Here is a 286,025-nt window from a genome sequence, read left to right as displayed (position 1 = left end):
TCTTCAGGAAGCTCACAGGGCCAGATAAGGCAGTGAAAAAAATCCAAAATGCCTATAGTTGCAGTCATTCAGGTCTGTCTGAAAATGCTTGGCCTCAGAAGCCAATCTCATCTAACTTTAATCTGCATGCTCAGAGCACCTGTCAGTGCGCAGCTCAGTCAACAGGAGAAATTATGGGGAAGATGACTTTGCTTCCAGCTGGAGTTCTGGCTAAATATTGAATGGGAAATTAACTTGCCACATTAAGATTTTAAATTCAATGAATTTGCTCTGTAATAATTGTAAGTGATGCCATAACCTAAATGTACCTCTCTAAAGCCCTCTCCCCATTGTGTGAGTCTTTGTGTGGCGGTGGGGAGGGGGTGGTATGTGTGTTTGGTAGAGGGCAGTGGGATATAGCCAGCCTAGTATCTATTCTTATTCTCTTACTAAATAATGGTGAATCATGTAACAAGTGGGCTTTTTTCCTTCTTATGTAAAAGGAGAAATAAACTTTAAGATCCCTTTCTTCTTCCAAACCCTAATCTATATGTGCACATATGTGTACATCTCTGAGATCCCATATTGAAATTTCCTTCTGGGGTGAATTATACCCTAAATGCAATTCCAAAGTTGACATTGGGGTCCTTGCTCACCCTGCCACTTCAGCACAGGACTAAGAAGGAGGATGATGAGATTCATTGTGGAGATCATCTAAAAAAAATTGCCACTGGGCCAGGCATGGTGGTTCACACCTATAATCTCAGCACTTTGGGAGGCTGAGGCAGGCAGATCACCTGATTTCAGCAGTTCAAGACCAGCCTGGCCAACATAGTAAAACCCCGTCTCTACTAAAAATACAAAAAAATTAGCTGGGCGTGGTGGCAGGTGTCTGTAATTCCAGCTACTTGGGAGGCTGAGGCAGGAGAAGTGCTTGAACCTGGGAGGCGGTGGTTGCAGTGAGCTGAGATGCACCATTGCACTCTGGCCTGGGAAACAAGAGTAAAACTCCGTCTCAAAAAAAAAAAAAAAAAAAAAATTGCCACCAACAATTCCTCCCCTCCAGGTGCGCGACTCCTCCCAGCAAAGGTTGTAGTCTTTCCTGCTTCTCACCTTGAGTTTCAGCTCTTGTAACTTGCTTTGACTAAAAGGATGTAGAAGGAGTGACAATATGCCAGTCAAGGTCCTACACTTTAAGAGGACTGGCAGCTTCTACTTTTGCCCTCTTAAAGCCAATTTTTGTATAAAAAAGTTCAGGTTAGACTGCTGAGTGATGAGAGTCCATGAATAGAGAGAGACCACATGAAAAAGAACCACAGCCTTCTGTCCGAGAGCCAGACAAGCCCTACACATGCAAGTGAGGTCACCTTGGATTCTCTGGTGGCAGGTGAGCTGCCCTATTGGTACCAAGTGCAGGAGAGAGGAACCTTCCCCACAAGTCTTGCACAAACATAGAATCACAAACAATAAAATGGTTGCTATTTTAAGCCACGAAAATTTGCGGTGGCTTGTTACACAGCAATAACTAATTGAAGGACTCCTTTTTTTTTTTGCTTTTATTTAAAATTTTTGTAGTTTTAAATTGTGATCAAATATACACAACATAAAATTTACCACTGTCTTAGTCTGTTCAGCCTTCTGTAACAAGACGTCATGAACTAGGTGGCTTAAAAACAACAGAAGTTGGCCGGGCATGGTGGCTCACACCTGTAATTCCAACACTTTGGGAGGCCAAGGCAGGTGGATCACCTGAGGTCAGGAGTTTGAGACTAGCCTGGACAACATGGTGAAACCCCATCTCTATTAAAAATACAAAAATTAGCCAGGTGTGGTGGCGCACCCCTGTAATCCCAGCTACTCAGGAGGCTGAGGCAGGAGAATTGCTTGAACCCAGGAGGCAGAGGTTGCAGTGAGTGGAGATCATACCATTGTGCAATGGTATTGTTCCCAGTCTGGGGAACAATAGCAAGACTTCATCTAGAAAAAAAAATTATTTCACACAGTTCTAGAGGCTGGGAAGTCAAAAATCAAGATGTCAGTGAATCTGGAGTCTGAGGAGGTCTTTCTTCCTGGTTCATGGATGGCACTCTGGGGCCTCTTTTATAAGGGCACTAATCCCACTCATGAGGGACCCCCCAGAGGCCCCACCTCCTAATACCATCACGTTGGTCATTAGGTTTCAACAGTCTAGTTTGGGGGAGACACAATCATTCAGACCATAGCACAATCTTAACTATTATTAAGTGTACATTTTCAGGTTCTGTGGCATTAAGTACATTCATGTTGTTATGCAACTGAAGAACTCTTATATATGCTCTAAATGTGTCTTCATGGAGCTACTGCAAAAAAAAATGCATGGGGCACAGATGCCTGCAAATGTTTTAACACATCATCAGGGATAAATGTGCATCAATTCTGCTTGATGTAAGGGTTTCTTCCCTAGTTCTGTATTCTGGGAGGAAAGTGGAAGAGGATGGGAAACTTCCTGGAAATGAGCAACCCAGGGCTGCACAGTGAGCCACCAACCTCTTTCCAGGTGAGCCTGGGAAATGCCAGAGATTTGCTTTTCTGCTGGACAAAGCTGGACAAAGCCTGGTTAGGTTTTGCTGTTTAAGCTTCATATCCCTTACAAATACTGGCAGATTTTGGCCTTACCTCACATAACATCAATCTTAGTTCTCAATATTGTTGTGACGGGTTGTTTCTTTTCCAGGCTTTGCGAGTATTTGAAGCAGAGATTTAGAAATATTGTTTAAAGATCTGTAGCCAGATGACATTTTTCCATTTGGGGAATTTAAAGATTCTTTTGTTACTCATCCCACTTTTTCTATCAATGTTAAACATTTTTCAGGAGCTCCTGACACTATGTGTGCTAAGATCTTGGCGAAGGGGCTCTCAGTTGGATCTCTGCCTGAGCCCAGGGGCGATCTAGGCCCTGGACAAAGTGGACACTAGTGAGAAAAAGCACAGAGACCTGAAAGAACATCTCCATCACCAGCCCGCAGAGACCCGAATCGCCCAGGCAGAGCCCACATCCACTGCCAGCCCTTCGCTGCAGACATCACCATGTTTCTAAGCCCATTCAAGACAGTTACCTGCAGTGGCTGGAGCTAGCCAGGATCCGGAGATAGCGGCGCTTTCCTATTCCTCAATATGAAGCAACAGGGGAGCTGTCCATGGTGCTGACCACAACCCCACATTACTGCACCGCGTCACCTGGATCCTGTCTGCTCACCGAGCTTGCTGCCTGCTTATTTAAGCAAGTCTTGGTCCTCATTTCTGTTCTAATATCTGCCTGGCCCACCCCTGCTCTGAACTGTGGGTTAGCGAATCAGGCGGCTAATACCACACTTATCAATGACACAGGGCCCCATGCTGAGGTAGAGCCAGGTCATCAGAGTCACCTCCATAGTTGTCAAATGCTGTTCTGCATCGGACAAATGGCTTAGATTTTTGAAGCTGTACTTTCTTTATCTGAAAAGTGGTAACAATAACATGGTTTTGAAGAGTAAAATTAGATAATAAATGTGAAAAAACTGGCACATGGCACATATAATGCTTAAAACAGTAGAAAACCAATCAATATGAACTTCCTTTCTATTTCCTGATCTTTTCCAAATTCTTAAGAATTAGTTTGGGTCACTGTTCAAGTATTTCCCAGAGAAAAAGTAAAGGCAAAGCCCCATCAAAAGCTTTTTTTTTTTTTCAGAGTCATGGTCTCACTTTGTTGCTCAGGCTGGAGTGCAGTGGGATGACTGTAGCTCATTGCAGCCTTGAAATTCTGGGCAGGGGGATCACTTGATGTGATCTGGACTCAGGCCACCATCGACCTGGTCAATCCTCAGTATGGGGCAGTGGCCTGCATTGCACCCCATGCCTCTACTCTGGAGGTCTCTCCTCCAAGACAGCCAGCCTGCTGGGGGCCATCAACCAAAGCCTCCACCCTGGTAAAGTACCAAGTGGAGAATGTTGCCTGCCTCACCTGACAGATTTTAGAGCAGGGAACAAGTCAGCTAACGTCTAACAAACAGCTGAATGGGTTTCATCTAATGATGCCAATAAACTAACAATTGCTGAAATTTTTAAATCTTCCACTTCAAGTAGACTTGGTAAAATTATTCAAGCAAAGCCTCAAATCTTCCTCAACCCCAGGAGCAGAGCCTCACTCAGACTAGAAAGATTCTTTCCCCATTTTCATGAAGGTGATTTAAGGCAATTACCACTTTGGGGTTTTACTTGGCTGTTAAAAATATATATAGTTCAACAGCAAATAAGCAAAACTTTGTCAAGCGATTTAAGTGTTTTTTACGTGCCAAGATTCATCTTATTCAATGAAGCAGAATTTGAGATCCCTCTGAGTGGGTCACATTTTTCAAACATTTAAAGATAGAGGACTTAATGAGGTTACCTTTCCCTCTCTTGTTGTCAAAGGCCCACAGGTAATCACATATAATATTTTGGGTTACTAATAAAACTCACAGTTGGAGGTAGGCTTGTGAAAAATAGGGCTGACCTCCTTCCCAAGCCCCAGGATGCTAGTGAAGCAGCCTTTCTGCAGATTTCCTGCTTCCTGCTGGAGGCCTGTTCTAGCCTCTGAAGCTGAGTCATCCGCCTGATGTCAGGTGCCAGACAAGGGATGTGTGGGAAGAAACACGAGCAGTGACCCATGATGTCTCGCAGGACCATTCTTGGCCAAAGTCAGAAGGCGTTGCCTGTGTGCTGTTCTCACTGTTCCTCAGGTGTGCTTTGAAGGCTGGGGGGACAATGCCAGGGCTTCCTGACGCTTCTATCAGGAGGAGATGTAGTCGAGAGGAATCTTGTCTGACAAGGGCCTGCTATGTCTGGTGGCTACGTGACACTGGCTGTGGACATCTACAGAGTCTGTTCCCTGGGTTGACTCCATTTTGCATCTGTCAGTCACACCCATTGCTGCCTTTTCTGACCTGGAACCTTTGCTATGTATTTGCCAAACCAACAGTGAAATGAAGATGGAAAAGTACATTGAGACCCATCTATTCATCTAGAATTTCTCAGTCTGAAGTTCCAATTCAGAAGGTGCAGGCTGAAGTCTTGGGCTCTGCATGATAAGAAAATTGCTCCCAGGTAATTCCTATGGAGGGTGTCTTCGCACTAAGTCAGCACACCTGAGAAAGGACCTTCAGGGCTGCAAATCAAGTTACTGCTTACCTCAGTAAAGTGAAACCAGGGTTCCCAGGAGTCTGTCAGCAGGTGTGCAGGACCAAGCTTTGAAAGCCCAAGTTTTCTTACTATGAGGTCTGGAGACAGGCAGCTCAGGGTGGGAGACTGAACAGTTAGAAGCAGAGCTGATGACTTTGCCAAATAAGCAGGGGCCATTGGTAGGCTCTCAAATGGGTGGATATTTTCCTGAGTCCAAGGATGGCAAGCTTATTTTCTCCAACATTTTATTTTGAAAAATTAAAACGCGTATGGAAAAGTTGAGAGAATAGTACAAAAACAGTACAAGAAACATCTGTAACACATATACACGTTGTTCTTCATCTCTATTTACAATTGGTAGTATGTTCTTCATTTCCTTTTTCTCTCTCTCTCCCTGGCCCCCACATATATGCCTTTCATTAAGTGTATCTTTCAGTATACATATATTTTACCATATATTCGTATACATATATGTGTACTTTAAAACATAAGTCATTTATGTCACTGTTTTTTAAACAGCTTTAAGATGTAATTCACATACTATAAAATTCATTCATTAAAAGTGTACAGTTCAGTAGTTTTAATACATTCAGAGCTGTGCACCCATCAATACATCTGACTTAAGAATATTTCATCACTCCCCAAAAAGATGCCATATACCCATTTGTTGCCAGTCATGCCCCACTCCATGGAAGGGGGGAAGCAGCAGGAACTGATGTGTCTGGCTCCTGCTTCCTAAGAATGAAGACTTGCCCCCTGCCTTCTGGGGAGTATTATTTAGCTCTCAGGAAGTCCCACAATGTGACCTTCCATCCAAATTTGAAGTGGAGGTCCTTCAGGTATGAATCAAGCTTGGCACGTTGAGAATGAGAGCCATGCAGACCTGAAGTTTCAAATGGGGCTTTGACAAGCTCAGAGCTCCACAAGGCTGCCAGCAAAGGTGCTCAGCACACAGATCCAGGGCCCACCACACCTAACAGGAGGCAGGGGTGGCAGGGGGTTGAGGTCTGTGTACCGTTTGTGTGGGATATGGGAACTCAGCCAGGACCACCCAGCTGGTGAACTGAAAAGCCAGGATCAGAGTTCAGGTTCTTCCCCTACAGGATCCTTGCTCCTCAACTCATCTCTCTGTCTTGCTCAGAGTCAGAGCTGCCGAGACAGCAGGGGCTGTCTGAGACAGTTGGGAGCTTCTGATCCCTGGATATATAAAAGCAGAGATGAGAAAACCACAACGGGAGAGGGTTCAGCCTGGCATGAGGCTTAGACAAGATGGTCTCTAAGGTCCCTGCAAGCCCAAGTTTCTATTTGATGGAGTACAAAAGACAGACCCAAGGTGCAACAAGGGTGACCAACCAGCCCAGGCTGCCCAAGACTGAGGGATTTCCTGGAGTTTGGGACTTTAAGTACTAGAACCTGGAATGTCCCAGCCAGAGCCTTTCCTGGGTCTAAAGCCCCACATCTAACCTATAGGGAGGTTCCTGTTTTAGCTCCATACAGAGACACCTTATGTGGAGGGAAGAGGAAGAGGAGGAGGAAGGGCTTGTAAGGTAACGTTCTTCAATGGTCCCTTTCCTCCTCACCCCTACCTTCCCCCAACCCTGAGACTCTCCAATGACAATCATGATGATGAGGGTGATGATGATGCCAGTAATGATGGTGATGATGATGGTGGTGTGAAGATGATGATGGTAGTGATGGCGATAGAGATAGTGACAGTGATGAAACATTGTCATGCCAATAATCATGGTGATGAAGTTGATTATGTGGAGATAATGATCATGGTAGTGATGGCGATGATGTTGATGGTGATAATTATTTGCTAAGCACTTAGTTTACAGCAGGCACCATGCTAACCTATTTTAATGCATTATCTCATTTGATCCTCACACCATTCTGAGGCAGATATTTTATTATCTCTATTTTATAGAGAAGGAAACAGAGGCCTTAAAAATTTTAAATAACATGCCCAAGGTAGTACAGCTAGCAGAGGGTGAATCAGGCAGTCTCACTCACCTACCTCTGTTGGGTTTTTGTTTGTTTGTTTGTTTGTTTGTTTAGCATATGTGGCTCCCAGGTGTGAAATGTCTGTTGAAATGCGATTGAATTTAAAATTCCAGCTTAAGTTCCAGCTTAGTTTTCTACTGATGCTGTTAAAACTTACCACAAATTTAGGGTCTCAAAGAGTACAGATATTATCTTAAAGTTCTGGAGGTCAGAAACCCAACGCAGTCTCACTGGGCTAACATCATGGTGCCACAGGGCTGCGTTCCTTCTGCAGGCTCGAGGAGAGAATCTGTGCCCTGGCCTTTCCCAGCTTCCAGGGGCCACCCATCCCTTGCTCATGGCCCCTTCCTTCATCTTCAAAGCCAGCAATGGCAAGCCAAGCTCTTCTCTAGTCGCCACCCCTCTAGGTTTTTCTTTCCTGCATTCCTCTTCCACTTACAAGGACCCTTGTGATAACACTGGACCAACTTGGCTAATCCAGGACATTCTTACCCTCTCAAAGTCTGCGATTAACACCTTAATTCCATCCACAACCTGGGTGCTCCTTTGCCTTGTAAACTAACATATGCACAGATTCCAGGGAATAAGACATGGATATCTCTGGGGGGCATTTTTCCACCTGCCACCACGGTAACTTCAGTAAAGACAAACTTGAGTTTGACTCTTGACCTGGGCATGCCGTTTACCCTCTTTAAACCAACTCACCTTGGTAATGACATCCATTTTGCAGAGATGTTACAGGGATTGGATAGAGTATTGGACAAGAAGCCCTTCTACCACTCTCTGGCACGTCATTGGTGCCCCAGCTGTGAGCTTCCTTTGCAACTCCTGACTTTCCCAGCTGACCACCTATCTCATCCCCCCCATTCTCCTCCATGCAGACCACATTTTATACCTTCCACCCTTGGCACTTGATCGTGTCTAATTTTCCCCTCCTAGCATTCCAGGTACTCCATGATGGAGTCTGTCTCTACGGTAGATTGCAAGCTCCTTGGGAACAAGTAACCTCCCTTAATTCACTATTCACACTCCAGCACCTCACTCAGCCCTTGGCTCAAAGAGGTTTAATAAAAACTGAGTGAATGATGAAGTGACAAAGCAATCTTCCAGCAGATCTCACCTGTTCTTTTCTGAATACCCTGAGATAGAGGGCAATACTCTTTAATTTTGTGTAATAATAAACCAGGGTTCAAAAGTCCACATACTTAAAATTTCACCTGCAGGACTCCTGGTTTCCACATGGGATGCAGAGAGCTGGGAAGACCATTGTTCCTAACCTCATAACAAAACAACAACAACAACAACAACAACAAATGCAGGCAGTCTGCAAACTCACACCTTTTCCTGACCCATCACAGCTGAAGTCACAGGGCTACCAACCAGAAGTCTAAGGAAAGACTGGCACGTCCAAGTACAGATTCGCCTGCATGTATGTAGCTGGGGCAGATGCTGTCGACACAACTAAGGAGAATTCAGCTACAATTTTAACAAATTGCTAAGGGCTTCATGTGGGCCAATGAGAGACTATTGAGGCCCTGGGGCCACAGACAGAAGGGGGAAGTTGCACCCACATGGGTGCACGGTCCTCTCCACAGGCCATGCTGGGTACTCACACGAAAGCCTGGGGGCAGTGAGAGACCCTCGAAAGCCCTCCAGTAGTGCCCAGTCGAAGAGAAGCAGTAGCAGCTGCTAGGGGCTGGGCAGAAAGTCCTGCCCCAAACTTTCTCCCCGTTTCCTATGGAACAAAAGCTTTAAGCCCTGGAAAAACAGTGTAGCCCTTTCTTACAGAGTTAAACACACACTTACCATACGCCTTGGCACTCCTACTCCTAGGTACTTACCCAAGTGATCTGAAAAATTATGTTCACACAAAAATCGATACGCTAATATTTATTTTTTTTTTTAGTAATCACCCAAATGTGAAAACAATCCACATGTTCTTTAACCAGTGAGTGGGTAAACAATGGATGTGGTCCCTCCACGCAAAGGAATCTACCCAGCAATGCAAACAATGAGCCACTGATAGCCACAGCGACATGGATGAATCACATGATTCCACCTCTGTGATATTCCAGAAAAGGCAAAACTCTGTGGACAGAAAACAGCTCAGCAGTTGCCAGGGGCAATGGGTGAGGGAAAGGGTTGGCTGTAAAGGGACACAAAGGAATTGGGGGGTTTGATGGAACTGTTCTATATCTTGATTGTGATGTTGATTACACAATTGGATACATTTATTACAATAGCAAAACGTGAACACTAAAAGGGAGACATTTTGCTGTATGCAGATTTTACCTTAAAATAAGTGGAAAAATACATAAATGCACAGAATGGAAGGAAAAGAAATTTCACCAGCCCTTATATATTGGACACAAATTTATCTGCCTGAAGGCCCATGGCGAGAAAAACCACAGTCATGCTGTTTGGGATCCTTCTCTTAGGGTCTGGATTGGGACCCCTTTCTTGTAACACTTCTATGTGGACATTTTGGTCCTGGGAAGACACCTGAGAAGGGGATGCTTGTTTGAGGCACAGCACATACCATGTACCAACTCTTATCTTGATTAGATCCTATTTATATTTGGTCCTTGTTATTTGCATTGGAACCTAACATGAACTAATTATAGGCATTTTCAGCCCACCCATCACTCAGACCACAAACCCCTAGACCCAATCATCTCAGCCTATTAGTTCTACGTAGGCTTCCAAAGATCTCTCTATTCTGTCCTCTTCTTTCCATCTCCATTTTCTTGATTTGGGACTCCTACCACTCACAGATTACAGAGGCTCTTTACAGATCTCTTTTCCTCTTATCACCACCCCAGGCCATATAATGGCTCACAGTTGGAGTGACGCACCCAACAAGGCAAACCCAGCATGTCACTGCCTATTCAGAATTCTTCAGCAGCTTCCCATTGCTGCAGGGAACATCCAAATCTATGACCCATCATGATGTTTATGATTCCCCTTAATCATAAAATAACTATACATTCAACATTTTATTTTAACTTAAAACCTATGTCGTTCATTCACCCATAATTTCATGGACTGCCAAGAGCTTTTCTTTGAGAATGAGTCCTTTGTTTGGAATTTCCAGTTTTCTTTCTTACATAAACCCCACCCCAACCATATTGTCTATAATTTCCAATTTTGTTTTCTTTAAAATAAGTGAGAACTTAAGCAAACGCAGGCATTTCTAGATGCGTACAATTCTCCCCAAGCTTTTAAAGTTATCTCGCCCACACCTAATTTAATTGCAATTATTTTTACTGACTTCCCTTTATAGAAAGAGCCTTTCTGAAGAACTAAACTTAGTTTTTATGAAAACAACCCTTTTTCTTTTGGCACTCTTATTTCATCAGTTTTTGTAAACTGTTTAATTACAATAACAAGCACAGCTGATCCTGGGAGGCATTCAGCTCCAGCCGGAGCAGAAGGGGCCAGGTCTGTTAGGCAGCAGCCCTGGCTCTCAGCATTCAGGAGCTGGGAGCTTCCCTGTGAAGGCAGCCACATGCTGTGAGAGCTGTTACTTGGGAATTCTCAAATGGAATGGTTGCTCTTTTAACTGACTCCTACTTGCCCCATCCCCCAGGTATACCTACAGTTCTCTCTCTCTTTTTAAAATATATCCTTGATACCACCCTAAACTCTGTGCAGCCTGTTGATGAACCCATCAACTACCATCCCAGCTCCAGGAACTAAGCTGCTTCTACTTCTTTGAGAGATTGAGTTTCATGACTACTTTTATATTTCTGACTCTCCCTGTGTAATTGAAATGTTCAGATTAAGATTTTACTGATCACATGTTTCAAAAATCTTGACAGAGGGTCAGGGGCACTCGGTGATCAGCAGCACCCCTGGGTTGAATTGTTTGTGGTGCACCAAAGGAACTGGATCACCACCCTCGCCTGACACCTTTCCCAGGGTGAAGGCTGCTTAGCCCCTGGAGTAGAGGTGAGCCCCTGCCTCTAGGATGGCTGCAGCTGTGTTTTTGTTTTTCTAGAAACTGCCTGGAAGGCAATACCATGCCTTGACAGGTGTTAAAATGCCTTCCTCTAATTCTCCCTTCTCACACCCCATACTCTCGCACACCACAGAACTTTGGCTTACATAGCATTTATTTCCAAAATTAAAATGCTCCCTGGATATGCAAGTAAAAGGAAGCAAGAAGAAGAAAGCAGAGGGGAGGGGAGAAAAGAGGAAGAGAGAGGAGAAGAAGAGGGGGATAAAAATGAAAGGAGTCCAGGCGCAGTGGCTCACACCTGTAATCCCAGCCCTTTGGGAGGCCGAGGCGGGTGAATCACGAGGTCAGGAGATCGAGACCATCCTGGCTAACACAGTGAAACCCCATCTCTACTAAAAATACAAAAAAAAAATTAGCCGAGTGTGGTGGTGGGTGCCTGTAGTCCCAGCTACTTGGAAGGTTGAGGCAGGAGAATGGCGTGAACCCGGAGGCAGAGCTTGCAGTGAGCCGAGATCACTCCACTGCACTCCAGCCTGGGCAACAGAGCAAGACTCTGTCTCAAAAAAATGACAGAAGGAAATAAGCAAACTAGGTAGCTTCCCAAGTCCAGGCACTGCACTTTTCTGTATAGATTTTTCTAAACATCAGTCTTGCATTAGCTAATTCTTAGTAGCAAGTGCTCTTAGCGGTACATCGGTATTAAAATTGGATTTGGGAATGGACATTCCCTGAAGCACTTAACTGTGCATATTCGCTTCAGAGGCTCCGGAGTGAGAGCTGCTTGGAAGTAGAGACCAGCTCTGGTTTCTGGTGAGGGAGGGACATTAAAAGCAGAAGCCAGGGCCATACAGCGCCAGAGGCCCCAGCCCGCTGCAGACGCCAAGGTGTGGTTCTATTAGCCCCAATGGCTAGTTGTCCCTTGCAGATTCTCCTGGTGTCAAAAATGGCCTATCACGGTGGCTTTCAAATGCACTGGATCTTAGATCCCCCCGCCCCCGGAGCTTTCGGTAGAAATAAAGTGGGTGGATCCCATTTCAAACTTACTACACCAGAATGGAGGGGGAGTCCTATGCCTGCATTTTTCACAGGTCCCATGCAGTGGCTTCAAAGGCTATGTTAGTCCATTTTCCGTCATTTATAACATAGTACCTGAAACTAAGTAATTTATAAAGAAAAGCAAGTTATTTCTTACAGTTACTGGGGCTGAGAAGCCAGGGGTTGAGGGACAACATCTGGTGACAGCCTTCTTGCTGGTGGAGCTCAGTGCAAAGTCCAGCCACAAGGTATCACATGGTGATGGGGCTGAGGATGTGAATGTGCCCCTCAGGTCTCTCTTCCTCTTCTTACAAAGCCACCAGTTCCCCTCCCATGAAAACCTATTGTCAACCTAAAATCATCGAAAGGGTCGGAATCCAATTTAAAGAGAATGTATTCAAGGGCAAAGTGCAAGGGTGAGCGGCCTGGAAACACCAATTCCAAAGGAATGGAACCAGTGTTCTGAAGTAGGACATTTAAGACTTCATTAATGTAGGCAGAGACGGAGGAGTTTTTAGCAGGATTGCAACAATATTCATACAAGGTTACACATACTTACAGCAATTTGATTGGTTATAAGCAGTGTTTCTTTTCGGGAAGGGTACATTTAGCATTTTTTACAGAGGATGTAACAGTCTTGGGTTTTCTGTCGTCTGATCGAAGCAAAGCAGGATAACAATGGGGAAGTTAATCTATCAGAAGGATCATGAACAGGAGGCAGGAGGTTTTTGTCCCTGACATCATTTAATTCTCTCTAGTCATTGTACAGAACAAGGAAACAAATCAAGTTCATCTATAATCTGAGAAACAGAAATTGTAACCATATGTGATTCAATTCACAGTGACATGTCTTTCAAGGCTTAAAGTGTTTGGGGATTCCAACAGCTTTTAAATTATATTCCTTTTTTTTTTTTTTTTTTGAGACGGTGTCTCACTCTGTCGCCCAGGCTGGAGTGCAGTGGCATGATCTCAGCTCACTGCAACCTCTGCCTCCTGGGTTCAAGCAATTCTCCTGCCTCAGCCTTCCAAGTAGCTGGGATTACAGGCACGTGACACCACACCCAGATAATTTTTTTATTTTTTAGTAGAGACAGGGTTTCACCATGTTGGCCAGGCTGATCTCAAACTCCTGACCTCAAGTGATTCGCCCACCTCAGCCTCCCAAAGTGCTGGGATTACAGGTGTGACCACCACACCCGGCCTGTATTCATTTTCAAAAATATATATATTCATTTTCATACTATTCATCCATTAACCCATTCATCCATTAATCCATCAATAGATGAATCCATTCATGAGGGCAGAACCTTCATGACCCAGTCACCTCTTAAAGGCCCCGCCTCTCAATATCGCCACATTGAGAATGAAGTTTCGACATGAGTTTAGGAGGAAACATTCAAACCATAGCAAAGGCCTTCCTCAGGGTCACTTTCTGCAAGTTCCTCATTGTCCAGACAAGGAAACCAAGGCTCCTCTTTCTTCTGGCTGCCTAATGCAGAGTGGGGACCTGCAGTTCCAGTGGCTTCCAGGACAGAGACATTTCGACATCTGACTCTGAAGCCAGTGAAGTTGTTGAAGGCTGCCAGCGGCAGACAAGCAGTGAGGAAGGCTTTCCTTCCTTAAGATTCCAATGGGACCCCAGGACCCATGGATACATGGGCCCTTTCAATACCATGAGATCTATTGCCACCTGCTCACAACGGGCTTCCACTGTGGAAGACAGCAAAGTGCAAGGAGAGGGGATTGTAATAGAGAAATGATTGATCCGTCAATTGATAGATTGGATCAATAGACAGAAAGACAGATAAATGATAGATAATTTGGTGATAGAACATCTAGTCTAGACCATTCAGGTTTGTCTCCACAGAGCTGTGGGTCTTGACGTGATGTGAGATGATGTGGGTCTGTGGGTCTCATTTCCTCTCTGAGCCATGCATTGGTTATCTGCAAAAGAAGGAGCTAGGTCAGTCCTGGAGTTCTAAGCCCCCTCTGCCTGTAAGTGCCCTGGACAGCTGGGAAGGAAGGAGGTCACTTTCCACTGCACGCATCATGGCTGCACCATGGAGGTAGTACGGGTAAAAAGAGGAAGAGGTGCAGGAATAAATTCCACACGCCGTGGAGGTTGGGATGAGAAGGGGAAAGAATTTCCACTTAAAGACAGTGGGCAGAATAGAGCTGACTTCACTTAAGGAAGACACGTCAGGACTAGGGGTAGAGGCAGCTTTAAGTGGGTGTGGCAGTTGGCTTCTGATTGGAGACTGTTAAGTTGAGTCTTGCTGGGAGGAGATGAAAGGGGTGGCATAGGGTGGGGTGGGAAAGGACCATAAAATCCGATTTCCCTAAGCTCTTTCCCCTTATGTCAGAACTCTGCCACTTTGAGAAACACAGCCAAGGTGGGGGTGGGTTCTGCCCCTGAGGGGAGGGATAGAGGCTGAGAAAGAAGAAATTCTCCAATAGTAGTCCTTTTTCAGGAAGCATAGACTTTCCAATATGATTGCATTGATTTCCAGCCTCTCTGAGAACAAGCTTTTCAGAATGAGCTCTGGGCATCCCCAACAGCTGCAGAAGGCTTTGCTCCAGAGGGAGCTCCCAGCGTCTGAACCTGGGGCTGGCAGAGCTTGGTGACTTCCAGGCACCTTTCTTCCCAGGGAAATGGCATCAGCCCGTTCCCAGCAGTGACAGAGATGGACTGATGAGGCTGGGGGGATTGATGAATCCCAGGATTGGAGAATGGCCTCCTGTAGAAATCAGGAGGCTGCCCTCCTGCGGGCCTGGCCTTGTGCCTAACTCATTCTGGGATTCTGAGCAAGAGGCTGCCCCTCTCTGCACCTTTAGTGTGCATGTGAATCACCTGCGGATCTTGCTAAAATGATTCCACAGGTCTGGGGTGGGGTCTGAGATTTTGCATTTCTCACAAGCTCTCAGGTGATATTGATGCTGCAGGTCCACTGGCCACACTTCAGCAGCAAGGATTTAAGTAACTTGCCTGCAGTTATGGGGTTATTAGGGCACAGAGGATAAATTCAACCATTTTTCTGTCTGTCATCTTTACCCATGCCATCACAGAACAGCAGTGACAATCACACAGGATGGTGGATGGTTGCATCTCTAGCTTCCCTGTTAGGCTGTATGTGGACATCGTTTATCTTTGCATCCCTGCAACCTACATAAAGCTAGGCACAAAGGAGGTTTTCTAAAATTTTTTGTTGGACTGAAAGAAGTAATAGAGTAGTCAGGAAATAAACAAAGGTAAAATAGAAGGAAAAGGAGATCGAGTCAAGGATCACCCCCAAGTGGGGCCATCCCAAGGGGAGATCAGATCAGGCCAACCACACCTTGCCCCACCTTAGCATCCTGGTCTGAGCACATGGCCAGAGTCATTGGGGGAGGAAGTATCATTCATACAACCCTATTTATTCCTCGAGATTCTTCTGATTAAAAACAAAAGGAAACAAAATGCAAAACAAAGAAAGGCACTACCTACCTATTGGAATGACTAAATTTAAAAACTGAATAATGCCGATTGCTAGCAAGGATACAGAACAGCAAAACCTTTTACTTGTTGCTGGTGACAATGCAAAATAACAGACAGTTTGGCAATTTTTTACAAAGACAAACATTATTTTATCATGTAGTCTAGCAATCCTGCTGCTATTTACCTGATTTGAAAAATTATGTTTACACAAAAACCTGCACAGCAAATGTTTTTGTTGTTGTTGTTGTTTGAGACAGGGTCTCGCTCTGTCACCCAAGCTGGAGAGCAGTGGCTTAATCTCAGCTCACTGCAACCTCCACCTCCTGAGTTCAAGCAATCCTCCTGCCTCAGCCTCCCTTGTAGCTGGGATTACAGGCATGTGCCATCAGGCCTGGCTAATTTTTGTATTTTTAGTAGAGAGAGGGTTTTGTCATGTTGGCCAGGCTGGTCTTGAACTCCTGACCTCAAGTGATCTGCTCTCATCAGCCTCCCAAAGTGCTGGGATTACAGGCGTGAGCCACTGCACCCAGCCAAATACTATGGCACCTTTATTTACAAACATCAAAACCTGGAAGAAACCAAGATGTCTTTGAGTAGATTAACAGATAAACAGTGGTACATCTGTATAATGGAATACTATTCATCAATAAAAAAGAAAGCTATGAAGCCACAAAAAAACATGGAAGAAGCTTAAATGCACATTTCTAAGTAAAAGTAGTTGGTCTGAAGAAGTTACATGCTGTATTGTTCCATTTATATGACATTCTGGGAAATGAAAAACTATGGTGATGGTAAACAGGGGGTTCAGAGTGGGAGGAGGGTGAATAAGTGAAGCACTGGGGACTTGTTAGGACAGTGGAACTTTTCTATAGGGTACTATAATAGGAGATGCAAATTACATTATGCCTGTCTCAAAACCCATAGAACTTTACAGCAGGAAGAGTGAACCTGAACATGCAAACTTAAAAAAATCATTTTGGAAATTAGGGGGTCCCAGGATAGAATGCAGAATGCTAAAAAAGAATCTAACTAAATTGCAGATGTATGAAACAACCTCATTGAGACAGATAAGGCAAAAGGTTCTGACCTAAGTAACTTTGGAAATAACTAGTGACTGTAAGACTAAAGGCAAAAGGAACTGCACATAAGCACTGTGCTCTAGTTGATAAACTGTTTCCCTCAGGGGTATGGCTTAACAATGATGAAGCCACTGTCCATGTATCCTGGAAATGAACAATTAAGTAAATGGATGGCAGAAGGTGGGAGCCAGGTTTCTCTCTGTTGGAACGGAAAGTTGTAGATAAGCAAGGAGAGAAGTCTAGAATAACCCTCATGGGGACAGATGGAGACATTAGTACGAATTCATGTTGAATTTAATACAGATGCAGATGGATGTATGTGTATGCATATATTTATAGCCTTGTGTATGTATATGGCTTAGTATACATACACATGGCTATAAATTCCTTGCTCTGTCAGCTGACAGGGCCTAGAAGCAATGACATCCCAGTAACAATGAGCACACCTAGCACCTGATCTAGGTTTCTATCACCATTCTCCAATAAAAGGAACCAGTGCTCTTTGGAGAAATGACTGATTCTAGGACTGAGGCAGGAAATATACAAAATACGCTTGAGGCATCTTGTAGAGTCAGAAAGTAAGGAAGTACTAAAACACACTCACATGCACAGTGATGGAAGCATGTCAAAGGCACACATGAACCAATGGAAAGAGCTCCCAAGTTGAGCAATAAAGTAAATATAGTAGTATCAGATTATAACCTAGAGTAGAAAATAATCTCCATGAGTCCATACTACTATAAGTAAATGATTGAATAAATAAATGGAGGAGAGGAGGGAAATCTCCTGCATGGAAGAATTCCAAATAATTAATGTGGATACTTCATCCTCAAGGAGATAGAGCATAACTTCCCTCTCCTTAACTATAGCTTCACGTTGTGACTTTATATCAAAGAGGACAGTATGGAAAGGGGTTTAAAAACAGAGTAACCTTACAGTGGAGAAATCTGATAAACACATCTGAGCCAGGTGATTAACATCAACAGTGATAAGTCATGCTGATAGTATGTACCCTTGACATAATGTGATGAAGGACACTTTAACCTGTGGTCTTCTTCACCAAAACCCATATCACCAGTTGAATCATGAGAAAACTATCAGACAAATTCCACTAGAGAGGCAGACTACAAAATACCTGAGGAGAACCCCTCAAAACTGTCAAGGTCATCAAAAACCAGCAAAGTCTAAGAGACTATTGGAACCAGAAGAAGCCTAAGACGAGATGATAACAAATGGAATGTGAGATCCTGGGTGGGATCCTGAGACAGAAAATGGATATTAGCTAAAGACTAAGAAAATCTGAATAAATTATGGACTTTAGTCCATAACACTTTTCATTAAGCGTGACAAATGTGCCACGCTAATGTAAGATTTTAATAAGAGCAGAAGATGCATTTGGGGTGTATGTGAAGACTCGACTATCTTTGTAACTTTCGTATAAATCTACATTTATCGTAAGATTTAAATTTTTATGAAAACAGCAACAATGAAAGAAGGAGAGGGATAACTCCACTAATATATTCCCAGAGTGACTTCGACATGTGCTGTAAGAGCTATGTTCACTTACATCTCTCGGGGCTTTGGTAATTAATCATGAATAATGAATAGATTTAAAATTAGCCCAAGCATTTTGGTAACAGCTGGTCCTCCAACCTCCCAGAATCCATAATATACAATTTATTTTGACAGGCTGCTCCTGCAAGTCCTGGTGGGAACACGAGAACTTTGCCTGTGCTTCGGAAATGGTCCTCGGGGGTCCCCAGTTGAGACTCAGCCAGGAGAGCTGGGAGCTTGGGTCAATAACCCACAACTCTCTCAGCCCTGGCTGGATCCATTGCCTCCTCCCAATGGGGAGGTATGCAGCTGCCCCTGCGGAGCGAGGGAAGTGTGTGCTGAAGCTGACCAAGTACGGTTAGGCTCTGCCTCTGCCAGAGGACACGCCACCCTCCTCCTCCCACAGCTTGTGAGTGCTCTTCCAGGTAGGAGGGCCGGTGCTGAGACTGATCCATGGGCAGACAACAGCTGAGCTGGGCTGGGGCCCAGGCTGGGCTGGGAGTGGAGCAGGATAGTGAGGCTCTGAATGATGAGTTAGAGAGGCTCAGCTTGCTCTGGATTGTGACTCTAAGAGGCTGAAGGTCTTCCAGAAAATTACTTCCTCTCTTTGAGCCTTAGTTTTTCCATATGAAAAAAAGAAAAAAAAATGAAAAGAAAAGAAGAAAAGAAGGAAGGGGAGAGAGAAAGAGAAAGAAAGAAAGAAAAAGAAAGAAAGAAAGAAGAGAAAGAAAGAAAGAAGAAAAGAAAAGAAAAAGAAAAGAAGGACGGAGGGAGGAAGGAATGAAGATTTTAAAAATCTAATCTTAGCTCCTTTTAGAAGCTAAGAGGGCATAATGAAATAATACCGTATAAAAGTATAAAGTAGGGGCCGGCCATGGTGGTTTATGCCTGTAATCCCAGCACTTTGGGAGGCCGAGGTGGGCAGATCACTTGAGATCAGGAGTTAGAGACCAGCCTGGGCAACACGGTGAAACCCCATCTCTACTAAAAATACAAAAAATTAGCTGAGTGTGGTGGTGGGCGCCTGTAATCCCAGCTACTAGGGAGGTTGAGGCAGGAGAATCGCTTGAACCTGGGAGGCGGAAGTTGTGGTGAGCCAAGATCACGACACTGCACTCCAGCCTGGGTGACAAAAGCGAAACTCCATCTCAAAAAAACCCAAGAACAATAACAAAAGTATAAAATAGGGCTTTGGAGAGCTGTGGCCACGCATGGAAGGGAGGTTCTACCAGCACCCGCCTGAGCCTCAGTGTCTGCTCCCGTGTCTGCTCAGCGTGCCTGTGAATCAGTTAGTAATTGTACTTAGATGAGCAACACAAGACCTGACAAATAGTGGCTTAAATAAATATAGCATTTCTATTTCTCATGAGATGGGGTTCCATAGGAACTGAATTCTGCCAACACCCCAAATGGGCCTGGAGGAGGACCCTGACTTCCAAATAAGGACACAGCTGGCCCACACGTGGTTTCAGCTTGTGAAACCCTAAGCAGAGAAGCCCCACCTTGTGCCAGGTCTGGACTTCTAACCTATAGAACTGTGAGCTCATGTACAGTGTTGTTGTAAGCTGCGAAGCTTGTAGTAATTTGTTACACAGCAATAGATGATGAATACTCCCACCAAGACCAACGGAGTCACGGCTAGGACTGTAGGGATGCCCAGCAGGAGTGAGCAGGCAGCCCCCTGGGGCTCCAGATGCAGGAGTGGCTCCCAGGAGGAGCGGGAATGGAAGTGAGGATCTGAAGGCCAGAGGGTGAGCTCACCTTCTGGCCTACTTCTCACCCCTCACGCTCTTGGGCCGGTAGCCTCCATGCCTAAGGCTCAATCCCTCTCTCTGTGAATTAGAGGTCATCAAAATTAGAGCTCTTCTGAGCATCCACAGAGACACTGTGCATAAGAGCATTCCATGAGTCATCAGGCAGCATGTCCTATACATGACCACCATTGCTGTTTGGTGGGCAATAGAAGAGGCAGCCCCTGGGCTTTGGGAAGTGAGGCAACATAGAAGATGTCAAGGGTATCTCCTCAGTGTCAGGTTCCCTCATCCCATTCACAATGCCTAGATGTTGCTTTGGTGAGTCACGTGGGTCGGAAGGAAATGTCCCACCCCTCTGGCTATGCAAGTGGCTCCAAGGTGGCCATGCCCACAGCAGTGAGACAGGGAGGGGCCGTTGACCTACCTAGGAAGAGATGTTCCCCCTCTTCCCTTCAATGATGTGGGGTGAGAGTCGGGGACTTGGGGCTGCTGTGGCCTTCCTGTTAACCATGAGATAAGGTGTCTGAGGCTGTATCTAATACCAGGGAACAGCCAGGAGAACCAATCCTGGGGTGGACAAGCCAGTTGTGTTGCACTGAGTACACACACGTGTGTGCACACACGTGGTGGATGCCAGTCTGCATGTCCTAGACACTTGTTTACTCATTGATTGCTTTACATTGCTTCCAGCAGATTCCAAATCTGCACCAAACCCTCTTGGAAATAGGGCCATGACTTCCTTTTCATCCCACCAGAGAGAAAGGCAAGTGCATCAAAGGCGACCCAGCCACCGTTCATTTCCTCCCCACTGGGTTTTTATTTTTAAAAAGCAAACAAATAAACCACCCGCCCCCCCAAAGATGTAGATCTACTCTGCAAATAATGTAAATAATAATTAGAAAATTCTAGATAATAAAGGGCATTTTTTAGAACTTTTGCATCCCAAATCTTACAGAGTAGAATGCGTTCTGGAGAGGTCCTGGCAATAGTTGAGGCTGAATGTGGATGCAAAGACTCTACTTCCCATCTATACGGTGAAGCCCTAGCTGCACAGTTACCCAGGGAGACCCCTGTTGAATTTGCCCCAGGTGACAATCCTAGTAACTCACATGTCTCAAGCTACACAAGCACACTTTTGTTAAAATCAGACCTCCCTGATCTGGTGCTAGAGGAAAGTGGAGTGCTCAGGGCCCTAGGAGCAAGTGATTTGAGAACAAAAACCTGGTGTTTCAGGAGTGGAGAATCCTGCCCTCCCCAGAAACAATGGTGAGTCCCTGGGCCCTGCCTCCTCATCCATCACCCTCAACTGTGACAGGCACGATGCCATGTGTTTTCTGCCTCCCCCTCCTCCATTCTTAGGCACAGAGTGAGGATGTCTGGGGACACCTCCTCATAGCTCTCCTTGGCCACAAAGCCGGTGGAGGACAGACACAGAGACAGTGCCACTTGTTGAGATCTGAGGGTGAGACACATGCCATCTTTGCAATTTGACATCTGGAGGTGCTAGGGTTGAAGGAAAGAGAGCCATTTTGGGAATTCTTCCTCAGCTGAGTTTTTGGGATAAAGAGTGAACCTGTAGGGCAGAGCAGCCATAGTGTCATCTGGCCAAAATATGCAGGTTGGAATGTGCCATGCCTGGACCCATGGAGCTAATTGGAAGGCTTATTGGTGAAGTTCAGAGACCACAAAGGAGATTCTGAGCACCCAATCTGTGGTTAGAGTAAGATCAGAGCAGTTCTGGGGCCCTCAGACGAGGGACCATGGGCCTTGTCCAGGTGTTTGTCATTGAAGTAGCCCAATTCCAAAGATCTCTGTGTGTCTCTTGGCACCAGGTTTCAAATAGTTGGATCAGGGAATGTGATTGGTCTGGCTTGGATCAAATGTCTCTACTTGGACCAACCAGTTATGGCCATGGGGACAAGATCACAAAGCCCAGAAAGCCCTTGGGGGCCACCCCTGTGAGTGGGGGCCACTTCTAAATGAGGAAAATGCCTGGGAGGTGGGCAGCCAGACCCTTTGTCCTCTTCCTCAACATGTGTGCCTACAAATATTTTCATATTTATGTCTGCTTTTTTGAGTGACTTTCTTGAAAGCAACTTTTCCTTCTGCTCCTCACATACCTATGAGGAAGCCAAACTGAGCATTTACCTCCAAAGAAGCAGCATTATTCTGCCCCTCTCATAACTTTCTTTAGATAAGAGGGGTTCCAAGGAATCATATTTCATAGATAAGAGCTGTTTTGCTATTGAAAGCCTTGTGGAAGCAGAACGACTCCAGTGAGCAACTATTGATGTGCCTGCCCACGTCCCAGGGCCTCTGGAGACACATGGGGTGATAAGTGTGCTGAGCAGGGTGTGGCTGGGCCCCTGCCAGGTGCTCAAAGTCCATCACTGACCACATGGAGTGACAGCACCTTCCCACCTTGGTCCTCAGAGCCTATCATCAGACCCAGCTATGCCCAGCCTCCTACCTGGTAGCCTGTTACTTCACTGAAGAGAAGGAGAAAGAAGACAAGCTTGCCCAGTAAAATCTGGGCAAGTAAAATCTGACCCAGTAAAATCTTGAAAGTAAAGTCTGACCTTTGGCTTCCTTCCTCACCTGTCCATTCTCAATAGGCAATGTTGCCCAGAAGGTGGCAAAAATTGGTTCTTTGGGGGAGAATAAAATCTTACTATTTTTATGTATGAAGCACAGATATGCATACATAACATAAATAGCTGTACAGTACATCTGTATTAAAATGTCATGGGGGTGGATCGATTAGGAAAACAGGTCTCAAAACGCTCCTTAGGGGGCGATATGAATAAAAATGTGTAGCAGTGCCTTCAGCGCTCTCCCTGAGTGGATGCTACTTCTACAGACATTGAACATCTTCCAGGGATGCTGTCCCTCCCAGCACCACAGATACACAGAGCAAAGATGCTGGTCCTCCCCTAGCTTCTCTCTTTTCAGGGATTGGAGACCCAGAGAGTGCAGGAGGTAGGTACCATGGAGACCAGATACTATCAGCCTATCATTAATCTTTGTCAGCTCTATTGAGGTAAAATTTGCATACAATCAAATTTGCCAATTTTAAGTGTACAATTCAATGAGTTTGACAAATATATCCACTAGTGGGATACCACTACAATCGTGATAGAGACTATTCCACCTCCCTGAAAAGGTCCTAAATGCCCCGTTGTGGTCAATCCCTTGCTACTCATCAGGCACTGGCAACCATTGATGTGATTTCCATTACTATAATTTCCTTTTAAAGTATTCCATATAAATGGAATCATATAATACATTGTTTTGTGTCTAGCTTCTTCACTTGACATAATACTTATGAGATGCACCCATGTTGAATATATTGGCAGTTTGCTCTTTTTTATAGCTAAGTGATATTTCACTCTATGGGTATGCCACAATGTGTTCATCTATTCACTAGTTGATGGACTTTGGGTTGTTTCTAGGTTTTGGATATTATGAATAAAGTTGTTATAAACATTAGTAGGCAGGGCCTTTGTGTGGACATATGTTCTCATTTGGTAAAGAGTGGAATGCCAGGGTCATATCCTACATGATTGTTTAATTTTCTAAGACACGTCAAAATGCTTTCTTCCTTTCTTTTTTTTTTTTTTTTTTTTTTTGAGACGGAGTTTTGCTCTGTCACCCAGGCTGGAGTGCAGTGGCGCATCTTGGCTCACTGCAAGCTCCACCTCCCGGGTTCACACCGTTCTTCTGCCTCAGCCTCCAGAGTAGCTGGGACTACAGGTGCCTGCCACCACACCTGGCTAATTTTTTATATATTTTTTAGTAGAGATTGGGTTTCACCGTGTTAGCCAGGATGGTCTCAATCTCCTGACCTTGTGGTCCACCCTCCTCGGCCTCCCAAAGTGCTGGGATTACAGGCGTGAGCCACCGTGCCTGGCCTCAAAATACTTTCTAAAGTGGCTGTACCATGAACCATGTATTAAAAATCCAACTGTTCCTCATCTTCACCAATATTTGGTGTTGTCCATCTCTTTAATTATAGTCATTTGTGTGTATGTGTGGGGGGGTGTGTAGCATTTCATTTTTGTTTTAATCTGCATCTCCCTAATGACTAATAATGTTGAGCATATTTTTGTTTCCTTACTTGCCATCTGAAAAACATTTTAGGTAAAGGGTCTGTCGGAATGTTTTGACCATTTTTAAAAGATAGGCAGATCACCTGAGGTCAGGAGTTCAAGACTAGCCTGGCCAACATGGTGAAACCCCATCTCTACTAAAATTACAAAAATTAGCTGGGCGTGGTGGTGGATGCCTGTAATACCAGCTACTCGGGGTGCTTAGAGAGGAGAATTGCTTGAACTCAGGAGGCGGAGGTTGCAGTGAGCCGAGATCACACCATTGCACTCCAGCCTGGGCAACAAGAGCAAAACTCCATCTCAAAAAAAAAAAAAAAAAAAATTGGGCTGTATTTTCTGGATGCAAGACTTTTGATTGGATCTATGTTTTGCAAATATTTTCTCCCAGGCTGTAGCTTACCTTTTCATCTTTTTAACATTATCTTTGAAAGAGCAGAAGTCTATAATGTTGGTGAAGTTCAATATTTATGTGTGTGTTTTCTTAAAATTTGTGCTTTTTGTGTCCTATTTAAAAATATTAACTTAATCCAAGGTCAAAAAAGGTTTTCTGCTCTTTTTTTTCTTCCAGAAGCACAATAGTTTTAGCTCTTGGATATAGGTTTATGACACTATTTGAGTTAATTTTTTATTCAATGTACAGTAAGGTTTGGGAACTTTTTTCTGTGTAGATATCCAGGTATTCCATTAACATTTACACATTGAATTGCCTTGGAGCCTTGTAAAAAATCAATTGACTATATATGTGTGAGTCTATTTCTGGAGTCTCTATTCTCTTTCATATATTTATATATGTATATATATGTATATATATGTATATACATATATATGTATATACATATATATGTGTATATATATGAAAGAGATGTATGTGTATATATATACATATATATACACACACATATATATATAGCCAAAATCCACACTGGCTTGACTACTGAAGCTTTTTAGTAAGCCTTGAAATCAGTTAGTACAAATCCTCCAATTTTGTTCATTTTCAGAATTGTTTTGGCTAGTCGACATCCTTTGTATTTTTATACAAATTTTAAATTGTTTTGTTAATGTCTACAAAGGACCCTGCTGAGATTTTGATTATGATAATATTTTAACTATAGGCCAATTTAGGAAAATTTATATCTTAGAATTAATGAGATTCTTATCCATGAGCATGGTATATCTCTATTTACTTAGATCTTCTTTAATTTCTCTCAAAACAGCTTTGTAGTATACATGTGTTGTATATCTTTTGTTAAATTTATTCCTAGATATTCATAATTTGGGTGTTATTTTAAATGTTTGAATGTGTCCTTTAAAAAGCACGTGTTGGAAACCTAATCCCCAATGCAAAAGTGATGGGAGGTGTTTAGGTTATAAGGTCTCCACCCTCATTAATGGATTAAATATTATTTAACTCCAATTTCCAATTATTTGTGGTTAGTATGGAGAAATACTGCTGACTTTGTATAACAACTTTGTACCCTATGATCTTGCTAAACTCATTTATTATTGCTAATAAATTTAAAAATATTTCTGCTGTGGTTTGAATGTGTTCCCCAAAAACCACGTGTTGGAAACCTAATTCCCAATGCAATGGTGATGGGAGGTGTTTAGGTTATGAAGTCTCCACCCTCATGAATGGATTAATGCATTTATAAAAAGGCTAAAATTAAGGCTGAAAGTTAAGCATCTTGCTCTCTCTCTCACCCTCTCTTTACCTTTCTGCCATGGGATGATATAACAAGCAAGGAAGCCATTGCCAGATGCCTGCCCCTTGATCTTGGACTTCTCAGCCTCCAGAATCAGGAGTCAAAACATTCCTGTTCTTTATAAATTACTCAGTCTGTGGTGTTCTGTTATAGCAGCACAAAATGAACGAAGAAACACTGTCAGTATTTTCTATATAGACAATCAGGTTGTCTGTGAATAAAGACAGTTTTACATTCCCCATTTTGTTCTTTTATTTCATTTTCTTCTGTTAATAAACTGACTATGACCTCCAGTACAATGTTGAACAAAAGTGTTAAGCAAAGACATTCTGGCCTGCTTTCTGATGTTAGGGGGAAAGCATCCAGACTTTTACCATTAAGACTGAGGTTAGCTGGAGATTTTTTCTAAACAATATTGAGGCAGTTCTTTTTGTTCCTACTTGTTGATAGTTCATGTCATGAATGGGTATGAAATTTTGCCAAATGCATTTTTTGCATATACTGAGGTGATAGTATTGTTTTTTATTTTTTGTTGGTTAATATAATGAATTATATTGATTGCTTTCTAAAAGTCATACTATGCATTTCTATGATAAATCCCATCAAGTCATAGCTTATTTTTATATACACTGATGCATTCAATTTAATACTATTTTGTTGAAGATTATAGAATTTATTTTAATGAGAAATTTTCATCTGTAGTTTTATGTCCTTATAATGTATATCACTGGTTTTGGTATCGGAATAATGATGGCCTCATAAATTAGTGGGAAAGTGTTTCTTATCATCCATTTTCTAGAAGAGTTTGTGTAGAGTTGGCATCATCTTCTCGTTAAATGTCTGGTAGCATACTCATCATTGAAGTCATGCAGCCCTGGAGTTTTCTTTGTGGAAAGGTGTTTTAACTACAGACTTAATTTTTAAATAGATTTAGGACATCAATTTTGTTGATCTTTTCAAAGAACCAAATTTTGGTTTCATTGATATTTCTCTACTCTTTTCTCTTTGTTTTCTATTTTACTAATTTCTGCTCTCTATTGCAGTCATCCCTTGGTATACAGAGGGGATTGGTTCTAGGATCTCTGCATATATCAAAATCCACACATACTTAAGACCTGAAATCAGCCCTGTAGAGCTTGTGTATATGAAAAGTTGGCCCTCCATATATGTGGGTTTCAGATCCCACAAATACTGTATTTTTTATCTATGTTTGGTTGGGGGAAAAAACTCTATGTATAAATGAGCCCATGCAATTCAAACCCATGTTGCTCAAAAAAAGGCTAAATGCATTTCCTTCCTTCTGGTTATTTTGGGTTTAATTTGATCTTCTTTTTTGTAGTGTCTTTAGATGGCAACTCAAACCATTAATGTGAGACCTTTTTTATTCTTTAATACAAGTATTAAAAGCAATAAGTTTCCTTAAAGCACAGCGTTAATGTCATCCCACAAATTTTGATATATGTTCATTTTTTATCAATTTGGAATGTTTTATAATTTTCCTTAATATTAACTATTTGACCATAGCTTATTTTAAAGTGTGTTTTTCAATTTCTAACTATTTGACGTTTCCAAATATCTGTTATTGATTTTTAATTTAATTCCCTGCGGTTAGTCTTCCACTTCTAGCCAAGATATGAAGTCACAGGCACCAGATTTACACTCCAATGTGAAACAACTAAAAATACAGACACAGTATATAGAAGGCAATTTTAGGACATTGGCTTTCAAGACATTGAATATCGGGGGAGAGAGAGAGTGATTTCTGAGAGACAGGAAGCAAATGAGATATGCCTTATAATTGCCCCAGCTTGCAGTCTGGAGAACGTTTCCCGGCTTCAACATGGAAATACAAAACCCAGGCAGAGGCTAGTGAACTCCTTTTGTTGAGGAGATGGAACTGAGAGCTTCAAGAAACCAAGGAAGCTTGAATTTACAGGACAGAATCCTGGAGGGAGGAGGTGTGAACAGAGAATTCCAGAAATTGCAAAGGTCTCCTAGGAGTATTCAAGTAAGTAATGATCAGTTTGTGTGTCTGAAGAAAACTACCTGAGGCCTGGGAATGAACCACCCAGAAGCATAATAGGTATTAGAGTGAGCAATACTCAGAGATCACAGAGTCAAGAATAGTGTTCCTACTAGTCAGGCTAGAAAACCTCATAATTCATAGGCCAATGGATATTCAATCACATTTTCCCTCAGTAGTGAGTAATTACTAGTCACAGTCTAAATGCTTCTCTCATCTTGCCTAACAAATCTTAAAAGCAGTACCCAAAAGGATCAAACTGATTTCAAGTAACATTCCCAGAGCAAAACACTATTTACAGAAATTCAAAAATACCCAGCACTAAAATTCACAATGTTTGACATCCAATCAAAAATTAACAGGCATGCAAAGAAGAAGAAAAATAAGGCCCAAAATGAAGAGAAAACTTAGTCAATAAAAAAACCAAACATGACACCGATATCAGAATTAGCAGATAAAGACATTTAAAGTTATAACTATATTCCATGTGTTCAAAAAGGTAGTGAAAGACTGAACATGTTAAGAAGAGACATGGAGAATCGTTTTCTTAAAAATATCAGATTGAACTTCTAGGGATGAAAACTACAAAGTCTGAGATAAAAACATACATTGGTCAAGATTAATGCCAATTAGGCACTGGAGAAGAAAATACTGTGATCTTGAAAACATAGCAGTAGAAACTACCCTAAGTGAAACACACAGAGATAAAAATTTTTTTTTCTTTTTTGACACAGAGTCTCACTCTGTCACCAAGCTGGAGTGCAGTGGCATGATCTCGGCTCACTGCAACCTCCGCCTCCCGGGTTCAAGTGATTCTCCTGCCTCAGCCTCCCAAGGAGCTGGGACTACAGGTACGCAACACCACTCCCAGCTAATTTTTATATTTTTAGTAGAGACAGGGCTTCACCATGTTGGCCAGGATGGTCTCGATCTCTTGACCTTGTGATCCACCCGCCCCAGCCTCCCAAAGTGCTGGGATTACAGGCATGAGCCACCGTGCCCGGCCAAGAATTTTTAAATAAACAGAGCATCATTGAGCTATGGGACAACTTCAAGAAACTGAATACACATGTAATTGGAGTCCTTAAAGGAGAGGAAAAAAGTGGGAGACACTTTTAACTGTTTTATTCCAGGAAATAAATAAGTGCTCATAGGACAGAATACTGATATCTCTCTGGAACATGCAAAAGGAAGGAGTCCCTTTTCAGCGTTCTTGTCTTTGAGAAACACTGGAGTCTCAAGCCAGGAAACCTATGCACTAACAAATGACTACAGGACATGAAAAGAGCTGTTGAAGTCCAAAGCCAGGCAAGAGCTCAGTCTTAGACTGCATGGGCGTTTGTTGGTTTGAGTGATTCCTTTGCTCCAGGTTGGTCAAGACAGGTGCAGCCTGGATATTTCTCTGTAGTTTGAGCCACATGCTTCCAACAGTGAAAGCATGTTTTTTAAGTCATCCTATGTTTTAGGTCTGAATGGAGAGTTTGCATGTTGGAATGCAGGGGCCTCAGTGCTCCACTGATGGTGTGGCTGGTGTAGCAGAGGTAAGAGTCTCAAAGGTCTTCTGTGCCCTGCAGCACTCATCCTCGTCTGCTTCCTGACCACATGGGCCTCTGAAGGCAAATGTAGCCACGTTAACAACGCGCACTGTGCCTGAGAGGCAGCCCAAGGGATGCCCTCACCTGCTGAAGTCTTAGAGCCATCCCTAGCACTTTGGGACCCTTTGGATGAGTTAAAAGCAGATGCCCCTGCAGGCAGATGAAGCGCACGAGTCTCAGCTTCCTGTGAACTAACAGAGCCCTGCCCAGTTACATAGCTGCACACGCAGACTTCTGTCTGGCATCTAGACCCCACTGCACCCCCTGGGCAAAGTGCCTATGGTCAGGGTACAGTGTGCACCATCTTAAGCAATAACTCCTTAGCCAGCTCCACTTGTCCTATTTCCCATGGCATGTGCACACTGCCTGGCCTGTCCAGCAGCTCTCACAGAGTGGTGGGGTTGTCTCTGTAAAGGATCCTCGTGGCCTCGGCAGCCCCTCCCCCACTGATAGAAGGAAGCTGTTCTCTTTCCTCTTTCTCACTCTGACTTTGCCTTGCATCTTCAGAGAACTTGGTTGATTTTCCATTCATTTCTGTCTGTTCATTCAACAAAGAGCCATTTCACATAGGAGGAAATATATATGGTTGATTTTGATAAAATGCACATTAAAACAATAATGAGAGTTTATTTTCACCCACCATATAGTTAAGAATTAAAAAGAGGGATAATATCAAATGTTTGCATATATGCAGAGAAACAGGCAGGCTTATACATTGTCATAGGAGTGCAACTGGATGATGAGTTTCAGAAAATAATTTGATTATATATATATCTATATATATATATCTCAAAACTGCAGCTCTAATAATTCCACTTCTAGAAATCATCACATTTTGAAACACTTCACATGTCTTGAAAGATATATGTAACAAAAATATTCATTGCTTCATTTTCTTCAATTGTGAGAAAATGGAAAGAACATTTAGGTTCTTAGGTTCATTAATAAGGGGTTGGTTAAATAAAATATGCTCCAACTATCCTATGGAATATTGTGTGGCCATTAATGAATGGAGCAGTCCATGTGAACAGCTGGAAAGGCCTCCAAGACAAAATGTTAAATGAAGAAAGCAAGTCACAGAATAACATGCACAATATAACACAGACCTATTCATACATGACAAAGGTAGAATGTGCATGCCCGTATGTGTGTGTGTGTGTGTGTGTGTGTGTGTGTGTAAATGCATGCACAATTGACCAAAAGGATATGCACATTGCCTCTGGGAGGGATATAGGTTCAAATCAGCCTAGCTGTGTGAACTCCGATCAGGGCTGAGAGATTTCATGATGGCTCGGTGGCCAATTCAGTGCTTTTGAATTCTTAGTTTATCATGAGACTGTCACACACCAACAATCACACAAATATATTCAGCCCACACACAGGCAGTGAGAAGAGAGAGGGGGACTGAACCACTGAGAGTAGCTTGGGAGCACTCTGACAGATGAACCCGACTGGTCCGAATTCCCCTCAAAACACTGACCAACTTGGGGGTGGGAGGGCCACAGCTCTTCTCCCATCAGAGCATCCAGCACCACTGCCCATGCAGAAGAGGCCTGAGTTGTCACCAGCAGAGCCTCTGCGTCTTAGCCATGGTCAGTTTCTTTGCTGTTTTTATGGCATCTGCAGGAATGTCCATGGCCATTATCTCAGTTGCCTTTTGGCTTCACTTTCTTGTCAGGTCTTGGTTGTGCCTGGCACATATTCTCACCTCAGTCCACCATACATAATGTTGATGACTTTGAGAGGGCCTGCAGTTTCTTTTTTTTTTTTTTCCTTTTTCTTTTCTTTTCTTTTTTTTTTTTAAGATGGAGTTTTGCTCTTGTTGCCCAGGCTGGAGTGCAATGTCACGATCTCGGCTCACCGCAACCTCTACCTCTCGGATTCAAGCGATTATCCTGCCTCAGCCTCCCGAGCAGCTGGAATTACAGGCATGTGCCACCACACCTGGCTAATTTTGTATTTTTAGTAGAGACGGGATTTCTCCACGTTGGTCAGGCTGGTCTCAAACTCCCAACCTCAGGAGATCTGCCTGCCTTGGCCTCCCAAAGTGCTTGGATTACAGGCATAAGCCACCATGCCCGGCCCTTGGGGGGCCTTCAGTTTCACTGTGGTCTGAGTCACTTGTCATAAGGGACTCCATTTTGAGACATTTGGGATCACAAAACAATATTATATATTAAGGGGGGGAGAGAATGAAGAGTGGAATAAATGAAAGACACAAAGAGCCAATGGTAAAAAGGGGTGCACAAAACAGTGGGGGTCATTCACTTTCATTCATTTGTGATCTGATGAAAGCAAAGAAGTATCTAGATTCACTCCTCAAACACAATCTTCAAAAGTTAAAGTGTAAAATGTAAAAATGAATTATAGAAAAAGCCCAAATGAAGTATTTATGACTTCTTTAGAAAAGTAAAATTTTTTCTAAATGTTGCGGCTCTGGAAGAAATCACCAAGGGAAATGCTGACACATTCCCGTACATCACAATTGGAAACGTCTATACAAAATGCCCTAACAAACTCAAGAGACACAAACAGGCCGATTGTTGCTCTGTTGATTGTGCAATAAATACAAAGTTCATTAAATCAAGGCTCAAAAACCCCAACTGACAGATAAATTAGAACACATATTTGCATTTGAAATGAACTCACCATGTGCTTCTTTTGAATGGGAAGATCTACTAGAGGACTTAAAATATAACTCTATTTTTCTCCAAATTCCTCCACCCTAGACTTTCCAGTTCAAACCACTGCATAAATTAAGAAGCCGTCTCCAGCTCCCTGGCTGTGTGGGCTTCCAAGGTGCAGCAGTCTGCGGTCTGGTCCACACATGGTAGGTGTTTAACGTGGGCCGGACTTTTCCAGGCATGGGGAGGCTTCAGGACTATTGAAGCACTGTTCAGAGGCCCCACAACTCACACAGTGACTCAGGTGTGCGGCGGGAGGTCAGGGTGATGAGGAATCTACCCTGCCACTCACTGCTGTGGGGCCTGGGGCAGTCACTCAACTTCTCTGGGCTTCCCTCTCTTCATTGTCTCTGCCCTGCCTTCTCAGATGACCCAATGGGTTAATACACAGATGAGGCTTTGCAAAGGGGCAGACTCTGCTTCCTGTTGTTTCCCAGGGCCTAGAGTCCCCCAGCAGGTCATCTAGCTCTTGTCAGATGCTAAATGCACTGCCAGCGTTTGGGCCTGTGAATCAGGGTCTCTTCTCTTTTCTGGCTATATAATGCGGCAGGCTCTGTGGTATTTCTGCAGCAGGGTGAAGGTTGCCTGGGAATCTTAGCTTTTTCCAAACTCTGTGCAGGAAGAAGGCAGCCTCTCTATTCAGGCCAGGAGGCTCAAAAGTCCTGGGGCATCTCAGCTGCTTCCCACATAGGCATATCCTGGAAGCTCCTGCTTGCAGCTGGTTCTGGGGGAATCTGGGGAGGCTTCACAAAGAAGGTGACACTGGAGGAAGAGTTGGAGCTCCTGGAGTGATGAAGGGAAGGGTCAGCAGGTGCTAAGGGCATGGCAGACTCCCTTGTGGCAGACTAGGGAGTGAGGGGAGAATGGGGATTGGGTTGCAAACAGGAACAAGGCAGGAGCCTTGGGAGGGATTTGAACAGAATCCTGCTGGGGTCAGATGAGGAAGCTCACTCTCCCTGTCCCATGGAGATGGGTTTGCTGGGCTGAGGCTGGAGGCAGGGGCAGGGGCTAGGAGGCTGTTGCAAGTCGTGGAATAACACACACCATGTAATCCTATTTATGTAGGATAAAAACACATGGAGAGGCGCATATGCCTGTGTGTGTAAGGGTACAGCTGTCACTGTGGGGTGGAGGGCACACAGCTCTCATCCCCTAATTCAATTCTGATTCCAGGGCATTTATTCTGGGTTTCAGCCAGGTCTTGGGACTCTGGAGGACTCATACTTGGTGGCTAACCTCAAGAAACAGTGTTAGTGCGGGAGGCTTGTGATCAGATCTCCACCGTTGAGTGTGTAGACAGAGTGCTATGATAAAGGAGGGGCAAAAGAAGCGAGGGAGTCAGAGCAGGCTTCCTGGAGGAGGTGACGTTTCCACAGGGTGACATGAAGCCAAGGGTATGGGTGAGACCAAAGCAGACTCCATGAGAATCAGCCACACTCACATTTGTCGAAGGCGCCCTCTGCTGTGCCCTCGTCCTGAGCGGGACCTGAGTCGCTGGTGACTGGGAGGTCTCCTCCACCAGGAACTGGGCCTCGGAAGGAGCGAAGCCTGTGGGAGACGGGCTGCTGCCTCTGAATGAGACCCTGCTCCTTGGGGAGTCAGATTCTGTATGGGACCCAGGGGCTGGAATGGCCCAGGACAGAGCAGAAGGCTGCCTGGCGCGCCCCTGGAGACACCCACAGCCTCTCACCTCGAATTCTGGGACCATGCCCTGCTTATCTGGGCTGTGTGGCCAAAGGGAGAGTCCCCCTTCCTTCTTCCCCAAATGGGAGGGCCTCGGGGGCTCGATCTGGCCGTGTGAAGCACATTCAGGTGTTCTGCTGAGCTGACCTCTGCCGGAGGGAATGCACCCTCCACAGGAGCCGGCTCCGCCTGACTTCCAGGCTCCGTGGCCATGTTGAAGAACAGGACAGGAGCATCCCACTCTGCCCAGAGGCAAAAACGGAGCCACCCCTGGAGAACGGGGGAGGAGGACAGAAATAAACTCCTCTGTGGGGGATCATGTTGGCAATTACATTTGGGGCTTGAGTCCACCCAAAGGGAGAGCTAGACCACCTCTCCCAAAAAGTGATTCATGCTTTGCAGGCGGCAGGCACTTCCTTTGTGTGCCAAAGAGAAATGTGTGCCAGATTGCTGGAAGTGAGCAGCAGATAAAAATACAACTCAAGTCCCCGGAGCCACACCTCCTGGCTGCTTTGCAAATAGCCTGCTCTGGAAAAACCCGACTTGGAGAGTCCTCCGGAGTCAAAACTCGCCGCAGTCTGGTGGAGGCATGGCCTGCCCCCTGGCGGTCTGGGTCCTGCAGAGCGACACCGCTTTCCCACCCTTCCGACGCCGCAAGTTTGGCACAAAGTCCAAGTGAGCATTTATTTGAAAATAAACCTGCGTTCTTCCTCAACTTCGGGACTTTTTGATGGCATGTCTAACAAAGAAATATTTCATCTCCATTCCCGACACAGGCTGTGCTTTCTATAGCATTTACTGACTTCTCTCCTGTTCAGCAAAAACAAGAAAGTTTTCCTGTAAGGATGAACTCTACAGACAGAAAAGTGGTTTTGTCGTTAAACCGTAAAGAGAAGAAAGGTTTAGAAAAGCAGAGAAACTCCAAGCTGATGTGCGTGCGTGCTGTTTGGTTCATTCCCTGGATATCAAGTGTTATTGAAGATGCTGAAATTTAATGTCCGACATGGCAGCATAACACAGGCTTGAGAGGACCAGGCTCCCAGGGTTCAAATTCCCACTCTACCTCTTACCAACTGTGTGAACTTAAGCCAGGCATTTAAACTCTCCATGCCTCAATTTTCTCACCTATAAAGGGGGGATATAATAGAATCTATTTCGTGGAGTCTGTGCGGGGATTAAACGGGTTGATACACATAAGCTATTTGAATGATGCCCTGCACGTGCGTGGTGTGTGCTATACCTGCATTTGAGATTGCTGTTGCTGCTGCCATTGTTAGTTTAAAGCGCAACAGTAAACAATTTAACAATCAGATCTTGATATACAAATAAGAAGTGTGGCAAACATCTGTCACTTTTAGCCACCAGTCTCCAAAACCCGTTCCACTTGGGGGCTGGTCCCTTTCTGCACTGTGGACATAAAGAGCGCCAAAATCTCCTTTTCCATCCTTTTCCATCCTTGGGTAGGTGGGTTGTTGGCCAGGTAGCCTCCATGCAGGGCAGGAACCTACCGTGCAGAAAGGGCACACAGATGCAGAGACAGCCAGGTTAATCTAGGGTGGCAGAGGGGTGCCAGAGTCCTTCAGCAGAGCTGGGAGTAGTCAGTGCAGGTAGGAGGGAGAGAGGTGGCCCCGCAGGCCAACAAGTGCCAGGTGATCTTGCTGGGCCCTGGGGTGACAGCCCCCTTGTTTCTTGTTTCATCAATTCTCTGCCCCTCCTCTGAATTCCATGAGCTGCCCAGTGGCTTCACTTAGTCATAGTTCTGTCACTTCTACCCAAGAATCCTGAGAGCAGCAGACTAGGGCCCAGAGAAGGCAAGTGGCTTACTCAGGGTCACACAGCAATTCCATGGCAGAGCCAGGCTGTACCTGCTTAAGTTGGCCACCCCTGTCCTAGTGAGCTAGTATGTCCTTCCCAGCTCTGCCATATCCAAGGTCAAGGACACAGGTGGCTCTTTTAGAAGCCACAACAGTAGTGACAAATTCTTAGCTGCTGTGGGACATGAGAAAAGCTCAAACCGGTACCTACTAAGGCACCTCGTTTCTTCCCCTGCTGCCAAGTTTCTTCTTAGTTACAGATCCCTTCTGGCCAGGCAACATCTGTGGTTGATGGCTCACGGGCTCCCCCGAGTGGTCATTGGCTGGCAGCAGAAACCCTGCAGGCTTTGACTAGGGACTTTCAGAACTGAAGACAGAGACCCTGAAAAAGAGGAGGGCAACTGTGCCTTGGCCTCTGACTCTCATGCATGGTCAGGTAAGGTCAGGCCCCTGGAAGCAGAGGGGGCTCAGACCAGAGCAGTGTTTCAGAGAGTGAATGTGTTCCTGGGACTGGATTCTCACTGAGGCACTCACCTGGAGGTTTCGGCCCCTGGAGGCCCCTGCCACGCTGGTCTTGGTTATTCTGTGGATCTGTAACCCAGGCTCCCCATGTTCTGAGTTCAGTGACATGCATGGGGCTCATCTCCACTTTACGGGCTCCAAAGGTAGTTCACAAACTGCTGAGTATCACGCAGAAAGAGAGACGCATGTGCTCCAGGGCGGGGGTGTGCCTGAGCATGCCTCACTCACACGCACACACACATGCACACACATATGTACATATGCACACGCATGCAGGCACGTGCACACACACCTGCACACACGCATATATGGACACACACGTGCACAGGCACAACCACAAACCACTTTGTCAACATATCATTAGCTGAGCTGTCACTTTGTTTTTCTTTTCCACTTTTTCCTCAGCTGCTCTGGTAGAGCACACAGGAAAAAACAGAACTGTAGAGTCATACAGAATAAAATTAAAACGGAAATGCTCATTTTTCTTGCACAATTAATTTAACCTCCTAAGCCTCAGTTTCCTTCTCTGTAAAATGGGGCTTAGAATGGTATTTACCTCTCAAAGTGCTGTGAGATTAAAGAAGATACTGTGTTCAGTTTGGGGAACAGAGGAAGGCTCAGTGGATGAGTGGGGCTTTCTGTCCTCCAAGCTCCCAAGAAGAGGTGGAGGGAGCAGGTGTCATCATGGCACCAAGTCCTGCTCTTGACATTCAATTCTGTAAACATGCAAACCTCCCCTAAATGCCTGTGATGAGCCAGGTCCAAAGGTGATGAATAAGACAGCATTCTCCATGTCAAGGAGAGTACAGCTGTGCAGGGGAGGCAGACACATAGACAATTACAGGTCAGATGTGTGTCCTGACAGAAGTCCAGAGAAGGGGCAGAGGGGAGGGGTCATAAGGTCACATGGGGGTGGAGGGAAGGAAGAGAAGTGAGTCTAGGAGCTGAGAGTGAAGAAGTGTTACAGAGAGAGAGAAGGAGAGTGATCGAATACATATACACCATGTAGATATAGTGTGGCATGTGTGTGTGCATATGTGCCTGTGTGTGTGCATGTGTGCCTGTCTGTGTGTGTGTTTGGGATGAGAGGATGGATGCTCTCTAAATGGAGAGACTTGGAGAGAAGCCAGTGATGGAAAAGTCTTCATGAGAAACTGAAGAAAACATGGGCTCCTTGGAGAAGGAAGTTCAAGAAGGAGGAAGTGGCCCAGGTGAGGCTGGAGGGGCAGGTAGGGGAGAAGAGGCATGGAGTTGTCACTGAGGGGGACATTGAAAAATGCAGAAAGGAGGCCATGCTAGGGAGAAATGGAGAAAGAAGACTTGGCTAGGAAGCTGCCATGAGCAGAGAAGCACATGAGTGGATTGAGAACTGCATAGGGCATAGGATCAGCAGGACCTGGTGAAGGCTGGGTTGAGGACGTAGAGGAAGGAGGTCAAGGCTGACTCCCCGGCTTCTGGATTGGGTGCCTGGGCAGCTGGAGGGGGCAGCCACAGTAAGGAGCACAGGACGGGAGCCAGCCTGCTGGGGCAATGGGAGGAAGTTGGAAAGGCAAATCTACTCGAATGTGAAATTGAGATAGCTGTGAGAGGAGAGGAGGAAGGCAAGGGGGTAATCAATGGAGCCCTGGCCCAGGAAGAATTTCTTGTAAGGTGAGAAAGTCCTGGATGTGTGCATCCTCGGGGAGTAAAGGGCCACTGAGCAGGGAGAGGGTCAGGGAGGTGGAGAGGACTTCTGATATAGGTCACATTCTAGAGAAGTTGGGATGGAGAATGATTTAGAGTCCCATTTAAGGAGCTCCCTCCCCATCCTTCTACATACAGGAGGGAAAGGAGGAAAGACCGCCAGAAAAAATGTCTATATCCTGGTTTCTATGCGCAGGGGTCAAGATTACGGTTTTGTAGAATCCAGAAAACCCTGGAGGAGCTATGCAATTCTTGGTCACTTTTATCTACCAGCATCCAAAACCCTTCCTACTGGCTCTGGTTCCTTTTCACTGTGGAAATAAGACACAGAAATTCCTTCTCCTCACACCTGTGCAGATGGAGGACAGCCATGTGACCTCAGCACTTGAGCAAGTTGCTTACCCTTGGACTCTCTGTGAGATGGGTGATGGCAGAACCCATCTTTACTGATTTGTAGTGAAGATTAAACATGAGAAGCAGGGAAAGAAAGGCAGGAAGCTCCCTCTGCCCCACCCCATTGCAGTCCAGTTCTCCCCAGATGTTGGCAGTTACTGTTGTGCTGTCTAAGCCCCTTCTTGCTGTGCAGGTTTGCACGTGCACCAATATTTTCCAGGGGTCCTCTGACACGTTCCAGAGAAAGAGGGACACTGAGGAGTGCTGCCTGCAGTGACACGCTCTGGGACCTCGGCGCACAGCCTGGCAGCTTATGAATATGCTGAAACAGCTTCCCATCAGGTGAAGCAGCCAGACTCAAGAGAAGCAAGGAAGTTGCCTTGAATTTCTAACAATCATCGTATTTTTTTGGTAAAAATAACCTATATTCACTATGAAGTTATAAAGAAGCTAAAAACAACTCCAAATCCCGATTCCAAGAAACAACCATCACCCACTGTGGTCGGCAGGATAGGGATCCCCCACTTCTCAGAAAATGTCCTCATTCTAATCCCAGAAACCTGTGAATATGTTACTTTATGTGACAAAGGGGGCTTTGTAGGTTTGATTCCATTAAAGATCTGGTGGTGGAGACATTATTCTGGTGGTCCCAGGATAATCATATGAGTCCTTCCAAGTGGAGAACCTTTGTTGGTTTGGGCAGTGAGATGAGATAGATGGTGTTCTGTTCTTGTCTTCAGAAACACAATATTGTGTGTGTGGGTCTTCTTGGTCTTTCATGTCTACTGTCTTCTCTAAATTTCCTCTCAGGCCGTATTAGTCTGATTTGCATTGCTGTAAAGGAATATCCAAGACTGAGTAATTTATAAAGAAAAGAGTTTTATTGAGCTCGCCGTTCTGCAGGCTGTGCAAGCATGGTACCAGCATCTCCTTGGCTTCTGGTGAGAACTCAAGAAACTTTTACTCATGGCAGAAGGTGGAGAAAGAGGATGCACGTCACACGGTGAAAGAAGGAGCAAGAGAGACGCCAGGCCTTTTTAAACAACCAGGTCTCGTGTGAACTCATTGCTGTGGGGCGGCACCAAATCATTCATGAGGCATCCACCCCCAGGACCCAATCGCCTCCCACCAGGCCCCACATCCAACATTGGGGATCACATGTCAACATGAGATTTGGAGGGGACAGACACCCACACTCTATGGCATGCCTTTGTTCTTTTCCATTTTTTCCATCTGTCCTCTGTTACTCCTGTGTGACACTAGTTGTCAATTCTGTTCTTTGTTGTTTCCAATATGGCTTTCAATGCCTCAGAAGGGTAGGGAGGAGGGTGCTGAGGTGGCCTGGGAGAGACTGCAGCTTCAACTAAGTTGCATCTGGACACCCCTTCACCAAATGCTTTCTCTTTCTGCTGCAGAAGCCTGCCTTCGCTCAGCTTTCAGAGTTTAAAAAATGGTGTGGCTCACAGTTCATCCCACTACACCATGGCCCATCTATGCTGTGATTCTGTGCTCTCAGCCTCCCTCCCTTCTCATACCCTCAGCTCTTCCCTTAGGAAAAGGGTAGATCAGCAGGGGCCTTCTTTTGTCTCTGCCCTCTCTGGGTCTTTACGACTGCATAACAAATGCAGCAGTCTTAGTGGCTTCAAACAATCATCATTTGATCATATCTTATGATTTTGTGGATCAGGAATTTGGGGCAGGCTCTGCTGGATGCATCTTCTGTCTCACATGGCAATGGCTGGAGCCATCAGTGACATTCAGTTGGTGACTAGTCTGGTCTTGGAGGATCCCAGATGGCCTCAGATTCCTGGGGCTGTGGTGAGGACAACTGGAAGGATGGGCTGTCTGGAGTGCCCCCTTTCTCCATGGGGTCTCAGCGCCCCTTGACATGGTTTCTCCAGCAGGGCCGTTAGACTTTTCTCATGGTGGCTCAGGGCTCCAATGAAGGAGCCTGGCTGTGTGCCAATGAAGGAGCCTGGCGGTGTTCCAATAAAACTTTACTCATAAAAACAGCCTGCAGGCCATCATTTGCCAACCTCTGTTCTAAAGGAACACTGTGAGTTTCTTTGGGGACATTTCCCCTGTCACCTCTAAGTCTTATTCCAATCTACAGATCATTTGATAGGCCTTATAGGACCACATCACTTTCACTTTCTCTCAGGACTCTGCATCCTACCTGTGGCCTCAGGAGGTTGTGTGGACACCAGTGGCCTGCTTTGCTTTGGCCCAGATGTCACAGAATGTGTGGCCCATGCATGTCACGGGCTGTAGTTTGGTAGTTTGGGGCCATGGCCATTTCCTTGTTTGATTGATGGGGTTGGTTTGGGCCTTTTTTCCCTTCCTGTGTGTGCATGTGTGTGTGTGCATATGTGTGTGTGTGTGTTGTTTTGTTGCTGTTGAGAGAAAGGAATGCCATTTTTATCTGGAAGTGAAAATTGCTTTTGAATGTGTCTGGGGGAAGTTTTCAAATGTGGTTGGAGGCCACAAACAGCCCACTGGTCTTCTCTTCCATCCGCTCTCTTCTAACCCGCCCTCCTTTTCCACTGTTTCTTAAAAACCCTCCCATTGTGGAGCCACATTATTTTTTTGAGTGGGTGTAAGACACAGACACAGACGCAGGGTTAGGACCTGGTGTGGCAGCTGCAGGCAGCACATTCTCAACTACCCATTTCCCTGCAACTACCAGCATCAAGATGCTGGCACCTCCTCCATGCCTGGGCTCCCCACACTCCAGTTTTCAGCTGCCACCTCAGGGATACTGCAGAAAGTAACGACAGCGGGTAAGGGAATGGAGCAAGTGGGCATTGCAGGTCCTGCTGGCACCCAAATTCCTTATCATTAGGGTGACAGCACAGCACAGCTTTCTCTTGCCCTCATGATAGGGCAAGAAGGCTCAGAAGGGTGGTCAATGTGCCCGGCAGAAGAGGTATGACCTTTTGCCTTTGGAGAACATTGGATTTCCCAAAGCACAGCTTACAAGGTGCTCTGAGCTAGAACTCCTGCCTGCCTCGCCAGTGTCATCTTGACCAATCCCCTCTCATTCTGTTCACTCTGCCAGGCTGAGTGAACCCATTTTCAGCTCATCAAGTGGGCCACCCTTCATCTTGCTTCTGGGACTCTGCTTCTCTGGTCTCTTGGCCTGGGAGGGGCTGTCCTTTCCGTGCTCTGTCTGGCTAACTCTGAACTTGTCCTTAGAGCTTAGCTCATGCATCACCTTTTAGGGCACCACCCCCCCGCCCCCAGGCCATCCTCAGCCCAATCTTCATGAAACCCTTTCCTGGGATTTCTTAGCCCTCCCATTGCCTTTTCACCTTTTCTATCTATCTTTTCTACCCATGAGGCGGTAGGATTTCCAGAGGTGAGGACATTCTATGCTGTGTCCCTGTGATTGGCACAGTGCCTGTCATACAAAAGCCACCCAGTAAATATTGGTTAAGGAAATACATGAATGAGACATAGTGATATGCACAGACATGTAGAGCTAGAAGAACTTATTTTTGAGTTAAGCCTCCCCAACAAATGATCTAATTTTAAAATGCAAACTTGGAGGCAGATAGAGCAGGGGTCTTTGCAAGCGGGCAGGTTTACACATCACTTGTAAAGCAGGACAACTTTGTGCTTTTCATGTGCATTTGTCTTTGCCCCCCCCCCCCAAACACCATGCTCTCTCCTTTTGGGGTATTTCTCCTCCATCACTGCATGCCACCTGGGAGCTATCAGTGTAGGAGCCCTGCCCTCCCTTAGGTCAAGGATGGATGTGAGATCAAGCAGGACCAATTGAAGTTTCTCCTAGGATTCAAAATCTGGGGCAGAGAGACTTAAGGATGAAATTGTATTGATTGTTGGTAACTCATTCACTGCAGTAGTCAAACCTCAGCAAAGTTCTGAATAGTTCCCATTGCCTGTGGCAGAAATAACTAGTGCTGTCCAGAGTTCCACCTCTACTTCTTCCTGGGAACAGATTTAGACTACATTTCCCAGGCTTCCTTGCACTTAGTGGGATGTGAATGGAAGTGGTAAGTCCATTTCCCAACGTGGCCCATTACAAAACTTCCATGCATGGGCCTCACTCTGTCTCATCTTATATTGGCTGAATGGAGAGGATTCCATTCAGCCAATATAAGATGAGACAGAGTAAGGACCTAGAACTGAGAGGAGCTACAAGATGGAAGGAACCTGGGTGGCTAAATGACTGTAGAGCAAAGAGCCACCCTCCCACCCACCCCTGGCCTGATAAGGCTATGACACATTGAAGTGTATTAAGCTACTGAAATGTTGGGTTTCTTATTATGGAAATTACTCTACCTGCATTAATTCTGGTTGTGCCCACTTCGGAGCCTCCAGCTGTCCCATAGATTCTTTCCAACAAATTTATTTTATACTCAAGGTTTTCTACCCATGGTCACATTTTGTTGTTTGCAATCAAAGGACCCTCATGTTATGACTTGGTGGTGGCTATAGAGACCATTTTCCAAAAGTAAGGTCCAGAGAGGTGAAGTAAATAGCCCATGAACAAACACATGTAAATGGCAGATCTGAGCCTGGAACCCAGACCTCCTGACTCCTCATCAACCCCCTTTCCATTGCCCTGGGATCTATCTTGCCCAGAACATAAATCTGGATTCCTGTGATGGCAGCAAAATGCACAGTGTCACCTCCATGCATCGATTTTGCCCAGAGGACCCCGCGCCTGCATTGGGGGCTCAGAGCAAGGATCGATGTGGGGCCCAGATCCTTGGCTGTAAATCACAGCAGAGAGAGCACAGCAGAGCTATTTTCTGGCAATAAATTCACCTCCAGCCAGCAGCCCAGCTTTTCTCCTTTCATGATTCTACCTCGTAGATCACACTGTTTGAAAGAGAGAGTGGGACCATTCCTTGCTTCGTTTATTTTCCCCTAATACTTTTAAAGAAACTTTTAATTTTGAAAAAGAATTTAGATTCACAGAAGAGTTGCAAAGATAGTACAGAGAGGTCCAGTATACCCCTTACCCAGCTTCCCCGCACGTTATCATCTTCTATAGTACAATAATTAAAACTAAGAAATTAACATCAGCACTAGTAGTAACTCAGCTACAACTTGATTGGGTTTCCCCAATGTTTCCACTGATGTCCTTTTCTGTTCCAGGATCCAATCTAGGATATGATGGTCATCATATCTCCTTCATATCTGCCAATCTGTTAGAGCTTTTCAACCTTTCCTTGTTTTTCCTAACATTGAGAGTTTTGAAGAGTATGTGTCTGGTTTTTGGTAGACTGTCCTTCAGCTTGGGTTTGTCTGATGTTTTCTCATTAAGAGAGTGTTGTTTTGGATTTGGGAGAAGAATAAAACAAAGATGGAAACGCTTCCCTTTGCACCATGTCAAGCTGCACATGATGCCAACATGACTGACTGGAAGTGATGAGAACTTTGGTCACTCAGTTGAGGTGACACCTGCCAGTTTCCACCATCATGCAATTTACTTTCTTTCCCTCTCCATACTTGATTTGTCATGAGTGAGTCACTAGGTCTAGCCCACACCCCAGGAGAGAATTTTCCCTCAACACCTTTGAGACATGAACGATGCCCCCTGGGGTCTGATGACCTCCTGCTCAGACCTGGGGAGAGGGGAGGGCCAAGCCAGTGGCCCTGGCTCAGCAGGTCCTACCTTCTACAATTCTGCTCAGCTGCCCACTTGCCGCTCAAGGACAGGAGAGAGGCTGGCTGAGAACTGGCCTCTTGTTAAGAGCCTGGTGAAGGCTGGCAGGTTGGGGCCAGGTGGGGATGCTGACGAGGTTTGGGGGTGATCGGGCTGCCGCTTCTCCATCTCGTGGTTCTTCCCTACCTGCAGCAGAGAGAGAGAGGCCCATCTTCCCTCTTTGGGAAGCTGAGAGGTTCAGAGAGCACACAGACTTGGGGTTCTAGTCTTTCAGAAGTCTGAGATGTTGGTACTCCTCCATCTGGCAGGGCTCTGGATGATGGAGCCAACACAGAAAGAAAAATGGCCAGGTGGGAAGTATAGGGCTGTTTTGTCTGGCCAGATGCCCAGAACCTCCAATGTGAACCTTGGGTAAAAAAGCTCCATTGAAGAGAAAAGCTTCCAGTCAAGGGCAACTCATATTTTTGGAATGTGGAGTCTCCGGCGTGCCCTGGGAGAAGAGGAGGCAGAGGCTGGATCTGTCAGGCAAAATCTGGGCACACTTACCTAGATCAGCCCACTACCTGCCTGGTCACAGGTGGGCAGAGAGAGGCAAGCCTGCTTCTAGAACAGTAGTTCTCAACTTTAGTTGCATGTTAGACTCTCCTGAAGAGCATCAAAAATCATTCATTTCCTGGGTTCTGCCTCTAAACTGACTGTAATTTAATATTTCTCAGTGGGGTTTGGAAACCAGTATTTTTAAAATAATCCCCAGGTGATGGTTTCCCCAGGTGTTGAGCTAAGATTGTAACCCATTGCTTTGCTCCTCAAAATGTGGTCCTCTGACCAGCATCAGCTGGGAGACAGACTAGCCCAGCCCCGGGCGCCCCAGCACAGCTGAGTCAGAAGCTGCCTGTTAACAAGATCCTGGGGAAGTTTGGGAGGCGCTGGATTAGCAGGTAGGGTGTGCCTCCTGGATGGGAGCAGGAGAGCGGCTGCCCCCTGGTGGAGGAAGCACAGAGCGGGGCTAGAACATGGGCATCCACCTTTGAAACACAGTCACCATGCCCTCCAGCAAATGCTGTGGACGCCGACCAAACAGCTTAGCAACCCTCCTCCTGTGACAGGGACAAGCATCAGGCAGGTGCTGGGAGAAGCTGCCAGTGTTTCTCAACATGTCTGCCTCCCTGGGAGGTGAAGCATGGGCAGAATCCCCCAGCTTCCCACGGACAGGACAGAAACGTCAAGGGGGAAAAACACCTTCTCGCCAGTGGGTCCTGCCTCCTTACCTCCCGCTGCAGGCCTTCCTTGGTCAGGCCCTGTTTAAATCCCTCTGGGCCTCAGCTGCCTTCTCTGTAAAGTGGAAGCAATAATGATTTTCTTGTGGGTTGGTCACTGATGAGATGGCCCAGGTGAAAAGCTGGACCTGGTGTTCAGTACTGGTGAAGGCACAGTCAGGGCCTGCTTGGAACAATGTATTCAAGCCAGGGGCACTTCTCTGGGCCCAAATGAGCCCATTCCTCCTGCCTCCTGAGCAGTACCTCCTCCCTCTCCTCTCCTCTACCATCCCCTCCCCTCCCTTCCCCTTCTCTCCCCTCTCCTCCTCCTCCCCTCTCCTCCTCCTCCCCTCTCCTCCTCCTCCCCTCCCCTCTCCTCCTCCTCTCTTCTCTCCTCTCCCCCCTCCTCTCCCCTCTCTCCTCTCCTCTCCCCTCTCTCCTCTCCTCTCCCCTCTCTCCTCTCCTCTCCTCTCCTCTCCCCTCTCCTCTCCCTTCCTCTCCCCTCTCTCCTCTCCTCTCCCCTCTCTCCTCCTCCTCTCCTGTCTCCTCCTTCTCTCCTCTCCTCTCTTCTCCTCCTCCTCTCTCCCCTCTCCTTCCTCCTCGTCCTCCTCCTCCTCTTCCTCTCCTCTCCTCTCCAGATGTCGTCTCCAATGAAGTTTTGACCTTACTTTTGAGGGTTCCAACTCTGCCAAGACAGCACAGCCCTCCTCTGATCAGGAGGCAGAGCGACTGTCACCAAGGCTCATATCACACTGGTTTCATCAACATCTCTACTTTTGATGCGTTTGGCAAAGTGGCTCCTGAGAGGTACTTAGGAACAAACGCCAGCACCTGCTCTGTGCTACCACCTTGAAATCCACTATTTCCTGTCATCTTCCTGAGAACACTGTGATGTGTGGCTTATCATCCCCCAGGCAGATGTGTGAGGAGCTGCAGATCAGAGAGGGGAAGTAACCTGCCCACGCTCACACAGCACTGGAGCCCACTGTGAAGCTGGGGTTCGGATCCCGTCCTGGTTCTGTGAGACTCCGAAGCCTGCTCCTTTCACAAACCCTGCCACTTTCCCTTTTCCCTTTCTCCCTTCTCTCCGTCGTGTTTTTGGTTAAACAAGACAATTAATTTTTACTCAAAGTGAAAAATAACAGAATAGGAAGATACAGTTCCATAAAGAAATATAAATCAATGCATCTGCTAGAAAATAGCTGCTGCTTTACCCGGCCCTGGGGGTGCTACTCCCCTGCCTGTGATTTGCAGCAGACGCTGTGATTTTAAAAAAAGTTCTGAATCCCTTGAGGAAGAATCAGAGATGAGAAGGGTTGAAGGCTTCTGTGCTCCCGTCCAGCTTCCTTCACCCCAGCCCCCACCACCCTGACAGGTCTGTCCCTAGCAGAAAAGCCTAAATCAGGGGTAGGGGACCTCAGGGGAAGGCGATCCCCACCCCAACCCACCCCTTAGCATCAGTTTCTGCTGGATCTTGAAGTTTGGAAATTTGAGGAGCATGAAGTCCATGTTTCTCTGGGTCAATGGGAACAAAATTCAGGATTTTTTTTAGAAATGTCCCCTAAAATAAGCTTTTCAGACCGACCCCTCCCACTTCCTAAACTGCTTCCTAGCCCTGCTCTCACGTGACACTCCCCGCACTGCATGACAGAACTTGCCCCCTCTTGGTTGAAGCTGTGGTTTCACTGAGGGATATTAAGTCCGAACTCGGGCCAGGTCCCCAAGGGAGAGACGTGCATGAAGGAGGCAAAGGAGGCAAAGACACAGTGCGCCATGGCTGAGACTGGGCCTCAACTCCAGTGGGAGGTTTGGGTAAAATACAACAAACTCGGTCAGCTGGAGCTACCGCCCCCGGGACCGCTCAGTGCACCTCCCCAGAAACCCTCCCTGTCCCTCCTTCCCACTCCAGTGGGAAGAGAGGCCCCATGGGCCATGGAAGCAGAGCAGAGGGGCCCCCAGGCAGGCTTCCAGAGGGAGAAGTGAAGGGGGTGGCTTCATGGCCTCAGGCTACCCTGAGAAAGCCTGAGACCTGCTGCTAGCTGCTAGCTGCTAGCTGAGCATGGGGACCTGTTTTGTAGCCCAGCCTGGTGGAATCTGGGCATTTGTGATAGGAGGGGTTGTTTCAGGGTCCCGAACAGGTCCTGATGAGGTCAGCCATCCTGGGTCTTGGGGATCTCAGTGTGTGTGCAGCCACCAAACACACCTTGGACCGGAGTCTCCTGCATGATTAGGTTGTTGCGTCTATGATACAAGAGAAGACGCTGGAACCACTGTGAAACACGGCCCCATAGACAAATACGTGGATTTTCAGATCTTAAAGAAGTTGATCACTTGGGCCCCTGGAGTCTGCTCATCACCGTATTGGCACATCCAGGCCACAAAGGCGGGAGAGGGACCTGGGACTAGAGACTCCACTACCTCCGACACCTCCCCAGGAGCACAACTCTCCAGGTTGCTGTGGGCCAGGAAACGGGCAGAAGAATATTGGCAATCCTCACCTGCTCTCCCTGGTTTTTGACTCACTCCCCAGCTAGCATCTTGCTCTAACTTAGCCTGAGCGCTGCTCTGTGAGGTGCTCATTTGACAGACTAGGACCCTGAGGCTTGAGCCTCTCAGGCCTGGACTTCCTGCCCCATGAACAGCCTCCCAGGACTCCCATCTCGCAGACCCTGGGCACAGAGCACAGCTAACTCTTCCAGCGCAGAGCAGGCTCTGGGGAAGGAGGAAGGGAATCCTGTCCAGCCTGCAGCGCTGGGTGGAACACGATGGCGGGCAGCACTGGAGGCCTTGACTCAGTGGGTCTGAGGAGGGCACTGGAATCCGAATCCATCTTTCTAACACATTCTCAGGTGGACCTGCTGCCATCCATGGCCAACTTAGGGGACCAGGGCTCTGCAGCTGTGCTCTGTACTCCGGTGTGCATGGGCGTCAGGGGCTCTTGTTTGGATTTAGGGGTCTGGCAAGCCCTGAGATGCTGCGTTTCTAAAAGGCTCCTGGTGCGGCCAGGGCTGTTGGTCCGAGGACCACACTTCCCACCCCAGTGGGCAGGCCTCTGTCACTGCAGGTGGGAGGATGCAGGGAGGGAGCTGGACCAGCTCTCCTCCTGCCCCCTGCTGCTGGGCCTCTCTGTGAAGCAGGGAAATCAGATGTAAAAGCCACTGAGAAAGGCACAGCCTAGGACATCTTGCCCATCCTCCCCCATCCCAGAGGCTGGCCCCACATGAGCCTCCCTTGGAGCTGCCGTTGCCCATCAGGAGAGTTAAGCTCCAACGGGCCCGGAGCAAAGCCAATGACTCACCCTGAGCATGGAGCCCCCGGTCTATCCCAGGACAGCCTGTGCTTGCTTTTTGAAGGACTGCCCCTAACTTTAGTTGCCATGGAGAGGGGTGGCACATCCCTGCACACCACCCCCCCGCCCTCAGAGGTGGATGTGGCCTTCTGCTGGCTGCTGGGCACACCCCTAGGCCTGGCTGGCTCCCTGTGTTACAATGGAGGTCTCATCTTCCCTCAGAGCCCTGCTCAGCCCCGGCCTGGGTGGTAAAGCCCTAGGACCTAGTATGCCTAATCCCTGTGGGTGCAGTGTGTTAGCTTCCGAGGGCAGCCATAACAAATTACTAGACATGGAGGGACTTCAAACAACAGAATGTTGTTTCTGGAGGCCAGAAGTCCAATCCTGTGGGTCCATGCTCTCTCTGAAGGCTCCCGGGGAGGATTTTCCTTGCTTCCCTCTTCGTTTCTGGTGCTTGCCTGCAATCCTTGTCTTGTAAATGCATCACCCCACTTTCTGCCTCGCTCCACATGGTCTCGGTCTTCCCTCTGCATATCTGTATCTCTGTGTCTGAATCACCCTCTCCTTTCTCTTAAAGGACTTCATTTATTTGATTTAATGACCATCAAACCCAATATGACCTCAACTTAACTTGATTACATTTGCAAAGACTGTATTCCCGAATAAAATCACATTCACAGGTATCGAGATTAGGACTTGAACAGATCTTTCAGGGAGACACAATTCAACTCACAGCTGCCACTCTGTCCCCCGATACCCCTGGAGTCTAGCTGGAAAGGATCCAGCATGAGGCTCTACCTGGAGCCCGAAGCAACCCCCTCTCCTGATGGTCTAGACATGGCCAGATGCCCCAGTGCTGCTAATTCTCAGTGCTCCATCACCCTCCCTCCTCCTGGCCTCCAGCAGAGCCTCTCCAGGTCAACAGGTTTGCAAAAAGAGGAGGGAGAATTTGCTCTTCAGTCCTCTGTGTGTGGTCCTCCCATGGCTCCCTGGGCACGTTCCGTTTTCAGAGCATGTTTGTATCCAGGTCTCCATCTCGTTGTGAGCCAAGGATCACTGAATCTATTGTACAGATGGGGAAACCGAGGCTCAGAAAGGGCAAATGGCTGGCCCAATGTCACACAGCTAAAAGGCATAGCTGGGACTTGAAACCGGTCTTCAGATGCCAAGTCTAAGAGAACTATTGATCAACTCCTTCAGTGACATCAAATGGAGGGGTCCTGTACATGTTGGGGACAGGCCTATGACAAGGGGACCTCCGATTGGAGCAGGACTGGCTCTCACTGATGTGCTGCAGGGGGCGAAGTGGCCACTTCTCCCACCATCCGCCCGTCCCGCATGCCCTGCCAGATGACACATGGATAAGATGTTGTGAGAATGATCTCCCTAGGGACATAAATATTCCTCTCTTGATAGCCCGGCACCCTGCTTTCATATTGTTATGGCAATCTTTTTTCATTTTTTAGCATCTGCTGTTCAGAAAGTTTCATACCTTGAATAGAGAATGAAGTGGAGGCATAAATCAGCAGCACAGCGCCCGCCTGGCCTGCTCCCGGGTTCTGTGCTGGGCCGCCTCTGCTGCTTACTGCCGCTGATCTAGGAGCTATTGCAACTGCTGCTCTGTTTTAAGGCCTGTTGATGTATTGGTGGCTTTTTTATATGTGGTGGGTCATTTGTGTGACTGATTTCGTGACTCACGCGCCCGCTGCAGGATGCCCTGGAAATAGATCTACCAGCTGCGCTCTCAGGATGAAAACGTGGAGAGCAGACTGGCTAGAGCGGGGCCGCCATCACAGTCCCCTCCTCGACTGCTTGCACAGGCCAATTGGACATGGTTGGCCCAGAAAGAAAATGGGAAAATTGATGGAATTCAGGTGTCAGTCTTTGACATCAAAATTCTTTCTCAGCCGGTATGGAGTAAATAGTGTGGACAAAGGTAAATAGCAGCTTATGCTCTAAATAGACTCCGAGTGAACGTTCTTGTGCCACCTGTTAGAGTTTCAGCAGGCGGGGCAATCCCTGTGTAGACTTTTCAAGACGACAGTGAAAAAAAGAGAGGAGTCGTTGTTAGTTTCCAGAAGCCAAGTAGCTGAAATAGCTGGATAATGGGGTTTATGTGTGCTTCATCACCCCGCCGGGATGAGTCTGGTCTGCTGTGTATTGCAGGCAACGTTCACTGTTGGAGTGGATTTGCACAAATGCCTAAGTTTACGGGTACTGTCCGGAGGTGTGGACATAGGCAGACGCTCCTCTGCTGCAGAGAATACTCCATTGCTCTGCGTCTGAACAATTCAGCAGTTAGAGAAGGTGAATCTGTTTCTGATTTTAACATATTCCCTTTTCCTTTTTTTTTTTTGTTTTTTTCTCCTTCTTACCTGTCTTTCTTAAAACAAAAAGGCTATACTTTATTCAAGATACTAAAAGGTTTAAGAACAAATATAATAAGTAAGTACAAACCTATCACCCAGCATAAGAAATAAAACATTGCATACGCATTAAAACCACCAGTGTTCCTACACCAGCCACCTCCTGCCTTCCACACCGCAGATGACCTCTTTTAACCTGAATCAGATGCTATTTAATCCCACACATTTTTGCAGCTTATTATAAATAATATACATTATTTCATAACTAGGTTTATTTTATTTTTTATTTTTTTTTAGATGGAGTTTAGCTCTTGTTGCCCAGGCTGGAGTGCAGTGGCGCAATCTTGGCTCACTGCAACCTCCGCTTCCTGGGTTCAAGCGATTCTCCTGCCTCAGCCTCCCGAGTAGCTGGGATTGCAGGCATGCGCCACCATGTCCGGCTAATTTTGTATTTTTAGTAGAGATAGGGTTTTTCCATGTTGGTCAGGCTGGTCTTGAACTCCTGACCTCAGGTGATCCACCCGCCTCGGCCTCCCAAACTGCTGGAATTACAGGCATGAGCCACCACACCTAACTAGGTTTTCTCTTTCAACATTGTTTATGGGATTGATCTCAGTAGATACATGTAGTTCAAGTTCAACCATTTTTACTGCAATAAGCATTCCATTACATGAAACTCGCAAATTATCCATTCTCTTGTTGATAAACTTTCATGTGTTTGCTTTAGAAACCATGACTGTCAGCTTATTTCTTCATCCCCAGCCCTTCCCACCCAACCTCCAGGATGGCAGCAACACCATACTTAGCTCATCGTGGGGAAATAATGCTCTCGCTGCCTGTCAGGGAAGAGCATAGCACCTCAGCCACCCTCTGCCTTTCAAAGAGATGCCCTAAATGTCAGCTGCAGGGAGGGAGGCCTCCCTTGACTTCCTACAGGGCGCAGAGAATGCGTTGCCCTGGCCTCAGCCTTGCGTTTTGTCCCTAGGTGGGCAAATGCACCAAGTCCTCCAACCCTACAGGCAGTTGGCCAGGTGCTGCCCAGGTGGGGAAGGTTTGCCTCCCCTCTGTCCAGAGGCCACCTCCCTCAGTGGGGATGAGATGACAGGTGGGGATCAGGAATTATGGTCATTAGGAGTGTGCAGGGCATAGAAGGTGCTGGCAGAGCTGGCGGGGAGAAAAAGACACCCTATATGGAGCTGAAAAGAGCTATTAGGGATTTTATCAATGTCAACTTTTAAAAATCAACCTTTACCCAAGAGAATGGGTACAATGTGGAAATGTCATATAATGGAATACTATACAGCAGTAAAAATGCTGGAACCAGAACTACACGTGTCAACTCAGATAAATCTCATCAACAATGCTGAGTGAAAAAAACCTCATGGTGGAAGAATGCACACGATCTGATGTCACACACAGAATTTAAAACGCAAGCAGAGAGGGTTTCCTTTGCAGAGCTAAGCTGGTGAGATGACACAGGACAGTGCTGGAGGGTGGTGGGGTGGGGCAGGACGGGGGGCTTTCAAACTATGTTCTGAGGACCTCGGAGCTGCCATGGTGGGGGCGGTTCCAGGGTAGCCCCTCCCCCATGATTTCAGGAAAGCCAGCCCCTCGAAGGGAATCATTTGACTGTGTTAGGACCCCAGCTTTGCTTCTGTGCTCTTGGGCAAGTTTCTTGCCACTTTGGGCTTTCCTGTCTCTCTCTAGAATGGGGATAATGATGGTCCCCATGCATGGGGTGGCAGTAAGGAGGACTCGACAGTGTCCGGCACATAGCATCCACCAAATTCATTGGGCTCTTTTATGATCATTTACCATTATCTGGTATATTACTCAGGGTTCTCCACAGGAACATAACCACAGAATATATACAAGGTTGACCTTTGAACAACTCCAGGGTGAGGGGCACCAATCCCTCTTGCAGTTAAAAATCTGCATATAACTTTTGACTTCCCAAAAGCTTAACTACTAATAGCCTACTGCCAACCAGAAGTCTTCTCAATAACATAGACAGTTGATTAATACATAAATAGCCTAGCATCTACATATATTTTATACATTAATATACCTGTGATGGTTAATATGAGTGTCAACTTGATTGGATTGAAGGATGCAAAGTATTGTGTGTCTGTGAGGGTGTTGCCAGAGGAGATTAACATTTGAGTCAGTGGAGTGGGAGAGGCAGACCCACCCTCAATCTGGGTGGGCACCATCTAATCAGCTGCCAGTGTGGCTAGGATAAAAGCAGGCAGAAGAATGTGGAAAGACTAGAGTCTCCACATTCTAAAGGCCGAGTCTCCTGGCCTACATCTTTCTCCCATGCTAGATGCTTCCTGCCCTCAAACATTGGCCTCCAAGTTCTTCAGCTTTGGGACTCTTGGACCTTCAACCATCGGCTGAAGGCTGCACTGTTGGCTTTCCTACTTTTGAGGTTTTGGGACTTGGACTGGCTTCCTTGCTCCTCAGTTTTCAGACGGCCTATTGTCAGACCTCACCTTGTGATCGTGTGAGTCAATACTCCTTAATAAACTCCCCTTTATATATACATCTATCCTATTCTGTCCCTCTAGAGAACCCTGACTAATACATACCTCACTTTATCTGATTTTTTTTTTTGTTTGTTTTAAAGACAGGGTCTTGCTCTGTCACCCAGGCTGGAATGCACTGGCGCGATCACAGCACACTACAGCCTTGACCTCCTGGGCTCAAGTGGTTCTCCCTCCTTAGCCTCCCAAGTAGCTGTGGCTACTACAGGCATGTGCCACCACACTCAGCTAATTCTTGTATTTTTTGTAGAGACAGGGTTTCATCACATTGCCCAACCTGGTCTCAAACTCCTGGACTCAAGTAATTGTCCCACCTCAGCCTCCCGAAGTGCTGGGATTACAGGCATGAGCCACACTGTACCTGGCCACTTTTTCTTATTTTTTCCAATATTTCTAGGCTATGTGGTTTATCTTCCAGTTTTTTCACATTGTCGTAAATTCTCCAAAAATTTTTTCAATATATTTGTCGAAAAAAAATCTGCAAGTAAGTGGACCTATGCCCTTTAAACTTGTGTTGTTCAAGGGTCAACTACAGACACATAAGAGGAGACTTATTATGGAAATTGGCTCATGTGCTCATGGAGGCCGAGGAATCCCTTAATCTGCCATCTGTAGGCTGGAGAACCAGGAAATTGGTGTGGAATTCAGCTGGGTCTGAAGCCAATGATGCAACTCTGTCAGAAGCCTGAAAACTGGGGCCACTGGTGTAAGTCTTGGAGTCTGAAGGCCCAAGGTCCTAGAGCTCTGATGTCTGGGGCCAGGAGAAGGTGGATACCTGAACTTCGGAAGAGAGAGAACTTACTTTTCCTCTGCCTTTTTTGTTCTGTCTGGGCCCTCAACGTGTAGGATGCTGCCTGAGCTGAAGGTGGAGCTGCCTTACTCTGTCCACTGATTCACCTGCGAATCTCTTCTGGAAACACCCGCATAGATGCACCCAGAAAGTATTTTACCAGCCAGCTGAGCATCCCTTAACCCAGTCAAGTTGACACATAAAATTAACCATCATATCTGATTTGTAGATTCGCTTTCATGTTAGTTTTACTTTGAATAAAAATGTTCAGCTGCTTAAACAACACTTTTGAAAACTCCTGACCTCATACCTCCCCTCATGGACAGTAGAAGGTACGGAGAGCAGAGGAGTGTTATGACCCAGTCACTCGGGGGTCCAGCCTGCCCAGCGCTGGCCCTGGGGCTTCTGGCTGGTCACTTTGCTTCTTGGGGCCTGGGATTCCTGTGGGCTGGAAGATCCTGCAGGCCCCTCTGGTGCTGGCATTCTGAGGCGTGCCCTCTCCTCTCCAGCGACCACAGAGCCAGGAAGGGCAGGACAGACAGAATGAGTAGGGGGACTCAGAAACTTGGAGTATGGTCTGGGAAAACAGACCCAACAAGGAGACCGAGCCCAATGTCCCATCATAGGCTCAGTGCCTGCAAACCAGTCCCAAGCCACATGCCCTTTGGCAGGCAGGAGTTGATGGTGCAGGCCAATACTGCATGTCTACAGGGACTGCCGGTAAGATGACATTGCAACATCAAAGGCACTGCAGAGCTGCCTCTTCTTGCCATTTTGGGTCCAAGGGGCGAGGCCCAGGTCTCCCAGACACAGAGGAGCGAGTACCTGGGCCTACTGAAAAGGACTGGTCCAGTGTTTCTTGGAGAACAAGATCAAGGTCCTTTGGCATGGGCAGCGCTAGACCAGGAAGCTAAAAACCCACCCTCAAAGTCCTACAGCCCTTGGGGAGGGTCTTTCATAGGACATAGGAGACGGACTCTTTTGTAGCTAGAAAGACCTTAGAACATCCCCAGGTGTGTAGGGGTCTAAGACTCTTCCCAGAGCCAGGCTGGTCTTTAGTTCTCAGGAGTCTATGATTATCAGGACCTGGAGGCAGCCTTGCCTTCCAGTACTGGGGCCCTGGAGGATGCTGGGGGAGTGGAATCTGGCACATTCCTTCCCTGGCAGGGGCAGCTGTTCGAGTGACTCAATCACCTTGGGCAGCTTCCTGGTCTCCAGGCTGGGCCAGCAGATATGGGCCAGCAGAAGGGTGCACACTCGAAACAGCATCATCAGTTTGGGCCAAGGTCCCTTCCTCAACTGTTTAATTATGCACAAATAATTACTTCCCATGTTTACCGCTGTTCTAGGTCTTGGAGATAGAGCTTACAAATAACAAGAAAAAGAAGTGAAATCTGTCCTCTCAGGTGGTGATAAGAGCTAGGCGGCAGGGGGGATGGGGAGCCTGGTGAAGGGGTGGAGCATATGAGATGGAGAGGCCAGAATGAGCTCCCAAGGAAGGCAGCAGCTTAGTAAAGATGGGAGGGAGGGAGGCAGCCATGTGGAGATGTGGGAGAAGAGCAGTCCAAGCAGAGGCACAGCACATGCAAAGGCCCTGAGGCAGGACCTGCCTGGCCTGTTGAGGAGTATCAAGGAGGCCAGCATGGCTGGAATGTGTCAATGAGCATGAGAGTTGCAAGAGAAGAGGCCTGGTGGCAACAGACTGAGGGGCACATAGAGTCTTAGGAGCCATGGAGTTCTGCTCTTCTATGAAATGGGCCATTGAGGGAATTTAGCAGATAATTACAAACATGAAAGTCCCAAATTATGAGCATATGAGTTTAATCTTCTTCTTTTTTTTGTAATTCGATTTAACCCAATTCTTCTAGTGTGGTGTACTTTTGTATGGGGTTGTATTAGAGTTCTCTAGAGAAACAGCAATAGGAAATACATTTAAATGAGGACATTTATTTTAGGGAATTAGCTCACATGGTTATAAGGCTGACAAATGCAAAGATCTGCATTGAGTTGGCAAGCTGAAGACCGAGGAGAGCCAATAGTGTGGTTCCTTTCCATGTCTGAAGGCTTGATGGTGTAGTTGTAGTGTAGAGGCAGGAAAAAGCCAATGTCCCAATTCTGAAGTAGTCAGACAGGAGGAATTCTCTTACTTGAGAGAATTGAACTCTTTGTTCTATTCAGGTCTTCAACCAATTAAATAAATGTTGATTGTATCCAAAAACATTGTCACGGAAACACTCAGAATAATGTTTGATCAAATATCTGGGCACACTGTGATCCAGTCAAGTTGATGCATAAAATTAACTATTACAAAGACTGTAATAAAGAACACAGATCTCAACTTTGCTGTTTCCTAGTTGCATGACCCCCAGGGACATTACTTAACCTCCTTGAGCCTCAGTTTCTTCATCTTAAAATGGGGACAGAGTTTACTTCATAGGCATTCAACCTGCACAGTCATACTTAGATGGACCCATGCTTGCTTGAATGCTCTGCTGTTGAAATTCTTAATAAATTTTAAATAATTTGTTAATAATTCTTAACAATCTTTAACAAGGGGCTCCACATTTTTATCTTGCATTGTCCCCAACAAATAACGTACCCAGTGCTGAAAAGGATAATATCCTTAACTTCCTCTCAGGGTGCTTGTGAAGGTCAAATAAGACACCACAGGTAAAGCACTCAGCACCTTGCGTGACACAGTACCTGCATCATAAGCCCAGCTGTCATTATTGCTAACAACACGTGCAAGCCGCTACTCAGGGCCAGACCCTCAAGTCCACAGAGATGAACACGACTCCTGCCCTGGGGAATTTGTGGTTTATGGTTCAGGAGTTAATGGATTCAGGTAGAACAGCCTGAGGCAGGCCCATCCAGGTAAAGGCATCCCCCAGGAGGAAGCCTCCTGATTATTCACTCCTGTTGGAAATTGAGGAAGTTGGAAGGGTCCTAGGCAGGGAGCGGTGATGAGGGAAAGGGCCCAGAAGGTCTCAGTAGCTGGGGAAAGAGCTGCATGGAGAGAGGCATGGGAGGTGTGGAAAGGAAGCCCAGAGCTGGGTGCTGATTAGGGACTCTGACCAGCCAGACCCTCCAAGACCACGCCCCACTGGCCTGGAACCTGAGAGACTGAGTGTCTGCTCACTGGCTGTGTCCCCTGAGCAGGCTCCACAGTATCTCTAAGCCCCAGGTCGTCACCAAGTAAGTGGGAGACATGACCCAGATGAGGATGAATGCACACAGAATGATACCCCACAGAGGGTAAAGGTTATTGTACAATCAGGAGCGGGAGGAAGCGGCGTCTGGAATGCCTGAAGATGTGAGGCACCCATGTACCTTAAAGCCTCCACTTTAAATGTCAGGAAACCACAAGGCACTGTTCTCCCCTGTTCACTTAGCAGAGGGGCCCCGACCTAGCTCCCTGGGCTCCTGGCCCCACCTCACACACCCTCCTCTCCAGTCTTTTACCCCACAGGAACTCAGAAGGATTATTTTAAATGGCAAATCAGATCTTATCACTTTGTTCTGCAAAAGCCCCTGGGGCTGTCCATACTTTGAGACTGAAACGCTCACCCCATGTATGCCCCCTCCGCGTCTGTGACCTCACCTCCCACCACTGGCCACTCAGTTACAGCGCTGGGGATGGCTGGCTTTTTCTATGCGTGGAGCCTCTAGTACATGCCGTCTTGGGCCCCTTGTCCTTGCTGTTCCTCTGACTGGAGCAATTCCTGTCCTCCATGGCTTGCTCCAGCACTGCAAATGCCCCTCCTCAGACAGGCCAGCCCTCACCCCAACCCCTCCCCATCTTGAACTTAATGACCATCATCGCCTTTTCACCTGGCTTTGTCATCATTGCATGTATTATGACATGACATATCATTATAGTTCCCTTGTTTGTCTCCCCACCAAAATACAAGCTCCACACAGGTGGATACTTTTATCTTACTTACGTTGTATTGTATCCTCCACACCTAAGATTGTGCCTGCACAGGATATTTCATAAGTGATAGATTCCTGCTTTACAGATACAGAAACTGAGGCTCAATGAAATCACATCCTTTACCAATAACCCACAGCTCTGGAGCTGAGACTGGTCCCTGGGCAGTGGTGTGCTGGCAAATGTCTTAAACCCAGCTCTCCAGGGTAGCGGGAGGTCTTGGTTGCATTTGCTGATGTCCATGGTGTAAATACTTCCACCAGGGCCTACTTCAAATCACCAAGGTGACGTCACTGAATGCGAGGTTCGGAAGGATGCACCCCTGCGCTCTGGAAGGAAGCCAGTGTCAGCCAACTCAGCACCCACTGCCCGGCTACCTCGTGTTCCTTCATCTTCGTCACTCCGCACTTTGAGTGAAATAACTCCTTCTTCGCTTTCCCCTCTAAATCCCACCTACCTCACTCCGCACTTAACACATCAGGTGAAATAACTCCTTCACTTTCCCCCTTCAAATCCTATCTCACATTGAAGAAAACAGTCCGAGCCAAGTCTCTGCATGTCTCTGGGCCTCAGTTTCCCCGTCCATATGGTGGGATGACTTCTAAGCCGTGTCTCTCCGCCATCATCCTTGCCTGAAGTCTGGGAGCCCTGGTCATGCGCACTGCCCCTGTGGACCACCAGGGAGCAGCCTTTCCCCACCAAAGACACTGGCCTCTCCGAGTTCCCGTCGGTGTCCTTCTTGGACACAGCCTGGGTATTGTGGGGCCTTGCCTGGCTTATGAATCGGCGATTGTGCCCAGCCCCGAGCGGGCATCTACAGAAAGGGCCCATTGTCTGCAGTGAGGCTTTTTGTTCCAGCAGTGGCCTGGGGAAACTGGGATTGGGCTGGGGGCCTGACTGGTTCCCAGGGGCTCCTGGTGGGTGTTGGGGTGTGAACCCAGGCGGACCCCTCTCCGCTCTCCCCCGCTGTCCGCCCCGATCCCATCTACCAGGCTGCTGTGCCGGGCACCGCTCACCTGTGCCTCGGCTCTGTCCGAGATTCTCGCCCCTGCAGACCTCCTCTGCCACCCTCTGAGGCCCATAGCACGTGCTCCTTCCTCCAGGCCGGGGTTCCTGTTACTTCCTTTAGCCTCATTCAATCCAACTGCACTTTAAGAGGGTAGGTGTCGGGAGCTGGGCTTCTCCCTGAGATTTTGGCTCCAGGCATTACCGCAGCCCGGTTTTCTTTTCCCTTTCACTGCAGCGGAGGGACGCCCAGGCTTTGGGCGCCGCCTGGGTCTGCAGCAGAGGCAGTGGCCTAACCCTGAGAGGTAGCCCAAGGTCAGGCCAGGGTCTGCGTCCTCCCCTCAGCTCTGCTGTCACAGACGACTGTGAACCCGCGGAGCTCCCATCTCTGGAGCCTGGCCTGGGCCAGCGGCTCACAGTGCTGCGTGCGCAGTGCCTGGCTCAATCCCACCTGCAGCCTGGGAAGTCACAGGGTCACCCAGGGCTCCACGGCCTCCCTGACCACAAAAGGGGAATCGCTGCAGCTCCTGGCAGTGGGCGTGGTCCCCTGTGAGGCTCCGGGGCTTCCAACACCTGAAAATGTAAGCTAAGTGTGTTCTGGGAATGGTGAGGCCTCATCTTACTCTTTTTTTTTTTTTTTTTTTTAACTATCTCTTGCTTCAACCCAGGGCAAGATCTGGAACTGAACCTTCAAAGGAAAGAGGGAGGAGGGTGGGAGGGTGCCTGTCACCTCCCCGAGGGTAGACCTGGGTTTCAGTCCCTGTTCGGCTGGCCATGGGAGTCAGGGATCTCCCTGCTGCCATCTCTGAACCTCGGCTTCCTCTACTGTTAAATGGGGGTTAAAAAGATGCTCTTCTCATTCTGGGGGTGGAGGGAGAGTCAGGATTAGAGCTATTTTCAGTCTCTGACATGTGAAGCTGGGGCTGCATAAGAATCTGTAGGGTATTTTATTAGCAGAAAAATTGTTGTATATAAATGTCATCTGGCTGTACCTAATCCTGTCCTTAGTGCATCAGAAGTGACAGTTAGTACAGGCAAGGAAAGCTCTAGCTTTCCATGACTACTAATCCCACAGAAACTAAAGCAAATTATTCACTGCGGGACAAGAATTTATTGTTAAAACATTTGACCCTGGTGTTTAAAAATATAAGCAGCTTTTTTGGAGGACACTGGTGGGTTTGAAAGTGACCATTTGGGGCAACAGCATGGTGAGTCTCTCTTGGTCCTTAAACCTGAAGCCAAGCCTGCTTTTTCACCTCCTGTGACCCCTGAAATGCCCGTGCGTAAGTGGGCCCAAGATACCCCCGGCAGCCCCTGATGCCCCTGGGGAGGGAGTCGGCCTGTTGATTGCAGCTTCTAGAATTCAGTCTCTTGTATGCTGTCTCTATTATAACACCATGCCTAATGCTGAGATTGCATTTTTCGGGGGCTTTGTTTTTCTAAATTGTTTATCCCCTTGACTCAGGTGAAGAGCAGATGGCATTAGAGAAACTGAGGCAAATGGTCAGTCTGCCATGCTGGGCTGAGGGATGGTGACATGGGGCACCCCTGCCCTGGCCTGGGGCTCAGCCCTCCCAAGACATGCTGGTGCCCAGGCTCCCCCAACCCTGCTGTTCTGGGTGGAACAGTCCTGTGACTTCAGTCAAAGGAGACACACCAAGCATGGCCCCTGGCTCAGGAGGGCTCCCCCCTTGCCCCCCTTCTGGCAGGAGGTCAGGGGACTGCACGGAGGAGCCAGCAACTGCTGGGGCCCCATCTTCCCACCTGGCAGCAGCGTTACCCCCTCCCTACTTCACCTCTCAATGCCTTTATCTGTCAGAGCCCAGAGGAAAAGACCCCGCCTCCATGAGGCCCTCCATGGTCCCATCAGCATGTTTCTGAGAGACACCCTGGTGGATGTCATTGCCCCAAATCTTCTGTTCCATTTAAGATTCTTGGTGGAAACTTAAGGCAAATGTTGGGAGGATACTGGATAGTCCATGATGAAACTGGGCTTCAGAGGGCTGGGAGCTCCTGGGAGTCCACCCACCCTCCTTCTCTGGGTGGCTGCTACAGATTCAAACTCCCAGAGGAGAGTCCATTTGGCCAGTGAGGACCACAGGCCGCCTCATTGTTGAGAGTGGGGCGGTCACAGAGCTGGACAGAACAACACCAACAGGGAGGCAGGGTGCCCCAGGTGAGCCAGGAGGACACACACGCCAGGGTCAGCTAGGCACCCCTTCCCGGGCCTGGGGCTCAGCCCTCCCCGAGGCATGCTGGTGCCCAGGCTTTCGGCGAGCCTGGTGGGGCTGCAGGAATGGAGTTCCCCCTCGGACACCTGAGACGTCACCCGGTTGGGGAGTGTCAAGTGCGGGGCAAACACCTGCACAGGCCAAGGCTCTGGAGGCTACGCCCGCTACCCCCGGATAATGGTGCTCAGAAGAAGTCCAGGAAACTTAACTCTCGCTTGCCTTCCAGTGAACGGGAGCATGGGGTCTGTCCACACTCCCCCACAACACAGGGCGATTGTTGTAGAGCAGAGCTGGACATGCCCCCGGCCCTGTTTACAAGGTGGCATCCAGGGGTCTGCACTGTGTTTCCGGTACACTGGGGCTTGTTCATTTTCAAAGGACCCTCGGAAGGGGAGAATGTTCTCAGCGGTTTATGCTTTCTCGGATGAGCTGTGCATTGCTGCTCCTTTGGGGCTGCAAATCTTTTCAGCCACGAAGACAAAACAGTTCCTCCCGCTTTGTTCTTCTCAACCCTCAAAGAAGCCCCTTTCAGGGTGAGGCTTGTCAGCTGTGTCTTTGGGAACCTGGAATCAGCAGAGGCCTGGGTCACTTCCCCCATGGCTTCTAAGCCTCCAAAGGCCCACAGCATGCGGTTCACACTCTGAGGTTGGCACCAGCCCTGGACCAGGCCCTGGCTCCTCGCCAGCCTCCCTCCTGCCATTCTCCTGTCTCCTGACCTCCCTCTGTACCTGGGGACAACTCAAACCAAGCACTATTCTGCAAAGGTATCTCGGTCCCTGACCCCAGCCCTGGACAGGCACTGCACTGGGCAGGTGCTGGGTGCCCCAGGAGTGTCTCCCCGTGAGTACGTAGTGAGTGCATGGGGACAGTGCAAGCCCCTGGGGCACCTGCGCAGGAGGCAGGTGGAGACGGTGGTTTGCTCATCAGCCCTTGAAGTAAATGTGGAGGTCCATCTCTGGGTAGGAAGAGAAGAGGTTTAAACAGGACAGTTTGAAGCGGTAAATGATGGAATGCGATGACGGAGCAGAGTGATCACCCTCCTTCTCCCCCAGCCAGATGTCTTATGTGGGAGAGAGGATTACACCCCTGGGTGAGTTACTGCCAACTGTACTTCCAAGCAGATTCAAGACCCAGGTTGGCAGGAGCAGGGCACAACCCACAGAAGGCAGCCAGTGTGCTTGGTTCTGGTCCAAGCCCCCATTCCACCTGCCCACTGAGCATCCCTGGGCAAATCAGGTCACTTCTCCAAGTCCAATTTCCTCATCTGCAAAAGGTGCATCTGTCTTGAGGAACTGCCAAAATAATCCACCATGAGAAGGCAGCAAAGTCCACCTGGCCCACGGTTGGGGCTCAACAAATGTCAGATGCATTTTTATGAATTGGAATCTTATTCAAAACAACTGAGAAGGTGCAAAAGGTGGGTGCTTAACTCCAGGTGCACTTTGCCAGTTCTAAAAGTGCCCCGGGTGCCGTCGTTTATTTTATTCAAAATCCTTGATGTGGCCTTGAGCAGGGATTCAGTACAACAGGTCAGAGCTCATACCTGGGAGTCCCATACACTTTCATCCTGAGGCTGCCTCCCCCAGCTCTGTGATCGTGGGCAGTTTTGCCTTGTCAGTTTCAATCCTGTGGTATCCCCTGTGCCCAAGACAGTGCCTGACACACGTAGATATTCAATAAATGTTTGCTGGTTGAATTTAAGTTACTCAACATTACTGGGTCTCCACTTCTGCCTCTGTGAAATAGAAATTATAAAAAACCTGCCTCAAAGGGCTGTTGTGAAAATTAAATGAGATGACCCAGAAAATGCGCACAGCACGCAACTTATTAAAAGCTACCTGACAAGGAGTCAGCTCTGATCTAAGGATCATTCCCCTTGAGTTCATAGAGGCTCTCGGATAACCAGAATCCTCAGTTATGCAGAGCAATCATCACATCCATGAGCTTGTTGCCTCTTCACGAACCACAGGAATTTTACCTTTCAATCGAAACCTCTAGAAACCTATTTGTTAAAATAAAATTCAGTCTGTCTTGGCAAAACCCTAAGAGCATGTGGAGGAGAACACAGAGGCAAGTGTTGGGATGGATATTTGGCCTCAAGTGTAAGGATACGGCCCCGGGGCCCTGGCGAGAGGGCGCACATGCTGGGAGTCTGGGTGGCTGTGACTTGAATTCTCAGAACAGACAGTTCAGGAAAAGCGAGCAAGTCCAGAGATGTTCTCTCCGCCAATATTGAAATTGCCTTTGGAAACTTTTCACAGGCTGCTAAGCCAAGTGAGAGAAAGAAAATTGAGGGTTTATGTATTTTTTAAATCAAAGAATCCTAATTCCAATAAAAAATAATGCCCTTCCATGGCCAATTGCCATCTCCTCAGCTTCTTCGTTTCTTTTTAATAAAAATTTTTATTGTGCACATTAGGTTAACCAGACCTATGCACACCCTCTCTCTGAAACTCTGAGTCACTCAAGGGGAACCACTCCTGGCTTATGCCTGGATTTTGAATCAGGACGGCTCCCTGGGAAAGAAGTCAGTTCATGTGAGCTCTCCAGAGATCAAGTTGGGCAGCTCTTCTGATCAGAAGCTAAGGGACTAAGCATTTTATTTATTTATTATTTTGAGATGGAGTCTCTCTCTGTCACCCAGGCTGGAGAGCAGTGGCGCAATCTCAGCTCACTGGAACCACCACTTCCCGGGTTCAAGCGATTCTGCTGCCTCGGCTGTTTAAAGTAAAAGATGCTGGTTTTGATGGCACTGAAGCCATTGCATGCACTGCCCGCTGGTCCCCAGTTAGATTCCCAAGATCCAAAGTCAGGAGGAAGCTTGGGACCTGGGGGGAGGGAGCTGGGGCTGCACGGTGCTCTCTGAATATATTTTTCATGAGAATATTTCATTTGCATGAGGCAGACAGGAACGGTCTGAATTCTGTGACTGCTACTTGTTGTCCGTGTGACCTCAGGCAAATTAGTTAACTTCTCTGCATCTCAGTTTCATCACCTGTCAAATGTGGAGGAATAATACCTGCCTCCCAGTGTGGTTGGGAAGGTCCAAGCATATGCTATATGTAAAGTCTCTAGCACGGGGCTGCGGGAAGCTGATGATGCCCAATACATGGTGTTAATAAGATGATTATGATCATGATGCATATGAATGTTGTCAGTAGCAAACCCCAGCATTTGTCATCCCTCAAACCATTATTAAGTGTTGGAAGTGGGTGGGTAAGTTCACAGGTGCATCAGCTATTGCTGCATAACAGCCAATCCCAAAATCCAGTGGCTTAAAATGATAATCATTTATTATTTATAGCCATGAGTCAAGGCTGAGGGTTGGGAGATCTCCTCTGGACTCAACTGATTTTGGATGAGTTTGGTTGTGAATCCAAGGGTGTTTGGCTGTTGGCTGGTGTAGGCTGGTCTCATCGAAGGCTACTGCAGCACACCAGTGGTGCAAGAGAGAGCAGGCAGACTATGAACATCCTCTTGAGAGCTAGGCTCAGAACGAGTACACCCTCACACCTGCCACTGGCTATTGGTCAAAGCAAGTCCTGAGGCCAGTCCAGATTCTCAGGTAGGAAACAGGCTCCACCTCTTCAATGTGGGAAACTTCTGTCACAGAGCAGTAAGCGTGGGCACTGAAATCGGTGAGGAACTGCGGCCACTGAGGCAGCCAGCCCCACTGGCTTTGTGGGCCTGAGTAAAATCGAGAGTAAAATCGAGGCACAACCCCAAGGGCTTTGTGGGCCTGAGTAAAATTGAGGGTATCCTGTGAAAGCTTGGCCTTTCCAGCATCAATCATGCAGAGATCTGTGCCTCTGCAGAGCGCCTGCTTGACACCAGCCCCTGCTCCACCCATGGAGGCCTTTCCTGGGGCTTCCGGGCCTTGAGGGGCCAGGCCTATAGCACTTTTCAGAGGTACAGAGTGTTTTTTGGGACAGGAGCTAAGCCATGGCTGATCCAGAGAGCCAGGTGTTGGCCACAGAGGCTAAGTTTCCTCGAAGCCCCTGAGCCTTTGGCCAGTGACCGCTCTATTCTGCTGGGTGTGTAGTGAAGGGTGGGGCAGAGTCAGCAGCCTCCAAGGTTGGGGGAGGTGGCTCTGGCTGTGTGACACAGTCACAACAAATATCCCTGAAGTCCTGCCACTGTCCGAGCCTTATCTCTGCCTCCACACACTGACAGAAGCACTCCCTCCCTGCAGTGCCCTTCAAGGTGGCCAACAGCCTGGTGGCCTCATCTACAGCACTTACCTGGTTCAGCAGAGAAGCTGGTTCTCTATGGTCATCCAGCTACAAGGACTGCACCTCCCTCAAAGGGACTGTAAGGGATGCCCCCAGCCTCCTCATACAACTGTGACTGTCCTGGTCTTCATTCACTGACACAACCAAAGCTGAGACCTTCCATAACCAGACAGCAGGCTCTTGGTCACCTGTAGATCCTGGAGGGCTTCAAGGGACAAACATGGTGGCAAATGTGGGGCATCTTCAAGAGAGGACCACACTGTGAAGGGGACATGCAGCTGTGGCTGCAGATTTGCCTTGTCATGGGGCGAAGGCACATGCAGTGTGGGGGCTTTTTAAAAATCTGAGAGTCAGCCGGGCGCGGTGGCTCACGCCTGTAATCCCAGCACTTTGGGAGGCTGAGGCGGGCAGATCATGAGGTCAGGAGATCGAGACCATCCTGGCTAACACAGTGAAACCCCGTCCCTCTAAAAATGCAAAAAAAAAAAAAAAATAGCTGGGCATGGTGGCGGGCGCCTGTAGTCCCAGCTACTCTGGAGGCTGAGGCCGGAGAATGGCGTGAACCCAGGAGGTGGAGCTTGCAGTGAGCCGAGATCATGCCACTGCACTCCAGCCTGGGCGACAGAGTGAGACTCCGTCTCAAAAAAAAAAAAAAAAAATCTGAGAGTCAAGAGAGCAGAGTGGCTTTGGGGCCAGACAGCCATTGGATGTGGGCTCAGCCACCATTCACCAGCTGTGTGACATGGCTGAGTCAGTCATGGAAATGGGAGTATGAGATCACCTACCTCCTACAGGAAGTGGGGTACCTTGAGGACAGAATGGGCACACAGCTCTGGGCACAGATAAGGCGGCTGTGAAACGGTCAACGTTACCATTGCCAACCCAAGGGGAGGCAAGAAGAAGCCATGGAAACCTAGGGGCCTCCTGAGAACGTTTCTGTCTTCTCGGGAAACAGGGCAGTGTATTTTGTAGACTTGCGCTCCTTCCTGAACTCTGTTTCTGTCCTTGTCCCTGGATTAACTCTCCACCCAGCAGCCAGAATGACTTTTAGGAAGCCAAGTCAGCTCACGCCACCCTTGTGGTCAAAACCTCCCAGTGACCTCCCAATGTCAAGGCACTTAGAATAACATTCCCATTCCTTCTGATGGCCTGTACGATGGCCCTGTCACTCTCCTCCTCCTCTGCTCCCCTTCCCTTGCTCACCTGGCTGCAGGTCAGGGCTCCTTGCTGCTCCCTGAAACTGCCAAGCTCATTCCTTCCCTCTGCATGGCCTTTGCCCGGCTGATCCTCCCCATCCCTGCCTGGCATGCTCTCCCCTCGGAACATGGCGTGGCTCACTCTTGTACATCCTTCCGGTCTCTGCTCAAACATCACTGTTGGGACAAGTCTTGTCTAACCCCAGCCCTGTCATCACCTCGAACCCCATCCAGCTTAGCTTCAGTCACAGTGTTTCACTTTCAGAAATGATACATCTATAGTCGATTGTTTGAACGATTTTTAACTATGGCAGGGGATTTCTCTTGTTCCCTAGTGCTAGGATGATGCCTGCCACACAGGAGGCCGACAGCTGGACACACGAGTCTGTAATATGAGGCTTATAGGTTCTTTGAAGGCTCAAAGGGCTACCTCATCTAACCCTTACAGGGATCCTCTAATACAGAAAGAATAGTAGTCCCATTCTACAGATGAGGACAGCAAGGCTTAGGAGCTGACACAACTTGCCCGGACCACAAGACTAGTGGATCCGAGACAGGAACCCGGTCCCCTGGCTCAGGCTTAGTGTTCTGCCCAGTGCCTCCTGGGTGTGCCTGCCTGTGTGAGGAATGCCTGGCGGCTGCCAGAGCCAACCCGCCTCCAGGGCCCAAGGCCAGGTGCACTCCCAGGTTTGCCCACTACAAACAAAGGGAGACTTTGGGTGCCAGTTGTTTTAGGACCCTGGGAATCACAAGAGCAGTTGTTGTAGACGATGCAGCAGGCACTCCCAGTGAGCACATTATATGGGGGTTGTCACGGTCACAGGGAGCCGCATCATTTACATGCTAATGACAGAGCCGGTGCAGGAGACCCGGGTTGGAGCGGGATGGTACCCACCAGAAATCGCACACTTTGTCTTATGGCCATTTCCATTTTCACAAATTCTGAAACTAAAACAGGACTTTTCTCTTACTTGGAGCAGATGTTAATTTGCAATGCAGAAGCCTCCATTTGTCGATGATTTTCCATTATCCCTATAATTGCCCCCACATACAGTGCTCGATAAAGTTTTAAACCTGTCCTCTGGGAACACCAAGTCAATAATGGGATCATTGATTAGGTTGTGAAAATGGTCTCCTAGCACTAGGAAGATTCACTGCGGAATCCTGGGACAGGGGCCTTGATGTGGCTGTTTCTGTCCCGTGCCTTGGGTCTCCCTGGATCTGCAGATTAGGAAGGGGCCGAGGCAATCAGAGGCCATGTTTTTACTGAAGATGAGCCTGGGAGGCAATTGGACACCAGAAGACTTTTCCAAGCATCTGTAGCCACCGCCCCCCAAAAAAGTGCTTTGGTGGCCCTGGAGTGGGTCACTGTAGTTTATGTGTGGCAAAGACACCCTCTGGTTTCTAGCTGTGTGACCTTGGGCAAGTCACCTACCATCTCTAAGCCTCAGGTTCCTTGTGTGTATGATAAAGGAAATAATAACGCCTTTGCCTATCTCCCAAGGGGGTTGGGAGGATGAAAGGACAGAAATCAAAGATGTGCTAAATGCATTTGCAGACTCTGACACACATTCTGTGCTAGCTGATGTGGTTAGCTCTTTGAAACTTGAAGTGAACTTTCCAGGTTACAGTTTGCGGGATCTGCCTTCCTGATGTCAGTAACTGACATTTTAACAAGCATTACTAAGCACTTCCCATGGTGCAGACACTGCGCAAGGGAAGGACTGAAGAAACAAAGCTGATTAAAACATGGGCCTGTCCTCAAGGAGCTCCCAGCACACAGAGAGGAAGCAGGTCATTGCCATAAGTCATGCTCAGTATCCTGTCAAGACCAGCCCAGGATCAGGGAGCCTGAGAAGGCCAGGGGAGGGGAGACTTTAGGCTTTCAGGATGGAATGACTACAGTGTGAAAAATGCCTATGAGTATGATTATTATTACCTCCACTTTACAGACTATATAGAATCAAGTCTCTGAGAGTTAAGTTATATGACAAATGAAGGATGAAGTTGGCCTTGAGCTAGGGTGACCAACAGTCCTGGTTTGTCTTGGACTTACAGGGTTAAAAATAGTTAAGTTCCAGGAAAACGGAGATGATTTGGTCACCCCACTTTGAGTTATGCCCGACTCTGTGGTCTTATCACTGCTCTGCTCAAAGCACAGGGACAGGCTGTTTCTGTTGGCGAAACACCTTGCTGAGCTGTAGTTCCCTGTTGGAGGTTCAAGGCCAATCTCGGTGTATCTGTATATTGTTGCTCTAATACCTAATACCTTTCTACATCCTTCCAACATCCTAATCTCAGTGCTGGTTGGAGGAGGGAAGCACAGAGGCTATAGGCTTCAATTATGGGAAAATAGGGGGTTGTAACTTGCCCAAGGTCACAGGCTGAGATGGGGCAGAATGGGGATGCCAAGTTCAGCACTCTTGCCCTTTTGTCCTTGTTCTCCACCTTTGGTGAAGGCCTCCTGAGAGCACCATAAGAAATACAAGCTTCTATTTGAGTTTGTGTGAGATACTGTTTGGGTTTCCCATGAGTTGCTGGCTCAGCACTTGATTGGCATGTGAGCAAGCCAATGAGATTGAAGTGAGAGCTGGCTGGGTGGGCCACTCAGAGTGGTAGGCAGAATTGGCAGTTAAGGAAAGAAGCAGAAATGTATAAGTTTCCATGTGCTTCTCAGGGGCCAGGCTTCCTCAGAACCCTTCCCTTCCAGCTTGATTCGCTGTTATGATCCAACAGCGACATTGTGAAAGGCAACACCAGACATTGTGAAAGACATGACTAAGAGGTGTGCTAGACGGCACAGCTCTTTCCGGGGCACCCTTTTGGATCCATGTATCTCAGAACAAGTAGTTCCTCTGGAACCCACCAGGGGAGGGCTATTCTCTGTTAGGAAGACAACTGATGGTGTGGCCAGAAGAAACAAGGAAAAGCCCTGGTCTAACTTCTCTGCATTCTTCTTACTCCCATAAAGCAGGATGGCCTTCAACTCAGAATCGCAGGCTATTCCAGCAGGATGGAACCCTTGGCCTCAACATCATGGGATGGTTGAAGACATGAAAGTCCTGTTTTGCCCCTTCCAGTTTCTTGGTCACCCCCTAAAACCATACGGTTGAGAAATAAAGGAGACGAGGATGTACTGCATTCCCTTTTCCTCTCATTGCTATCTAGCATGGTTGAAAGCACTGCTTCTTACTTGCTAAAGCCCTTTAGGAAGTTTCCACACTTACGGCCTTAGGCCCTAAAGCAGCAGGCCATTTGCAAACTTTAGTGTTTATCAGCATCACTGCTGATTTTGAACACAGACTTCTGGGGCCTACCAGCTATGTTTCTGACTTAGTAGGTCCAGGTGAAGCCTGAATTCCCAGGTGATGTTGTTGGGGCTGGTCAGGGACTACACTTTGAGACTCATACTGCTCCAGGCTATTCCATGACAAATGCTTTCACCCCTTTGGAACCTCACTTTCCTCAGCTGTCAAAGAGGGCCAGTACTGACTTAGCAGGAGCATAAGCTGAGTTATAGGAGATGACAAAGGGGGAGGGCATCTTCTTGTGCCTGGTACTCATAGCAGAGTCTCAACTATTGTGAAAGTCCCTTCTTGCTGGACCCGGAAGAGTTTCTTCTCACAATCCAGTGATAAAGTAGGTAAAATGTCTTCTTTGTCCAATGCTCAAGTTTAATAAATGGAGGGCTTGTCACCATGCAAAGGAGGCTGTGAGATCCTGGCAAAATAATTACTGGAGAATTTGTGGGAGGCAGCAACATACGGATGCTCAAAAGCACTTTGAGCCTCCTTTTTCTGAGTCCTCCCTGGGAGGTGCTGGTAGAAACGGCTATCAGCAAACATGATCTTTGCACCATGGCCAACGTGGGGTTAAGTCAGTCTGCTCAGTCTTCCATCTCCCCTCCTCCGGGTTTTTCTTACTCTCGCTCACACCCACCCCCAACCACTCCTGCTTTCTCTTCCAGGGCAAGTTTAATAAGCTAGTATCAAAACCATCTAGGCTTGGAGCTTTCAAAGATTTAAGACTTTTAAATGTGAAGCACCTCATTATATCCGACTATTTTCAATAAAAAAGACCTGATAAGTCATTGATATGACACCCGTTATCAGTGGGATTTGTTTGACGTCGATTTGAAATGTGCACTGCTTGCTTTTGGGGGTAATGGAATCAAACACTTAGGAGCTGCACGGTGCAAGTAGATCACTTTTCAAGTAAGAACATTAACATGGAGAGAGACTTTGTTTGGGGGTTTATAAAAATAAAGCAGTATTGTACAGTATGGCATATAGCAGTGGCTACATGGACAATTGACTTCCTTCCTATTAATCAACTACAATGTTTACCTTCTTACTCCAACCATTTCCAAACCATTAAAACTAAGAGGATTAGCATCGCATTTCTGCCAAGGTGTATTTTTATTTCAGCAAATACTACTTTCGCTCTCGGAGGAGATTAAAAGCCTGAAAGAAACGGTTTCTTTATCTGGCATACTGTGTCATACAGGTAAAAAAAAAAAAAAAAAAAATCCTGTTAAAAGAATACAGTGTCCTTGTCCAGAGAAAGCTGATTGTGAAAAGAGTTAAATTTCTGGACAAACAACATAAATTGTGAAGAATAATCCAATGTCAGGACTGAGTATTTCTTGCCCTGTAAACAGTGCTTATGAAAGCATCATTTAGGAACCAGCAGAGAAGTGGTTACCTTCCCTGTGGTTAGGGTTGCTGAGCCATGTTTCTAAGGGAGCTTTTAAAAATATGTAAACCCTGGAGTTGAAATAGGATGAGTTCCATTTATGTAGATTTGCCTACTTACATTATTCCTGAGATGTTCAAGACATATTGTTTTCTACCTCCTTCTTTTTAAAAATCTGTTAATTTTTAATAAACCTATATTAGTCCATTTTTATGCTGCTGATAAAGACATACCCGAGACTGCAATTTACAAAAGACAGAGTTTTTTTTTAATCTTACAGTTCCGCATGGCTGGGGAGGCCTCACAATCATGGCAGAAAGCAAGGAGGAGCAAGTCCCATCTTACGTGGATGGCAGCAGGCAAAAAAGAGAGAGCTTGCACAGGGCAGCTCCCGTTTTTAAAACCATCAGATCTCATGAGACCCATTCACTATCACAAGAACAGCACAGGAAAGACCCACCCCATAATTCAATCATCTCCCACCTGTTTCCTCCCACAACACATGGGAATTATGGGAGCTACAAAATGAGATTTGGGTGGGGACACAGAGCCAAACCATATCAAAACCCAACTTGCAAAATTTACCATTGCATCATTTGCACTGCCAAAAGCGCCCTTTAAAATTGTGTGTTCTCTCTGTCTTAAGTTTGTTGTTGCACAGTTTATAGTTATCTTAAAGGTCTGCACAAGTGGTTTTTGCAAAGTGTGCTCTCTGGACCAGCAGAATAAATATCATCTGGGAATCACCACAAATGTAAAATCCAAAGCCCGATTCTAAAGCTGAATCAGAAACTTGGGACAGGGCCCGGGAATCCCGCCTGGGAATTCTGGAGTTTAAGAACCACTGATCTAGGGCTAATTAATTCTCTCTGCTATAGTCTGAATTGTGTCCCCTCAGCATTCACATGTTGAAGCCCTACTCCCTAATATAACTATATTTGGAGACAGGATCTTTAAAGGTGAGGTGAAAATTAAACTGAGGTGAAGTGAGGTCATAAGGATGGGGCCCTAACCCATTAGGACTGATATTCTTATAAGAGGGAGAGACACGAGGGATGCATGCATACTGAGAAAAGGTCATGCAAGGATACAGGAAGAAGATGGCCTTCTGCAAGCCAAGAAGAGAGACCTTAGGAGAAACCAAGCCTGCTGACACCTTGATCTTGGAATTCTAGTACTCAGAACTCTGAGAAAATAAATATCTCTTTTCTACGGCATCCAGCCTGTGGTGTTTTGTATGGCAGCCCTGGAAAACTAACATAATCTCCTATGTCAAAGAGTGAGGCCTAGAGAGAGGTATTAACTTGCCAAAAGTCACATATTCTGTTAGTAACAGAGCCTAGGCTAAAATCAGTAAAGAGTGAATCAGAAATAAAATGCAGGCAAGTCTCACTCCAACAAGGTAATGTAAACACTAATGTGCAAAAAAAAAAAAATTTAAGTTTAGAAAGAGAATGATATGATTTGTTGGTGTCCCCACCCAAATCTCATCTTGAATTACAGCTCCCATAATTCTTAGTAGTAGTTAATGGAATCATGAAGGTGGATCTTTCCCGTGCTGTTCTTGTGATAGTAAGTAAGTCTCATGAGATCTGATGGTTTTATAAAGTGAAGTTCCCCTGCACATGCTCTTTTGCCTGACACCGTGTAAGACGTGACTTTGCTCCTCCTTCACCTTCCACCATGATTGTGAGGCCTCCCCAGCCATGTGGAACTGTCTTTCCTTTACAAATTACCCAGTCTCAGGTGTGTCTTTGTTAGCAGCATGATAACTGACTAATACAGAGGAAACAGCAAGAGAATATTTCCATAATAAAAGGCTTAACCTCAGGACTTCTTTAAATAGTTTCAGTCACCAAAGGCATTGTTCCAATTTGCAAATAAATTGATTTGCATAGAGCTATTTATGACCATATTGACATAAATTGAAGTGCACATATATAGGGACACACATGGTCAGTGTCAGGCCAAGCATCCCCTTTTGAAACATCAACAACCTATGACAGAAGGCCATTGCCAAAGTCTCTTAAAGAGGGTCCTATAATAAATATCCCCTAAGGGGGAAATGTTGAACAAGAATGCACTTTCCATGGCTCATCAATACTGGACATTTTCATCTTATTTTTAATCTTTACTAATTTGATAATCAATAAATCATATCTCAATGTTGTTAACATCTTATATCCTTTCTTTTTTATATAGATAATTATAAAAGTAATGTATTCATACTTTCAAAATTCTGGAAATTACAGAAAAGTATAAAGGAGGTATTAAGAATTAATAATTCTACCAACCAGGTAAGTCCACTATTTACATTTATGTATTTTCTTCTAATATTTTTTCTGGGCACATTTTAAACATATTTAAGGTCATACTATACCTAAAATGTTATACCATGATTTTTTTTTCATTTTACAATAAAGACAGTATTTTATTACACAAAGAACTCTTTGCAAGATTAGATATTTCTGAAAAAATAGTAAGTTAGAAGACAAAATAAAATCAAGAGATGAAAAATACTTAAAAAATTAACAAAGCATCAGTGAACTGTGGAACAATGTCAAGGGGCCAAATATACATGTAATTGGAATCCCTGAAGGAAAGGAGAAAGAAAGGGACTTAAAAATGTTTGAAGTAAAAATATCCAATATTTTTACAGTGTGAAAACTATGAACCCGTAAATACAAGAAGCTCAATGAATCACATGCAGAAGAAACATAAAGAAAATTAGACTTCATCATATATTCAAATTGCTCAAAATCAACAATAAAGAGAAAACCTTAAAAGCAGCTAGAGAAAAAAAGACACAATGTGTCCAGAAGGATAGAGATTGGGGTGATAGCTGATTTCTCATTGAGAACCATACAAGCTAAAGATAGTGAAGCACATCTTTAAAGTACTGAAAGAAAAAAATGACAACTTAGAATTCTTTATCCAATAAATATATTTTTCAAACTTTCAGGCAACAAGGTCTTTTGAAGACGTACCAAAAAAATCAATTACCACTAGACTCCAACTACAAGAAATATTCAAGAAAGCTTTTTAAGCTGAAGAAAAATAATACTAAATAGAAACATGGAGCTACACAAAGGAATGAAGAGGACCAGAAATGGAGGCTACATTGTCAAGCATAAATACTTTCTCTTATCATTTAAGTATCTTTAAAAGATGGTCAATTGTGTAAAGCAAAAATGATAGGAATGTACTCTGGGGCTTATAAAATATTTAGAAGTAAAATGTATGACATAATAGCATAAAGGCCAAATGAAAGATCCTTTTGGACACACTGTGTCTTTTTTCCCTGCTGCTTTGAGGGTTTTCTCTTTTTTGTTGATTTTAAGCAATTTGAATATGGTATGATGAAGTCTTATTTTCTTTATGTTTCTTCTGCTTGTGATTCATCGAGCTTCTTGTATTTGTGGGTTCACAGTTTTCATAACATTTTAAAAATATTTGAACACTTTTACTTCAAATATTCTTGGTCTCTTTTCATTCTCCTTTTCTCAAAATATAATGCTGTAAAGTCTTTATAATATACATGACGTGGTATACAATTGGTTGAAAGTTGAATGTGATTAAAGTTGTGTACTATAAGCTATAAATTTCACTAAAATAACACAGCACAAAGTTATAGCTAACAAGCCAACAAAGAATATTATGAATAACTTTAGGCCAATAAATCCAACAACTTACATGAAATGGAAAAGTTTCTTACAAGACAGAAACTACAACACTTCACTTAAGAATAAATAGATAACTTGAATAGCCATGTATATAAAATAATTTGAATTTTTACTTAAAAACCCTGCCACAAAGAAAACTTTAGGATCAGAGGGCTTCACTGGTGAATTCTACCAAACATGTAAGGAAGACGTAATACCAGTTCTGCATTGTCTACCCCAGAAATTTGAAGAAGGAGTAAGACTTTCAAACTCATTTTATAAGGCAAGCATTACTTTGATATCAAAACCAGACAAAAATGTTACAAGGAAAGAGAACTACAGATGCATATTCCTCATAAACATAGATGCAAACATTCTTTATGAATTTGAGCAAATCAAATGCAATTATATATATGTGTGTATCTCTATGTGTGTGTGTGTGTGTGTGTGTGTATATATATATATATATGAATGAATGAGTGATGTATCATGACCACGTAAGGTTTATCCTAGGGCTTTAATATTCAAAAATCAATTAATGAAGTACACTATATTAATAAACTAACAAAGAGACATGTGATTATTTCACTAGATACAGCAAAAGCATTTGACAAAATCTAACATCTATTCCAGGTAAAAACATTTTGCAAACTAGGAATAGAGGGAAATTTCATTGACATTTTAAGGAGCATCTACATAAAAACTTACAGCTAATGTCATAAGTAATCGTGAAAGATTAAATGCTTTTCCCTAAGACTGGAAACAATGCAGGGGTGACCACTCTCATCACTTCTATGTAACATTTTATTGGAGGTTCTAGTCAAGGTAATGAGGCAAGAAAGAGAAAGAAAAGAGATCCAGGAATAAAAATAGAGAAGTAAAAGTGTCTTTATTCTCAGATGACATAATTGTCTTCATCAAAAATCTGATGGAATCTACAAAAAATGCTATTAGGACTAACTAATAAGTTATTTTAGCAAGGTTACAGGATATTAGATTAAATTACAAAAGTCAATTGTATTTCCATTTACCAGCAATGGACAATTGGGAATTGAAATTTAAAAATACCATTTACCTATAGCACAAAAACATAAAATATTTATAGATAAATCTGATAACATATGTGCAAGACCTGTACACTGAAAACATGGCTAAATGAAGTTAAAGAAGACCTAAATGAAGTCATAGCTGTATTGAGATTACACATCAGAAGATGCGATATTGTTATCTATTTTTTCCTAAATTGATTATAGATTCAATATAATCAAAATTCCAACAGGATTCTTTTGTAGAAATTTGTAAGACAATTCTAAAATTCATATGGAAATGCAAAAGGCTGAGAATAGCCAAACAACTTTGAACAAGAACAGAGTTGGAGAATTTACATTGCCTGACTTCAAGACTTATAAAGTCATGGTAACTAAAACATGATGGCATTGTTCAAGCTCGACAAATAGATGAATGAATCAGAATACAGAACCCAGAAATAGACCCATGTGTATATGGTCAATTGATTTTCAACAGAGGCACAAAGACGATTGGAGAAAAGATAGTCTTTTGAACAAAAGATACTAGAACAATTGGATATCCATATGCAAAAATAAACTGATTCATACCTTTTACTCTATAAAATTAACTCAAAAGATATCATAGAGATAAATGTAAAACCTGAAATTATAGAACATCTAGAATAAAATATAGGAGAGAATCTTTGTGACCTTGAGTTAAGCAAATATTTCTTAGAGACAACACAAAATGCACAATCTATAAAATCAAAAACTGATACAGTGGACTACGCTGAAATTAAGAACATCTGCTCTTTGAAAGACACCAAAATAACAAGCCACTGTCTTGGAGAACGTATTTGCAAATCACATATCTGATAAAGGAGTTGTATCCACAATATATAGTTTAAAAAAAAAACTCAAAAATTCAATAATAAGAAGACAACCCAATTTAAAAGATGTGCAACAGGTTTTCAAAAACAATTCATCAAAGAAGATATACAGATGGCAAATAAGCACATAAAAAGGCACATCATTAGTCATTAGGGAAATACAAATTTAAAATGCAATGAGATATCACTACTCACCTATTAGAATGTCTGAATTTAAAAATGACCAACCCTCCCAATTATTAGCAAGGATGTGGAGCAGACATGCACAGCTGGTGGGAATGTAGAATGGTACACCCACTTTGGGAAAGTGTTTGGCAGTTTCTTTAAAGCAGGGGTGTTCAATCTTTTGTCTTCCCTGGACCCCATTGGAAGAAGAATTGTCTTGGGCCACACATAAAATACACGAACACTAACGATAGCTGATGAGTTAAAAAAAAATCACAAAAGAACTCATGATGTTTTAAGAAAGTTTACGAATTTGTGTTGGGCTGCATTCAAAGCCGTCCTGGGTTGGACAACCAGCTTGCTTTAAAGGTTAAACATATGTCTACCACACGACTCACGCATTCCACCACTAAGTAGTTATTTACCCAAGAGAAATGTAAGCATATGTCCTTACGAAGGCTTGCACCTGAATATTAGTAGTGGTTTTATTTGTAATAGTTCAAAACTGGAAGCAACTCAAATTGTCCATCAACATCTGAAAGGATAAACAAATTGTGGTATACCTGTGTAATTAAATACTACTCAGCGATTAAAAGACTTGAACGATTGAGAGATACAATTGTGTGGATGGTTCTCAGAATCATTAAATGCTAGATAAATAAGCTAGAAGCCAGACAAGTAAGAGTCCATGCGGCATAATTGCAAATAAAATTCTAGAAATTGGAAAGCATAGTGACAGAAAGCAGATCAGTGGTTGCGTGGGGATGAACAGAGTTGGGAAGGAAGGAGGGACAGATTGGAAAAGGAAGAGGAGAGTTTTGAGGGATGATTAATGTGTTCAATATCTTGATTGTGGTGAGAGTTTCATAAATGTATACATAAATCCACACTTCATCAAATTGTACATTTTAGAAGTGTGGTTTATTGTATGTCAATTATACCTCAAAAAGCTTTTTAAGGAAAACTCTCAAAAGATTTATAACAAAGAGTATACAGTAGTTTTTGATCTGATTATTTAGTTTTTAAATTTTTTATTTAAAAACTTTAGAATTTTTTATTTTAAAGTTTTTTTATTTTTTATTCCACCTTGGTTCATGGGAATTTTAGGATATTCCCCAGGAACTGGATATTTTTGTAGCTTCTTTTCTGTTTTCTCTGATAAAGAATACTACAGTACACATCTCCGATCATAAAGCTTTTCTTTTACATTCCTTAGTACTTCCTTGGGATACATTCCCAGAAGTGGAACTACTGATTGAATGCATATGAATATTTTAGATACTGCTGAATTGCTTTCCAAAAGAAAAGATCGGGCCAGTTTCTATCAGTACATATATGATTTCACAGTTCTCTGCACCTTTGCCAGCCCCACAACTCTCATTTTAAAGTGCTAGCTCGATGTTAAAATTTGTTTCATTGACGTTTTAGTTTTTACCTATTTGATTTTTAAAGTAAGTTTAAATACATTTTTCAAAGTGCATACCAGTCATTTGTATTTTAAAGGGCTGTAATTATCTGTTTTTCAAAAGACAAGATCATGATAATTTCTTATCAATTTGAATGAATGCACAGTATATTAAATCTCACAATCTTTTGTCATATTTTGGGAAACTTCTTCTTAAGTAGTTTTGGTTTTGATTTGGTTTTGTTTGCCACATGTAAATTTTATTTTTAGTAATTAAATATCTCACTCTTTTCCCCTTTTTCTTCATTAAATCGGAACTTAGAAATCCCTCCTCATTTACAAATTTTGTTAAATGTTTATTGTAATTCTAGTTCCTTTTTATGATATTGTGTTTTTTAAAAACAACAACAACAACAACAACAAACCACTGAACTCTTTAATCCCTCTGGGATTTTCACGGGCATAGAGAATATAGGTGTTTCACACTGGTATTTCCCTTCCTACAGTAAACCACTCGCCCAATCACCATTTCTGCATATTCCTGAGGGAGGAAAGGAACCCTGGGTCTCGTCTGAGCAGGAAGGGCAGTAAACAGGTCACTGGGAGCAGAAGCTGAGTGAGGTGTGCGAGGTGGGGAGGATGGGTTAAATATCGGAGCTACTTGCCTGGGCATGTTTACTGGGACTATGCATTTGACTTCTATTGCAGAAGAAAGCATTGGTGCTCTTCGAAAAAAGAGAGGAAGATACTGCCATTTTTAGGGAGCGATTAACACTCATCAAGGTCCCTGCAGGAGTTCAGAGTCTCCTATTAACTCCACGCAAGTTTAGCCACATGGAACAAAAAACCCCAGAAAAGCAAGATCGAGGCTGATTTCTCTCACATAAAGTAAATCCAGAGCCCTGTCCAGGGAAGCTCAGTGAAGTCGACAGAGATCCAGGCTCCTTCCAGTTCTCCTCTCCTCCATTCCCAGGGGCTGCCCAGTCCCTCTGGGCTAAGATGTTGCTGAAGCTTCACACTTCAGGCAGCAGGATGGGGCGGTGGTGGTGGGGTCATTAGAAAGCAAATGGGGCATAACTCCTCTCTTTTTCAGAATTCCTGGAGATCTATGTCTTACTGGCCAGAATTAGTTGCATGGCCACATCTGCAAGGGATGCTGGGACATTTTGCCTGGTGGAAATGGGTATTGGGAGGAACCCAGCACTCACCACACTCTCAGCCTTGGGCACACCGTCCCCTCCTGCTGGGCCTCCTTTCCTAGCTATAAAATGAGCAGATTGCTCCAGCTGATCTCCAAGGGCCTTGCTAGTCAAGAATCCCTACATTCAACGGTGAGTTCTCCTAGGGGTGGTAGTACATTCCATCGTGTTTGTATTTCCTCCCCTCACTCCCAGCACTCCTCCCACCTCCCAGTGAAACCAGTCACCTTATTCATTTCTCAGAGCTAAAGTATCTTCAGGGGCAAAATAGACAATTCTATCTGTACTGTGGCCTGATTATTTGTGCCCCCTGCAAAATCATAAGTTGACACCTAATCCCCAGTGTGATGGTGTTAGGAGATGGGGCCTGTGGTAGGTGCCTAGATCCTGGGGACAGGGCCCTCATGAATGGAATTAATGCCACAATAAAAGAAGCCCCAGAGAGCTTTGAGAAGGGGTCATCTATGAACCAGGAAGAGAGCCCTCACTAGACTTTGAATCTGCTGGTACCTTGATCTTGGACCTTCCAGCCTCCAGAACTGTGAAAAATAAATGTCTGCTGTTTATAAGCCAGCCAGGTTGTGGTCTTTTGCTAAAGCAGCCCCAATGAACTAAGATCATCCGCCTACTGAGTTCCTCGGAGGAGGACTAAGTAAAATAATGTATGTCATCGCCCACTACATAACAAGAAGGCTGGAGACAGTTATTTTTATGCAGCACAATAAAAACAGACAACGCTTTCCTGTTCTGGGCAGGACAATTTTCTTATTAACATGATTAAAAATAGTTTAACCACAGTTTCAGTTGGCCAAGCCAAACCTACTCAAGGAAGAAATTAAAATACTTCTACAGATGTTGAAGTAAATCTTCTGAGGTTCTGAGGGGTGGCTTATTTCTTCCCAAGCGCAGATCCTGGAAGGGAACTGAAAACAGCTTTCAAAAAACCAGAAGGCTGTTTATCCATCTATCAGAGCTCTTTACTCCAGCAGTTGACAAACTCATGCCACAAACCCCCAGTGTGCCTTCAAACTGACTTTTCATCTGGGAGATGACTTCTTCAAACAAAAATACAAAATAGAAATAAGAAGAGTGTGGCTGCATCCTGCCCCAGCCCACCAGAGGATTGGGGTGCAAATTCTTTACACTTCCCCTCTTTAGTCTTATTAGCAGAAGACAGACCCGAGAGGCCACTTGGCATCTAAGTGTCCTCATTATCAACAGTGCTGGTGGCTTCCCAAGGACTCCTCAAGCTGGCACAGGAAGGAAGCTTTCTTGCTGACCTCCTGCCCCACATTTTAGACATTTCTTTTCATTATTCCCTAAACAATACAGAATAGCAACTATTTATATAGCATTCTTAGTGTATTAGGTATTACAAGTAATCTAGAGATGATTTAAAGTCTACGGGAGGAAGAGTGTAGGTTCTATGCAAATACTACACTGATTTCTATAAGGACATTGAGCATCTGTGGATTTTGATATTGGGGGATCCTGGAACCAATACCGGGAAACGACTGACTGCATTTTTGCGGAAGAGATAAAACCAACCCTGCAGCTCCATAGACCATGATTCCTACCAAAATTCTTGCCTGAAGGTTGTTAGAAAGATTGAAGGAAACCCAGGTGTCAGTCTTGGTCAGCCCTTTCTTAGCATATGGCTTGAATCGTCTTTTTTCTCAGAGCCTCAGGCTTTGTCATCTGAAACAATTCTCGCTGAGTCTCCATTGGCCTTCCAGTCACTCGATCCAAAGGGCATTCTTCATTCATCATTTTTCCTCGGCCGATCACATCCTCCTTCAATCACCCTTGCTCTGCCCTCCAGGGCACAATACTCCTTCAGTATCACCTCTGGTCTCTCCTGCTCTATTCCTTTGCAAGCCTGTCCTCTCCTAAGTGTCAGGGTCCTTCAGGCCTTCCTCTCCTCCATCCTTACCTCTTTCTGTGTCATATACTTCTAGGCAACCTCATGCATCTGAGGGCTTAAGGAGCACTGAGGGCCCAAGGAGCACCTCTTAAGAGGGGGATTCTCAAGCACACTTCTCCAGGCTCCATGTTGCAGGCCACATATCCACAATTCCCTGGATCTCTCAAAGCCAGCCTCACATTCAACATCTCCAAAGCAGGACCCAAGGTCTCCCCTTCTGACCTGGTCATCTTCCATGTCTCACTGACTGGACAACCACTCATTGAGCCCCAAGATAAGAAAGGTCTGAATTATCCTCGATAGGCCTCTGTCCTTTGACCCCTCCACTGATCCCTCATCAAGCCTTGTCTACCCCTCCTCCTAAATCTCTCCCCAGCATGTCATTTTCACTCGACCTGGCCCACCCTCACCTGACTCCAGGCTGCCATCTCTGTTCATCAGGACACTGCTAGAGTCTCCACGTGGCCTGCCCCCTCCAGCCTCCCTCTAGTCTGGAGTCCACTATAATCAGGGTAATTTTTTGGAAATTGAAATCTAATATATCATTATCTGGCTTAAAATCCTGAAATGGCTTCTCATTTTTTTTCTTTTTTTATTGAGACGGAGTCTTGCACTGTTGCCCAGGCTGGAGTGCAGTGGCGCAATCTCAGCTCACTTCAACCTCCACCTCCCAGGTTCAAGGAATTCTCCTGCCCTAGCCTCCTGAATATTTGGGATTACAAGCATCCGCCACCACGCCCAGCTAATTTTTGTATTTTTAGTAGAGATTGGGTTTCACACTGTGTTGGCCAGGCTGGTCTCGAACTCCTGACCTCATGATCTGCCTGCCTCAGCCTCCCAAAGTGCTGGGATTACAAGCGTGAGCCATGGCTCCCAGCCGCTTCTCATTTTTCTAAGGATAAAAACAAAACTCCCTGCTGGGTTGTCCTGCTTCTTCTTGCACTGCCCCCTCCTCTCTACTTCTCTCTCCTGGCCTTCTCACAGGTCCTAACATGCACTCTCTCTGCCCCATGACCTTTCCACAGCCCACCTCCTACCTGGAATGCTCTGCCCTCCCCTCTTTGCCCAGTTACATCCTACTCAGCCTCCAGACTTCGGCTCCATGTTTGCTCTGCAAGGAAGACTCCTTCCCCCTGTTTAGATCGAATTTCTGGTTTCTCTGTTATAATTAATACGCTGACTTGTGTGTTTATTTGATGTGTCTCCCCACTCTAAGTCCCATAAGGATGGGTGTGATGCTGTTTGGTTTTTGCTTACATCTGTATCCCTAGCTGCCAGCACAGTGTACAGCAAGAAGCAGATGCTCAATAAACACTCATTGAAAAAATAAATGAATAAAATTGAGACACATAGATTTGTAAGTACTGGTAAGTGGCATAGTGTTTTACTTGGATATAATTTTGCTAGTAAACCAAGATTCTTGTAGTTTCAGAAAGGGCTAGCTGATCTATTTCTTCCTGCATGCGGCAATAATAAAGTTGCTTCTGAAGGGACATCGTCTCTATACAACAGTTAGAAAATAGCCCTTATCACGAGAAACTTGGAATTAGAGGCTACACTGGACCTGAATAAACCTACTTCATGACATAACCCTTATCTTCCACCTGTTTTACACGCCCCCTCCCCCTTGTGACTTCCCTAGAAAATTTTACCACCCTAGCCAGATTTTCTTTGTCAGACTTGTTCATCTTCATATTTTCGGCACTTTGGCCAGAACCTGGTGTTGAAAACTTGGTGACTGAATATAGGAACTTACAGCTGTAAGCCATTAAAACTGGTATCCAACTTGTTGATTTAAGTTCCTTACAGATCCTGGATATTAGACCTTCATCAGATGCATAGTTTGCAAATATTTTCTCCCATTCAGTAGTTTTCTGTTTACTCTAAATTTCTTTTGCCATGCAGAAGCCCTTTAGTTTAATTAGGTCTCACTTGTCAATTGTTGTTTTAGTTGCAATTGCTTTTAGGGACTTAGCCAAAAATTATTTGCCAAGGTCAATGTCAAGAAGGGTACTTCCTAGGTTTTCTTCCAGGATTTTTATAGTTTGAGGGCTTACATTTAAATCTTTAATCCATCTTGAGTTAATTTTTATATTTGGTGAGAGGTAGGGGTCCAGTTTCATTTTCTGCTTATTGCTAGCCGTTATCCCAGCACCATTTACGAAACAGGAAGTCCTTTCCCCATTGTTTGTTTTTGTCAGCTTTGTCAAAGATCAAATGGTTGTAAGTATACAGCTTTAGTTTTGGATTGTCTATTCTGTTCTGTTGGTCTACAGGTCTATTTTTATACCAGTACCATGCTGTTTTGGTTACTGTAGCCTTATAGTTTGAAGTTGGGTACTGGGATGCCTATGGCTTTTGTCTTTTTACTTAGAATTATTTTGGCTATTTGGGCTCTTTTTTTGGTTCCATATAAATTTTAGAATTTTTTTTGTTCTAATTCTGTGAAAAATGACATTCATAGTTTGATAGGAATAGCATTGTATCTGTAAATTGTTTTGGGCAGTATGGCCATTTTAACAATATTTATTCTTCCAATCCATGAGCATGGAATTTTTTTCCATTTATATGTGTCATCTCTGATTTCTTTCAGCAGTGTTTTGTAGTTCTCCTTGCAGAGATAGTTCACCTCCTTGGTTGGCTGTATTCCTAGGTATTTCAATGTTTTGTGGTTGTTGCAAATAACCACAAAAAAATCAAACAAATTTTGATTTGATTCTCAACTTGAATGTTATTGATGTATAGAAATGTTACTGATTTTTGTACATTGATTTTGTATCTAAAAACTTTATTGAAGTCATTTATCAGTTCTAGGAGCCTTTCAGCAGAGTTTTTAGGATTTTCTAGGTATAGAATCATGTTGTCAGCAAAAAAAAGATAGTTTGATTTCTTCTTTTACTATTTGGATGCCCTTTCTTTTTCTTGCCTGATTGTTCTGGTTAAAATTTTCACTATTATGCTGAATAGGAGTGGTGAGAGTGGGCATTCTTGTCTTGTTCCAGTTCTCAAGGGAATGGTTCCACTTCTGGCCTGTTCAGTATGATGTCGGCTGTGGGTTTGTTATAGGTGGTTCTTATTATTTTGAGGCATGTTCCTTCAATGCCTAGTCTATTGAGGGTTTTTATCACAAAGCGATGTTGGATTTTATCAAAAGCCTTTTCTTCATCTTTTGAGATGATCATATGGTTTTTGCTTTTTATTCTGTTTATGTGGTGAATCACATTTATTGATTTGCATATGTTGAACCAGTTTTGCATCACAGGAATAAAGCCCACTTGATTTAACTTTTTGATATGCTGCTGGATTAGTTTTGCTAATATTTTGTTGAGAAGTTTTGTGTCTATGCTCAACAGAGATATTGGCCTAAAGTTTTCTTTCATTGTGTCTCTGCCAGATTTTGGTATCAGGCTGATGATGGCTTCATAGAATGAGTTAGGGAGGAGCCTCCTCCTCAATTTTTTAGAATAGTTTCAGTAGGATTGGTACCAGTTCTTCTTTATACCTCTAGTAGGGTTCAGCTGTAAATTCCTCTGGTCCAGAACATTCTTTTGGTTGGTAGATTTTGTATTACTGATTCAGTTTTGGAACTTGTTATTGATCCGTTCATGATTTCGATTTTTTTCCTAGTTCAATCTTGGGAGGTTGTGCATTTCTAGGAATTAATCCATTTCCTCTAGGTTTTCTAATTTGTGTGCATAGAGTTATTCAAAATAGTCTCTGAAGATCTGTATTTCTGTGGGATCAGTTGTAATGTCATCTTTGTCATTTGGATCTTTTTTTCTTTGTAAATCTAGCTAGTGGTCTATTGATCTTGTTTATTCTTTAAAAAATCAAATCTTGGTTTCATTTATCTTTCGTATGGATTTTTGCAGGTCAATTTTGTTCATTCTCTAATTTTAGTTATTTCTTTTCTTCTGCTAGTTTGGGGATTGGTTTGTTCTTGTGTTCTAGTTCCTCTAGGTGCAAAGTTACACTGTTAATTTGAGATCTTACTAATGTCTTGATAAGGTATTTAGTGTTATAAACATTCCTCTTAATACTGCTTTAGCTGCATCCTAGAGATTTTGGTAAGTTGTGTCCCTATTTTCATTAATTTCAAATAATTTTATTTCTCCCTTAATTTTGTGTTCACCCAGGAGTTATTTGGGAGCAAGTTATTTAATTTCCATGTATTTGTGTAGTTTTGGGAGATCTCCTTGATATTGATTTCTATGTTTTAATTGCAATGTAATCCAAGAGTGTACTTGGTATGATTTCAATTTTTTCAAACTTATTGAGGCTTCCTTTATGACCTGGCATGTGGTTAATCTTAGAATATATTGCATGCGCAGATGAGAGAAAAGAGGGTATATTCTGTGGTTGTTGGGTGCAATATTCTGTAGATATCCATTAGGTCAATATTCTGTAGATATCTATTAGGCCCAATTGGTTGTCAAGTTTAAAACCAGAACTAGTTTGTTAGCTTTCAGCTTAAACAAATCAACAAGCAAAAAACAAATAAGCCCATTTAAAAATGGGCAGAGGACATGAACAGACACTTTTTAAGAGACATACAAGCAGCCAACAAACATACGAAAAATATTCATCCTCAGAGAAATGCAAATCAAAACCACAAGGAGATACCATCTCACACCAGTCAGAATGGCTATTATTAAAAACTCAAAAAATAACATGCTGGCAAGGCCACAGAGAAAAGGGAATATTTATACACTGTTGGTGGGAATGTAATCCTCAGCCACTGTGGAAAGCAGTTTGGAGATTTCTCAAAGAACTTACAACAGCTACTGTTTGACCCAGCAATCCCATGGCTATGTATATACCCAAAGGAAAATAAATCATCTGCCATAAAGACAAATGAACTTGCGTGTGTTCATCGCAGCACTATTCACAATAGCAAAGACGTGGAATCAACCCAGGTGCCCATCGACGGTGGACTGGATGAAGAAAATGTGGTACATTAACTCCATGGAATACTATGCAGCCTTAAAAAGAACAAAATCATGTCCTTTGCACAACATGGATGTAGCCGGAGGTTATTATCCTAAGCGAATTAATGCAAGAACCAAATACTGCATGTTCTCAGTACAGTACTGAGTACACATGAACGTAAAGATGACAACGATGCACACTGGGAAGCTCTAGAGGAAGAGGGGCCAGGTGGGGGTTGAAAAGCTTCCTATCAGGTACTGTGCTCACTAAGTTGGTGTCAGGATCCATACCCTGAATCTCAGCATCACTTAACATACCCAGGTAATAAGCCTGGACATATACCCCCTGGATCTAAAATGAAAGTAAAAATTATTTAAAAAATAAAAAATTTATGTTTTTAAAAAACTGGCATCTAGGTAAACTTGAAGTGGAAATGCGGATCATAGAGGTAGTATTACTTGGGAAAGCTTTGGAAGCACACAGACTGGTTGGAAGCGCTGCCTCTGCCAACCAGCAGCTGTGTGACTGTGTGCCAGGTGCTTTACCTCTCTGAGTACCACCAGAATCCAGGAGTTAGATGCAGACTGTTTTGCTTTGCTGTTGTTGTTTTGTAGAAACGGGGTCTTTCTATGTTGCCCAGGCTGATCTCAAACTCCTGGCCTCAAGCGATCCTCCAGTCTCAGCCTCCCAAAGTGCTGAGATTACAGGTGTGAGCCACTGCACCCGGCCTGATGCAGACTCTTAAATGCACCCAATTGTTAATGGACTAGAGAAGCCAATGTCTGTGCCCCTGTGTGCCTGTGTCTGAATCAAGTTTCTCCAATGTCTGATTTCCCTCTTAGAGGTGACACCACATGGTAACATCCAGACCGAAACAACAACCTGTCTGGGTCCCTTCTTGAATCGCAGCAGTCAGCCCTGCATGGAGCCTGCTTCAGGAAGGGGGCAGCCCACAGCCACATTTCCTGCAATACCTGGGGTTCCACAAGGTGGGGTTTGTGGGAGCAGCTCCCCTCTCTGCTCACCCACACTGACATCCCAGATAGAATGCCGACAGACCCACAACAGGTTCTAAGTCGTATCCAGTAAACTGGATTCTCCCCCTGCAGTTTATCATCTAAAAGCAGAACCTTTTAGAGCAGAGGGATGCCCGCTTTCTTCTCGTCTGCCCCCTAAGCCCAGGAACACTAGTGGGGAGGAAGAAGTGACACACAGGCAGATGGAGAGGCCCAGATCTACGAGGAAATCAAGAGATTTTATAACCGAGGATGACCTCCAGCTCTGGCTGGAAGAAGCTCAAAGGACAAAATAATAAAGACGCTCATTCATTGTATGCTCCCTCTGTGTCAGATGCTTTGCAGGCCTCATCTCATTGACTCTTCATTACAACCCTATGATAACAGTGCTATTTGCTAGGTATGAGCTGACAGGCAAAAAAAAAAAAAAAAAAAGAGCAAGAAAGAGAAAAGTGCTATTTGCATCCACATTAAAGAGATGGGAAAACAATCTCAGAACAGTCAGTCAACTTGTCCATGATCACACAGCTGATTTGCTGAACCTGGACTCATGTCCAGGAGAGCTGGTCCCATTCTGAAGGTTAGAATGTTCCTGATGGCTGCCGTGTGTTGATCATGCAGGCATACATGCATGCTTTCATTTCATTATTGGGAGCCTACTATGTGCCAGGCTCTGTGCTAGGCGCTAGGCAAACAAGTGTGAACAATACTTAGTCTTATCGTCTAGTGGGGGAAACAGTGACCAACAGCCATACAAATAAATGGATAATCACAAACTGTGATATGTGATGGGAGGGAGGGGTGAGGAGTACTAGACTCAGGGATGGGAAAAGTGCTGTGGAAAGATGTCTCCAGGAAGGGATCATTGCACAACACAGTTTGCTCAGAGAATACCAAGGGCCTGAGGTCCCACAGAAGAGCTGGCAGCCTGAGTTTCTGGGGCACAGAGTTCCAGGGCTGCCTGGGTAGGGGCAGGGGGGTGCAGAGAGGGAGCAGGCAGAGCCTGTGCTAAGGCTGACAAGCCCTTGATTTTGCCCAAATGATAACCTGCTGAAGGAAATGATCTCCCAGGCCCCCAGACCTCTCGTCTAATTGCAAACCACGCAACCTTAGCCGAAGCAAGATCTGCAGATAGTCAGTGCTGTCATCACCTCCACCAGCCCTGGCTGGCGTCCACCCCATTCTATGCCCTAAAGCAGAGGCACATGCATGCCTTCAGGAGGACACTGGGCCGTGGGGGGGTCGGCACCTGGCCTCTGTGGATGTCAGAGAGCCGGGGACCCTACAGGGATGCCAGTCCCGGGTAGGTGGCCTGTCCTGTCCTATGCCCAGCATTCACACCCCTCAAGGACTGCAGCAGCACAGGACGGAGCAGCATTGCCTCTGGGGGCAAAGTCACCAGGACACCCTCCCTCTGAGGCTCTGGAAGAGATGTTCCAGCTGCTCAGAATCACGGAGAACTCCAGAAGGGCCCCAAGTTTGGGGTTCCCAAGAAATGGAGTTTCAGAGAGGGCAAGTCGCTACCTCCTGCTTTCGCCCCGGAAGGTAGAGGCAGGTCTAAACGTCTTTGCCCTTTGCCACACTTCCGTCCCTGTCCATAACACACAAATGTGGCCACCTTAGGCCGCTGGCTGCGGACCTCATGGGAGGCAGGGTGGTCATAATGAGGGGCTGGGGCTTTGGGATATAAAAACTGGGTGCTCCTTATGTCAACAGCCCACATTTCAACAGGAAGGAGACCTCCTCCTCCTCTGCACTCATTTCATAACCTTTTACTTCTTAATTACGTAAGAAATATATGTGTATTGCTGAAAAATTAGAATGAAAAAGATGAGCAAAAGAAAATAGAACTCACCAGCAATCTCGCTGTCAAGGAAAAATGACTGACATTGTGCAAGGTCTCTCCTAAGATCATGTGTTTATTTATACAGCCACAGTATGTGTGTGTATATATATATACACACACACACATATATGTGTGTATGTATACACAGTATGTGTGTATATGTATATATATACACACATATATATATACATATTTACAAATATGCACATACTATACTATAGAGATTTTCATGGCATGGAATATACTTCTGCAATATCATTTTCGTGCATATCATTTTCGTGGCTGCGTAATCTTCTAATGAATATATCTGCCACAGTTTATTCAACAGATCTCCTGTTATTGAGTATCTAAGTTGTTTCCAATATTTGCCATGAAAAGAACCCTGCAAGGAGCATCCTTAAAGCTAAACATTCAGATATACTCTGAGCACTTTTTTAGGAGCCCTGTAGTTCAGCTGCCAATTTCATTAATCAATAATTATTGGGGCATGGAAAAATAAAGGGGAGCAATGTCTGTCTCTGCATTTAGAATCACAGCTGGGGGTCTGTATCTGAATATCTGGGGGTGGTTCTAACAGAGAAATTTCTTTATTTTAGAGCTACTGTTAACTCTGAAGATAATTGCTATAAAGAACAGCAAAAAGTTGTCCTGAGGGAGATTTAGTTCTTCTTGGGTGAAGGCCAGCATTATTTCACTATTAATGAATTACTTGGCTGGGCACGGTGACTCATGCCTGTAATCCCAACATTTTGGGAGGCTGAGGCAGGTGGATCACCTGAGGTCAGGAGTTCGAGACCAGCCTGGCCAACATGGTGAAACCCCGTCTCTACAAAAAATACAAAAATTAGCCAGGCATGGTGACACAGGCTTGTAGTCCCAGCTACTTGGGAGACTGAGGCAGAAGAATCTCTTGAACCCAGGAGGTGGATGGTTGCAGTAAGCTGAGATCACGCCACTGCACTCCAGCCTGGGTGACAGAGCAAGACTACATCTCAAAAAAAAAAAAAAAAAAAGAAAAGAAAAAAAATGAACTACTCTTGATTGACAGTTTCTACCTTAGTACAAATTGCTAAATATTAATGCAATAGTGTTAGAAAGGGGAAACTATGCAAAAAAAAATCCTCGTTCAGACTGAGTACAAACCCAAAACACCTTAGACTTTGGCACCCACAAAATCAAAGCTAACAATGGGTTCATTTTCATTTTTAAAAAGTCCTTTACTATATACCCATAAAAAGTAATGTTTTTAAAAAGTCCTCATTGGTTCTTTTGCCTTGGGTGGGGCCAGAAACTGCAGTGTCTCCAGGATAACTTTGTTTAGTTATTAATAGCAATCAGTGGACTTCTCTTTACATTCCATGTAAATAAATGTGGTATCACTGGGCAGACTAGCCTGAAGCCTGGAATTCCCCTGAGCCCTGGATCAGTTAGGTAGGAGGGGAAGAGTGCAAATTTCTAAATGTCAGTGGCAGAGAGAGAAATGGGGAAGAAGGTTGTGTACTTACAGAGAGCAAGGAACTGTCCAGAAACCTTGGGTGATGGAACAAGTCAAATTCAGGGCTAGCTCAGACTGGCTTCAAACACTGCCTTAATTGTGCAGGTCATTGTACAACTCTTTCCTGGGACCATCTAGATGAGGCCAGTAACCCCTGCCAGCCCCAGCCCTGGAAATGTGACCTGCAATTGAGCTCATGTGATTTCAAGGTCTTTCTAGGGATTCTCTACTTCTCTTTGAGAAGTAGCACTTGGCTATTTGATATCTACTGTTCGATCCTTTCAAGAAAGTAAAAAGGTCACAAGTAAGAATAAAAGTAGGGAGGAAGCAGAAGGGGCTGACTATCTTCAGGAGCAGTGGTAAGTGAGGAGGCCCTGAATGCAGAATGAGGCCAGAGCCACCCAGAGCTGTCTTCATGGGGCAGAGGAAAGCTTCCTCTTTCCAACGGTGAAGGCGTCTCTGAATTTCAGTCAGGCCTAGGCCTCAGAGGAAGTAATAGAATACCTGGAAGAGATGGATCTCATTCTAATGTACTGAGCTTCCCCTGCTGTAGTGGACACTGTGGTGTGCTGTGGTGTGCTCCTTCAGGACCAAGGCATTCATTCCCTTGGATTCTAGGAGTGTTGGCTGCTGACGGCTCACAGCTGAGGCCCTCTCCTGGACTTGCCTTCTGCCAAGGGAACTGCCTTGCCCAGAGTTACATCCTCTCCACAGGGGCAGTTCCCGTCCAGAAACTGGCTGATAAGGTGGCACAAGACCAGCCCTTTTGCCTCAATTCAGGATCACTTTGGAGGGCTCCCCAGCTCCAGAGCTCCCTGCCATGGGCTGAGTCCTCTGTCATGACTGCAGCACAGTTCAGTTCCTCCATCTGCCTAATTCAGCATCCTCCAGTAGCCCACAGGCGTTGTTCCCAAGAGCATTCCCAGTAAACCTCCATCTGACAGTATGCTTTCCGGGAACCCCACCTAAGACTTTTGCTCACAATGTTTTTAATACCATTTATTGATCCTAGTGCTTGCCAAGCATGTGAACCACTTTAGTCATTGACCCTTACAAGGTCCCACAAGGTTGTTTTAACATCTTCTTTTTACAAATGGGGAAAAAAGCACAAGAGAAGCACTAAAGGTTAAATCATTTTGTCTAAGGTCACAAAGGTGGAGTTGGGATTAAAATCCAGATCAGCTCTAAGACTTGGCTTTTTGTAATTCACCGTGTTCTTCAAGGCCCTGCCAAATGCCCCGCCAAACGCCCCTCTGCCTGCACCTTCAGGATGCCATTCATGATCTCCTTATGATATTCTCATTCTCATTCTTTCTCTCTCTGTATATCTTCTTGTTTAGCCTCTCTAGGCATTTGCATTCTACATTCCATATGAATTATAGATCAAGGGCACTTCCAAGCTCCCTGGGAGAGAGCCTGCATCATGCAGACTGGGGATCCACTGTACTGCCCATCACATTCATTGCCTGGCTCATGACAGACACACAGGAAATATTTAGCATGTTGAGTGGACTTTTCACACAAGTAGAATCTCTATTTTCTTAGGGTTTCTGGGTATATGGTTTATGAAACTATATGTCTACACTGGGGTCTGCATGACATATTTAATCCTTAGTAGGACACATATCAATGTGATATCTAAGGACTATATAATACCCTGATTCAACTTTGGGGTTTTAATAGAGATTTCTAGAAAAAAGAGTTCTCATTGAGGCTTTGAGTGTGACATGATTTCTGAAGACATATGTAAACAAATCCTGGGATATTAAATTCTGAAACAGAGTTCAATCCTAAAGGCCCAATGTGACCACTACATTGAAGAATAAAAAAATCTCTCCATCTCCATCTCTGGCATCAGAGGACCCAATCACAGCTTATTACCTGGTGAAGCCACCAATCTCCAGCTGGTTTCCTGTAACTCATGTTTTTCCTTGTGGAAAATCATCATCCCCACCATCTTTACCATCATCAACCAAGTCCTTGCCATGTGCCAGGCATGGAGCTAAGCACTGTTGAGACATTATATCATTTGGTCCTCCTAGTAGCCTTCTAAAGTGAATACCATCGTGAGTCCCATTTTAAGGATAAAGAGGCTGGGCACGGTCACTCATGCCTGTAATCCCAGCACTTTGGGAGGCTGAGGCAGGCGGATCACTTGAGATCAGGAGTTTGAGATCAGCCTGGCCAACACAGTGAAACCCTGTTTCTACTAAAAATACAAAAATTAGCCTGGCATGGTACTGTGCACCTGTAGTCCCAGCTACTTGGGAGGCTGAGGCAGGAGAATCACTTGAACTCAGGAGGCAGACATTGTAGTGAGCTGCGATCGCACCACTGCACTCCAGCCTGGGTGACAAAGTGAGACCCCATTTCAAAATAATAACAATAATAATAATAATAATTTAAAAAAGGATAAGGAAGTAGGCAAAGCAAATTGCCTAGTTACACCCTTGGAAAAGTGGAACAGCTAGGGATCAAAGCCAAGACTACTAGAGCTGAGAACTAAACAGACTCCCTGAGATGGCAGAAACACAGCAGTTCCTAAGTGATGAGCCGGGATTCTTACCCTCAGAGTCCCTAAATAACCAATAAACACCAAATGAATAATGATTCTGTCACACACTTTTTTGCTAATTCTTTTTTTAAAAAAATCTTTGGTTTTTTGTTTGTTTGTTTTTGAGGCAAGGTCTCACTCTGTCACCCAGGCTGGAGTGCAGTGGTGAGATCTTGGCTCAACACAACCACCACCTCCCAGCCTCAAGCGATCTTCCCACTTCAACCTCCTGAGTACCTGGGACTACAGGTGCAAGCCACCACCAACCCTGGCTAATTTTTGTATTTTTTTGTAGAGACGGGATTTCGCCAAGCTTTGGGAACCTGGAGCTTTTATAATAGACAATAAGCCTACCTGAACTTTGACTAGGTGGACATCAAAAGTAGGAAAAAAATCTCAGATGCTCCACAGTTCTTGAACATTTCCTCCATCCTGGAACAGCAGAAACTCCCCTGGACTGAAAGTTCCAATAAGCTCTTTCTGGGAGGTGTCACCCATGGCAACGACAGCTGTGAGGTCATTGCCTCTGACACTTCCTTCACCACTAGTCATCCCAAGAGGAAAACAATAAGAGGGAGGAAAAGAAACTCTTACAGGTGGAAGAATAAAAAATAAAAATAATGCTGTTGATGGTGATGAGGAGGATGAGGATAATGATGTCAACAAGGAAGAGAACAGCAAGGTGGATGATGATGATGACAAAGGGCTGATGATGACAGTGATGAGGCTGATGATGACGTTGATGAGGCTGATGATGACACTGATGAGGTTGATGATGATGACAATAAGGCTGAGGATGTCGATGAGGATTATAGTGATGACAATAATTTCCAGACCAGCCACCATTTGCTGAGCTCTTCCTGCCTGGTGAGCACACACGTTGTTTCACTGAATATTCATAATATGCCTGCAAGGTAAAAAAACTCCATATTCTCTCACTTCCTTTAAAAATCTTTATCCTACTCTGTCTTTTTAAACTGCCACTCTTTGCCAATTACAATATGTAATCTCGACCCCAACAACACATTCCTAGGCCCCTTACCTTGGTCTACTTTTTCCCCACTACACTGATCACCTCCTAACATGCTATGTGGCTTACTATGTTTATTGTTGATGGTCTCTCTCTCCCAGCTGGAATGGAAGCTCCATGAGAACCTGGATTTTTGTCTGTTTTATTCACTGTTGCATGCCAAATATGCAAAAGGGTACCTGGTCATAACAGACCTTCAACAAATATTAAATACATGAATGAACTTAGCTTTATGTGTTTTGGGGAAATGTCACAACCTCCCCGGACTTTAGATTCCATGGCCTTAAAATGAGAGCTTGGTGGCGTCTATGGCTTGACCCATTCCTGAAATCCTGGAGCTCCACAGATGTCTGTGCATTAGTCTTCCTATATCATTACATGACAGAGTCATCATTTTACTTTTGTCAACTGTTTCAGGTTGGATTTTATTCCTTAATCAGTCACTCGTTCGTTTAACCAATTAAGCATTTTCGAGTTCTTCTGGACCTAAGCACTGTCAGTGAGCAGTTCCAGCAGACACCAGGAGCACGTGGGGTGGAAGTGGTGCTTGTCATAATGAGGTTCTGAAATTCTGACAGGTGAGAGAGAGCTGCCACCTCGCCAGCTGGCTTCAGCTGTGCAGGAAGTGTAGAGCCAGGAGGCCCTCAGAACCTTTTGCTTCCATGGATTTGAGGTACTCGAGAGTCACGGGGCCTGGGTTTTGTGGGGTCTTTGGCTCTGGGTTCTCTTTCTTTCTCAATCCCCCACTTTTATTGCCCCCTACTGACACACATTCATCTTACTTTTAAGCAGATGTCTATCTCATTGACACACTGAATTTGCATATGGTTGCACACTGGAGCAGAAGGAGGTGAGGGTTTAGGGTTCTGGTGTGCAGTAGGATATTCAATTCAACCGTCACATAGATAAAGAAACTCCTGAATGCACGGCTCTGTTCTGAGTGTTGGGAATACAAAGATGGCTCAAGGTGCAGTATCAGCCATCACAGGCTCGTAGTGGGAGGCAGGTTTATAAGTAAAGAATCCACTTTGGGAGCCTGAGACGGGAGGATCATGAGGTCAGGAGATAGAGACCATACTAGCTAACATGGTGAAACCCCGTCTCTACTAAAAATACAAAAAAATTAGCTGGGCGTGGTGGCGGGTCCTGTAGTCCCAGCTACTCAGGAGGCTGAGGCAGGAGAATGGCGTGAACCCAGGAGGTGGAGCTTGCAGTGAGCCGAGATAGCACCACTGCACTCCAGCCTGAGCAACACAGCGAGACTCCGTCTCAAAAAAATAAAATAAAATAAAAAACAAGTAAAGAATCACAAAACAACACCGTGAGTGCTTGATCTTGCAGGGGGTAATGTCATTCAGAGAAGAGAGACAGCCAGGGAGCATGCTTCTGCCAGGACATCCACCATAGTCCACAAGAAGGGATTTTCAAGATAGGTCTCAAAAAAGTGATTCGCAGATTGCCAAGTGGGGAAGTGTGGTGGGGAGGACAAAAAGTGGTCCGATAAAAGGAGTCAGTGGCTGTGAAGGCCTGGAGAGAGGAGGGCTTGCCAGGCTCAGAAGATATGCACTTGGTGTGGAGCTGGAGCACAGGGGAGGTAAGAAGGAGGCTCCATCCCTGGGATTCAGCCCAGCATGTGTCACATAATGGTGCCTAATAAATATTGATTGAAAGAGTAGATGAAGAAATAAAATGGGAAGAAAATACCTGCCACACAGAAGAGTTGCAAATTTTAAGACCTTATCTTGTTTACCCATCAGGCTCCTCTGTTGAGAATTCAGGTCCCTTGAGACAAAGTCTGGGTCATGCTCTCTACAGAGCCTCAGTTTCCAGCTCAGGCCTGGCAACCTGGGCCCTTGCACAGAAGACACAGGGAGGGTGACGTGTCTCCCTCTGTGCCTGTCCATGCAAAGCTACCCTTAGCAGGCCTGGGGGCTTTCAGGGGCCTGTGGAGCAGGGAGTAATGCCATTCAGTGAAGAGACGCAGGCAGCAAAGTTCTTGGTTCTGCCACAGTTCACTTGACAGAGACCACACATTTTATGGTGTCCGGGGCCCCGCATGGTCAAGCTCTGAGCTGGTTAGGTTGGCGGCTGCAGCAGCTGCACTAAAAACTGGGATGCGTGATGGGTTTTCCAACCCCCAATTTCCTCTCCCCTTAAATGAGACAGAGACTCCACCTAGCCCAGAGTTAGTCACCATTTGGATTGGAAGCCTAACTTAAGGGACCCCCAGGCTAGGAAGCAGGTTACATTCTATTTATTGCTCACTGAGCTCCTCTTAATATCCTGGTCAGTACAGAACAGAGCTGGGTATGCACTCAGGGGAAATGGCAACAGATGGAAATCTCTACCCCCTTGTGGAGGCTGGAATCTCTTTGGCTGAAAATAGGAAGGGATGGGATCCTGGGTGGTTATGGGTTGTCTCCCCACCACCCAGCAGGAGGCGAGCTAGCAGCTGTCCCCACCGGCCCATGTGCCCCTGGGAAGGGGAGAACAGCGCTGGGAGGACAACAGCCAGAGGACTCAGGCTGCCTGAGTCTAATCCTAGAGCTGCCTCAAGCTGGATCCCTGGATAGTCACTGCCTATGTTGGGCCTCAGTTTCCCCCTCTGTGCAATGAATGGGTCAGGTTAGACAACCTCCAAGGCTCATTCTGGCTTTGGAATTGAATGAACCCTTGGGCAGTGACTGAGGTGCTAGAGAGTATTTGGTGCACGGAGACAGCACACGGTCTGCTTCTCAGCAAGGGCTGCCTCTTGCTTTCACCAGGTGTGACAGTGCCACTGAATGGGGCTGCACTGGCTGGAATAAGCCACCATGGAGGTGGAGGGTGATGGCAAGATGGTGTGCTGCCCAAACCTCCAAGCCTGGCATCTGTTGGAGCCTGGGGGAGGGGTGAGCAGCAATCAGGCAGGTGGAGAAGGCACTCGGGAAGACCGGGGAGCCCTGGGTGCTGGCTCCAGGAACCCATATCGGCAGCGCCTCTGACTTGGGACAACAAAGAGTGGGGGCAGGCCGGGCACGGTGGCTCAAGCCTGTAATCCCAGCACTTTGGGAGGCCGAGGCGGGCAGATCACGAGGTCAGGAGATCAAGATCATCCTGGCTAACACGGTGAAACCCCATCTCTACTAAAAATACAAAAAATTAGCCTGGCGTGGTGGCGGGTGCCTGTAGTCCCACCTACTCGGGAGGCTGAGGCAGGAGAATGGCATGAACCCGGGAGGTGAAGCTTGCAGTGAGCCAAGATCATGCCACAGCCTGGGCGACAGAGCAAGACTCCGTCTCAAAAAAAAAAAAAAAAAAAAAAGGGGGGGGGGGCAGGGGGAGACTGCTCCTGGGAAAGCATCATGGGGAGGGGTCGCCATTAGTTACCTAGAAAACAAGTTGGCTTTGGGGCCTGTGTCAGGGACTTTCTAGGCCCACCGTCCCCACCTCTGGTGGCTTCCCATGTGGGGAAGCTGTGTTCTACTCAACAGCATCTGCACTTTCTGAAATGTATGTCTAAAAACTGGGCACCCCTCATTAGAAAGCCTTGGGGGAGAGGAGTAGTGGAGACTCAGCTGCCTTTCCTTGCCATTAAACCTTGAGTCCAGGTAGGAGCACAAGGCCCACTGGCCGAGCAGGTTCTGGGGACCGCCCTGCGTGCAGGAGCTCTCTGTGTAGCATAAAGCCATGCGGGTGAAGCCTGAGCCCCATCCCGCCTTGGTCTTCCCATTCCATTTGTTCTCACGTTAATTCTGGGCCAGGGGTGCAGGCAGGAATGTGTTCCCTGGTGGAATGTGCTGGGGGCCCCCTAGGCTGCTGGTGTCCACCCCCAATGTGAAGGGCCTGGTTGGGTCTGCAGTCCCCTCTTTCAGTGGAAAGTTTCTTCGTCTTCACCTCTGCTCTTTTCTGTCACTGTTTTGATCAAACACATGTAATTTATGGACTATGATATACTGCACTTCAGAATTGATTTTTGTGCTCAACTGGTGTAAAACATTTTTGGTGACTAATGCCTCCGGGTGAGATATTTTTTCGTTATTGATGTGTGCATGGGGCTTTTGTCCCCACGTCGTGGGGACTTCTGGCCAGGGTCACTCCCTGGTTCCCCGCAGCAGGAACACTCAGCCAAAGGCAAGGCAGCCTTTTGAACTAAAGAAAATATTAATTTAAGACATTGTTTCAACATGAAACTACAGGAGCCTTCAGAACTCCCCGTTAGTTTGATTCAAGGCTGAGTTGCGCATAGTGTCTTTAGGGCGAAGATTGGCCAACTTACAAAAAGTTTGTTGCCAGTGAACTAACAGAAAGAATTCTGCAAGGGCCCCCAGAGCTTCAATTCCCTCACACAATCATTTCCAGTTGATTTGCCTGGAAAATCTCTTGTTGGAGAAAGAAAAGCAAAAATAGCCCTGCTGCATCTTTGCTATGAAACCCAGCTGGGCAGTTACTGGTTTGTTATTCCTGAAGCAAGAACTGGGCCTCGTGGTCCGCCAAGTGTGAATGCACTTATGAGACCATAGGAACAAATGGATGTTGAGGATTCCTGGAAAATATGAATCCTGTGGTCATGATACATGTGACATTCCAACAAGAGCTCCCACTAATCCAGTGCCATGTACCTTGGGAAACCTGTGGTCAAAGTGGCATTAGTCCCATTTTACAGATTAAAAAACTGAGGCCCAGGTCCTTCAGATAGGAAGGGGGTGGTAGAGGTGAGAGTCCAAGTGTTCCTGACCCCAAGCCACACACTGTCCCATTGCACCAGGCTGCCTGCCTGCCTGGGCTGGGCTGTCCTCTGATGCCAGGATGGCCCAAGCTTCCCTCCCAGCTGAGTTCATATACACAACTCAGCAAACAGTTCCCATCCCCTTCTGCTCCTCTTACTGGGCAGGGGTTAGTCATTGGGAATGCAAATCTGAAGGGTAGGTTTGCAGCTTCTAAAGGGGTCGGACTTCATAGGGAGTTTGGTGAGCAGAGTCCACGTATTCATCAGGCACAGGGCTCAGGACAACCTTTAAGGGTCCATGAAAGTGTTTTCATTTTTATTTATCTTAAAATTCAAAGAAAGAAAGAAATATAAGAATAATGAATGCATAATAACACATCAAGCCTGGGTTATATTCATCTTTAGACCAATGCAGTTGTAAAACAAAATGCTAATTTTTTTATGGAGAAAGGGTTTCTGAAGACAAAAATGTCTAGGGCCCCTAAGTCATAACACAGCCCAGACCAGGAGGCAGGACAAGTAGAGGCATGGCCCTGGGTGTCACGTTGAGCACTTGGGGCAGGTGCACAAAGAGGTTTGGTAAGTACCAAGGATCTGGGCTCCTGAATGCTGGGCTGGCCTCCCATTCCCCAAACCCTTCTCCTCCCCCAGTGCTGAAGAGCTTCCCTGGATAAAGGAGAGAGGCCTAGAGCCCCCACAGAGCAGACAACCTCTGCACAGGGTCTTTGGCATCCTAGAAGGCCCTGGTTCCTCACCCTCTGGCTTTTCCACTCACCAATCCCACCAGGAAATGAGGTTAACCTTGAGGGGGGCTGAGACAGATGCCTCCAAAGAAGCCAGTCCTGACCCCATGCAAGCTGCTCACCCCCACCATAGGGACAGTCCTTCCCCCACGAAACCTGCTCATCCCCACCGTAAGGGACAGTCCTGACCCCACACAAGCTGCCTATCCCCACCATAAGGGACCATACGGCACTTCATCTTCTTAGCTAATGGCAAATAACAGCATCTTAGAGATCACCTACAAAACCCCCTCATTTCACAGATGGGGAAACTGAGGTCCCATGGGGAAAGGAACTCAGTCAAGAGGAGGCGTCTCTGCATTTCTAGAAGACCCTCTCCTTTCATATCCCTGCCTGCAGAAGATTAGCCTCCATTTCACACGGATCTTTTAGTGATGGCTGCTTGGGCTCATCAGAAAGGCTTCCTGGCAAACAAAATAAAACAAAGTGAGTCACTGTCTTTTATCCCCTGCCCGCATTCACATCTTCCTGTCAGGCAGAGTGCTGAGCCCAGGGCCCTCCAGCCGGTGTGGGGACCAGAGGCTCCGATGACATAATCAGGGATGGGGCACTTTCTCCACAGGTGCCATTTATTTTCAAGCATCCGTTCGATCCCTGCCGAGGGATGAAAACCACAGTGTCAACTGCCTTCAACTCCACTCCTTTGGAGGCCTGTTTGGTATTAACATCAAAGCATTCTGCATATTTATCATTCCTCCCTCGGCATTAAGCAAGACGTCTGACAGGCACACAAAAGCGCCATAGTTTCCACTTGGACTCCAGAAAGGCATCAGCAGGTTCAAACCCAAGTTGAAAATTCCCTCAAATAGGTATATTTTCTTTACTGGAAACCTGGGAAGGATTATCACTTAGCATCCTCTCCAAAATCAATTTACGTCCACTTACCAGTCGCTTCTGGTATAAAATAAAGGAGCTTACGATTCATCATTCAGGATTTAATCAATGACACCCAGCTAGCTCTGATGAGAACATTTCTGGGGTGGAGGATGGGATAATAGACAAGACCCTGTCTTTGGTCTTACGTTTTTTTCAAGAGCAATCATGCCTACTCTTTGAAATATAATGGGAACATGTTAAAATATAGATTCAAGTAGTATCTGACAAAGGAAAATATTCAACACTGGTTGTGCTCAAAGTACTTAAGTTTTCTTTGAAAAGTTAAGAAAAGGGCAGCAATCTGGAACTTTGGGGAAAAAAAACAAGCGTGCATTTGTTCAAGAAAGAAACATGAATAGAAACAATTTCTATCACGAGTGATAATTTTCTTACTTCACATCAAAACTTTATCCTGATTATTGATATGTCCATGTATGTGTTGGCTTTGCCTCCAGTGACAGCAAACAAAGCTTGTATAACTTTCAGGTTTTTTTTTTTTAGTGTGCTGGTGGACTCTTTAATGTACTAGAACCTAGCAGGGGGAGCCCTAACGAGGGGCTTCCCGGCTCATGCATCTGAGCACTGATCCTCGATGCTATGGCTTTTATCCTCTGCTCATGGTGGGACCCATGATTTCCAGGTGATTGACAAGAGCTGTGAGTGTTTCAGTAAGGTGCTTGGGTTTCCTAAGGAAGCTGAGTTTGAATGTGGCCCAGCTGTAGACTGTGGCCACAGTGGCTTTTGCCAGTAATGCTGCCAGTGGCTGAGTGCAGCACCTTCACTCTAAAGATGAGGGAACAAAAAATCAGAGCAGAGATGGGACCACCCAGCTCACCTTGCTGGAGAGAAACAGACTGAACCTACTCCCACTTGCAGCCCTGACCATCAGAGAACCCTCATCCTGCATGAGCACCCATCCAAGCAGCTCCCTGGGCAAGATGTTTTGGTGTACCTTAGAGATGAGGAAGCAAGAGACCCTGAACGAGTGATTTTCCCAAAGCCACAAGCTAAGTTGGCTGAAGAGCAGGGCTAAATTCCATTTGTCTGTGACCCTGTTGGGAGCTAGTTCATGACACCAGGCTCCACAGGCTCAGCCACGAATGTGGAATATCCTAACAAGGGAACAAGGGAGGCAGGCAAGGCTCAGAGAGCAAAGCCACCAAGGACCCCAACTCCAGTTGTTCACTCATTCATTCATGCAATAAATATTAACTGAGCACTTGATATATACCCAGCACTGGGTAAAGCCCTAAGGCTATGAAGAAGGAGAGGACATGGGCCTTGCCCTTGTGGACATCCCAAATTACTGGGGGAGACAGGCACATAACAGAGAGCGCCAGTGAAGTTATGCATGAACCAGGGGCAGGAATGTTTCTCTGCAGTAATCCTGGGAAGAGCACGAGGAACTTGGCCGTGGTCGGCCAGAGAAGCCACACAGCACAGAAGGGAGCTGGGGCTGAAGGGGGAAGGAGTTTGCCAACAGCAGGAAGGGAAAAGCATTCAGGAAATGGCCTGTACAAAGGCCCAGAGGCAGGGATGGACTCAGCTACCCAGAGAATGAGCAAAAGTTCTGTTGAGACCCAGTCAAGGAAGCTCAAGCAAGGAGCGGTTACAGAGAAATCCCCAAATCTCAGTGGCTCTGCCCAGCAAGGTCTTCCGTCTTGGTCTGATCTGGTGGTTCTCGTCCGCCTGAAACATGTCATGGCCTTTGAGGCTTCTGTGGCAGGGGCTGGGGACACAGCTCTCAACTGCCATGGCCTGGAAGTGTCATGGGTCACTTTCTCCCATCGCCCATTGGCCAGAGCTAGTCATATGACCCAATCTAACTGCAGGAGATGCTGGGAAATGCAGGCAGTGGGTGCATGGATATTTGGTAAGTGCCGCAGTTTTCCAGCAGAATGTGTTAGGAGGAAGGCACAAGGGGGATAGAGGGGGGCACGTGGGAAGTGGTGAGAACTAAGCCAGTCAGATCGTAAAGCGTCTTGAGGAGAAACTGAGCCCAGAGAGGTAGCTCAACCTGCCCACAGTCACCTAGAATGTGGCCTCCTGACCTCCAGGCCACTGCCCTTTCCATATCCACAAGAGTCCAAAGCCAGAGGAGCAAGCCCTCTGAGTGGGCAGCACGGGTGTCACCTGTCACTGCAGACAGAGCAAAGGACGTGACAGCATCTCCTCTCCAGAGCAGCCTCGGGGGCCATGGGCGGATTTTGGATGTCTTCCCCCACCAGGTGAAATGGGCCACGGATTGTTTCCTGGTCCATTCTAGCACACTGCAGTTTCACTTTCTCCCATAGGGGCAGCCCAGACCCTGGAGCCAGGCGGTTTGGGTTCAAATCCCAGTTTTGCCACAAACTAGCTGGGTAAATTTGGGTAAGTTGCTTAACTTCTCCGTGCCTCAGCCCTTCTTCGATAAAACAAAGGTAATTGCATCGCCTACCTTCAAGGAGATTTTATTATTTGCAAAGCAATAGCTAAATACCTGGCTTCCATGGCATTTGAGTGCTCTAGAAGGTACCTTCCGTGCATTGTTTCATGTAACCTTCACTTCAAATCTGAGGCAGGTAGTTTAATAGCCCATTTTGCAGACAAAGAGACAGAGCCATATCAGGCCAGTGGCAGCTGAATTTGGAACTTGGGACTACCTGATGCAAAGCTATTATTCTTTCCACAAAGCCCCAAGACCCGGGGACACTGGCTGGCTGGGAGGTCAAGCTTGTCTGGGGTCTTGCATCTTTCTTGTATGGCCTGGTGCAGCCCTGGGCCTCTCTGAGTCTCAAATCACAGACTTCCTAACACTCCAGACCAACTTGCTCTCTTTCTTCTTCCAGCTGAGGTACCAAGCGTTGCCCCTTAAGAAGGTTTCAGAAGTTGACTTCTTTACAAAGCACATGAATGACCCCGCTCCTCATCCTAACCTCAGGCCCTTGGGTCTTACTGAACAAAATCCTCTGCCATCCTTCCTGATTTTTGTCCCATGATCCCCTATACTTTGCTGGGCTTTGACCTGCCTCTTTAAAATTTGCAATTATCGATAATTCCCTTTGTTGCACCCAAATGTGAACCACCGTATTAAATTATTAAATATAAGTGTTTCTGAAATATTTTATCTTGACATGTATCTCCGGAGTCCAATGACCCCAGGCAGTGTTCATAATTAATTTCATCAAAAGGAAAAAAAAAAAGTGCCGGCAAGGGACTCCCTGAACGACTCCCTGTCCTGGAGAAATACAGCTGACACTTGGCTCGCTTCTCCTTCCCTCCCCTTCCCCAGGACTCCAGGACCAGGGAGGCTGCAGCGCTGCTATGTCCACAGGAGCCCGGAATTTCAGGCCTGGGGGGAACCCGCGTGATAATTTTGGCAGCTCTTTCTTTTTCTGGCCAAAGAAACAGGCCCAGAGAGGAGCGGTGACCTTCCCAAGGTGGCAGAGACCGAGGGCAGCAGAAAAAGCCATGGGGCTGCCCCCAGCCAGGTCACCCACCCCTCACTGTAGCTTGGCCCCCGCAAGACTCCGAAGCCACCAAATAAGGCTTCTTCCTCCTTTGTGACCTTCAGGACCAGACAGGTTCATTTAAAGGAGTAGGGGAGCAAAACTGCTTCTTAACATAAAAAATGCCCTGAAACAAAGGGCTTTTTGTACCCCTCCCCCACCAAGCTCAGAGAGAAAGGGAGATTAAGTTTGAGGAGTCACTTCCAATCAGAAAGCTACCATTTAATTACAATGCGCAGGAAATTACAGAGTGAATGGGCAGACGGGTGATAAGGGACTGCCCTGCAGGATGACAGGCTTGAAATCCAACCACTTCATCACAGAGCTACTTATCACAAGAGGCTGTCTGGAAGGCTGACAATCTGATTGTACTGTCAACTCAATTCATAATTAATATATTTATCAAATTAATTACTGAAAATATCTCCCTGGCGCTCGCCATAAAACAGTGGCTAGCTTCATGGCGGGCTGGCTTCGTTTTCTGCTAATAACCGTGTTGTCAGTTTAATGAGGGCAGGGAGCGGCCCCTGTTTTGCCTGCCTGACAGACAAATTGCCCTCTTACAGGGAATGATCCCTAGAATTTAAGAGAAGAAAAGAAATATGGCATTGTTTGGTGACAGCCGCAATCGCAGGCTTGTCTCGGAAACTTTGCATCAATTCTAACATACAAGAAAGGGAGGGTGGGGGTGCTTTTGGCAGTTAAATAAATACTTTATGAATTCCTGACTGATCCCTTCATCAGAGCCTCTGGTGGAGCGGTTTCTCTGAGTCCTGAGTTAACCCCCAGCCTGGCCGGAATCTGCCAGTTGAGGTTTAGATTTGAGGACATAAAATGTAGGAGACTCTCACTCAAGGATTTTTTGTGAAGCAGAGAAGTTCCCGTGCCAAGGATTCCCAATGCACAGTGAAATCCCTTCGATGACCCCCTTGACGATTTGATCTCTGGGTGGAACGATCGTTTTCCTCCCTTCCTAGGGTGGGGAGCCAGGCCTTGAGAGGGTTTCTGAGTTGAGATCTTTCCCAGGGGAAGTCTGCTTCCCTTAGGGCTCCCGAAGAGCATCTGGTGAGCCCCAAATGCATTGCACTGTGCTCTCAACTCCCAGCATCTGGGCCAGCACCAGTCACTGGGCAAAGTTGACTCTGCCAGTCACTGGCTTGCCTGCCCCTGTGGATGCCCACCAGCCCAGGTGAGCCAAGACACGTGGGCCCGGGAAACGCGCAGGCAGCACGATGTAGAAAGTCCATCACTTAGCTGAATGGGGCAGTGACCCCAAGGCAGCCTCATTGATCTCTGCAGAACTTGCACCCGGGTCAGAGCCACCATGGAGAGCCACAGCGAGCAATGTTCTAGCGCAACCAGCAGGATTCCTGGAAGAGGCAGCATTTCAGGAGGTTAGCGGACTAGAAGAAACAGAGAATCTCGTTGTTCACCGTGGTCAGCCAGGCGCTGGGTGGGCACTGGGAAGAGAATGGTTTGGACAGAGGACAGGGCCTCCGGGTGGGGAGGCTGCCACAGACTGGAGGGTGCTTTCGGAGGCCTGGGGGAGGAGAACGCTCACTCTTAGGCCCTGCAGGCCCATTTCTATTCTGGCCCCATCTGCATGCACCTCACTGAGCCACGAGGCCTATGGTTTCAAGGCTTCTTTGGTGCACCGTGACCGTAGCCTTGCACTTGTCCTGGTCTCTGCTCTAATTGCCTCACAAACGCCAGTCTTCTTGGCTCTCCTCATCCCTCTGTGCCTTGCTTCCCTCCTGCTCCCCAGCCCAGCCCCTCCCCTGCACAGTTCCCCCAAGCCCGTACTCCCCTCCGGGCCCATTGCTCTTTCTCACTGGAGGGAAATAGCAATTTTCCTCAATAAGCAGGAAAAATAATCACTCGCTTTTGCCAGATGCCAGGATGAAGGGTCTCAAGGACCCTGGAGGGGCTGCACCTGCCTCTGTGGCCAGGCCTCGCCCCCTCAGCCCAGCCCTCAGCTCTGTTTCAGGGCCAGTTCTGGTACTGGCCAGCTCCTTGTCCTCAACCGCCCTCATACCTCTGAGCTTCTGTCTCAGCATGGGGCTGCCATGTTCCCACGCTTGGGTCTGGCCTGTTGGCGTCCACTCACCAGTACTCCCCCTTAGAGCAGAGCAGAGAGTCCCCCTTAGGGACAGCCATGGGGGAAGGTGGTGCCTTTGGAGCTCATGCCACTGACATGAGCAACCCACTTTGAGGACAGAAGGTGCTCGGGCCAAAGAAATCTCCCTATCCGTTTAAGCCACAGGTGAAAAACCAACCTGAAGGAAAGAAAAGAAAGAAAAAAAAAAAAGAGCTCAGCCTGGTGGGCAGGGGCTAGAGTTCGAATCAGCTTAGACGGTACCCATGTCCTGCCCCAACAAGCAGCGGGCAGTGGACAACCCCAGCCTGCATCGGTGTGCATTCTCATTCTCCTAGAACCCAAGTCAGGCATGAGAACAAGCTTCCAAGCGACCAATGAATTAAACTATCGTGTTAATACTTCGATTAACTTAAGTTTAATAATTGTTTAGGGTACTTAAATATGTGCGTGTGTTCCCTAAGATGTTTGAAGAGCTCCAAAAAAGGATGTTATCCTAATTTGAAATTGTAAAATTGTTGAGGGAATTGGTTATCTCTTGTCAATATACAAATACATGAATGCTTCATTTTCACAATGTTGTTTATTAGACAAATAACTCACAAGAACTGATAGAGAAGTTTTTTCAAAATAGCTTGCTGTGTTGGGTGGGAATGCAGGTCGAGACAGGGAAGGGCCTGGCCCTGCCCTTCTCACCAGGCCAAGTCAGCGGACACCAGAGGAGCCAGTCTGTGGGGTCAGCAGGGGACATCCAGCAACATCGTCTTAGGAGGCCTTCAGTAGCAAGAGATATGGATAATTTATACAATGTTCAACTAGCTTTTAAACAGCCAGGTTTTCCTATACAGTGACTGGGTTTCCATAAAACAGAGACAAGGCCTGCCCACTTGGCTCGGGCGCGGAGGGGATGGTGTTGTAAAGTTAATGCAGTGAGAAATGTATGGCACTCTGACATTAAACTCAACATAGGACATAAAGAACTGGGCCTGCTCTAAGCAATGGCAGCAAGGAAGGAGATTAAGCGATCTTTGCCGATAGAAACCATGCCTGCTGAATGGGAACGAGCCTCCTTTTGCTGCAAAGCTGGGAGCCAGAAGGGAGAGAGGTGGTCTGGTGGCTGCTTGGCCAAAAGGTCTGTGCTGCAACCCCTATGTGGGTCTTTGAAAAGCCAACCATATCAGCCCAAGTAATTGACCATTCCTGGACCCCAAAAAGTCAGAGAGGAATTGAGAAAGAGAAGAGCAAAAAAGAGAAAAAGTTTGAAGCAGTGACAAAGGCTGCTGCATGGGGGTCTTGGGGAGCAAGTAAAACATCTCAGGGGGCAGAATGATGCCCAAGATTGGAAGGAGGAGAGGAAGGCGGGAAAGAAAGAATAAACCAGTGGAACTAAAGCAACCTCAGGCTTTCTTCTGAGGTTGAGTTGTTGGCCACAGACAATTTTTACTTTCAGAGGAAAATGATGAGGTTGCCTGAGTCAGGAGATAGGGAAAAAACCGTCTGAGTGAAAAACTGGTTGGAAGTGAAGAGAGCAAAGACTATCTGAGGGTCCCTAACATCCCTTGCATCATTCTCACTAACACAGACTTTTAACTGGGACAAAGAACAATGACAGGTCTCAGTAGAGGGGAAGAAGATGAGTAGAGCAGACCTCAGGGACATGTGACAAAGCTTTCCCCAAGCCCACAGTCTCAAGCTCTAGGTGCTTAAGAATCACCTGAGAAGCTTAGACTGCAGGTTTCTGGGCTCCATCCTCACAAAGTCTGATGTGTTAGGTCATAGATGGGGCTCAGGAACCTACATTTTAAAACATATCCCAGACCATTCAGATACAGAAGAAAAAGACATATGAGGATCAGGCTTTGAGAAACACCAGCCGGGTGGGAAATAAGAAAGGTCAATAAGTCAAGGGAAGGGTGCCAGGAATTTTCCAGAGATGCTGAAGTCCTGGAATTAAAAGTTCTTATATGTAAGGGGTAGAACATGGGGCCTGTGTTTTCTTTTCCTTCTCCTTTTCCTCCTCCTTCTTCTTCATCATCATCAAATCAGACAAACTGGGAGAAAGATTGTGCTATCAAGAACCAGTGCCAGGTGAATCACATTTTACATTTCCTGCTGGAATTCAGGAAGTCCAAGACCCCTGTTAGGGCTGGTGAGGAGGTACAGGCTGGCTGCCATACTTAGCAGGTGGGGAGGAGAGTGTGGTGGCCACAGCATGATGGCTGCCCAGGAGGAAAGGAGAAGGGAATGAGGCAGCCTAGGAGGAGGCCTTCTTCAACCAGACAGTCAGTCAAACACCAGCGCTCGCAAGTCCTGGGCCCAGGTACTGAGGTGGGGCCATGGCAGAGTCAGGAGGACCTAAACTGTGGTCCCCATGCTCTTGGGTCAGACCACTTCTTCAGCCACACACCAGACTCATCACCCAGTGGCAGCACAAAAGACAGTGCGATCTGACAGAGCGATAAAGGGAAGTCACAGGCCAGTGTGATGAATTGCTACCATGGTCCTTGGTGGTCCAGAAAGTGCTGGAATCATCTGGAATATGTTCAGAGCCGCAGCTGACTAACTTGCAGCTGGGCCAAAAACAAACAAACAAACAAACAAAACTAAAAACAAAAAACAGAAAAAGCACACACCTAACTCAGAAGTTGAGAGCATGAGTCCCTAGACAGAGGCCAAATGATAGCAAGAGAGGCATAACAGGCAAAACCCTGGTCTAAGTAGCAACCACACAGCAGTGCTGTGTGACCTTGGGAAAGTCACTTCCCTTCTCTGAGCTTCAGTTTTCTCTTTGGTAAAATGGGGGAGCTCAATATGATGTCTTCAAAAGCCCTGGTATCTCTGAAAGCCTATAAAACCATTCTTATTTTAAAAAATAATAATCCCCCTGAACTTTAGTAGCCTTAAAGCCTTCTGGACAGTAAAGACATTATAATTTAAGAAGTAAAGAAGAATAAACCTCTTAGGAGATGTTAAATGTACTAAAAATAAGATTAAAATGAAAACCTGGCCTCTATCAGAAAGCTTATATATAAACTGAGATGAACTCTGGTGACCTATGACTCCCTGGCCCACCCCATATTGAAGAATCCTACTCCAGCCTGAGTCTCTTTATGACAATAGAATTTGGGGTAGTGATTTAATCAGTTTGCTTTGGAGAAAAGAGCAGAGCAAATGCTGAAGTTGCTCCTCCATTGAATCTTGTTCTGCTGGCTTCTCAGATTTCCTTGTGGACAATGACTTTCTGAGAATAAAACCCTGCACCAGGAATCACAAGGGAGTTTGAGACTGTGTGGAACACCAGCCTTAATTACCAGCTCATCACTGTCATGGTGAGTTAATAAATGTGTCACATCCAGCATCACTGTTGCTGCCTCCCACCTTAAGCAACAGCTGAGCCCAGCTGGAGAAGGAAGCCCGGACCCCAAGTTTCATGTCTTCTAGACTCTACCAGAATGTATCTGTGTTTCTCTCATCAAAGAACAGGGAACTCCCTAAAGACATGAGGATAATGGAGGCACCCAAAGCATGGTTTACATGCAGTTAAAGAAACGTCCCAGGATGAGGCAGGGAGGACTTTGTAAGCCAGACAGACCTGGGCTCGGTAACTTTTGAGGAGTTAGGTAAATAAACTGCTTATCCTCTCTAAACCTGAATTTCTTCATCTGTGCCAGACATATGGCAGAGACCCAGGAAGGGGAATGTGACAGAGAAGATATCCCAGAAAATGGGCCCACATGCTCTTCCAGATGATCACCACTTCCCATTGTGACATGGAGTCCATTTTGACTCCCTTGAACCTGGGCAGGACTCTGTGACTACTTCAATGAATAGAATGTGCCAGAAGAATCCTATGTGACTTCTGAGGCTAGATTGGTGTCTTAGTCCATTTTCTGTTGCTATAACAGAATGCCAGAAAATTAGTAAATTTATCAAGAAAATGTGTTTATTTCTCATGGTTCTGGAGGCTGGGAAGTCCACGATCAAAGGGCAGGCATCCTGTGAGGACCTTCTTGCTGTGTCATGGTGGAAGGCATTACATAGTAAGAGATCAAGAGTATGCACATCAGCTCAGGTCTGTCTTCCTCCTTCTATAAAGCCATGAGTCCCGTGCTAAATCAAACTAAAATTGGCACAAAGAGGCCTCTGTATGAGTTTCTAACTGCAACCTAATTCAGTATGTAAACAAACAAAAAACCTGACTTAAGAACAAATAGCTGAGTCTCAGCCAACAACATGCAGCCAACAGTTCAAACCATGTTTACATAAGACAGATGGGTGCTGTAACCAATTGGTTGTCTCTGTACCTCACTTCCATTTTCTGTATATCACTTCCTTTACTCTGGGCTATAAATACAATCTGAATATGTGGTGGGGCAAAGCATTATGAACTATTTTTGATCAGAACTACTGCCCAATTCTAGAATCACAAAAGCCAACTGAGAGCTACAAAACTAGGTGTGTTGTAATTTAGCCTCTCAACATCCATCATGGGGGCCCCACCTTGATGACCACACCTAATCCTAATTAATTCTCAGAGTCCTCACCTCCAATCAACATTTGAATTTGGGAATTAAATTTCTAATACATGAAATTTGGGGACACATTCAAGCCACAGTAGCCATAAAAGGTAACAAGGCTTTTTGGCTCTTCTGGGACATGCACCTTGGGATCCCCGAGTTGACATTAGGAAATCGGTAACCCAGAAGCCACCATTCTGAAGAGACGGTGTGGAGAAGGTTAGCAGAGATGGAAATCCAGGGGAGGGCTGGGCATGGTGGCTCACGCCTGTAATCCCAGCACTTTGGAAGGCTGAGGCAAGTGGATCACTTTAAGTCAGGAGTTCAAGACCAGCCTGGCCAACATGGCAAAACCCCAACTCTACTAAAAACACAAAAAATAGCTGGGTGTTGTAGTGTATGACTGTAATCCCAGCTACTCAGGAGGCTGAGGCAGGAGAATCACTTGAACTCAGGAGGTGGAGTTAGTAGTGAGCCTGGAGATTGCACCACTGCCACAGAGTGAGACTCCATTTCAAAAAAAAGCGAGAGAGACATCCAGGGGATCCTAGCTGCCCCCCTGCCTGCCTTTGGAGCCTTCCTGGCCTGGGTGCCAGACAGTGAGTGAGTGAGTCTTCAGAGGATTCCAGCCCCCAGTCTTTGAGCCTTGCCAGCTTTTGCCAAGTAGAGCAGATTACAGATTCAAGAGAAAAGTTAGTGCTGTTGTCATTTGATGTTTGTCAATGGTTTGTGATGCAGCCTTAGCTGGCGGGAGGAAGACTATCTGGGTTGTCATTGTTCTGCATGGGAAGATGCAGGAAGGAAATCAGGATTGAGATTGGAGGAGGAGAGAAAGCCCAACCAGCGGTATATGGAGAAGACCCGAGAGAGCCAGAGAAGACACTTGGCTTATCTCTCCCAGCTCTAGTGGATATGGATCATTCTTAGAATGACCTGGGGCTAGTTATCTGGGCGACAAGACACAAAAAGTACTGAGAAAGCTACCTGGAGGGTCAGAAGAAGATTCTGAGGCCCTTCTTTTTTTTTTTTTTTTTGAGACTGAGGTTCGCTCTTGTTGCCCAGGCTGAAGTGCAATGGTGCGATCTCGGCTCACCGCAACCTCCAGAGGCCCTTCTTATGATTGCTCAAAGAAAAAGGAGAGAGTAAGCCAAGTGTAAGACACTCGTCTGCCCTGCCCTGGATCCCCCTAGCAGCCATAGAGACAAAAGCCAACCGACAAGGGAAAATCTACCTGCAGTCATAGAAGATGGTTCCATTTCAAACCCTCAGCCAGAGATTGGCAGACTATCCCTGCGCTGGGCCAAATCCAGCTTTCTGCCTGTGTTTGTAAAAAGTTTTCTTGGAATAATCATGCTCACATGTATATGTATTGGCTATGACTGCTTTTACACTACATGGCAGAGTTAAGTAGTTATGACAGAGACTGGCCCACAAAAACTAAAATATTTGCTTTCTGACTCTTACAGAAAGAGTTTTCCAACCTCTGCTTTAAGCTATCAGAAGTGAAATTCTGAGACACAAAGAATCCTGCCCTGGCACGGTCTCTGCTGAGAAAGGCCCACTGGGGTGTGTTCATGCTGTTCCATGCATTCTCTCCATCATTAAATCCTCAGAAACACCTAAGACACAGCAGGCTCCCAGGGCCACCTTGGAAACAGAAAGGTGAATCTGCACAGTCCTTATCCTGTAAGAGATCACAATGCTATGCAAGAGATGGCAGCACCATCACGGAATTCAAGTCCAGGACAGTAAGAACCAAAATGGAGGCACAGCCTATAGGAGTCTGGTAGCTTAAAGAAAGGCAACCAATCCCATGTAGGAGTGGGACGCCACGGAAGGCTCCTGGAGGAATGATGGTGGTCCTAGGTTCTACAGGAGGAGCAGGATATGGTGAGCATACAGGGGCAAGGTGAGGCTATTGGGGCAGAGGGAGCAATAGGTACAAAGGAAGAACTGAGTTGGGGGAGCATCCAGAAACAGGCACTTCAGCTCACCGTGCTGGGAGAGCCTGGTGCCAGACAGGCAGGGGCAGGAGAAAGGGCCAGAGATGTAGGATGGGTCAGGTAATGGAGAGCAGCCAGGATCTGTGGACAAAGTAGACACACAGATGCCAAGTACAGCTTTGTCGCCACAAAGGACCTGAAACGTACAACTTTCTTAGACTGGGGAGAGAGCAAGATCCCATGGGCTATGCCTACCTGCACCACAACAGGGATTTCTATGCTGACTGTTTTCCTGTGTTTATTGTAGTCCACCACCCTGGGACTCTGGCCCTTCTAGGGGTCAGAGTGCAGGAGTAGCCACAAGGAACTGTCCATAAGCGGTCAGGGCCAGAGGTCCCCCACCATGTTGGGGGACACCCTTGAACTGATGTGTTCAGTATCATTTTTACCTTAGCAAGTTTCATCTCAGGTCAACTTTCAGGTGGGGAGAAACAAGTTGCCAGGTAGAGCACATGGATGGGGAGGGGGGCACAGCGACATGCCATGTGCCATCTTCAGGTGAGCTGCAGGTGACTGGTGCCCTGGAAACCTCTCTTTGAGAATGCATCAAGACACAAATCCCAAGGAACAAGTGGGCCTTTGTTGATGAGTCTGGCATCTGGGAGTGAGCAGGGAGCAGGCATTTCAGCTTTGGCAGGATCATGGTGGATTTAAACTTGAGGGCAGCTGGGAACAGTCAAACCCCTTTGTTTCTGTATAACACACACTTTTAAAGTTGTGTGGTCCTCCCACTTTGTCTTAATTAGAAGCAGATACCTTCACTGCTGTTTTCATAATATTGTTGCTACATGCAGAAGCGTTTCATGAACACAATACTGATTATAAACTCTGTTCCCCCCACAACCTTGCTTACGCAATTATTACTGTTATTTTCATTATCATCATTATCATTATTATTTTTCCCTAAAGAACTAAGGAGAGTCACTGCTATAAAGAGGGAAAATTCTGGCCGGGCACAGTCACTCATGCCTATAATCCCAGCACTTTGAGAGTCCAAGGCAGGTGGATCACCTGAGGTCAGGAGTTCGAGAGCAGCCTGGCCAACATGGTGAAACCCTGTCTCTACTAAAAATACAAAAATCAGCCAAGCATGGTGGCGGGCTCCTATAATCCCAGCTACTCAGAAGGCTGAGGCAGAGAGAATTGCTTGAACCCAAGAGGCAGAGGTTGCAGTGAGCTGAGATTGCACCACTGCACTCCAGGCTGGGCAACAGAACAAGACTCCGTTTTTTTTGTTTTTTTTGTTTTTTTTGTTTTTTAAGAAAAGGAAAAGTCTGGAGTTTGAGACCATCCTGGCCAACATGGTGAAACCCCGTCTCTACTAAAAATAAAAAAAATGAGCTGGGCATGGTGGCAGGTGCCTGTAAGTCTCAGCTACTTGGGAGGCTGAGGCAGGAGAATTGCTTGAACCCTGGAGGCGGAGGTTGCAGTGAGCCCAGATCACGCCACTGCACTCCAGCCTGGCAACAGAGCGAGACTCCACCTCAAAAAAATTTTTGTTTTTTCCCCTCAGGCCTCAGGCCCGCCTTGGCCTCCCAAAGTGCTGGGATTACAGGCATGAGTCACTGTGCCCAGCCAGAATTTTTCTTCTTTATAGCAGTGACTCTGTAGCGTTGGTGGGGAAACGCAGCTGCTATGGCATCAACTTGGGCTGTACTCCATCTGTGGTGCTGGCACCCCTCTGCCAAGAAAGCCTTGTTTCCCTGAATCAGGAAGGCGGGGATACCTGGGAAATAAACATTCAGCTTGGCTGCAGGTCCTAGCTCTGCCCCAATGTCCTGGATGATACCAGAGAGCAAGTCTCCGACATCTGCAGGCCTCCGTTTCTTCATCTGCACAAAGGGAAGCTAGACAACCCTTATGTCTTTCTTACAATAAGCATTTTGAGCTTCTTTGCAAAATAAAGCAAATTAAATTAGAAATAAAAGCCTGTCAAAAACCTAAAACCCTAATCCTCAGAGTTAAAAGATATAAAACTCTTAAAGGCCTATAATGCCCCTGCTGCTTTAGTCTCTGAAACCAGTGTGCAATTGGGTCAAGGATCTATAGATGGCAGCCTCTTGCTAACTAAGATCTGAGGGGAAAAAAATGTTTCCATTGATCTACACATTCTCAGCAAATGGAATAGGGCAAGAAAGGCAACTGAAACTAGGCAATTTATTATTTATCTTCAGAAGTCAAATAAATCTCCCATAGACCAACGTGGCCATTGGGAATGTTTAATCTTGAAAATAAAAAGTGAGTGTGTTTCTAAAGTAATTATCTACAAATCATATTTTCACTAGGAGAAAAATATTCCATAAGCAAACATGTAACTTGTGAAATATTATCATCTGAGCATTTAATCTCGTGGCATAAATTCTACAAAAGCAGGTGAGTCCTCTTTGAGATTCTCCTCAAACGATTCCTCTGCTCCACTTCAGTGGCCCCTTCGATGCTGCTCAGGTGTGAAACCCTGATCCAACGGAATAAGAGATGTGATTTGAACATCGATCTTAAAAGAATCCATTTTGAATCTTTACACCCATTTTGTGAGCCTCATACAACGAGTTGACATTTGCATTCAAAAGTCTACACCATTTAAGAGAGTTAGGCTTCACTGACAATCAAAGACATTCTCATTAAAACAAAGAGATACTATGTTTACATTCTCATTTGACTGAAATTTATGAATGACAGGTATTAGGTTGAGCCATTCAAAACAGTCATTTTTATAGGCAAAAAAATGGTTGGTAAAAAATCAGCAAGTTTATATGATTCAACCACTATGACAGGGTCGTTGGCATCACTGAGAACCAGGTCAATGGGTCCTGCTTTTGTAGGGTGTGGTCTGGTGATAACGGCCAGGCCAACAGGCAATTTTGATAATGGAGGGCAGGTGCTATATTAAGGGCAAAACAGGCTCCTCCAGGACTGGAGCCAGGGAGCTGACCCAGGAAGGTGGGACATGACTTCTCAGACAAGAAGGACATGTTTCCTTTGCAGGTAAAGCAGGGGCACCTCAGGCCAGGCCAAGGAGATGGCAGATGCAAGGCCTGGAGGTGTGAGTGCACAGCAGTGTGAGGTCCTGGAAGAAACCCAGGGTGTCGGGTCAGGAAGGGGAGATGAAGCACAGTGAGAGGCGGAATAGGGAATTGCAGGAGACGGATAGGTTGAGGGCCCTCTGAGCCGTGATGGAGAGAAGCTCTCCATCTGAAGCACAATGGGAGCCACTTGGGCTGACAAATAGGAAGACTGGATTGGCCATTTAGAAAACAAGAAAATCCCTCTGGCTTTAGTATAGTGAATTAAGTAAGCCAAGCAAGAAATGGGGTGGGGAACTTTGACCAGCTGAAGTGAGAGATGCTGACAGCCTACTCCAGGGGAGTGGTAATGGACACGGAGGTGAACAGAAGGCGTGGAGATGTTTTTTGAGATGGAATCTCAGGATTTAGTAGCTGATTGGATGCCAGAGAAAAGAGAGAGGGAAGTTTGTGTCATAGGTGATGCCCACACAGATGGCGCACATGGGGTAGACAAGACTTGGGGAGGAGGTGATGAGTTTGCCTTGGGGCATGGTGGGTTTGGGGTGTTTGTGGGCCATCCAAGGGGCTTTGCAGCAGCTGCTGCAGCCACAGATCTGACACTCACTGGGGAGGCCTCTGCAGGAGCCAGCACTAACTTTGGGGCTGGATGGGGCTGTTGAGGCATAATGTGTAGAGCTTGTCCCCCGACTTTTCTGTGCATAGGAACCATGGCCCCATCTCGGCCCTACTAATCAGAATCTCAGGGGTGGTTGCTGAGACCCTGCATCTTTAACCACCTCCCTAGGAGACAGAAGGAGACAATCTGTGGGGCCAATTTTGCAGAAGCTACACAAGAGAAAGACAATAATAGCAACATGTGAAAGAACCTAGAATTCAGTGTCTAAATTTAAAAAAAAAAAACCACCACTGTTGAGGGTAGTGAAAAAGATTTTCATATGCTGATGTGAGAGCACACGTTGAACTTGTGAGTAAAAAGACCTGAAATGTTAGTGAAAATCCCAGGGAAGAAAATCCTAGAAATAGTGTTGAAAGTAGCAAAGAATTAACTTCTTCACACAAAAATGCTCTGAATGATCAGAGCACAGATTTCACATTCCAACTTGTGTTCTTATGTTTAGTGAAGCTTTTGTCATAAGGAGCATTTAAGGATGAGAACCCAAGTTAGGCAGGATAAACGTACAAAATGTGCCCAGGAAAATGGAATTTACCATTGTAAGGGAGAAACAGATTTAATACATTTGTCTTATTATTCGAAGGAAACTGTAAAGCAGCTTAATAAAACATCAGAGTTCCTTACTTGGTCAAATGTGTGAATATGCATTCATTGTCTAAGCCAGAACTAAAAGGTGCAAACCAAGATTATCAATCTCTCCCCGGCCCCGAACATTCCCATTATGCTCTGTTTATGCCTCTATTAGAGCATTCAGCTCAGCCGGTCTGGGACTGAATGATTTATGCCATGTCTGCTCTCCCACCCCACAGTGCCCTGTCCTTTAGGGCAGAGATCTTGTCTTCCTCACCTCCATGGTCATTATTGGTTAACTTGAACTTTCATCATTATATAGAGCTTCCCCATCTTGATTTGCAATTCCACAGTTTCTCTATGTCAGAGCTTGATTTGGGATTCTCCCCAAGGTTGGGCTCTCAACATGAAAGGGATCTTAAAACACCAACCATAAAACAATTTTAGGAAAAGAAAAAAGGCACAACAGAAGCAGAGGAAGGAGGAAGGAGATCCTAACACTCAGAGCAGTGTTGCATGACAAAGAGTGGGTTGAAGAGGAGAGAGATCCCTGAGCAGCCCACTTATTTGGGATTCACCAGCTCACCCGCACTCGCGCAGTGCTCTCCTGATAAGCTGCAAAATCTAAAACTCCTTATTAAATGTCAGATAAATCGGCTAGCCTGGGGCGAAGCCAATGAATGGGCAGCGTGTGCTCCAGTCCAGTTCTGGGTAATTGATGGGCTCTGAATAAGCAGAACCAATCCAGGCTGATTGCGGATGAAATGACTGCAGCCAGCAAAGTTCAAATAAGAAATATGTGAACTTTAAAGTACTTGAACACAAATCAAGACAGTGAGTTTTTATAAAAATCTTTACTAGCTCAAACCGCTGAAGCTCAGAATGACCTTTATCCTTGGGGTGAGAAGCTGGTGGGGTAGGGAATGTGAACACCATATATCAGGCTCAGAGCCATGGGAAAAGCACAGCAGGGAGGGAGAGTTTGCTGGATTCACTGCTCCCAGGCCTCTGAGTCTGTGCCCGTGTGGGCAAGGGAGGCAGTGACTTTGAGATGTTCCCTCTTCTCCATCATCATCTTGCAGGACATGGGCCAGGACTTCATGTTTTCCTTAACCTTAGGGATAATGACGTCCTTGCCTAATGGAATCAGGACTCTCAGCTGCAGGCCCACCTTCTATTCTGTGGTCAGACATGAACAGGAGCCTTTTGTGGAGCTCCCCCAGGCCCAGCGTCACAGAGGCCTTGCTGATGCTAGACACTTAAACATTTGTAGAGCACCTGGATTAGTCTGTTTTCACACTGCTGATAAAGACATACCCGAGATTGAGAAGAAAAAGATGTTTAATGGACTTAACAGTTCCACATGGCTAGGGAGGCCTCATAATCATGGCAGAAGTCAAGGAGGAGCAGGTCGCGTATTACACAGATGGCAGCAGGCAAAGAGAGCTTGTGCAGGGAATCTCCCATTTTTAAAACCATCAGATCTTGTGAGACTCATTCACTATCATGAGAACAGCGCAGGAAAGACCCACCCCCATTATTCAATCACTTTCCACCAGGTTCTTCCCACAGCACGTGGGAATTGTGAGAGTTACATTTCAAGATGAGATTTGGGTGGGGACACAGCCAAACCATATCAGCACCCTTTGTGCTAAGCCCTTGTAGTTGTTCATCTCTCTTCCACACCCAAGCCCTCCCCCATCTATTCCTAAAAGGAAGGTTCTGGAGGTCTTCAGCTGTAAAAGAATAGAACTGGGTTTTCACCTGCATCTATTGGACTCGATCCCCTACTTTCACCCCTACCAAGCTGTGTCCCTTCATGACAGACCCCAGAGGTACCATCTGCAGTCTGATTCTATTGGGGGTCTCCCTCTTTCCTTGCACAAATCTCTCAGCTAGTTGGTGAGAGCATCAGATAAAAACACCTCCTAGGATCATGATGCCATACTCTAACTTGTCTGGGAATTCTTTCCTATAGCAAATGTGTGTTTTAATTGATTTATTACTTCACTCAATCAACACAGATGCCTTGGGCCTCCTCTATGCACCAGACAATGAGTAAACACCCAGGTGATCCTTCCCACAAATAACGTGCAATCTGTAGGACAGCAGAGAAATAGCCACAGTTCATTTGTATCCAAAGCACTAAGGGGAGAGATTGTTTTTACCTGTGGAGTAGGGCAGAGGATCACCATTGAGGCTTCATGGAGGAGGTGGCCCTTGTATAATGGTTGGGATTAGGATTTGCAGATGGAATCTCATAAGAACCTTTATAATTCTAAATAATAATGACATCTATGCATTATCTCATCTCACAACTGCCTTAGTAGGTTTTATTGTTTACCCCTTTTCATAGATGAGAAAACAGAAGCACAGAGAGTTAAAAGAAATTCTCCAAAAGGACACAATGGTAGAAGCAGGAATCAACCTCAAGCCATTTGGCTCCAGTGCTCATGATTCTACCCACTGTGCAATGCTGCCCCTGTCTGACGAAAGTTGGCTCGTAGGGCAGGAACTATCTTGAACGAAGGCAGAGTGCTCTGGAAAGGATGGGGCATGTGTCAGGAAGACCTGGTAGCTCTGTTAAATGGAAGCATGTATTACACGAAGGTCATACAAAGGTTGAAATGTGCCATCCATTCATTCATTCAGCCAGTACTCATGGAGCATCTACCAGGTACCATGCACTGAAGACACGGTCACCAAGCAATGTTTCCAAAGACATGGGTTTGGGCTTGAGTACAAGTCAGGGAAGATACATTTTCAGAATTATCTAGACATTTCACACTTATCCCTTGCTTGTGGCTACCAAAAGCCACTGGATAGCAAAACCAAAAATATGTATCTCAAAGTATGGATTCAGAAACTACTTGAGGTAAAAGCAACATGAGGAGAGTGAAATATAGTATGCTCAGTTAAATTTGAATTTTGGATAAATAATAATATTTAAAGTGTGTCTCTGATGTTGCAAGGAGCATAATTTATGCTAGAAAAAGTATTCATTGTTCATCTGAATAATATTCAATTATTCATTGTTCATTGGAAATTCAGATTGGACTTGGCATCCTGTGTTTTTATTTGCTAGGTCTGGCACCCCTAAACCTGAGTGATCTTTTAACTAGGCTTCCCTGTTTCGCAAATGGGCCGAGGGAAGGGACCAGGTCAAGGTCACCCCCAGAGTAAGTCAGTGACACAGAGAGGAGAGGCCAGGTTCCAAGGAGCAGTCCAGGGCTCTTTCTGCTCCACAGGGCTGCCTTCCATGTCTCCAGTGAGAGGCTCCAGGAGCAGGGACAAACTCACAAATGACTGAATCAAACCACTTGGTCTTCCAATCCCAACGGGTCCATTAAACCTTCGTGTCAGCAGCAGTACAGGCTACAAAGCAGTTCTTAATCGTGGTGGGAAAAGTCAGAATTTTGAAAGTAAAATCCCCCAGCAGCAAGGGTTGCTTTGACCCTGGAATCAAAGGCTGCAGCCACAATAGGAAGCAGTTAAGCCCCAGGGGTCCTCCCTGCCCCACCCCCTGGCTGTAATTGTAGACAGGTGTGCAATGGCCAGGCGAGGCATGTTGGGTGAAATGCTTCAGGGAAAATAAAAAAGTAATATCGGCTGCAGCTTAGGGGAAATCAAATTTTCCCTTTAGAGCAACATCTCAGGAGACTGTGGCCAACTTCAAGGTGCCTTTATCTAAATACATTCCATTAGGAAAGGGGCAGGAAGAAGCCCTGGCCTCTCCAGGTAACTCAATCAGACTCCGTGGCATTCACAGGGATATCAGTTACCATAAGCCTTGTGGGGCAGTGAGGAGATTAGGAGGAGGATTACCTGCCACTTACTATGTGTCATCAAGGCAAGAACGGCTTCAGCTACAAGCTCTGTTTTTAATCGGGTCCTGGTGGGCTTTTCTCAAAAGGATGGCTGACAGCCGTTCTAAGCATGTTTTAAACTGTCCGTCACATCAGTGATAGGGACTCGCCAGTAGAGAGTGACAGCAATGTCAACAGTGGACACTGAAGGAATTTCTGACAAATGGCCTTTTGTGAAATGATGAGAAGTTGGACCAGGAGGTGCTGGCCCTGTTATGGAAACTCCAGGCCCACTTACATGTGCCCTTAAAGTCAACGTTTCTGGGCATATTTCTGCATTCTATTACACTCCTCAAACAGTCTGTGTGCTTGGACCAAGTCAATATGGTTGTCAAGGTGGCATCATCAGGTTTGACACCCCTCTGGGGACAGGCGAAGCCAGCATTAGCCCCCTCTCTGAATCTCAGCAGCAAGACAGGCCTGTGTAGGAGCCAAGAGGCAAGGTGGCTTGAAAAGACAGTTGGGACCCAAGCCGTTTGACTGTCTACACTAACAGTCGTCAGGCTATGAGAGGCGGGCCAAATCCAGCTCACCAGCTGTTTTTATAAATAAAGTTATGCTGGAAGCCAGCCACGCTCATTCATTCATGTATTGTTTATGGCTGCTTTCCCACTGCAGTGGCAGAGTTGAGTAGTAAAGGCGGAAACTGTATGGCCCACAGAGCTTCAATTATTTACTATCTGCCCTTTATAGAAAAAAAAAAAATGTGGGGGCTGATCCTTGGTCTGCACCTTTCCTTAAAGGAGGTCCACAGTCCCGTTAGCCCCAGATCTGCACAGAGTGGTGGGGGGAGGAGGACTGGGAATGAGCGGCATGTCTTAATACATTCTAAATTCCAAGATGTCAAGAGAATAATTGTGGAAGAGGAAACAGTGCTGAGGCCCAAGAACCAAGAATTCCAGGAGGAGTCATCTCAACTAAGTTGTCTCCACAAAGAATTCAAGTTGACCAGAAGACATAGAGTACTCACTTTTGATTAATTTTCCTAAAGCAGAATGCCCATCAGCCTCAGAGATCTCAGATGGCTTCCTACGAGCAGGAAAATTAGGAGAGGCCGGCTTTTAACTCCTTCTGACCCTGGCATTGATGCTGCCCACAATTTGCATGCAGACCCCTTTTTATTCCATAATTTCCCACAGAGTTCATTCTTTGCTTCCTGCCTGTCACTGCACAAGGACTGCAAGGCCAGAATGGTCACTCCAACATCTCTCTACACCCTGGCTGTGGTCCCAAATGGAACAACAGGCTGCTCCCTGAACACAGCTTGTTCCCAGGCTGTAGCCTCCACAGAGGTGGCCTGCCTTTCACTGCACCTGCGGACCCCACCTGTCCCACAAGGGTCTTCTCAAGTATATCCATGAAATTCTTCCAGATGCCTCCAGTCAGATGGCTCCTCTCCCTCCCTGAGCCTCCCAAGCAATTCTTCCAAACCTTTCTTGCGGGAATGACCAAATTCTATAACTCATTGGTCTTATCTGCTGCCAGGGAAATTAGTGGTTTCCATTTTTCTTGAGTGCTACAAAGATGCCGAGATGGGTTTGGTGAGAATGAAAACAACACTTAATGGAAACTCTGCCCACAGACCCTGAATTCCTTTCATATCAGTTGCCCACAGAGGAAGTTGGTGAGTCCTCAGATGGGAACTCTGTCCCTGTGCCTAGAAAAAAGGCTGGGGACCTCCAATAGCCAGAGCCAAGAAGAAAAGCCCAATGAAGATGATGGCAGCTTCGCAGAGCCTCCAGGACAAGGTGAATACACCTGTGCGTTGTGAATGACCAGCCAGGATTAGGCCAGGAGAGAAGGCTGCCTCCTCACTATTTGTGTGGGCAAGGAGGAGAGGACCACTCCAACCAGCACCACCTTCTTCACCCCTAATCCTGGCAAGGAAGATGCAGTGTTGGCCATCAGACAGCCTCAGTTTTGTGCCAGGCACCAGGGGAAGTGGAAAGCAAAACAGGCCAGGTCGCTGTCTCCACAGCACATGCATTCTGGCCCCTGACCCAACCCAGGAAGATGTGTGAGCCCAGAGATTCTGGAAGTAGGAGGGGCCACAGAGCCCTCACCCTCTGCCCTTAAAGGCACTGGGATGTGCCTCCTAGCAGAGGCCAAGGACCATCCATGGGCAGGAGAGAGACAAGGATAACTTAGGACCTTGTCTGAACGACCCCTCCTGCATCCACCTTGGCAGCCATCATCTTCTTCCTGGGTTGGAGGAGTTTTCAGAGGGTGCCCTTTTGAATCTGAAAGTGGAGAGGTCACTGGGAAGTGAATCCTCGTACTGCTCTTGTGATACCAAAGAGAAGAAGCACGTGCAGGAGCCTTGGGCCTCCAGCCATGCCTGGGACTTAGGTGGCAGGCTGGAGAGCTGGTCCCAAGTGTCAGAACAGCCCAATCACCCTCCAGACTTCCTAAGGGTTTGGGGATGGCTACAGGGGCAGTCCCACAGCCACAGAGTCAGACTGACTCAGGTGTCAGGGCTGGTGTCCCGAGATGGCTCTGAGTCATGGCCCCTGGGTGGAAACTGGGCTCAGATGATGAGAAGGGTTTAGCCCAGATTGCTAATGATGGAGCTGGGGACCCACGCTGTCTGCACAGGTGGCTGCCCTCAGGCTCTGGGTTGGGTGGCCAGTGGATCCATCTTTGTGCTGAGTGACTCAGAGCAGTAGGTCATTCACCCCCACCCAACCGAGGCTCCTCTGTTCTCCTCTGGTTGCGAGGGTGGTTCATGGTCAAGGAGAGGTTCAGCAAGTTTGCCAAAAATGCTCCAAGGCTATCAATACTACTAATTGTTCAGGAGCCCTTCTAAAGCCAGAGCAGGTCCGATTGGCCTCAGGCTCCCCGAGCCCAGCATGGAGCCTGGCACACAGTGAGTGCTTTTGCCGAATGAGCCTGTGACATAGCTCCCCAAGAGGAGCTAAGAGACTCCCAAGGGATCTCCTCTTGCCCTAGACTGGACCCTCTTCCCTCTCCTTCCCTCTGGGCTTAACTCAAATATCAAGAGAGGCTGCAGTGTGCTGCATTACAGGAGGTTTCCTCGGTCTTCTGGGAAATCCTATAAAAATACAACTTTTCAGCCAGGTGCGGTGGCTCATGCCTGTAATCCCAGCACTTTGGGAGGCCGAGATGGAGGTCAGGAGATCGAGACCATCCTGGCTAACACAGTGAAACCCCATCTCTACTAAACATACACAAAATTAGCCAGGTGTGGTGGCGGACACCTGTAGTCCCAGCTACTCAGGAGGCTGAGGCAGGAGAATTGAGTGAACCCAGGAGGCCGAGCTTGCAGTGAGCAGAGATCGTGCCACTGCACTCCAGCCTGGGTGACAGAGCAAGACTCCTTCTCAGGAAAAAAAAAAAAAATACAACTCTTTGTCTCTCCAATAATCACAAAGTTAAGCTAAGCCTGGGGCCTGACTTCATAGGTTGCTACCTGGTTGGAGATGCCACACAGGTAAGACCTACGGCCCCATGCTCTCCTCCTCTCTGCCATCGAATCTCCCACAATGGTGGGATTTCAGGCACAACCAATACATGGGCGTCAGCTGCGCCTGCTGTCAACACTGCAAAGGCACCGGTGCATGAGCAAAAGAGACAATAGGGGGTCAGGCCTTCCCAGTGACTTCCCAAAGTGGACCTCTAACGTGCTCTAGTCCTTTCTCTCCCAATTCTATGACTCATGCAAGCCCTAAGCATTTCACCCCACCCCTGACAGTTGATGTAGCCTTGGACCTTTTTTTTTTTTTTTTTTTTTTTTGAGACAGGGTCTCCAGGCTGGAATGCATTGGTACAATCATAGCTCACTGCAACCTCGAACTCCTGGGCTCAAGTGACCCTCCTGCCTCAGCCTCCTGAATAGCGGGGACCACAGGTGTGCACCACCACACTCAGCTATTTTTAATTTTTTTTTTTTTAAGATATTAGGTCTCACTGTGTTGCCCAGGCTGGTCTCAAATGCTTAAGCTTAAGCAATCCTTCTGCCTTGGCCTCCCAAAGTGCTGGGATTCCAGGTGTGAGCCACCATGCCCAGTCCAGCCTTGGACCTCGAGTGTCTTAAGCCCTGGCCTTTGCCAAGATCCAAAGAAGGCTTTATCTCTGTCACTATCTCCTCTCCCCATGGAAGAGTCTTGCCTGGTCAGAATCAAACTGGGCACAGGCCAGTTCATAACAATGCTTTGAATCCTCAGTGGCCTTCCCAAATGCCAGCCCGAGCAGACATCCCTGTTCAGACACCTGAAGGGGACACCTTCTAAGGATCACTTGTGGAATGACTGTCAAGGGTGGGGGAAGGGTGTCCTCAGCTCCACGCCTTATCCCACAGGAAGAGCCGATGAAGGATAAAGTGCCTCAACACACTCGCTGTCCCAGCCAGGTGCACCAAATCACTGCAGCTAGCCCACTGGGAAGCAGCTGACAGCTCGCAGGTGCCCTCAACCCATGAGGCTCACCAGGCCTGTCCTCACCAAGCCAATGCCCTCCTTGACTGCCCACACGTGCAGGGTCTCTCCCCAGCCTGTTCTCCAAACCAGCGGACGAGGCATGCAGCCCTGTGTGTTGCCGGAGAGTGGAGAGCCATCTGTTTCTATCAAACACTGTTTCCATCACCCGTTGCTATCCCATTGGCTCCTATGCCAATCTCTGCCTTTAACTGGAACCACCATGGCCTCCTCCGAACCACTGGAGAATCCTCCCCCTTCTCCCTTAGCTGCTCCCCCTTCTCCTCCTCTTGTCTCTCTCTCAATTTCTTCCTTTTTTGTACCTTGCACAGGTAATTGTGAGACGGTGAGGGAAAGCCCTTGAGTATTCGGTTCCAAACACTCCCCAGCAGTTCTCAGCAGGGCACAAAGGATCGCGGTGAATGTCACATTGAGACTGCTCCAGCTGCACCTGCCGGCAGGCCTGGCCCCTCCGGTTCACCAGGGGGTCACCGAGCGCTCGCATATTCTCCGATGGCAAGGAGAGCGACTATGTTTTCAGTTCACAGTGAGATTAAATCTACAACGTTTGACCCGTCTAATTTATTTTGTAGTTGACAGAGCAAGGAAAGCCCGTAGTAAGATCTGGATCCATTTCTTCCCCTTAAACAAAACACTGGAATTTGTAGGAAGCCAGCAGCGGCGAGGGGTTTCATTCCGGACCCGAATGGGTAAACAGGGATAATGAGCACTGGACCCCAGAGCTTGGGCAAAGTCGGGCAGGCCCATCACTGCCTGTCCACTGAACTGTAGACATGTGCTAAGCAGCAGGGGTGGCGGGAGGCCCTGGAGGAGTGAGAGCACCAGCTGGGGCGGCCGATCTGGGCAGAGATCAGGACCTCAGCTGAAGTTCGCTCGATTTGGCTGACTTTTTACCATTCCTTTTACATCCTACTTCTCCTGTTTACCTTTCGGCCCAACCCATCCCTTTATCAGCCAAAGCTGTGCCAACGCTCTCCTCCTCCCTCCTACCCCTCTAAGGGTTCTTCCTCGCAGCCAGAGGAAGCACACTCATCCCTGGTTTCCAGGTTGAAGAAATTCAGCTGCACTTCCATTCCTGGTCCTGAGCATGGTGAGGGACAGGACAAGTCGGGAATACTTGTCAGCTCCCTTCTAGGGCAGAGAATCAGTGATGTTATTATGAGAAAACAGAGGGGTAGGAGCAGACTTGAAGGATGCAGGATGGTGAGCTGAGGGAGGGCAGGCGGAGTGTGAGCCACTAGGAGACAACCAGGGTGATGACGAAGAAGAGGATGGCAGTGACAGCCACTAATCTTTGTTGAGAACTGACCAAGGGACTCTCCAAAGTGCTTTCTATTGCTCTGTTTGATCCACAAAACAACTGGCTGCGGTTGTGTTTTCTCTCCTATTTTACAGGTGAAGACACTAAGGCTCAGAGAGGTGAACGGATTTGCCCGTGATCACACAGCAAAAAGCAGGGAGGCAGGATCTGCATCTACCTCCATTTGATTCCGGGGCCTGGGTTCTTAACAACACTGCCCACATAAACTTACAGACGCAGACCCAGAGCTGTGAAATGAGGTTTGGGGTCCTCTTGTTGGAGTGCATCAAGTCTTCAAAAGGTGTTTGCAAAGGCCAGTTAGAAATGCGAGTGAGTCCTCTCAGGCACACACCCCTAATGTGGCTAAATCAAATCCCCTCCCAGCCTCAGGGTTCCAGGCCTGTGCAAGGAGGCTCTTCATTAACACTAAGGATGTCTTGAACTATGGGCCCAGGAACTGTAGCTCTGCTGAGATGCATGTGCCCTCTGGGACTAGTATATGAATTTCAGCTCAAGCTGGGGCAATGCTAGTTATTAATTATAACACATTAATTATGAAATTTGGTGAATGCTTGAAACAGAGGACTGTGGCCCACTCCCAAGGCCATAGCTTAGTCTCGTATTTCTCACTCGAGGCCGTGACTAAGCTGCAGAATTAAAGGCAGATGAGCCTTCATGCTGGTTGGCATTCAGGGTGGAGAGGGGAGGGAGGGAATTGTGCCATTGCTAGTCTTTAAAATGCTGACCTTTGCACACAAGAAGCTGAAAAGACATCACACATATAGAGAAGTCCAGGGAAATGTGATAAGAGGTTATGACCCAAAAATGAACACAAACCTTGCAATAATTTCAGCCACTAAACAGTGAAGCAGATTAGGCGTGAGTTTTTTACAGAAAGAACAAGCTTGTATTTTCAATAATTATCCCAAAGTGAAGAAAATGAAGAAACTGGGAGGTGCTACTGGCCACTTTTCTGGTTTGACCAGTGTGCATTTCATCTTTGGACCATTATAAGGGGCCAGTGGAGATGACGCTGGTGTTTTTAAAGAAGAATTTCTAACTCTGACCTTGGCTCCCCAGAAGGTAAGAATAAATTCAGCAAGAGAGTCTGCGGTGAGCTCCTTCTGGCGTGTGGGTATAGCATTAATAACAACAGCTAACATTCACTGGGCACCTATTATGTGCCACGCAGGGTTTTAAGGAATATTAATAGATTAACTCATTTAATCCTCACTGTGATCCTGTGGCAACAATGTATTTCTCATCACTATCTGACAGATGAAGAATCAAGGCACAGCGGGTGGGAAGAGGGGGCAGTAACCAGTAGTAAACAGTAGCCCAAAGTCTCCCAGCCAGTAAGTGCAAAAGCCAGGAATTGTTCCCAACGGTCAAACTCCATGGTTTACCTCTGAACCATTCTGCCAGACCACTCAAATTTAGAAGTAAAAGAACCACCTGATGTATATACCCAAAAGAAAGGAAGACATATGTCCTCACAAAAACTTCTATACAAATGTGCCTAGCAGCATTATTTATAGTAGCCAAAATGTGTAAACCACCCAAATGTCCATTAACTGATGAATAGATGAATGTGGTGTGTATGTATTTATATATGTGTATATATATATGCATGTATGTATGTGTATATATATATGCACATATATGTACACACACACATATACACTCATGCAATGGAATATTATGCACCTACCAAAAGTAATGAAATCCTGACATGCCACAATGTGGATGAACCTTATTAACATGATGCTAAGCGAAAGAAGGCAGACACAAAAGATCACATATTGCATGATTCCATTTGTATGAAATGTCTAGAATAGGCAAGTCCATAGAGATAGAAAGCAGGTGAATGGTTGCCAGTGGCTGGAGAAGGGAAAAATTAAGAATAATTAATAATAGATACGGGTTTCTTTTCAGAGTGATATAAATGTTCTGGAATTAGATAGTAGTGATGGTTGCCAAACATTGTGAATATACCAAATAAAGTCACTGAATTGTACACTGTAAAACAGTAAATTTTATGTTACATAAATTATCTCAATTAAAGTTCTTTCTCAAAACAACAAAGAACCACCTGACACATCAGTGATAACACTCTCAGCCTTGCCCTTGGCTGGCCCCTGGGTTGCAGCGTGGCTGCTCCAGCTCCAGCTACCATACACAGACACAATGCATGTAGTGGAAGAGAGGATTTCTCCTCTAGGAGATTGTCTTAGTCTGTTTGTGATGCTGTAACAAAATACCTGAGACTGGGCAACTTATAAACAACAGAAATGCATTTCTCACAGTTCTGGAGGTCAGGAAGTACAAGATCAACACACCCACAGGTTCTGGTCTGCTAAGAGCTCCAGTCTACTTCCAAGATGGCGCCTTGGTGCTGTATCCTCTGGAGGAGACAAATGCTGTGTCCTTACAGGGCAGAAGAGATGAAAGGTCAAAAAGGAGTGAATGAAGTATGAAGCCTCCTTTATAAGGGCATTAATTTATTTACAAGGATGGTCTAATCCTCTTAATCATGGCCTAATCACCTCTTAATAACACTGCATTGAGATTTACATTTCAACATGAATTTGGAGGGGACACAAACATTTAAACCACAGCAGTGATTTTCAAAGAACAAAGAAGCCTGCCCCGCAACCCCCCGCTGCGCAGAGCAGACATTCTCTCACATTTCAGTGGTCTGGACTGGGTCTCTGGCCCTTCACTAAACCGGCACTGGCAGGGGGTCTAGGGGATTATTGATCTGTTTTGACCAATCAGGATTTACCTTTGAGTTTCTTTTTTTGTCAGGAGGAGTGGACAAAACTAGGACTCTGTCTGAAGAAAGAAAGGCAATGGCCATTTGTAAGCACTCAACAGTGTCTGGGATACCTGTCACTTTAAAATACAGATTCCCAAGGCATGCCCCCAGGGCTTGGTTTAAGAACCCTGCATTTGACACAAGCACTTCGGGTACCTCGGAAAGGAGTGTCCTGCAACCACACTGCAAGAAACATTTTTCAGTTGTTCAAGCTTTCCTGTTTCCCCAGATCTTCAAATAATTTACTATTCTCCCCCATGCTTCCTCCTCTGAAAACATACTCCAAAAAGGGAGGGAGGAAAGAAGGAAGGGAGGGAAAAGAGGAAGATGAGAGAAAGGACAACATTTCCTGAGCATCTATCCTGGGCTTTTATACACAGCTCCACACTGTCACTTCAAGGCAACTATTATTCTGCCCATTTCAGAGATGTGGAAACTGAGGCTAAGACTATCAGCAACCCACCCAAGGCCATGTAAAAGTGGAGGACAAGGAATTTAGACCTGGGTCCTGGGTCTGGAGCTGCTTCCCCCAGATCCTTCCTTCTCACCAGACATACTGATCAACAGACCAACACATAGAACTTCTAGCTTAACGGAGGGTCCAACTTGCCTAGAAAGTGATGGTCTCTTACCAAAGAGAGTTCAAGACTCGTACCTGGAATAGAAAGTCTTTCATTTTTTTCATATCAGAAAAAAAAAAACAAATAAAGAAAAAATTACTCATTCTCCCAGTATTAAATTTGTGCACCAACACCCTTTGGCCTTTTTTGCTTTGATAGTGTATTTTTTTCTGCACTTGGCTTTGAAGTCACTAAAAAGATAAACTGAATGCAGCCAATCATCATGCATTTATGCTAAAAAGACAAGCATTCAGAATGCACCCACTTCCATTTGTCTAAAGCTCTGTGCCCCCACACCAGTGGGTCTATTTGCTACTTTACCAGAAGTGCTTTCACCTAGAACCAGCTCATTCCCCTCTTCCATCAAAAGCGCTTTTTTCCCCTTTTGCTTCCCAAGTTCTTTTCTATGGATTAAGAACCCCTTGGGACTATGGTTTTAGAAGAAGTAGAAATCTGAATTTCAATGTAAATGTCAACTGTGCACTCAATTTCCCTTGAGATTTTCCCAGGACTGTTCCTGAGGGAGGAATCCAGAAGTCACTTGCCATAAACATTACTATTGGAAGTTCTCAGACAGAAAGAACTTCTATCTGGCTACCAAGAAGACACGTGTGAAGGCTTTGGGGCAAGGGAGTTCAGACATGATGGCAGTCTCCAAAGAAAGGTATCAGCTGGGCTGGGATGTTGAAATATAGAGTAGGGGCTGAGAAGGTGAAGTTCTGCGCATTCAGGGAAAGGTTGGTTTTTCTGTTTTGTTTTGTTTTTTGAGAAAGGTCTCTCTCTGTCACCCAGGCTGGAGTGCAGTGGTGCGACCATAGCTCACTGCAGCCTTGACCTCCCGAGCCCGAGCAGTCCTCTTGCCTCAGCCTCCCAAGTAGCTGGGACTACAGGCATAAGCCACTGTGCCCAGCTAATCATTATTATTATTTTGGTAGAGGCGAGGTGTTGCTCTGTTGCCAGGACTGGTCTTGAATTCCTGGGCTAAAGCAATCCTCCTGCCTCGGCCTCTCAAAATGATGGGATTACAAGTATGAGCCACCACACCCAGCCTCAGGGCAAGGTCTTATTTGTGCAAATCTAACTGAGTTGCTGGTGAACATACTTGTGAAATCACCCATGTGGATTGGGAACAGCTCATTAATCTGCAGGTTGGGTAGAGAAAAAAAAGCTCCATGGGAGGCTGGAATTCATGTGGGGCCTGGCAAGTAAAGAAGGATTTCCATGGAAGGAGGAAGGCAGTGACTTAGAGTATAAGAGTAAGTGCTTGTGGGCAGAGAGTTTCTAGCAAGGGAGGGCTGCAGCCCAGGCAGAGCCAGGCTTGAAAACTAAGAACATTTGCACAAAAGCCCTGTGAGCTAAGTCTGATTCATTAGCCTTAAAAAGTAAAGTGTTTCTGGGAACATCCCTTGAGCATCAGGGAAGCTCCGATGCAAAGTCCTCTCACGTGCAGTAGATGACAGGTTCTCAGGAGATGAAGGATTTGGCAACATGGAGGAGAAGGATCTGCCAGCACTGTCTTCCAGCCCCCAAGGCAGGATCATTTCAAGCTAATAGAGCATTACCTCTATAGAGTTAGCTAAGTCAGCAGCACATCAGACATGCGAGGACTCCTGTGAGATGGGTGGGCCTCTGTGAAACACTGACCTAAGGAATTAGTGTAAGAAGGCATCAGCACAGCTCACACCAGATGGGCACCAATGACAACGTGGCCAACCTTCTGCCTGCGTGCCAGGCACTGCTCCAAGCGCTTAGCCTGCATCATCTCATTTAGCTCATCTCCAGCTCACCACAACCCCCAAAGGAGTTTCTGTTATGATCATTCCCATTCTACAGTTGGGGAAACTAAAGATCAGAGAGAGGTAACAGGGCCTGGGTCATACAATTCATAAATGGTGGAAACAAGTTCCAGTCTCAGAGAGCCCCACTCCAGGGCTGGTTTTCTCTCCACAAGGAGTTGAATCAATACTTATTGGCTTGAATGTGAGTCAACGATCCCTGCCTTTATTGATCCCAACTCTCTTCATTAGGGTTGTGACCTCCATGCTGACCCTTCACTGAGGACCTTAGATGAAGCGGGCACTAATTCAAGAGGAAACGTCCAGGCCGTTCCATCTGCCATCATGTCATCCTTTGGAGGAACTGAAAGCAAGTCTCGCAATTTATATGTTTGCATCTCAAGTTGGGAAATGTCCTATTAAAACACCAACTAAAAAAATGCAACTCAGAAAAGTCTGGGGCTGAGTCTTCACTTAGACATATGCAAAACCATGCCCAAATTATGCTACTCACTTTTCATCCTGCTGTTAAACTGTCATGATGGGAAATAAACAAAGTCCCAGTGCACTGTTTGGCAATTAGCAATTATATCTCAACCTCTTTGGTAGCCTTCACACTGCTCTGTAATTGTGAGATTAAAAAGCTATAATTCACGTGGTTGGCTATACGTGTGTGGATATCTTGCTACAACAAAGCAATTACCCAAGAGTCATTATCCTCATAAAGTAATCTGCAATTGTAGGTAAATAATGATTATGTAGCTAACAAATTCTGTATTATTGACCCTTAAAATAAATATTAAGATTTATCTTTTCATGCAGCCATATATGTTATATATATTCTAGGCCTCCGAGGTAGAGTTGCTTTAAACTAACAGAACATGAAATAGATTTGCATGGTACTTCTGAGTCTACAAAATACTGTGAGGTGCCTCTTATTCACGATCCACACGATCATGACATAAAGAAGTCATGGTAACTTAAGTCAGGTAACTTAATTCTCCATGTTTTACAGAGAAGTTTGAGTCTCAGAGAGGCAAAGTAACCCATCTAAGCAGATATAAAATTCCTTTTCTTAGGGACCCTTAAGTGCATGAACAACTCTCTCCCTGGACTGCCTGCCCTTCCCCTCCCAAGGCTCATGGACTAAGCCCAGGACTTTTCCTTCTCTTTAGAATGCTATGACTGTAGTCCACGTCAATGAAATAGAATAATTCACGCTATAATGACATTCCCTCCCCCACAAAATCAAAAGGCACTATATACTTCAACTATACTTTATTGCCTTGTTCAGTAAAGTTAGCCAAAGGTCATAATTCTTTCATTGTGTCTATACAAAGCCAAATGGCCATTTGAAAAATGTGAAGCTAAAAATGTTCAAATGAAATGATTCCATATCTACCACTTGAATTTTATTACTTGCTTCAGTTTGACCAATATTATCATAAATGCAGCCTGATTGCTTTGTAAAAACAGAGTCAAGAGACACAGCAAGGAAGTCCCCACAGCATCTGGCCCACAGGACAGGACTTCAGATCTGAGCCACTCAAACTCTTGCTTTCAGAGACCCTCATGTGGAAACAAGATGGGCTTCATCCTCTTTTATATGGTCACAGAATTGCAGCCATTGAGAACCTGACGTTTCTTTGATTCCTTCCTTTTATCACTAAAAAAATACACACTGAAGCCCTACTCTGTGCCAAGCAATGGCCCTGGGGCTCCCATATGAGCAGCATAGGTGGGCCTTCTGCCTTGCAGAGCTTGGCATCCATCCCAGATGGGGAAAGGAAAGGCAGGAAGAGGAGAGGTGATGATCCCATTTCGAAGGCAGGCTTGGATGCTGTTCAGATTCCAAAGTTTTATTAAATTATATCCATTTTCCTCTATTTCTATGTCAGTATCTTTAAAATATCCCAAGTTTTATTCTTCCTTTATTAAAAACAAAATAATAATTTAACAGAAAAATCACCAAGTCAGTCTGTAGGTAAGTATGTGTCATCCCAGTGAAGCTAGGTCCCAAGTGGTTTAGTCTCTGAATGGCATCATGGTCAAATGAGCGTGGTCTGGCAACCAAAAATTTACTACAGCATTTCAACTTCTCTACATACATTTCTTCTTACACTCATTCCTACATACATGCATACATGAATACATACATACATATATACATACATGAAGGGAATATGTGGCCCAGGACACTTCTTAAATTACTTTTCCATTGTGTCACACTGCAGCTGCTCAACTACTCCTCTCTTCCAAACATCTAGAAGACTCCAGTGGCTTCCTTTGAGGGTCCTCCCAGCAATATTGCCCCCAGCCCCCAGTCTATACACTTTTCCCCCTCTACCTCTTCTCTTCCTCCTGAGCCTGCCACAAACGTCCAAGAAACCTCTCCGGTAATGAAGGGTGCTTCTGAGAATGGGGAGGAGCAAAGGCCGAATGGACAACTCCAGAATGTCCCTATATTAATGAATCATGTCCCTCCATTTGGATATTTACAATCAAGTTCTATGGAGTCTTTTAAATAGATCACCAATTTTAAATAGATCACCAAAGTGGGCTACTGATGAAGACTGTAGAATTCCCATCTCTGGAGATAATGAAAAACAAAAACAGGAGATTCACACTGGGGCTGATTGGAGGCATCAAAATATTTGTTTAACATCTGCTTTCGTAGGGATGGTGAGGGCCAGCAACAATCAGCACCATTGTTCCTGGAGCTAATCTCATAGATTTACCCCTTTCTTGAGTTTTAATTGAATTGCCCTACAGGTAAATACACGGAGCCCTTTCCAGTGCAGACACCCTGTTGTGGGTATCATCCTTGCCCCGGATTCTTTGTGTGTCAAACACAAGCCACTCCAGACCCCCAGAGTCCAAAGTAGTTAATTAACAGAAATCAAAGGAGCCTTTGTTGCTGCCCCAAATCTTCCTCTCTTCTCCAGATGGGGACAGATTCACTCACAATTTAGTTCCATTTCTGAGAATGGTTTCTCAGGTTTCCCTTGTCGGTGACTAGAAAGGGCCAGGTGCCATCAAGGACTCCTGCTCCTGGGTCTCTGCCAAAGACTGAATCAAAGGAAGCAGAAAGGCCTCAAATCAGTGGTCCAGGACCATCAGGGACCACGAGCCTATTGGATGGGGTCCAGGTTGGGGGTGGTGTAACCTGCAGAGAGAAGTGAGGGGGCTGGGGTGGGGGCTGCCGTGGAGGGTGATTGATGATGTCACAGAGTGCTGCCTAGAGCAGAAGCCCCAAAGGAGGGGGCTCTGAGGCCTAGGGGGCTCTGCTCACCACCCGCCCACTGGAGACCCCATGCAAGCAGAGTCTAAAGGCACCATGCTGGTGCCTGCTCACTTCGATGAAAGGTCGGAGTCAGAATTAGCTTTAACAAATAAAAAATAAGGGGGCTGCTTTAGGCATCAGCTTTATAGAATCAGAACAGTCCAGAATAAGCAAAGGGCATTCCTTCTGTCTTCAGCCAGGTCCAGGTTATAAACAGGGAAGAGTAACGATGAGGTGCAGCAGAGAGGATATGGTATTCAAAAGTCAGAAAGAATATGGACAAGTGAACCAGGAGTTTAAAACCCAGGACCCCGGGAGAAGGAAAACATCACATGCAATGTCTAATTCAATAAGCACAAATCTTTGCACAGTGGATATTTGCCTAGGAAAGAATTGACACTCAAAGAGGAGATCGTCAATACTTAGCACCACCCAGCTGGGATTAAACCCAGGCCTGTCAGACTCCAGAACCTGTGCTTTTCCCAAGAAATCATGTGGCTTCCTGCAAAAACTAGAAAGCACTTTTTGGAGCTTGAAGGAGACAGTTTTAAAAATGAAAGGCGGTTCTGCTTCATACAGTGTGTAATGAGGTGCCAGGGTTTATTTTAATGCTAAGAACCAAGCATAAGCTGAAAATAGACGTAGATTCAAGAATATTTTCATATGGTGCTTATGCAGACCCAGGGGCCAGATAAGAAGGAAGGGGAAAGGGAAGGAGGAAGTGAGGAAGGGATGGGGAGCAGTAGTGAGGCCCCATTCTCTTCTATTGTCAGCTCAGCACATAATTTATATCTATACCTCCCGTCTACCTACCCATCCATCAATATAGATATGCCTTTAATTGTTTTTAAATCATCTTAAAATTCCACTGGTAAAATAATAAGTTTAAAATTAACAGTTTTGGCCAATCATTTTTGCCAGATGGGTCTGGAAATACTGGGGCAATCACATGAACCCACAAAAAGAAAGAGCCCCCCACCCCCGCTCTGACCGTACCTCTGTGTGCCAAGCCTTCAGCATGGCATGAGCACCTGGGCGTTTTCAAGGCCCCCAGGACATACAAGGCCATGTTTGCTTCTCTGCAGGAGCCCAGGTTTCACCAGCTCCATCAAAAGGGGAATTTGAGTGATGGTTGCTGGAGCTACTACACAGTGACTCTCCCCACCCGCCATGTTGGTGCTGTGCTTGGCGGAGGGAATGCTGTCCCTGGGCTCAAGTCTTGTTCCACTTTCTCGCGTTGGGTGGTTGTGGGATCTCTCAGAGCCCTAGATGAGGTCAGCGAGATGGGAAAACGAGCACTCCCTTTCCAGGATTCGCTGAGAATGAGTGAGGTGCTGCATTCAAACTGCAGGATATGAGATGCGTATTGATACTGGGAGAGAGAGATTGTGGGGTTTGTAAATTTCCACTCCACCCCACGGTGCATCTTGAAGCTGCTCCCACTTGGGTCTTCCATCCTGGGAGTTCCTGGCAGCACCGAATACCAGGAGATCAGGAGCCCTGCAATTTTATTAGCATGTGTGACATGGGGCTTTCCCTCATTTGTCCTAAACAAAACAACTCGCAATGGTGAAAAGTCAAGCAGTTCAGAAAACAGTGTTTTGTGAAATACAATTCTCAGTGAACTGGGAGCAATATCAACTGAAAATAAATAAATAAAAAAGAATCATCATAAAAATGAATAGAATCTACTAAAACCAAAGGGGACAGAAAAGCCTCAACCTCAACACTGTTTCAAATTGAGTCATAAAGTGAATTCCCAAAATGCACCAAAGGCACTTGCTACCAGCCTGGAGCCCCGCCCTACACCCTTGAGCCACTCCATCCCGCCCACCATCTAAGCTCCCCGAGATGGCAGCATCTAGGTTGTCCGGAGCTCAGTGCCAGGCCTAGATCGCAGCCGGCTAGTTCCTGCTCTTCTCCCCATCCTCTCCCAGTCTGAGTCACGCTAGTTCCTCAAAGTCTGTGCCGCGCTCTCTCCCACTACCATCCCCACTGCATGGAACACTTTTCCTTCTTCCGACATCACCTTTTGTCCTTATCTTTTACCTGGGAAAGTCCTAGCAACCTTACACTCTTCCAGCATCAGCTTGAAGTCCTTTCCCCTGGAGGCTCCATCCCAGCGTGGCAGGGTGCCCACGGGTGCCTTCCAGCAGCATCTGTTCTGTGGTCACCCTGCCTTGAAACCCCCTCCAGGCTGTCAACCACCTTAGGCAGGACTGGCCCACTTGTCCCCACTGCACCTGTAATGCCCAGGTCAGTGCCTGGTGCTTCATAGATCCTCAGTAAAGCCATGTTTGGAGAGGGTGTTTGCCAGTCCAGGGCTGTGCCCTCTCGCTTCTGGCAGGAGAAGCCATGAAGTCACTGGTTGTTCCTTTCAGCCTCAGAGGAATGGGCAGAACACAAGCCCCCATATGTTGCTTTCTAGCAGTCTTAGTGAAATTCCCCGGATCTCTTTCCAAATCCACAGATGAAGACAACTTTATTATGAACTTTCTAGAGAGTCCTGGCCTTGCCCTGCATTGCTGTCTGAGCCTCCGGTCTACACTAATCCCCAAAGCACACGGCAGGGCAGCCCAATAACCAGCCACCCCTTCTTCTTCCCAGCCTCCCCGTCACCTCTAGGGCATAACCAAACCGTGGCCATGTGGCTGGGAGACATTTATCACGGAATTACAGCTCCGGGACGCGGTCTCCGTGGCTGTGACGTGATGACTGTGTATTTCACGCCTCTCAGTTTCCCAGCTGGGATTCAGAGATTTAAAGACATGGGAGATGTATTTTTAAATTTATGAGAGGGCCATTGATTTAATTAATTGTGCCAGAAGAGTGCAGTCAGTCACAATAAGAATTCTTAAAGGGAAAGGGGACCAAAGGAGGCTGGTCTCAACTGTTTGGGGCTGATAAAGCTTGTGTTTCTTCAATAAAGCTATCTTGCTAAGGATCTGGGTGTAGAACAAATTCTTTGGAGGGCATGTCCATAGGCAGATGATGCACCCACAAGCATTTGGGGAAACACCCAATTGGGGAAACACCCACCAAAACAGCTCTTCTTTGAGAAACTCCGTGTAATATGATCCTTCAAAAAGGACAAAAACCGATTCATCTGCCAGAATTCGCTTCTCCTTTCACACTGGTTCATTCTCTCATCTGATTGGCGCTGGCTGGGCTGGAGCCCATTCTCCTGGATTCTGGGAATTAAGCTTTCCCCAGCAGCTACACTAAAGACAATGTAGTCCCATTGGCTGACCAACTCCCAGATTCATGCACCAAAGACACCTGCAACCTGCCTGGTCCAACCTGCGAATTTTACAGATGGGAAAACTCAGTCCTGGAGGCCTTTCCTGGTGAGAGACAAAGGTAGGGTCAGAATTCAAGTCTCCTGATCCCATTCAGAGCTCTTTCTGCTGATGGTACCCTCTCTCTTGGCTGGGAGGGCCTCAGCTAGTATTTTTTTCAAAATGTGCAATTATTTCCTTTACTTTTAGATTTTAACTCTTGCACAGGATGTTTTAAATGAACTTAGGGTAATTTCTGCCAGCATTACCACCTCTTTTTCTTTCTACGCACTTACAATAACATCAACATTTTACTCTGGTATCTTAAACCCAGAGGCTGGGCCTGAGCGGAGACACCGCCCAGTAGACACCAAGGTCGAGGCTGGGGTGAAATCACTTCCACTGCCAACTGAACTCCATGTTTCTGTTCTGGAAGATCTAATGGAGAACCCAGGAGAGAGGACAGCAGGGAGGAGAAGGCAGCCCTAATTCAGATGCAGATGTCACTTAGAACTTTTTACTTACACCTATAAGAGGAGTCTGTCAATATCAGAGACATGCTGGCTGTCATCTGGATATGATCCCCCAGATCGTCTCCAATCAAGAACTCTCAGAAAGGGCAGGTGGGTAAGTCTGAGACTTTACAGTCAGAACTGGCAACTAGCATTGCTTACCCCAGAAAACCTTTCTTTACCCTATGCCACCCAGCCTAGGTCATTCCTATCCCCCAACACGAGGCTTCTCTCTCTTCCTGAACACCATTGTGACAGTGCGGGCTGGGTGTCTGTTGGCCCATCTGACTCCCCACTGGGCTGGGAGCTCTTTGAAAGCAGGGACCTTGTCTGCGCTGTTGCATCTTACTGTTCTAGCAGAGTGCCTGGCACATAATATGTGCTCAAGAAATGCCAATGGCTTGAATGAATGAACAACCTCAGAGATCTGGCTCATTCACTCACTTTATAGAAGAGGAAACTAAGGTCCAAAGGGTCAAGTGGGAAATTAGAAGTGGAACCAGAGCAAGGATCAGGGCCCCCACCCTGACTTCTCTGGACTTCACATCTTTGCGAATTTACAAGGAAGCAATAAGGGTTAACCTGAACTGCTTTGTTCTGCTGTCCCAGTGTCATGCAAACCTCCTTTTCTCCACCTCTCACTCTCCAGTCCACTGCCAAGGCCTTGGAAATCCTGCAAGTTTTTATGCAAATGACCTTTGGAAACTAAAAGAAGCCAATGTTTATTTTTCATTCAAAGGTCCAGATGGGTTATATCTGCTGGGCCTGGCTGTGCCCCTGCTATCAGATGGGCATGCAAATGACCCCACTAGAAAAGACCTGGAAGAGAATAGCTCTGTTTCCAAACACACAGACATTTGCCTGGACATTTCCCTAACTCGTTCCTCTTTTCCATTTCAAACAATATATGGATCTCACAATTCCCCAGCCTAGTAAAATTCTAACAGCAGGTCGATAGAGGCCTATTGACTGGGAAGAACTTAACTGCCTTCCAGCTAGGCAGTGAGAAGTGGCCTTACCTCCTCACCTCAGCACCCAGAAATTTTAATCTAGCATGAGACCCACTTTACTAAGAAAAAAGAAGACGGGCCATTTGCCACCATCAGGGACCCAGGGGCACCTGGGAGGAAGCCCTTTGAAGAAGGCCCTTAAAAAGAGCCATTGCAAACCAAGAACCATTATTCTAGGTCATCGGCTCAGAATATCAAGATGTGAGTTTTTTGAATGCTAGTTTTATCCCCAGTTCCCAACTGCCTGTGTCATTGGGAGGGCCTAATGACCAACCTCTGAGCACTATGAGATTACTCCAGGCCAGGACAGGTAGATCTTAACCCACAGGCAAAGCACAGGCCTTCCTGTGATACCATTTTGAAATGATCTCAAGCACTTACATAGTTTGCTACATGAATGACATATGTTTTACTGTGTATTCCACACTCCCTTTGAGAGTGGGATATCTCATCAGACACTCTGTGTGAAAACTTGGAGTGAACTCCCTCCTCTCAGGAATGTGATGTCAAACCTTATCAGAATTCCCATTTGTGAGTTATGGACCTCAACTACTGGACTTCAGAATACATATTCTGTTACCAAGAGTTTAATGGACATTTGGAGAGCTTAGGCCGTGGTAGTCTACACAGTTGGCTGCTTCTAAAGACAACCAGTATGTCTGCCATCACAGCTGCTTCTCCAACACCAAGAGCTCAGGTGCAACTAGGCGACACCCTGTTAGCCTCGGGACTAATCACCAGCTCCAGCACAGTCCCCCAGTATGGAGGGTCCTTACGCTGGACCTCCAGATCTCTGCCCTGATGGTTGAGCCAGCTTCTCTGAGAGCTGCTTGTAGGAAGGTATACTCCAACCTTTACTCAGACCTTACCTTCCCCAGAGAGACCTGCTTCCATCCTAACTGAGCAACCAGACTGTAATAATTTTGGAACCCACTCACTAAGTGGTTAATGTACTTTATCTATCAAGCAGATTCCCTGTGAGCTTTCTTCTCTTTATTCTTTAAGCATCGTGACCCTAAGAAGAGATTTTTTTTGGTACGGCAATACACTATGAAATTCAAAAAATCATACTTTGATCATCTCCTTATTTCCACCGTATATAACATTCTCCCTTCCCAGGAAGGACAGAACTAGGGGCCTTATTTTAGGGTCCCTGGGACCCATCTGGATCCTGAAAAGAAAACTGGTTGCAGGAAGCCACCTCTCTGAGCAGGAATATGATGACATACTTACCATAGGACCCAGCAATTTCACTCTCGAGTACAGACAAAAGCTACACACCAATGTTTAGAGAAGCTTTATTCACAATAGCCAAAAATGGCAAGTAATGCAAATGTCCACTGATTGGGGAAAAGATAAATGGTGGGGTATCCAAATAAGTGAATACTGTTTGGCAATAAAGGAGTAAACTACTGATGGCTATAACAGGAGTGAATTTTAGAGCATTATGCTAAATAGAAGCCCAGGCTTGGAGTGGAAGGCTATAAAGGAGTGTGTTAGTCCATTCTGCATTGCTATAAAGGAATATCTGAAGCTGGGTAATCTATAAAGAAAAGAGGTTGATTTGGTTCATGGGTCTACAGACTTTACAAGAAGCATAGCTCTGGCATCTGCTTCCGGTGAGAGCCTTGGGAAGCTTCCATTCATGGTGGGAGGCGAAGGGGGAGCAGGTGTGTCCCATGGTGACAGAGAGAGAGAGAGAGCAAGAGAGATGCCAGGCTCTTTTAAATAGCCAGCTCTCACGTGAATTAATAGAGCCAAAACTCACTCATTACCACAAGGGCATCACGAAGCCGTTCATGAGGGATCCACCCCCATGACCTGACCACCTCCCACCAGACCCACCTACAACACTGGGGATCACATTTCAACATGAGATTTGGAGGGAACAAATCCAAACTATATTACTTTGCGAGGTGATGGGAATACTTTCCATCTGATTATGGAGATGGTTGTACAACTGCCTACATGTGTCAAAATTTCTCAAATTATACACTTGAAATTGGTGAATTTTATTGCATATAACTTACACCTCAATAAGAATGATTTTTTAAAAGAAGTAGTATCATCAAGGTGAGGTCATTTCTGTTGAATTACAGATTAACTTTCTCTGGGGATTCTCATTATCTGCCTCAACAATGGTATTCAAAACACACACCAAAAAACCTCTTCCTTACAGAGTCACAGGACAGGAGTGCCAGAGAACAAGAATGTTTCCCCCTTTTAACCCAGGATAAGCCGTTCATCCCTGTGGAGGGGAGAGAGTGGAGACTTCAAAGGCCAAGTTAATACTCAGTTCTGCCACTGGCTGGCTGGGTGAACTTGAGAGAGAGTCCAACCCTGAATTCTCTTATCTGTGAAATACCAATAAAAATAGCACATCCCAGGGTGGAAATAGCCCAAGTGTCCTTCGGCAGATAAACAAACTGTGGTCTGTGCACACAATGGAATATGACTCAGCCATAAAAAGGAATGGAGTTCTGACACATGAGCCAGCATGGATGAACCTTGAAAACATGCTAAGAAGCCAGGCATGAAAGCACATGCATTGTAGAGCTCTGTTCCCATGAAATGCCCAGAACAAGTGCATCCATAGAAGCAGAAGGCATATGGTCATTGACAGGCTAGGAGGAGAAATGGAAAAAACTCTTCAGTGGGTACAGGGTTTTGTTTGGGATGATGCAAATGGTTTAGAACTAGATAACAGGTGGTGGCTGTAGAACACTGTGATATACTAAATACCACCCAATCGTTCCCTTTAAAATGGTCAATTTTATATTATATAAATTTCATCTCAATTTTTAAGAGTAGCACTTCCCTCCTTGGTGCAGGAGGGATGGAGAAAATGTGTAAGACAGGAAGCACCTCCGCGACGTGCCACTGAGCTTGCACCCCGGCCTTTTTTCTGGAGACTCCAAACTCCTGTGGCTCGTGTGTGCCGCCTCCTCTGCGGGAGTTGACAGCAGCTCCTGGAGAAGGCAGCCTCCCACGCCAGTCCAGATCCCAGCCTCCAAACCCCTATCCCTGCTGCCCCTTGAAGGCTTCCCCTACCTGGAATTAGGCTTGGACTGGAAGATAAGCCACTTAGGAAAATAACATCATTTGTGTGTCACGGGCCCTGCCCTGGTCCCAAGTGCCGACATTTGATCCCTGTCCTCTGACCCCGGCTCTGACCCATGCCTAATCCCATGGCCATGCCAACAGCAGCCCAGGCCTGTCAGGAAAGCAGCTTTCCCAAGGAGGACCAGACAAGCCTTGACTCCTGGCAGCTTTTGCCTTTTGAGGGGCCTGTTAGACCAGGTATACAGAGCACAGTGCAGGATGGCCCAGGAGATTTTTAACAGGCTTGTAAGGAGGGGACTAATTAGTATCTCATCAGAATCTTATTAGTGCGGGAACATATTGAGGAATAGTAATCCTCATTCATTAACACTGTGTTTTCTAATGGAAATCAATGAGTGGCCCTCATTCTGGGTGGATTTCTGAGAGCAGCACTCTGTCCAAGTGTGAAGGGAGGGCTCAGACACCATGCAGGCTCCAGAAACAGAGGAGGGTTTGGCCTGGGTCTTCCTGATGTCCATGCCAATGAAATAAACACCTCAACCTCCCTAGCCTGTGGATTATTTCAAGACAGAGTCTACCTGCTGAAAAGGAAAGGCCCCTTTGGACGAGACGCTGTGTGCATGACACAGCCACTTAACCCTTCCATGGCCTAGGACTCCCATCATCAAAGTGAAAGGCTTGTGCCAATAGACCTGTCCCCAAGACTTCGTCTAGCTCTTTCTGTGAATCTCGTTCATCATCCTGAGAAAGTGCTGAACTTTCATAAAAATCACTGGGCACAAGGAGGGAAGGTCCAGGCTAGAGAGAGAGACTCAGGCATCATTCCCTTATCACAGGTTAGGAAGGCTGTCAGGATCATCAGGCCAGGCCAGGCCAGTGGACCACACAGGGTGCTGGACCCACTCCCAGAGTTTCTGCTCCAGTGGGCTGGGGAAGGGCCGGAGAGGTTGCAGCTCTAACAAGACCCCAGGGGATTCTGGCCTTCTGGTCTGGGGGCCACACTTTGAGAACCACTGGTGTGGAAAGAGGAAAGGGGAAGGGGAGAGGAGGTCCCCGCGAGGCCAGAAGCATCCCTGAAGGGTCAGGGTGAGGGAGCAGCCTTTGAAGGAACAGGCAGGGCGGTTCCAGCGAAAGGAGGGCCAGAAGGGGTGGAAGTGTTCCCCCAGAGGAAATGGAGCTTCAAAAAGCAGGCTGTGCCCAGTGTCGCAGAGACACTGAGCACGAGGAGGACCAGAAACAAGGGGAGAGGCAGCCGGCAAGGCTCCCCAAAGAGGGCGGCAGGTGCAGGCCCAGGAGGAGATGAAGGTGGGGAAGAGAGGCACGTGGCCACTCTTTAAAAACAAGAGACCTGCTTCCTCGACTCAGCCGCATTTCTGACACACGTGGTCTAGGCATGACAATGAGCTCTCTGGCCCTGACTTACAGAAGGTCCATGAAACACCACAGTTCTCAACGTGGCTTTCTCCCTGGAATCCAGAAGGAATGCAACTTGCTCAGGGACACACGAAGAGACAGGGCCTGGATTTGAACCGAGGTCTGGCACAAGTGATTCCAATCCTATGCCTCTCAGTCAGGCCGGGGATAGGCGGGCATCATGAAGTCCCCATCTCCAGGGGCATGTCGTTGGGAAACAACCACCAGGCTCGCCCACCTCTTCTGTTCTATGGGGCTAATGCTGCCAGCCAAGGGCTGCATCAGCTTGTGCCACGGAACCACCCTGCCCATGGAGAAGCATCACGAGGCACTTTCAGCATTTACTAATGGACCCTAGAAAATGTCTCTCAGCTCCACCAGTGTGATGATTAAGGCTGACCACAGAAGCCAAAACAGTAACATTTAGGATTTTGTAGGTCAGTCCTTGCACGGTTGCTCAGGCCAAGGGGCATAGATTGGTGATGCTGAATGGCATTTTCTTTCAAAGCTGAGCCCGGCAGAGCCCTGGGGCAGGACCTTGCAAAACCATTGTGTGAAGGAGAGCGAGTCCCTTGGGGAGGTGCTAGGAAACTCGGCTAACCCCGAATCCCTGCAGATCAGCAAAGGATGCCTGTCAGCTGAAGATCGGAGGAAACTTTCCCTGCAGACTGCCAGGCACCAGGGAGCCTAAGAGGTCACTGGCCTGGGACCCCAAGAGCCAGATGTTATCACAGGCTTGGCGCGTGAAACCTGAGCCTGGACACCAGCCCGGCCCCTCGCAGCACAGATGACATCCTGGGGCAGGCGCCAGGCAGAGATCAAGGCAAGGAGCTGTTCCTGGCCTGGGGTGCTAGGGATGCAGACCAGGGCTGGCAGTCACTTCCCTCTTTCCCATCCCCTCCTTGCTTCTCCCTCGGCCTAGTGCACAGCACCATTGCAGGCACAATCTGCCCCCTGCCCCTGAGCCAGAGGGAAGTTGCCAGGCAGCTTCCTGGTGATCCTTGGGGATTTCCTTAGGGTGTTGGGCTGGGATGCAGGACAGAGACGCAAAGACAGGGCAGGGAGAAGGAACCCCAGTAGAGCTGCTCCCACCTGACCCAGCACCTCGGCTGGACTCAGATTCCCCTGAGGTCCCGCTTGGGCACCCTCCCCACAGTCCACTGCATGCCACCTCTAGTTCATTCCAGGTCAGCTGGAGATAACAGTTTAAGCACCTCTCTCTCAGGGAGGCCTTCTTGATCTCATTGATTAGGTCAGATCCACCTGCTATATCACACTCTCCTATGCATTTATCTCTGCAGTTATGTGCTCATTAACCTCTCCCACTTACGAGAATCTCTGACATGTGGGGTCATGGCTACTTTGGCATGGCTTTAGTGGTGAAACAGTGGTGAGCCAGACACCATGGAGGTGTAGACAATACCTATCTACACCACATTCAGCCTGGGCACAGAGAACCAAAACTACACCTGTCTACATGAACAGGTCTGTGAGTCCCATTGTCTTCACTAGCATGACTTGTCTTTTCTGGAAGCCTCTTGCCCAGGCAAATGACTTCATTGTTCATTAGAAAAACTTCCCCAAATTGCGTCAACTCTTCAATGGGAATTATCAACAGACAGTTTTCACCCTAAGACACTTCAAATCCTTCACTCCCAAAATACTCACCTCACTTTTCCATCAATCCTGAACTGTTGTATAATGATCTTTAGCTAATCCTAATCCAGCCTTCCCACACTTCCACACTAAAAGATCCCCCCAAACCAAACTGTCAATTCTCAGTAAATTCCAACCTTGCCTTCTATTCCAGAGGTTACCAAAACTCTGTAGAGGCCGCGTTCTTTCTTACCACAGTGAGCAATAAACAGCTTTGTGTTATCAACAGCTTGTGTTGATGTTATTTGGGGAACCAGCATTCAACAGAGAAATTCAATAAGTATTGCGGAATGGTGAGTGGATGTGCAGATGGATGGGTAAAGATGGATGGATGGATGGATGGGTTGGTGGGTGGATGGGTGGATATGTGGAAGGGTGGGAGGGAGGGAGGGAGGATAGATGGTTGGATGGTTGGATGGTTGGATGGATGGATGGATGGATGGATGGATGTGGGTGGATGGATATGTGAGTAGATGGATTAGTTACTGGATTCCTACCAATGCTGATAAAGCAGGCTTCGGGTCTGGGGTGAGGCAAGGCTGGGGTAGGCCCCATCCTGGTCTCATGAGCACAGAAGTCTGTTTGGTGAGAGAAGCAGCATTCCCTCTGCAAGGAAGCCCCTTGAAATTATAAAAATTAATTCTCAAATAGCAAATCAAGATGATTTCAGTTGAAATTTGCAACTGAAAAGCCCCATTTGAAAACAGCTCTAGAGATGGCTGCCCGTCCCAACTTGATATGATGCGTGTAGATCAGTATCAAATTAAATTTCCCTATTGTGCGTTCTCTGTGGTGGGCACAATGCAGGGTGTTTCTATCCCCCATCCTCCTCTTGGTGATATCCTTTTCAGCTTAAATTATACAGAAGCAAATAATTATCAGGGCCTTCTGTTTACCCTCCTTAGAAGATTTAATTTATCCCAATAAACATGGGGAGGCAGACCTTTTGGATTTGAAATAACATATAATTTACTTCTAACAAATGCTCGGGGTCTGGGAGAAAGCCCATTCATCAAGCCGATCTGAATCCCAGGCAGCTTTACCAAAAGGACCTTTTGTCTAATTGTTTTCCATCACAAACAACACGTGGGGAGGAGATTTAGGCAATATTTCCAAACACTGTAAGCTACGTAATTATTGTCCTTAGCAAACCTGATGATAGTTTTAGAATCACAATGGTAATTTATCTGCCTAATCCCCCATTCACTATGGCCCATCACAAGTATCATGTGGTTGAGGAGGCATTTAATAACATTCAATTCAAAACCCTAGATTTAAATAACATTAAGGTGATGACTCAGGCCCAACAAAACCCAGGAAATCCAAAGGGGGCTAGGGTACCATTCTCGATGCCTGGCATTCGGCCAAGGTGCAGGATGGCAGAGAGTGGGCTCCAGGCCACCACTTTCTTTCCCTGGACCTGGCACAAAAGACATCAGCACTGAGAGTAGACAGTGGCTGAACTCAGTGCTACCAACCTGCCTGTCTGATGCCATCCAAGAGGCTGTCAGCCTAGCTTGTAGCTCGCTCTTTTTTTTTTTTTTCCAAGCAGCAATGGCATGGCTTCGACTGCTCTCCATGGACCTAACTCTGTCCTGAGCTCCAGATCTTGGTACCTAACTGCCCACTGGACATCTCTTCTGATTATTCACTGATGCCTCAAACAAGGCTGTCCAAAATTCAACTCCTCATTGTATACCTCTCTCCCTTGCTCAATTTGCTCCTCAGTAAATGGCCTTGCCATCCACCCAACCACCCAAACCCAAAACCTGGGGGTCAGACCTAACCTCTCCTTCCTTCACTTACTGCATTTTCACTTGGTCAGCAAGCCCACTTGTGTCTGACCCCTCCATATTTCCCACGCCCAAACCCTTATGCCCCACCCCATGGCCACTTCCCTGGTCCCGGATGTCATCTTTCGCTATGTTACTACAAACCCTCCTAGCTGGTTTTCCTGCCTCTAGTCCTTTTCTCTTCTAACCCATTCTTTTTTTTTTTTTTTTTTTTTTTTTGAGACGGTCTCACTCTGTCACCCAGGCTGGAGTGCAGTGGCATGATCTTGGCTCACTGCAGCCTCCGCCTCCTGGGTTCAAGCAATTCTCCTGCCTCAGCCCTCTGAGTAGCTGGGACTACAGGTGTGTGCCACCACGCCTGGCTAATTTGTTTTGTATTTTTAGTAGAGACGGGGTTTCACCATATTGGCCAGGATGGTCTCAATCTCCTGACCTCATGATCCACCTGCCTTGGCCTCCCAAAGTGCTGGGATTACAGGCGTGAGCCACTGTGCCCGGCCTAATTCATTCTTTTCAAGACAGTGGATATAAAATATAATTCTCTAACAGCAAATATGGACTATTTTGAAAGAAAGATACAATTCAAAGGCAGTGTTTGAGACACAGTCTTGGCAAGTGGGAGGCATTCCCTTGTTTGATAACTGCAAAGACTTTGCTACCCTCAGGGTCAAGTCCAAGTTGACCATTGTTTTCCTCTCCATCTCTCCCATAGTCTCCAGTGATACTAGGAGTTCTCCACATGTGCCATGTCCATAGTATCAAAATCAAGAAGATTCAAACCCAGGGTGATATAGGTTTCCATGAACTTCCCCTCAGAGCAATTGGGAGCAGGGGGTGCCTGAAGAAGGACTCTGGGGTGTGTATTTCACACTAGTCCTTCAACCTCAATCAGCTCCTGGGATTTCCACATGGAAGAAGATATGATTCCTACTAACAAGATGAAGATGATTCTACCTCTGTGCCAAATTCCACAACCCTTTAGAGAGAGAAGCATATGAAGGACGAAGGAATAGAGAAGACACAGGCTTTGAACTCATGAACCGGGTTTTCATTGTTGGGTTCCTTACTTCCCAGCTTGGTATTGCCGGCTTGGTATTGCCAGCTGGTAAGTTATGGAGTCTTTCCATACTTTGTTTCAAAGTAGGGGGTGGTACAATGAGATGCCATCTCACCCTAGTTAGAATGGCGATCATTAAAAAGTCAGGAAACAACACATGCTGGAGAGGATGTGGAGAAATAGGAATGCTGTTGGTGGGAGTGTAAATTAGTTCAACCATTGTGGAAGGCAGTGTGGCAATTCCTCAAGGATCTGGAACTAGAAATACCATTTGTGGGCCGGGTGCAGTGGCTCACGCCTGTAATCCCAGCACTTTGGGAGGCCAAGGCGGGTGGATCATGAGGTCAGGAGATAGAGACCATCCTGGCTAACAGGGTGAAACCCTGTCTCTACTAAAAATACAAAAAAATAGCCCGGCATGGTGGCGGGCGCCTGTAGTCCCACCTACTCGGGAGGCTGAGGCAGGAGAATGGCGTGAACCCGGGAGGCGGAGCTTGCAGTGAGTGGAGATCGCGCCACTGCACTCTAGCCTGGGCAACAGAGCAAGACTCCATCTTAAAAAAAAAAAAATACCATTTGACCCAGCAATCCCATTACTGGGTATATACCCAAAGGATTATAAATCATTCTACTATAAGGACACATGCACACGTATGTTTATTGTGGCACTATTCACAATAGCAAAGACTTGGAACCAACCCAAATGTCCATCAGTGATATACTGGATAAAGAAAATGTGGCACATGTACACCACGGAATACTATGCAGCCATAAAGAATGAGTTCATGTCCTTTACAGGAACATGGATGAAGCTGGAAACCATCATTCTCAGCAAACTAACACAGGAACAGAAAACCAAATGCCACATGTTCTCACTCATAAGTGGGAGTTGAACAATGAGAATACATGGACACAGGCAGGGGAACATCACACACCAGGGTCTGTCTGGGGGTTGAGGGGCTAGGGGAGGGATAGCATTAGGAGAAATACCTAATGTAGGTGACGGGTTGATGGGTGCAGCAAACCACCATGGCACGTGTACATCTATGTAACAAACCTGCACATTCTGCACTACCCCAGAAATTAAAGTATAATTAAAAAAAAAAGTGGGGGGTGGTAATAGACCTTGTTACCTAAAGATTGTTATGATGGTTAAATTAAAACTCCTCACCCCTGTCAAGCTGGAATGTAGCCCCTGTTAACTTGAGATCCCCCTTCTTTGGCTAGCTAACTTCTGCTCTCCCAACAGAATCCTATCTTTCATGTCTCATCTCCCAGGACACCCCCCTCCCCACCGGGCCTGGGAAGGATTAGGAGGGCCCTGTCCAGTGAATTCCTTGGCCTTCTCATTCAAGTCTGGTTGCCTGTTTGTTCATTTGTCTTTCACATGGGACCCTGAGCTCCATACATGCAGGGACCAGGGCTTGCTTGTCTGTGCATCTCCGGCGCTTGTGACATGTCATACTCAAGAGAGCTGAGGCCGACCAGCTGAACGGAGGATGCCCTAGCAAAGCACCTCATGTGGGCCACAGGTATCAATGGACAACCTCCCCTCACTGTCCTCCCCTTCTCCTTAGCTGCTTGTCAAAAGCCTGGGCCAATTTTTATTCTGTGCCTTGAGGTCTTGTGTACTTTTTTTTTTTTTTTTTGAGTTGAAGGAAATGCCCCACCTTTAACAGTCGTAACAGCCTCAGTTGCAGATACATGTGTGGGCTCTGGGGGTCACAGCTGCCTGTGCCTTCACTGACTTAAGGATGCAGAATGTCAGGGTCAGCTTCACCAGGCTCTTCTTGGAGATGCCTTCCTGGGTCCTGGGGTGACTCTCTGTCCAGTGAATTCCTCTGGCCTGACAGCAGGTCTCGCTGCTTCTTGGCAGTGCAGGTGTAGGTAGCAAGCTGTCAATTGCCATGCTTTAAAAAGGAGATTGGGGCCTGCTGGACCATCATGATTCTAAGCAGCTGTGTGTGTGTTTCTTTTTTTGCAGGTCACTGTCTGGGTGGTCAGGATGGTGGCTCATGGGGGCAGCACCCACATGGGGATGACACGTGGAGTGAAGTGTCCACCTGCCTGTGTCCACCCAGTGAGGCTGGGATGAGACCCTGTGGATGGATGGCTGGTGACACTTGGGAGCAGCCGCAGACAAGCCGATCACTCAGAGACTTAGGGCTCACTGGGGAGGCGTGAGATTTCCTTTAGTCCTTGGACACCAAGTGAACACCACTCTACACCCGTATCCAGCATTGATGACAAAGAAGACAGATCCCAAGAAAGGGCTGGTGGGGGTTACACCATGGCAGGAAAGTTCCTGGGATTGGGAATGAGCTAGACTCCACCTATTGGTTGTGTGACTTGAGAAAGCAACTTAATCTCTCCAACCTCATTCATTCGATAACTACTCATCAGGTACTCGCTGCATGCCAAGCATTGTTAGAGACTTTCGATGCAGCCTTTTCTACAAAATAGGGATTTTTACCACCTACCTAATAGGACTGATGTTAAGTCCATAAGACATAAAGCAATGACTATAGTACCTGGCCCTCAATTAAGGTGAGTTATAATCTCCTACTAACATACCTCTCCTTTTGGAAATTGGGGGTCGGGGTGTGATGGACAAGAAGCAAGTCAATTCAAAGCCTGGCATTCAAGAGAAAAATACCTAATGGGTGACAATAGCAAATTCCCAGCCATTTTGCTCTCTTATTTGAAAAGAACAGACCAGGCAGGGTTTGGAATGACCAAAAGTTAAGGCAACAAGTGCAGTGGCAAGGACACCAGGCCTAGTCTGCCCCGCTGTCTTGCTGTGTGACTTAAGTTAAAAGCTTTGCCCTCTCTGTTCCTGGCTTTCCTCATCTGTCAGAGGAAAATAATAATATCTGCCCTGCTTAGTCCTCATCGTAGTAACATAAAACATAAGAATGTATCTTAATATGATAATGTAAAACTTAAGTTATCTGTGATGCTTAAGTTAATGTATCTGAAAGTGCTTTGAAAAATACAAAATGTCTTAGTCCATTTGGGCTGCTATAACAAAATACCTTAGACTGGGTAATTTATAAACAAAGTTGTTGCCCATAGTTCTGGATGCTGGGAAGTTGGAAGATGAAGGTCCCAGCAGACTCGGTGTCAGTCGAGGGCCTGTTCCTCATAGATGGAAGTTGGAAGATGAAGGTCCCAGCAGACTTGTTGTCGGTCGAGGGCCTGTTCCTCATAGATGGAACCTTCTACCTGTCTTCACATGGTGCAAGGGATGGACAAGCCTCCTTGCGCCTCTTTATAAGGGCACTGATCCCACTGATGAAGCTTCTGCCCTCATAACCTGATCACCTCCTAAAGGATCCACCTCTCAATACCATTGCATTGGAGATAGGTTTCAACATAGCAATTTTGGGAGAACACAAACTCTCAAGCGATAGCAGATACCACCTGCAAAGTAAAAATGCTGCTTTGACAGTATTTCCATGGTTTTGTCACCATATCTTAGTTTGTATTCCCCGAAGGCAGGCCCTGAGACAATGGTTGGGCTGCAGATCGATTATTTGGAAGAGGATCTCAGGAAGCAGGCGCTTGATCGTTGGGCAAATGATGACAAGAAGGGGAAAAAAACAGTCAGGGGTGTTAATGAGCAGGTTACTGCCATGGGCAACTGGGGCTCAGTCCAGCTGGAACACTCAGAGGAAGTGTTTGCAATGCACCCCGGGATTATCCTACCAAGAGACAGGCAGGCTGGGGTGTTTACTTAATCGGATTCCAGCCCTTGTTGCTTGAAGATCATGTCTAGGGCTGTTCAATCTCTGGCACTTCTAGGCTGCCTGAATGTGAACTGAACATACCCCCAAATATAAGCTGAGAGCTTTCTTGTGCCAGAGAAAGCTCTCAGGCCTAGAAGCAGAGAGACAGTGTCCTTTGCTGCTGCAGAAAACTGTGAGAATTTATGCCCCAGGGGACATGGTATCTGCCATACCAGTTACTCCCACTCATATGACAATACTATAGCCAACATATTTTCATTATTCTAGCGATGCCTTGCTTATCCAGACAATATTTACTCAACAACTTTAATGATCAGAAAAATTTAGAAAACAACCAAGAGATGAAATTAGGTGTCCAAAAATCCATGTGCTGAAGTGCATTTGACAGAAGCTTCTGCTTGCATACCATGTGCTATGGGTTAAGCCCTGGAAGTAGCCTGGTGAGTAAGGCAAAGATGCCTTGCACTTGAGGAGTTCACCTTTTAAGGGGAGACAGCAGCCCCTAAATTTGATATGTACTAAGGATAAATCAAACAATGGGCAGAAATAGAGAAAGGAGAGAGTGGGAGAGCCTGTTGTTATCAGGTAGTCAGGAATAGTCATTGAGGAAGTCGTTTTTAGGCTTAGAAGTAAAAAATGAGGAAGAACCAGCTATAAGAGTGGGGCAAAGGGTTGCTCTGGGACTAGGAGGTAGCCTGTATAAAGGCCCTTGGCAGAAAAGACCAACGGTGAGGAAGTGAAGGAGGCTCAGTGTGGCCAAAGTGGGTTAAAGCAAGGAAGAGAGTAGTCAGATATGAGGTTGGAAAGACAGGCCAGGCCAAATCACACAGGGCTGAAAAAGCTATGGGCAGGATTTGGGCTTTATCCTTGGGGGCAATAGGGAGCCACTGAAGGTTTAAAAGCAAGAGAGAGAGCTGCTTGGATATGAAAACCCCAATGACCACTGTGTCTTCTGAGTAGGGAAGATCTAAAGAAGGGTAGGAGAGGGAGGGGAGGCCAAGTTGAAGGCTGTGGATGGAATCCAGGCTGGAGAGGTCACTGTATTTTAGCCCTAAATGAACCCTTCCAATCTTCACCCAGAGGTGACTTACTGGTAATTTACACTTCGGTCTAACACCACAGTTATTGTGGCTCCTAATCCTGAAGTAGGACTTCCTTGACCCCCAACGGTTTCATAAGCCTGGGCCAGTGGACTACTCTTGAAAAGGATTGTCACCAGACACAGCAGCTTCTTTTTCCAGGAAATCCACTTCAGTGCTCCAGGGAGGCAAGTCGGCAGCGAGTGCTCATAGCAACAGTTCACACACACACAGAGCTTTCTATGCGCCGAGCACATTCCACACACTCTGAACGCAGTAACTTATCCAAGCCTCACAAGAGCCTGGTGCTGCAGGAACTAGTATTAGCCCATTTCATAGACGAGGAAGCTGAGGCATGATGTGATGAGGTGACTGGGACATAAACCCAGGCCATCTGCCTGCCTCCAGAGGGCAGGATCTTAAGTCCAACACTGCTGGCTTCACATTCTATTCTAACTGAGCCAACAAATGCAGGCGCCTCTGAGATCCGGCTGCCTTGCGGACCCTGTGCTGGAAGAGCTGGGTGTCTGGTTGTCGGGGATGGAAATGAAGATATTAGGGAGCGTGAGCCAGGCAAAATGATCCCCCATGTGTTCCTCTCCGGGTCACGTGCACTGGTTCACTAATCTGCTGGGCTTTTACAAAGCACCTCCTGTGTACAAAGTACTGTGCTGTAGATTGGACATGGAATAACCAGAAGAGCAAGGGTTTCAGAATCCCACTCCTGCTCTGCTACCTACTAGTGTCATGACCTTGGGCTTGTTGCTTAACCTCTCTAAGCCTCAGTTTTCTTAACTCTAAAACAAGAGTTGCAGGGGTTGGGATGAGGAAATAAAAGAAGGAAGGAAAGAAGGCAGGGAGAGAGGCTCGGTGTGAAAGCTTGCAGGCTATAGAGGCCGCACAGCTGTGGGTTGAGTAAATTCTGCAAAGGCAAAGCACTCATGAGTCAGGAGCTTGCAGCCTGGGCTCGGGAAATTGTCTCCCAACCCATCTGGCTTTTCAGCTCTTTGGGAAAACAAAAGTTTGCACTTTGTAAATGTGAATTATTTGGGCCTTAGGCTCTTAGATGTACAGAAGTAGGTGAAACCTTTCTTTCAGCGGATCCAAATTTCCTTCTATAACTTGAATCCCAGTACATCCTATTTGCTCCCAGTGAAATCAGCTTGATTACTACCAGTGTCAGGGACCTCACTGCCTACAACGCAATCCCTTCCATCTTAGTCATCCTCTTGTGAGCTCTCTTAGGTTGTATCTTAAATGAGTCACTTTTCTTATGCCCACAGTAGACTGTTAAATGAATGGGCTTCCTGGGTACCTTCTACTCAACAATTAAAGGTCAGAGGAAGGTCAGGTGGCCAAGGAGAAGTCCCAGGCCAGGCCCTCACATCTCCCGGATTTAGAGCAGCATGTTTTAATAAGCATATGATTTATGAGGGCCATGTGCCCAGTCATTATTTGAAAATGGTGACAGTGGCTTTCTTCACGTCAACTGAGAGGATGAATCCCATCCCCCTTTTCTGTTTTTCTCCATATTGTGCTCCTTTTGGAGAAAGGCCACTTCCCAATAAATAAGTAACAACAAATCACAAATAAAATAACACCGAGTCCTTTCCATCGTAGAGTCACACATGATTTACCAGGACTGAAATTCACAACCTGCAGCGTCTGAGTAAGGGGGGGCAGAGGGGACAAGCTCACGGAGCCTTCACATTATCTGAATCCAAAATATGTGCCTCGAAGGGAAGGGTTTCGTTTCTATTCTCCCAGAGAAGAGAATCAACAGAGAAATAATGACAGTGTGCAGTGAAGGGAACGAAATGAATAAATAAGCCCTCCATGAGCTGGAGTCAAACATTTATTTTACATGAAAGGGGGCTAATGACATTCAATAGGATAGAGGAAATCAAAGAGTCACAGCCAGTAGCCACCCTTTTAAACCAGATTTTGAGCACAGCCCCCCAAGGGCTGTTTCTACCAATTTTCCAATAAATCACGCAGACTTTTAGAAGAGACAGATATTTAATTAGTGCATTAGAACCACAACAGGACCATAACCAAAGGCTGCGGCCCTGGAGTCCCAGGTTCTTCTTACACAGTCCCTTAAACCACCTGGCTCTAAAATGACGGGTTAATTGGGTAATGAAGCATTGGGCAGGCTGCAGGATGAGGAGCTGATGGCTGACCTCGGGGGCTGGGATCAAAGTTCATGTGTTAAAGGACCTGGCCCATGTGGAGCCCACTGCTTCCTCTTCTACTTCAGGTAGTTAGATTATAATTAATTAAACACACGGATCTGTCCAGAGGTTGAGTACCTGAGAGTGGCTCATTACACACCTCCTCCCCGCTTGTCCCAGCTGAAGTCAGTCAAATTTGCATCTTGAGGGCAGGAGATAGGAAACACAGCGCTATCAAGGCTGGTCCTCCAGGCAGCCCAGGTGGCACAGGAAGGAGACCCTCATGCTGATGGGAGCATTTCAACCCCCGGCCTATACACGACCTATGCACATACTCCTCCTTTATCTGCTCATTCAACAGCTTGTTCACAGCTGATCTGGACGATACAGTGGGACTTCCGGTCAGTCCAGTGGGAGGGGAAGATGGCAAGGAAGTAGCACAGCCCTGATCAGCTTCCCAGCGGTAGAGTCCAGGGAATGGAAAAGGCCAGCAGGTTCAACACGGCTCCCAGAAACCAACGTGTACATCTGAGGAAGTGTCCAGTGCCTACTCTCCTAGAGGAAAAACCCAACAGAGAAATAAGGGCCGGGCTCAGATCATGCCTTTAATCCCAGCACTTTGGGAGTCCAAGGCAGGCAGATCACGAGGTCAGGAGTTTGAGACCAGCCTGACCAACATGATGAAACCCCATCTCTACTAAAAATACAAAAAAAAAAAAAAAAATTAGCCAGGTGTGGTGGCACGTGCCTGTAATCCCAGCTACTCAGGAGGCTGAGGCAAGAGAATTGCTTGAACCTGGGAGGCGGAGGTTGCAGTGAGCTGAGATTGCTCTACTGCACTCCAGCCTAGGCAACAGAGCAAGACTCTATCTCAAAAAAAGAAAAGAAAGAAAAGAAAAGAAAGAAAGAAATAAGGACATTGTCTGAGAAGGGGAGGTACCCAGTCCTGATAATAGGGAGATATTCCCTGGCATAGAGTCGGGGGCTTCCTGAGGAAGCAAGGAGCTGAGATCTGAAGGAACCAGGATCCCAGGGGAATGGAGGAGGCAGCAGAGAAGAAGAAAGAGAAACCTGACCAGGGACTGAGAGGTCAGAGTGGGTGGGGAGGGAAGGGTTAGGGCAGGCGAGCTAGGCCAGGAGGACCAAGCACCACCAGGCTGGCTCCTGGGATTTACCCTGCTGCATAAGGGTTTGACAGGCATATGGGGGGTGAGTAACCAGTTAGGTTCACAAGGTCTCAACAGGATCCAAATCCAAGCCCAAAGCAGAGGCCTCGGCCCAGCTAGGAGGAAGGATGCTGAGGTCTGGCACCCCCACGCCTCCTGTAACGGAAACAGCACTCCTTTCCCCCACCATATTCCATAAGGCAGGTGGCTTGGCAGTGGGAGCGGGGAGAGCCCAGGCCTGGGAAGGTTTTTAGTTCCTCCCGAGGAGCCCCTGGGGTGAAGGCATGGTGGCTCCTGGGCTGTCTTGTGGTGGTGGAAGAGCAGGGGCTGCACGGAGGAGCCTGCTGGGAGGATGGGGGCTTCTCCTGGCCATGCCTCTTCGGCCCTCTTTGAGACTGAATGACGCTGCTGGCACCAATGCCTTGAGGAGAACCCAGACTAGGCCTCTAGTTCCATCCAGAGCTGGGCACAGCACAGGGAAACGCAATCAACTGGACTGGGAGTGGGGACTAGGGCCCATAAACTGCGCCCCACTCTGGCCTGCCTCTCCTTGGCTTGCTCACCTCCCACGCTGGAGGGCTGCCCCTCGGGGGCTCCCTCTGCCCTTTGCACCCTCCCTGCCTGCAGTGCACATGGCCCACTAATGTTCCCAAGTTCTCACATGCCTGGCTCCCCCAGACAGTGGGCCCTTCACGTTCTCCCTCCCTTCCTACCCTCAGCCTTCAACACAAAACTGTGTGAGTGGCATCATCCTAGTGGCAGCCCCGTTCCCACCTGCCACCTTCACTGCCACAGGAATAGTCCTGCATCAAGAGAAATGGCTTACTGGGCACATCAGAGCCAGGCCACAGGAAGCCAGCCCAGCACTGCACCTACAGGGGCTGTGAGGCTACGGAACAGCACCCCTCAGAGCTCAGCAGGGCAAACACAGGCCAGTCTTCCACAGGGCACAGCCACGGTGACAAGGCAGCATCTGTGTACAGATGGGAAGCTCTGCTGCTGCTCTCTAGGCAGCTGGAAATTCTACCCCAAGTTTGCACCATAATAGAAGAGAATGGAGAGGTTTCATCCCTCACTGCAGGGTAGAGCGCTTGCCCTGAAACATAAATGAGGTACAGGCATGAGGCTTAGAAAACTCTCAAATTATAACACCTCTGAGATGCCCATTGTATCCACGCGGACTCCAGCAGGTTTGCATGTCCCTGCATCCCCAAAACAATAGCTTCAGTAGTCATCAGATGGCCAGAAACCAAAGCCACTGTCATTAAAATCCAAGAGGTGCTATTAATTAAAGTGCCCCTCACTCATTATGTAGAGAGAGCTGTTATTTCCATTTGAAGCCTGCTAGTTGGATAACTGCTTCCATTAAAACAAAAACCTCCCTCTGAGATGCAATTTAACACGCAAGTGCTTGGGCTTTCAGACGGGCTGCTCCTGCTGTTGAAACACACACACCTGACTTTCTGGGCCCACAGTTCCCAGAGTCTGTCTGCCCACAGGACTGCCAGGAAACAAGCACCATCTCCTGAATTACACCCTGCTTGCCATAACATTATCACCAAAGTCAGCAAGGCATGCCAGGCCAGAAATCCAGCAAATGCCTCGAACGTCAGCCTTTCAGAAACCATTCACTCACTTATATTCATGTGTGCACTCTGCTCTCAGGGTTTGAGCACCTCTATGGGGCTGGCCACTGTGACAGGCACTGGAATAGTACTGTTAATCCAGCAGATACGTGCCTGCCCACATGTGGTTTCCAGGGAAGCCAGGGGGTAAAAGCAGAAATGAAACCAAGAACAGAACAAACGGATGTACAGTGGGTGTAGCCCTGGTGCAGAGGCCTGCTAGCCAGCCCATGCCATCAAGGCACGAGGGGCACAGAAATCTCCATGCAGAACCCCTGGGAACCAGCTGGCACCAAGCAGAGACCCCAGAGCTGTCCATGTGCTGACAACCTCTGGATGCAGTGAGGTATTCCAAGAGATGTTGCAGTCTCATGAATTCAACTCAAGAGCTACAAACCAATACAAAGAAAAATGTTAGCATGTGCTGTAAAATGGGGCATTTGAAGGGTCAGAAGGCCCATCTTGAGCCCCTCTCTTTATTTACGAGATGCAGGCTCCTCCCTGACAGTCTGCTGTGAGATGCTGTAATTCTGGAAGCAGTCAGTCTCCCAAAGCAAGAGGAGGAAGAGACCAGGGTCTTCTATCTTGCATCACACTCAGCAACATCGACCCATGCCCACGATGTGGGCCAAGGGTCAGTCACATATTGAACTTAAACTCCCAAGTCCCGAGTTTGCAGTATGAGGGATAATTGGAGGGAAGAAAGGAAGAAAAGAGAGGGGGGAAAGAAAGGAAGAAAGGAGGAAAAGGAAAGAGAAAAAGAAGGGAGAGAGGAAGGGTGAGGTAGAGAGGGAAAGAAGAAGGGAAAGAGGGAGGAAGGGAGGCAGAGAGAGGAGGGAAAGAAGGAAGGAAGGGAGGAGAGATGGGGAGGAAGGGAAAGAGGGAGAGAGAAAAGGAATGAGGAAAAGATCCAGAGCCATTTTGTTCAGAGACAAGCTCACTGCTTGACACACAGTAGGTCCTCAAGAAATATTTTTTAGAGAAGAAATAGATGAAGTCAATGGCTATGACCTAAACCTGCGATAAAATTCCTTTTCGGTATGGCATAAACCACTAGGTCATTGGTGAACTGGTATTATTCCATGAGCACAAATGATTGCTCATGAAAGCCATGCAGGTGATAAAGGAACTTGAGAAGCAAAAGCTGCCGGCCTTGGGTTTGGAAGCAGCTGTGTCCTTAATTACGCAGCTTGATTTATACTCTATTAAATCTGTATATAAGTAACCCATTTCTCTGAAAGCATTTAAACCTCTTATACTCCACCAAACACAGTGCTTTTATTTGAAATAAATGTATCCAGCTCTTTGGGGAACATATGGTATATTTCTCTCTTATTAATAATTCAGTTCAAATGAGCAAAAATTAGTTGGTGCAGTTACGGCTGATTTTGTCCTGAAAAGATCTGCATTAATTTTAGACGTTTTGTAAATTGGGCTATTAAATAAAAGCATTATATGTGAATTACCCTTTAAATTTTAAGCAACTTGGTAGTTTAATGGTATTTTCTAGTCAGATTCATTTTCAATCTCTAAAAAATTATAGTCATTATGGTAAGACAAATTTTTAAAAGCTGTGCCTTCTATCCAATTACATATTGTACTAATAAGTAAACTAGCAAACTTTCATGTTCTCCTTTCAGTGTTGTCCTGCTTGGCCACATCTTTTGATGGCATCTGTCTTCTGAGATGTTCCCTGGAGGGAGGTTGGTCCTAACTGAGCAGCTCCAATAAAGAAGCGGACTCCAAGGGAGCTGAGTTCATCTGGGAGGGGATTTGTCATGGCGCCCTGCAGCATGTCTTTTGGAGGATCCACCCTCTGCTGATGGAGAGTCTCCTCACTAAGACTCTGGAGCTCTGGGACTGCAGAGGAAGCCGGCAAGGCCCCGACCAGGCAGCCCTGCTAGGAAGTCCGAGGGAATTCCTAAATGGCCAGGGAGATGGTAGTTCTAGGGAGATGAGCACACAGCTTATCAGCTCCACGGTCCAGCCTGGCAGAGACCCCCAAAGCCAGGCCCACTGGTGGTCCCTCCCCAGCTTGCCCCAGAGAGGCAGGGCAGGTTCCCAGGGATCGTCTTCCCTGAGCTTTTGTGTGGTTCTGTCCCATTAGGGGAGCCTGGTAAAATGAGCAGGGCTCTGGGGTCTGGTTCTAGGACTGGCCAGCTTTGAGGCTGGCTGACTGTGTGGTTTTGTGGCAAGTTGCCTAATGGCTCTGAGACTTAGTTTCCACATCTGCAAAGTGGGAACTCTAGTGGGCCAGGGAAGCCCCTGGCACACTCCTGGCACGTGACAGGGAGCTGCCGGTCACCTTCCTTTCTCCACCTCCCAACTTGGCATTTAGCAGTATCCTGGCATTGGGTTTTTTTCCAATCCAGCTGATGGTTCAGGCACAATACTTGCCTTTAGTGGACATGACATTGGGCCGCCTGACCATGTTCCCAAAGCAAATGGATCATGGGCAGCTTGCCCTGGCCCCAGGAAAGCGCATACAAACTCTCACCACCTGCACCTCAGGACAGCAACTCCAAGACTGGAATACCTTTTCACCCCTTCTCCCAGCCCCCAATTCCTTCCTTCCTTCCTCAGGCTGTGTGTTTTTCCACGTGGCTGGCTGGACATTCTGAAACAGGCAGTAATGCTGCCACCTTTATGGACAGCCAGAAAGAATAGGGAGTCCCTGTGGGGGTCACACCCAAGCATCCAGCCCAGCCTTTCTGCCTTACTCAGGCTGCCTGGCATGGAACTTTCTGGAAGGGTTGGAAAGTGGAATAAGCAGAGGGATTGAAATGGGGCAAACATCAGTCCTTACGATATGCCGGCAACTGTAGGTTCTCCATTTTTTGGGGTACATCTACTCTTGCCAAGCAATGCAAGTCGCTGCCTGGGGCCAGGACAATAAAAGAGATAGCTTCAGAACCAGAGGAAATCCCAAAGGCCAAGGAGGGCCACACAGGGAGGATTCCCATTAGACAGATGGGGAAAGTGAGGCTCTGGGAGGGAAAGGGACCCCCCCACCAAGGTGACACAGGGGAGTCTGGGAACCACTCCAGGGTGACGGTTGATGCAACAAGTCATAGAGCCCTCTTAGGTTCTGGTTTTCTAAGAAGGGCCTGGTCACATGACAGCCTCTGGTAGCAGCGGAGAGTAGTGGTTGGGAACGTGGCTTCTTGTGTTAGACATCCTGGGGTCAAGCCTGGGCCCTGCTGCTTGCCAGTATGTGACCTTGGCTGGTGACTCAATCTCTCTTCTCCCCATGTTTAAGATGAGAGGAATGCTACTGACCTCATAGATCAAATAAGTTAATATACAACATGCTCAGGAACTCAAAACCTAAGCCAAAGTTTTTCAGAAAAATAAAAAAGTAGTGCAAGCCACCAGGTGGTGTCCACATGCCCCACTCCTAAAGTGCTGCCTCTGAAGGATCGCTTCTGAGGATGCGCTCCCGCCCGGGCCTGCTCTGCATCACTCAACCGGACTTTAGGCCACTCTCTGGCTGCCCATGATCAGCCATGGCCAGGGAACCCAATGTGATGTCCACTAAAGGAGAGCTGCCCATGGTACCCAAGACAGCCTCATCATTGGGAATTCCTGGCTGGAAACACCATTCTGGTGGGGTCAACGGAGGAAGTGCATGTCCAAGCAGAAAATAGTAAATCCAGCTCATTTCCTGAGCTTCATGCGTTAACACTTTCAGGGCACATTTCCATGCACCTTCCCATTTCCTCTCCCCATCAGCCTGGGGTGTTACTCCTCCCAGCACTTATTATTTCCAGTGAATGCGGGAGGTTGAGCTACTTTCCTAAAGTCTTATGGTAAGTAAATGAATTAAGATTCGAATGCAGACTCCAGAGCCCATTGTAGATAATGACACTGTACTGTGTAAATCCCCAAATACCTCCATGATTGTCTTCCTCAAAACAGAGAAAGAGGGCTGCAATGGTTCATTTTATGTGCCAACATAGCTGGTCCGTGGTGCCCAGATACATGGTCAAACACTATTCTGGATGTTAGTGTGAGGGTGTTTAGGATGAGATGAACATTTAAACTGGTGGACTTTGAGTAAAGCAGATGCCCTCGATAATGTGGGTGAGCCCCGTCCAATCAGTTGAAGGCCTGAATAGAACAAAAAACAACATCTTCTGAGCAAGGCGGAATTCTACAGTGGATTTGATTGTCTTTGGACTTGAACTGCAACATCAGTTTCCCCTGGGTCTTCAGCCTGCTGGTATACCCTGCAGATTTTTAACTTGCTAGCCTCCATAATTGTGTGAGCCACTTCCTTAAAATAAATCTCATCCTACACAGACACACGCACAAACACACACACAAGCACACGCACACCCTATTGGTTCTATTTCTCTGGAATATCCTGACTAATACAAGGGCTTAACAAAAATGACACCTACTTATACTTAAAACTTTAGCATTTGGACACTGAGAATGTAGAATTGGTTCTAGCCATTCTTCCATTCAATTGTCAAATCTGAGCCAGGCTCCATGGGGGAGGTACAAATGCAGGCCCTGGTGTTACCCTCAGAGAGCCTCCAGGCTGGGAGCCAGATGGTGCCAGTGTGAGGGGAACGCAATACAAGTATGGGTTAAATGCAGCCCTCGATGCTGCTTGGCCATGTGACCTTGGACTTGACCCTTCTGGGCTTTAGTTCCTCTATATATCAAGTGGAGGTAGTAGTTTCTAACATATAGCATTGGTTATGAGGATCAAGTGAGAAAATGCATGCCAACCACTTAATACAGCACCTAGCTCGTCATCAGCACTTGATAATTGGTAGTTGTTACCAGTATTATCATCAAGAAACAATAAGCTGAACAAATAGACTACAGGATTGCTCCTGAAGTTCCAGAGCCAAAACTCCTCATGGGGATGGCCATACTAGGAGAAGTTAAAAAGATTAAGCATTTGGTCTAAAACAGGGTCATGTAAGAGGATACTCATGTACTAAGATGACTGCCCAAGAGCAGGTGAATAAGTGTCTCTGTGTACTCACTGGTGATACAGGAACAAGAGGGCACTTAATGAAATTAAAAGAAAAAAATCTGAAAAGCACAAAAGGAAATACTTATGTACATGTTGTGTCATTAGCCTGTAGAACTCTGAACCACAGGTTATTAGGTGAATGGCTTAAGGGAATTAGGTGCATTGAGAGTGACAGCACAGTTGGGTTCTGTCACCCCTGCTGGCATCAAGTGGTCCTGGTGATTTACAGAAGAGCTACCCAAATGCTTAACCATGAGCAGCTCTGTGTATAGGGATGGTCTGCCAGAAACTGAAGCAACAGCACCATCTATCACTATTGATCAGAGGAGGACACTCAGGTGGTGGCATGCCAGTGGCCTGGCATCACAATAAAAAGGATTCTCAGTACTTAGGGTTGAAGGCAGAAATTAGCCAGGAACTAGGCTGCTCATTCCCCCAGGTGCAGCATGAATGAGGTATCATGGATATTTCTGTAATATAACTGATGGTGATGGTGATGATAAGATATGAATAATATGGCAATGACAATTAGATCACCATCCTGTCCTCTGAACTCAGGGTAGAGGGAGAAAGATGAGCAAACAAACTAGAGTCCAACATCCTAGGTGCTGTGACAAGGCAGTCCAACAAAAGAGAAGATTAGGTCTTTCATGGGTGGGAGGAGAGCTGGGCAGAAAAGGTTTCAAGGATGAACTCACGCTTGAGCTGAAACTTGCGAGATGACTTGGGTCTGTGTTCCAAATATGGTGCATAGTCTGGGACAGTCCTTCCAGACACAGCAAGTAACATGAACAAAGCAAGGAGGTGAGAATGTGCTTAGCTTATCCAGTGAACACCCAGGGAATGAGGATTTTTGGAGCCGGAAAGCAAAAGACACTGAGGGTACGATGAACACTGAGCCCAGAAGTGGGTAGGAGCAAGACTGATGTACCATGTGCCGACAATGTACCATGTATCTCGATGAATTTCAGTTACATGGACTTCCTTGATGCTTCTATTGAAAAGCAGCAGGGAATCTATTCTCTGAGTTCATGCCATGGTCTCTGAGATTCCTTCAGCTGGATGAAAGCATAACACATCAACAAGACCTTCAGCAGATAATTCTCCCAACACATGTTAAATAGTTATGTGTAGAGAGGTTAGGGAAAGAGGCCACTAGAAGATGGGGGAGGAGAAAGGTGACTGATCTCCATCCAGCTGTCTTTGTCCATCACACCTAATGTGGTTAAGACTAATGCTGCCTAAATCTACAATCAGGAAAACAATCATCAAAGACGTACACCATGTCTCAATGAGTCTTCATATTTAAGTGAAAATGTCTTTCTTGAAATTGAAAGCATGTTTGCTACCCTTTGTTCTTGATATAAATGCAGTATTAGTGAGCTGCTCATATATTTGTAAAACCAAAATCCTTTCCCATTTACTAGTGATCATATTCCAGGCCATGGTGATTGAAGGCAAAATGGGAATGCTGTTCATAATCTATGGATCATGCAGAGATCAGCCTATGCTTGGTCAGTGGCAGTTCCATATGTGAAATACACAAATAATTAACTGTGAGACTGGGGAAATCAATAAATCTATTCCTTATACCATTGTGTTGGATATAGCTTGTTATTGGGATGAGTAATCTTAGCTGCTTAAATAACAAACCCTCAAATCTCAATGGTTTAACCCAATAGGAGTGTCTTTCTAATTCAGGTAAAGCTTCACAGACTTCTCAGAGACAGAAGGAAGAGTCCTCTGAGTTCTTCCATTTATTAGGCGGGTGGTGAGACAGCAAGGATCATGCATAGGAGGTTTTTATGGGCCAGGCCTAGAAGGGATACATGATCACATTCTTTTGGTCAAAACTTGGTCAGAAATCTCCAACAAAGGAGCCAGGAAGGCTGGAAAACATAGGTCAGCAGTGTGTTCAAAAATAAGACGAGAGCACAGTTGTGGGCGACATAAGCAGTCTTTGCTCCATAGCTTAATATACACAAAAATCAAACTTTAAAAATATTATAAAATAGCCATAAATGTTTTGTAAAAGCTTTTTCCTTTTATTCTTAATCCAAATCAAAATTATTCCTTTCCCTTTCCCAAATGAGATTCACTTCCTTCATTCCCCAAAGTTGTACTACCACGACCCATGTGCTATAAATCAATACGTTCTGATATAAAACCTTACACAGAGGAAATGCTCATGTTGGGTGAGAGCTAGTGCTGGCAGGTGGGGCCGGCTTATTTCCAACACATCCTACTCCTCACTCACACTCTGTAACCACATCCTAGAAATCAACACAACTTGCCCCAAATCTTTATGTGATTGTTTAAACCATAGAGAATCCATCAACTTTCAGAATCTGACGGCTTTACTGTAATCAAAATAGCTGTCAGCCAAAGAAATCTATTCTGCTTAGAAGTAGCCAGAGCCATTGCTTGGCCAGGTCAGGAGTGTTCACGTGCACAGTGGACCAAGGCTATGGCTCAGCCCAGCGGCCGCCCCCTTGCTGTGCAAACAGATGATGCAGGCAACCATCGCTCTGACCCGGCCACTTCTCACACAGCCAGAGTGACCTCATAATTTCTCCATCCTGGCTTCTTAGGGTCTACCGAGATGAAGACACATCACCATGGGCTATCCACGTGACAGCCGCGAGACGGAGGGCAAAGCCTGCATGATTATGGCTAATCATTGTCTGCCTGTCCCTGGGTAGTTAAGACTTATCAATGAATTGCACCAAATGTGGTGTAAAATCCCAGCTAATTAACTGTGAATCGAGAATAACTTATCCCAGGCCCATTTCGTTCATATTGGAGAGCAAAGATCACTGGTGAACAACTCAACCTGCAGTGTGCCACCACCAAATTTGGTAAGGAAGTGTCAGTATTGTCTCAGACACTGTCGATGCAAAAGAAACCACAATTCACATCCTGCAAAAGGCGAGCCCCAGACCGACAGGGCAGGGGAGAATTTATTTTTTTCCCTTTTCTCCTTAGCCGAAGTTATTATCACAACTGCCGGGGAATTTGTGAGATTGGGAGATAAGGATCGTAATGATTCTTTGGAGACCCGTCAATCACTGCAAACTGCTACCAGAATCGAAATTACATCTGCATTTGAATTAGCAACATTACTCGCCAATTTAGATCAGAGTGAACATTTTTCCATTGAAGATGGAATTAAATTAGAAAATGAGTGAGTCTTTAATTTCCAGATTATAAATCACTGAAAATAATTCAACTCCTGTACCTTAAGGCCAATTACATTATCCTAAGCGACATTTTATCTCCTAGCCTTCCGAGTGATTTGGTGACGGGAGCCTTCACACAAATCAGTCTTGCTCTAGTAGCAAGAAATATATCTGCCCACCGAGTCACACACATAAAACACCAGGAACCATTTTAATGCTGAAGCTTATTTTACATGAAATTTGATTGTCTGTTTGATAGTGTATTTTTGTGTTCTAATGAACTGATGCATTCGCCAGATATGAGGTCTGAATTATGTTGGGTTCAGCAATGAAATTTTAAAATGATTGACTTGTTCCAGGTTGGGGCATCTTCGTCCCTTCTGTCACCTTCTCCCCGTTTGGCCTTACAAAAGGCAAAAATAATGTGGATGTTTTTAAGCCTGAACATTCTCTCATCTCTCTATGCCCACACCACTATGTGTGTCCTGCTTCTGCCACCTTTGACTCAGGTTATTTTCTGATATCTGCATGTCTGTCTCTCTAGACTGTGAGCTCCTCAGAGGACAAGTCATGATTGACTCATGGGTGTATCTGTCCAGTCAAGAGACTGGCAAAGAGTAGGTGCCCAGTAAATATTCACTGCATAAATGGCTGAATGATGACACCTGACCCTTTCCACCTGGCCCCATTACAATCAAATGGCAGCAGTGGGGATTAAACAGATAACCAGGCGGTCCATACATCTCACCACCACCTTCACCAGTAGCACCGCTGAGGCCAACTAGAAAGCCAGGGAGGGGCTCCTCTGTCACTAGCAAGGTCTGATTTTCTTGGGTTAACTGGCCTAAAGATTAAGGAGTCACCCCATCAATTGGTAACCCTTGCCCATCACCAATGAAAGGTAGACTTGACCTAGAAGATGTCTGAGTCCCTGATGCAGGGACGGAGTAGGGGAGGGGAAGGAAAAGGAAATGCAAGAAATTTGGACACAGGGTAGGTGTCTTACATGTTTTACAGGGCAGAGCTTTTAACAAAAGGCCCATTTACAGGCAGGAAAGGGTGCAGAAGAAGACATCATTTTTTTCTCGAGGTGCTGTCTGCTGACTGAGCGGGTGTCACTGACTCAACCTGGGGAGATGCATGGGGCCTTTGCTGGCTCTGGCCTGTGATGTGAGCTGAGCAAGTTGCTGAAGCTCTGTGGGTGTCCTTCCCCAGCTTCTAAAGTGAGAGACTGAGCCCCCTAGTCTAGCCCCCATTAATCAAGCCCTGGGACTACACAAATGACCCCTCAGGGCCCCACATCACCACCACCAAGATGGCAGGAGGTTCTCATTCAGCCCTCCCTGGCTCCGTGTGGCCCAAGCAGGTGCCCCCACTGGGCCTCAGCCTGCCTGTCCACAAAATGGGGACTCGAGTGTAGACTTCAATATCTGAGAATGGAGTTTGAGGAAGGATTAATTAAACAAGAACCTAGAAGGCCCTGAGTGAGAGAGGGCTGTTCCACCCCCAGGCAACGAAGAGAACAAAGCCCCTTCTCCCTCTCTCAGGTTGTCTGGGACCCAAGTGACACTGGGACAATGAACAAGCTGCTTACCTTATCAGAGAGGGGGAGCCCCACTGTGTAGCCAGCCCACCTCGGCCTGGCCTGCCATGTGGACAGGAGGTGCCACAGCCTCCCAGCCGCTGGGCTGAGCTTCCACTCCTGGATGTTTCTGCCTGGATCTCCTAGCAGCACGGAGCTCCTCTGGCCTCACCTAGGGGATGCCCACAAGATGGACCAGGTGAGGAGGGCAGGGCAGGGGACTAACCCAGAGCGCCTCCCATAAAACACACACACACATCCACCTCTGAACCCCAGCAGCTCTGTTTGTTTAATCTCTATCTGCTGGAGTTCTTTTTTTCTTTTTTCTTTTTTTGAGAAGGAGTCTCACTCTATCACCCAGGCTGGAGTGCAGTGGTGGGATCCTGGCTCACTGCAACCTCCACCTCCTGGGTTCAAGCTGTTCTCCTGCCTCAGCCTCCCGAGTAGCTGGGATTATAGGCATGCACCGCCATGCCCAACAGATTTTTTGTCTGTTTAGTAGAGACAGGGTTTTACCATGTTGGCCAGGCTGGTCTCCAACTCCTGAGCTCAGGTGATCCGCCCACTTTGGCCTTCCAAAGTGCTGGGATTACAGGCATGAGCTACCACACCTGGCCGTCTATCTGCTGGGGCTCTTTGTGAGCTCTCTTTTGGAGAATGGTTCTGTTACTCAAATAAAACATCTTTTAAATTTGTAATGAGGCCAGGTGTGGTGGCTCATGCCTGTAATCTCAGCACTTTGGGAGGCCGAGGTGGATGGATCACCTGAGGTCAGGAGTTCGAGACCAGCCTGGCCAACATGGTGAAACCCTGTCTCTACTAGAAAAAAAAAAAAAAAATTAGCTGGGCATGGTAGCATGCGCCTGTAGTCCCAGCTACTCAAGAGGCTGAGGCGGGAGAGTCACTTGAACTCGGGAGGCAAAGGTTGCAGTGAGCCGGGATTGTGCCACTGCACTCCAGCCTGGGCAACAGAGTGAGACTCTGTCTCAAAAATAAATAGATAGGCTGGGCGCAGTGGCTCACGCCTGTAATCCCAGCACTTTGGGAGGCCAAGACAGGCAGATCACCTGAGGTCGGGAGTTTGAGATCAGCCTGGCTAACATAGTGAAAGCCCATCTCTACTAAGTATACAAAATTAGCTGGGTGTGGTGGTGCGTGCCTGTAATCCCAGCTACTTGGGAGGCTGAGGCAGAAGCATCGCTTGAACCCAGGAAGCAGAGGTTGCAGTGAGCCAGGATCACGCCACTGCACTCCAGCCTGGGCAACAGAGTAAGACTCCATCTCCAAAACAAAATTAATTAATTAATTAATTAATTTGCAATGAACTGAGTCCAACCTGCTCTGTACACATAGACAATTGTAGCCCTAATGGGTAGGTGGGACCAGCCCAAGGAAATCCTGCAAGCTCGTGACAGAGGTTGGACCAGAAGCCACGACCCAGGCCCCCTCCCCAGACTCATCCAAAAATGACACAGCAACCACCACCACTGCCTGCACGGATCATTGCCATGTACGACCCGGACAAGATCACTATACACCGTCTACATGAATAGATTCACAACAGCCCAGAAAGGCAGGAGCTATCCCTTCATTCCCAATTCTGTGGATGGAAAAGCTGAGGCTCAGAACGTTAGGCCACTGCTGTAAGGTCTCCCAGCTAGTGAGCACTGGAGCTGGGATTTGAACCCAGCAGTCAAGCTTCTGAGCCTACATCCGTAACTGCCAACTTACACTGACAGTGTCTCTCTCTGCAGAGCTGGCAGGCCTGGCCCTCCTCCCTCCTCCTTGTTGGGGCTTTCTCAGTTTCCATGAAGAGTGGGAGGCTGAGGCCCTAAGCCCTTCTGGGTTTGGAGCCCAGAGTTCCTTTGGCAAGACTGTAGGGTTGTCAGATTTAGTAAGTGAAATTATCGGGGACACACTTTATACTAAAAGATCGTATTTGTTGTTTAACTGAAATTCAAATGTGGCTGGGTATGCTGTGTCTTACCTGGTAGGCTTACGGGGGTGGCATGTGCTTGGGGAGCTGTGAGGTCGGGGCGGCTCGCCTGTCCCTGCCTCCTGGGGCCCACAGCCATTCCCACATCCAGGCCCTTGTCCCATGCCCTAGGCTCCTTCACAGCATGGCAGCCAACTATGCCCTAGGTGGAGGCTCTGCCCGTAGGGCTATCTTGCCACCAATACCCTCCAGGGTCATTTGAGATTAAGGAAGGACTGAGGGGCAAGTGGAGGCATTTAAACAATTTGGCTCAGAGGGAAGCAGATGCCACTGACTCTCCCTGGCTACAGTGGCACTCAGGGCCTTGCCCTGGCTACCTCCACTGCTGCAGGAGATGCCTGGCCTGTGACCACTGTGTTCACACGGGAGGGACAGCAGAGCACCAAGCCTAGCATCACTGGACATTGCTGACCTGTCCCTCTTTGGCCACCACAGCACCTTGAACAGCACCTGGGACGTTGCTGACACATGAGTGTTTGTGGGATAGCTAAAGAGTCTAGGGAAGGTATGGAAATGCCAAGCACCTCCTCCTCCCCAAGCCCAAGGCAGACATTGCTAATCGACCACTGCATGCTTTCCCACAGAGTCCAGATGCAGCCTGGGCATCCTTCTTAACATGGATCAAGGCTACCACCAAGGAAGGATATTAAAGAAATGGAAGTCATCCGTGGTTGAAACTCAGCTGCAGCTGAGGGACTGGGTTGGATCAGGGAGGGGGACAGGGAGAAGACAGAGGGCAACAGGTTGTAAAGGAGGAAAGGCACAGACCCTCAAGTCAGAAGACCTGGCTCCCAGCCTGCTGCGCTCAGCACCTCTGAGACCTCGAGCAAGCGCACTCCCTGCTAAGGATAGCTCTGTCCTTGGTGAACAGGCACAGCGCTGTTCCCCATGCAGAGTCCTGTGGAGGATGTATCCTGAGAGGCGCTGGGCACAGTGCCTGCTTCCCAGCAATCCTCATTCCACCTCCTCCTCTGCGAAGCTCTCTCTGCCTGCGTCTGCAGGCCCAGGGCAGCTAGAAAGAAGCATGGGCACAGGGAGACCCAAAGGCTTCCATCCTTGTTGGTATTTTAGATCAGAGAATTTTCTAGACAGAGCCCAGGATCCCAGACCTGTACTCTCAAAGGCTCAGCATGGAATGGCATTCATGAAGGGCTCAGTGTGCTAAATTCTAAAGCAAGCAATAGAGCAATAAAGGAAGGAATTGAACCACGCGAAGATTCACAACACAACCCGGGGTTCCGCAAGTCCCGATCCCATCACTGACCACTCTGCACCCATCTGCTGTTCGATCCTGAGACGTGTGACCACAGCAGTCAGATCTCCTAGTGACTGAAGTCTAAGCAATGGATTCATTAAGGGAAATACTAGCAGGGGATGTTTGCTTAGGACTTTACAATGACAACCTGTAATTGTAGACACACACACACACACACACACACACACACACACACACACACACACGTGTCTATTTATTATTGTTAGTTAATTCTCACAACAACTGAGTGAAAGCTGGGCAGGATTTCTTCTCAGGCCTACTTTAAAGTAAGAATACTGAGTCTAAGACACTGTCCAAGGCAGAGCCAAAGACGCGCTGAAGCAGGCGGGAGACCGCGGCACAAACCTTTCACTGCACCAGCTGCTAGCTCCACATCCTGTGTGAACTAGCAGTGGTACCTCTCCTAGCCCTGGAAGGCATTCTGGGGTGGTGCTCTCAGGAGCCAGGAATCCTTGACTGTAAGACACAGGAAGGGCCTCTCCATTCCTCCTAGGGACACAAAGGACCTGGGTCTTCTTGGTGCACATTCTCCAATAGAGCCTAGGCGCCCGCTCTAGGCTGAGCTGGGGCAGAGGCAGCCATGTATGGTACTGGGTGAGAGCAGTGCATGTGAGGGTGAGGTGTTCTCGCCCCCATCCCCAACATGCACACACATGCACACACACGCCCACACATGCACAGCCTCAGCCTTTGCTCTGGTCTGAGGTCAGTCAGCTCACGGCTCACCCTGGTCCTGGGAACCACATCCCTTCTTCCTGGCCCCTTCCTGTAACCTGATGAGAACCTCCCACTCTCCATTTCCCACTCCTCAACCTCATTGTCACAGCAAGCATTGAGAAGCTGGGCCGCCTTGTTCAAGCGCATCTGTCTTGTTAGGTGATCTTGAAACACTGGGAGGGATTTCTGGTCCCTTTAAGACCCCAGATTGTTCATGGAGGAAGCATCGTCCAGAGCAGTGGGGCTTTGGGGCTTTGCTTTTTTATATGAGAAGCTGGTGAGGGCTGTGAACAACCTCCCCATCCCCAGAAAAATAGCTACGTGCGTACACACGTCAATCTGCACACAATTTCAAGGGAACATCTCTATGATATTGGGGGTTTTGACACACTCTCTGCCCTGAGAAGGACAAATTTTATTTAGGGAGACAAGATTCACCCATGTTAACCAAAAGCACACAGGACAGTGAGCAGCTATGGCCTGGATCGCCCCTGCCATCCTGTGAAGTGAGGTTGGGGAAGGGAAAGCTGAGCAGTGGCGGGTTCAGGAGGCAGAGGTTGGGGTCTGTGCTTGAGGGATGGAGAAAGTGAGCAGGCAAAAAGGAGAGGGTGTGGGGAGGTCCTGAGCCTGTTTCGTTGTCTGTAAAATGGGCCACAGTCCACTGAGGACTAATAATATTTACCTCAAAGGACTGTGGGTAACAACAAATGTGGGGACACAGAAATGCTTAGCCCCCTTGTGCTGGCACACGGTCACCCCGCTCACCCTCTTCAGGCCCAGCGGTGCCTGGCAGGCACACTCAGGAAGTGCCTGTCTCTCTCTCTTTTTCCTCTCTCTGACCTCTCTCCCTATTTTCTCTTTCTTTCTCTTTCTCTTTTTCTCTTTCTCTCTCTCCCTCCACCCCGCCCCCCATCTCCCTCTCCATCTCTCTGAGCCTCCCCCTCTCCTGGTCTCTGTCTCCTTCTGTCTCTTTGAGCCTCCCTCTCTCTTGGTCTCTCTGTCCCTTTCTGTATCTCTCCCTCCCTGTCTCCGTCTATCTCTCTGAGCCTCCCCACTCTGTCTCTCTTCTCGCTGACCCCAGGCCCTCCTCAAGACTCTGTATTACACTGGCAGCAACGTTAGTGACCTCCAACCAAGCAAGACTTTTCCAGAATGCCCCCATGAGCCCTGTTTCTCCGTGACCTGGTAGCCATCTCTGGCCCCAGGGCAGGAATCTGCCACATCTTCATCATTCAAAGTGTCAGTGCTGGACTGACCATGACCTACCACTAGGCCCTGCTTGGGCCTCCACACTGCCCACCACCCACAACCCCCCACTACACTCCTGGCATCCCTGCAAACTTCTCCAGTCTCTAGGGCATGCTGAGCCCTTTGAGGGACAGACCCATGTTTGCTCACCCTCCCTGTGGGCATCCCAGCAGGAATCCCCCTTCTCACAGCAGGGTCCAGCCTGTCTCAGGGCTGCAGAAGAAGGGAGGTACTTCCAGAGAGCCCACCCCAAGAAGAGTGTGGCAGGAGCTGTGCAGGAAACAGAATAGGGAATGCTATTTCCCTTGAAATTCTGTAAAACAATGGCAACCAAAGATGCTGTGCCTTGGACCCTGGTGGCAAAGCCTACATCAGTGGGGAGGAGAAAGAGCTCTACCTGCCCAGGTGCTCACAGAACAGCCCTGCTGGCCACAGCCCAGGAGCCTGATACTGTTCCCAGCACTTAGCCTGCTGCATATGAGATTGAATCCTCACACTGCTTCATGCAGTCATACCCACTTATAGATGAGAACAGCAAGACTCAGAAAAACTGTGTGATTTGCTCAAGGTCACTTAGTAAGGAAGTGACAGGGCCAGCATTCACACCTAGCACAGGCTGCCTGCAGTGCCCTTTTTTTTTTTTTTTTTGAGACGGAGTCTTGTACTGTCTCCCGGGCTGGAGTGCAGTGGCGCGATCTTGGCTCACTGCAACCTCCGCCTCCTGGGTTCAAGCTATTCTCCTGCCTCAGCCTCCTGAGTAGCTGGGATTACAGGCGTCTGCTACCACACCCAGCTAATTTGTGTATTTTTAGTAGAGATGGGGTTTCACCATGTTGGTCAGGATGGCCTCCATCTCCTAACCTCGTGATCTGCCCTCCTCAGCCTCCCAAAGTGCTAGGATTACAGGTGTGAGCCACTGCGCCCGGCCTGCAGCACCCATTTCATAGAGGTGACAGGGCTCCACAAGCCCCGGCACAGCCCTAAGCATGCCATGTGCTAGCCTGTCGGCTGTTGCCACTCCTTGAATCCTCCTCACTCTTGTCATGGCCTTCCAGATTCAGCCTCTGGCCTCAGAAAGGAAGATCAAATTTGAATGTCTGCTGGTGAGATGATACTGTCTCAGGCCCTTGACTCTGAGGACCACAGTGAGTTTCTTTGTGGTCTATGTGATAGTTTCTAGACCCAGAGCTGGCTCTCTAAGTCACTCGCCAGTTCTCACTAGCTGATCGGTTGGGCCACATGACATGTATGGCTGGACCTCCATGGTCTGGTAGACAGGGAAAGGCTGGCAACTCTGAGATAGGCCAGACTCCATGCTGTGGGAGCTCCAGGGGTGGCTGCTGTCATGACAACCACAGCTGGCTTCCCAAGGAGCACGGGACCCAGAGACACAGTAGGCAGCGGACCCTATGTGGTGGCCCAGGCCCAGGGCAAGCCAAATCTTCCTCTTCATTATTCTCCCGAGACCATCCCTGTTTTTGTGCAGACAAGAATGCAGTGCTGTTGGCTCAGGTCCTCTTTCTGGGGCAATTGACAGGGTGGTGACACTATGTTGGGACTCAAAAGGGAGCATGTCAGGTTCTGTGCATCTGTGTAAGTAAATGTGCCCATGTTCAAGGATGTGGCAGTCGCGTCCACCTGAGACAGCTGCAGGGAACATTAGCAAATGGACACAGAGAGAAAGGCCCAGGACCAGTGAAGATGGTCCCCTGTTCTGGTCCCCTTCCCTGAGAGGATGCTGAAGTCTGGTGGGGAAGAACTGTATGAGCACAGTGGTTGCTGGCTCTTGCATGAAAGACTGGTATAAATCCTGTGTGAGTCAAGGTGCTTCTGAGCCCAAACCAGTCACTGTTCCCAAAAAGGTATTTTGCATCTCACCTCTCTGTCTCTTAAGGGGGCCCATGTTTCAAGTGATGTGCAATATCCACTGACATACTAGCTCCGGGAAGACAGCAAATGTGCTGGGTTGATCAATATCGTACCCCCAGAGCCTGGAATAGTGCCTGGCATACTGTAGGTTCTCAGTAAATATTTGTGGAGTGAACAAATGAACGAATGGTGCAGAACTGAACTGGAGAGTCAGAGATTTTTTAAAAATGAATTGCAGGTATTGTGAGGAAACAGCACATGGGCTAGTTGCTTTCTCTGGCTCGCCTCTCTTCCCATCCTGAGCCAAAAAGTCTAAAAAAGACCAGATTCCAAACTCTTATTGAATGCATGCAGCATTGATCCTGAAGAAAACACAGGCTTCTGAAACTTCAGAAAAGGTCAAAAATATTCCCTTAAGAATCTTACAAGCAACAGAAAACAACATTGAGGATTCTATGCCTGGCCCCTTGAAGGCCCTCAATAAAGACACACTGGCTGGTTGACCAGTGGAGGAGATGGATAGCCAGCTGGAAGGCCAATGTTCCCACCAGCTCCTAGAATTCAGAATTGCATTAGGATATGGCCAACAGGAGCCCACTGGCCCACTTTTTTTTCCTCTGTAGCCCCGTGCTCCACAATGCACAAGGGAAAAAGTCACCCGAGACTACTCCTGCCCAGGTACAGCGGACAGGTGTGAGTGCATCTGGGGCAGGCTGCCCTGCCATCTGGGATCCTCTCTGTAACCCTGGTACCAGGGGGCTCCAGGTCCTCAGAGGGACACACTCCTCATCCCAAAGCTTCACACCAGGGCCAAGCCTTAGCTCCAGACAATGCCAGGGCCTGTCACACAGAGAAACATTACTGTTCTGAGAGACATGTCCCCTCCCCCAGCCCCATTCTTGATCCTGGACATTAAATATTTATGAGTTCTTTAAAAAAAAAAAAACCCACAAACCTCAAATAATGCAAGTTGTCTACCAGGCAGGGAGATTTCAAGATGATAAACATTATTTAGAAACACCATGATATGCTTCGTATTGTGATATGATTGGGGACCATATTAAAACCCGCCAAGGCTATTATACCTAATTTTTGTTTCAATTCAGGCAATATCGCCACTGCTTAATATGATTTCTATTTACTTTTTTCTATTGTTAGTATTTTATTGGGGTTGTGTCTGTTTTATCAAGCAGATCTCTTCTGAAAGGAAGGTCAGACTATGCTTGGACCTCGAGTTTTTCTCTCCTCTTTCTTTTAAAGGGGTTTCCATTATATTCTGCTTGGTCTGAATTCACTCAAAAACCCTCAATGCTAATGTAAACTCTTTTTCTTTACTCTTGTCCAATTACAATATTTCTACCGGCACAAAGCCTGACAGCTTGATATTTAAAAGTTATATAAACTCTCATCATCAAGTTTTATGTTCCCGTTTTTCTATGGTACCATTGGATTTGGGTGAGTGCTACATAAAATGTGTGCATTGAAGGGTTTCAAATCAAGTTATCTCCTCCATCTATAAAAATTGAATTTTAAAGGTTATTTTAATTATAAGTTTAAACCCAGGCGCTATTAATGACAGGGGCAGCCTCCTCCACCAAAGCGTTCATTCACCTTCTCCACAGGGTTGCGGCCGAGATGGGAAATCCTGTTATTTCCTGAATGAAATGCAATTTTGCAAAACAGGATATTATTTTTTAAAGTATTATACACTTTGCATAACTCTCTCTTCCTGGACTGGTCCAGGGAGGTGGGGGAAAGGGTGATCCGCGACTCTGTCCACTGCACTAGGTCTGCTCTTTGCACAACCAGCAGTAATCTTGCCCTATCGAGAGTTCAAAGGAAGAGATTATATCAACTTCTCAACTTCTTGAAGCCACATCGAACCCATCTGACTACTGGAAGTCAGGCAAGGATGTCCTATCACTGAATAATTTGGAGAAAAAATAATAAAGTAAGATCCAAATTTCAAACCTCATTTCTTCAGATTGCAATCTAAAGTCCTTTAGTTTAAGGGGGGAAAACATCATTGTTTTGTGGTCTCCTGTATTCTAAGTTTCTAAACATGTTATTGAAGCCATGATTGAAATCTGACAAAAACAGACTGCGTTTTATAATAATGTCCCGCAGCCAAAGTATGGCACCAATAGCTAAACAATACTTTATCACCTTTGCCACTTTCAACAGCTCCCATTAATATTGAGATCATAGTGTTCAGCCCTCTATTCCCCAGCTGACTGCCTTAGTGACAGCACTGGCTAAGGCAGTGACATTGAAAAATATTTGCCATGACATGGCCACAAATCACAGCCAGACAATTTTAAAACTCAATATTCACTAAACTTGCATCTGCTAGTTTCTTGTTCCAATTTCTAAAACATAATTATTATATGTTCCTTTCTCTGAAATTGCAGAACATAAATGGGTATATGTTAAGCAAAGGAGGAGGAGGTGATATTAAAATTAAATTCTGGGGGATGTCCAGCAGTGTCATTTAACAAGCCAGAAACTATCCCTGGAGCAGGAGCTGAGAACACAGACACTGTATGTGGTGAAAAGTACCTGTTTTCTGAGCTGTTCAGGATAGTCGCAGCAACGTGAACTCAGATTGCAATTACCTGTGGTCTGAGGTTCACTCGACAGCCTAATTTTATACGCATCGATTTTTATTTTCAGCTTTCTCAAGACGCTGAAGCAGATGTTGGTCCACTTGGCAATTGCCCCTAATTCACTTTACAGAGGCCATGGTCACCGTGGCAGAATGTGCCCCCACCTACCCTATTCCTGCTGCGCATGGCTAACCTCAGTGGAACCGTGCCAACTGTCTACATCTTGACCCCTGTTCAAGAATCAGGAGCCCGCAAAGTCTTGAAAGCGATGCCATTAACACTGGTTCCTAAGAGGAAAACCTTCCAAGAGACCCGGCATCCACATGCTTTGAACTAAAGCTGCTCCTCTTTGGGTGTGTCCCTGGCTGGGACTCTAAGCATTTTCAGCGCATAGAGTACTTATTTTTCTCTCTGTAGTCCTCATGCCTGCTACAGTAGCTGCCCCACAGCAGACACCTTGTAGGTGTGTACAGAATGGAGAACGAGCAACTATCCAAGACAGTAGATTATTGTATGAGAAGCTAGAGGATGCCCCTGGCTCTGCCACTAAGTCACCGTGGGACCTTGCCCAAGTGTCTGCCATTCACAGACCTTCAGTTCTCTTTGTCTACAGAATGAGGAGGTTGTATAGGATGATCTGGGGCCATTTCCAACACTCAAGTTCCACTTCATGAAGAAAATAAGTGCCATGTACAGAGACCACTGGAATCTGATGTGTTAAATGGTAAACACCATGGAGACCTTCTTACTCTGGGAGATGCTTAGACCATCCTCAGAGCCTGGAAACCATGGGGAACTGTTAACCATCTATTTTTCCTGTGTAGATACCTAGCTGGAGTTTTTTTTTCCTCCTGTATTTTTTTTTTTTTAAACAGAAAGGTGGCTCACCAACCCATTGGCTGTGAATATCAGCCTTGTGTATTGCGAAGTCCAATAAAATGAAGATTGGGAATTGTCCATTGGATTTAGAAATCCAGAAGCCATTGACAAATAAAAGCTATTTTAGTATATATAATAATACAACATGTGATATGACTTTTGCACCCTAAATTCACATTGGCACTAATCTACCACATTGGTGCCCATGACTCAAAGATGACCTTTCTTTTTTTTTTTTTGAGATGAAATCTTGCTCTTGCTCTGTCGCCCAGGCTGGAGTGCAGTGGTGCAATCTCGGCTCACTGCAAGCTCCACCTCCTAGGTTCAAGCAATTCTTCTGCCTCAGCCTCCCGAGTAGCTGGGACTACAGGCACCCACCATTATGCCCAGCTAACTTTTTTGTATTTTTAGTAGAGACGGGTTTTCACCATATTGGCCAGGCTGGTCTCAAACTCCTGACCTTGTGATCCACCCACCTCAGTCTCCCAAAGTGTTGGGATTACAGGTGTGAGCCACCACTCCCAGCCGACCCTTCTTGTTTACTTGTTTATATGCAGGATCAACAGGGACAGGAGCACTCATAGTGTGAAATGACCTCCTTTTGGGCAGGACTGTCTGTTGCAGCTATCCTGTCCCTGTCTTCCCATGGCATGCTGGGTCTGTGTCCTTTAGTTCCCAGGCCCCTGTGTGGAGGAACCATACCTGACTTTGATGACAAGATGGACTTCGAGCCTCAGTGTGACACTGTAATGGGATGAGACTTTTAGGGGAGGAAGTGAATGAGTCTTTTGCAGGTGGGAGGAATGTAAATTTTTGTAGCCAGAGGAAAAGCTGTAGTAGATTACATTTCCAAGGCAACAACATCCCCCCCGTCTACATGACCTTTTGCCCTGTGACCTTGCCACTTGTTCCTTCCCCACTCCCTCCACCCGACCTGTGTCAAGAGATGGAGCTCCCCACTGTTGGATCTGGACAGGCCTTGTGAACAAAAGTGTCAGGGGATGCTGTGAGGTCTTCCTAGGTGAGGTCCTTCCAAGGTGAGGTCATAAAATGCCTTTGTGGTTTCTGCTTTGTGTCTTGGTCCATTTCTTCTAGGAACCCAGCCACCATGCTGCAGAGAAGCCCAAACAGCCACATGGAGAGAGCCATGAGCTCTGAACTCCTAGCCATGTAAGAATATTTTGGACATTCCAGCTATCCCAGTGCCCCAGCCAACACCACGTAAAGCAGAATAATCACCCAGTCGACCCACAGAATCGTGAGAATGAGAAATTGTGAAATTGTGGTTTTTATGCCATTGCACTTGGGGTGGTTTGTTATACAGAAAGAGATAACAGAAACAAAGTTTGATCTAAATCATGGGTGTGTGTGTGTGTGTATATATATATATATATTCATTGTGACATTTATTCAACTTTCCTGTCTAATTAAAGATTTTCAAGATAAAAAGTTGAGAAAGAAACTCTTAAAGTCTCAGCTACCACAAGAAGGAATCAAACAACAGAACATACTCTGGGATGAGATAAAAAGATGCACCCAGAATTTCTAGAATTTCACGAAGCAAGAATGAGTAGACACAGAACAACCCCCTAATCCAAGAAATTGATGCAGAAGTCCAAGAAACCAGAAAAAGAGAGGAGTGGCCTCTCTGGGATGCCTTCTACGAGATTCCAAATATCTGGAAAAACATATCTGGGTGAAATGAAAACTTCATTTTGCGGGTGGTCTTTCTGTCCAGTTAACATCAGATACTGTTTCAAATACCCAGATGTTTGCCCTGTTATTCTGATTGGTTATAGCAGAAGCATTCACCGTACAGGTGGGAGGAGAAAGATTGGGTTCCTCCAAATCGCAAAACAGCTGTGCTGCAGCCCAGCAACATTCAGATATGTGATCGGTCCAACAATAAAGGATTGATTGAATAAGTGACAGCACTCTTAGAAAGAAAAAAATGGAAGACTCAGCAGCCAGGAAGAAGAGTGGAGAAGTCTACTAGATGGGCAAGATGTTCTTACAGTTCCAAATTGTTCACTCACTGCAAAAAGTGAGCTTTAAATCGATATGTAGAGCATAATCTCATTTTGTGGAAAGTAGACTTGTATACAAGGCACTTAGGAAAAGCCTGTAATGCAACATATCAAATACCTATCAGTATTTTGTAATTTTTAAATGGTGAACATGAGTTAATAAATAAGTAAGCAAGTAAATAAATAGAAGGATAAATGTTTGGCTAAATATTAGTATGAGTTTCTCTTTTTACTTCTACTGAGTACCTGGCCTTCTCTCTCTTTGGCCTGCATGAACGATTTGCTTCTGGGAAGATGAGAATTTGTTACAGAAGGAAGGAGATTACATTTCAATTCTAACCTTCAAAATAGAACTTTGCAACAGAACAAGGCACAAGGTTTTGTGACAGAGGAGATTTTTCTTGGTTCCTTGGGCTGGCCCTCAGCCAACCTGCATAGACGGGGCCCTGAAGGTGTAGTGAGGAAAGACAAGTAGAAAGAGGAGGGAGCTACCCTGCCCTTCCTTGGACCAGGGATGTGGGAAGGAGGCACACAGTGGTGGGTGTTGGGGAGATAAATATGTTGAGTCAAGGGACCCTGAGGGCAGAGGCTTTCACCCCACACTGGGAGGAGACCACCATTCAGGGGAGCCTGCACCAGCACAGGGTCACCCAGGCAAAGCACGGAGCAGTCAGACTGGAGGTGTCCACAGTGTTCCAAGTCTTGCTTGGTTCTGGTTTTTACAGACACTGTGCTGAGAGCCGTGGTCTTCCAGTGGAGTCCACCAGGCTGGTCTGCAGCACAGGCTCAAGAGACTGCACAGCAGGGTGGGTGTGGAGGGGGAGCTGGGTGGCTTCAACAGCAAACACTTCTCCTGCTTCTGGATGCCAGAAGTCTGAGGTCAAGGTGCTGGCAGATCCAGTGTTTCCTGAGGGCCGGATTCCGGGTTTGCAGATGGCTGTTTTCTCCCAGAGTGGAGAGAGAGAGAGAGAGGAAGAAAAACCCCTGGAGCCTCTTTGTATAAGGGCACTAATCCCATCCTGAGGGCTCCCCCACTCATGACCTAATCACCTCCTAATGGTAGCCCCTCCAAACAACATCGCATTGGGAGTTAGGCTTCAACGTATGAATTCTAGGGGGCCATAAACATTCAGTGCACAGCCCCAGGCAAGCCTGGATCCAAATGCTGGTGCCATTTCTTGGCTGTGAGGACTCAGACAAGCAATTTCATTTCTTCTGAGCCTCCATTTATTGAGCTGAAAACCAGGAGCACATGAGTTCTTTTGCAGTGTTAGTGTGACAACTAGGGCAGTGTGCACAGAGCACCGGCCGTGGCTTCCCAGGCACCTATCACTTTGCAGGTCTCAGTCCTGAGGCTTGGCCTGTGGCCCAGACATGCAGCAGGAAAAGCCCATGAACAAGAGACTCGGGTTCAAACCCAGACCACCACTGACCTGATGAGGCAGCACAAACAATTCCCTCAAAGCCCCTCTAGGCTTCAGTCCCCATGGCTGTAAAATGGCGAGTTTGTAATACCCGATCCCAAGGTTCCTTCCGTTTCTACCACCCACCACCCGAGGCCTCCTGCTGGGGCAGCTGCTGCATCCAAGGCCATCTAGGGCTGCCCAGGCAGTGTTCATGCCCCGACAAGATCGAGTTTCTTGGAAAGAGGCTGAGAGAGAACCAAAGAAATCCCTCTCTTTTCAACCCCAGCAAGAACATTTGGATTTTTACTGAAGGAGACAGATGACACATTTCAGAGGGGAGCTTGCACGCAATTGTCACGATTATGGAAAGAATCCTCTCATGTGAGACAGGCCTTTATGAATAAACTAAATACAGCTAATATTAAAGGTAATGGTGCAAATGATTGAATACTTGACAGTCCTACCCGCCAAATGGCCTCACGTGGGGAGGTAGGTTGGATAACCAGAGCTCAACCTGTAAAAAAGCAAATGCAAGTGATACTCCTGGGCAGGGGAGGATTTGAGCAAAGGGAAGGCTGCCATTCCTAGGAACCACAGGTTGGGCCAATGACCAAGAGTGACTGGCAACTTGCTGGAAGAGGCCCAGGCCAGGGCCTGCAAGACAAGAGAGGCTCGCCCACAGTTTGGAAGCCCCTTTCTCTCTGCGATGATGTATTTACCTTACCACAGTCTGATCGGTCACTGATGTGTTTGTTCTGTGTGTGAGTGTGACATCGAGACAGGGAGAGTTACCAACTCAGGTTCCACTAGGGGTCCACACACCGTCAACGTGCTAAGGGGCTGGGGCTTACACTGGCATGCTCCTGCATACCCTGCTCGTCTCCCGTGGCACCCCGCATGCCTTCCCAGCCACCCACCACACAAAGGAAACCTCAGTGACTATCCGAGCTGGTGGTGGGACATCACAGCGCCAAGATGCCATCGCACTCTGCGTTTGCTCTACTTGGTCCCTGGCCCAAGGAAACTGCTCCCCCATCAGATCCCTGGCCCAGGGAGTTATGAGGCCTGAGTCCCCAGCCCAGCACACTCCTTCCTTCCTGCTCGGGCTTGGGGGAGTGGGAATCAAAGCCCACACATGATTCGCAGGAACAATCAATGCCAAAAGAGAGGGAAATTCATATTTCCTCCTGCCCTTCTGTTACTGGCCACCAGCTAAAGTCCTGGAGCTCGAGATTGGATTGGAGCAGCATTGTTTTCTGAGACCCTGCCTAATCTCATAACTGAAAGGCTGCTATTGATCAGAACAAGGTCCCTCTTAGAAAGGTACGGAGGCATTTGACAGTCAATGCTGCTTCCCCTTCCCTGGCAACTTGGGTGTGCATTGGCCTCTCACCTGGTTCCTGCAACCATCTCTGCCTAGCCTGGTACCTCTAGTCCATTTTAGGCATAGCCACAACTATGCATTTCCTAAAAGACGCCCTCCCACCCTCCCCTGGGTGATGAGATGGTGAGGCTTCCTGTTACCCAGCAACGACAGAAGCTCCTTACCTGGTGCTCTGGGCCTCCACACTCAGGCATGTAGCTGTCTCCTCACTCTGCTCTCTCAATCCTCCCCATCCCGGACCTGCATGAATCCCTGCCCCATCAGTCTGGCCTCCTTGTTCTCTGTCCAGAACAACCTCCCACCTCTCAGTCCTACTGGACCCTGTGGATGGATGTCATCTGCCTCCCTTGCTGCCTGTCTGAACCCTACACACACTTGTCTGACCACCCCAATCCCGCCCTCACATCCTCAGCATACAGATGACAGTGACTGCCCCCCTTCACACTGGGCCTTCACAGCACCAGTCGCAGGTCCATCTGGAGACACCTGTTAAAGACGGCCTCGTGTGAACCTCTCACCCTCCTTATTTGTCAAACTGTGTCCCTGCTCTCTGAAGGTAGGGACCATTCACGTCATGTATTGCCACAGGACTGGCATGTATGCTGGTAGTTGATTCACAGCTCTTGATTTTTCTGACTGTCACCTCCACCCTCCAAAATGAAAAAGTTGTCTTTCTCCTTCGAACTCCCACAGTGTCTCTGCCTCACTTAGGACTCACAGCACATCTTAAAGAGTAAACACATGTCAACCGCTTGCTTGGATGATAGCAAGAGTTTAAGAAGTGTTGCTTATTATTGTTGTTGTTATTATTCCCTTACTAGAGTTAATAAACATGTTTTAGTTCTTCTATTCAATAGGCACTCACTTATTCATTCATCATTTAACAAATATTTATTCAGCACATACTATGTAAGACTTATAACTCCAGCACTGCTATCTGAATATCTCTGTACCTCCTGTGGAAATAGTAAATGTTCAGTAATTATTTGGTGGAGTGTGAATAAGTAGCCATATCTGATTTCCCATCTATTAGGTTGATGCAAAAAGTAATCTTTGCTACAACGGTGCCATTATGGCAAAAACCGCAATTACGTTTTGCGCCAACCTAATACCTTGTATGGAAAATGCATATGGCTTTGTAACCCAAAAACTTCCAAGTGGCTCAATGTCAGAATTGTCACAAGGAAACAGAATTCAGCAACCAAAAAGAATTCTAATCTTTGAGTGTCTCATATGACCTTAAAAAGAATCTACATTATTACCCTTACCAATGCTGCTTAGCAGGCACTTTCTTTTGGGTGCTCCAACCTTGGCAGGCTCTACAAATGTCTCAAAGCTTTTCATACTCTTCCTCTTCACTCTCAATTTCCATTCTGAACCTCTCTTTCCCTCTATGTTTTGGTTTGATTGCCCTGCCAAGCAGGTGCTAACTTTTCCTTTGAGGAGGAAAAATAGATGACTTAGAGATTCTATTTTATTTAGAATCATAGGGCCTGTTTACATGGCAGGGGCTCAAAATGTTAATGTTTGCAACCCCTGACGACTGAACTGTCCTGTGAGGTTCTATCCTATTGAAAATCTTAACTCTTTCTTTTAATGAAATACAAGACTAGGCTTATTTTTAACAATCTCTAAAGCAAATTGATAAAGGCATGGAACACATATAGGATTACTAAGATAAATATTCTAGAAATAAACACCTTTTAAAAAAAGTTTTACGCCTTTTAAAAAAAGAGTCAACAAAACTGTTGTGTGGATGCATGTTGTTTAGGACACTGCTGGTTGTGTTTCAGGGTGGCTTGCTTCATTTGGAACTGCCCAAGACCACTGGGGAATTAAAATGATATCTTAGTGGATAGTAGTATAGATAGACTGGGAGTCCCAGGTATAAAACATGGGCCTCAAAGGGAGTGTATTCTAAGGATGGTTTAGTTATCTGCAAGGTAGTCTTATGATTTCTGATGTTTTAGTATCTATTTTTCCTTTTTTTTTTTTTTTTGAGACGGAGTCTTGCTCTGTCGCCTGGGCTGGAGTGCAGTGGCACGATCTTGGCTCACCGCAACCTCCGCCTCCTGGGTTCAAGAAATTTGCCTGCCTCAGCCTCTTGAGTAGCTGGGACTACAGACGCGTGCCACCACACCCAGCTAATTTTGGTATTTTTAGTAGAGACGGGGTTTCACCATGTTGGCCAGGGTGGTCTTGAACTCCTGAGCTTGTGATCCACCTGCCTCAGCCTCCCAAAGTGCTGGGATTAGAGGCATGAACCACCCCGCCTAGCCTAGTATCTATTTTTCTACTCAGACATTCTATAAGAATTTATCTTTTTGTTATTTTTAAATTTTCACCATTTTACGGACTTTTAAAAAATGTGTAACGTGTTTAGTACAGTTGAAAGGAAAATGGGAATGAAAACTCCATAGAAACAGAGACTTGTCTGACTCATCCACCGCAGCCCCTCAGTACCCACACGGCCTGGAAAATGGATGCGTGGATGGAGAAAGCTGGCTCCAAAGTAGGAACATGCTTAAAACTTTCAAAAGTCTTAAATTCAAAAAGAACAAACCAAAAAAACTTAGACCTTTTCAATCACCAAATTATCTAATTAATAAGAAACAGTAAAGACAAGGAAGACTTTTTAAATTAGACTTTCAAAAATCAAGCTGTGATTGGTCCCAAGCTATCAAACTAGGAGTGTGAAAGGAGAAGCTTAGTAATAACAAAATAATACTATCCAACATGTACGTGCCAAACACTGTTCTAAGTGCCATACATGTATGAACTCAATCCCCCTAACAGTGCTGCAATCTGGGTATTATGATTATCTCTGTCTCAGTATATGGAGAAATTATGACCCAAAGAGGTTCAGTCACTTGGCCAAGATCATACAGCTAGCAAGTAGGGAGCTGGTATTCAAACCCAGAAATCTACCCCAAAGCCTGAGCTCCTAACCACTTTGCAATGCTGCCCAGACTGCCCCAAATTAGAGCTGTCTAACGATAATGTGGGTTCCCTGGAGCAAGAGGAAGCTCCTCAGTGCTTATAAGTATTTGAGCAGGAATATTATAGAGGAAATTTAGGTGTTTCTTTGGAGGAGAAAGATTTCAACTAAATGACTTTTATGGTCTCTCTCAACCCTGAGATCCATGACTCTAAGAAGGATGGTGTCTGATTTCTCTAACATGTTGTTTCTAAATTCACTTTTTCCTTCACTGCACCCAATATGCTTGGGTTTACATGAATGAATCCATATAACTGGGTAATACATTTGGGAAGAAAAAAAGAAAATTGATTCTCCCGGATGAATACCTACAGATACCAAAATTTGCCAGACACTTGCCAAGCTTCCAAATTAACCAAGACCCGCCCCGCTACAGAGGTCAAGCCAGGAGGAGCTCTCCAACCACCACCCCCACCCACCCCCCGCAAGAGACTGCCAACCCAAACACCACGGGCATCTCGGATAAGCATTACAATACATTACGGAAGCCCGCCAGAGTCCTTGGAAACAAACTTTGGCAGATGCAAAAAACTTTGCCAGGTAACTTTTGAGGTCTAGGTGTCCCTGGATGCTTTTTCTTAGGTTCCTTGGCCCAACCCAGAAAAATTTCCAAGCTGCGCTTGTGTTCAGCTGTTCCTGATATGCTCCAATAAGTGTGCTTTCGACACATTGTTAACATAAGGCCAGATCTGCAATACAGCATGGACAATTAAGTGCACAATTTTTGTATAAATGCAAAATCCCTCACTGTGAATTATTTAATTAATGCTCTCCAGTTCATTTAATAGAGCTCTTTCAGAGGCCATTTCACTCACAGAAAACTAATTTCATTCTCCGGGTTGATTTAATTAGATTGTATGATATATGGTATTGCTAATTCAGCGGCTCCGGACGCAGCGTCTGGGCCCGTTGCTCCTATTGTCGGCAATCTGTCAGCCCCATTTTTAACAGTATTGAAAAATTCAAGCTTTATTATTGCTCGCTCACTCTTTCTCTCCCATCAGGAGGAAAGTAATGAGCTTTTCTTCTTACGAGAGCCGGCAGAGAGCGCAGTACCCTCGGCGCTTCAGGCATGAGGCAGTATTAACAGGGCTGATTCATGAGTTAAGTTTCCAACTGCTCGTGGCTATTAGCACTCAGTCCTTTGGCTGTCATTTAGTTAAAAAGACTCTTCGGTTAATTCACTCTTTTAATGAGACTGTGCTATTCAACTAATGTATTTTACTGTATGAAAGGTCACACCAGGAACCAAAACAGATTGGAGGGAATGTAGCAAGAAGCCTGGCTGTCAAGAAACAATTCAAGCCTCCGAGGCATTTAGCAGCCTCTGCGTCTGTAATAAGCTACGGAACTGATGGGCCAGCATTCACCTCCAGAGTTGAGCACCATAAATCAAGGCCAAAGAGAAGGCAGATTAATCAGAGGCTCAGACAAAAAGAGCACGTGTTTCATTACCCATATAATCACTAACATGATTGCCAGACAAGCTAAGGAACTGGATGCGGGACTGGAAAAATATAGTTCAAGAGAGCGCTGGAACTCAGTTCTGTTTAGCTGCAAGCACTAAATCTTTTCATTAAGGCCCAGTTGCCTCCATTTTCTGATTCGGCGCTGGTGGGATTGGGGAGAGAGGAGGAGCATCAGAGGTTTGATGGTGGGTTTGAAGGGACAGGCGTGGTTGGAGAGGGAAGCCGTGCTAGGTGGGGTAAGTGCTAAGTAGGTGGTTTGTATAGCCTTGAAATGCAATAGGGGTCCAAGCTGGCAGAAGGGTCCAGCTATGCTGGGCTGCCTCAGGTCTAGAGGGAGGTTCCAGGCCCGTCCTCCTCCTGGAAGCTCATTGAGAAGAATAACAGGACCAGATTCATGGCTTTCACTCAGCCCTTCCTTTCTTTGGGTTGAAACACACACACACACACACACACACACACACACACACACACTGTCTTACCTTCTGTGAGTGGGAGGGTGTCAGTGCCTCTTCAGATGTCTGCTTTTTGATATTAACCACTTGCTGGCCCGTGTCAGCAGAAAGGCTCTGTATAGATGTCGTTTAGCGGGAATTCCTAAAGCCCTCCCCTCCCTCTAAGGCCTCCAGAGACCACCCTACCTTCTAGGTCACAAATGAGATGTCTTCTAGGTCACAAATGAGATGTCTGAACCTTTATACCTGCTGGTCTCCAGCTAAAACATATCTTTGGCAATGATTTGCAGATGACTTCCATGGTTCCCAACGTGGACAAATCACAAGAAGCTGCCCTCCCTTGGCATTGGAACCCACTCCTCCCCAGATTTCTCTGTGTGGATCCTTCTTCCAGTTACTGTCATTGGGAAGCTGAGCCACTAACACCTAGGTGGGGAGTAAGAATATTTTCTTTAGAACTCGAGCTTCCTCCAATGGAACAAATCCTGCCAATTTGAAATTCCTCCAGCTCTCCAAAACAAGGAAACCGTATGCTTAATTACCAAACATCTGTTGCCGAGAACACCCCCTCGCCTTTGCAGCTCTGATCTCACGGTATGAATTTTAAAATCTGTCAGCAAGGGATCACAAAAGCTCCGGGAGCAAAGAGCTGCTCATGTTAACCTCTGAACCAGATAATCTAACAGTAATCCATTCAGAACTAATCAAACATTTACAGAACCGCACCGGCATCCTGGCAAACAATTCGTCATCTTCACGCGCTCATTACACTTCCAACATCTCAATCTACCTATGCAAATGAAGCAAGGGAGCTGACATCGGGACCATGTACAGAAATTATAAACAAATATTCATCCATTATGCTGCTGAAATTTAACAGCTGAAGTACTAACAGTAGCTGAACTTCAAGCCTTGAGTATCAATTATTTATGAACCTAAAACTGACAGGACTGTGTAGGTGAATTAGCTGCATATGTCAAGCTTTGTTATAAATCCCAACCTACTGTAAAACTCATTTTCATAGAATGTAGGTACAAGGCTGACAATATATCAACAGCACGGCATTAATAATTTAGAAGAATGAGACTGTCAGGGAACACCTTGCAAACTGTGCTCTGCTCCATAGTTGATATTACAAATAAAAAAGTCAAATAAAATGAATTTCCCATAAACAGAGAATCAAATAAAGCATTTTCTCCATAATTTTATTTTCAATTTTCAAAAACATATCGGTTGATACTTTCATGTTTAGGTACTAGAAGCATCACCCTAAATTTTCTTAATTTCTTCTTTTTTTTCCTCCCAAGGAAATGGCAGGAAAATTTTTGATCTAGTGATAAATGAGAGGTTTCCTTGTCTTTTATTTTTATGACAAAATAAATGCAAAATGAAAAGGAGCTGGAACAAGCATAATGTTGTTTGCTGAAGTGAAATTGTTTGCTATGGTTTGCCAATGAAAGTATATAATAAAACAAAGTGCTATGCAGTAATAAAGACGGTTAATTGAGACAGTATTTCTCGAGCTCATGTTAGGATTTTCCTGTCACTCTCTATTCAGAAATGCAGAAGCGCAGCCAGTTGCGAAATCACAGCGACTTGCTCAATTTGCAGTGTGCGATCTTCTCCTGCAGGGCTCCAACCTGAATATGCCAACAGAGAGGGCAGAAAATTCCCTGGCCAGGCTGTGGAAGGTGCGGACTGGAGGCTGCGCTGTCTTGAACCTCTGCCATCTCAGATAAAATAGCCCAAGGCACAGTCCCATCTCCCTGCCGGTCTCCCCTTCCCTCTCCCTCACTGCCAGCTTTAACCTTAGCAATCATTTTTAGGCGACTGATGCTCAACTACGGAGACCCTTTGTCACTGCTAATGACTTCTCCCTGTCCATCTTCTCCCGACTCGGGATATCTATGGCTCTGTTGCCACATTTGTCATCTCTGGCCAGGGAGGAGGCATCTCTCAGTGCGAGGGGGAACTTCAGCCTGTGTTCTTGGTCCTGGGTACCTGCTAGATGCAAAGCTTCAGCCCTCTTTGGGCGAGGAGACATGAAACACTTCGTCTCCTCTCTCATCCTCCGCTCTCCACATTCTTGGTCTTTAAGGTCAGGGGAACGGAGCCTCCTTGTCTCCAACCCCTCTTCCACGTTGGCATCTCTGCTGGCTGGGACATTCCTCACACCTTCCCAAGGTGAGGCCCCTCCTGAAGCACAGAAGCCCTGGCCAGGTGAGCCGAAGCAGCTCAGCCAACCAGACCTAAGCACGCATTAGCTCCTAATGGGCGACCTGTTCCAATTTCCTGCCTCCCTCCCACCCAGGAGCCAAACAAATCAGAAATAGTTGTCAGCAGCCTGTAGCTCCCCTCATCTCCATGAGGCTCAAGTAAAAATTAAACATTTCTCCCCAACTCACAGCCCAAAGACATAGGCCACGATTTGAAATCTGGTGACAGAGTCCTTATCTGGGTTTCCACCCAGAGGCTGAGCCTGTGTTGTCACAGGTGGAGGTTCCTGCAGGAGACACCTGAGCGCCTTCCAAAGTCTCTGCGGGCAAAGCCTGCATCCTTCCTGGTACTTGCTGATGTCCATACATTTTCTTCTCTGCAACCTTTCAGGGCATCGTTAAGCTTGCCAAGTTCTTCCAAATGGCCTTTAGTGGAGGGAACCCTGGCAAGGAGTTTTTTTTTTTTTTTTTTTTTTTTTTTAGATACTACATGAAATTACACTCTACAAAGTAGCTCCTTAGACACCCTGCTGGGGCTGGGGAAATTCTCATTTGTGAATGCTCCTTCTGCTGCGTAGGTAGAAAAGACAGCAACCCATTTTCTTCTCTTTAATCCTGATGCCAATGAGAAGGAGAAAGCTGTTCCTCCACGTGCCCCAGACAGGGCCTAAACACACGCTAGCTTCCACGGCCACCACTCTGCCCCTCGCAAACACACTCAATTTATTGTGGTCAAAGCAAGAGAAGTCTCCCTTTCCCTTTATAGGTAAATTCCCCATGACCAAAGTGACAGAAACGTGAGCAGGCAACAGTGTGACTGGCCTGGTTTTGGACCATTCTGCTCCCTTGAAAAATTACCCTGGAAAGTTAATTGATTAGAATGTCTAGGAAATGCTTGCTGTTATTCAAATGACTGTGAAAGTAGCCTCTAATGTTTCCAGTTTTATGAAATGCTAAAATATTTACACTCTTTTTACTTCAATCAAGGGGAAATCATTTGGATCTGTTTAAAAGGGGAAAGAATTAAGAGAGCTGACATTTCCGGAAGAAACAACGTTCAGGCATGCAACTGGAATTTAAATGAGTATCTGCTTTCGATGCTGACAGCAGGAGCCTTCCCTCCCATATGCCCGCAACTGCACACTCAAACCTCAGGTAGCACAGAAAAGACCAGCGCTCCGACTCCTGGGGCCAGTGGTGCTGGATTTTATTTGCACTTTTCTGGGTTTAAATATTTTGAGAATTTTTTTAAAAAGCATTTCTCTCTTCTCTGTTTATGATTCCCATTGGCTTGCACTTTTTCCTTCCGGTGTTTCATTCAGCAGAAGGGAAGGAGAGGGGTCGTTAGTTTATTCCCAAGAACAGCTAAAAGCATCACAGGAGTTATGGGCGCTGTGTTCTATGGAAGAGGAAAATATATATTTTGGTCTTGAAAGTTATTGCTTCAATTACCTAGTAATTTCTTAAGCAACCTCTGGGTGGGCTTTTAAGAGGTGGGTTTGAGAGACGCCTACAGAGACACTGTCCCTGAGTTTTTCCATTTAAACTTGTCAGAGTAGAGGTAAAGTGCCCTTTTCCATGTTAACGGTGTACAGGAGACCACCAGGAAAAGCTGGCATGTCCAGGGCACCGGGCCCTAAACTTGTCTCTAGCTGTGATTTTACAAAAACGTCAAAAGATGTTCACAGCAGCACCACTCATAATACACGAAAGGTGGAGAGAGCCCAAATATCCATCAACTAATGAATGGATAAAGAAAATGTTGTAAATCCACACAATGGAATATTATTCAACCATAAAAAGGATTGAAGTACCAACACATGCCACAGTGTGGCCGCACTGTGAAAACACTATGCTAAGTGAAAGAAGACAAACACAAAAAGTCACAATAGTGTGGGATTCCATTTACATGAAATATCCAGAATAGGTAAATCCATAGAGACAGCAGACCAGGGGTGGGGGGAGGAGGAAATGGGGAGTGATGGTTTATAGATATGGGGTTTTATTTAGGTGTGATGAGAATGTTTTGGAATTAGATGGAGATGGTGGCTGCAGAATCTCGTAAATGTGCTAAAATGCCACTGAATTGGTCACATTAAAATGGTTAATTTTATATCATGTAAATTTCACAAAAAATTTTTAGGTATCATCAATTGTTATTAATGAATGGAAGAAGAAACTAAGGTGATGGTCAGGTTCTCCTGGTGGTCATTCAAGGGCCAGCACTCGCTCGGGGTCGGGAGCATCTCCTTGCTCAGCGGGACCTCCCTGACTGACACCTTTGCCCCAAGACATCCTGTGTTCTGTTTGCTGGTTTAGCACTTTAAAATACATTTGTTAAATTTTACTATGGTAAGAACATGTAACATGAGATCTACCCTTGTAACAATCTTTTTTTTTTAGATGGAGTCTCTGTCACCCAGGCTGGAGTGCAGTGGTGCGATCTTGGCTCACTGCAACCTCCATCTCCAGGGTTCAAGCCATTCTCCCTGCCTCAGCCTCCTGAGTAGCTTGGATTACAGGTGCACACCACCATGCCTGGTTAATTTTTGTATTGTTAGTAGAGATGGGGTTTCACCATGTTGGTCAGGCTGGTCTCGAACTCCCGACCTCAGGGATCACCTCAGGGATCCACCCATCTTGGTCTCCCAAAGTGCTGGGATTACAGGTATGAGCCACTGCACCTGGCCCCTCGTAACAAATTTCTAAGTGTACAATATAGTATTAGTAACCACCAGCATGATGGGCAGCTTACTCTACTTATTCAGCTTGCATAATTGATGCTTTATGCCCATTGATCAGCAATTTTCCCACTTCCTCCTCCCCCCAGCCTCAGGTAACCATCATTCTACTCTGATTTTATGACATTAACTATTTTGAATTCCTCATATAAGTGGAATTTTATAGTATTTGTCCATGTTGTTGCATATGGCAGGATTCCCTTCTTTAAGGCTGAATAGTATTCTATTGTATGTATACATCACATGTTCTTTATCCATATATCTATCCATGGACATAAGTTGTTTTCACATCTTAGCTATTGTGAATAACACTGCAATGCACATTGAGGTGCTACTATCTCTTTGAGATTTTGATTTCAATTCTTCCTAATACTCAGAAATGGATTACTGGATCATATGGTAATTCAATTTTCAATTTTCCATTTTTTGAGGAACCTCCATGATTTTCTCCACACTGGTTGCACCATTTTGCTTTCCCACCAACAGTGCACAAGAGCTTCAATTTCTCCACATCCTCACCAGCCCTTGTCTTTTATGTTGGTTTAGCTCTTTACATGTCAGGACACAGACACTCTCAGGTGACCTTAAGCAGTGTCCAGGAGGATGACAGGAACAGTGATGGCACCACCTGGCGTCACAGAGGCATGCCTAACTTGGGAAAAGAAGGTCAATCAGGACACCTCTAAGCTTGAGCCACCTGGTGACCGTGGTAGCTCAGAGACAACATCAATTCATCCTGACTCGAGGGCTCCCACATTATGACAACTCAGCAATGCTCTGCTCCTACTGCCCCTTATGCAGGATTTCTGCTAGCTCATGGCTTCCACCCCTCCATGGGTCCTCCCTCTGCCTTCTCCATTTCTTTGTTTCTGTTCTCTAGAATGAACCATCAGCCCATTATTCTCTGTATATCTTGAGTTCCAGCACCTTGCCATAGCCTCCAGTTTGTTCATCAATTACCACCATCTCTGTTGGGGAAAGGCATCACATCTGGGATATAACAGGGCCTATGCATTGGGTGCCTGACCAAGTTAGCTGAAGCCAATTCGGTGAAACCACAGGCTCATCTGACTGGATGACCCTCGAGAGGGCCCAGATCTCATTAGCCGCATGTTTGATGGCGCCTCTGTGCAGCCTCCTCCTTGGGACAGCCTCATTTTCACACTCCCTGTTCTTTGTGCACTTTGGCAAAAGCCAGAATGCTCCATTTAAAATGTTTTGGATCTTGGTGTTGATTTTGTCTAAGTCTGTGGTTGTGCAGTACCCACCACTCTGGCCACCCTTGCCCAGCTGGGAGAAATGTGAAAACAGCTGCCTGGGATCCTAAGGTCCAGGCCAAGTGACTGTTGTTAGTCAGCCATTGTCATCAGAGGAAACCCAGGCCCTGAGCTTCCTACAGAGCCAGACTGCAGCAAGGTGGTGACAGCGAGGCCTTTCTTCAGGGAACATTTCATTTGGGCCTTTCAAATCACAGAAACCCAAGCAGACCTTGCTAAGGCAAAATGGAGGAGATGTGAGCTCCCAGAATCAAATGAAGAGCAGGCTGCAGCCAGGCCTCTGGGACAGGCTGGAGGCAGATAGCCCAGTGACTCCAGGACCCTCTCCCCATCTTCTCTACGTGTGAGGACCAGCCCACTCTTTCGCCTTACAGATTCATTTCTTCCAGGTAGTTGGAAATATAACCACTAAATACTCTTATGTTTTACTTACACTGATGAGATACCATCCTGAATCTGTACCCGGGGGAGCCACTCATCAGCCCAGCTTGGGTCAAGTGCCCACTTCTAGACTGTTGAGCCATGACTGGTGGCAGGGTCACTGGAGAAGAGAAGCTGTTCTAGAAGAAAGATGCTTTACAGACAATTCCAAGTATACAGCTCAGCTGGGCTTCAGGGCCTAAATTTCTGGCTCAAATCCTAGCTTCACAATTTTTGAGCTGTGTGACCTCGGCGAGTTATTTAACCTTGCTGTGCCTCAAGTTCCTCATCTACAATAAGACCCTGTGGCTTAGGGTTATTAAGAGGATGAAATTAGGTATCACATGCACCGTGTGTGGAACGGTGCCTGGCACACAGTGAGAGCTTCATGCTATCTATTATTATTTTGTCAACTGTAACCCTGAAAGGCAAGTCAGGCAAGTAAAGAATAGACAAGGTATTCCCAGGGGGACCACAGTGTGCAAAAGCCAGGTGACAAGACAGAGAAGGGGGCTTCACAGAAGCATGAGAGATGCCACTGGGCTGGCGGTTAGAATTGATGGGTGGGGTACAGAACTGAGGCACTGGCTTAGATGGGGCCGGAAAGGTGAAGGGGAGGCCAGAGCACAAAGGGCCTTGAAGGTCTTCTAATGAGTGGTCCAGCTCTGCCTCTGCCTTCAGGAAGGCACTGGAGCTCAAGACCAAGTTCCACAGCTCCCTTCCTTCCTATCTCCCCAGCAGGAAAGTCTTCCTCACTAGCCCCACTGGGCTCCAAGTTGCTCATTGCAGGGGAGTGAGGAAGAGCTGCTGTCACAGGATGGTTTCCTGGGAAACAGAAGATGCAGAGCAGAGATTTGTGGGCAGGTTTTCTGGAGACAGCTCTCAGCATCGACACCTGTACAGGAGTGGCTGAGGCTGGGGGGATGGAGGGAGGAATGGAGCTGTGAGTCACCACAGGGACCTTAGCCTACCCCACAAGAGCGCTGCAGCTGGATTGGCCCTGCAGAATTGTTCCAAGTTGAGCTAAGGGAATTGGGCTTTGTACCCACTCACTGACCATTCACTGGATGTGCATTTCACCTTGGGCTGGGCAGGCCAAGTGCATTTCTCAGAGAAGAATCCAACTATGAGCTGCCAACAGCCCACACCCCCAGACGCTGGAAAGGAAGGGGACTGGCCACACGCCACAGTGTCCACTGTGCTTTTATCTAGACCAGTGCTCAGCAAACTCTTCCTTAAAGGGCCAGGTAGTAAATATTTTAGGCTTTGAAGACCAATAGGCAAAATCAGTTACTTATATAATCATTTTAAACTCTAAGTCAGATTTGGCCTATGAGCCATAGTTTGAAGACCCCTCATCTAGATCTATGTTGTCCAAAACGACTGCCACTAGTGGTGGCATTACAAGTTACTAACCCTCATAAAGCCTCGGCTTCCCTGTACCTCATAGTGTGTATTAAACAAGAGGACAGCCTGGGCAAGGTGGTTCACACCTGTAATCCCAGTACTTTGGGAAGCCGAGGTGAGTGGATTGCTTGAGCCCAGGAGTTCAAGACCAACCTATACAACATTGTAAGACCCCATCTCTAATTTAAAAAACAAAACAAGAGACACAGGAAAAGCACATGGCACAGCAATTTTGGTCCTCCTGTCCCTTCTTCTACTACTTCCTATGGTCAAGTTCCTCTGAGGCTAGCTCAATGTCTTATCGCCAGTAACTACCCAGTGAAGATTCCATGGCTTGTTAGAGCACACAGGGAATTGTCTGAAAGGAAATCAAAGCACCCTGAGAGCAGCTGGGCTCAACAACCTCGCAGACTCCCTGCACTCCCCATCCACCATGCCCCCGCCCCCCCCCCCCCGACCCCCGATGTTTCCCCAGCCTCTGAGTGATGCTCAACAGGAGTGTGGCTCCGACTGGGCCTTGAATACCTTGGGGAGCACTTTGTGCACAAGAAAGCCCACCAGCTCTACTTAGATATTAAAACGAGTTACCACTGTACCAAATGCACTGATTACCTAATCAATCTGAATACACTGTCTGAAGACAATTAAATTTACAAAGCATTTCAAATGCTTTGTAAAATTCAGCCCAGACAAGGTGTGTGGAATTTTGATGGGTATCTCCCAATGCCTGAGAAAACATACTTCCTCTCTCCTCTGAGAGTGAAGCAAGTTTGCAGATCTCTAAACAGCCAATCTCCACCCCAACCCGGTGGGAAGGAAGCTGACATTTCATGGTATCCAGAGGGCACGCTGGACAAGGTCACCTCTCCTTCATTCAGGAAGGCTGAGTAGCAGCTCTGCTTTTATTTGAAGGGGGAGGGGCTATGGATTGGGAACAGGAAGAAGCTGGAGAAGGGTATGAAGCAAGTTTCTATCATTATTGTTCTTATTGTCAATACCTGTGAACTGAGTCCCACGCCACACTGATTCTGGCCATGCCAGTTATCTCATAAGGAGGAGGAAACTTTGGCTTCTTTGCTCCTTATCAGCTAAGTCACTGAAGGACAGATGCCACAACTGCCACTATTCCAATGGGCTACAGTTGTGTGCTCACATCAAGAGACCTGCTCAGCTTGTTGCTTGCTGGTTGGACTTACATATACTTTGTCTCATCTAGCCACCGAAGCAACCCCGTGAGACACACGGCACTTTCCCACTTCCCAGGGGAGAGCCCTGGCTGAGGGGCAAGTGACCTGCCCAAGGCCATGCAGAAATTACCTTGCAAGAGTCAGGATTTAAACCCCAACACTCTTCCTTGAAGTCAAAGTCCTTTCCACTATGCTACGATGCTTCAAGAAGTAAGTCCCAGAGAAGCCTGAGACCTGGACAAAGTTCCTAGGATTTGAATAATGGGAAAGTTGCCTCAGTGCTGAAGCTGAAGTGAAAAATGAAAAGTGGGGCTGCGTGTGGGGGGACGGGGTACAATACCAAAGCTGAGATTCCACTTTCCACGAATCTTTTTCCTATGAAGACGTGGGCTTGTCCACTCTAGGAAGACAGCTTCCAAGAAAGCCTGCATAGAGAAGAGCATCATTGGCCCAACAACTGACTGGCTGTCCCAGCCACGGTGTCCTCATGGTCAATGGGCCATCAAAAGTTCTAGACAAAAAGATTCTCTCCTTCTATGGCACTGTAGAATTCTGCGATTATAATTCATTGACCATATTATGGTATCATTTCTGGCAAGGTAAAACCTCCATTTACACAATTATCACTTATTCAGTAACCACGGACTATATACATATTAAGTGCCTGACAGTCTACTAGGCACTGGGGATACAAAAAGAAAGTAAAATTTTAGCCTCATGGAGCTCAAACTGTAATTGGAGATACATACAGATACAGATATTCCAAGAGGAGAAGAGAAGAGAGGAGGGGAGAGAAGGGGAGGGGTGGAAAAAACAGAAAAGCTAATTCTCAACTCTCCTTTAAAAGAAATAGACCAGAGGATTAACTGCTTGTATCAGCCTTGGCAGATACAGTAATGGTGCTCAAAAAATAGTCCATCTGCTTCCCCACATTCCCCAGCTACCCTCATAGTTGGGAGTGGTCAGATGAATTGTTCTGGCCAATGTGCCACTTCTGGGCTGAAGCCTAGAAGATCTGATAGACAACCGTCTCTCTGCCTCTACTGCCACAGAAAACACAATGTTCCTGATGTCATCTTAGCTACCCTGGGTCCCTGAGTGACTATATGGAACAAAGCCCTTTGATGACCCACAATGGATGAAGAGCCTGAGAGAGAAATGAACTTGTATCATGTTAAAGCCATTGAAACTTGGAGTCATTTTTTACTGAACTTTATCCAGCTTATTCTGACTCACACAGGCAGATTAGAAGACTAATCACACTTTAGACAGGAATTGATTTCACTACATAAAAATATATGACATGGTTTTAATTAACCTTTTTTCTATATACTGTCTCGAAAAACTTAAGACTACACATTGTAAAACCAGTCAGTGCCCAAGCTGACTTCCATTTCCTACAATTTGGAATTTATACCATTTTTCATGAATTTGTTTTCCAAATGCTAGAGAAGCAAACCTCAGACAAAAAGAATTCTAAAGTGTAATTGGTAAGCTAAGAAAATACTGGCATGGAAAATACCACTTTTAGGAAACCAACAAAAGATAATGGAAATGCAGAGGCTGCGCATTGTCCTGTTGCCATGGTGAACGCAAGACTAGCACGGTTCTAGATGCTATGATAGCAACGACGGCGATGGTTACTGAGATGTCAGCCTGCTGGCAACATGGCTCAGTCTTACCTTGGAAGTCTGTAGCTTGATGATGAGAGGACATCGTTGCCGGAATCTGAAATAAGTCCTGGGTTACTGAACTAATTAATATGAGTTACTAGTTTTTGAAAAAATGGAATGAAGCTGGGCGCGGTGGCTCACGCCTGTAATCCCAGCACTTTGGGAGGCTGAGGCAGGCGGATTACCTGAGGTCAGGAGTTTGAGACCAGCCTGGCCAACATGGTGAAACCCCATCTCTACTAAAAATACAAAAATTAGCCGGGCATGATAGTGTCCGCCTGTAATCCCAGCTCCCAGGAGGCTGAGGCAGAAGAATCACTGGAACCCAGGAGGCAGAGGCTGCAGTAAGCTGAGATGCGCCACTGAACTCCAGCCTGGGCGACAGAGCAAGACACCATCAAAAAAAAAAAAAAAAAGGAGAAAGAGAAAGAACAAGAAAGGAAAGAAAGAGAAAGAAAGAAAGGTGGAATGAATAACCAACTCAGCTTCCCCCACAAGACTGGGAGAAAGATGGAATTGTTTCTCTGAATCATGGGCAAGCTCATCACTTCTGATGAGAAAGACACTTCAGCAACTTTGCTTCCTCATTAGTTAAGCAGCTAAAGAACAGATACCACCATCTCAGCGAGCTTGGGTTAGAGGCTCAGGCTGACAGACCTGATCATAGTATTAGTCACTGGTTGGGTAGGTTCATAGCTCAGCCCTGTGGGGGACGCAGAGCAGAGTAAGGAGGGGTAGGAAAGAAAAATTGAGAGGGTGGAATTCAGCCAAACCTAGTGGGTTTTTATCTCTCCCACAAGCTTTTGTATAAATGAATCTGAATGACTGGTTATTAGACAGCAACTATCTGAATATATTCTGTTGAACCAATGCCTACTAAACGTCTACTATATGGTAAGAACTGTGCTAGACACTGGGAATAGAGAAGACAGACATTGATCCTAACCTCGGGGAACTTAAAGTCTCATTTAGTAAGCACCTGTTGTATACCTTGTGTCATATACTGAAGCAAAGGGGATTTAAATAGTAACAACAACAACAATACTACTTTTGCCTCTCGAGGGAGTTACAATCCATTAAGACCCTCAGGAGGCAACTACAGAAGACAGACATTGATTGTTGGGGACTCATGTGGATGGTCACCCCAGTCTTGGGAGTGAGGCATGGCCTCTGCCTTTCATTTTGGAGGCTTCCAGCATTCCCCTCAAACTTGGACAACCCTGACAGCTCATTTCTGCATCCTTTTGCTTATCTCCATCTTTGAAGCAGGGTTTCCCTCCAAGTTACATTGTTACACCCAGTCTGAGTGCTGCTGCCTCTTGGAAAGTGATGCTTTTTTTCAGGACCCTCTGTCTTCTTTCCAAACTAAGAAATTCGAGATTTTTTATTCACATCACGCCAGCTCCCACACAAGGCAATCTATTTAACCATGACCATTGCCTTTGGGTTTAGTCTCTTATCACCTCTACCGGGAGACTGCATTAAACACAGAGCTGAGTTTCTGGTGGGACGCAGTGGCTCATGCCTGTAATCCCAGCACTTTGGGAGCCCTAAGACAAGTGATCACTTGAGGTTAGGAGTTCGAGACCAGCCTGGCCAACGTGGTGAAACCCCATCTTTACTAAAAAAATACAAAAAATTAGCCAGGCACAGGTGTGGTGGCATGTGCCTGTAGTCTCAGCTACTAGGGGGACTGAGGCAGGAGAATCACCTGAACCCAGGAGGGAGAGGTTGCAGTGAGCCGAGACTGCGCCACTGTACTCCAGTCTAAGTGAGACAGTGAGACTCCCCCCCAAAAAAAAAAAAAAAAAAAACCCAGAGCTCAATTTGTATCAGGAACCTCAAAAACTTTCATACCTTTTGGTCTAGAAATTTCACTTCTGGGAATAATATTCCAAGGAAATTATCCTAAATACAGTTAAAAATATTTTTGCCCAGATACTAATTGCAACACTATTTATGCTATGGAATAATGAGAAAACACCTAAGTACACACAACAAGGGCAATGGTTAAGTAAATTATAGGCTGTCCATACAATGGGATATGTTTTAGCCATTAAAAATGTGTTTACAAAGAAAAAGCTTTAATAAACAGACTAAATGTTTATACAATAATGCCAAGGGGAAAAAGTCATGATTCACAATGGTATATAGAGTTCAAGCCCAACTATAAATTCCATAGGAGGAAGGAAATAAACTAAAATGTTAATAGTTAATGCTAAAAGGTTGAATATGGGAGATTTTTTTCTTTGTCGTTCTTTTCTGTATTTGGCAAATTTTCTATAATGAGGATGAGTTAGCTTTATAATCAGAAAATTCACATTTTAAGAAAGTGATCAAACCAGCTGGATAGTCCTGATTTGTTGGGGTCTGTGGGTGGTGTCTGGTGAGCCAAGTGTAGCTGTTCAAATGTGGGAGAGACAGCCTCTACGAAATATCACCAATATTCTTTAAACCGTTAAACACATTTTATAATTGCAATTGCTTCCTCTAAATTGGCTGTTTATTCTGTTAATGACTTTTTTTGTGAACCACTGTTTACAAATAAGGCAGATCCTAGAATCTGCTAGCAATTAGGGAATTGTTCTGGCATCCTAATGAAAAATAAACACCATTAATTACGCCTGTCCTGGCTTCTACTCATGTTGGTTTTGTGTCATTTACTTTGGGAACGGATATGAACAACCCTTAAAAGATGTGTTTCACCTACAGATTGTTCCTGGGCATTGTTTGCTAATCTCATGGCAAGGAGAAAATGTGATTAAGACGAGATGAAGGAAGACTTCCTCTCCTCCTCCATGTCGGTTGTCATAAACAATGGTCTCCTGACGATCGTTCTTACTAACTTAGCTATTATACTTTGCATGTGCTCATCAACTTCATAGGCCAAGTTAAAGCTTCATTCCTTGGACCAGAACCCAGTGGCTAAAGTTGTCTCAAATTGGAATGCAAAAACACCCTTACTCCTGTCCTGCCTGGTCTGTGCAGAAGCCGTGGGTATACAGTAGACGATATCTGACTATGAAAGAGGTGAAAGTTATAATAAAATAAAATTACCCAGAAAAATAAAAGCCTATTTCCAAACAAAGAGATGTACATGAATGTTCATAGCAGCTTTAATTTGTAATACCCAAACTGGATACAAATCAAATGTCCATCAAGAGATAAATAGACAAATTGTGATATATCCATATAATGGAATATTACTCAGCAATAAAAAGAACTACTGATGCACACTGCAACAGGAATGAATCTCAAAATCATTATGCTACATGGAAGAAGCCAGCCAAAAAGGAATCCATACCATATAATTCCTTTTATATTAAATTCTAGAAAATGCAAGCTAATGTTTAGTGACAGAAAACAGATGGAGGTTCAAGGAGATGAGGGAGGGGCTACCATGGGGAGATAGACATGTTCATTATCTTGATGGCACAGATGAATTTACGGGTGTATACATATGTCATAACTTACACTTTAAGTAGAGGCAGTTTATTGTTATATCAATAAACTTGCTTTTTAAAATGTAATGAACCACATCTTTTTCTTATAAAATTAGTCACAATAATTTTATTCATAGCAAAAGGGTTCTACCATTAATAAGTAACCTTCATTTTTAAAAATTAAAAAATAAAATAGAAAGTGGTGAGGAAAAAACTAATGCTCTCGCACACGGGATGAGTGGTTTAATTATAATTTTGGCTGAGTGGCTGGTTCACATGCCTTCCATGTATGTTATGTAATATTTTGCATGTGTCAAGTATTTCATAATTCAATACACGAGATTCTGATTGCGCATCATGAGAAATGTTTAGTTTATAAAACATGGCCCTAGATAGATAGCAAGAAATGAGGAAAAGCAATGCACAAAATAGAAAATTTGAGGCCATAGAATCACCAACAACCTCACATGCGTTTTCCGGGGTCTATGCTAATGGCTGATGCTCATTCAGAAGCCTGGGAGACTGTTCTAGAAGCTAAAAGCTCAGCCAAAATAAAGGGCTGCTTCCAAACTTTTATCTTAAGATGAGGTGGTTCCACCCTCTGGAGGTGCATTCAGAGCTGCACAAAATTACCCTGAGTGCCATGCCCCCATCATATGGGCCCAGGCCCAGGAAAGGCCCAGTCTCCTTTCCTTGCTCCAGTCAGCCCCTCCCTGCCCTGCTCTGGAGCATCTCCCTATACACCCAGCTCACTCAGACTGTCCTCACCTGGTGTCACCCCAAATACTACTCCTTGGGAAACCTTCTCGACTGCCAGCCAGGTCGAGGCACAGATCTACACCTGCTCTGTCTTTAGCTTCACTTTTGTGTCTTGTGGCCCAATCCCATGAAGGGCCCTGCGCCTCAGGACCTGATCTCAGCCTCCCCCAGGAATAGGAGCCTTGAGACAGCAGAGTTTCCTTCACTGTGCCTCCTTGGTGCCTGGCAGATAGTGTGCACTCAAGAAGCTTCAGGACGAGTGGAACAAGGACCCACCCAAGATTCCTGGAAGGGCCGGTGAGGAAGGGGTGGGTTACAAAGAGGCATGACATCACCTAGAAGTATAAAGAGGAACAACATGAAAAAAATGGGTGACCTTCTAAGGACAGGCTGATGCAGAAGTTCTTTGGTAGGTTCCTCTGCGAAGAACTGGGGATGAATATGCTAGAACATTCTAGCACTTCTGGACTTTGTCTTCTTACCCCCCTAACGATGCACATTCACACATGGATCACTAGTGGGCAATATTGCAATAGGTCATTTTGGAAACAAGTGCCCTCAGCTGCTAAACCACTGATGGGCATATACAAAAAAAAAGAAAAAGAAAGAAAGAAAACACTAGCTAACTTAGCAAGAGCAATGGTCAGGAAACCAAACAGCAATTGAGAACCTAGGCTTTGGGTTCAATGCACTTGTGTCTGAATCCCACTCTGCAGTTTACCAGTTAGATGTCTGTATTAGTGAGGCTAACAGCTATAACAAGCAGCTTGCAGGTCTGAGGCTTAGCCCCGTAAAGGTTTATTTAATCCGCTTAGTCCTCAGAAGCAGGCCCTCCATGCTGTGGATGCAGGATCTCTGCATTTTCCATCTGAGGGCATTTCCAGCTTCTAGGGCCTCCTTAGAGTCATCTCCCAAATTCAATCTGTTGATGAGTGAAGAGAGTGTGGAAGATTACACAGGTGTTTTATGGCCAACCCTGGAAATGATGAACATTGCTTCTGCTCTCATTCTGTTATCCAAAATGCAGGAACATAGACCCAATCTAATTGTAAGGGAGACTAGGAAGAGTGGAATTCCTGTGTGTCCGGGAAGAAGAAACAGGATTACAGAATGTACCAGGTTAAATAGTGTCTCCCCCAAAATGTGTGTCCTTTCCAGAGCCCTGGAATGTGATATTATTTGGAAATAGATTAGTAGCAGGTGTAATTAGTTTAATTAAGATGATGTCATCCTGGAGAATGGAGGGCCCTTAATCCAATATGACAGGTGCCCCTATTAGAAGAGGAGAGACACAGAGACAGACACAGAGGGAAGACGACCCTGGGTTGACAGAAGCCGAGATTGGTGTGATGCTGCCGCAAGCAGGAGAGGCCAAGGATTGCTGGCAACTGCCATAAGCTAAGAAGAAGCCAGGAAGGATCCCCTCACAGAGCCTTTGGGGAGGGCATGGCCCTGCAGAGACCCTGCTTTCAAACTTACAGTCTCCAGAACTGTGAGTGAACACATCACTGCTGTCTTAAGCCCCCCAGCTTGTGATACTTTTTCATGGCAGCCCCAGGAAGCAAATACAGTGAGCATTTCAGTGCCTGTCGACTACGTACTTCTTTAAGCCTCAGTTTCCTCACCTGTAATATGGGCATAATAATGATAATTAACCAATAAGTTTCTCAGAAAATCAAATGAGATGAAGTATGTGAAGTGTTTAGCACACTGTCTGAACCCTAAGTGCCTGAATTAGTCCATTCTCACACTGCTATAAAGAACTACCTGAGATTAGGTAATTTATAAAGAAAAGAGGTTTAATTGGCTCACAGTTCTGCAGGTTGTACAGGCTTCTGCTTCTGGGGAGGCCTCAGGAAACACAATCATGGCAGAAGGTGAAGGGGAAGCAGACACGTCTTACACGGCTGGAGCAGAAGGAAGAGAGAGAAGCAGGAGGTGCTACTCACTATTTTAAACAACCAGATCTCGTGAGAACTCACTCACTATCATGAGAACAGCATGGAGGAAACCACCCCCATTAGCCAATCACCTCCCACGGGGCTCCTCCAACACTGGGAATTACAATTCGGCAGGAGATTTGAGAGGGGACACAAATCCTAGCCATATCAGTGCCCGATAGGGATACCGTGATAATGACTGTTGCCAGGTGGTTTGGAGGTAAATATTGTGGCCTGTGGATTTGCCTATTGGCTGGCAGAAGAATCTAAGACTCAGCATCCTGAAGAAACCTGCAAAGTGGAGAGAGTGAGGGATTAGGGATATAAAGGCTGGGGTGGAGCCCAGCTGTGACTCATGTGCCCTGTGCTGTTGATTGGGAAAATCCAATCATTTCTTCATCTGTGAAAATGGGGGTAATAATAAATGCCTGCTCTACTTACTTCAAGAGGATGTTTGGGGTGCGAAATGAGATACAAAACTCTTACCCTAAATGTACAGCTGATGAAAAGCAAAGAATTGCCTCAGAGGTGAACTTCATTAGGGGTTAGATTCTAAAAGGCTGTGTGGGGCTCTAATCACCTAGAGCCAACCACAGCCTTGGAAAATCCATTGGGGGCACCTGTTGGACGCCAGCATTCTGTCTCTCAAAATCCAGCCCTGCTAGGTTTCCTTTAGCCTAAGTTGAACACCGAGTTGACTTGCATTTAGGAACAATGTTGCACAACTATCTTTAAACCACAGAATCTCACATAGCATCGTGAGATGCCCCCCACTGGGAGGGGCAGACACCACAACACACAAGAATGGAGACAGGGTGGGAATGTCAGGTTCACTGCTTCTATCCCAGATATACTCCAAGGAAGAGACAGAATCAGTGTCTCTCTCCCTCTCTCTCTCTCTCTCCTTCCTTCTCTTAAGGGCGAGCAATTGGAATCACCTAAATTATAAGACATAAAGTAGAGTAGTCCACTATCCTTAAATATTTAGTGGTTGTAGTCCTATTTGCATTCCTTTGGTAGAGAGAGGATTCAGCAAACACCTGTTTGTGCCATCTTGATGCGAAGGGTAATCCATGGAATTTCTACGCTCCCCCTGGCAGCCAATTAGCACCTAACTCTCCACAAGTTCAGTAACTAAGAAATCTGGGTTTTCCTTGCAAGGCAAAGGCATGGAGCAGTGGTAGACACGTGAATGCAGAATTTGGGGGCACCTGATGGCTGCAAACTTGCCCTGTTCTCTCATTCTGTGAGCAGACTCCTAAACGCTGGGGTGCGTCTGGTGTCTTTAGCCATTGGCTAAATTCTCAAAGGGGCTGTTTGTGTGACAGCTACACCTCTGCAATTTACAAACTTTTTCCAGGGCCACGGGTAAAATTTCACTACATATCCATTATTTTGTGGACCTTTGAAATGAGTTAAAATCTGACCACACCTCAGCACCCTTTAAACTCCATACTGGCTTCTGTGCTGGGGTGAAGTCAGCAACTGACGACGTCTCCATCATCACAGGAAACACTTTCTCTTCCCACTAAAAGCGTTGCAGTGACTTTCATAGTTGTGACCTCAACTTTGGATCAAATGGATTACTAATGTGTATTTATACAGTTTCTGAGTGATCAGAATGGATTTTATAACAACAGATACTGAGACCCAAGAACGCAGCATCAAGGGTATTCAAAAAGACATTGATCATCAAACTCCAGTTGCATCATAAGTGCCTGGATGATACTGAGATTAATTCCCAGCTTCCTGCATCCCAACCACACACTATTTCTGACCTTGGCTGCAGGTTCAATTGACACTCAAACCAGTAACACTGTCAGAAGCAGGTGGTGAGCACATCACTTTGCTATAACAACAACATCAGAAATCAGACAGAGCTGCTTTTTAAGATGTGCTTTTTATCCAAGTTCGATATTTTTCCTGAGAGTGATGTTGATCAATTCCTGAGAACTCCAGAACTCTCAAGCCTCGTCAGTACAACCAGGCTACAATCAATGAATATAATCAAATAAGGAAGACCTCACAAGCCCAGCACATGACTCTGACTAGCTAGAAAATTGGAGGGCAGAAAGAAAAGCGACAAGGTCATATGCAGAGAAAATAAATTTGTTCTCCTGGTGACACTGGAGAGGAATTTGGCCTTACGTTCAGGCCTCAAGTGAAGAAGAGATCCCCGGCAGAAGGCACCCCACGCCACTGGTCAGGTGTCTGCACAGGCAGCTTCATGGAAGGGCTATTTAAGTGAGAAAGAGTTGAGCAAGCACCTCTGACCGCCTTCAAGATCCCACAGGTGCAGTGGACTCCTGAGCCACTGGGAGACTAAAGGGAGAAGCATATGTCTGATCAAGGAAAAAAAGTCCACGGCTATGGACAAGAGAATCTGTTTGGTAGACTAAAGTCACCCTGAAATTCTGGGGTTTTAAATAACACATACTCACTTAAGATCTGGCATATGTATTTATACAAAAGACTAGAGCTTCTGGCCAGGAGTCAAGAACAGCCTGTCTGCCCGTGACGCCTAATTACAAATTGGGCTGGAGTTGGGGAGGGGGGTTGGCTATTTGGCAGTAGAAGCAATCATGAACTGCTTTGCAAAAACTGAAATAGAATAAGAAAAATATAATAGGATTCCCTAAGAAAGTGTAGAAGCTGGAAAGAGGCTTTGAGATCCTCCACTCACCTCCCACTTTACTCCCCTAGCTGGCTCCCTCCATCCCCACCATCCCTCCACCTCCTCGGAAGCCTGAGTCCCAGAAAATTAAGCCATGAGTCCAAGTTCATCCAGCTGAAAATCAGGAAGGGCTGCAGCTCAGACCCTGCTGTCTGCACTCCTGGGGTGCGGTGCTTTCCATTCCAGCAAATTTGCTTTGGGGGAAAAGATTTTGATGACAAATGGGCTCTATGCCTTAGAAAAAGCTTCCCTGCAGGAGTTCCTTAAAAAGTCGTTTGTCCTAATATATTTATAGCACAATTTGGCTTCTTAAAAAAAATTGTTTTCATGTCATGAATAGATCCATGGCAAAAAGCAAGGCCTTTTTGCAGAAAACAAAGACTGCTGACATCCTGACCTTGTCTAATGCAAACCTTTTAATTTTGACATAGAGCATCTTGACACTTCACCTCTACCAGGGATTTCCAGTCTGGCTGTCCATCAAAACCATTTGGGGGCTTGCTAGTAATGAGAATCATAGATTCCTAGACTCCAAGCCAGGCCTGCTGAATCAGAATCTATAGGAATGGAGTCCAGGAATTCATATTTTAGAATCTTCCTCGATGACTCAGATGCAGTCTGACACTCGTTCAATGACCACTATTTAGGAACTACTATCCATATCATAGAATATACCAGAGTGAAACTCGCTATTGCATTACAGTAGGTTGCCCTAGAAGAGGGTGCTCCATTGACCCAACCATCAGGGAATTTGTTATGATGACTGAAGAGAGGAAGAAAAATATCATTTATCCCCCAATGGCCTGTTTAGTTTTTGACTGTAGCCTGTTCAAGATGTTAAACATCTTTAAACATCATGTATACATCCAGTTTCTTCCTGAGACTGGAATTCAGTGCAGAGATTTCATGCAGGAAATATTGAGGAATCCAGTGCAGAGGTCTCATTTGTCCCTAAGCCACATGTCTTTAATTTCAGGGACATTCTGCCCTCATCCACATTTACCATCTCTCACCAGGCACTCAGAGACCTCCCTCCAAAGCTCCCAAGCTTTTTTGAGGTTGGGAAGGGAACACTGAATTTTATTTTAAATCTCTTTCATCTTTCCTCTCCTCACCTCAAAATAAAAATTGATCTCTAAGGAGCACAGGTATTGGCTTAACTCGTTCTGAATTACCCTAATCTGGAGTGACTCTTTGTCACTCATCATTTTACAGGTAGCAAGTCACATACCTATTATCCTGTTATCTCCTCCCAGAAAAGAACATTCTAATGGGAACTTGCTGTTCTGTTTTGCCAGCACCCTCAGCAACCAGGCTTCAGAGCCCCTGCTAGGAATGTTATGGGGACTGAAGGTTTCAGACTCCCCCCACGCCTTACACAAACGAGGAGAGAATCAGGTTTCTCACCACTGGCCACAGCAAGGTGGCCATGGGCCCTGCACTTCGAGTAGAGGGGGCCTGGCTTTGGGAGTCAGGCAGACCTGGGTTCAGATCACGGCATTGCTACTGGGTCACATGGATAAAATGAAGGGTCACATTCATTTTATCCGTCTAGGTCTGGTTCATGCTCTGTAAAATGGAAACAATGTTACCTCTGGTACTGGAGTTAGGGGATGTGTATGAAGAGACAGATGATGATTTTGAAAATAATGTAGCTCTATATTAAAACGCTGTGGTTTGCATTACATTTTAATTGGGAGAACAAGATAAAACAGGATGCTCAGTTGAGTTTCAAATAAACAACAGATGACTTTTCATTATAAGTTTGTCTCATGCAATATTTGGGACAAACTTATAACTAAGAAATTATCGCTTGTTTGTCAGAAATTTGAGTTTAACTGAGCTTCCTGTACTGTTACTTCCTAAATCTGGCAACCCTAATTTTAATGGAACATTTTGTTAACAGGGATGAATTAAATTCCTAGACAAGGAAAAGAATTGCTGACTTTAAGAAAATAAAAATAAAACCAGCTTTATTGAGATAAAATTTATCAGCCATATGATTCACTCAAAACAATGTTCTTAGTATAGTATTGTATAACCATAACCATAGCCTGAGTTTAGAACATTTCCATAACCTGACAAAGAAGCCCAGTACCCATGAGCAGTTACTCCCAGTCACTCCCACCTGTCACCCCCAGCCCTACAAGGAATCTGCTTTCCATCTCCACAGGTTTGTCTATCCTGGACACTTTGTATGAGTGAAGTCATTCAGTATGTGGTATTTTGTAATGTCTTCTTTCACTCCGAATAACTTTTTCAACATTCATTAATGTCGTAGTATTGTTGCTTATATCAGTTTTCTGTTATTTTTTATTGCCAAATAATATTCCATTGTATGAATAAACCACACTTTGTTTATCCATTCATCAGATGATGGGTGCTTGGGTTGTTCTGCTTTGCAGCTACTATAAATAATGCTGCTATGAACATTCATGGACGAGTTTTCATGAGGACATATGTTTTCATTTCTCAGATATATACCTAGGAGTGGAATTCCTGGGTCACATGGTAACTCCATTTAACTTGGAATTGCCACACTGTTTTCCAAAGTAGCTACAGCAATGCATGAAGGTTGCAATTTCTCCACATCTTCATCAACACTTACTATTGTCTATCTTTTTGGCTCTAGACATCTCGTGGGTACGTAGTGGTTTGTTACTGTGATTTTGCTTTGTATTTCTTTAATGACTAACAAAACTGAGCATCTTTCCATGTGCTTACTGGCCATTTGTTTATCTTCTTTGGAGAAATGTCTATTCAGATCGTTTGCCCTTTTGTAAGATTGCACTATTTGTCTTTTTATTATTGAGTTGTACAGTTTTTATATTTTCTGTATACGAGTCCCTTATCAGATATATTATTTGCAAATATTTTTCCCATTCTATGGATTGTCTTTCCACTTCCTTAATGACACCACCTGTGGTACAAAAATTTTTAATTTTTATGAGTCCAATTTGTCCATTTCTTCCTTTTGTTGCTTGTGCTTTGAATGTCGTATCTAAGTCATTGCCTAACCCAAATCATGAAGATTTACTCTTTGTTTAATCTGCTGACAGGTTTTCAGGCTCTTTCACTTACACTGGATTTAGAAACCTCTTTGTTCCTAAATGCTTGGAGGGAAAATGAGGTTGTGGAGTGGAGTGGGGAAGAGATGTATGTGTGACTTATAAATAAAAACAGGTATTGAAATACAAAGTAAAATGCCCCTCCAACTTACTCACCCAACAATAATCTTCAGTGTGATTTCCAAATGATCTTTCCACCACAGAAGTTAACCATAAAAATGCCCCTAACATATCCAACATCCCCCTTCCCTCTATCAGCCCCTGGAACTGGCTGGACTGCATAGGGTGAGGCTAGTGCAAAGAGTTTCTTGCCAAGATGACAAGAGGGGCTAAGACTGGAGAGATTAGTAAAGTCAGAGCTAGGAGAGTTGAGGTCCAAATGCCAGCAACAGAAAGGGTGCCTAACACATTGAGAGCAGAGGGGAAAAGGAAGCAAAAGCAAGCAGAGAGATTCCAGAGTCACAAAGCCAAGGGTTTAGGACGGTGGGACAAGATGAAGTGGAAGCAGGTTAGAATCAGTTGTAGAGAGATGAAGGGTATTGAGAAGGAGGGAGTGAGTAGCTGAAGCAATGGTCTGAAAACCCCAGAATTCAAGGCTTCCTGGCCTATGGCTCATCAGAAATGTGAGTCAAGAGTAGGTCAGTCCACTTTCAGGAAATAGGAGTGGGGCAGGAGAATAGGGAACATCAGTAGCCACTGCTCTGGAAAGCCACCACTCCTTTAGATCAGTTACTTTATCTCCTAAACAGTCTCATGAAGGAGTCAATATTGTCTTGCCTATTTTCTAGATATGGACACTTCATCCCTGGAAAATGTATGCATCTAGACTTCTGTTTCCAGCAATATGGAAGCTAATATTATCCAAAGGGCTGTCCTGCTGCACTTATTTTATTGGTAGATTTGTAAGAAATAAGTTTAATGTCCAAGGACCTCGTCCTCACCCCAAAGAAAAACAAACCTGAGCTAAAGAAAACCTGCATTAAGCAGATGGAAAGATGGGGTTGCACTGAGTACAAATGTCAATATCAGCTCTGCAACTGAGACACTAATCGCTAGGCCATCAGCAAGATGGAGGAGCTAAGCCTAAAACTACTATATTAAATTACAGACCCTCAACAGTCTAAAGTGACCCCAAATTCATAGACGTTTTTAGGTCCCAGAAAGAAATCTAATACAAAGACTTTTCGGAGGAAAGCATTTAGATCTATAGGATTCCTACCAATTAAGCACATACAAACATGGCCCCATAATAAAAGACCACCAAATACACAAGAAAATAAGTCACTATGACTTAAAGTTAGCAAACACATCCAACAGTAAACCTGGACTGCCAATATTTCAGAAATTATAATTACTAGTTAGATAATATGAAATAATGTTGCATTAACTGTTAAAGGAAATTAAAATTGGCATTACAAAAATAAGCAAGCAAGAAAAGACCATCAAAATAACCAAAGATATCTAAGAAATAACCCAATAGAACTTTTAGGAATGAAACTATTGTTGAAATCAGAAATGCAATGGATGAGTTAAATAATGGATGAGGCACAACTGAAGAGAGATTAGTGTATTGGAATACAGAGCTGAAGAAATTACCTATTAGTGTAGCACTTCAGTCAAGGAGATGGAAAATATGAAAGAGAAGCTAAGATCTATGAAGGCTAAAATTAAAAGTTCTAAATCACATCTGATAAAAATCACAGAAGGAAAGAATACAGAAAATGGAATTTTTTCAGAGAAAAGTGGCCAAGAAAGTTTCCCAAGTTGATAAAAGACATGAATCCATAAATCCAGGAAGTATACATCCAAAAAGAATAAAAGATATGTGTAGATATAGTGCATTGAAATTGCAGGACACCAAAGACAAAGACGCAATATTAAAAACAGCCAGAAAGAAAAGACAGACCACCCACAAAGACATTAAAGTGACAGCAGACTTCTCAACAATGATAATAACAACCAGGAAACAGTGGAACCATACCATTTCAGTACTGAGAGAACATAAATGTTAACCTAAAATTTGTAACCAACATAGTTTGAAATAAAAAGTAATTTCATAAAATTTTATAAACAAAAAATAAAATGCTTGCTACCAACAGATCTATAGTCAGTAAAATAACATTTAAAAGACATTCATCAGGGAAAAAAATAAAAGATAACAGAAAATGTGTCTATGCTACAAGAAGAAACTGAGCAAATCAAATGGAAAACATACAGGTAAATCTACACAAATTTCTATTTTAACTAAATACTGAACTAAAATACTAAAAAACCACAGCCTGTAAGTCATAAGTATGAAGTATAGGGGGGGATTGCCTGGGGGTTAAAAAGTTTTCTAAAGTCTTATGTTCTTCATTAAAGATTTTGTTTAAAATGCATGTACATGGTAAACTAGGATTGTCCTGAGAAAACACCTGTTGCACCAGCATAAATATTAGCAGCCCCTTTTACTCTCAAAACTGTCCTGGATTGAACGATAAGTTATATTGTCATCCTGCCTATGACACAATCATCCCTCTCTTGGGTACATGTCCTTGTATGTGTGTACTGGGAGATGTGTGCAAAAATGTTCAACAAGAGGGACACTGCTTAGTGGTGTTTTGTAAGCTGCTTAGTCTTCTCACAGAAGGAGATGATGGAGATTAGGGAAACATATGGAACTCTTCACAGTCATGATTAAGAATGGGAGCTGGAAAGTGAGCCTGCCTAACTTTTCATCCCCATGCCACCACTTCCCAGCTCTGAGCCCATGGTCAAGTTGCCAAAGCTCTGTAAGCCTCAGTTTCCTCACATGGAAGATTTGGATAATCACCTACCATGCAGGGTTGTTGGGAGGTCCATTAGCATTCATAACAGAAACTAACATTTAATGAACACTTACTATAGCCACAGGTCTGCTGTGAGTTTTATGTATATAGCTCATTTAATCCTCATGATGACCTTGAAGGTGGGTATTATTATTATTCTCATTTTATAGGTGAGATACCTGAGGCCACATTGAACAACCTATCCAAGGTCACAGAACAAGCACATCTTGGGCCAACACAAAACCTGGGCATCCTGGCAGGAGTGAGGGGCTTTCGGCCACAGAGCCTGGTGCACCATGAGTGCTCAGTACCTGAGTGAGTAAATGGTGGTGATGATGATCATGGTGGTGGTGCCATTCCTATCAGATCAACAGGGGGTAGCAAGGATGGAGGCCTGTAGACTCTCTAGAAAAGGTGACACCGGGGCCCACTGGCACCCAATACATTTTCTAATGCTGCCGGGCTTGAAGCACAGTGTCCCCTCCAGCCAGTTGCTGGTGGCTCCATATTCCAGCTGTGCTTGGAAACATCTTCTGGTGGGCTTTTCAAACACCGCACGCTACCAAGATCCTAAGCCAGTTCCCCAGTTTCACAGAAACGTGTGCAAGCCTGAAGGAAGAGACAGGAGTCTCTCGTTTGGCTTGTGTTTTCAGGCATGATTTACTGTTAAACTTCAGGCAGGGAAACCAACATAAGAAGCAGATGAGAGTCCAGATGAAATACTCACTTCTCCTTTTTCAGTCAAGCACTAGGAGGAGTGTCTAAGGGCTCCCAAATTAATCTCCCATAACATTGCCACCTGGACTGACCTCTGTGTGGCCCTGCCTGTGGCCTTGTTCCTCTTTTGAGTTCTGACTTTCAGTCCTGACTTTCAACAGACCAAATAATGAAAGAAGTGAGCTATCGTCCTTACAGATGAGAAAACAGAGATTCCTCCTGAGGCAAAGGAGCCACAAAGGAGGAGAAGGGGAACTGGGATCTGGAAGGGGATGGCTGCCTCAGGGATCCAGTGACTTTGCTCCACCCAAAAGGTTATGTTGCCTAGGAAGTTTCATGAGCAGGAGAGAGGCGAGAAGTCCTTGTCATAGTAAAATATGGGGCTGGGGGAGAATAAGGAACCCCCTTCCCTGTTTCCTTCCCTCTTCCCTCCCTCCTCCCTCTCTTCTTTCCTCCCTCCCTCCCTTGATTCCTTGGGAGGGCAGGGTGGATGCTGACCCAGGCCCTGGGTATATCCTGGGAACAGGCCAGCCGATTCTATGCTCTGAAGGAATGTGAGAGCCTGCCCCACAAATCACAGTGGAAGCTGCTGAAGAGAGAACCCCTCACTTCAGCCTCTGCAAGCCCCCACACATCACATACAGGCACCCTGGTGTTGGGTGCTGAGCCTAACGAGGCACTGGTCAGGCCTCTGCAGCTGGCTGGAGGTCCAGCCCCAATTTCAGAGCTATCAAGCCTCAATGCCTACATGTGCCACAGCTCCAAAACCCAGCCTCGTGGTCTTAGGATCCAAGATTTTTTGCATCTTTTAGGTTTAGACAGACCCAGACTCCTGACCTGTATTTTTCTTGCTCTTGGGCCTGGCTCCACTTTCCTCCATACAAAGCTATTTACCAGGAGCTAAACAAAAATGATCTCTCCAATTTGCAGCCACGCTGCCTGGCTTTCTGATGTTAAAAGGCCTGATTTGTTAAAGCCTCAAACAAACCTATTGCCTACGTGGGTTTGGTTTCCAAAAGCTGGTCTAGTTCTCCCAGATAGAGCTGATGAAAAGGAGGTGTGGGGACCCATGCCACCCCTGTATAGAGGACCCCTATAAACTCACGTGCTGCCTGATCTGGGGCATTTGGCAGGAGGGGCTCTGTGGCTGTGCCTCAAATCCTTCCAGGAAGTCCCACCAGCTTTGTCTGCCTGGTCTCCTGTGACACCCCAGTGCATTCAGGCGACTCCCAGGCTGGAACTCACTCAGCCAACCCCTGCATGCCGAGGCCTGTCATGTGCCAGGCGTGTGCTAGGAGCTGGAGATTTTACTCTGAGCAAATTAGACATGGCCCCTGTGCTCCCTGCACTTCCATTCAGGGAGGGAGAGCAATGTTAGCTCAAATCCTACTGGAAGTACTCACCTCCAACTGTAATACTCCATCCCTAACCAAGGAAAAATGCAGTATTGCGGGAGGAGGTGGGAGAGGGCCCTGACGGGGTCTGGGAGGGTAAAGCAAGCTTCTCTGACCTTTGAGCTGAGAGTAGAAGGATGCATGAAGAGGGCAATGCTACTGGGGGTGGAGTCGGGGGCAAGAAGGATGTTTTACAGGAGGCAGCTGCATGTGCCAAGGTCCTGAGGCAGGAGGGAGCACACCTATGCGGGGAGCAGACTGTCCAAGGCCTGGAGTGGAAACTGAGGCTGGAAATGGGGCAGCAGTTGGTCCAGAGCCCCTGCCTACCTCAGCGACTGTGCCCACAGTGCTCTCTCCACCCTGCACACCTGGTGCCTGCAAATCCATGTACCTCCCTTTCCTTCTCTTCCTGCCCAATCCCACACCCCTCCCTCCAAGAAACCTCCCTCATTCCCATACTTGTAAATGTCCACTCCCTGCTCTGAGCCCTCTCCTGATATGGAGACACCAAGAAGTCCACAAACCCAAGCTGGGCCTCCCTACTCACCTGACTGTGCCAGGGAGATGCCCAGACAAAGGGGCCCAGTCCCTGCCCCAGAGGGGGCACCAACAAACCATGACTGAGAGCAGGTGATCAGTACTGGCTTGAAGGTGTGCAGAGGTGCCTTCCCCTCCCCAGTGGAGGCACCAAATACTCCCTGAGCCCCTACTCCACCCTGGGCATGGCTCTAAGTCCTAGGGATGCAGCCGTGAGCTCAACAAGCCTATTCCTGCCTTCATGGGGCTTGTACTCAAGAAGAAGGGGCAGAAATAAACAAATGTGTCTGATGCCAGGTGTTGGTAGGAGATTGAGAAACAAAGCAGGTTATCGAATAGGGAGTGCCAGGTGAGTGTGGTAGTAGAATGGGTTTTTTATTAGAGAACATGGGCTGTCTTCTGACAAAGCACCGACAAGACAAAGTCTTTCCATAGTGAGGGGCTGAGTTGTGAGAATACCTGGGGGTGGAGCAGTGCAGGCAGAGGGAAAGGCAAGTGCAAGGGCCCTGGGGCAGGCCCAAGTGCAGCACGCCTGAGGGGTGGCATGCCACCAGTGCATCTGGAATGAAGTGCAGGGGGCAGGTTAGGAGAGGAGGCTGGGGAGATGATGGAGGGTGTCTCAGGATTGTACCCCAGATTTAATTTATAGAGGCAATTGAGTGACAAGAGAGAGAACCACGAGGTGAAGGACTGGACAGGGCCAAGACACAAAGAGTGAGGCAGAAGCCTAGGCCAGCAGAGCCCTCATTGTGGTTTCCTCAGGAAAGGCCAGGCCAGGCAGAGGAAACAGCCCAGGACCAGCTAGTCTGAATCGTGTTGGGGGACCTCTGGACTCTGGGGTGGTCTCTAGATGCTCGGTATCTGGTTCAGGGGTGGTTTAGGGCAGGGGAAATATTGGTTAGTGTGTGAGTGAGATAGAGAAGGTGAGTGGAGAATGGGCCCTGGACTGGTTGGTTACATGTGAGTGGTGGTGGGCTTGCAGGCAATTTGCTTTCTGGCCAGTAAGGTCCCCAAGATGTCAAAGCATCATAAAATATAGAAAATACCAAACATGATTCATTCCTAGGGGTCCAGAGCGTGCAGGGCCTCACAGGCCACGGGGAAGAGCTGGAATCCCCTCTCAAGGATATAGAAGCCTGTAGATGGGGAGATCTATCTGGGAGTGGCTGAGAAGCTACGGAGGGAGGCTGCCTGTGAGCTGAGTCCAGAGACAAGGGCAGGGACGGGAGGCGCAGGAAGAGGGGGGTAGTGGGAACAAGGACTGTAGGGCGTGACTGTGCATCAGGAAGGGCGAAGGGTCTCGGGGTGTGTGGTCGGGTCAGCAGTGGGAAGTGGAGGCAGGAGCTGGGTTGCAGAGGGCTTGCCTGGAGGGTCGTGGTTGAGATTGAAACCATAGCTCTGAGGCCCAAGAATCAGCTGTCAGAAGTCCCCAGGTTGGAGAGTGGCTGATCAGATCTTTCCACTGCAGGTTATGATTCTTTCTTTTACGTTCTATGGTTGAGCTATACCTTCTCCCTCCGGGACCCTGAGAATTCCTGAGGCCAGAGCCAGTTCTTGTCTCAACTGTGAATCCCCCTTAAACCAGGCCCCATGGCTGTGTGCTTTACACGCGTTAGGTCACATTGTGTCACTTCAGCCCCTGCCAGTGCTCTGGGATAGGCACAGTCTCTGCCTTTATTGAAGGTAACTAAAGCTCAGAAAGTAAATCATGTGCCTAAGGCCACAGAGCTAATATAACACGGAGTCAAGACTCAGACGCACCCAGTGGTGTCCCCGTGAATGTTTAGCCAGTTCTCTGGGAAAAGAGAACTGATTGTTAGTGTTTGCCAATTTCTGTGGTGTAAATACTCCCACCATGGCTGATTCCAAGCTGCCAGCATGAGCTCATGGAAGGCAGAGTTGGGGAGCAACCATTATACAGTATTTCCACCAGAAGGATATTACAGACATAAATAACCTCAAAAGCATAGATCAAGAGTTGGCAAACTTGACCTGGGCTATGGGCCAAATCTAGTGCTACATGTTTATAAATAGTTTTACAGGAGTACAGCCATGCCCATTCTTTGATGCATTGTCTGTGGCTCCTTTTACCTTAAAACAGCAGACCTGAATAGTGTGTCAGAGACAAGAAAGCCTAAAATACTTACTATCTGCACTTTCATAGAAAAACTTTGGAAACCTCTGATACAGATGGTAATACAATGTTATAAAATAATTAGAAAATGATGAGTTTTGAGTATTTATTTTCTGTTTTTGATATAATTTATTTAATTGCAATTTTCTACAATTTCATTTTTAATATATGTTTAAAAACCAGCTGCAAAACACTTACAAATTTAGCAATCCGCTTTTGCAAGCTGGAAATATCCCACTCCGGCACACCACTGAATTACGTCTGCCTCCAAATCATGTGCTCTTTTCTTGACACATTTTCTGAATGAATGAAAGCATGCATGCATGAACAGACAAGTGGTCAGACCGAAAGAGAAGGGCCCTTGGCCTGCATGTTGGGAAATGTTGCAGACTTCAGCAAGAGCACAGATGCCTTCACCAAAGGCCTGATGACTGTAAGAATGAAACTCAGCTGACCTATTTAAAGCAGTTAGAGGAAGAATGGAGACTTAGCAGGTGAGAGAGGGAAACTAGAGAAGGGGCCTTCATAGGGCAATCAGGCCTAATTTTCCACGAGCAGAACCAGGATCAACAGGGCACCACAAAAGGTCTGTGTCCACCTCAGTGCAAGGCCTGTAGGCCCCATTGTCAATAGAAATGAAAGTCTAATTAATAGACACTGTTTTGCCCCATGCTGAATGCACTAAAATCTAACTTGGTTCTTTAAGAAGTGGAGGAGCAGAAGTGGCTTGTGTGAGGACCTTAAATTTTTCTTTAGTAGAAACCTTTATGCCTAACAGGAAATCATTTGAAGTGAAAATCACATAAGCAGAATTATCAGGTCTAAGAGCATGTGACTTGACCCTGTCTTTGGCAAGGGCTGTCTTGGGAATAAAGATGCCTACACTTGAGGTGCTATGCACAAACACAAACACACACATGCACACATTCACACAAATACACACACACACACACACACACACACACACACACACACACACACGCCACGTTAATACTGGGCCTGCCTATTCCCCCCAGTCATGATAGTTCCTGTTGCTTCTCACCCTATTCTATCCCCCTAAAAATACCCCGACACAGTGAAAGACACAGGCCAGAAGTTGAACACACGCTACAGAACCCTGAAAGGGAGATGGGGGCCTTAGAGAAGGCAGAGGACATTTGCAGAATCCTGAGCATGCTGGGAAAGGATGGTCGCACAGCTATTCCCCAAGATTATTCGGTGTGGCTTTTCGGGTACTGGCCCAGCCAAGAGGTTCAACTGAAAGAGAAAGAGAATTTCCAGTTTTGGGTTGTGTGTTTTTTTTGTTTTGTTTTTGTTTTTGTTTTTTTGCCAGGACACTTTCCCCTTGTCCTTGCTTTGCCCTTTCCTGTTGTGGAGGGGGCCACTCTCTGGCTTCAAGATGTGCCTCCTCTCTGTGGACCTGCACTGCACCTTGGATGGGACACCCAAAGCTGCTTGTCCCCAGGCAATTTTGCCTTCAGATGTCCTCAGCCATGACAGCCTGGTGCCCAAGCCCACTCAGGTGCCACCCTGCCATCTCACCAGCTTATCCTGGGGCACTCCCTACAGGGAAAACACACAGACAAAGGGCACCTTAGCTCCCTGGCCCTGGACTGCAGGGGCTGTCATTGGAGCCCTGCACATACGTGAGCCATGGATGCATCTTCACAAAACCACAGTCAGAAGGAGAAGGGGACTAGCCCAAGGTCACTCCATTGAGTTGAAGTAAAACCAGGCCAGGACTCCAGGTCTCCTGTCTGCCAGGCCTCCCAGAAACCAAACAGAACCCAGCTGCCAGGAGGAAATTGTCCTCTCCCTTCCTACTTTCATATTTTTCACTAATGATGGACGTCATCAACACAAACTTTCAAAACAATACAAAGGGCACAGTTATTGTTTCTTATGGAAGGGGTGAGAAGGAAAGAGAAACTTTATACATAATAATTTTTGCTATCAAATGAGAGATGCCGGTGACAAGCAGAGGCCAGAGTGTGGCACATTTAATTTAAGCCGTGGCAGCGAGGGGCAGCCTCCATTACAGCCATAATAAATTACATACAAGTGCCACCGAACAATAACAAAAACTGTGGGCCATCTATTTCAGTTCCATTTACAAGAAATCAATATCAATACTTAATGCAATACTGGTGAAAAATGAGCAGAGATACAGAAAGCATAATAAACCAGGAATGGAAGCCTCTCAGCATTTCACTTTGGAAGAAAAAACTAACTGTCTATATTTTCATGTTAAGGGATATTTCATTGAAACCATGCGCTGGAGGTATGAGGGTTTTCCAGATCTAACTTTAAAATATCCTCTTTATTTAATTAAGAAAGTTATTTAAACAGTCTATTTCTAGCTGGATAAAACTCATATGTATGGAAAGAGGCATTTCATCTTTCCCAATGCATTGGGCATCTTTCACCAAATTTTCTTTCTTGTAATAGCCTCAGTTGGATTATGCACATCCTGTGCCATCTTTATGCTGTCATTAACAGCCTAGCTTTGTGTTTGGGGGAAGTACCTGGTGTCGAAAAGTACCTGGTGTCGAACCAGATAAATGCAGGCAGCCAGCTCAGGTGTCTGACAGGGAAGCCACATAACAGTCCCGTGTTCCACCTGCATATGTGGACAACACATCCAGAAGCCCAACCCAAACGCAGGCGGACCTGGTCACTGCTCCTTCACCTGGACGCCTGCCAGGCAGACACCTGCCATCTCACTGTGGACTGTCCACAGCCATTCAGTTTGACCATCAGAGCCTGATTGTCTCAGCCATGGCCCTGGTTTTCCCCATCAGGATGCCCAGTAGGAGGTCTGTGTGGTCCCAGAGGTGGACAGGAGCCAGAACATCCAGGCCAACCCAGGCAGGACAGCAGTTCTCAGCCACCAGCAATAGCGGGACACCCAGCCTCCACTGAGTGGCCTGAGCATATCAAGTCATTTTACTTCCCTGAATGCCACTCTAATGGTGCAGCACCAGCTGTCCCTTCCTGGGGGCTCAGCATATCCTGGAAGGGTCTCTTGGGCAGATTCTAAAACTTTTAGGTTATTTTCATTATTAAAATTGTGTCTAGTTTAAAATTCCAATCTCATGCCCAACTCAAAGCTTTCTCCTCACCCTTCTCTGGCCAGGCTGAGGCTCCAGGGACTGCAGGGAGAAGGGGGTTCCTTCTTCCCTTGGAGTGGGGTATATTAGTTCATCTTCATTCTGCTGATAAAGACATACCCAAGACTGGGAAGAAAAAGCGGTTTACTGGACTCACAGTTCCATGTGGCTGAGGAGGCCTCACAATCATGGTGGAAGGCAAGGAGGAGCAAGTCACATCTTACATGGATGGCAGCAGGCAGAGAGAGAGCTTGTGCAGGGAAACTCCCCGCTATAAAACCATCAGATCTCCTGAGACTTATTCCCTATCAAGAGAATAGCACGGGAAAGACCTGCCCCCATGATTCAACCAACTCCCACTGGGTCCCTCCCGCAACATGTGGGAATTCAAGATGAGATTTGGGTGGGGACACAGCCAAACCATATCATGGGGCATCCCCCACCTCCAAGAACCTCCTCAGTGCCCAGAGGAGGGGGAGGAGACTATGAAGACCAGATGTCAGGCGGCACACCTGAGTGCATGACTGTGGGAGTAACAGAGACAGGGAGGAGGCATAGGCTTGAAGGGGGCTGGAGAAAGCAGCCATGGGTGTTTGGGACAATGTGACTCTGAAGAGCCTGGGAGACATCCAGGTGGAGACAGTAGCATCTTTGGGGGCTGGGGATGCCAACCTGAGTCTCCAGCATGGCACACAAGTGGAAGTTGCCATTGGCACGGATGGGTGCAGCAGCTGGGCCTCACTAGGACTCAGCCCTCTCCACGTGGGGAGCTGTCCTGGCGCTCACACCTGAGCCTGCAGTCCAGCCTGCAGCACCACGCTGTGTCTTGTATCTTTCATTCTCTGTGTCATGCATGTGTCACAGGTTCACCAAGTTTGAAGAGGGGAGTTACGTGAACTAGAATGTGGATCTCCTCACTCCCAGCCAGTGATTTCTTTTTTTCACAATGAGCCCCAGCATTGCTTTGTTTGTTTGTTTTGTGTAATTTGGTCTTCTGCATTACTTGCAACACAAAGTACTCTTTTCCTCAAGTAATTAAAAAACACTTGGATTAATATAATGATCTAAGGGGACCCTGCAGAACAACATCATTCCAATTCCTCCTCATTTTTTGGGGGTGGGGAGGTTAGATAATTGTGCATTCATTCATTCAATCATTCATTCATCCAACCTCGTTCCCCAGATGAGGCAGGGAAAGTATGAGAGGATGTGATTCATTCTGTCCAGGAAACAGCACAGCCAAGCAGCCACTCAGCTGAGACTTGAAGGATGAGGGGGAGCTCATTAATCAGGTGATGGCAGAGAGCACCCCACACAGGGACAAGGGAACAGAGACTGCGGGTAGCCAATCTATGGCATGTTGGAGAATTTGTATGGCTAGAGGGCCTTGGTGCATTTGGTAAAATTGACATGATCATATTGCCAACTGCCCTTCCCCCAACAAACTCTTGTTTATCCTTTAAGTCCCAATTCAGGCATCACCTTTTCCAGGAAGCCTTCCTGCCTGTCAGAGTTGGATGCTCCTTTCTCTGTCTGCATAGCCCACACGTTCTGGCACGGGTGGGGAGATGAACTGACCTCTGCTGCTTGAACTATGAGCTTCCACAGGGTGCAGGTTGGGTGGTGTTCTTTCTAGAATCCTTAGCCCTTGGCACAGGACTGAAACAGGCCAAACAAAGCCATCACAGACCCTGAGGGCTTGTCAGGAGGATTACAGGAAGCCAACTTTTTGTAAAGGGTTGCACGGCCACAGTAAATGCACAGTAAATGTCTGCTATGTTCTTACCAAATATTTGTCAAATAAACAAATACATTATGTAATATTTTACCTTTCTTCTTATTAAGAGATATTTCAGAGCCACACTGGATGAGAAGAGGGGGTGGAGGTGGGCATCATTCTCTGCTCCCCTCATCTCTAAACCCATGGAAAGGCCTGGGGTAGTAATTGCAGAGGGGGAAATAATTTTTAAATGTCTCTCTTTTTGTGCTTTTATTGTCAAATGATAGCATTGTTCACAGTTTTTGAAATACTGAAAGCAAGTCTGCACAACTCTTTCTGCAGAAACAATGGGAGCGTGTGTGTGAGTGTGTATAAGCGTGTGTGATCTCTGTTCCTCTGCCATAATGTGTGTGTGTGTGTATGAGTGTGTGTGATTTTTGTTCCTCTACAATAATGGGTGTCTGTATGTGTGAGTGTGTATGAGTGTGTGTGATCTCTGTTCCTCGCAATAATGAGGGTTTGTATGTATGAGTGTGTGTGATCGCTTTTCCTCTACAATAATGGGTGTGTGTGTGTGAGTGTGATCTCTGTCTGTTCCTCTACAATAATGGGGGTGTGTATGTAAGTGTGTCTGAGTGTGTGTGATCTCTGTTCCTCTGCAATAATGGCGGTGTATGTGTGAGTGTATGTGTGTGATTTCTGTTCCTCTGCAATAATGGGGGTGTGTGTGTGAGGGTGTGTGATCTCTGTTCCTCTATAATAATGGGGGTGTGTGTGAGTGTATATGAGTGTGTGTGATCTCTGCTCTTCTACAATAACGTGTGTGTGAGAGAGAGAGATCTCTGTTCCTCTACAATAATGGGGGTGTGTATGTGAGTGTGTATGAGTGTGTGTGATCGCTGTTCCTCTACAATAACTGGGGTGTGTGTGAGTGTGTATGAGTGTGTGTGACTCTGTTCCTCTACAGTAATGGGTGTGTGTCAGTGTGTATGAGTGTGTGTGATCTCTGTCTGTTCCTCTACAATTAAGTGACCAGAAGCAGGTGGCTTCAAAGGTGAATTAATTCTCTGCTGGAAAAATTGGGCTAGAAAAATCTAGTCATTAGGAAACCAGAAAAGCAAGAAATGTAACTTCTGCTCAATGAAAGTGAACTGAATTTCTATTGAGGCCCCCTTTCTCTAAAACTCATTTTCAACTAACTCAGTGCTGTCAGCCAGCCCTGGGGCTGTACTTGGGGCTTACGTGTGGCTAAGATGTCAGGCAGCGGGGTCTGGTCCTTGTTGTCATCTCACTGCATGGCCACAAACATGTTCTCATTCCCTGCTGGTCTCAGTTCCTGAGCCAGTCCTGATGATCCATGGAGACTCCTACCTCGCTCCTGCCTCCCAGCTTAACCAAATGGTCTCTCTCCCTCTCCACCCCACCACCACTCCTACTGTCTCCAACCCCTCTTCGACACCCAGGAGCCATCTGGCTGCTTCTGTACCTCTCTGGGGACTCTCAACTTCCCTGCACTGAGACACCCACACCTGGCTCTTTCTGCCCTATAGCTCTTGCACCGTAATGAGTCAAGGGCAGTACTGAGATTTCACAAGTTCCCAGGCCTTCCCCAGGGGAATTGGAGGTGCGTGTCTCCTCTGCTCTCAGTCCCCAGATCCAGAGAGGGGTCTGCTTCTCCTTCCCTTCCCACAAGCACCAAGGCTCTCTCTTCTTCTCTCACTTCTTCTTTCAATCCCCTCCAAAAGTTATCTAGCCACAGGGCAATAAGAACTGGCTTTGACTGATTTGCATTCTTTCAAATATTTTCCTGTGCTAAGACCTAAGCTGCTGGAAGTCAAAAGCAGATTATTTGTATTTTTGCTCTTCTGCTGCCTATACTAGAAGATGGAAGAAGGAGAGGAGGAAATGCCAGAGAAAGAAGCATGGATAACATCGCAGAATACCACACCCTACCCAGGTGGGAAGACAAGTCCAGGCTCCTCAGGTTTAAGTGGATATCCAGTCCCGTGGTGCTGCCAGACAACTGTCTTGGGTACATCTGGCCACCACGTGCTGGCTAAGATATGGGGGGACCCCTGGGGAGCACTCATACCTGGCTTGCATCTCAGCTGTTCCTTCCTCCCTGCGTGACAGATCAAGCACCTCCCCCCGAACCTTGGCTCCTTACGAGGACTGCTGGGGCCACAGCGATAGCATGAGAAGCAATCAGGGCTTGGGACCCAAAAAGAACCACGGAGACTCCCCAATGGTCCCACATTTATTCTCTTCCACGTGGTCTGGATAGAAAACTAGAGAGAGTGTGGACAGCACTTGCCTCCGCTGAAAAAGTAACTCTCACCCTCTTCCCCCAACTCAGACTGTTCCAGAACAACCAGAGGCGTAGAGCCACACACTCCTCTCAGCCAGCCTGTGAGTGAGGCTGAGTTGCACTAAAGAGATTGTGCAGGCGCCGCCAGCTTCCCAAAGGCAGACTCTTCCCACAGCTGCAAACACTCCTCTAAGAACTCACCCACCCTCGCAGCTTGACCAACGTTCTCTGCAACTTCCTAGAAGATGAAAACATACCCTCCAGCCCTAGCTGTTCTCAGGTTTACTTTCTGACACCCCCTTCCCAGAGAGCTCCCATTCTCCCAGGGGCCTCCCTTTCCAGGGGTCAGCACTTAACCGTTGTCTCCTCCCAACAAAGCCTAAGAGAGGGCTCCCTGACCCGCTGGCCCAAAGGCCTGGGTCCCGGGCCGCTCAGTCCTTCCATTTTGTCTTCCACAGCTGAGCCCACTGTTCCCTAGTGGATCCGCCTTCCAATGCCACCACCTTCCCTTCTACGAAGTCCCAGCCAGGGGATGAACTACAGAGGCAGCCCCTTCCCCATCACCATTACTGTCACTGACTGGCTGTGGGCCTTCATGCTCTTCCGGGTTCTGGTTGGACGGTAGCCAGGGAAAATGCAGGGGGTGGGGTGCCGTGACAGGGAAGTCACCTGCAGCCCAGATCTGCTGCGTCCCAGGGTGTGCACTAGAAAGTGAATTGTTTCTTGTTCTTTTTTTTCTTTGTTATATGCTCTAGGGAATAAAAGGAATTTTCTTCCTTACACCCACCTCACCCCCAGCGGGACCAGACTCTTCCTGTCTGAGATTTCCTCACTCCCTGTGGGGTTCAGGGGGTACAGACACAGGTTTTGGGGGTTTTAATCTCTGGAAAGAAGAGAACTTGTCAGGACCTCCAAGAGACCTCCCTAAACAGAACCTGTTTTTGAATAACCTGAGGGTATTTCTCTAGGTCATCCCTGAGGGCAGGGGAGGGTCAGGCTCTCGGTTTCAAAGATAGGCTGGGGATGGGGGGCCTACCTGGACTGGAACAGGATGCACTTTTGAGGGTCCTGTGAGTGGTGGGCACTGGGACCTCACCTACCTGGGAGGACCCCTGTGGAGACAGTGCCAGGAGCCCCTTGTGGCCTTGCTCGGGATCACAACCTCTGAGAAACCTTCCAGTGGGCTGGGAGAACCTGGGCCAGGAGTTACCGGTGGTGAGTGAATGGCCCTGGCCTGATCTGCCTGAGGCCTCACCTCCCAAGGCCTCACCTGCCCATTCTTGAGTTGCTTACCCCCTGAATCTCAACAAAGTCCCCGGGAAGAGAAGAGTGGCCCTGGGTGACCGCTGGGGGATTCTTGCCAAGTGGTCAAGTTGAAACCAGGTGGGATTTCATGTGGAAACATAAAGAAAGAAAACGTTTCTTTGCATCTCAAGTCTAAGGGTGGATTCATGTTTGGCAAATGTTATCCCACCTCTCCTATGATTCCCATTTTACAGATGAGGAAATTAAGGCTCAAGGAAAGTGAGTAACCCCCAAGTTCACTGAGTACAGTCAAACGCAGCTTTGTCTGACTACAAAGAACATGCTTTTTCAGCCTCCCCACATAGTTAGCAGATATCAGTTAGCACAAAGCTATTTAGTGGCAGGGTCCAGGCCAACATCTGGGACCATGCTGGTTTCAGAAATGGGGCGATTCTCTCTGGAGTCATCCTCTTGGGAACAGACTGGCCCCAGAAGTTCTTCTAGACCTGCAACTGGATGCCCTCAGCTCTCTAAGTCACTGTCCCCCACCTGTGGAGTCGGTACAGTGAGACAGGATTTATCCTTCTCATGAAAATGTTGAGAATGACATGAGAAAATGTGCACAGAAGCACTTTAGAAATTAAAAGTGATTGTGTTAGGCTAATAATGCCCCCACCGAAATATATCTACATCCTCATTCTTGAAACTTGAGACTGTTACCTTATATGGCATTAAAAAGGATGAACCCTTACAGATATGATGTGACTAAATTAAGGATCTTGAGACAGACATTATCTTGGATTATTTGGATGGTCCTTAAACTCAAGCACATGCATCCTCATCTGAGGGGTCAGAGGAAGATTTTATACACAGACACAGAGGAGAAGGAGGTGTGACCACAGAGGCAGAGCCTGGGGTGACATGGCCACAAGCCAAGGACTACCAGCAGCCACCCCAGCTGGAGGAGGTAAGGAATGACTTCTTGCTTGGAACCTCCAGAGAAAGCACAGCTCTGCAGGTACCTTGATTCCAGCCCAGTGATATATGTATTAGTCCATTTTCGCACTGCTAATAAAGGCATACCTGAGACTGGGTAATTTATTCAGGAAAGAGGTTTAGTGGACTTACAGTTACACTTGGCTGGGGAGGCCTCACAATCATGGCGCAAGGCAAGAAGGAGCAAGTCACATCTTACATGGATGGCAGCAGGCAAAGAGAGCTTGTGCAGAGAGGAGACCCCTGTTTTAAAAACCATGAGATCTCATCAGACTCACTCACTATCATGAGAACAGCAGGGGAACGACCTGCCCCCATGATTCAACCATCTCCTACCGAGTCCCTTCCACAACATGTGGGAATTATGGGAGCTACAGGATGAGATGTAGGAGGGGACACAGAGCCAAACCAAATCTTTCCGCCCCTGCCCACCCCCTAATCTCATGTCTTCACATTTCAAAACCAATTATGCCTTCCCAGTAGTCTCCTAAAGTTTTAATTCATCTCAGCATTAACTCAAAAGTCCACAATCCAAAGTCTCATCTGAGACAAGGCAAGTCTCTTCTGCCTATCAGCCTGTAAAATCAAAAGCAAGTTAGTTACTTCCTAGATACAATGGGAGTACAGTCATGGGTAAATACAGCTGTTCCAAATGGGAGAAATTGGCCAAAACAAAGGAGTTACAGGCCCCAAGCAAGTCCAAAATCCAGTGGGGCAGTCAAATCTTAAAGCTCCATAATGATCTCCTTTGACAACATGTCTCACATACAGGTCACACTGATGCAAGAGGTGAGTTCCCATGGTCTTGGGCAGCTCCACCCCTGTGGCTTTGCAGGGTATAGGACCCTCCTCACTGCTTTTATGGCATTGAGTGTCTGTGGCTTTTCCAGGCACATGGTGCAAACTGTCAGTGGATCTACCATTCTGAGGTCTGGAGGATGGCGATGACCCTCTTCTCATAGCTCCACTAGGTGGTGCCCCAGTGGGGACTCTGTGTGGGGCCTCCAACCCCACATTTCCCTTCCACATTGCCCTAGCCGAGGTTCTCCATGAGGGCCCTGCCCCTGCAGCAAACTTTTGCCTGGGCATCCATGCATTTCCATACTTCCTCTGAAATCTAGGCGAAGGTTCCCAAACTTCAGTTCTTGACTCCTGTGAACCCACAGGCTCAACATCATGTGGAAGCTGCCAAGGCTTGGTGCTTTCACCCTCTGAACCAACAGCCTAAGCTATACCTTGGCCCCTTTTAGTCATGGCTGGAGTGGCTGGGATACAGGGCAGCAAGTCCCTAGACTGCACACAGCAGAGGGACCCTGGGCCAGGCCCCTGAAACCATTTTTTCCTACTAAACCTCTGGGCCTGTGATGGGAGGGGCTGCCACAAAGGTCTCTGACATGCCCTGGAGACGTTTTCCCCATTCTCTTGGGGATTAACATTCCACTTTTTGTTACTTATGCAAATTTCTGCAGCAAGTTTGAATTTCTCCTCAGAAAATGGGATTTTCTTTTCTATCACGTTGTCAGACTGCAAATTTTCCAAATTTTTATGCTCTGCTTCCCTTATAAAACTGAATGCCTTTAACAATGCCCAAGTCACTTCTTGAATGCTTTGCTGCTTAGAAATCTCTTCTGCCAGATACCCTAAATTATCTCTCTAAAGTTCAAAGTTCCACAAATCTCTAGGGCAGGGGCAAAATGCTGCCAGTCTCTTTGCTAAAACATAACAAGAGTCACCTTTGCTCCAATTCCCAACAAGTTCCTCATCTCCATCTGAGACCACCTTAGCCTGGGTTTCATTGTCCATATTGCTATCAGCATTTTGGTCAAAGCCATTCAACAAGTCTCTAGGGAGTTCCAAACTTTCCCACATTTTCCTGTCTTCTTCTGAGCCCTCCAAACTGTTCCAACCTCTGCCTGTTACCCAGTGCCAAAGTCACTTCCACATTTTCAGGTATCTTTTCAGCAGCACCCCACTCTACTGGTACCAATTCACTGTATTAGTCCATTTTCACACTGCTGATAAAGACATATCTGAGACTGGGTCATTTATACAGGAAAGCAGTTTAATGGACTTACAATTCCATGTGGCTGGGGAGGCCTCACAATCATGGCGCAAGGCAAGGAGGAGCAAGTCATGTTTTACATGAATGGCAGTAGGCAAAGAGAGCTTGTGCAGGGAGACTCCCATTTAAAACCATCAGATTTCATGAGACAGACTCACCATTATGAGAACAACATGGGAAAGACCCACCCCATTGATTCAACCATCTCCCACCGAGTCCCTCCCACAGCATGCGGGGATTATGGGAGCTACAAGATGAGATTTGGGTGGGGACACAGAGCCAAACCATATCAATATTGATCTCAGATATCTGGCCCCCAGAACTGTGAGAAAATAAATTTCTGTTGTTTAAAGCCACCAAGTTTGTGATCGTCTGTTAAAGCAGCCCTAGAAAATGAACAGAAAAAGGGAATAACGCTTTTGGCAAAACAGATGTTCTGAGATGATCACAGAGAAAATTCTAACCAATCACACCTGTGCTGCACAATGACTAATTTGGGAAACTGGAAGTTCCCTGTCACAAAAGCTCAAGTCTCTGGACAATTCCCCAAACTTTCATTTCTTTTCCCTCAATATCCTCATGAAGACAGGGCTTGTGTTAACTCTCATATGCTGATTGCACAAGTACAAAATAGCACAATGCCTTTAGAGGGAAATTTGGCAACAAATTCCCTTGGCCCAGCCATTGCACTGCTAGAATTTTTCCTAACGATACACTGGCCTCCACCAAATGTGCACCCCTGGGAGTGTTTGAATACACTAATGCATATCCACTCAATAGAGTTAATAAACACACATATGTATACACATATATACATATTATACACACACACGTGCTCATTTTCATAAAAAGACACACAGAATGATAAACCAAAATCTAATAAAAATGTCTACCTATAGGGAGTAAGTAGGAATGGCATGGAGAGAGGAGGTTTAGGGGTGAGATTTCTCTGAGTATACCTTTTTACATGGTTTTGTCTTTTGAACCATGGCATGTTTTACATATTTAAAAAATACTAAGTAAAAAAGGATAAACAAAAGCAAACCCTAAAATCTAATACAAACAGAAACAAATGATTCTATATGCATATCAAACTTAAAACCATTCAGAAAAAAGAATTAGTTCAAGTAATTTTTGAACTCAGTGATCTGACTCTACACACTTAGTGGGATGTATCCAAAGGATAAGAATAGCTACAAAAAAATCTTGCACTTTAACTTAGTGAGTTTGTTGGTGGTAGTGCTCTTGGGATAGTAATTCTGACACTATTTTGGGTACCTCGAGGATGAGCAACTAGATTGATGTAGATGAGAAGCACAGTTGTCACTGGGAGAAGGAAAGTACAAATATGAAAGAGAGATAGTATCAGTATGCACATGTGATTTGTAAAAATACAAAGTGCATTAAGGACCCTGCTTCTTAGTTCCTCCCTGTGTCCACACCCTTTGCCACATGACTTTGCAGTTTCCCCCACTAAAGAGGCAGAGGATACCTCCCTGTCCTTGCCTTTGGGGTGACCATGTGACTTGCTGTGGCTGACAGAGTGAGTGGATATGATGTAGCCAAACATTTGTAAAGTGCTTATGCAGTTGGGCTTTCCCGTTTGGGCCTCTGCCATGACCATAAGAACATACCCAGGTTAGCCCAGTGACCCCGGGAGGATGAGAGGCACATGGAGGAGAGATGAACCAACCCTGCTGAGCCCAGCCTAGATGGTCTGATCCCTGGCAGATTCCCAGACACACAAATGAGCCCAGCCATGATCAGATCTCCAGCCAACCTGAAGGCCCAGGAGAATAAATGATTTTTCTTTTAAGCCACTGAGTTTTAGCATGGTTTGTTAAGTAGCAAAATCAACCCCTTTAGAAGGAAATTTGGCAACAAATTCCCTTGGCCATTACACTACTAGAATTTTCTAGAGGATACACCCACCTCCACAAAATGCACTTTGTTAGCTTTTGTCATTTAGTGGGATTGGTGGGATGGAGCAACAGAAATACTGTCAGTGGGCTGGTGGTATAGCACAACAGAAATAAAGGAAAACAAGGACCAGAAGGGTGGTCAGCGACCCTGGGCCTGCACAGGACATGACGTGATATAGGAACATCACAAACAGCAGCAGCTCCTTCCCTTTCCCTTTGACAAACACACTAGAAAAAAACAAACAAACAAAAAACTTGACCTACTGATAGCATTTGAATCCAAGAATTGCATTTCATTTGAGAGCTAAGGCCAAAGCCAGAACCAAGAGGGCAGTGGTGAGCTCTGATGCTGTGGATTCAAGACAACTCAAACTTGCAGGGAATACATAAACTCTTAATTTTATGTCTTAATGATATGTTAAGAATAAGATTATGATTGTTGCATTTTTGAGTAGAACATAAGGTCATTTCGTCCAGTCCCTCATTTTACAGATGAAAAAACTGAGGCCCAGAGAAGCCAAAGACACAGCAAGGGTGCAGCAGAGCCAGACTGGAATATGGGTGTGGTCACTGCCTCCTCCTGTCCCTCCAGGCTATCCCCGAAGGCTACAGAATCCTCCTGTTCATCATAAGGGGAAGATCTTTTGTGAGACAGCCCAAGACTGATACTAGATGCTCCAAGCTTCTGTCCTGTTTCATCTTTAACTGAGCACCAGGCACCAGATCTACACTTCCATGTCACCATCATCTTAAACCTGAAGTCTCTATTAAGCTCCACCCAGGAGACCAGTTGCCTCCTCTGTAGAAACACTTCATGTTCTGAAGGTGCTGGTGCCACCGGCTGACTCCAAGAGGTGTTGTCAGCAGGCAGTGCTATCTGATCTGGCCCTCTGTTCCCTCTGTTTCTTTTAGTTGTGTGTCTGTTGCATTCTTTTAACTCTCCCCTTGTTCCACCCCTACAAAGAAGCAAGATGCAGATAACGTGACAGAATAAAATAACATTTAAAAGAGAAAAAAGATTAAGAACCATTTCAGTAGGCTCTGGCCTGGCTGGTGTGTGCTGATGGAGTCAGGGAGCACACGCAGGAGGTGTCTGATAGTCGCGCGGTGAGAAGAAAGTTGGACAGGCATTGAGGAAGCATGGAGAACTGGTTTCCAGTGCTAGCACTTTGCCATCCCTGGGGACATGAGGGAAGTTACTGAACCTCTCTAAGGCTGTCCCATCTGTAGCCTGGGGACAGCAGCAGCCTCTTGGCAGCTTTCATGAGATAGCATGACGTTGCTGTGGGGACCTTTAGGGCAGGACCCATAATGATGATACTTAAATCATCCTTGTTATAGAAGAGAGGTAACAACCCTTCTTCGGTCCCAAGGTCACTCCTCTGCTCCAGAATGCAGGGAGTTTCTCCTGAAAGTCGGTCTTCATTCTTCCTCTGCAGATGGCATGGTCCCACTCATTCCCTTATTTATTCCAAATTCAACCATTTACCATTTATTTCTCCCATCCCTCAGCTTCCTTCCATTGCCACCTAGTTTAGGACATCACCAGCCACCCGGATCCATCCACACTGCTCTCAGTCCTGGCCTCCAGGGCACCCCATACCGCAGCAGAGAAGGGTGTGTTCCTAAAATGCACTGCTCTTAGGATGAAAAGCACATCCTGAATACAACCAACACGCCGCCATGATGCTGGCTGCTGCCCACACTGCCAGCCTCATCTCATTCTCCTCTCTCCTCCCCGCTCCTCAGACCAGCCACGCTGTGCCACACTCTCATTTCCCCAAACCTACCATTTCTATATTCCCTAGAACTGCCATAACAAATCTCCACAAACCTAGTGGCTTAAAACAGCAGAAATTTATTCTCTCCCCGTCTAGAGGCCAGAAGTCCAAAATTAAGGTGTGGATTTTGCCCCACTCCCTATGCAGGCTGGAGGGGAGGACATTTTCTTGCCTCTCGTGGCTTCCAGGGGTGGCTGGTAGCCCTTGGGGTTTCTGGGCTTCCAGCTGCAGCACTTCCCTCTCTGCCTCCACTGTCACAAGGCGACCTCCCTCGTGTGTCTGTGTCCTCACATGGCATTCTCCTCCCTGTGTGTCTCCCTCCACTCTTCTTATAAGGACACAAGTCATATAGGATTTAGGGCCCAACCTACTTCAATATGACCTCATCTTCACTTGATAACATCTGCAAAGACCCTATTTCCAAATGAGGTTGCATTCACGGGTACCAGGACTGAGCAGTTTTTAGGGAGATGCAACTCAACCCATACCTGCCAAACATCTTCATGATCAGACCCTTCCTGCAAGACCTTCCCTTTGCTGACACACTTTCCCTACCCACTCTCTCACCCACCTTCATTCTGTCCCTCTGCCCCACCCTGTGGATTTCAGGTCAAAAGTCACCTGCTTCAGGAAGCCTCCCCTGATATACCAGGTCAGTTCCTATTGTGCTTGCTGAATGTCTCTGAGGCCCTCATCCTCCTGTTGAATAGACCTATGGGGCTATTCAACTAACGTCTGCCTCCTCCACGAGATTACATGCTGCACAGGGACAGAAGCAGACCACTTTGTTTATCACCATGTCCCCAGCATTAAGAACCAAGCCGGTGCTCAGTACACTCAGTACAAGTGAGCTAACAAATGAACAAACTGAGATTGAGAGCACTGTGTGCTAGGCTACAAGGATACAGAGACACTGATGTGGTTTAGATCTGTGGCCCCACCCAAATCACATGTCAAATTATAATCCCCAGTGTTGGAGGCCTGGTGGGAGGTGACTGGATCATGAGGGTGGAGTTTTCGTGAATGGTTTAGCCCCATCCCCACTTGGCACGGTATAGTGAGTGAGTTCTCTTGAGATTTGGTTGTTTAAGTGTGGCGCCTCCTCCCTCTCTCTCTTCCTCCTCTTCCAGCCATGTAAAGTGCTGGCTCCCACTTCCTCTTCCACCATGAATGTAAGTTTCCTGAGGCTTCCCCAGAAGCCAAGCAGATGTTAGAATAACATTTTCTGTACAGCCTGCAGAATCGTGAGCCAATTAAACCTCTTTTCTTTATAAATTACCCAGTCTCAGGTATTTCTTTGTAGCAATGCTAGAACAAACTAGTACAGACACCACGGTAGAAGGGGTGGGGTCTCCTGTCTCTTGGCTCAATAGGAAGGAAGGCACCAGACAAGTAACTAAAAGGGAAGGTGGCACATCCTACACCCCAGGGACGAACCAGATACAACAGGATTCAGACTAATTGCTGGGAGACAATAAGGGTTTCACCTCGAAGCTGCCAATTGAGCTGAGTTTTACAGGGAAAGAACGGAGAGAAAGGCATTCCAGGCAGAGGGACCAGCCTATGCAAAGGCACTGAGGTGAGAAAAGGTTCAGAGTATGTGGAGAGCAGTAAGATCCAATCCCCAAATGGACCAGCCAGGCCAAACTTGGGAAACATTGTCTAAGAGTAGGAAATACTCCATGGATGGAGACTTTTCCCTACTACCCACCACAACTACATCCAGAGTGAAAGAAATGGAGAGGTTAAGTAGCCTTTGCTATGGCAAAAGGAAGGATCCTGCGGTTTGCATTTGATTTGAGCCACTCAGTTGCAACTGTGAAGCCATGGCCTCCATCCCTGCATATTCCATAGTAGGCAGCACCTCAGAGTTCCAAATCCTGGGACTTTTCTTTTAAAGGTCTCTGGAAAAGCACAGTAGGTGCCCTTTAGGAACTGGGAATTAAAAGATCACAACAAGAAAGTCCCTTTTCCTGCTGTCCTTGCTCCTTGCTCCTCCTGTGGCCCTGACTGAGACGGGGAGGCCCACGTCTCTGCCTGGCCCCTAAAGAACACTGTGAGTGCATGGAGCCGTCTCTCCTTCCCTTCCCAAAGTCCCCAGAAGTTCTAGCCTGGCTTCCAGAAACATGCTTCAGCAGTGGTCTGGTGTGATTCAGTTTTTGTTACTTCCTGAGCGTGACTAATCCAATTTGACCCTTCCCTGCCATGTACACAGAGTCCTTCTCACTCTTCTCTACACCACAAGAGTGGCCTATTGTGCAGCAAGAAATCCATGCTGATCAATTCAGGGCAGGCTGCATTAGGAAGGCAAATTACACGAATATGAGTTGGGGATAACTATGATTAATCCTTTGGCCAGGCAGAGCCCTGATTCCCGTCATGCCCTTGGGCAGCTCAGAGGTGACAGGGATAAGGACAGCACTTCTGATGGCCGCTGGACCCAGCCATTCATTACCGTGATGTCCCCATCACTGAGCCTACTGATGAGATTATTGATCGTGGGAAATAATTATATGAAATGCATTGCAGTAAGCATCGGCCATTGTCTTTGTATTTATTGGCAAGGGATGTTAAGCTTTTCCTCATTTTAGAAGAGCTTCACTTTTAGGAATTAATTGATGGAACCTTTTCAAACTAACAATTGTTACTTTCATGGGGGAAAAAGCAGGAGAGAGCGGAGGAAAAACAGAAAGAAGAAGCAAACATCAACGTATAGGAAAGGCCTAGAAAAATGGGAAGTCTAGTACCCAGTAGATGGTGCTGTAATCAAATTCTAAAACTTGTTATACCAGAAGCTCAGAAAAGTGCTGGAGAAAGTGAGAGGAAGGGAAAGCTTGTCGGAATTAAAGGTACACAGTTCAATGGACTTGGCCCTATCTCTCACTTTAGTAAAAGATGATGTTGATGTTGATGATGATGACAACGAGGATGATGATGATGGTGGTGGCGGTGATGGTGGTGATGACGATGATGATGGTGATGATGATGGTGATCATGATGATAGTGGTGGTGATAATGGTGATGATGATGGTGATGATAATGATGGTGATTATGGTAGTGAGATGATGATAAAGGCAAGGCTTCCTTCTAGAAATAACAGACTGGGAGGGTTTTCTACTTTGAAAGGAGTCAATGCAAGGCGATGCTGGGAGATAAGAGCCCCCCAGAACCAAATATACTTGTCCCCTTGCCCACTTTGGTCCCATAGAAATCCTAGAAAAATTAGTTAAGGGTGAAAAGGCCCTTTCAGCACTGAATATTAAGTGACACCTAAAGATATCTTCAATTCCACCCCAATGAGAACAAATGTCATTCACATACATTTTCCCCACATAAGGAAACTTGTGTATAAAAAAGCTGCTTTCAGATTTTTGAAATAAATAACTAGAGTGGACCAGATGGGGAGCTGAGTGTGCGAGTGAACCACCTATTTTCACATCGGTTGCTGTCGGCTTGCCCAGAGCCTTTCCAGACCCCTTTGAGACCTCAGGTAGAGGGCTTATGGCTGGGAGCCCTCAGGTGGATGGGGAGAGGAGCTCTTGAGAACAACTGGGAAAGCCTATTGTTTTGTGGACCACTGGGGAGGGAGGGGTTAACTCCATCACAGGAGGAAAGAAGGGCTGGGAAGCATAGGTGTAACTGGAGACGTCTTTGGATTTGCACACTGGACAGCTAGCCGCCACCATGTGTGCAGATGAAATTCTCTTTGACTCCTTCAATCACTGCCCCCATGTGCCTTGCGAGGCCTTCCCAAGCATCGAGAGCATCACACTGTCTTCATGTGGCTGTAGAAGGCTTTCTTTGGATGCAGGCTCATGGTTGGTTTGTTGGCAAATACCCCCACTCCTAAGAAGCCACCTGCATGTTGCAAAGCATTCTGAAATACCTGGATGGAATTGCTGGGGTAAAGGTCAAGGCCGGGTACCTAAACTGTGGAGGAATGGCGTGATTCCTGGGAGCAGGGATGGCTGGAAATAGACGTGGGCCCAGGGTTTCACAGGGTACAGAGCTTGGTGGGGGGGATGCCAGTACTATGTGTGTTTCCATAGACACAATGCTCTAATTGCCCCTGGGCTGCCTCCCTGGGGCCGCTTAGATGATCCAGTCTCATCTCAGTTATAGAATTTGGGCAAAAGGAATAAATTAGGCAATGTGGCTGAGGAGGGTTTTGGGGGTGAGGCAAACCTTGAGCTTGACCCTGAAGACCCTGGGGAATGCAGAGGGAGAGGGAGGAGTCGAGGAGGGTTTCAGGTAGCAGAGAAGAGTCAGGAGGCACAGGGAGCCTTGGGCAAGCAGAGGGGCGTGGTCCCACTCAAAGGTAAAGGGAGAAATACGAGCTCCAAGCAGAGATCACTAGGGATGGCACCAAAGCAGGAGGCCCCCATACCCCAAATTCCTCATGGGAACTCGGCAGGTCTCCGTGGTGGCCCATGGCAGGCACATGGTGCCAGTGTCACAGGCTTGTTATAAAATCCATACAGAACTCCACAGGGGCAAGCACTGATTCAGACAGTGTGCTGCAGCTGTGAAGCCTTGCTGTCTCCTTGCTGCTCTCAGCAAGTCTCCTCTTTCCAGGGAGCTGTGCAAACCCATCAAGGAAACATTTCCATTCTCACCTTCTCAGGCGGGCACCTTCTTCTACACGTGTGACTCTGCCATGCCCCCTCCTGCTCAGCATGGCCTTGGCTGAATTCAACAGTCACCCAGCATGCCGTGTGGCCCCAGCTTACCACCACCTCCCATGGCTGAGAACAGCACATGCCACCCAAGAGCTCATCAGTTTACTTGTCCTTTTTTAACTGGAAAAAAAAAATCAGCAATTCAAAGGCCGAGGAAGAACTCAGTGAACCAGCTTCAATATGACAGTTACATGGAAATGTCCAAAACTTTCCAAGTCAGCCAGGATGGAACCCATTCTTTACTGAATACTAGCGGCCAGTGCCTTCAATGCAGCATCGATCTTCCTGCTGCCCCCAGCCCAGGACATGAGACCTCCAAGAACCTTTGACCAGGGTGGCCCCATCTTGAGAACCATGATCGGCCTCACCCTGTTGGCATCTCTTTGCCAGCATTGACCAAGGAGGAGTTAGGGCAGAGTTGCCCCTTCCGATGCCTCTGGCTAGAATGGGTGACAGCACAGAGCAAACAGCTCCTTGATACAACTGCCAGTTTCTGCTGAGGACTCAACTGAACTCAAGCCTGCAGACATTTCTATTGGGATCACACAACTGTCCTTTTAGCCTTGCAACAAAGCCACAAAAAAGTGTCTCAGGGAGTTCTCTTACAGCTGGGAGACCTAGTGTTGATTGGACCCTGGAACTAAAAACATGCCAAGCTAGCTGCAAGATTCAGGGCTCTGCTGGGTCTCTCTTTTGAGAGGCAGCATCTCCTCACTTGCTTTGCCCAGCAGAGGTGGGGCTGGCACAGGCCTGAGATCTCCAGAAAGCAGCCCGATGAAGGGGTGGGAGGGAGAGGGGTCGGGAAGGGAGGCCCGAGAGAGAGCCGTGGGGCAGCATGGGTCAAGGACGCCCCTTCACCCCCACCGCTTGTGGCTTTCCAACACCCAGCCCTTACTATGACAGTTCACGCCCAGCAGGTAAATATTTAGACTATTGCCTAAACGTTTTGGCATTTATGGACTCAAGGAAAACTGCAGCCAAGTCAGAAAACTTTTTCATAAATCACATTCCCTTGTGTAACACTTCTCATGTGTCCAGACTATTGAGCCACAGATACATTTCCTTAGGCTATAGAATTTCATTTAATCCACAGTGAGTTCCTGCTAATAAGGGATTTCAGCAGGCTGATATTTTCAAAAGCACAGAATCAATTCTAAATACACTGCATTTGCACCAAGAGGAGTGAAGACGCTAAAAATCATAATTATACCTGCTTTCAATCATCAGTTTTTACTGATGACTCTATTCCTAAAACTCATTTTCTCTGAATCTACCACTTAGAGGGTATAACCAGGACAACTGATAATAATTACTACCGTCACTTATTTTGTTTACATTTACATATTCCTTGAGGCACCCAAAGGCCCAGTGCTGGGGCCTTTGGCAAAGTAATAAGGTAGGTATATGTTGATTCTCAGCCACTTAGAAATAAGCCATCCCTCCATGGTGCTGAGCCTATCTTAAGTTTGTAAAATCACTCAGTAAACAGCAGACCTACTCTGTCAGGTACATGGTAGACATTTCAAAAAGACTTCCTAGATGAATGCATGAATGACCGAACGAATGAATACAGAGAAAGCGATTTGTAAATGGTGGAGTTCTTTACCACTAGGGAGAAATGATGAACCATTCTTATTAAATTTCATCATTAACTGTCCTACCAAGCTTCCTAAGCAGTGATCTAGCTTTGAAAAAAAATGGACAACGTGACTTTACCCCTCCACTCAAACAATATTTTTTGAGGGCCACGCTGTGAGGAATTCTGGGAATAGAGATGTGAACAAGAAAGACACAATTCCTGACCTCGTGGAATTTAGCCGAGCAGGGACCCAGAACAGTAAACAAGTCCTTCCACAGATAAGCACTGAGCTGCAGATGGGATGCATGCCATGAAGGAGACACACGGGGTCCCATAAGAGCAAACAATGGGGCCTGCCCAGTCTCAGGGGTCAGATTCCCCTAAGAGTGACACCAACGCTGACACCAGAGCACTCCAGGACTTTAAGAGAGGAAAGAAAACCAGACCCCGGAAACTGGAGAAGGCTGGGGTAGGAGAGTGGAAATTTGAGCATGGCCATACCCAGCACAGATCTTCTACCCTGCACCCATAACCAGGCCCTCATGGGCTGGTGGCATTGGGGGAAGGAGAGGAAGGCCACAGTCCCTGGACAGAGATAAGGAAATGCCCTGGGCTCTCACTGGCCCCTGAGCATCCCAGCCTCACCTTCCACGCCTCTGCCCTGCAGGGAAAAGCCACATTTCCCAGAACCCCTGTTCCCGTGTGCCTCTGGGTTAGGGTCAACCAATGAACTTGCTGTGTAAGATCTGGAAGGAGGAAAGAAGGGAGAAGTCCTTATTGATCTCTGGTGGCAGATGCAGGCAGATAGGTGGACAGAGATCAAATCTAGGGACTGAGATTAAGTCACCCGCTTTGGAGCTACAAGCAAGCGCAAAGGCAGCCCTGCTGAGGTTACAGAGACCCAGGATGGGCACTTGTTGAGGGAGACACTGAATCACCTACCAAGCAGCTGCTTCCCAGCGCTTCTGCTGACCGTAAGAACCTCCAATCCCCTGCATTAGATTCCTGTTCTGCTTGGAAGACCTAAAAGCACCCACCCGAAGCTCTTCCCACCATGGGAGGAAATGGCCCTGGTAAAGTAGTTCCCACCAACTACTTTACCAGGACCACTAGTGTCTGATAGCAGATTCCCCCACCTTCCCAAGACATTTACATCTCAGCAGTCACTGCTTGGGTGGCCTGTGCCTATAACCCCAGCTACTCATGAGGCTGAGGCAGAAGGATCCCTTGAGTCCAGGAGTTCAAGACCAGCCTAGGCACCATAGCAAACCCTGTCTCTAAAAAAAACTAGTTTTTATTTTATTTTATTTAATAAAATAGAAAATCACTGCCTGGAGAGATGGAGAAAACTATAATCAAGACAGATCTGTAGGGCTTGGGAGGTCTTCAGGCAAAAGTCATCCCCAGTAGGCAAGTGCAATGTAAGAGTGGGTAGCATGAATGCATTTGGTGACGTCACAGGAAGTCCATCAACTGGTCCAAGACAGAAACACCTTCACATTTGACCTGCACTGCCAAGACCCATCTCAACCCCAAGGGAAGGAGAGGGAAGATCCAGGCCAATTAACTCCTCTTATATCACTTTGAAGTCAAAGTGAATGCTTCAAAAATGGTACAGAATATGTTCCAATGCCCTTACCAAATGCAATAGTGGGAAGTTAATTTGAGTTCTCTTCCATGTCTGTCTTTCCTACCCTGGGGGCGAGACTTCTACATAATGCTGGCAGCAGGGGGCCTGGGCTCATCGCTGCTAAACTGACTGAATCAAGGCTCTTCCAAAAACGACAGCAACAAAAAACATAGCCCTGGAGGCCAAACGTCATATTAAGACTTTTCTTAATTTTCTACATCACTTCTGTCTGTTTATTTCCAAATCTTGAAGCAAACAAATTTTGAGAATGCAAGACTAAAAAATAAAAGTTTATTACTCAAGATCTCACAAGTTAAGTTCCAGGAAATTCTCTCTTTCTCAAAGAATTGCTACCTTATTTTCTACAGTGTAATAAAAATTCCATGAACCATCATGCCCTCGGCATCTGGGAAGCTCAAAACAAAATTGAACACATAGGAATAATAGTGCTGGCATCCCTGCGGTTAACAAATTCGTTTGCTCTTCTTTCTGTGAATTTAATTTTCTAGAGTTTGGCCTAAATTCCTTAATGTTCACACAACTTGCATACAAATTTACATCATGGCATTTAAATGTAGAAGCTGATTTGAAAAATATGAATAAACCCATAAATATCAAGAGGGAAAAGGGACAAAGGAAGAGAGAACAAGAGATCAATAGAATCAATCAGATCAAATCTTAGCATAAATGGAAAACGTGAACTGTGGTGGAAATGTTCTTATCCCTTAAATAGCAAGCTAAGGCTAACGGTGATTATGGGCTCTCATTTCAGATAGGCACCATTTGAGAAATGCCCTGTTCTGAAACATGGAAAATGAGAAATTATAGAGCCTATCTAACAAATCAAAAATAAATGAAGTAACAACATAAAGGTAGATTTACCGTTATTTATAATTTACCATTTTTACCTTGTTTTCAATTGTCTCTCGTCCTCTTCATTTGAAGAGCCCATTACATTTTATTATGCTAAACCCTATCTTCTGTCACATAAATTACAGTTAAAGATCTTAATACTAAAGCCTTTTAGCTCTGAGATCATATTTCAAGCTTTGTTCAAACCAGACGTTAATGCTAGAATTGAACACAGGACACTTTGTCATCATTACCTAGGATCTCAAAAGTATAATACAATTTTTGCTATATATGGCAAAAAAATGCCTCTCGGTATAACACTGAATTATGGAGATATATTGATTTCTGTAGTATTTTGACAAAACAATAAAACTAAACCTGTTAGCTCCTAAACAGATACCCAGACATCAACCCAGCCATGATAGCGACCGTCATGAAGATAAAGGTTTCATTTAGCCCACTTAGAAATAGGAAACTCCTCAAACTCATGTCCATTCTGGCAGTTCCTGCTGCTCACCTTTTTGTCATCCTCTTCTCTTTTCAGGGGCAAACAGGAGAGTAAAGAGAGGGCCAATTTTGCCATTGTCTTGGCTCAAATGGAAATCCCAAATCTCACTCACCTGCTCAAGGATCTTGGGCCACTAACCTAACTTCTGGGGGATTCGGTCTCTTCATAAGTAAAATGAGGACAATATCAGCCCCATGGGATTGGTGAGGAGATTAAATGAGTAAATACATACATGACACACCTACCCTCCCCTTAGGCCCAGTATGCAGTAGGTGCTCAATAAACAGTGGCTGCTGAAATTATTTCTTAAAGAATGCTGCAGAGTCAGCCTATGCCTCTTGCCCACACTCCTACGAATACGTTAGGAGACCTGGCCAAGTTCTCACCCTGCCTTTCATCACCATCTTTCCTTGTGATCTTGGGCAAATTGTGTTTGTTTTACAAGTCACCATCTAGAAAACGGGGATAATCACCCCTGCCCGGCCAACCTCAGAGGGTTGTTTGGGGATAAAATGGAATAAGAGATGTGATGGTGCTTTGCAAAGGAAAAAATGCTCCATGCACATAAAAGATTATTACCACAAATCAGCCAGATGGTGTGGAACTGCAAGCACCCTCAGAGCTCTGTGTCGTTCCAAGTCAGGCGTTTGGCCAGCAGGAAAAGAGAACTTTTCCAGGATAAATCAATGTGTCTGTTTCCCCCTAGTAATGATGATGATAATGGCACCACAACCGTACAACTAACCTTTTCCCCCTAGTAAATGATAAGAACAATGCTGCTGCCACAACAACTCGCATTTATTAAGCTCCTACTATGAACCAGACAGGGATAGCATTTTCACCTGAAACAGTTCTCCCATTCTCTTCTCACAACTACCTGGTAATGTAGACGCTACTATAGTCTGCCCTCTACACATTAAGCAAACTGAGGCCCAGAAAGTCTAAGCGATTTGCCCAAGCGCAATGGCTGCAAGGTGGAAGCACAGGATTGGGGCACAGGTCTGCCCAACTCCAAGTCTGGGGCTCTCTCCATCACACCTCTGGGAGGCTCCTGGCTGGGTCTGCCCAGGTGGGTGTAGAGCAACTGAGAATCATTGGATGGGTTTTCAGTCTTCACACAAGACTCTTGTTGGGCCCTAAGCTGCCAGGCCCAGTTGTCTTAACAGCTGCTCTGAACCAAGGGAATGGCCCCGCAGCAGGAGCCCAGGGAGAATTTAGAGCCTGGGAAAATGCCTCTAACCCATAACACGATTCCTGGTTACGGGTTATATTGGAGGAAGAGGGGGCCTTTAGAGCAGGAAGACCAGGGACCGCATCTTGGTGTCATCACTGCCTGGTTAAACAATCACAAGCACAGCCCACCTTCTCTCATCCTCAGGTTCCTTCTCCGGAAAGTAGAAAACTCTAAGAAATATAAACAATAATTCCTCTCTCATCAAATTGTTGTGCAGTGAAGTAAGAGGATGAGTATAAAAAGGCTTCACAAACTGTCAAACATGGCCCCAGTGCCTCCTCTCCTTGTTCCCTGTAGGGCCTGGGGGTCTGTCCTTGGTGCCGTCACTGCAATTGCATCTACCATGGCTCCTGTCCCAAGGCCAGGTTCACCTGCAGCAAAACACAAAGTCTCCCCAAGAACCACACCCAAATCAACACCAGCCTTCTGGCCTGACCTCCCTGTGCAGAGGACAAATGTGTGCAAAATGCACACTTACACACACACACATGCACGTGCAGACACACACTTTCAAACCCTTCATTGCCCTCCCACTATTCTAAGGATCAAAGCAAAATTCTCAGCACTGCCTACAAAACCTCAGATTTGGGGCCTCCAACCAGACACATAAACACACCCAGGTCTTTCAGCCCATCTTCCTCCCCTGCCTGATGCCCTTGCACTCTCCACCACCACCACCCATTTGCCTAGTTACCTATTTCTCCTTCAAATCTCAACTCAACCATGATGTCTTCATGTCATCATGCAAAGTCTTCTCTGTTATATGTAACACTAGGGACCTCTATTTTCTATTCCTACCACAGTAGTCTTTTCATATTTATTTGTGTGACTCCTTCATGTGTGTCTGTCTATTCTCCAGATAATAAACTCCATATGGGCAGGAGACATATCCATATTGCCACCATTATGAAACCCTAGAGCTTAGCACAGTGACTGGTACCCAGTAAATTCTCAAAATAAATGGTAAATTTATGATTGAAAACCAACATCACCCTCACCTGCCTTTTCACTTGTACACCTGTGCCTTTCAATTCAGTTGAAAATCATCAATGAACCTGGATGCCTACCTCACACCATACACAAAATTAATTCAAAAGAGACCTACATGCAAAAGCAAAGATTAAAATTAATCTGGGAGAAAAATCTTTGTGATCTTGAGGTAGGCAAATATTTCTTAGACAGGACACAAAAAAATATTAACCCTAAAAGAATGAAATCATAAATTTGACTTCACCAAAATTTGAAATTCTGCTCTTCAAAAGAAATCATGTTAAAAATGAAAAGACTGCCAGGCATGCTGGCTCATGCCTGTAATCCAAGCACTTTGGGAGCCTGAGGTGGGTGAATCACTTGAGGTCAGTAGTTTGAGACCCACGTGGCCAACATAGTGAAACCCTGTCCCTACTAAAAATACAAAACTTAGCTGGGCATGGTGGCACTCGCCTGTAATCCCAGCTACTCAGGAGGCTGAGGCAGGAGAATCCCTTGAACCCAGGAGGCAGAGGCTGCAGTGAGCCAAAATCACACCACTGCATTCCAACCTGAGTGATAGTGACTCTGTCTCAAAAAAAAAAAAAAAAAGAAAAAGACAAGCCACAAATTGAGAGAAAATATTTCAATACACAATCTGACAAAGGTCCTATATCCACAATATATAAAAAACACTTACAACTCAATAATAAGAGAAACCACCCAATAAATAAAATGAACAACAGACTTGACCAGGCCCTTCACCAGAGAAGATAAACAAATGGCCAAAAAGCACATGAAAAGATGTTGTTCAACATCATTAGTTGTTAGCTACATGCAAATGAAATCCACAATGAGACACCACTTTTTATTCCCTAGAATGTCTAAAACTAGAGACTGACAATACCAAGTGTTGCCAAGGATGTGAAGCAACCGGAACTTTCATATACTGCTAGTGTGACTATAAAAAGATACAACCACTTTGCAAAACCACTAGGTGCCTCTTATACAGATTATAATCCACTTATCTTCCTAAGCACTTACCCAAGAGAAATAAAAGCATATGTCCACACAAACAATGTTAGTGGCTGCTTTATTCACTATTGAAAAAACTGAAAATAACCAAAATGTTATTTATATCAACAAGAGAACTGATAAACTGTGGTATATTCACTCAATGGAATGCTACCCAGCAATAAAAATGTACAAAGTACAGAGTGAGAACATGAATGAATTTCTAAAAATATTATACTGAATGAAATAAGCCAGACACAAGAGTAGAAAATGTATTATTTCATTTATAGGGAGTTTGTTCAAGAACAGGCAAAATTAGTCTATGCTGAAAGAAATCAGATCAGTGGTTGATTGGGGCAGGATGTGAGATGCTGGAAATGCTGACCAAGGGGTTGGTTACGTGACGGTCTACTGTGTAGGTTCATCAAAACTATCCAAGTGTACAGATAAGATCTGTGCTCTTACTTTATGTAGTTTATACCTCAATAACATTGAAGTTAAGAAAGCAACGTTGACTACTCTGCCTCACATCCAAAGGAGGGAGTTGACCACTTTCTTTTCTTCTTTCCACCCTCCTGGGTGAATTTTGGTCAGAAAAGAAAATGGCATTTTAAAAAGGAATTGATGCATGAGGTTGTGTTTTTTATACAGTAAAGGACAAAGCTGGTTTCCCTGCCTCCTGTCTCTCCTATCCATTCTCCACAAGAAACCCAGAATGAGGTTTTGAACTCATCACATGAAACACTCCTACCTCCTACAGGAAAAATCTCCTGTACTCATGCCCACAGAGGACCAAGTTTATCTGGCTGTATTAGTTTCCCAGGACTGCCATAACAAATGACCACAAACTGCTTGGCTTACAATGGAAATGGATTCTGTCACAGTTTTGGAGGCCGGAAATTCAAAATCAAGGTATCACAGGGCCAGGTTCCCTCTGAAGAGGATCTTTTGTTGCCTCTTCCAGCTTCTGGTGGCCCCTGCCATTCCTTGGCTTGTGGCCACATCATCACTCCACTCTGCCTGTCTTCACAAGTACTTCCCCTCTTCTCCCCCTGTGTCTCTTCTAAGGATACTTATCTTTAGATTTAGGGCCCACCTGGATAATCCAGGGTGATCTCATCTTCAAAAACCCATTTCCACATAAGTCACATCCACAGGTTCCAAGGGTTAAGACATGGACACATCTTTTGAGGGCCACCATTTAACCAGCGACACTGGCAAACAGCCACTTTTTTAGTGGCCTTAACTTCCTTTTTACCTTGTATTGAACTGTAACATGTATTCTGTAAAGAGCCCCTCTCACAGATGTTTGACATTCTCACAAACACAGCACACCCATGCAACCAGCACCCAGATCATGAAACAGATCTTTACCACCCCTGGAAACTCCCTCATGTCCTCATCTGTAAAATGGAGATGATAATAGTAGTTGCCCTGGTGGGACTGTCATGAGAATACCATGAGATAAAGGTTGTGAAAAGCTCAGCCCTGTGCCAAGCTCATAGTGAGCACTCAAAAAAAAAAAAAAAAAAGTATTATTCCCACCCACCCCCAGAATAGATTATAGAGCAGTGGTCTTCCTCGGGATATCAAGGGTGCAGACAGAGTTAAGCAGGAGAAAACATTTGCACATCTTCAGATGAAGCCTTGAAGAAGAGCAGAATGACCCCACCCCCAGCTTCTGGCTGGTTGCAGACAAACAAAAGGACTGACGTAACCAGGAGAGCTACAATTTTCACACCTGGATCAGGCGCATCACCTATGGAGGTACCAGGAAAGTAGATTGAGTTTATGTTGCAAATAGAAAATGATGACACTAATTATCTTCCATTGTAGTGGCTGGGGATAGTTCCTGGAGCACTTTGCCTTCCATTATCTTGTTTGATCACACTATAAAAGGGAAAAGACTTCCATCTCAGGTATTCACGGCTGTATTCTAGATTCGAGACGAGACCACCTCCCCTCCCCATCACTGAGCTGTTTTTGTTGTTTTTTTGGTTTGGGGGGTTTTTTTTGTTTGTTTGTTTGTTTTTTCAGAAAAGGGACAGACTCATTCAGGAGGCATTGCTTATTCAGAGTGAAGTCTTCCCACGCTGCAGTGACTAAGGTTGAGAGCCCCACACTGCAGAAAAAGGGTCACTTGGAAATTGCTGTGTCCTTGTAATGTCTGCTGGGACAGCACAGGCGATGTCAACAGAGGGCTGGCCAGGCCCCTCTCACTGCGGACTCCTATGATTAGATGGTTTCACCTCCTCAGAGTTCCAGAGGATCCCGGCCATTATGAATAGAGCCCCTGAGTTATTGGGATAAGACTAAGAACTGGGATATAATGGCACCGAAATATCACACAAATCACCCTAGCCTGACATAAAACCATTTCCCCACCAAGTAGATAGAATGTTCTACCAGGTTCTATCGGCAGCAGAGAAATCACCACTTCAAAATACCTAAATGGGGTGTCCCCCATCTTGGGTTTTGTTTTGGCATTTGAGAGTCCCCCTCTTTATCAGGAGAGAGATTTTCCTTAAAATTTTTTTCTTCAATATATATCCCTTTTTTTCCATTACAACTGGAAAAAAAAAGGTCATGAGCGTCCTCTGATGGGGGCATAAATATTGCATTCTAGAGGTGGAATGGTTTGCCTCCCACTTTGTAGAATCCCCTTGGGTAAAATCTCACCCAGAGCTGCTGCAGCCTGGCTCTTTTTACACGCTTGTTTGCAAAAAAGCTCCCAAGGAGTAATGCCGGCCTTTTCATTTCAAATGCTGCAGCCATTCCTACGGTGTGCTGGGCCCACCACACGGCAGGAGTGCCTAGGAGGACCTCTGTACCAACACCATCCTCAAGTCTGTGGGAAATCCATGAAATTTAGATCTTTTGCTATTGGAAGGAACAAAATATTTACCAATATATAAAGAACTTTCAAAGAGGGGCTTACCATACACACAGTTCTGAAGAAGTGCAATATGGTTTTCCATCCAGGAGATTTTTCTTTCTTTCTTTCTTTTTTTTTTTTTTTTGAGCCAGGTTCTTGTTCGGTTGCCCAGACTGGAGTGCAATGGCACGATCTCAGGTCACTGCAACCTCTGCCTCCCAGGTTCAACGGACTCTCATGCCTCAGCTTCCTGAGTAGCTGGGATTACAGATGTGTGCCACGTCCTGCTAGTTTTTGTATTTTTAGTAAAGACGGGGTTTCGCCATGTTGGCCAGGCTGGTCTCGACTCCTGACCTCAAGTGATCCACCCGCCTCGGCCTCCCAAAATGTTGGGATTACAGGCGTGAGCCACCGCTCCCGGCCTAGTTTTCAGGCAAGACATTTTTAAATGGCAGCCTCCTTCATTATTCCTTCTCCTCTCTCACTCTAATTTCCAACTGTCTACACAGACTCAAGGAACAGCTCTTGTGGAAGGATCTTCAGCAGGCCTCTCAGCCCTGATGGAACCTGCCTGCCTATTACCTTCAGTATGCTAAATGGTGCTGTTTCATTTTGTTCATTTATAGGGCTACTCTTTTATCTGAGGCATGTTTATTAACTGGTAGCTGTTAATTATATAAGAAGATAATTTCATGTAAATGTTGGATTTAAAAGCAGCCTATCTAGCGTGCTTACTGTTTAACAAGAAGGCTTTGGGATTTGTTTTTTTGTTGTTCCTATGTGAGTAAGGCAATTAATTGATTCGGTTGATTGAATGAAAAATGCATCGTAATTGCTTTACCCCATCAAGCAGCTACTAGAATTATCCAATGCTGGCAGAGGGACAACAGCCTCTATGATACACCATCTCTCTGTTTACTGCCCTAATAAGGCATGGGAGCTGGGGCCTTTGGTTAACAAAGGGACACTCAGATGGGGTCCTGGTGGTTCTTTCTCTAAGAGCAGAGAGAACATCCCCAGTGACTTGGACTATTCAGGACCAGAAAGAAAAAAGAAAAAACAATCCACTTTTGTCTGGATTATGCAGACAATTGCCAACCCGTTCCTTTGGTTCTGCTTTGCTGGCCTGGTGAAGTCCAGAGTGTCAGGGCTGACTGCTTCCTGGGCACTGGGCTTTGTATCTTCATGGAGATGGCTCATTTCATGAGGACATGATGTTCTCTGCACAGCAGAAAGATGTGGGGGCTCCCAGGTATGTCTTCTAAGAGGTTTCCAAGAAAGATTCAGAGTGGAGATGAGGCGGGTCTTGCTTGGACCCATCTACACATGCAAAGACAACATATCTGATTAATCCTTAAGTCCCAGGTGCCCAACATGAGTGCCTGGCACATCACACAGGCTCAGCTTGAAATGGAGTGAACAAAAAACACCAGCTTGGACCCTCCGGTGCCAGAGCTGCAGGTTACATTTAGGGCAGACCATGTTCCCCAGCCTGCCCCAAGTCCCGATTCCAGGCACATTCAAAGATTGAACTCTGACCTTACTTCCACAAGGCTTCATCTGACACTGAGAACCAACACCACTGGTCCCTGCTGAGGGCACCCACTGGATGTCAGGTGCAATGCACCTGCTTTAAAATGTCTCAAATGCATGAATTTATATTTGACAATAACTTCACAAGGAAGCTCTTGTTATCCCCATTTGCAGGAGGAGAAACTAAGGTTCAATGAAGCTGAGCCTCATGGGTTTGCCACTGAACACATGGGTAGGAGAGCTGACATTTGAACCTAGTTCTCCGTGCCCCAAAGGCCAAGCCCTTTCCATATAAATTGTGCAGTACAGCCTCAGGCACATGGAAAGTGCCCTTTATTGCTTGTTGTTGTGGTTGTTGTCTTGTAGTTGTTATCATTGTATGTCCATGATGCTAATTGCCTCCGTTCAACCTACACTTTCATCTAAGATGAGTCTCTCCAGCCCTCAGTTGCTCACATTCCACATCAGGTTTCTGGTTTCCAGGTAGACCCCAAGGTTGCCCCCATCTCCTTTTCCCTTTTATTACAGGCTTTTGAGTTGACTGATTCAGATCCACTCCTGAGAGCAGTTACAGAATGGCGTTGGGGGTATTATACTGGGACTTCTTCCTCAACCCTAATGACCTTTCTGGTCTCTACAGCTAGAAATCCCAAGGAAACATTCAAATAATTGCTGTAGGATGGCCCCGAGGAATCACACACAAGCACAGGCATACCTGGAAGTATCATATTGAGGAATACTGACCCCAAAATTAGAAAAAAAGAGAAAAAGCATCATTTAGTGCACTGTGTAGTTTTCCCAGTTTGAACAATAATGCACCATTGTATGGTGATATCTGCTGATTTTTATGTACAGGAGAACAAAACCACAACACTGTTCCACTGCTTTGCCATAACTTGGTCCACAACAGCAAACAACCACAAAAAGTCAAAATTCACTTTAAGTAAATTAACACAGGCTGGCCTTGAATTTTTTTCTCAGCTGCCAATATGAATTATTTAGAGTTTCTAGAATTAGAGGGCATTTCCAATGCCTGTGGTAATGACCTTCCAGATGAACGTCCATCAAAGTTGGAGACATTTGGCCAACTGGGTGCTGTAATAGTGGCCATACGTCACCAAGGCCCCGCTCTCCTGGGGACTACTATGATGTTTGTTAGAATTAGATGAGAATGCTCTGGTGCAGTCCCTTTTAGGCCTGGCTGTTTGCCTGTCCCAGCCAATGTTTTACTGTTACTGCCAGAGACTTGCACCACCTTTGCTGAGAGGCAAGGGCCTTGCCAGCAAGGCCCCTCCTTGTTAGACGGGCATGTCTGTTTCTGCAGCACATTGGCAAGAGAGAAGGTGAAGGTGATGGGAAAACCCTGGTGGGCTCCAGTTTCGAGGTCAGGCAGTAACCGTGTTACCCCAATGTCCCTGCGTCTCCGCCACTAATGTAGTGGCTTGAACCACATTACTATTATGCAATATTAATGAATTGTAGAGGTTCTCATGATGAAATGTTTGGGGAAACACTGCATTTTCTGTCCTCCTCTTGAAGACTCACACTGTACCTTAGCATTGTAAAGGCTCTGAGAAGGCCTGCAGTAAAGAAACCTACTAAACAGCTTCATTTGACTCATCTTTTCCCACTGCCTCCACTGCCAAACATTTCCCAAAAAAAAATCTTTTAAATCACACAAAACTAGTGTATCCCACTGTCCCCATCTGGGGAAGGCTGGCTGGATGGCAGCCTTGGTCCTTCCCAGCACGGGCATTCAAGATGTTGGGAGCACCACGGTGGGCCCCTTCTGAAGGTGTCTTATAATGTTGCTCAACTAAAAGGCATTTTCTGTTTTCTAGAGATTTTCTGAGTATTAGAGCTCCTTTTTTCTCAAGTGATCACAACCTTCCTCAAACTACCTTGCAAATAAAGGCAATTTATTAGGCTATGAGGATTACTGGGTGAGCCCAAAATGAAAAATGAGCTGGCCAGCTTCCCCAGTTCTCTGTCTGTACAACCTTCCCAGTAGGCCCCACCTCTTTGAACACTTAGCCAATCCAAGGAAAAAGAAAAATTCCCAAGAGAGACACTGTACTTGCAGTTGATGTGGCCAGTCTGTGCTCATGCCCATTTGAATTTGAAAAGTTAATGATCTATACTTCAAGTTGATGAGGTAGGCCACAATAGCTACACTTTCAAAAACTGTGTGTGTAACAAGACCTTCTGTACTCTTGATCTGGATGATCTATCTGATCACACCAAACCAACACCATTTCAGCCCCTGACTTTTATCATAAGTAACATTTTTTATTTGTGAGTGATCCCTTAGCACCAGGAAATGTAGGCTGGCACTAGGGATTTAGAAATACTAAAATTATTCCTGTCCTCTTCCTTATCCCTCCCCCCAACCCCATTTAACCTCCTTGGTTTTCTAAATATCTGAGAACTCCAGGCCAGGAGCCACTCTCTCAGGCCTGGGTGGTGTCCAGGACAGAAAGGCAGCCATGCATCCAGACCCTACACCAGCCCTTGTCACACTTAGAGCTCATTTCTTGCTCTCTTGCTCTTTCCCCTACCACCTGGGAGCCCCTTGAAGGCAGGAACTCTCACAGAAGGCCTGGTATTCAGTAGGTGCTCAGAAAATACCTTTGTGAGGGTTATTTAGGCTTCATCCCCTACACATGTAATATATACACAGGCCTTACCCTGTAATGGGGCTGAATCTCTGTGGGAGGTGGAGGTATCCATGACTGTGACAATAGATCCTACCTGCCTGCAGGTGACCCAGGCAGGATGGCATTTCTTTCTACTCTTGCTAGGAAGATGGCACCATGACATGGAGAGGATCTCCGCCCTGGCAGCAGGGAGTGTGTGGAACACTATCTCCTCCCTTCTGTGTGGTCAAGGATAATTGTTTTCAAATCGCCACCGAGATCAACGTCTGGTCACTGGGAAAGCCACACTGCCCATCCACCAAAATGGCGCCATTGCTCATAACAGTCACACAGAGAATCTCATTTTAGAAAACGGGTCTCTAAAGCCATTCACTGAAGCATTATGCACTGTAATTCCCCAGATAGAAATTTTCACAACTCAGGCCTAACTATATAATTAAATAATTAGCATACGTATCTTACAGGTTTTTAAAAGGCTTGCTCTGTTAGAAGCTCTAGAATGTTAATCCCACGCTCTAGCCCTCAGCCAGTAAAAGGCGCATTGCTGCGTCAATCGGGTGGCAGTTTGTTTTCACACCTCTGGCTCAATTACCCTTTAATTGAAAATTTCCTCAAGAAATGGAGCTGAGAGGCCATGGGGGCTCTCCCAGAGGCGCTATGATGTAAGCTGCTGTGGAGCAGAGGCAAAAAGATACCCAGGCGCAGGGAAGGACTGGCCTTACTTCTTCCCCAGCTGGGCCTTTTCCTAGGCCCAAGGAGCCTGGGAAAGGCACGGATATCCAAAAGCTGCAAAGAACCTTCCGAAGGCACAGATGGCCAGGTTCAGAGAGTCTGGGAACAGGCAAGTTCATCTCAAAACCTTGACCCCAGAAAAAAAGAGGCAGATGTTTCTTACAAGGATGGGGCTGAAGGGAAGAAGAAATTGCCATCCTTTGCCTAATTCCTCAATTGCACCACAATCCTTCCTACCTCAGGGTCTTCCCACATTTTGTTATCTTTTCCTGGAATGTTCTCCCCCTATAGCCCCTTCACGGGCCCACCTTCAGATCCCAACTCACATGTCACTTCCTTGGGGAAGCCTGCCTGGACACCTCCACCACCCACCAACCCAAGCCTTTGTGATCTATTATCACCCAGCCCCTTGATTGCCCCTCTTGTCCTTCTGATTAGATGCAAAAATGTTTCTAATTCCATGGTTATTTTTATCAGCATCTAGCTCCACTGTGGAAGGGTGAGCCAGTGGATCTCCACTCATTATTACACCCCCATGTCCAGCACACCACCCCACTCAATACTTGCTGCATGAATGAAATTGATAAATTAGGGGTCAGCTGAGCCAGTCTGGATTGGGTGGGCTGACCAATTCCCTCTCTTGCTTTAATGAGTGCTTTATGACTTTCTTGCCCATTCGCAAAGTAGCCCATGGCGATCCACAGGACAGGCATGTGAGAGGAGAAGAGGGACATGCCAGGCCCCAGAGTCCCCACAGCAAATATGAATGCTGAAAATGGCCAAGGGCACTTTCTGTTGAAGGATGGGTTGGGGCCTTAACACAGCGCCACCCAGGCCTCTTACAACCAAATTCTCCTCAAGGCCATTTATGAGTTCATTGCCTGGATCTTCATTACTGATGTGCTGTGTGCCAGACTGCTCTAGGTGTTAGGAAAACAGCCATGAATGAGCCAGACCAAAAGCCCTGCCCTCATGGAGACTGCATTCTAGAGAGAAGAGACAGAAGGTAGAACATACAGTGCACCAGTTGGTGATAACTTCACAGAGAAAAAGAAGACATGGGTGGCAGGGAGGGTTGCTATTGAGCTGACAACTGAGCAAAGACTGGAGAAGAGTAAGGGACCAAGCACTGCAGGCACTGGGGACAGCAAGGGCCATTTCCTCACCCTATTCACCCAGGGACAATGAAAGAACAGAGTCATGACCACCTGGTACCCAAGCTCCCTCTGGGACACAAGTGATATACTTACAGCCAGGTCATTGGGTGAGGCCAAAAGGATGTTGTGCCCATGCTGCCCAAGAGTTCAGAGGCTCGTGTACCCACAGTCCATCTGCTCCAGGGCGCATGGGCTGTTTGCTGGCTGGTGACTCAGTGGAGCCCTCAGGAGGGGAGCAGAGGAGGTGGGAGCAGCACTGACCCAGCATCTGTTTCCCTGGCTTTCCCCAAACATTGGGCTCAGCATCTTGGAGGGAAGCTTCCAAACCCAAGGAGTGCATTGCCAAAAGACGCTTAAACAGAAGAAAACGAGAAACAGCCAATATGTTCAAACCATCTAGAACTACACGTAAAAGACATCAGCCCAAACTAAGCCAGCTAGGGACATGCACAACAACCTTAGGGAAGCTGCTGAGCTATGGCTAGACCCTCCCTCCCAACCCTGATCAACCAGCCTCCCAGGTTTGTGAGCATTTGAACTGGGAGCCCACAGACAAGCCATTTCTCAGTGGTTTGGAACAGTTTGTTGTACCTTGATGACTGGTTTCTGTTATGATGCATCAGATCAGCAGTGTCATTGATCAGAAATGTTCATTTCTGTGTTTTTCAAATCTCTGATTGTTAAACTCACCAAATTTATGTTTGAAGATGGCTCCCTCCACCAGTCCTGATTTTGTGTGGATACAAGAGCTGCTGCTCCAGCCTAGAGCCCGGGGTTTGCCCATCTCTCACCAAAATCCAGTCGGAGATGAAAGTGTCGTCCATCTACTTTCTGACCAGGATGCAGAGACAAGCATTCTAAGTCAGCGTGTTCTCTCGTCTCCCAGAATCAGGGCCTTGCTACGGTCCTTGGGCTCTTCTTCCTGGAACGAGGGTCACAGACATACGTCAAGAAGGTCAAGGAGTCTGGATGCCTCCCTTTCTGGTGCTCGCCTGCCAGTCAGCCTTGCCCTTGCCTGGCTACCTGCCCCCTGACCCACTGCTCACCCTGTCCTTGAAGCTCTTCTTGACTCATATGTTTGTGTGTAAACTTCCTGGGCTGCAGACCTGGCCTGAATGCTCAAGCTTTGCTTAGAACTTGGAGCCTGGGACCAGCCCTCCTAACAGCCCTGCCAAGTGGTACCCAGAGGCATCCCAAACTGTGTGTGTAAAGCCTGTTCACCTTGCCTTCTGGAACACAGCCTCTCCTGTCATCCATGAATCTTCCATGGCAGACCTCTCTGCCATCTGCCTCTCCTAATTCTCCTCTCTGCTTTACACTAACCAAGTAGTTACTAAAAGAAAAACAACAGCAACAACAACAACCATAGCAAAACCCCAAACTCCAAAGAAGCATATTATTCATGTTTCTTTTTAATATTCACTTTTTAATTTTAAGCTTTACATAGATATTAACTTCATTTTCCATCGACCTTCATTTTCCATTGACTTCCTGGGGATATGAATATGAAGGTTTTTTCCACCTACAAATGACATGTTTCTATTAAGCTATATTGGGGAAAGTATCATTTTACATGTGGTCCTAAATCCATTCCCCTTGTTAATTGGTTTAACATAATTTTGCAAATTCTAATCTTTTAGTTAAAAGAAAAAATCATTAATGCCTGTGGGAACCAGATTGCCACAATCATTGCCCACACTCAGAATTTCCCAGAGACTCCCAGCCTCAGCAGTATTACCAAGTCATGCCTCCTGATCACCATCTTCATCTTGCAATTCTTGGCATGTGAGTTGTAAGCAACAGTGATGGCTGTGGAAGGTATGGCTGCACCTCGGTGATCCAAAATTTTCCCAGACTCACACTCTTCCTCAGGATTAAAACACCTTTTTGATTTTGTATCTTGGAGACAGACAGAAACAAATTTTCCCGAAGCAGGAGTTGGATGATAAAGGAATGCCTAAAGGCGGATGCCAGGTGGAAAGTCATGGCATATAGTAAGTGCTCAACCAATTGTGCTGAGACAATTATGACTAAGAGTAGAACAACTCTGATGGTAACAGTAGTAAAACAGGCACGAATCCTCAGAGAGGCGAGGAGGTAGTGACTTATCTCTGTGAGTCTAGGTGAGGGTCACTTGGCATTGCCCGTCTGTCTCGGTGACAGGCTGGCTGCACCGGGTGCTGGGTCCACTGTGTAGGAAGCCACTAAGGAACATTCTGCAGGGACAACCCACTGACCCAGTTCTTGGGCTCAACTCCTAGGAAGATCAGACTCGATAGATATAAGAGATGCTCAATTTTTCTACAGTTCTAGAGAATGGGAAAGAGAACCCCCATGCAAGCAAGGATGCATAACCTAACACTGGGAGCAGATACCATTTCCTGTGAGCCTCAGTCACAACCACCCAATATCAGCAAGCTATGTTATCACCAACCCAGAAAAGGGGAAGTTACTTGCCAGAAGTAGTAGGAGGCTGGGGTTCAAACTCAAGGTCCTACATTCCTTTCACTGTGCAGCATACAAATAGGGTGCTTTTTTGTTTTTGTTTTTGTTTTTTTTTTGAGACAGAGTCTCACTCTGCTGCCCAGGCACGATCTCAGCTCACTGCAACCTCTGCCCTCTGGGAGATTTCAAGCTATTCTCCTGCCTCAGCTTCCGGAATAGCTGGGACTACAGGAGCATGCCACCACACCTGGCTAATTTTTGTATTTTTGGTAGAGACGGGGTTTCACCATGTTGCCCAGGTGGGACTTGAACTCCTGACCTCAAGTGATCCACCTGCCTCAGCCTCTCAAAGTGCTGGGATTACAGGCTTGAGCCACCGCACCTGGCCTAGGGGGCTTTTCAAACTGGGTTTTTTCTTGCTATTTGATGGGTGTTTTTAACAGAATGAGGATCAGACTAACTCAGTCCAGGTGGTGGGAATAATAATGGAGTCATCCTGTGGCCATTCAGACAGCAGCTGGAGGCCCATGTGCTCTGGCAGCCAGTTGGTGATGAGTGCCCAGGAGAATCAGAGAGCAGGAGCCAGAATTGAAAGAAGCGGGCTAGAGACAGTATGAAGCACGGTAAGCGATCAGATTGACAGTAGCTGGCAGCTTCAGCAATGACCCAAGGTCAGCAGAAGTGAGTAGGAGAGTCTGGAAATGCTTTCACGTGAGCAGTATTCAGCAGGGCCTGCCTGCGCTCAAAAGTGTGACTCCAGGGACCCATTCTTCCCACAGGAAGCCAGCTCTTGGTACCACCATAGCCTGGATCTAACAATGACTTAGCAAGTAGCTGAGACCATAGGGAACAGGGACCCTGTCCACAGCCTCCACTTCCGTTGATTCCATATCTCCAGCCCAAAGGTTCCTTGAAACCCCAGAGGCTAAAGGGGCCTTGAGCCACAAGCCCAACCTTCTTCCTGGATGGCCCGGGGGATTGTTTCTGCTGCTGTCGTTTCTGCTCATGGATGCGGGCCTCCCACTGAAGTCTCCACTAGCGGTCCCCATACACAGAAAGAAAAAGAAAGGCCCAGGGCTCACCCAACACCCAAAAGTGTTGCCAGTCCCTGACTCAGCCTCCTCAAGCCCCCCAGGGAAGCAAACCGAGCCCCACAGCCTCCTGTTTCTCAACCCCAACTCCCATACCTTGCCATCCATCTCAAGGCACAGAGCTCCTCAGCCTTGCGTTTCCAGTAGAACAGGCCCAGCGTGCCTGCAGCCGCACACCCCCACATGTTATTCTTGCCTTTATCTTGTTAGCATAATGCTCAGCTTCATTAGCCAGCCAGATGAATCATTTAGTAATTGGAGCTAATGAATTTAATTTTCTACTTTCTATTTTTTTAATAATAAAACAAAGTCATATTTTACCAACAGGTCAGGGAAGGCTCCAAGTTGCTGTTTTGAGTCAACGTTAGGCCAAGAGTACAAAACGGCAGACGGGGAAGGAGTTGGCTCCCTTTTGCTGATGTCACCGCCTTTTCTGGAGTTTCTCGGTTAAGGAACCCCATGGAAGCATTATCCCAAAGTTCTACGGAGAATGATACTAAGGGCCCGCATGAAAAATTGATGTTGCCATGGTGGCAGCATTCCTAATAGGACAGTATGAAGAGTAGGAGGCACTCACAGAAAATAAACAATGCACAGAGTTATCAAGGAAACACCCTGATATCAATTAGATGAAGAGCTATAAGGAATCTATTTATCTTGGAGAGATTTCACTCCAAGGGTCCCAGTACCCCTCAGTCAGGTGAATTGGATGGATAACATACACCTTCCTTCTCACTCCCCGTTACAGAAGACGCGAAACCCAACAGTGAACCCGTACCTGAAATGTCAACGTGGGAAGCCAGGCTAATTAGAGTGGGGCCAACCCGCCCAACCGCATAGCTGACATGCACCCGCTGAAGCCTTCTTGTAACTTGACTACCCGAAGCCTCATCCCTGATTAACAGAGCCTAGCTGCAAACTAAAATGCAGTTAATTTATTGTAAGTTTTATTAGGCATATAAAAGGGAAGCAGGAATGACTAGCCTTTCGTTGCTCGAGATACATTTCATCCATGACACGGAGCAGATTCCTCATAGATTAAGCTTGTTAATTTCCCTCCCCGCCAACATTCTTCTCCGCATTGCTGAAGCAAAAGCCACAGGCTCTTGTCTGAAATGGATGGGATGAAAAGGGCTGGGGGCCCCCCGGACAACAGTTACATTAACCACTTTGTCCTTTTAATTCATCTAATTACATGCAAGGAGAAAGCTGCCGCCTTAGCAGGCTCGCTCTGCGCCAGAGCGCGATGCCGCTGGGCCATTGCTTTGGGCTTTTTGTTGTCTTATTAGGGGTGCTTTTGTTCAGAGGGATGGTTAAAGCCATTTTCAGCAGCTAGCAAGATGAAGCCGCTTCAATAAGGACACAATGTACTTGTTTAAATTACCTTTCAAAATGCTCAAAACCATTAAGGGGGAGGGGCTGCAAAGAAAAGTTGGATTTTTTTTATAATGTTTTACCCTAATAACAGCTTTTATTTTATTATAATCCATTAGTTGACAATATTATTCTATAGATTATTAGGCAGCAATTTTGCTATTTTATCACACTTTCAGCACTCACTCACCGGGCCAGAATCCACAAATCTCAGTATAATATGCTTTCAATTTTGTTAAAATCTCTATTTAACTGGTTTGGCTGCGGAACATCTTGGCAAATGTGTTTTTAATTTCGTTCTAATTAACTTGACAGTTGACAGAACTCGATGGTGGCATGATGGTGTCCCCTTTTCCAGGGTCCCTGCAAGCTCCATGCCTAGGGTCCATTTTTTTTTTTTCCTCTCCCATCCTAACAAGGAAGATGTCAGAGCTAACATCCAGGAAAAGGGTCTTTCGTCTCTGTCAAAAGTACATGCAATTTTTTAAAAACCAATTAAAAAATCTGGCTTTCATCTTTATCTGTAAAAAGAAGGTCGTTGGTTCTGTGGGGTTCTCAAAAAATGGCTTGTCCTACGGATGTGGGTCCTGAAAGATGAAATGAAGACAAAGCAAGTGGGAGGGAGGGTTTTTTTTGTTGCCCAAGAGGACGCCAGCTCTTTCCCAAAGAGATACTGTGAAAGAGTGGCCATCCTCCCTCTCTGTCACCGGTACTCGGTGGGGAAAGAGACTTCAGTTCTCTGCTTTTGGGGATCAGCCTGAGAAGAGCAGCATTCAGAGAACTTACCCTTGTTCTTTAAACAGTTCCAAATTATCTCTATTGTCTGGGGAATTTCACTCTGGCAACCATTCTCCAGGTGCCCTCTCTGTCTTTGCTTCCAAAATCCTGCAGCATCCCAGAATCCAGCCTTCTCTCTGACCCTGAGCAAGCAGAGATACAAGCAGGCCTAGATCACACCACAACTAAGACAAATAAGTCATGCCTTCCTGACGTGGAGGTGAAACAAGTCTCTGTAAAACAAATCTAATCTTCCCTCTGGTTTTCCTTATATGGAGATGGGCCTCCAGGGGACTGTGTGGAAACCGTTAGCTGACTTGAGACCAGGTCCTGGAGTGACTTCACAACCCGCAGTGAATTTGGGGCATCCATTCTTGCACCTTTTTTGCACTGTTGCCCTCCCCGCCCCCACTCTCTCTCTTTCCCTCCCTACCTTTCTCACATGTTGTGAATTTGCCCATCACTGGAAATTCCCTGATTCCACATTTGTACCACTCATTACGCTTCTGTTCAATTATTAAGAATGTCAGTCCTTCCAGGACCCTCAGAGATGAATCACTATAACATCTTCCTCACATTAATGACAAAAAATCTCACTGCTCAAGGGACTTGACTCACCAAGACACTGGCCAGCAAGAAGCAGCAGCCTAGGACTGGATCCAGGTCTTCCGACTCCCAGTCCATGCCCTTTCCTGAGATTTCCATTGGAAAAGTTCTAGGTTTTGTCAAAACATACACATGCACACACACATATGGTCTTTTTTCTAGTCTTCAAGTCTGAATTTTGAATTTTCATTTTTATTTTTTATTTACAACGAGAATGCTGCTACAGAATTATCAGGGCTATTAGAGTAAAACAAATTGTTTGGTGTTCATGTTTTAAAAAGGTACTATGTTTTTAGCCCCAAGCAAACAAAATACAGATGTCTAGACCAATAATTTTCAAACAGGAGGTATTTTGCTCCCCAGAGGACATTTGGTAATGTCTGGGGACATTTTTGGTTGTCAAGACTGCAGCTAGGGGTGTGCTACTGGCATCTAGTTGGTAGAGGCCAGAGATGCTCTTAACCACCCTATAAAGTGTAAGACCCCCACGCAACCACCACAAAGAACTATCTAGCCTCAAATGCCAGTACAGCCCAGTGGACAAGCCCTGCCCTCTCCTTACCTGGGAGTCAGATTCAGGTTCAGGGAGCTTATACCTCACTCAGGGAGAAGAGAAGATGGTGAACCTGCAAGGAGAATGGGTGGAGCCAAGTCCAGATGACCCACGAGTGGTGACAAAAGCAGGATTGAACCCACATCACACCGACAGTGCTCATTCTTGTTTGTCCTGCCTGGAGAGCAATTATACTTTTAATAACTGTGCAATCCCTTGGGTCTGTTTCCCTTTCTATTCAACGGCGTTATCATGGGGTAATGAAGAGAAGGCCCATGTGAAGCGCCTAGCTGGTGCCTGGCACACAGTAGGCCATCGACACATTGGAGAGGGAGGAGGAATACAGTGCTGCTGTCTTGTGCTTTGGCTGGGATGGGGAGGGCATGCGTCTCCTGCTCTGGCATCTTTTTTATAAAACAGCAATATGTCTGCTCGAAAAAGTGTGCACACTAATGAACATTTGCTTGGTAGGGAGAAGCGGAGAGGGGGCGTGGAACTAGAGGAACGAGAAAAGGATGATGTCCTTTGTGGGACATGACCCACCTCCTCTTCCAATACTCCCCATAACCCAAAAAGGCACCTATAAAGGCTTTGATCAGAACCAGCTCATAAACACAAGATGAGATCTGCTCCCAGCTGGCTCTAGTCCATCCTGTAGCCCTGAGCAATGACTCTGCTCAAACAGGTTAGAGCCATTTAGGAAACACAAGCCCGAGCTTCCTTACCAAGTCTCACGTGGTGACGGCTGTTGCTAGGTGTAGGAAGCCAGCAATATCTGAAACCATGCTTTCTGGCCAGAATATTAATTTGCACCAGTAAGTATTTGCTGTGCTCATTCCCAGCACCCCTCCCCACTCAACGTACTTGCATAACATCCATATCCTCATGCAGGGGCTGGGAGTAGCAGTGCAAGAGTCATCTCAGAGGGATGGCCCATTGATAAAAAAACTTCTTTTTCAAGTTAATTGCCAAAGAGAAGTAAAATGTTCTTCCAATACTTCGTCTCCAAAACTGTTCTGGCTTGTGAACATCTGTCAAGAATATATATTTCCAGGGCTCCAAATTGCCCAGATTTTAACATCCAGCTTAGTTAAGCCACTAGAGTTTAACTAACATGCTGCTCCTTATAGAATCAGCACTAGGATAAAAAGGAGTTTGATTTCTTCCCCGAATGCATTTCGTTTCTTTTGGATGGTCATACAGCATAGGTGTGTTTCTCGCCTCTCCGTGGCCTCACATGAGGAAGGAGGGGCCTTACTCACCAACACCACGGGTAAGTAATCCATTCAAGACCGCTCTCCGTCGGGCCTCCATTTTACCAGCCCAAAATTAAGTTTTACCAGGACATTGTAGCGGGGCGTGTGTTTGACCATTGAGCACCATGTGTGGCCATTAGAAAGAAAAGGAAAATCAATAGGGTTTCATTAAAACAGCAGGCAATCAGGGCCCAGGCCTGGTTTAATTACAGTTTCAGTAGCATTTGCTTTAATTGGAAAGAATAAAAGAAGTGAAGTGGAGTGGATGAAGAAATTAGCATATCTATCACTGTTGTCACATTGTACCGTGGCCTTAAAACACTGTTCACTCTTTGCTATCTCTGAAGCTGCGCTGAACCCTGGAAAAAAAATATGGCAGGGCAGTCAGCAAATCCTCAGCCTCCGCCTTTGTGAAATTCTAATTAAAGTCTTTTATAATCCTTGGAAGTCATTTTTTAAAATCTGCTAGATATGCTAGATACACTTTGCAACATGTCTGTTAATTACTCCTGCTTGGCACGATGTGAGGAGAACTGCAATCACCTTGTGCTGTCTGAACATTGAGGCTGTTCTGAGAGCCAGCTCTGGCAGCCCACGAAAGCCCTTAGGATCCTGCTCAGATAGGGGGCCCCAAGGGCAGTTTCCACCAGCCGGAATTCTTTCCACTTGATCAGGCTTCCGAACAATCACAGACTCAAAAAATATCAGACGGTCTTTAGGCACCAAGTAGACCAAACGCCACCCTCATTTTACAGATGGGAAAACTGAGGCCCAAGGTCCCCAGACTAAGAAAGGGTAGAGCAAGGACTTTTTCCCAGGTTTGTTTCTTGGCCAATTCCAGTCTACTGTCTACTATCCCATAATAGTTTATCTGATGACATCTCAGGAAAACCCTTTCTGTTGAAAGAAAATATTGAGGTGGTCAGGCACAGTGGCTCACACCTGTAATCCCAGCACTTTGGGAGGCCGAGGCGGGCGGATCACTTGAGGTCAGGAGTTAGAGACTAGCCTGACCAACACGGTAAAGCCCCATCTCTACTAAAAATACAAAAAAAAAAAACTAGTCTGGCATGGTGGTGCACGCCTGTAATCCTAGCTACTCAGGAGGCTGACGTGGGAACATCACTTGAACCCAGGAGGTGGAGGTTGCAGTGAGCTAAGATTGCACCACTGCACTCCAGCCTGGGTGACAGAGTGAGACTTCATTCCAAAAATATATATATATATATAGACATAAGGGATTGAATTTTTACTCACTAAAACGCAAACATTTCTTACCAGATAACATTTCATAATGAATACACTCCTCCTTTTGGAATGGTTAATGGGTTAAAATCCATCCATGATTAGGAATTTGCTTAAGATATGGCCAGGGAAAGGTTTTCAAGTTCACGTCTACTGAGGAAGGAACAGCAGATACTGGAGGCAGAGCCGACCTTCTCACTGACTTGGATTCTGGAAAGGAATGTCAAACGCCTAATCATTCCCATGAATTGCATGGAGGTCACAAGGACAGCTAATAATAAGAACTTCTATTTTATGAGAGCCTATTCTGTGCTATGTCCTCGTGTGGAGGTTCTATCATCCCCAGTTTAAAGAATGAAAGACTGAGGTTATTTGCCTGTGGTCAGATAAGCCATATACTGGGATTTAAACTTCAGTTTTGTTCCAGTGGGCTTCTTCCACCAGGCTACGAGGCCCTCCCAAGGCAAAAGACCAACCCCAGTGTAGAAAAAGGCAGGAGGTCTGGGTATCCCACTCTGGAGCTGGTTCTCTGCCTAGCAAATGCCTGGCCAGAGGGAGGCCCAGGCAGGCAGCCTGGCCAGTGTGGCCCCACGCCCAGGCAGGTCCTCCTGAAAATTTACCCAGACCAGGTGCTTCCTCCCAGACTGCTAAGGCCAGCACTGCTCCTCTAGGAAAAGCCCCCAGAACAGCAGCTCATTGTGCAAGTAAGGAGCAGGCGCAGCGTGGCGAGGGTACAGGGTGGCCTCCGAGGTCAGGAGGATGTGGCCAGGGGACAACAGGGAGACCTCCATGCAGAAAATTACAGAGAGGAAACGATCCATTGTCTCCTCGCAAAGTGGTCATCGGGAAGTGCGTGATTGGCTTCTCACTGGAGCGTGGCGGGCCCTGTCCTGGGTCAGTCCTCAGAGCCACCTTGCCCTGCAGCAGGAGGCAGCGGGAGGTGGCACACAGCGGGGGTCCGACAGTGGGCGAGTGCTGCGCGCAGGATGTGTTCTCACTCCTCCTCAAACCCGTGTTTCCCAGTGAGGGGGCCGAAGGTGTGTTTCACACAAGTGAAACCACTCAGATAAATGGGTGGTCAGGGACTGACTGGAAGGGAGGCCTTCCAGGCACCTGGGCCGGGTTTGGGCCGGGTTTGGGCCGGGTTTGGGCCTGGTTCCAGGCCCAGTTCCTGGAGTGCGTGGGAAGTGCTCTCTACCTCCTCTGCTCTCAGCATCAGAAACGTGTGGGGATGATTTTGAGCACTTGCTCCTGGCCAAACGGTAGGCATATTGCTGCCTCCAAAATCCATTGTGGGAGGAGCCCAAGGGTAGCATGCCACTCCCACAAAATGATCAGAAGGCTGTTCCCCAGGCCTAGTGGAGCCACCACTGGCCTGGAAGCTGGCAACCTGGTGAGGACCATGGGGGCCCAGCTCATGCGGGCTGAAGAGAAATACCAGATGCAGCCCCAGCCTCCCGAGAGGACCCCACAGCCTCCTGGAGATGAGAAGCCCACTTGAGAGGTGTGCGGCTGGAGGAGACAGAGAGTACAGCATTCCCAGTGACTGCACGCCCCAAGGCACACCCCAGCCCCTGTCCTCTTTTGTTTTCTGGACTCTTCAAGATGGGAAGAAGGCCTAGTCTAGCTTTGCAGGACCTCGTGCAAACCACCCCTGCCCTGGGCCTCAGTTTGTTTGTCTGAATAATGTGTCCTCACCACTCCCACCCCCAGCCATCCTCTGTCGCTGTGACCCGAGGCATGTATTAGTCTTGTGATCTCGGTAGCCAGTGTTCAGACCCAAGAGGGCCTCAAATAAGGAAGGAAGTGAAATTCACTCCAAAGGCACAGAAGACCAGCACAGAAGCCCAGCGTAGGGAGCATGCAGAAACGGGGTCCATCCTAAAAAAGGCAAGCACCCCAACCCCACGAGGGGCCTTCCAGAGCCAAGAGTCATCCCAAAAGTGTGGCTGCAGTGAATGGAGCTCATCCCTGCGGAGCCCCGATCTGGGCAGGGCATTGCTCTAACTCCCTAACGTGCATGAACCATCGGCTCCACACAGTCTTCCCGAGCTGTCGTAGGCAGCAGGCATCACTTTGATTCTCTCTCTGCAGATGAGACTACCGAAGCATGAGGGGAAGAACTGGCCAAGCTCCCACGGCAGGTAAGCGGCCTGGCGGAATGCTCTGTATCTCTGTCCCTCTCCTGTAGCCTCTGCACCGCCTTCCTCCTCCCAGCCAGCATGGGGCTTCAGCATCCAGGCCTAGGAATCAGCTGGCACCCTGGTGGGAAAAACTGAAAGTGGAGGAGCTGAAGGGTGGGAGCTTGAGGCACAGAAACACAACGCTTTTTGTCCTTTATTCCAAGGTTCAACTCTGTTTTTCCTAGGAGAGCACAGGCCCCGATGCCCTCTGGAAAGGCTTAGAGTTCAGTGGCTCAGCCCACAGGCTTTGGATTCAGTTGACAGCTTGAGTTCAAATCCCTGTCCTACTGCCTCCAAGCCACAAGATCACAGGCAAGTGGGTCCTCTGTGCTGGCTCACGGGTTCCTCCTCCACAAGGTGGGTTAACAATGGTGTCCACTTTATGGAGTTTCTGCTGAATTTCATGACAGAATCCACATGTGGCACTCACGATGCAGCCATTGAGACTCAGGCCACTGAGTCAGACTTGGGTCCCCTGGGGTAGCATCCATAGTGCCTGGGATGGGAAAGAGTTCGCAGTGGGACAAAAGAAACTTTGAATTCCCCATTGGGGGCCAGCGTCAGTGTCCTGGCCCTGCCGCTGCATGACATGGGCAAGCCCCTTCCTCCAAAGGCCCTTTGGATGTTGGCTTAGCATTTTCAAAAGGCCAGGTGGAGCTTATCAATGACAGGGGCAGGGGATTGGAGAATCACTGGAGACAGGCTCAAGGAAGAGCCCTCTCACGTTCAGCTGCTTCTTATCCTGTTCATACTCTGCTTCTAAAGTCCTAATGAACCCACTGCCTGGGGCTGTATTGTGGTCTTGCCGGCGAGAGGTGGAGGGTCTTGGAGAGGACCCATCTCAGAGCAACTAAAATGCAGCCGCCATCATTAACTAGGACAAACATAACCCTGTGCATGGCATGGCCTGGGCGCACATTCACTGGGGCAGTAATTAGAGGGGAAATATCCTACAGGCAGCTTAGCTGCGGAAAACCATTTTCATTGAAAATATACATTTGTAATTGTAAATGGAAAGATTACCTGTAATAGCAGTAACAGACCCATTTCCTAATAAGATGAACACTATAGCTGATGACTGAAGCATCTGTATATAGCTACGTACACCATTTCTGTACTGCAGGCTGCCAATTTGTTTCAGCGGCGAAAAGCGTGATTTAGTGTTTGTAGCATTACCATCTGTTGTCGTTATTACAGAAATTATATATAAACCAGTTAGTAAACACTTTGCCGCATTGTCTGTTGTTTTGATAATCACCCATAATAACATCTAGCATCAATATGGTCTTTAAACCCGATTTGGGAGTTAATGGAATAAGAGGAGGCAGTCTGTATATGCACCGGGGTAATGTCATTAGGAATGTTTGTGAAGAACAAATTAAATCAGTTGTAAATTGTGCTCTCAAGTCAGCCAGAAAACCAGTCTTGTTCAGGAGAAGGGATTTATATTTTAACCTCGTGCAGAAAATGCACTTACGCAGATTAAAATAAAATAGGGACTTTGCCGATGGATGGAAGTGGTAATTGCTAGGGCCTTAATGGTTTCCTGTTGGCTGTGTCATGCAGTGGGCACAGCTATTTTAAAAGTTAACCGGCACTCGGGGTCATACTTTCACTGATTCAGTCATTAAACCAGGCTAGACATGTCACTAAATGGCTGATTATTCAAATGACAGGCCTGCTCCACGGTTCCCTGGTGTCGTCTATTGAACATGAGGATTTTCAGGGATGGTTCTCATAAAATCAAGATGAGTTGGATTCAAGTACGAGTCAATGGTAGCGCTGGGCTGGGGCCTGGCCCATCTGAGACAGCAGAGGGAGGCCCCGCCTGCTTTCTCAGACAGGCGGGGACAGGCATGCAGCCCTGGTGGCTAAGCCTTGGTGCTTGGATGTTTCCAGAGGTCAGGGAAAGGCCGATTTGTGGATGTGTTCAAAGGGAAGCCATGTTTAGACAAAGAAGTGCCATGATGGGAGGAAGCAGACAAAGAAGGTGGGTGGAAATTCATAATTCCATCCTAAGACTGTCATCAACATCACCACAGATCCAATTCCATAGCCAGGAGGTGGTGGAGCAGCAGTTGGACCCCAGGTCTGCCTCCACAGCCTCTCCTCCTTCCTGGGGCTCCTCCTCTTACTTCGAGCCTTCCTCTTGTATCTCCTCATGATACCTCTTGCAGACAGATTGCATTAGTACCCCCATTTTCAGGTAAGCAGACTGAGGCTTGTGTGAGTGAGATCATATGGCCAGCCAGAGGCCCAGGCTGGATAAGATCACAGGTCTCTGTGGGGCTGGAAATCTTCCCACAGCACTGTTGCACAGGCGGGACCAAAAGAAAATGAACATTTACCTAGGCACTCAGAAGTCAAGAGCATCCCTGTATGGAGTGGCAAATGGCAAGGTGGCGGGGGTGGCAGGAAGGATACTAAGACCAGCTCTAGAGTCAGCCTGGTGACTAGGGAGCTGATCTAGCAGCCGTGGAAGCTGACTTTGGGGCAAGCTGGGGAGGAGATGGGAGGGAGTCTTTTAACAAGTGGTTACTCCCAGCACAGAGACAAATGGAAACTGGAAATGGTCCCCAAGCCCACAGGAAGGGCTTGACTGTCCAAAGGACCCACCTGATGCCAAGCCTCCAGCCACATTTAGCTGGGACAAAGCACAGAGCAGTGTCTCTGAAGAGCAACATTGATGACTCACCGGCTTTTAAGATGATATCCGAGAGTGCACATAACGATCTCCTTTTTACTTTGTTTTGATATTTATCAGTAAAAATATAAATAGCACATCAAATTCATAGTTCAAAATAAATTTGATTTTAAAGGAAATCTTTTTAAAAGGAATCTAAGTATTTAGGTTGGTGCAAAAGTAATTGTGGTTTTTGCCATTTAAAAGTAATACAAATAGTGAGTTCATTTTAAAATATTTAGTAGGCAATAGAACAGATGCTATATAGACAGGGCAACAATCATAAAGAGAATGACTGAAGTTTGGGTTTCGGAGTCAAGATTACCTTGGTTCAAATCAACTAGTGTTTTGGGGTCAGTCTTCATCTCTCTGAGTTTATTTTCTTGTGCACAACATGAAGCTGAAGCAGCCTCCACACAGGGCTGGTGAGGACAGTAAATGGGCCACCAGATACCTGCAGCACTAGAAGTCCTCACCAAGGGGGGCCAGTCCCCAAAACGAAAGGACAGGGAGTTCTTCCTCCCAGGGAGTAATGAGATAACAGCTTGTCTCGAGAGCCTACGTTCAGGGCATATTCCATCAACAATTGCAGAACTGGAACATACCAGGAAGCAAAAGCCCTCCAGGTCCCACCATCCTGAGGCCAATTAATGAGATACTCATCCTAGGGGAAATCAGGTCCCCTTGGGCCAGATGCGGCCCCTGCGTATTCTAGATCAAGCCTGGGTTTTTGGAGGGTTTTTGTCTTTTGTCTCTTCTAATAATTCAGGGATCTAGGTCTGGAAATGTCAAGTTACTTGTCCAACATCACACAGCAAGTTAACGCCAGAACCAAGGAGAGATATCCCCTCAGTGAGCACTTACATTGTTACTTTCTGGTGTGCCCGGCACTGTGCTGCATGCTTTTCGTAAGTCATCACAGCCAGACTGGGAGGCGAGTACCACTGTCATCATCACCCTGTTAGACACGGGGAGGCTGAGGCTCAGAAAAGATCAATCACTGGTCCAGTCACATGGATAGAAAGTTGCAAGAGTCAGAACAGAAACCCACCAAATCTGACTCCAGACAAAGAGCTCTGTTCTTAATCAATCAACTGCACCAGGGGTTGCCAAACTAACAGTCCCAGGGGCCAAACCCAGCCTGCTGCATGCTTTGTAAGGGCTGGCGAGGCTAAGAATCATTTTTATATCTGTGAATGGTCACAAAAAAATAAAAAGAAGAATATTCTTTGACATGTAAACATTCCATTTCTGACCATAAATAAAGTTTTATTAGAATACAACTGTGTCCACTCACTGACATTTTCTCAACAGCTGCTTTTGTGCTGTGGCAGCAGAGGTGAGCATGCTTTTAGAGACTGCAGGGCCCACAAAGCTTCAATTATTTCCTTGCTGGCTTTGTACAGGGGAAGTTTGCTGACCCCTGCACTAGACTGCCTTGCCTTGCCAAGGAAGGAACCTTTGGCCCTTCCAAGGAAGGGGCTTTGTCTGGGGAGCATTATCCCAGGAGAAGATAAGGAGGGGAGACAGAGAAAGGGGAAACAGAAGAGAAAAAGAAAAGAACCGTCCATGTTAACCAGAAGGCCAGTTGTGGACATGCAGTCCCTATTACTGAGATTACAAAGGAGAAAGGAGAAGGAGGTCTCCATTTTGGAAATAAATGTTTCCCCACCAGCTGGGACCCGGGTGATAATCACCAGGGTAGAAACGCATATACCCAAGTGACAGCCAGGAAGGGAAACCCTGAAATTGGGGCACAGTAGAAGTACTTTAGGTGCTTGAGTATTTTTCATAAATTCATGTAATTATTTTAACTAAAAATCTGTAAAATATTAATGGGGGGGTGGGTTTCAAAGCAGAGTTAATTATAGCAGCTCCACTCACCACGTGTACTTAAGACTCCGTCAGCTTTTCCATTAGGAACCGCTGCTTTTCAGGGGGGTTATAATTCAACCAAATAAATTGGCCACAGGCTGAGGCTTGACGTGCAAGTTTGCAGGGTGAGAATTAATTGTTTAATTGATTTGAATATTCAAGGCCTACACATGGAAGGAAAAAAAAATCATCATATGTTGTCATTTCAGGGAGGGTTGGCCTGAAGATACCCGCCTCTCTGTAGCTTGCCGGTCATCATTCTCCCCTATTAAAACCCTACATCCATCATCACAGTTCAAAAATATATGCCTATATGTGGCTTTGCACCAAAAGGTTCTAAGTACCTTACTTAGCTCTTAAATTCGTGCCTATGTTTCCCCTCAAATAAGCTTCATTAATCTGGAAAGGAGAGGGTTTTGCCGGCTCATATGAATGTGTTTTAAAATAAGCCTTTTCATTTTTGGTAGCTTCAATATACAACCAGCGGCAATCGCAGGCTTACCTTCCTTGGCTGAAATCCGATCATTAAACCAACTTCACTATTAGGGGGAGTATCTGGCTGGAAAATGCATTTTATCCCTGAAGAATATGCTATATTAGTGAGAAAATTACTCTAAATGGGAACAAAGCTGACAACTGCTGCTTGCAGACTAATGGCCTGGTGTATATATCGTACCCAAAAAGCATGTCATCACCTGCCTGTTGAGCAGATCACGGGCGTTAGGTTCTGGTTGGCACAAATGGGACATTACAGATGTCGAAAAGGTTTTAGGGATTTTGGTGGGTTTCGCCTCACCCCTCCCTCTTTTACTTAAAGCCAACGGATGCAGTATCATCATAACCCAAAATTCCAGGTGAGCCCAATGCAGCAACTGCCAATGTGGCCACCAGCAGGTAGAAATGCATCCTATTCTTGCTTCTATATAGGATTCTTCAGTAGCCATTTTATGCAAAATCACATCCCGTGAATGGCAGAATATTTTCTCACCTACTGCAGAGTTGTTCAACTCAACCTATTTAGGGACTTAGAGGATGCCCTGGAGCCCCACAGACAACTCAAGACGTCGGGGCAACGACTTCTTTTTCAAGAGGGAAAAATTGTACCATTGCTTTGCACAGTAAAAGCAGTGGCTGGGAGGAGGGAACGAAGAATAGGGCCCTAAGAAAGTCCTTGAGGTCAAAATGTGAATGTTGTAATGAGAAAAAAATTGCATTTGTTTCATTCCCAGTTCTTGATGCTATCTTCTTCACGAGAACAGATTCAAATTTGGGACCATTTTCTGTTCTTATTAAGAGGAAAGTGGTATCAATTTTAATTAAGTCCAAGAACACTCATTAATAGAAGGCATTTTTCATCTACCTACAAACATAGTGGAGGCCGTGTCGGTGACTCAGAACATTTAAATAAAGGGCCCTCCAGCTCTGTGTCGGCTGATGGAAGATCTGGGAAGGGCACTGCCTGAACAATAGCAACCATTAGAACTTTATTCTTCTTCTCATGTGCTTCTTCAGATCTCCTAATTCAGATATTATATCCCATCAATTTTTTATTAGAGCATAATTCATTTACTGAGATTGCTTCTTTTGAAAGCATTTGGCGATAGGATCTTTCTTATTGAAGATGCATGGCCAAGAACATAGAAATGTGGATTGGTAATGCCCATGAACCATAGGATAGTTCTTTATAGCCTGAAACACCTTCACATTGAACTAAAAAGGCAAATAAGTGGACTGGGGCAAAAGCTAGGGAGCAGAGAATCACTTCCCTCACAGTGCAGAGAGGAGGGATGCCAGCTGCTACCCAAGGTGCTGTTGTGAATCATCAAGAACGAACACCCAGCACCACCAAGAAAGTCACATTTCTGCTCTCCCCACCCACATGCAGCTCAGGGTGCCAGAAACAAGCATTTTTCCTGTGTCTGTCTGCCCTGAAAATATTGACTTATGTGAGACTCTTCAAGTTAAAAGCTACATGTCATTTTCAGTCATGTGAAAGATGTTTGAAAAGCTGAAGTTTCATATATGTCTTAAGAAACCCTTAAACAAAAGCCATATTTATGGTCATGTAGTATTTAAGCAAATGGAAAATTCATGATGATCACTCAAGTCACATTTATTAAGCAGCAACTATGAGCAATGCAGTGTTCTAGGCGTTGCAAAGGTTCAAAGAGCATCTATCAGGGAAAAGGTCTACATAAGAAGATAGTCAATACTACAAAGCAGTATGTCATAGGATGTTCAAGCCAGAAAGAAGCTTGGTGGTAACTTAGTCCAAGGTACCCATTTTACGAATGAAGGGTCAGACCCAAAGAAGTGAAGTAACTTGCATGGTTTGTGGCAGAACCAGAGTCATGACTGTTTCATTGATCATATAATATACTATATTTATTATACTATATAAATGCCAATATAATTACTGTGTGATATACATCACACTTCAATTTCCATATAGAACTTTTAAAATAACCCTACAAGGTAGAGAGTATTATTTTCCCAATTTACAGGTAAGGAAACTGAGGCTTGAAGGGGTTAAGTCATTAGCTCAAGGTCACACAATGAGTGACAGAGCCCCCAAAATCCTGACCCAGCTCCATCTGTTTCCAGAGCTAGATCTCTCACCCATGAGGCTATGCAAAACTAAGTCCTTCACAGTGCAGAGAGGAGGGATGTCAGCCCCTCCCAGCTTCTTGGGAAATGGCAGTTCCCGTTTAGAGACTCATTGACTCCACCCTGTCTTCCGTGAAACCCCTGCTGACTCCCTGCAGAGGCAATCGTCCCATCTGTGGGCACCCTTGTCCACGGTGTGCACTCTGTGGGGTGCCCCATCTCAGTGCGCTTGATTTGTGTATCTCTGTTTGTGCCCACACCAGGTCCTACCTCTTGTGCCCTCAGCCTGCAGCACAAGGTTTGGCACACAGCAGGTTCCAAGACGGTATCAGTTGAGTGACTCCACTGAGTCTGACAAACGCTAGCCCCATTAATACCTCACCCATGGCAGACTGAGCACACACTGAGGAGGAATCCATAGGGGTGACCACAGCTGTCCTTGCCTTTGAACCCCAGCCAGACCTTCCACCCACACAGCACCCCAGGCAGGTGGGGAGTTGAGCCAGGCCCTTCTGTTGTCTTCTACTCACGGCCCAGCTTTTCAGGAAACATATTCTGTCTCACCACCACCATCCCGCACCCAGCCATTGACATATATACACAAATAGCCACTAAAAACTAAACCCGCTCCTCCACTCCTCCCTCCAAATTCCCCTGCCTCCTTCTTTCCAGCCTCCCATACATACGGTGTCAGTCATCAGTCATTTCCATGCTTTTTCATTCTGGATGGGAAGGAAGGTGACTGAGAAGGGAAGCGGGCTCTTTGGATGCTACAGTTAGCATGTCTGCCAGGTAGCAGAATTTCAGCACTGCTGGGATGGCCTCCCTCAGCATGTCCCTTGAGCTCTGTGATGCCTCTCACTCTGCCTCAAGTGGCATTACCCAGTGTCCTTGTGTTGTCCTGACTTCGGGGACTCTCCAGGATTAAGTGTATGTGTGTTGAGGGAGGGAGGATACTGCCTTAGAAAAACCATCCTGGCCGGGCACAGTGGCTCATGCCTGTAATCCCAGCACTTTGGGAGGCTGAGGCGGGTGGATCATGAGGTCAAGAGATCGAGACCATCCTGGCCAACATGGTGAAACCCTGTCTCTACCAAAATACAAAAATTAGTCGGGCGTGGTCACATGTGCCTGTAGTCCCAACTACTCAGGAGGCTGAGGCAGGAGAATCGCTTGAACCCAGGAGTCAGAGCTTGCAGTGAGCCGAGGTCGCACCACTGCATGCCAGCCTGGTGACAGAGCAAGTCTCCGTCTCAAAAAAGAAAAAAAATTCCTTCCCCTTAACAAAACCCAACCACTAATAAAAACTACTTCACAGCACAACTATTAAAAAGACAAGACTTTAGAAAAATGATTTTTTCTTGGGTTTCAGGAAAACTAAGTGCTGTTATTTTCACTTAGTGATAAACCAACTCCTGAAAATTCTAGCCAATTTGTAGTAAATATTGAAATGCCTACTTTCATCAGTGATGGGGAAATTGAATGCTCCTGAGAGTATAAAATTCTAATATCAGTGTCTCACCAATTTGTTCAAGTATTGAAATACAATAAAGATATTTATACTGAAAGTTGTACCTTTGGTAAAAGATGCAACTGGCTCTCTTTTATTTCCATAATTCAGAACACCCTTCAAAATGTATCATCCCTCCCATTCATCTTCCTTATCATTAATACCACAAAATCCTGGATGTGGAAATTTTTTAAGCTCTTGTTTACTGAATGCCTGTATGTGCCAGCCTTGGTTTTATCTATTTAATGAACACTGTTTGACTTAATCATCTGAAGTTCTGAAAGGAAGGGCACACTTGCCCATTTTACAGATGCAGAGACTGGATTCAAGTGGAGAAACCTGTCCCGCTTTGCACAACTTGATGGTTTCTAATACAGCTTGTCAGGGTTCTAATCCAGGTCTGTCTACACACCATCTAGTTCCACTTTGTCTCTTTAGAATATTCTGGGTTTGCGCATGTTCTCACTCATAGGTGGGAATTGAACAATGAGAACACTTGGACACAGGGTGGGGAACATCACACACTGGGGCCTGTTGTGGGGTGGGGGGATGGGGGAGGGATAGCATTAGGAGAAATACCTAATGTAAATGACGAGTCAATGGGTGCAGCACACCAACATGGCACATGTATACATATGTAACAAACCTGCACGTTGTGCACATGTACCCTAGAACTTAAAGTATATATAAAAAAAGAATATGCTGGGTTTGGGGGTGAACCTCTTCCAATCCTGACATATCCTAGAATATGGATTTTTTTCTGTTATAGGGATTTGTTTGTTTTGATAAACTTTTATCAGCCTGCAAATCTGTCTCTCTTGCTCACTTACCTTTTGTTCTTACTTCTAATCTTTGTCTTTCTTAGGGTACCAAAGAATTATGGCTTGAACTTCCTGGCACCTGAGACTCTAGATGAATAGGTCATTGCTTAGGTCATGGCCGCCCACTGGTGACATGAAATATGATGAAGCCAAAGGCAGCTCCCTGCACTCATGGTATCTTCCAAGACCTCACCTTCCTCACAATAACAGCTGAGACAAACCCCAAGCTCCTGACATGAAATGCCCACCAAGGACCCATAGTATTTGCACAAATCAGAAAGGAGAAACTATACAGACAAGGAAAAGGGCCAGCCACAGTAGTTGTTAAAAAATGCTCATCTCACACCAGTTAGAATGGCAATCATTAAAAAGTCAGGAAACAACAGGTGCTGGAGAGGATGTGGAGAAATAGGAACACTTTTACACTGTTGGTGGGACTGTAAACTAGTTCAACCATTGTGGAAGTCAGTGTGGCGATTCCTCAGGGATCTAGAACTAGAAATACCATTTGACCCAGCCATCCCATTACTGGGTATATACCCAAAGGACTATAAATCATGCTGCTATAAAGACACATGCACACGTATGTTTATAGCGGCACTATTCACAATAGCAAAGACTTGGAACCAACCCAAATGTCCAACAATGATAGACTGGATTAAGAAAATGTGGCACATATACACCATGGAATACTATGCAGCCAAAAAAAAATGATGAGTTCATGTCCTTTGTAGGGACATGGATGAAATTGGAAATCATCATTCTCAGTAAGCTATCGCAAGGACAAAAAACCAAACACCGCATGTTCTCGCTCATAGGTGAGAATTGAACAATGAGTACACATGGACACAGGAAGGGGAACATCACACTCTGGGGACTGTTGTGGGGTGGGGGGAGGGGGGAGGGATAGCATTAGGAGATATACCTAATGCTAAATGACGAGTTAATGGGTGCAGCACACTAGCATGGCACATGTGTACATATGTAACTAACCTGCACATTGTGCACATGTACCCTAAAACTTAAAGTATAATAATAATAAAATTTTAAAAAAATGCGAATTGAAAAACTAAAAATAAAACATTTTGCCTATAAAAGTAGTAGAAATCTCATGAATAAGAGCTCCAAACACTGAAGAGGCTGTAATAAACTTTCATATTTTGCTTGTGGGAAAATAAATCGACACACTTTTTTTAGGAAACAATTTAGTCATATATAACGTATGATATATAATTTAAGAAACACTCACCTTTTGGACTGACAATTTTTTTAGGGGCGCTAACCAAACCAAATAATCCAAAGTTTTATGGCACATACATGTAAAAAAATAGAATAAAATACTAAGCACATGAAAACTGTTACTGTAAAATTGTGTGATTCAATTTTTAAAAAATTAAATGTACATATTATAAACACACATAAGAAAAAGAATAAAAAGAAAAAGAAAAGCTTTAAAACCCTTACAGTGACATTCTTTAAGTAATTGTATTATTCTTACTTCTTTTATTCTTAGGTTCTTATTTGACCTTTCTACATTTTAATTTTATAATCAAAAAAGAACTAAGCCATTAATGCCATGTTTATAAAGCACTTGTGATACCATGTAAATAGGTATGCTATTATATTAGTGAGGGAAGAAAACAGAAGGATACTAGGAATATGATTTCCATTTTTGTACTTAAAAAAAGGCATCAAAATTTTATAGTAAAATGGGTAACTACTTTTTTTCTACTTTTTTTTCCTTTTTTTGTTTTGAGACAGAGTCTCACTCTGTGGCCCAGGCTGGAGTGCAGAGGTGTGATCTCAGCTCACTGCAACCTCCGCCTCCCGGGTTCAAGCAGTTCTTCTGCCTCAGCCACTATTGTTTTCATTTGTCTAATACAGTGACACTATTTTCATAATTTCTTTAGAAACTTTATAATTTTGCAAAGTGGCTTTATTAACCATAAAGTAGCCGTACAAAGAAAACTAAAACTGCTAGATGGATGGGCTACCCGAGGAGCAGGAGCACTCTGACCTGAGGCCTCCTCCCTGTGCTTAAAAATAGAAACAAACAAAATCGTGTTAAGAAATGTTAGAAAGGTGTTAAAGACATGTTAGCACAAACTGAGCCTTTTTCCTCAACTTGATTAGAAAATTCCAGAGAAGGATGAAAAGAGAGTATTTTCCTTACCATGTGCACCTGTTTCCGGGAACCTCTAAAATCAACTGTCATCTCCACCCTGTAGGAGACACTGGCAGGGCCATTAGGCTGGGGACCATTTGCAATATGTGTACATCGGTCCAGCAAGTCCAGGCATCTGAAACTAAGTGTTCTCACCAGAGCTGAGCAAACAGGTTGCCTTTTCTCTCTTCCATCAGAATGCAGAATTTCCATCCCAAAGGGGAAATTGTTCTCCCACTAGGAGGGAAATGCAATACTGTGGAATGCAGTGAAACTGTCAGCAAGTTTTCTTTTTTGGTTGTGCCTTTGTCAGGTTTTGGTATTAAGATGATGCTTGGCTCATAGAATGAGTTAGGGGGGGAGTCCCTCCTCCTCAATTTTTTTGGAGTAGTTTCAGTAGGAATGGTAACAGCTCTTTTTATACGTCTGGTAGAATTCGGCTGTGAATCTGTCGGATCCTGGGCCTTTTCTGGTTGGTAGGCTTTTTATCATTGATTCAATTTCAGAACTCATTATTGGTCTATAAAATGGTTTGGCTGTGTCCCCACCCAAATCTCAACTTGAATTGTATCTCCCGGAATTCCCACATGTTGAGGGAGGGACCTAGGGGAGGTAATTGAATCATGGGGACCAATCTTTCCTGTGCTATTTGCATGATAGTGAATAAGTCTCATGAGATCTGATGGGATTATCAGGGGTTTCTGCTTTTGCTTCTTCCTCATTTTTCTCTTGCCACCACCATGTAAGAAGTGCCTTTCGCCTCCCACCGTGATTCTGAAGCCTCCCCAGCCATGTGGAACTGTAAGTCCAATTAAACCTCTTTTTGTTCCCAGTCTCAGGTATGTCTTTATCAGCAGCATGAGAAAAGACTAATACAGTAACTCGGTACCAATAGACTGGGATGTTGCTGTAAAGATATCCGAAAATGTGGAAGTGACTTTGGAACTGGGTAACAGGCAGAGATTGGAACAATTCGGAGGGCTCAGAAGAAGACAGGAAAATGTGGGAAAGTTTGGAACCTCCTACAGACTTGTTGAATGGCTTTGACAAAAATGCTGATAGTGATATGAACAATAAGGTCCAGGCTGAGGTGGTCTCAGATGGAGATGAGGAACTTGTTGGGAACTGGAACAAAGGTGACTCTTGTTAGTTTTAACAAAGAGACAGGCCGCATTTGGCCCCTGCCATAGATTTGTGGAACTTTGAACTTGAGAGAGATGATTTAGGGTATTTGGTGGAAGAAATTTCTAAGCAACAAAGCATGCAAAAGGTGATGTGGGTGCTGTTAAAAGCATTATATTTTAAAAGGGAAACAGCATAAAAGTTCAGAAAATTTGTAGTCTGATGATGCAGTAGAAAAGAAAAAACAATTTTTTGAGGAGAAATTCAAGCTGGCTGCAGAAATTTGCATAAGTAGAAAGGAGCCTAATGTTATCCCCAAGACCATGGGGAAAATGTCTCCAGACCATGTCAGAAACCTTCACAGCAGCTCCCCCCAACACAGGCTTAGAGGCCCAGGAGGAAAAAGTTGTTTTGTGGGCCAGGCCCAGGGTCCCCCTGCTGTGTGCAGCCTAGGGACTTGGGGCCCTGTGTCCCAGCTACTCCAGCTGTGGCTGAAAGGGGCCAACATAGAGCTCAGGCTGTGGCTTTGGAGGGTGGAAGCCCCAAGACTTGGCAGCTTCCATGTGGTGTTGAGCCTGCGGGTGCACAGAAGTCAAGAATTGAGGTTAGGGAACCTCCACTAGATTTCAGAAGATGTATGGAAATGCCTGGATGCCCAGGTAAAAGTTTGCTGCAGGGGTGGGGCCCTCATGGAGAACATCTGCTAGGGCAGTGCAAAAGGGAAAGGTGGGGTCAGAGCCCCCACACTGAGTCCCTACTGGGGCACTACCTAGTGGAGCTGTGAGAAGAGGGTCATTGCTGTCCTCCAGAACCCAGATTGGTAGATCCACCAACAGCTTGCACTTTGCGCCTGGAAAAGCCACAGACACTCAAGGCCAGCCCATGAAAGCAGCCAGGAGGGAGGCTGTAGCCTGCAAAGCCACAGGTGTGGAGCTGCCCAAGACCATGGGAATCCACCTCTTGCATCAACATCACCTGGATGTGAGACTTGGAGGCAAAGGAGATCATTTTGGAGCTTTAAAATTTGCCCTGCTGGATTTCAGACTTCCATGGGTCCTGTAACCCCTTTGTTTTGGCCAATTTCTCCCACATGGAATGGCTGTATTTACCCAATACCTGTACCCGCATTGTATCTAGGAAGTAACTAGCTTGCTTTCGATTTTACAGGCTCATAGGCGGAAGGGACTTGCCTTGTCTCAGATGAAACTTCAGACTGTGGACTTTGAGTTAATGCTGAAATGAGTTAAGACTTTGGGGGACTATTAGGAAGGCATGATTGGTTTTGAAATGTGAGGACATGAGGGGTGGAATGATATGGTATGGCTGTGTCCCCACCCTAATCTCAACTTGAATTGTATCTCCCAGAACTTCCATGTGTTGTGGGAGGGACCCAGGGGGAGGTAAGTGAATCATGGGGGTCAGTCTTTCCCACGCTATTCTTGTGATAGTGAATAAGTCTCACGAGATCTGATGGGTTTATCGGGGGGTTCCGTTTTTGCTTCTTCCTCATTTTTCTCTTGCCACTGCCATGTAAGAAGTGCCTTTCAACTCCCACCATGATTCTGAAGCCTCCCCAGCCATGTGGAACTGTAAGTCCAATGAAAGTTTTTTTGTTTCCAGTTTCGTGTATGTCTTTATCAGCAGCATGAAAACAAACTAATACAGTCTATTCAAGGATTCAATTTCTTCCTGATTCAATCTTGGCAGGTTTTATGTTTCTAGGAATTTACCCATTTCTTCTAGGTTTTCTAGCTTATGTGCATATAGGTATTCGTAGTAGTCTCTGAGGATTTTTTCTATTTCTGTGGGGTCAGTGGTAATGTCCTCCTTTGTCATTTCTGATTGTGTTTATTCAGATCTTCTCTCTTTTTTTCTTTGTTATTCTAGCCAGCAGTCAATCTATCTTATTAATTATTTAAAAGAATAAACTACTGAATTTGTTGATCTTTTGCATGATTTCTCATGTCTCAATGTCCTTCAGTGCACCTCTGATTTTGGTTATTTCTTTTCTTCTGCTAGCTTTGGGATTGGTTTGCTCTTATTTCTCTATTTTTTTCAGTTGTGATATTAACTTGAGATCTTTCTTTTTGATGTGGGAGTTTAGTGTTATAAACATCCCCATTAACACTGTCTTAGCTGTGTCCCAGAGATTCTGGTATGTTGTATCTTTGTCTTCATTAGTTTCAAAGAATTTCTTGATTTCTGCCTTAATTTCATGATTTACCCAAAAGTCATTCAGGAGCAGGTTGTTTAATTTCCATTACTTGGCGTATACCCGAAGGATATAGATTGTTCTATCATAAAGTCACATGCACATGTATGTTAATCACAGCACTATTCACAGTAGCAAAGACATGGAATCAACCTAAATGCCCATTAATGATAGACTGGATAAAGAAAATGTGGTACATATACACCACGGAGTACTACACAGCCATAAAAGAGAATGAGCTCATGTCCTCAGCAGCAACATGAATGGAACTGGAGGCCATTATTGTAAGGAAACTAACACAGGAACAGAAAACAAAATACCACATGTTCTCACTTAGTGGAAGCAAACATTGAGTACATATGGACACAAAGAAGGGAACAACTGACACCAGGGCCTACTTGAGGGTGGAGGGTGGGAGGAGGGTGAGGATCAAAAAATGACCTATGGAATACTCTGCTAATTACCTGGGTGATAAAACAATCTGTACACCAAACCCCCGCGACACACAGTTGACCTGTAATAATAAACCTGTATATGTACCCCTGAACCTAAAATCATATTGTAAAAATTAATTTACTAATTAACTACTTAATTTTAAAAAAAGAAACTGTCAGCAAGACCAAGGTCTCCTGCATGGGTACTGCAGGCATTTCAGTAGACGGTTCAGATCGTTTTGGTGGAGAGTCACAGGACAGGGAATAAAGGTGGTAGCCCAACTAGGAAAAGGCAAACATACTGGAAAGCAAACACACACACGAAATTAGGCAAAAACTTTGCAAAAGAAACACCCTGAGATCCCCCCACTTTTTTTTTTTTTTTTTTTTTTTTTTGGAGACAGAGTCTCGCTTCATCACCCAGGCTGGAGTGCAGTGGCGTGATCTCAGCTCACTGCAACCTCCGCCTCCCAGGTTCAAGCAATTCTCTTGCCCCAGCCTTCCAAGTAGCTGGGATTACAGGCACCTGCCACCATGCCCAGCTAATTTTTTTTTTTTTTTTTTTTTAGTAGAGACAGGGTTTTGCCATATTGGCCAGTCTGGTCTCAAACTCCTGACCTCAGGTGATCCACCCACCTCAGCCTCTCAAAGTGCTGGGATTACAGGTGTGAGCCACTGCGCCCAGCTGAGATTCCGCATTTCTAATTTCAGCAGCAGACTGCCAGATGACCTTCAAATCCTTGCTTTATCTATCATACCTCAAGTCTTTGATCCTGTGCCTTACATGGCCCCAAATTCATCCTCCTCCCTCCTTGGGCCCCTTCAGCCCAGCGCACTGCATCACTGAACTCCTGACCCCAGGGGAGCCTTGTGGATCAGGGTCTACACTGAGGAGTTATACCCAGAGGTCATCATGACGTTATAGTTACTGCTATCTTGGACCAGATCTTTTTCTTTTTTAAAACAAACAAACAAACAAAAAACCTCTTGTGATTATAGCAAATCGAAGTGCATTTCTGTCTAAATACTAAATAAAGGCAGAGTAGTTCTACCCTGAGTGGCAGGGAGTGCATTTGCACACACAACTTTAGCCTCTCTAAACTTCAAAATTTTTTATCTACAAAAAGGGGGTACCATATTATCTCAGAGGACTGAGAACTAATTTTAACCTATGTAAGGCCTAAGTGCATGCATACCTAGCGTGTGATCAGCACTCAGGAAACTTTGCTGTCAGGGAGGAACAGCAGTTCTGGATATCTGAAAGAGGGTGTCCAGAAGTTTGTAGCAGCCCACGAGCTCATTATCATACCCGGAGGACCTGATGCAAAACGGAACGGCAAACCAAGGCAAATCAAGACTGTGTGCTCACCCTAACAGCAAGAACAGTTCCTGCATGGCCAGAGAATGCTCCTGAAACTCTGCACATTGTGGTCTTTTAAGTCCCATGTAAAAGGACTCATTGACTGAATTAAATTAACCATTCTCCACCCTCTTCTAGCGCAAGAGCCCAGATGAAATGAGATACGGTAGACATAAGGGTTTTTTGCATCTTTTATCAAGGTGTAATTTACATATAATAAAATACAGCCCTAATAAGTGTACCATTGAAGAAACTCTTATAAATATACACAGTCATATAACCACCATCAAATTCAAAATATGGAACATTTTCATCACCTCAAAAAGTTTGCTCATGTCACTTTGCTGTTAGTCCCCACAGCAACCCCTAACCCCAGGAAACAACTGATCTCTCTGTCACTATCGATTAGTTTTGCCTATTCTAGGATTTCCTTTAACTGGAATCACACTCTTTTGTGTCTGGCTTCTTTTGTTCAGCATCATCCCTGTTGCAGGTATCAGCAGGTCATGCGTTTTTGTCCCTGAACAGTATTCCTGTGTGTGGCTACAGCACAATTTGTTTATCTATTCACCTTCAATGGATATTTGAGGCTACTACCAATAAAGCTTTTATAAATATTCTTGTACAAGCCTTCTTGTGGACATATGTTTTCATTTCCTTTGCATAAATACCTAGGAGTGGAATTTGGATTCAGATAGTAAATCTCTTTAACTTTAGCAGAAACTGCCAATATGTATAAAGTGGTTATACAATTTTTCACTCCCACCAGCAATGTGTGAGAGTTCCAGTTGCTTCCACATTCTCACCAACACTTCATATCATCGGTCTTTTTAATTTAGCCACTCTAGTGCATGAGTAGAGAATCTCATTGTGATTTGAATTTGTGTTTCCATGGTGACTGCTGATGTTGAGCGTCTTCTCATACACTTATTGGTCCTTTATGTATCTTCTTTTGTCAAATATATTTTCAAATATTTAAAAAATTAAGTTGTTTTATTATTGAGTTGTAAGAGAACTTTGTAATTCTAAATGAAAACTTTGTCTATGAAAACTTTTGTCTAAGATTTTATATATATAAAAACTTATAATGACATAAAATATATATGTTATATTTATGGGTTTGGTTTGTATGCATGCATGTGTGGCCTAAGAAATGTTGTCTGCCCTCAAATCACAAAGATTTTTTCCCCTAATTTATCTAGAATTTTTATTGTTTTTAACTTTTACTCTTAGGTATGTGATCCATTTTGAGTTAATATTTGTGTGTGATATCAGGTCAGGATCATAGTTCATTTTTATCCACATAGGTATCAAGTTGTTCCAATACCGTTTGTTGAAAAGACTATTCTTACCCCACTGCATACTGGGAATAGTTTTCATAGTTCCTATTAGATCCTCAAACGTGACCAATTTTGATTTAGTCTGAGGATGTTAAAATTAGGTTTTCAAAATGCATATTTGAGAGACTGGACTTAAACGACCTCAAGATCTCTTCACAACCTTACAATTCCATGTCTCTGTGTTTATGAGACCTCAAGCTCCAAAGTTTCTCCCAGTACGCACAATTGTCTGAACCCACTTAGGGGGCTCCTAGGAAGACAGGAAACATTCATGAAAACACTAACAAGTCAAGGGTGTTCAGGAGATTCATGCCAGATCCCTTTAACTTGACCATTTTACCTGAGACCATCTCG

The 286,025-nt window shown here is 46.0% G+C and overlaps 2 long non-coding RNA genes across 11 annotated transcripts, besides 28 other annotated features; one reads left to right on the top strand and one right to left on the bottom strand.

The window, feature by feature from the left end:
- Positions 10,384-10,974: an enhancer, noted in NCBI's record as "OCT4-NANOG hESC enhancer chr10:125366796-125367386 (GRCh37/hg19 assembly coordinates)". NCBI's record gives its function as "activates a minimal SCP1, AML or CMV promoter by ChIP-STARR-seq in naive H9 embryonic stem cells {active_cell/tissue: H9 hESC(naive)}" and the evidence as "EXISTENCE:reporter gene assay evidence [ECO:0000049][PMID:30033119]".
- Positions 29,614-30,117: an enhancer, noted in NCBI's record as "H3K27ac-H3K4me1 hESC enhancer chr10:125347653-125348156 (GRCh37/hg19 assembly coordinates)". NCBI's record gives its function as "activates a minimal SCP1, AML or CMV promoter by ChIP-STARR-seq in primed H9 embryonic stem cells {active_cell/tissue: H9 hESC(primed)}" and the evidence as "EXISTENCE:reporter gene assay evidence [ECO:0000049][PMID:30033119]".
- Positions 56,041-270,331, bottom strand: LINC02641 (long intergenic non-protein coding RNA 2641). Of its 10 annotated transcripts, XR_007062326.1 has the most exons (12): positions 265,394-270,331; positions 262,869-262,932; positions 259,646-262,392; positions 257,752-257,970; positions 257,235-257,346; positions 256,107-256,935; positions 168,742-168,901; positions 129,244-129,331; positions 93,850-94,402; positions 65,522-65,717; positions 58,058-61,843; positions 56,041-56,426 (listed from the first exon to the last, which is right to left on the bottom strand). It is a non-coding gene; the product is annotated as a long intergenic non-protein coding RNA 2641 (long non-coding RNA). The 10 variants fall into 10 exon arrangements; XR_002957104.1 differs by lacking the exon at positions 265,394-270,331 and having other exon boundaries at positions 259,871-265,072; XR_002957105.1 differs by lacking the exons at positions 257,235-257,346; positions 257,752-257,970; positions 265,394-270,331 and having other exon boundaries at positions 256,107-256,365; positions 256,704-256,935; positions 259,871-265,072.
- Positions 59,189-59,907: an enhancer, noted in NCBI's record as "H3K4me1 hESC enhancer chr10:125317863-125318581 (GRCh37/hg19 assembly coordinates)". NCBI's record gives its function as "activates a minimal SCP1, AML or CMV promoter by ChIP-STARR-seq in primed H9 embryonic stem cells {active_cell/tissue: H9 hESC(primed)}" and the evidence as "EXISTENCE:reporter gene assay evidence [ECO:0000049][PMID:30033119]".
- Positions 59,564-74,494, top strand: LOC105378530 (uncharacterized). The gene is made up of 3 exons (XR_946395.3): positions 59,564-59,630; positions 73,606-73,700; positions 74,366-74,494. It is a non-coding gene; the product is annotated as an uncharacterized LOC105378530 (long non-coding RNA).
- Positions 64,491-64,550: an enhancer, noted in NCBI's record as "active region_4161". NCBI's record gives its function as "activates an Ori minimal core promoter by ATAC-STARR-seq in GM12878 lymphoblastoid cells {active_cell/tissue: GM12878}" and the evidence as "EXISTENCE:reporter gene assay evidence [ECO:0000049][PMID:35858748]".
- Positions 66,824-67,333: an enhancer, noted in NCBI's record as "H3K4me1 hESC enhancer chr10:125310437-125310946 (GRCh37/hg19 assembly coordinates)". NCBI's record gives its function as "activates a minimal SCP1, AML or CMV promoter by ChIP-STARR-seq in primed H9 embryonic stem cells {active_cell/tissue: H9 hESC(primed)}" and the evidence as "EXISTENCE:reporter gene assay evidence [ECO:0000049][PMID:30033119]".
- Positions 67,334-67,844: an enhancer, noted in NCBI's record as "H3K4me1 hESC enhancer chr10:125309926-125310436 (GRCh37/hg19 assembly coordinates)". NCBI's record gives its function as "activates a minimal SCP1, AML or CMV promoter by ChIP-STARR-seq in primed H9 embryonic stem cells {active_cell/tissue: H9 hESC(primed)}" and the evidence as "EXISTENCE:reporter gene assay evidence [ECO:0000049][PMID:30033119]".
- Positions 78,269-79,468: an enhancer, noted in NCBI's record as "MED14-independent group 3 enhancer chr10:125298302-125299501 (GRCh37/hg19 assembly coordinates)". NCBI's record gives its function as "activates an origin of replication core promoter dependent on BRD2, BRD4, P300/CBP and CDK7 cofactors, and independent of MED14, by STARR-seq in HCT116 cells {active_cell/tissue: HCT116}" and the evidence as "EXISTENCE:reporter gene assay evidence [ECO:0000049][PMID:35650434]".
- Positions 78,269-79,507: a biological region, named in NCBI's record as "MED14-independent group 3 enhancer GRCh37_chr10:125298302-125299501".
- Positions 78,942-79,507: an enhancer, noted in NCBI's record as "OCT4-NANOG-H3K27ac hESC enhancer chr10:125298263-125298828 (GRCh37/hg19 assembly coordinates)". NCBI's record gives its function as "activates a minimal SCP1, AML or CMV promoter by ChIP-STARR-seq in primed H9 embryonic stem cells {active_cell/tissue: H9 hESC(primed)}" and the evidence as "EXISTENCE:reporter gene assay evidence [ECO:0000049][PMID:30033119]".
- Positions 103,815-104,362: an enhancer, noted in NCBI's record as "H3K27ac-H3K4me1 hESC enhancer chr10:125273408-125273955 (GRCh37/hg19 assembly coordinates)". NCBI's record gives its function as "activates a minimal SCP1, AML or CMV promoter by ChIP-STARR-seq in primed H9 embryonic stem cells {active_cell/tissue: H9 hESC(primed)}" and the evidence as "EXISTENCE:reporter gene assay evidence [ECO:0000049][PMID:30033119]".
- Positions 104,363-104,911: an enhancer, noted in NCBI's record as "NANOG-H3K27ac-H3K4me1 hESC enhancer chr10:125272859-125273407 (GRCh37/hg19 assembly coordinates)". NCBI's record gives its function as "activates a minimal SCP1, AML or CMV promoter by ChIP-STARR-seq in primed H9 embryonic stem cells {active_cell/tissue: H9 hESC(primed)}" and the evidence as "EXISTENCE:reporter gene assay evidence [ECO:0000049][PMID:30033119]".
- Positions 120,067-120,793: an enhancer, noted in NCBI's record as "H3K4me1 hESC enhancer chr10:125256977-125257703 (GRCh37/hg19 assembly coordinates)". NCBI's record gives its function as "activates a minimal SCP1, AML or CMV promoter by ChIP-STARR-seq in primed H9 embryonic stem cells {active_cell/tissue: H9 hESC(primed)}" and the evidence as "EXISTENCE:reporter gene assay evidence [ECO:0000049][PMID:30033119]".
- Positions 120,794-121,521: an enhancer, noted in NCBI's record as "H3K4me1 hESC enhancer chr10:125256249-125256976 (GRCh37/hg19 assembly coordinates)". NCBI's record gives its function as "activates a minimal SCP1, AML or CMV promoter by ChIP-STARR-seq in primed H9 embryonic stem cells {active_cell/tissue: H9 hESC(primed)}" and the evidence as "EXISTENCE:reporter gene assay evidence [ECO:0000049][PMID:30033119]".
- Positions 123,653-123,892: an enhancer, noted in NCBI's record as "active region_4160". NCBI's record gives its function as "activates an Ori minimal core promoter by ATAC-STARR-seq in GM12878 lymphoblastoid cells {active_cell/tissue: GM12878}" and the evidence as "EXISTENCE:reporter gene assay evidence [ECO:0000049][PMID:35858748]".
- Positions 125,860-126,630: an enhancer, noted in NCBI's record as "OCT4-NANOG-H3K4me1 hESC enhancer chr10:125251140-125251910 (GRCh37/hg19 assembly coordinates)". NCBI's record gives its function as "activates a minimal SCP1, AML or CMV promoter by ChIP-STARR-seq in naive H9 embryonic stem cells {active_cell/tissue: H9 hESC(naive)}" and the evidence as "EXISTENCE:reporter gene assay evidence [ECO:0000049][PMID:30033119]".
- Positions 157,522-158,217: an enhancer, noted in NCBI's record as "NANOG-H3K27ac-H3K4me1 hESC enhancer chr10:125219553-125220248 (GRCh37/hg19 assembly coordinates)". NCBI's record gives its function as "activates a minimal SCP1, AML or CMV promoter by ChIP-STARR-seq in naive H9 embryonic stem cells {active_cell/tissue: H9 hESC(naive)}" and the evidence as "EXISTENCE:reporter gene assay evidence [ECO:0000049][PMID:30033119]".
- Positions 158,218-158,912: an enhancer, noted in NCBI's record as "OCT4-NANOG-H3K27ac-H3K4me1 hESC enhancer chr10:125218858-125219552 (GRCh37/hg19 assembly coordinates)". NCBI's record gives its function as "activates a minimal SCP1, AML or CMV promoter by ChIP-STARR-seq in naive H9 embryonic stem cells {active_cell/tissue: H9 hESC(naive)}" and the evidence as "EXISTENCE:reporter gene assay evidence [ECO:0000049][PMID:30033119]".
- Positions 158,913-159,608: an enhancer, noted in NCBI's record as "OCT4-NANOG-H3K27ac hESC enhancer chr10:125218162-125218857 (GRCh37/hg19 assembly coordinates)". NCBI's record gives its function as "activates a minimal SCP1, AML or CMV promoter by ChIP-STARR-seq in primed H9 embryonic stem cells {active_cell/tissue: H9 hESC(primed)}" and the evidence as "EXISTENCE:reporter gene assay evidence [ECO:0000049][PMID:30033119]".
- Positions 158,986-159,045: a silencer, noted in NCBI's record as "silent region_2905". NCBI's record gives its function as "represses an Ori minimal core promoter by ATAC-STARR-seq in GM12878 lymphoblastoid cells {active_cell/tissue: GM12878}" and the evidence as "EXISTENCE:reporter gene assay evidence [ECO:0000049][PMID:35858748]".
- Positions 170,852-171,352: an enhancer, noted in NCBI's record as "H3K4me1 hESC enhancer chr10:125206418-125206918 (GRCh37/hg19 assembly coordinates)". NCBI's record gives its function as "activates a minimal SCP1, AML or CMV promoter by ChIP-STARR-seq in naive H9 embryonic stem cells {active_cell/tissue: H9 hESC(naive)}" and the evidence as "EXISTENCE:reporter gene assay evidence [ECO:0000049][PMID:30033119]".
- Positions 172,483-172,542: an enhancer, noted in NCBI's record as "active region_4159". NCBI's record gives its function as "activates an Ori minimal core promoter by ATAC-STARR-seq in GM12878 lymphoblastoid cells {active_cell/tissue: GM12878}" and the evidence as "EXISTENCE:reporter gene assay evidence [ECO:0000049][PMID:35858748]".
- Positions 183,349-183,534: a silencer, noted in NCBI's record as "fragment chr10:125194236-125194421 (GRCh37/hg19 assembly coordinates)". NCBI's record gives its function as "represses an EF-1alpha promoter that drives an FKBP-Casp9 reporter gene in an ReSE screen in K562 erythroleukemia cells {active_cell/tissue: K562}" and the evidence as "EXISTENCE:reporter gene assay evidence [ECO:0000049][PMID:32094911]".
- Positions 187,695-188,783: an enhancer, noted in NCBI's record as "VISTA enhancer hs578". NCBI's record gives its function as "enhancer in: neural tube[6/7]" and the evidence as "EXISTENCE:transgenic organism evidence [ECO:0001131][PMID:17130149]".
- Positions 215,119-215,208: an enhancer, noted in NCBI's record as "active region_4158". NCBI's record gives its function as "activates an Ori minimal core promoter by ATAC-STARR-seq in GM12878 lymphoblastoid cells {active_cell/tissue: GM12878}" and the evidence as "EXISTENCE:reporter gene assay evidence [ECO:0000049][PMID:35858748]".
- Positions 219,860-220,169: an enhancer, noted in NCBI's record as "active region_4157". NCBI's record gives its function as "activates an Ori minimal core promoter by ATAC-STARR-seq in GM12878 lymphoblastoid cells {active_cell/tissue: GM12878}" and the evidence as "EXISTENCE:reporter gene assay evidence [ECO:0000049][PMID:35858748]".
- Positions 225,290-225,399: an enhancer, noted in NCBI's record as "active region_4156". NCBI's record gives its function as "activates an Ori minimal core promoter by ATAC-STARR-seq in GM12878 lymphoblastoid cells {active_cell/tissue: GM12878}" and the evidence as "EXISTENCE:reporter gene assay evidence [ECO:0000049][PMID:35858748]".
- Positions 225,500-225,759: an enhancer, noted in NCBI's record as "active region_4155". NCBI's record gives its function as "activates an Ori minimal core promoter by ATAC-STARR-seq in GM12878 lymphoblastoid cells {active_cell/tissue: GM12878}" and the evidence as "EXISTENCE:reporter gene assay evidence [ECO:0000049][PMID:35858748]".
- Positions 225,910-226,289: an enhancer, noted in NCBI's record as "active region_4154". NCBI's record gives its function as "activates an Ori minimal core promoter by ATAC-STARR-seq in GM12878 lymphoblastoid cells {active_cell/tissue: GM12878}" and the evidence as "EXISTENCE:reporter gene assay evidence [ECO:0000049][PMID:35858748]".
- Positions 270,332-286,025: the final 15,694 nt, after the last annotated feature.

This window comes from Homo sapiens, chromosome 10 (genome assembly GCF_000001405.40).
Source record: "Homo sapiens chromosome 10, GRCh38.p14 Primary Assembly".
In the NCBI taxonomy this organism is placed as follows: domain Eukaryota; kingdom Metazoa; phylum Chordata; class Mammalia; order Primates; family Hominidae; genus Homo; species Homo sapiens.
The sequence above is the reverse complement of the archived record's forward strand: the minus strand, read 5'-3'. Positions and strand labels throughout refer to the sequence as shown.